The 288,358-nt window shown below is 45.8% G+C and overlaps 3 protein-coding genes and 1 pseudogene across 5 annotated transcripts in view; 2 read left to right on the forward strand and 2 right to left on the reverse strand.

Moving 5' to 3' along the window:
- Positions 1-23,923: 23,923 nt before the first annotated feature.
- LOC307062025 (large ribosomal subunit protein uL22-like) lies at positions 23,924-24,906 on the reverse strand (annotated as a pseudogene). Its single transcript has one exon. The product of its transcript is annotated as a large ribosomal subunit protein uL22-like (transcript).
- A 14,243-nt stretch (positions 24,907-39,149) lies between these two features.
- On the forward strand, positions 39,150-146,555 carry CABLES1 (Cdk5 and Abl enzyme substrate 1; the record flags this gene model as incomplete). The annotated part of the gene is made up of 10 exons (XM_079718250.1): positions 39,150-40,024; positions 80,759-80,830; positions 87,570-87,662; positions 103,805-103,882; positions 124,062-124,158; positions 125,907-126,063; positions 127,310-127,413; positions 142,815-142,921; positions 144,169-144,376; positions 146,415-146,555. 10 exons carry the CDS (start codon positions 39,150-39,152, stop codon positions 146,553-146,555), a joined length of 1,932 nt encoding a protein of 643 aa, XP_079574376.1.
- A 24,382-nt stretch (positions 146,556-170,937) lies between these two features.
- On the reverse strand, positions 170,938-274,108 carry TMEM241 (transmembrane protein 241; the record flags this gene model as incomplete). The annotated part of the gene is made up of 15 exons (XM_079717441.1): positions 170,938-170,998; positions 181,076-181,140; positions 208,924-209,017; positions 212,762-212,831; positions 219,767-219,801; positions 223,046-223,081; positions 224,201-224,246; positions 225,381-225,429; positions 227,846-227,897; positions 231,414-231,439; positions 237,391-237,468; positions 250,532-250,613; positions 264,538-264,615; positions 271,157-271,203; positions 274,037-274,108. 15 exons carry the CDS (start codon positions 274,106-274,108, stop codon positions 170,938-170,940), a joined length of 891 nt encoding a protein of 296 aa, XP_079573567.1.
- An 8,012-nt stretch (positions 274,109-282,120) lies between these two features.
- Positions 282,121-288,358, forward strand: part of RIOK3 (RIO kinase 3) — a gene marked incomplete at its 5' end in the record, with an annotated part of 23,107 nt that continues 16,869 nt past the window's right edge. For both annotated transcript variants that reach the window (XM_079717962.1, XM_079717963.1), the window contains one exon: positions 282,121-282,183. In XM_079717962.1, the coding sequence (XP_079574088.1) occupies positions 282,121-282,183 (63 nt within the window). The remainder of the gene's footprint in view (positions 282,184-288,358) is intronic.

Genomic DNA, 288,358 nt, shown 5'->3' on the forward strand with positions numbered 1-288,358 from the left:
ACAATCTCCAGGTCCATCCATGTTGCTGCAAATGGCATTATTTTTATTAAGTTTTTTTTTTTTTTTTTTTTTTTTTTTTGCGGTACGCGGGCCTCTCACCGTTGTGGCCTCTCCCGTTGCAGAGCACAGGCTCCGGACGCGCAGGCTCAGCGGCCATGGCTCACGGGCCCAGCCGCTCCGCGGCATGTGGGATCTTCCTGGACCGGGGCACGAACCCGTGTCCCCTGCATCGGCAGGCGGACTCTCAAACACTGCGCCACCAGGGAAGCCCTTTATTAAGTTTTAAAAATACTTTTCTAAGGTAGAAATCAATAACTCTGCATTATGATCATGTCCCATGTGTTTCAATAAGTTTTCAGAGGTTTATCTCCAATTAATAAATGTCTTTCTTTTCAACACTTAATATTCAAATATCTGCTCATAAAAATGCATGTTAGTCCTATTTTTGTCACATTTATTCCCTAGAGATTTTTATTGGTTTTGTTCTATGTTTAGCAAGAATTTTCAAGTAGCACATTGAGAGCTTTAGGCAAATTTAAATAATCTTCTTTAAATTAGAAGGAAACTCAATGCACTGCAGTAGTCCTTTGCTAGGCTGAGCCCCAGTCATCTGAAAGTCATTTGCCCAAAACATTTATCAGGTACTCCTGGGAAATTCTGTGCATGCTAAGAAGATAAGAACCATGCAGTGCAATAGGAATCTGCTAAAAAGCCCCTAGAATAAGGGAAAGCAGTGTAGAAAAATCAGATTTCTGATCATAACTAAACAGGACTATTAAAACCACATTAACTTTGGAAACTATAATCTTCAGAAACTCTTGCCTACATTTAAATCACAACATACAACCTCTTTACTATTTTACATCCATCTTCTTATTATAAAAATAATAAATGTTCATTATAGAATATTTGGAAAATAAGGAAAAGTATAATAATTAAAAATTTTGAAAAACTCATAGCTTCGACATCCAAAGATAACCTCTATTAACATTTTGATGCCTATTTTGTGCTGGGGTGTGTGTGTGTGTGTAAAACAACCTTGGGGGCATACCACACATACAGTTGTATACCCTGATTTTTATCATTTACCATTTTATTTTGAGGATTTCCCCACACTATAATTTTCCCCATCTAAAAATCATTTTAATTGGCTCATAATATTCTATTGTATGGCTGCACTATAATTTATTAAATTATTTCCATTTTGTTAGACATTTAGGAACCACGTTGCTACTTATGCCTTGACAAGCCAGTATGAAGACTGGTTTTCCCACCTATAAAAAGGAAGCAACATCATCCTGAAAGAAGCTGGCATTTCCTCTTCTCTGCCCCTAATTATCTCTTAGCTGTCTTTGGTTTCACACTAACTGCATTTGAAGGCTTCTCCTTTTGTTATACTGACAAGTAGGAGTGAGAAAAGAGACCACCACCTTGAGGAACTTGACCAAAGGTGTGGCTAATCATTAAATTATTTTATGGATATATTTTATGGAATAATTTAAAGGAATTATTAATTATTAAATGGATAATTATTAAAGTAACCACTTGGAAGAAGCCTTGTTCTTGTTCTTTATAAATAGAAGGTCACTGCTGACATATTTAAGAGCACATATACGTATTTATTTATATATATTTTAGAATATATCTAAATGTATGTATGTATGTGTGTATATATATATATATACATTTAGATGCTTAGAAACCGCTGTTAAGTGAGTGATGAATTACAAATGCCGGAGAAGGATATGGTTGAGGGTCTGATTTATTTGGGGGTGCCCATTGGGTTTTCTTGTTCCTTTTGTATTTTTTGGCAGAAATCAATGATTTGGAGTGGGATTGGTCCAGAGAAGTCTTTACAGCACTAAAAACTGTATTTTTTTATTAAGCACATTTATACTTTTGCTATATTATCCTATACCATATATATTTATATGTAGATAGAAAAACAATAATTATGACAGAACATTATAAGATTGGTGTGAGGATTAAATGAGATGATGCATAAAGGATTCAGCTCAATGACTGGCTAACTGAAAATACACCACAGGTGTCATATGCTATTTGTATCAGCATCCTTATTTTCCTTTGAATGGGGCTTTACAGCTTACAAAGAATTTTCATACACATTTGCTCTTTTAGTTGCCACAGCACCTTAGAGAGGTAGGCAAGGATGAGGATCTTTCTTGTCTCAAAGTCCTTCTACTCTGCAGCTCACGATGGTGACTGGCTCGTTTGCTGACAGCCATGTAAATGGCCAGGGTGGACTGAATTATTACAGACTATGACTTTGGCAAAAGCAGATAGAATGAATGGACAAGCCTGGCAAATCTCTCTCTATTCTAGCAGAGACATAGGCTCCAGACTCTGTACTAATAAACCATTTGATTTTAGGCAAGTTCCTTAAATCACCCTCAGTGTTTGGCCAAAATCAATAATAATGATAATAATAATACCACTACACTCTCGAATCTAGGGCTAATGTTACAAGCACAAAAGAAGATAAAGCCGTCAAAATTACATCTTTTTAGGAGTGGAACTTTAAAAAGTATTCTTACAAGACTTTTCTAAACAATGCTGCACTTACTAAATGAATATAACAATCTAAGCATTCCCTTGGAGTGTCTGGCATGAGCATTTAACATCCCTTTCCTTCTGCTGGATCTGCTTGCAGCCCAGGTATACAGGGAGCCTTCAAACTGTTCCTAACACAGATCTATACTCTTTTTAAACACTCATCTAGAAGCAAGAAGTTGGAGGGGAGTTACATTTCGGGGGAAAAAAATCCAAGGGGATAGTCATAATTCAGTGAGAGGCTGGCTGAAAAGTTGAATCCCAAGTCAAGTTCATTGCTCCCCAAATAAACTGAAGAGACCCAGGGGCCTCAGAGTCAATGGTTTGGCACTTATGAGTGCTCCAGGTCAAGCTTAGTGTTTACATGGTTCATCAATTTGTTTTCAAAGAGCTGCCCCTATGTCAGCAGGGTTAATGAATTCTAACCATTGGGCAATCAAATAGTCAGCAAAGGCATCCCACGAGGGTACGAAAGAAGAAGGCAGGACAGACCATGTTATTGTCCCAATCATTTAAGAACCAGTCATGACAGAACCAATCATTCTGATCTCCCGTTGCCGGATTACCACTCAACCATTACCTGACTCAACATATGTTCCCCTTATTTTCAAAATACGTTTATAGTCACAACTGAAAAGCAATCTCTTTGGCTTCATTTAGTGCTAGGATGGGAACTGTAACTCGAGTACATCAGCAGAAGGACACACCTTTTCCAAATTAGCAGGATAGGCAAAGAACAAAACAGGAGGGCCGGTTAAAGCACAGACTCAGATTCCCAGCCTGGTGGAGAGCTTTTTGGGGAATACTAAGAGAGGCAGAAATAGAAATGATATTTGGATGCTGTTAAACTATATTAGAGAAGATGTGGGTGTCAATTGCCTGTTACAGATCACCAAACTAGCACAGAGAAAACGCGGAGCAGCAGTGAGACTTGCATGCTCCAAACAGCTGCTTCAAGTCTCCCTCTGCTAAAAACAGAACATCTGATAAATTCTTGACTTGTCTTGGCATTTTTGTCTCAGAATATAGAGGAAGCAAGGAAGTTAGCTGAATCAGAAGGAATGTGCAGGGATGTGGAAGGGTGGAGTCCTGGAGAATTAAGCAAGTGTTTCACCTTAACCCTTGTTGCCTTTGAAACACAAAAAGATATCCCGAAGTTTATCTAAAAGCTGCATACAATGAATGATGTCTGTAATTTGTTTCAAGATTATCTAATGGCACAGGAAGTGGGTGGAGGGTGGTAGGTAAGGGTATAGAGAAAAACAGCATTGTCTGTGAGCTGATAATTGTTGAAACCAGGTGATAGATCCATGGGGATTCATTTTGCTATTCTCTCTATTTGTGTATGTTTGACAATTCCCATAATAATAAGTAAAATGAAACAAAACAAAATAATATATGACTCATTCCAACGCAAAAATAAACCCTCTAAAAGGAAGAACAACTTAAAGGTATGATGAGCTTTCAGAAAAGAAACAGTCCATTGGCAGACGCCCAAACAATCCCATTCAGGGAGGAAGTGTGTGCTTTTGGAGTGCTGGGTGGTGAGACAGCATCAAAAACCATGTGACTCGACCAGGAGCCATTTGGAAATTGGTGGAGGCATTTTTGCTTGTTGTAATACCTGAGGGCAATGTTGGTTCTCAGTGGTGGAAGGCCAGGCATGCTGAAAGTCCTTTAATCCAAGGACCATAGAATTGTTCCCCCAACACCAGTTGCACCTCCACTGAACTGATGAAACCAAAGGAACTCTTCTATTAACCTGACCTTAAGAGCACATGCCCATGGATGGGAAGAATAAATAGTAAAGGATGAATAACAAAGACCCACATGGAATTGTAAGAAAAGTTCCAAGAAAGCCAAAGATTGGATTATTAGACAATTGCCAAGATTCACAAGTCAACACCATAATGAGGTACAGTAACAATATAACTTCTGCAGGTTTCAGAAAGAAGATAGAATTTCGTATAATCTAGAAAAGGTAGCACAAATGTGGTTAAAAGAGAGCTGGAGAGCAAAATGGTAAGAGGGTTAATCGTGAGAAAGCACCACCAGGAACTTATGCCCAGACCCCAGGGAGGCTGCACCAAGACCATTCACCCGGGAGACTCAAGCCTCGCCTTAGGCTCTCGGAGCCATCCTGTCCCCACTCAGGAAAATCTAATAAACCACAGGCCAATGGCTCCATTGGTGGGTGAGCAAGACTGACCACTGGAAATGAAGTTCCTGGTCTGGCCTCTCACACTATGGATCAGGTCTTAACTTCAAGGAGCTTCTAGTCTGGTTTGGGGAAACAAGATATGTTGAAACAACAATTCTGAATGTCAAAAAAACACCATTGGGCTTCCCTGGTGGAGCAGTGGTTAAGAATCCACCTGCCAATGCAGGGGACATGGGTTCGAGCCCTGGTCCGGGAAGATCCCACATGCTGTGGAGCAACTAAGCCCACAAGCCACAACTACTGAGCCCTCAAGCCACAACTACTGAAGCCCGGGCGTCTACAGCCTGCTCTCCACAACAAGAGAAGCCACCACAATGGGAAGCCTGCACACTGCAACGAAGACACAACGCAGCCAAAAATAAATTAATTAATTTAAAAAAAGAAAAAAGATTGTACCATCCTTGTAAAATGAATTAGTATGTGAAATAACTTTTAAAACAAAACAAAACAAAAAAACACCATAAGATTAAGTCCTAAATGAGTTGCATAGATGGTTAACAGCATAAGCCAAGGAAAGGAATAGCTGTGGCTCAAGTCAGCAAGGGGTGGAACAAAAGGGGATGTAACCCTGATCTTAAAAGAGGGGCAGGTTTTGAATAACCATAAAAGAGAGAGAGAGTGCATTTGTGGAAAGCACAGAATTGGGGGACAAGGAAGAAAATGAGCAAAGGCCTCATCCTCTGACCACGTCTTGACTTAGAACATAGAAACCCTACCAACTTTCCTAGCAGGCGTGTGCTTGGACTCTGGCCTTGTTGTCTTGCTCAGCCCCTGGGTATTTCTGGGCTCTGGATTCCCATGGTACACCTGCCTCTGACTCATCGCTGCTCAGGCCTTTGGGTTTTCCTGTCCTCTGGCCTCAGATCTCTCAGATCTCTTCTGGCCAATTGCCTCGGTGCCTCGGCCTGATACAAGGGAGTGTCACTGGTCACGCTTGGACAAACGGCTCAGACACATTACCAAGAAACAGAAGGAGCACAGCATTTTACCTGGAGAGGGAACTGAAATCATGGTCTTTGGGTGCTTTCATGTAATCAAATCCAAGGGGAAAATCTGTCCAAAAATGTTCTCTTTTCCTCTCTAGGCTTTGATACACACCTTTTTATTTATTCATTTTTTATTTTCTAAAAATTGGCACCAGACCTGATAGAGAAATTGTATTAATTCATCATGAATGATAGACTGGAATGTTTTGGAATAATATTTACTAAAATGCTGGTAACTGAATCAGTAGCAGTATGGTATCTGGAATCAGCTTTAAAAAAGCATTGATCCCGGGTTTTCCAGATCAAGATGGCAGAGTAGGAAGACCTGAGCTCACCTCCTCCCATGGACACACAAAACCTACAACTACATAGAGAACAACTGTCCCCGAGAACGACCTGAAGACTAGCAGAAACAACTTTCTACAACTAAGGATAGAAAGAAAAGGCCACAGTGAGACAGGTAGGAGGGGCAGAGACGCAGTCTAGTCAGAACCCACACCCCCCGAGCAGACACCCACAAAGCGGGAGGGATAGCACAGCTGCGGAAGCCCCCTTACAGTAGGGGACCTGCACTGTGAAGCCCCCATAAGGCCTTGCTTTGAAAGTCAGAGGGCTTATGTCCAGGGGAGCTGGAGGCCTGTGGGAAACTGAGACGCTGATCTTGAAGAGCTTAGGCACAAACTCACTGGCTCAGAGGCCCAGCGCAGAGGCAGCAGCTTGTAAAGTTTCCAGGTGATTCACTGACTAATTTTAGGGTATGTGCTGGAGGGGCAGCGATCTGGTGGAACTTTCTCTGGGACTGAAATGCTGTTGGGCGCCATTTAAAATATTCTCCTTCCACCTAGCTGGCCTGGTGCCGGTGGGTACTACGTCTGTCGTTATTCATCAAACTAGCTAACCCCATGTGTCCTGCCCTGGTGTTCCCCTGAGGACCAGCCCTGCCCAACCTGCCCACCCCAGCCAGCCCGTCCAAAGTGGCTCCTGCCCTCCCCCACCCGGCAGGCCACCCTGGCCAGCACCAGTGCCCACTCCAGGGGGTGGCTCCCGCTCCAGGAGGGGCCAGCCCTGCACACCAGCATGCCTGCAACAGTCACGCCAGGCACTGCAACACTGGGGGCCAGGACTGCATATCAGCACACCTGCAGCAGTTGTGACAGGACCTCTCAGCCAGCATGGCTAAGAACCAACCCTGCCCACCAATGCACCTGCAGCAATCACGGCCCAACCACAACAGGAGGGCATACACTGCCCACACAGCCTACTGGAGCATGTGGCTCTGACGACGGGGGGCGGAATGTGCCACAAGGCCCCACAGTACACCTTCTACATAAGACCACTCTTTCAAGATCTGGAGATGTAGCTGATATACTTAATACATAGAAACAAACACAAAGGGACTTCCCTGGTGGTCCGGGGGCTAAGGCTGCGTGCTCCCAATGCAGGGGACCCAGGTTCAAGGGTTCGATCCCTAGTCAGGGGATTGACACGCTGCAACTAAGAGTTCGCATACCGCAACTAAAGATCCCACGTGCCACAAAAAAGATCCCGCACGCCGCAACAAAGATCCCACATGCCACAACTAAGACCAGCACAGCCAAATAAATAAATAAATATTTTTTAAAAATAGAAACAAACACAAAGAGTTAGGTAAAATGAGGAGACAAAGGAACACCTTCCAAATGAAAGAACAGGCCAAAACTTCAGAAAAATAACTAAATGAAACAGAGACAAGCAATTTACCAGATAAAAAATTCAAAGAAATAGTCATAAAGATGGTCACCAAAGTCGGGAGAAGAATGGATAAACTCTGTGAGAACGTCAACAAAGAGATAGAAAATAGAGAAAAGAACCAGTCAGAACTGAAGAATACAATAACTGACGTGAAAAACACACTAGAGAGAATCAACAGCAGAGAAGAGGATCCAGAAGATATCAGTGATCTGGAAGACGGGGAACTGGGAATCATCAAATTGGAACAGCAAACAGACAGAGAATTTTTAAAAATGAGGATCGTTTAAGGGGCCTCTGGGACAACCTCAAGTGTACTAACACTCATATTATAGGGTCCCAGAAGAGGAGAGAGAGAAAGGGACAGAAAACCTATTAAATAAATAATGGCTGAAAACTTCCTTAATCTGGTGAAGAAAACAGACACCCAAGTTCAGGAGTCACAGAAAGCCCCAAGCACGAGGAACCCAAAGAGAACCACACCCAGACACATTATAATTAAAATGTCAAAAGTTACAGAGACAATCTGAAAAGCACCAAGAGAAAAACAACTAGTTACATACAAGGGAACCCCCATAGACTACCAGCTGATTTTTCAGCAGAAACTTTACAGGCCAGAAAGGACGGGCACCATTTATTAAAAGTCCTGAAAAGAAAATACTCATAACTAATAAAACTCTACCTGACAAGGTTATAATTCAGAATTGAAGGAGAGATGGTTCCCCAGCCAAGCAAAAGCTAAAGGAGCTCATCACCACTAAACTGGCCTTACAAGAAATGTTAAAAGAACTTTAGACACAAAAGAAAAGGCCATAACTAGAAATAAGAAAATTATGAAAGAAAAAATCTTACTGGTAAAGGCAAGCATATAGTAAAGGTGGTATGAATGTTAAAAGACAAAAGTAGGACTTCCCTGGTGGTGCAGTGGTTGAGAGTCCACCTGCCGAGGCAGGGGACACGGGTTCATGCCCCGGTCCGGGAAGATCCCACATGCCATGGAGTGGCTGGGCCCGTGAGCCATGGCCGCTGAGCCTGCGCATCCGGAGCCTGTGCTCCGCAACGGGAGAGGCCACAACAGTGAGAGGCCCACATACCACCAAAAAAAAAAAAAAAAAAAAAGACAAAAGTAGTAAAATCAGCTATATTTAAAATGATTAGCTAAGCGACACACAAAGTAAAAAAGTGTAAAATACAATGTCAAAAACATAAAATGTGAGAGGGGGAGTAGAAATGTAGTTGTTTTAGAAGGTGCTCAAAATTAAGCGACCATCAACTTGAGGCAGACTGCTATATACATAAGTTATTTTACATGAACCTCATGGTAATCGTAAACCAACAGTCTATAACAGAGACACAAAAAAATAAAGAGAAAGGAATACAAACATAGCACAAAAGAAAGTCATCGAATCACAAGAGAAGAGAACAAGAGAAGTAAGGAACAGAGAAGAACTACGAAAACAATTCGAAAATAATTAAAATGCCAATACATAACATACCTATCAATGATTACTTTGACCATAAATGGACTAAAGGCTTCCAATCAAAAGACATAGAGTGGTTGAATGAATAAACACTAATCTGAAAAGGTATCTGCACACCTATGTCCACTGATTGACAGTAGCCAAGATATGGACACAATATGTGTCCATCAATAGGTGAATAGATAAAGATGTGGAGCTATATAATATCTATATCTATACCCATAATGGAATATTACTCAGCCACAAAAAACAATGAAATCTTGCCATTTGAGACATGTATGGACCTAGAGGGTATTATGCTAAGTGAAATAAGTCAGTCAGAGAAAGGCAAATACTTTATGATATTACCTATATGTTGAATCCAAAAAACAAAACAGAAACAGACTCATAGATACAGAGAACAAACTGGTGGTCACCAGAGGGGAAGTATGGGGGGTTGGCTGAAACAGGTGAGGAGATCAATAGGTACAAACTTTCAGTTATAAAATAAATGTCACAGGGATGTAATGCAGAGCATAGGGAATGTAGTCAATAATATTGTGGTAACTTTGCATGGTGACAGATGGTTACTAGACTTATTGTGGTTATCAATTCATAATGCACATAAATGGTGAAACACTAAGTTTCTCCATGTTCATGGAGAAAACACCATATAAGTTTTTAAATGGGAATTGGGGGACTTTTGTCACAGAAAGTGCTACAGTATTTTAAAATTTAAATAGATGTGCAATTTATTTTTTTTTAAAGCATTGTTTCATCAGCTCCTTCGGGAGTTGGTAAATCTAGGTGAGTCATGCTACAAACTGTGACCAAAAAGACCCTGCTGTGTAATTCATGTATCTGCTGGGGCAGTAATACTCATGACAGCCTGAAATAAATGACTGTGTTCCTTCTAAACGTGATTTTTTTTTAGTTTATATTTTTGGCCGCACTGCACGGCATGCAGGATATTAGTTTCTGGACCAGGGATCGAATCCGTGCCCCCTGCAGTGGAAGCCCAGAGTCTTAACCACTGGGCCGCCAGGGAAGTCCCCTAAATGTGATTTCTTTTTTTTTTTTTTTTTTTTTTGCGGTACGTGGGCCTCTCACCGCTGTGGCCTTTCCCGTTGCGGAGCGCAGGCTCAGAGGCCATGGCTCACGGGCCCAGCCGCTCCGCGGCATGCGGGATCCTCCCGGACCGGGGCACGAACCCGTGTCCCCTGCATTGGCAGGCAGACTCTCAACCACTGTGCCACCAGGGAAGCCCCAAATGTGATTTCTTAAAACCTCATATCATATACCTTTTTTGCCTTCATTAAGTGACTGACATTCACAGTTCTGTCTTTAAGAAAACAAATTTTTTCTTCTAAAAATCAGAAACTATACTTCCTAGCAAAAGGCCCAAGTAGACACAAATTACAGCAGGGTTGGCTATCTAACAAAAATGCATTAAAATACAGTGCCCATGGTGGCGGATGAGGTGGAGGCAAACAGAACACTGCTTTTTCTTTGTTTACTGGCTCTGCCAACACCATGTTTGGGTTCGTGGGTTGGTGCTTATCTGAAATCATGTTGACACAGGCATGAATGTTCTGAATTTTTGAAGGATAAGGGTGTGTGTGTGTGTGTGTGTGTGTGTATGTCTGAGGCTGTGATTGCTATCCTTGCTGGAGAACATTTCTCTTCATGAAGAGCTTTTGAGAAGCTGTAAAAATTTCACAACATAGATACTTGATAACAACAGCATGTTTTTCTTGGGAAAAACAACTGGCAACTCAAAGCAGTTGATGATGTCTATGTACTACTGTTGAGCAAAAAAACACTCTGGGGCGGGGGGCAGTGCGTGACTAGAGAGTTTCTATGAAGACAGAGTTTTCTAGACAGTTTCTAAGATGACCACAGCTTGGACAAATCACTTTAATGTGTTGATGACTGAGTTTTTAGAAAGCCTGTACTCAGCTCTTTATTATGAACTTTTAATTTTATTCTGTTTCGCATTTTAGTAGATTCTGAATTGCTAATACCAACATAAATTGATGAAGGGATTTCTCCTGAACACTAAACGAGAAAGAATACTTTTCTTTTCCATAGGGTCCAAATAGGGCACGAGAACATGATTCTAGCCTAGCATTTTCTACATCAAAGGTTCTTCAAGTAGTCACTCAAATGTCTGTTGATTGATCATTATGCAAAAAGCAGATCAAAGACAAATATTAAAATGAATTATGATGTTCAGGCTTATTCATACGCCAAGCACATGGAGTTTTACTCATTGAAAGCAAGTGCGCTTCTCTCTAAAATCCTATTCCGGTTTCTTAACATTCTTCAGCTATGTTTAGAGAATATGTTGTCAACTCATCTTTGCATAGTGAACACACTTTGATTCTAAAAAACATAAATGACAAATAGAATGTTATTTTTATATAGCATAACAATATGTGAAGAACTTTGAATGGGAGGTACATATCATCGATTTGTGACAATGGCCCCTGGAAAAGAAAAAGTTGGACCTGCTTTTTCTACACTGGCTGCAGAAAGCAGATGAACAAACCGGGACAGTGCGCGGCCTCCCCTGGCCAGGCTGGGAAAACATTCCTCAAGTATGTGGTCTATGGCCCAGCTGTTTGTCCAGCGTCACCAACATAGCCAGCAGGTCACTTCTGGATCCCAGGCTGCTGAGTCTCTCCCACTGTTGCCGGAGCCAGGACAACAGGGCAGGCATGAGCCCTACAACACGGTAGAGCAGTTAACAGTTATTTATCTTTAAAAAAATAAAACAACCCTCCCAAAACCTCAAATGAACTAATAGTTTTATCAAACCGGCTGTTTAAAACCATCTTCTTTTATCTGCTTGTCCAAGAGTGAAAAAACAGACACAGCCAGAAGGCTATTAATTGTCCCCACCTGCTCTATTCGAAACCCCAGTGTTGTTTCAGGGTTGCAGAATTCTCAGTCCTCAACAAAGAACACTTGTAACAAGGTGTACTGTTTCCACTCATACCACTTCTGACACCAAATGAGGTGATTTTTTTCCTCTGTACCAACCGATTTTCCAGTTCTTGTACCAACTGGGTGTCCTACAATTCCATTCCATTCAATTCTGACACTAACTCCACTGAATTAGTGCAGACCCCACAGGTTTAAGGCTCAGTCCCACAAAACCACACTCCCCTTACTTCAGATGCTGGCCGTAGTCCCAGGTTGTCACCAGTACTTCTGACCAACCAGCTATAAATTTGGTGGTTCTTACAACCTCTTCCTCAGGTTTGATTATTCACTAGAATGGTTCACAGAACTCAGGTAAACTTTACTATTTACGGTGTATTACAAAGACTTCAACGGAGGAACAGCCAACAGAAGAGATGCATAGGGCAAGGTATGGGGGAGGGATGCAGAGCTTCCATGCCATTTCTGCATCTGCTGCCCCGAACCCCCCAGCACCAAGACGCGTTCATCAACTCAGCAGCTCTCCAAAACCCATTGTTTAGGGGTTTTTATGGAGGTTTCATTGCGTAGGTGTGATCGATTAAGTCATTGACCACTGGTGGTTGAACTCCATCTCTAACCCCTCCTTTTTCCCCATAGGTCCATGCCTCTAATCATGGCTTGGCCTTTCCAGAGACTAGTCCCATGCTGAAGCTACCTAGGGGCCAGACAAGAGGAGCCTAATTAGAACAAAAGAGTTCCTATTGCAGAAGACCTAAACAGACATTTCTCCAGAGAAGATATATAGATTGCCAACAAACACATGAAAGGATGCTCAACATCACTAATCATTAGAGAAATGCAAATCAAAACTACAATGAGGTATCACCTCACACCGGTCAGAATGGCCATCATCAAAAAATCTACAAACAATAAATGCTGGAGAGGGTGTGGAGAAAAAGGAACCCTCTTGCACTGTTGGTGGGAATGTAAATTGATACAGCCACTATGGAGAACAGTATGGAGGTTCCTTAAAAAACTAAAAATAGAACTACCATACGACCCAGCAATCCCACTACTGGGCATATACACTGAGAAAACCATAATTCAAAAGAGACATGTACCACAATGTTCATTGCAGCACTACTTACAATAGCCAGGACATGGAAGCAACCTGAGTGTCCATCAACAGATGAATGGATAAAGAAGATGCGGCACATATATACAATGGAATATTACTCAGCCATAAAAAGAAACGAAATTGAGCTATTTGCAGTGAGGTGGATGGACATAGAGTCTGTCATAGAGAGTGAAGTAAGCCAGAAAGAGAAAAACAAATACCGTATGCTAACACATATATATGGAATCTAAAAAAAAAAAAAAAAAAAAAAAAGGTTCTGATGAACCTAAGGGCAGGACAGGAATAAAGACACAGATGTAGAGAACGGACTTGAGGACACGGGGAAGGGGAAGGGGAAGCTGAGACAAAGTGAGAGAGTGGCATGGACATATATACACTACCAAATCTAAAATAGATGGCTGGTCAGAAGCAGCCACATAGCACAGGGAGATCAGCTTGGTGCTTTGTGTCCACCTAGAGGGGTGGGATAGGGAGGGTGGGAGGGAAACACAAGAGGGAGGGGATATGGGGATGTATGCATACGTATAGCTGATTCACTTTGTTATACAGCAGAAACTAACACAACATTGTAAAGCAATTATACTCCAATGAAGATGTTTAAGAAAAAATAAAAGAGTCCCTGTCATCCAGGGAATTCCAAGGGATTTAGGAGCTCTGTGTCAGGAACTGGTGAGGAAGACCAAGTATATATTTCTTATTGTAATCACACAAGGTTTGTTACTTTTATTGATTCAGAATAGAGAGGAACAAAAGCCATAACTCCCTTCTTCTTGCTTCAATACCCCTGATCTCACGTGCAAAGCTTTCTGACAGATGAAAGCCAGCCATGAGAAATGGTTTTGTTTTAGGTAGCACTGCTTTCGAGAAGCCTCCTTCAGCTTCCCTTCCCTTCTGGCTCTTGTGAGCCAATTGTCTGTTGATTGGTCATCATGCTAAAAGCAGATCAAATACAGGTACCAAAAATGGGTTAGGACGCACAGGCTTATTCAAACCCCAAGTACAGGGAGTTTCACTCATTTAAAGCTGCCCTTGGTCCACAGATCGAGGCTGCTTTTCTCACTGTTGCTGGTCTTCCCATTGGTCACCAGCTCCCAGGAGTTTCAGCTAGGAAACTGCCGTGACCCTTCGGCCACAGGAAAGCGGAGTTCAGACTCTAATGGGCCCAGCAAAGTCGGAAAACCTACCCAAGGGGGACGAAGGGAGAGAAGATGCCCCTACCCTCCAATTATTTCTACAGAAAACTTGAAGTCTCCTCCCTTCCTGTTCTTCCCCTCCCCCACCCCACGTTCACCAAAATGACTCATAGATTCTCACCTAAAAGTGGTTATTTCTGAACTTTACACGACAGTAACTTCTAGAGAATGTATATTCACACATACATTTTGGGATACGTTTCTCTCAGAGTCTTTCAAATACTTCCAACTACACGAGTTGCCTCTTCTAGGCTCTTAAGACAACGTGAATTTTAAGCTTAGGTTATCGGTCCCCGCCCGAAGTATCAGTGAGAACTGAGAGGAACCAGAAGTGAAAGACCCTGGAACAGATGTGGGCTTTGAACCTCAGCAGGGCTGGAAACATTCCAAGAGCAGATGTCACAGTCCTTCCCCTCAAGACCTCCAAAAAAAAGCAACGTGAGAAATAAAGCAACTGTGCAGCTAAGGCCGAGCCCTCACACAACTCCAGGGGGCACCATTCATGGGAAAACAGTGTGAGTGGTCCCCTGGCGCTGTGCAGATACACGCCTCTGAGAACAAGAATGCTTTTTTTCCACAATGTGTGTGTCGCCTGAGACACACACCACGGGGGGCTTCCTGGGAGAAGGGCTATTTCCTGTCCTGGGCATGGAAGCCGCTCCGTGAATCTAAGAGGATGTGGCTGTCGGTAAATATGACTTAATTCTGTTCCTCATCCACCCGGAGCCCTCCCTGAGGACCTCCGCTTGTACTTTGGAAACAGCCCAAGCTTTGGAATGAGGAATTTTGAAGGCTGGCTCTGCTGCACAGCCCTGGCTAAGTTACTTGCCCTCTCTATGTCCGGGTTTCTCATCTGTCCGGTGAGTTAATAGTATCTAATACTTGGAGTTATCACACCCATTAAGAGAATTCTACCTTTCCCGGGAGACTCTGGGCCTTTGTGTGTGGTGTTCGAGTTAGGGAGGAACATGAGAATGGCCAAGGTAGGCTGGTTTGATTTACATGGGGAAGAACAGAGAGTTGCTAGAGAAGAAGAAGGAAAAATCCATTGGAAAAAAGATGAGAAAAAGGAGAGGAGAAAAGAGCTAAAGTAGGCCAGTTTGGGGGAAACTCGGGGAGAGTGTGGAGGAAAGGAAGAGAGAGATTCATGGTTCATATATGTGAACTATATTTAGAGAGAGACAGTTGGGGGACAGTGATTAGTAAACTGTCCTTTAACATTTTTTAGAGATAACTCAGTTGAATAAGCAAATAGTTTTATCACAGAGGTTGCTGAAAACCATTTCCTTCTTCGGCTTGTCCAAGAGTGAAATAAGAATGGAAACACCCAGAAGCCTATTAAATTAATGTCCCCTCCCTGGCTCCATTCTCACCCCCAGCTATAAACACCAGCAGGTCAAGGACTGTAACACACCACACCATGACAGCTCGTGGGCATGGCTGCTGGCACAGGCAAGATGCCAATCTGATGTGTCATTGAATGTATGGTCTTCTGTGCTGTTTCCAGTTTTCAAGCCCAAAGAAGGCTGAGAGAAAATTACAGCCTCCTTTGATTTCATTGTCATGGGCCATGGGGTCCCATGAGGTGTGATGTGGGGCCGACCACTCTCTGGGAACCTCAGAGATGAGCCATAAGCCTTCTAGAAACATCTGTACAGAGCTCATTTATGTCATTCAAAGCTTCCTGAATTCAAAAGAAACCACATAAAAAGTCAGCAAAACCACTTGTGCATTTTAAGACATTTCCTGATCTCTTATACTAGCAATAATAAAATGGAAAAAAGATCCCTTGGAGCAAAGGAAACGTTTTTGTTTGTACCTGTGGGCAGGTGGTATTCTGCATTGTGAATTGATGGGTTTTTAACATTTGATGCAAGCATCTGAACACACATATTATTAAAACATCTTCTTTTTTTCTGTCCTATAATAGTCACTTGTTTTAGTGGTCTCCAAAGTGAAATGGGGTGGTTTTATATAGAGCTTATATTTGGAAATAGAGTCAGAGGGATTCATGAAGGATGAATCAGTGGTGATGTTATTTTTTAGTTTTAGAGACGATTCCCATCAGATTTCTTTGTGCGACTTTTGTGTATCCTCGTAAACCTGAGAGCCAAATAAAGGAGAAAATCAGTAAACTTTGCTTTCCTCTTGCTATCCAACTTCTCACGCCCATTTCATGTTTACTTTGCCACAGAATGTTGTAATTCACTTAAGCTCCACCCCCACGTACGGGGGACAGAACTAATTGTATCATCCCTTTATTTTCTTCAGGAGCAAATAAAGCAAATAAAGCAAACCACTTGCCCATGAAACTGAAATGCTCCTGATGGGGTTGCAGATGCATTCAGATTAATGAAACCCCTCCACTCACAGATCCTTGCACGTGACGGAGACAGAAGGACAGGAAACCTGACATACATTCGCCACCTCAACAGAGCGCAAAGCACCTATTCCCACAGTCTTAAAGATTTACTCCAGGACAAGCTGCAAGTACAAACATTCACCAAAATTCCTCCCACCCTCACTCTACTCTCAGGAGAAAATGGGCTCTTGTAAATGTGTACCCATGGCACCTAGAGATATTTTCAAAGGAAATAGCCAGAACTGGCATTCCCACCTATACTGCAGGGGCAACTTCCACACCACTTAAAAGAAATAATGGTATTTTTTTTCCTGGATAGAAGAGAATGTTACTGTAGAAAGTTGTTTTGCTTTGTTTTGTTTTTGGTCGCACCACACAGCTTGCATTACTTGCGGGATCTTAGTTCCCCGACCAGGGATCAAACCCGTGCCCCCTGCAATGGAAGCACAGAGTCCTAACCACTGGACCACCAGAGAATTCCCTAGAAAGTTTAAAAACACAAAAAAGCGGTGAGAAAAAATAAAATCACAGAATCCTAAAATTTTTTATGTAAATCTTTCTAGGCTTCTATGCATGTTTTTGATTATGGAAATATATGTGATGAAAAAGAAAATGACTCTACATTTGCTTGATAAATTGAAACTTTAAATTAACTATGTAACATGAATATGTTCCCACTTCATTAAATATTATTTCATATCAGCACTTGAAATGGCTATATAATGTTGTATCACAGGGTGGTGCTATGATTTATTTAACCAATTTAATCCCAATTGCTGGACATTAATCCCAATTTTCTGCTATTAAAATCAGTACTTCATGAAGTGTCTTTGTGTACAGATCTTGGCAAACCTCAGCAATAAATTCTTTGGCATAAATTGGGGATGTTGAAATGCTGGATTACAAACCATGTCCATTTTAAACATCAATATTCAGTCTTCCTAATCTTGCCAATATTGCAGATTATCTTAACAAAAATAGTTTGCCAATTTGATAAAAGAAAAATGTTATTTCAGTGTGGTTTTCCTATGAATTTCTACGATTGCTAATGAGGTTAAAGGTTTTTTTTCTTCTGTTTATTAACCATTTATATTTTTCTTTTTGTTTTGAGTATTTATATTCTTTCCCTAACTAAAAAATGTTTGTCTTTTTCTTACTGACATAGAAGACCTCTTCCAATATTAAAGATAGTAACGTTTTGTTAATATACTGACACGTTTTTCCTGGCTTTCCATTTGCCTTACTTGTATTTATGATTTTTTTTAATGTACAGAAGTGTTTCATTTTTATGCAGTAGAAACAATCAGTCTTCTCCTTTATGTTTTCTGACTTTGGCTATATAGGTTTAGAAAAGCTTTCTCTAAGTCCCACAGACTTTTGTCAAAAAATCATAATCATGCCCTACCTTGTGATAGCTTTTTCATTGTTGGGCAAGGTATAAATAGTAACTGAAGGCTGGGACCAGCTCTTATGCTTACTTCCCCCTTAAATTGTCCTGTATTTAGTAGATCACAATCCATTCACCAAAAACATGTTTTAATTGAGCACCTACTACATTCCAGGATTATTAAATATAGATGAGACAGACACTGGACACAACTGCTTCTTCATGAATTCCACCAGCACACATTGCATAATTAACACATGTGAACAGTGCAAAGACCAGGGCAGAAAAGCAACAGTGATAAATCCAAAAAAAGTCCCTATCCCTTGAGAAATTTATAGTTCAGTATACCCTGGAGGAATTAAAGAGAGGTAAGATTTAAAAGAGACAGATGAATAACTGAAATACAAGGAAGAAAGTATAAGTACCTTGTGAGATGGGGAAAAACTCAGTGTTCACACAGTGGAAGTCAGGGAGGGTCTGTGGAGAAAGTATCATTTGAAGTGAGCCTTATAGGTTGAGATGAAGGAGACATCATTCTCTTCTTCCTGCCCTCAGAGAAAAGAGGAAGCAGGCACATTAGACTCAATTTCCCTCCGCAGTATTAACACAAAAAAAAGGTGGGGGGGAATTCCCTGGTGGTCCAGTGGTTAGGACTCCGCGCTTTCATTGCAGAGGGTCCAGGTTCAATCCCTAGTCAGGGAACTAAGATCCCACAAGCTGCGTGGCGTGGCCAAAGAAAATTAAAAATAAATAAAAAATAAAATGTTAACCAGCCAAATATGCCTGTAATCAACCCACAAAGCCTAGAGGAGGGTCTCAGTGAGGGGCTTAGGAAAAAGAGTTAGCATTTCTTTATACTGTCTTTTGCATTTACATTATGCTTATGGAATTTTTTGGTGTACGGTTTTCTTTCTTATGTAGTTAAATCTTCTTGAACAGTGTGGCAGATTATACTTCCCAAGGATGGCCGCACCAATGTATATCCCATTATATATGCTCCTCTTAGAGTGTGACCCTAACAGCCTTCATGGAAAGGTGGAGTCTGTGTTCCCTGCCTCTGTACTTGGGTGGACCTTCATAACTGCCTCAGCCAGTAGAATGTGATAGAAGTGCTGCTACATGACGCCCAAGGCTAAATCCTAGATGCACTCCTAGCTGGCTCTCCTTCTCTCTCTTGGGACACTTGGTCTCTGAACCCAGCCACCATATTATGAGGAAGTGCAGACCACATGGAGAGGCTGGATGTGAGTGTTCTCAACTACAGCCCCAGCTAGATTCCTGGTCAACAATCAGATGAGTGAATAAGGAGTCGTCGAGGTTCCTGCTGTGATTTACATCTTGAGATGTTTATTGTGCCTTCTGGAGACTTGATGGAGGTGAGGACTACAGGCCAGGAGTGGAAGCAGGGAGACCAGTTAGGAGGCTAGAGCAATAATCCAGGACAGAGAAGATGCAGTTTGGGTTTGGGTTATACCAGTAGAGTAGGTGAGAAGTAATCATCCTATCTGGGAAATGTTCTGAAAGTAGAGCTGATGGGATTTGCTGATGGATCAGATGGGAGTTGGGAGAGAAAGAGAAAAGTCACTGACTATGTCTAGATTTTGAGTCTGAGCAATTGGGTTTCAGGGAAGTGACAGTGTCATTTATTGAGATGAGGACACCTGAGGGAAGGGTAGCTTTGCAGGGCAGGGTAGGTCAATAGTTGGATCTGAGGCATGTTCTATGAGAAGCCTGTTTGACATCCAAGTGAAAAAGCTAAATCAACAGTGGGATATGTGAGTCTAGAGCTCAGAGAGAGGCCCTAAGCTGGAGATATAAACTCGGGAGTCATTGGCATACAGATGGTGTTCCAGATAGTACTGCTGTATAAGAAATGACCCCAAAACTTAGCTTAAAACAGCTACTTCAGGGCTTCCCTGGTGGCGCAGTGGTTGAGAGTCCGCCTGCCGATGCAGGGGACATGGGTTCATGCCCCGGTCCAGGAAGATCCCACATGCCGCAGAGCGGCTGGGCCCGTGAGCCATGGTCGCTGAGCCTGCGTGTCCGGAGCCTGTGCTCCACAACAGGAGAGGCCACAACAGTGAGAGGCCCGCGTACTGCCAAAAAAAAAAAACAAAAACAAAACAAAAAAAAACAGCTATTTCATTTACCCACCAATTTGTGGGTTCGAAATTCAGGGCAGGGCACAGCAGGAATGTTTAGTTTCTACTCCACAAATTTGGGGTCTGAGCTTGGAAGACTCAAGGGTTTGAAGCAACATGACTGGGGCTGGAATCACCAGGAAGTGTCTTCACTCACAAATCGGGCAGTTGAGGCTGGCTATTCACTGGGACCTCAGCAGGGGCTGTCAACTGGAACATTTAGAGTGGCTTCTCCATGTGGCTTGGGCTTCCTTGGGGTAGCTGGACTACTTACATGGCAGCTCAGGGCTCCAAAAGTGAGTGTACCAGTGAACAAGGTGGAAGCTGCATCAGCTTTCCTAACTTAGCCTTGGAAGTCATGCAGCATCGTTTCCACCTCATCCTCTGGGCTACCAGAGAGCTAGAGCTTGCCAAGATTCAAGGTGGGATGGGGAGGGTGGTGGATATAGATCCTTTCTCTCCATGGAAAGAGTGTGAAGACCACATTGTAGAAGAGCATATGGGATGGAGATATTGTTGTGGCCAACTCTGGAAAACACAATCTGCTACAGATGGTATTGATTCAGGGCCTCGTAATTGGATGACATCACTTAGGAACTGAGTGAAGACAGAGAGAAGAGGTCCCGGACTGAGCCCTAGGCCTCAACATTTAGAGACTGGAAGGAGGAGCCAGTGGGCAGAAGCAAGCCTAGAGCAAATGCTGTTTCTTGCAGGGCTGCCACTTTCTGCTGAAACTCCTTAGGGAATGGGGTTGGAACATGTTCTTGCATCAGCATCAGCATCAGCTGCAAGCCAGGGCCAGAATCGGCCCTCCCCCAGTGGGCACTGACTGGGGGCTCAGCTGAGCACAACTCCTCAGGCCCACCAAGACGATCAGGTAGTCAGTAACTCTGGGTCCTGCAGGTGCTCAATCTTCCATAACACAAGGCAAGGTAGAGAGGGTGGTGGACTTAGACCCCTCCCCTGTAAGGGGGGGAACCCGCAACCCTAGCCAACCCACCCTTTTAGAAAACCATTTTTGCCTCTTCTTCAAGAGCTGAAGTATCCTCCAATTTACTCAACTCCAAAGAAAACTTAACATCCATACAGTAGCATCTGGATTGAGATTCATTTGACTTCAGTTTTCTCTAAGAATTAGTGGATGAAGGTTGTCTTACATCTTGGAGAACTACCTAAACTAACAGTCCCCCTCCAGGGAACTAAACTGCCAGAAGTTCCCTAAATGGCAGGTCCCAGGAGATAATACAAAAGAATTAAGTTCTTCTTGACAAAGACCCTGCTATAATAGTTAAATGGTCCATGTGTTGGAGTTGGGAATTCTGTTATTATATAAATGTCTTGCTGAAATGGGTCTGACCTCTACAGAGATTTAAAAAGAATGAGGCACGTTCCTTTAAAGTTATTTTTGCTCATGCAAACGATGCCCTATTACACCCAGTAATGCTTAACTACTAAGTTAAAAGCAACTACATAGCAATTTGGACCACTCCAGGGTCGCTCTCACTGTTTTGTGGTTTTATGTAATTCGAATATTGTATACAAGAAGACTTGACCTGGAGCAGGCAGCAAGAAATATGTAATTAGAAACACTTCCCAAGGAAATTATAGTGACAAGTGAAGGCTTGAGGATTTCCGCGGGAGCCTGGAGCTGCAGATATTCATTATAGGTACTTGGGAGGCTCAGCTGCCCTGCTGAAAACCGTGTCTAATTGCTGTGCGGCTGGATGCAGGCATGGAGGGCAGCCCAGAGCCAGGAATTTTGTCTATGGCAACACAACGCTCCATTTTTAAACTTTTCATTGCACAAGAAGAAATTGCTTAGGTTTTTTTTTTCTCTCTTTTTCTTCCTCCCCATTTTAGAGTTTGTACCAGCAGGGATTACCCTGCAGGTCTAACATTTCCTGGTAGCTAATGCTAGCTGGGTTAAGTGCCTTTTGCTTTACCTCTGGCGTTAGCAGCTCCAGCCGGTCATTAATTACTGCACCAAGAAGCATTTTCCAATCAAAGTATTGTTTAATCAAAACAAAAGAAAATGAATGCTTGTTGCTGTCAACAATTATCAACTCTCCCTAAGAGTCTAAAGGAGAATACTGGAGGTTTTACACTTACGGAGAAGTGTCCCTCTGGGAGGGAGGGTCAGTTAAGAAGGCCTTTGTCTAGATACAGTGAAGTTGCCTAAAGTACAGTTGAGAATGCTTCACTGTGGGCGGGGAGGAAGCTGACCCCCAGGCAGGAAGACCCAGGAAGCTTATACACGCACTGTCCTGGGTCCCCAGTCATTCTGCTTTGTTAGTGTCCATATGACCTTGCTATTAGGCTAAATGTCCCAAATGCTTCTATGAGAGTGTCTGAGAGGAAAGACTGCTTTCCGGAGCAGTGAATAAGTGAAATCCACCTGCACGATAACAGCCACACTTCCTGAATGCAGACAGCGTGCCCTGTGGCTTACAAACACGAGTTAGTGACCCTCATAATTCCCCCCCACCCCTAGGGGAGTACATCATTATCCCCGTTTCACAGATGGGAAGACTAAGACTCAGAGAGGTTAACCTGGCCAAGATCCACAACAGCCTGGTAAACAGCAGAGCCCACACTTGATTCGTAGTCTTTCCATCAGCACCTTCCCTCTTCATTTGCTTTTAAAATTTTATTTGTGCTAAAATACACGTAACATAAAATCTACCATCTTAACCTTTTTTTTTTTTTTTTTTTTTTTTTGTGGTACGCGGGCCTCTCACTGTTGTGGCCTCTCCCATTGTGGAGCACAGGCTCCGGATGCGCAGGCTCAGCGGCCATGGCTCACAGGCCCAGCCGCTCCGCGGTATGTGGGATCTTCCCAGACCGGGGCACGAACCCGTGTCCCCTGCATCGGCAGGCGGACTCCCAACCACTGCGCCACCAGGGAAACCCCATCTTAACCCTTTTTAACTGCAGTACAGTGGCATTACGTGCATTCACACTGTTGTGCAGCATCACCATCATCCATCTCTAGAACTCTCTTCATCTTGCAAAACTGAAACTCTGTCCCCATTCAACAATAACTCCCCATCCTCCCTCTCCCCAGCCCCTGGCAACCACCATTCCACTTTCTGTCTCTCAGAATTTGACTTCTCTAGAGAGTGGAATCAGACAGTATCTGTCTTTTTGTGACTGGCTTATTTCACTTAGCATGATGTCTTCAAGTTTCATCCATGTTGTAGCATGTGCCAGAACTTCCTTCCTTTCTAAGGCTGAACAATATTCCATTGTATGTATGGAACACATTTTTTTTGGTCCCTGCACCCATGGAAGGACACTTAGGTTGCCTCCACCTTTTGGCTATTGTGAATATGCTGCTGTGTTGAACTCCTAACCACTAAGATACATAGAGACTTGGAGAATGAGTCTTAAAGGAAGGCGCACCGCCATGGGCTGCCTGACATGCCCCAACCTGAGCAGATCAGCCAAGTACCATGTGGTCCATCACCCACTGGAGAAGGCACCACCTCACTGGCAGGGGAAAGCGATGCACAAGGCCAAAACATCCCACAGGTTGGTCAATTGGAGAGCCACAGCTCCATGCTGGCACACCCAATGCCATTGTGTTTCCCTGAGCCTTAGATTCTGGGGAAAACAAGGTTCTTCAAATCCAAACTGCTCAGTCCAGACTTGACTGCAGGATTCACCACCTGGACGGAGCGTGCCCTGGGACTCCACTGGCGCATCCGCCAACCCCTGCCGACTTCTCCACTCAGTGGTTCTGAGGGCGGTTAGGGGTGAGTTGTGTTCCCTCCTAAGGTTACCACCCTAAGATTTTTGGAAATGTGAGAAGCATTTCTGGTTGTCATAACGATCCGTCTGGGGGACACTACTGACATTTAACATGTGGAGCCAGGGACAACAGGCGCCCTGCCATGTGTGAGGCAGTCACCCACAACAAAGAATTGCCCTGCATCGTGAATCACTTCCAAACGTCTCATTAAAACGTATCTTGTAAGCAAAAAACCTCATTATAATCATCTGGGCCTAAAACCTAATTACGTTTTGCAAATGAACACAAAGTAATTCTGCATGGTTTTTATATGCACCAGATTTTCCAGGAATGCAACTATTGAGTAAATTGAGGGAGACTGTATTTTTTTTTATATGGAACTTTCCCGAGAGTTGTTCACCATTTTGGAAAATCATGGCAATGCCACTCCTAGTATTTTTTTTTTTTTTTTGCTTTTACTTTTATTTGCTTTTTTTTTTTTTTTTTCTGCAGCATTTATTCCTGGGCCGTAAGTTTTTGTTTCTTCAGTTTCTTCTGGGATATCTTTGTCTTCTGTGCAACCTCCTCTTCAGGTTTAGGAATAATCTGTTCTTTTTCAGGAAGGATCATCTTAGTGTGGCAGGGAGAGCTCATGTATGGGTTGATCTGACCATGAGCTCTGTAAGTCCTGCGTGGCATCTTGGGTGCTTTGCTCACCTGGATATGCTTAATGACCAGAGAATCTACATCTAAGTCCTTAAGTTCAGCATTACTCTCTGCATTTTTGAGCATGTGCAGTAAAAATTCAGCCCTTTTTTTGGGCTACCGACCCTGTGTCCAGCCCCGCTCTTTGGCCTGGGCACACCTACCAACTCCACCATTGTAAAGACAGACTGGCACACATTGCTTCTTTAAAATCACATCCTTCAGATACGTGGTGGTTTTTCAGATATGCATACCCTGAATGGCCTGGGCAGTTTCACGAGTGTTCTTAAAGTGAACACGAAGATCTGAGCCTCTTGATTTGCATGATTCTGTGGGTCAAGTGAATAGTGAACCATTTTTAGAGATCACCTCAGACTGCTTACCCAAAAAGGACTCCTAGCATTTGAGTTGCAAAAAATATATAAAACTTTATCAATTTTATTTGAATTGCCACATTCAAAGTCCACTTTAGAGGCAACCCACCTCCACAGGAGGGGTCTATGTCTACCACTCACCTCCCCCCACTCCCATCTTCTGGTATAGTCCTGCCCCAGCATTTACATGTTGAAATACATATTCTGTTTTTATACACTTCTATTCTTTTATTTCTTCTTTTACACCCAGGACTTTTATTTAAATATTTATTTACTTAAATATTACTTTTATTTTTAAACATTTTGTGTGTTGGTCGATTATGTTAGACCACAAATCCTGATGCAAACCTCTTGGGGGCCAGATGTGTTTCAGAATTCAGAATTCTCCAGATTTTAAGTACTAAAAGTAGTATGGTGCACCTACAATATGTTATATAACCCCTCAGCGGGGTCTAGAACAGCATCCTGTCATCAATCACACATATTTCTACAGCAAAACGTACATATGAACACATAAGAGTGCGATGAATTACGTCTACGTGTAACTTCAGATCAGCTCAGGGCGGGTTTTGTTGACAAAATTTTAAAAACCGATTTAGGATTTTCGAAGCGTTTTGGATTCTGGATAAGCGATTGTGGCCCTCACTGGGCAATAATATAAGGAAGGGGGTGGTTTAAGAACGAGGCGCTGGATCTGATAGGCTGTGAGCATCTCACAGTCAGTCTTTGGAGGGGTGTGTGAGGGTCCACCTGAGGACCTCCCTTCCCAAAGCCTCCTCTGGCTTCAAGTGAATGGGACCTGGTTACTCTCTTTCCTGTCTGTCAGCTTCTGGACCTTTCCCAATTCACTTTGTCAGACAGCCGCCAACACACGTGATGACCCCATGGTAACTGACAACATCTGATGGCTGCTCCAAGCAGGGCGGATAGGTGTTCTGTGAGCTCCAATCCCTCTGCTCTTATGCCCAAAGGTAAGCTGTTCTCTCTGCCTGAAATCCTGCTTTATCCCCCTTGTCCTCCAGGTGAGGGATTCCTTCTTAAAGGCCCAGGTTAGGGACTTCCCTGACGGTCCAGTGGTTAAGGCTTCATGCTTCCAATGCAGGGGGTACCGGTTCAATCCCTGGTGGGGGAAGTAGGATCCCACATGCCCCATGACATGGCCAAAAAAATAAAAAATGGAAAAGATAAAGCCCCAGGTTAAATGTCATCTATTTATGGGACTTCCCCAAAGTTCCCCAATGGCATTTGTCACTCCCTCAGGCGAGATTCCCGTTAACTCTTGGTATGTTCATTCATTCCAGAAACTTTTTTTTTTTTCTCGGTACGCGGGCCTCTCACTGTTGTGACCTCTCCCGTTGCGGAGCACAGGCTCCGGACACGCAGGCTCAGCGGCCATGGCTCACAGGCCCAGCCGCTCCGCGGCATGTGGGATCCTCCCAGACCGGGGCACGAACCCATGTCCCCTGCATCGGCAGGCGGACTCTCAACCACTGCACCACCAGGGAAGCCCAGAAACATATTTTTTTGAGTGCTTACTATGTGCCAGGGACTGGGCTAGGCTGAAGAATGTGGACCCTATATGACCTTGGATTTCCAGGTCTCCCAAGGTCCTAATCAGGACACAAGACACTCATCAGCCTCTTGTCCTTGCCAGGGGAGCGGAGGTTCCCTGGAGCCCCTGTCCCAGGACAGTTCCGTTCCTGCAGAGAAAGGAACTCACATTTGTAGGGCAGCTACTTAATGTGCCAAACGCTCTGCAAAGTTCTGTTCTCTTCAGAAAGGGGCCACTTGTTGGTGTGCCCAGCAGACAAAGTCCCAGGATAAATGTGCTACATCTTTCTAGAATTTTAATTTCACTCAAAGACTTGGGAGGGAGAGTTAATTAGTGTGAGGTAAGTAATGTAAAACATGATTTTCACATTAATCAATAGTGGATATAGAATAGCACGGAGCAGAATGCTAAATTAACACACGTTCTTAATTTATTATTTGAAGAGGTAATACATGTTCATGAAGCAAAATGTGAAAAGTATAAAAAAGTTTAGAATGAAAATTTACCCCTCTGTTCTCCAACCACCCAGCTTCCCTCCCAGGAGGCAACCGCTATGCCCAGATTCTTGGGAATCCTTCAAGAAATCATCCATACACAGTCCGAGTAAGTACCCGTGTATGTGGGTTATTGTTGCTGTTTAGTATAATGAGCATAAAATACACACTGCCCTGCATCTTGCTTTTTCAGATAACGCTACATCTTGGAGACCTTTTCATAAATCATAGAGACTTATTTCATTCTTTCAACAGCTGCACAGTTTTTCATTGTATGGATGTGCCAGAATTTGTTAACCAGCCCTGTGATGATTATTTCCAGTATTTTCCTATTGCAAACAACACTACAACAAATATAACCCTGAATAATCTTCATTTGTACATGTGTTAGTATATCTGTAGGAGAGATTCCTGAAAGTAGGTCACAGGGCATATTGCATGGTCCACTTGCCCTCTGAAGAGTGCTCCCAATCTACACTACATCAGAGTATCTGTTTCCTGATCCTTTAGACAATGCACAACAGACAACACAGTGTTCTTAACCTTTCTGACATTAGCCAATCTGATGGGTGAAGACTTGTATCTCATTAGAGTTTTTTTTTTTTTTTTTTGCGTTATGTGGGCCTCTCACTGTTGTGGCCACTCCCGTTGCGGAGCACAGGCTCCGGACGCACAGGCCCAGCGGCCATGGCTCACGGGCCCAGCCGCTCCGCGGCATGTGGGATCCTCCCAGACCGGGGCACGAACCCGTGTCCCCTGCATTGGCAGGCGGACTCTCAACCACTGCGCCACCAGGGAAGCCCTAGAGTTTTTATTTGCTTTGTTTTTTTTTTTTTTTTTTTTTGCGGTACTCGGGCCTCTCACCGCTGTGGCCTCTCCCATTGTGGAGCACAGGCTCCGGACGCGCAGGCTCAGCGGCCATGGCTCATGGGCCCAGCCGCTCCGCGGCATGTGGGATCCTCCCGGACCGGGGCACGAACCCGCGTCCCCTGCATCGGCAGGCGGACTCTCAACCACTGCGCCACCAGGGAAGCCCCTGCTTTTTTTTTTAATTATGAAGGAGGTTGAGTATCTTTCTTTTCTTTTTTTTAATGTTCAAGACCCATTTGTATTTCTTATTCTGGGAACTGTTTCTTCATATCATTTCTCCATGTTTCTACTGGATTGTTGGCTTTTTTTTCTTATCAACATTTAGAATTTCTTTAAATATTAAGGACGGGTCCCTTTTGCTATGTGAATTGCAAATATTTCCCTCCAGTATGTTTGCCTTTTGCTTAGTTTGGCTCCCTCCCCTCCCCTCTCACCTCATTTGTTTTATACGTATATATGGTAGCTAAATTTACCTTTGCTTTTATAGCTCCTGGGTTTTAGATCATCTTTAGAAAAGCTTCTCCCCTATCTGAGGTGATTTAAGACATATTCTCTCATTAATTATTTCCACGAAAAGTTTATTAAGTCCTGTCTCTGTACCAAGCGCTGCTTTAGGGGATGGAGTTGCAGTGTTGAACGAGGCAGACCACGAGGACACGTTCTGAGTTCTTTTGCTAAGGTTTTTCGCACTTTTCCTAACTACTTTTACGATTTCATTTCTTTGCATTTAAATCTTTCTTCCATCGGGAATTTAATCTGCTGTAGACTGTGAGGGATCTTTTTTTTTTTCCCCAGTTGGCAACCCACTCAATCTCGACATCACTGACTAAATAATTTATCTTATCTTTACTAATTTGAGATGTCAGTTTTATCATATGCTAAATTCCCATAGCCAACACATTTTTATGCTAAAAACAAGACCTCAAATCAATGTCCTGCTTCCAGCTTCACCAAGAGACCCCTCAGGCTGTCCGTCTCCTTTTTATTTATTTATTTATTATTATTTTTTATTTTTTGGCTGTACCACGCGGCATGTGGGCTCTCAGTTCCCCCACCAGGGATCAAACCCACGCCCTGTGCAGTGGAAGCGCGGAGCCTTACCCACTGGACTGCCAGGGAATTCCCAGGCTCCTCTTTTTTTGCCTTTAGGAGCACTTGGTGGGAAGTCTGAATATCACCGATGTCTTTTTATCCTCTTTACTCTTCACAGTAGTAACCTCCAAGGTAGAGAGTGTATCTCCATTTCCCAAGCAAGGAAATTAGACCTAGAGATGTGACGACCCACACACCATCCATCTGCCTCTGGGAGTGAATGCCTGTTAGTTGAGAAGTCCAAGGCCAGCTCCACACAAGCTGTGCTTTCAGTCTTTCTTTGTAAATTTGAAACGGAAACCCGGAGGGTCCAGGCTCTGTAGGTTATAAAGGTTGTAAACTGTCAGAGGCCACATTTCTTGCCCACTGGACTAGAGGAACAGAATCTGCGGAGGGAGATGATGGAGTCTGAACCAGGCAATGGAGAAGGTTAGGTGGCAAGAAAAGGCAGGCCCACATCCACGGTTCTCTGTGTGTCCGGACTCCAGCTGTATTCCTGTTTCTGTGTTCCTTGAGACCTTCCTATATCTTTAGATAAATTCTCCTTAAGCTGCTTTCACCTGGGTTTCTGTCACCTGCCATCAAAAGGATCCTAGAAAATGGCTGAAATGAGCCCAGTCCTGGAATGGTTTTTTTCCAACAGCTTCTCTCGCGTACATCACAAAAGGGGGCCAGGATGCTGTGTCCGCTCTGAATTGTGTCTCAAAGGGCAAATGGAATGTGTGGTTATGGCCAGTGTAGGGGCTCCAGAGACCAGGGTCCTCAGCCACCCACCATGTGAGCCCATCTGTAACCAGAATGGAGGGTTGTGACAGTACAAACACAAAGCCTACTTCTCTTTCCACCTGATTAAGGTGTTATTTAGAAAAATGAGACCTTCTTACTCCTTCTTACTTTCCCCTGGGCCCCTGTGTGATGGTGTAGACCAGGAACTCATGCCAGAACGTAGCCAGCGTCTGACCCTCTCATCTGTTCTCGCCTCCCCAGGGTACTGTTGGTTCTTTCAGGAATTACAGCTGCCCCCCAGGTTGGAAATCTGGAAGCCAGTTTCTCCTCAGTGCCTCTTGCCCTTGACCCTTCTTTTCCATTCTCACTGCCAATTCCAAGTGCTACTGCCTCGGGCCCAGATGGTTGTAATGGAGTCCTAACATTACTGACCCCATGCCTGTGCATGGCCTGAAATGCCCTATCTCACATATGCACTAGAGTCCAAGTTGAAATATCACCTTCACTGTGGGGCCTCTCTGACCACCTAGGATTCGGCCTCTCCCTGTGACACAGACCTCTACCCTAAGATGTTACAGAAGGAATTATCCAGGGATCAGCTGTGTGACCAGAAGCACGACCCCATGCTTAACTTTTTTGAGCCTCTGTTTCTTCATAGGTCAGATAGGATAAATAGCGGGGCTTTGGTGAGAATTCAAACTAGAAGGTAGAAATGACCATTTCAGGGCTTGCTCATAAAAGGGAACCCACTTTTGTGTCCTTTGCTCTCTTTCTCCAGTTTTCACAGCAGACTGTTTGTTAACTCTTTGAGGCCTGGGATCTTGCCTTACTGGGTGCCTTGCAGAGAGCATGGCATAAAGCAGGAGCTCAATGCATGCTGAATGAATAAATACATAAATGGAAGAATGAAGAAAAAACCCTCTCCGATCTTAAGACTCTGTTCAACCCCATGTGCACTTTTGCCAAATTAATACTCTTTCAGTTTGGCTTTCGACATATGTGTCATTTATTGTTGAAAAATCATCTATGGGGACTTCCCTGGCGGTCCAGTGGTTAAGACTCCACGCTTCCACTGCAGGGGGCACGGGTTTGATCTCTGGCCTGGGAACTGAGATCCCACATGCTGAGTGGAGCAGCCAAAAACAAACAAACAAACAAACCAGATGAAACTTTAAAAAAATTAAAAAATAAAAATCACCTATGGCTCTCTAGTGCCCATAGGTTCATATTCCTTCCTTCAGATTCAGGGCTCCTCATGATCTGGCCCTATATACTGTTTTTTTGGTGTTATTTCCCATTATTCACTGCTACAGTCCTTTTAATGTAGCTGTTCTGGGACGTCTAGTCATTGCCAGCCACTTCCAAAAAGTCCTTTCCTTTCTTATCCTGTCTTTGCACCTTCATTCATACTTGGTTTCCTTACTAAAAGGCATTTCCTTCTCTCTGCCTAATCACCTCCTACTCATCGGTGGCAGAGAAAGCTAGTTGCTTCCTAATATCCCTAAAGAAATTGAAAAAAGTTCCCCAATAATTCCACCATTTGACATTTGGACATAGTTTCTGCCAAGCTTTATTTCTATGTATTTAAAAAATATTTTAAAAAATATTAATTGGGAAGCAGTTTCTATAATGACCACCACACGCTTATTTCTACTTGCATAAACAAAAAGAAGCAAATAAAAATCACCATAATCCTACTATCCTAGCCAGTGATTTAAACCTCTGGTCACATGTACACTTTAGGCACATATTAGTATTTAAAACAACAATTCCATTCAATTTTTTCACAAAGTTGAGATATTGTGATCTATCTAGTTTCTACTCTATTTTATTTGGTTAGCATTGTTTCAAAACACATTTTTCATGTCATTAAGAAAGCTTGGTAAACATAATTTTTTAAAAAATAGAAGCACGATAAGCACAATATCCCATTGTTTGAGTAAACCATAATTTACTTAGTTTTTCCATTGCTCCACATTTAGGGTTTCTTTTTTCAAGTTTCCTTTATTTTAAACAATACTACAATGAATATTTTTGTGCATAAATGTTTGACCTTGTTTCTCAATAGCTCCTTAGGATTACTGCAGTAACTACATTTCATGAGTGTTTGCCATGTACCAAGCATTAACTGCAATGTTACTACACTGAATCCTCATAGCAATGCTATAAAAGGTAGATTATCATTCCCATTTCACAGATGAGAAAACTGAAGCACAAAGGGTAATGTGCTCAATGTGCTCAAAACCATGAGAGTGTGGCCAAAATTTAACCCGGCCAGTGTGACTCCCAAGCCCATGCTCTCAGGCGTGAACTTTTTAAGGCTCTTGATACATTTGCCAAATGACTTTCCAGAAAGGTTGTTCCCGTCTACACCAGCAATATAAGAGTGTCCATCACTCTTATTCCTCCTTTTTTCAAGTGATTGGTAGGCATTTGCATTTCAGTTTCTCTGGGCTGTCTCTTCATGTGGTTTGCCCATCTATCAGTGAAGGTTACCACAGACCACTAATTAGCTCAGCTAAACTTCCCAGTGGCAGGCAAAGTGGTGATGTTTCCCCCAGAATCTGGCCACATTCGTCCCACTCTGATGTGAGAGTGACCTAACAAATGCAAACACTATAAAATAAAATAACATTTTTATACTGGGAGACATAGAGCCTTCTAGGCCTGTCGATTTGTGTACAGTCTAGAGGAGCTTTCATCTGGAAGCCGGCGCCATATGTAATTTGCATGTTCAGGAAATTACATAATTACATAAGAAGTGCTATAATTACATAAGAAGTGCTTTCTTCTTTGTACGTGAGATGCTTATTCATGCATATCAGTATAATTTCAAAAGAAATAAAACCAGGTTAATTTCAAAGAAAATCAAGAGTTTGCTAAAACTGAAGTATAAAAGTAACACAATGAAGAAAATTCATTGATTTTTCTTTAAAATGCCAATATCATAAAAATTCTGCAGTTGGATTTTGGGTGGCATTATGGGCATGAAAAATCGCCTTTTGGAAGACTGAGGCCATCTCAGGGTAGCATCTGAAATGTATTTTTTTTTAAACACAGTATATTTATTTACTTATTTATTTATTATAAATTTATTTATTTATTCTTGGCTGTGTTGGGTCTTCATTGCTGCTTGCGGGCTTTCTCTAGCTGCGGTGAGCAGGGGCTACTCCTCGTTGCAGCGCACAGGCTTCTCCTTGCGGTGGCTTCTCTTGTTGAGGAGCACGGGCTCTAGGCATGTGGGCTTCAGTAGTTGTGGCGCACAGGCTTAGTTGCTCTGAGGCATGTGGGATCTTCCCGGACCAGGGCTCGAACCCATGTCCCCGAACCCATGTCCCCTGCATTGGTAGGCGGATTCTTAACCATTGCTCCACCAGGGAATCCCTGAAATGTATCTTTCTTATTAACACAGTTTTGACGCCACGTTTCTTCCAGGACAGTTAATGCCTTGGGCAGTGGAATGGGACATCCACTGGTCACAAGTCTGGCGTGCTTCTCTGGGGTCCCTTGTATACTAGCATCAGCCACCATTCACAAGCACCCACTATGTGTTAGACAGTGGGAGGTGTTCTACACATGCCTTGGTTCTCATCTGCACAGTAACTATGCGAGGTGAACAGGATTTGCTCCAGCCTTGAGATGAAGAAGCCGAGGCCCAGCAGTCACAGGTTAGTGGGAGAGCTCAGAATCTGAAAACCCGAACCTGGGCCCACTGGCTGCACCCCTCTGGCGGAGGGCTAGTGGAATGGACCGCTTATTATGAATGGCTATCCCTCCTCCTTCACAGTTGGCTGGGCTGCATCCAAGGGAGAATTTTGGTGGATCAGAAGAAATCTGAAGAGTAAATGCATTTGCACTACTGTTTTGGGGATCTACACTCGAAAGACACTGTGACAGTGACGAAGGGTTACTGGCACTTGTCTCCGCAGACTGACAGCTATCAAAATCCATTCTTGCCCTGAGCTGTCGTCCTTGAAAAATTAGTAACACACACTTACATGACTGTTCATACAGCCCAATGGACAAGATCTTCTATTGCCTACTTTTCTCAGCTTCTCATACAAGTTATAGAAGTCTGAAGGCCCTCCATTATGCTAGGCAGGTACTGTGGTAAAACATCCTTCTTCCTCTTTCCTCCACGTAGTGTGAGGGGTCTGGAGACAAAATGATCCTGTTTGGGCCGATGACTTAACAATGTCGGGGCTGCTGGTGCCAGTTACTGAGGGATGGGCAGGTCCTCAGACAGGAAAAGGAGACTTGGAGGATGGGCTCATGGCCAGTAGCAGGAATGCCATTTCCTCTGGGCACTTTCTCCTGCGTAGGGAGAGGAGAGTGTCCTAGATGGGTGGTGCTGGGGGACAAAAGTTGAAATAGCCCCTACTCTAGGAGGTATGCCAGGGGTTGGTTGACCCCTGCACATATATATCTCTCTCTCTCTTTTTAAAATACCTGATATATTATGGTGAAAATATTTCCATGCCTTTTTCTGCTATTAGCTTGAGGGCTCCAGGGTAGGATCATTGCTACTCACAGAACATAAGCCAGAACCGAGCATGGGATTGGCATTTAGGAAATATTGAGATGAGGACTATAAGGAAGTCATATTCTGTAAGTTGCTCTATGTGGCTGTCTGTTACTCATTGAGTTTATTTCTCTGTTAAATATCCCTGAGCTTCTAGTCAAGTCATATTTAAATGTTGTATCTAGTCTCAGATGTCCTGGAGAATTAAGTAAGGAAATTAAGGTATCTATGCCAAACTGTAAAGGGGGAAACAATACCCCCCCATCGATTTCCCTCCCCTTCTCCCAGGATAACAGAAATGATGATTAAGAGTCCCGAAGGGAAGGTGAATTTCAGAGAGAACAGTTGGGGTGTTAACGACTGTCTCTTGGATATTTTCCATTTCTAGTCTTGGAAAATCTGACTTTCACTTGATTAAGGAAAGTAGCAGGTTTCTCATCGGCACTATGCCTATATTTTATGCCTATAAAAAGCAGGCAACAGCCTGTACTTTTAGGGAACATGCAATACAATAATCTGTTCTGAACTGGAGCTGACATCTGAAGCTTCTCATGGTCCTACCTGCCTGACAGTAGTGAAAACTACAAAAACCTAGAACCGAGAACATCCTGGCCTTTGTTAGGAGCACCTTCTATATTTTGCATTTTGCTAATAATAGCTACCTAAAGATACTCTGCTAGTTACATCATCATGCTGTCACTAATCCTCACAACTCTGCAAGGTAAAATATTACACTAAACCTATCTTTACAGACGAGGCAACAAACGCAAAAATTTTGTAATTTTCCCAAGCAGGAGGCCCCAAAGGTCATAAGCTTGTAAGGGCCTAAGCTGGCATCAGAACCGCTTGTTATTGCCACTTATGTCAGATGGCTTCTGATATGACTGATATCCACTGTTTTCTCTAAGCTAATTTTCAGACTTCTTGGTCTGCGGAATTATTTTTTTTAAAGGATCAGTGATTACTTGTAGGTTCTTTTTTAAATTGACTCCCATGTATGTCAATCAAAACAGTTTGTGCATGCAATTACAGTTTTCAGAATGGGTGCTTGGAATGGAGCAATATGAAAAGAAATGGAAAAAAATCAAACCTTGGCAACTGGTTTAGTAAGAATTATACTTCTAAGCTTGCAATCCATGAGGAATTTGCAGAATTTCCTCTTCCTGAACTGAACTTCTTCCTTCCTTCATTTCCCAGGTCAGCTTAAATCCTGGCTCTTGCTTGAGGCCTCCTCTCAAATGAAAAGCTCCTTTTTCACACTATGATAATATATATACAGCGTCCCAGTCAGATTGCTCATTCGATCACTTAATCAGAGTCTTCCTTACCATTTTACTGAAATGTGTCCTGAGCTTTTGGGTTTCACTACTTTCAGTGTCAAGGGCACAAGGGCTAAAGGTTACACTTCTTTTTATCCCTTTCGTAGCAAGATGGTGCTGTGCACATAGAATTTGCTCAGTAATACTTGATCCATGTATAAATAGGTGAAAAATAAGTGAATTTGGAAAAATTCAGGGAGTAAGTAGATTAGGATGGTATAGTAACAAGACATTTTAAAAAGTACTTTAAAGTTTATAAAATGCTTCTCAAGCAACCTCATTTGTACCTCAGAATAACCCAGAGGAAACTGGCTTGGAGAGGTTAAGAGACTTACTCTTGAAACCCAGATCCCCTTCCTCCAAAGCTTGTTTTATTTCCATTATAGTTGACTCTTAATTATGAATATGAGATTAAATGTGGAGACAGCCCCCCCCATAAAACATCCTCACCAGCAGAGGGCGCAAGAATATGTATGGGTCTTGGAGGAAGATTTGCATACTGGCCCAGCCACTATTTTTTTAATATAAATTTATTTATTTATTTATTTTTGGCTGCGTTGGGTCTTCGTTGCTCTGTGTGGGTTTTCTCTAGTTGCGGCGAGGGGCGGCTACTCTTCGTTGCGATGTGCAGGCCTCTCACTGCGGTGGCTTCTCTTGTTGTGGAGCACCAGTTCTAGGCGTGCCGGCTCAGTAGTCGGGGCTCGCGGGTTCTAGGGCACAGGCTCAGTAGTTGCGGCGCACCACCTTAGTTGCACCGCGGCATGTGGGATCTTCCCGGACCAGAGCTCGAACCCGTGTCCCCTGCATTGGCAGGTGGCTTCTTAACCACTGCGCCACCAGGGAAGCCCCTGGCCCAGCCACTTTAAGAGCTAGTGACCTTGGGCAAATCATTTTATTTTTCTGAGCCTCATCCGTAAACTAATGATGATAATCTCCCCTCCCCCAAGCACTGCAGAGTAGTCATAAGGACTAGAAATCTTCTGTGGCTAAAACACAGTAGGTGAACTGTAAATTGTATCTCTCCTGATCCCCATAAGAAGATCACAGGAGCGGTTTGGAGGTTAAATCGATATTAATTCTTGTTTGATGTTTTAATAAATATTTGAAATTAGTTTGCATATTTGACCCTTACAATAGCTTAACTGGGCAAAGAAATGAATATTGATGAGAAAATTTTAATACCCAGTGCTGGCAAGAGTGAGGAAGCCAATTGGAACAACATTTCTGGATAGAAAGCCTTAAAAATATGGTATGTCCTTTGCCCCAAAATCCATTTAACCTAAGAAAATAGTATTGGATGGTAGCAAGACTTAGCAAAACAAAGGATGTCATCACCACTCTTTATAACAGCATAAGAAGAAACAACCTAAATGTTCAACGTAGGGCACAGGCTTAATAATTATAGTTTCTCCATCAAACTGAACACCGTGCAGTCATTAAAATGATGCTACAGAAGAATATTCTAAAAGGAAAGATGATCACAACACAGCAAGCAAAGATCACAAGACACAAACAGCCCGCTTTAACTTTTGTTTAAAAATATACACAGGACAGAAATCAAAATGTCCATAGGAGATGCGATTGTTAGTGAAGCTTTTTTTTTCTACTTCTCTTTGCTTATCTTATTCTCTAAATGTTCTGCAATAAACATGTATCACTTTTTTGATAAAAATCGTTTTTTCTTTTACATGTGCAGAGTTGGTGTTTTTTTTAAACACTGCCTGCCAGCACAACCAGACCAGTGGTCAAGTAAATTAAGTTAGTTGTAATAAAGTAACTTGGAAGTTTCAAGTCGTTAGTTGAAGAGAGTAATTAAAATCCTAATGAAATTACACAGCACTGGTCGCTTAGCTGCAGTAAGGCTGCTCTAAATATAGACACCGGGTTCCACTTTCTCAAAAGGCCTAAAAATGGCATAACATAAAAAATGAACAATTGTTCATGTAAAGGGCCATGTGCCATGTTTGTCCTAAACCACTGTAACCCGAACTCACCCATATCTCATCCTCCAGGCTGGCTGCATGTCTCTGGAAGGGTGTATTTGCTCTACATTACTCAATTTACTTTCTTGAACTTGAAATGGAGTGGAATTTCAATGTACAGTTACCCATTAGCTCCAAGGCTAAATTTAAACCTTTAATTAAATTAATCCCTTGATCTTAAACACATTTCTTCTCCCTCAGGAAAGTGTAGAGGGTTTCTTAGATGTCACAGAACTCAAGTCAGTGTGACAATTGTTCCTACTGCATTTGGTAAGTCACCCGAACCGCACAGGGAAATCTGCAGGCGTTTTCGTATGGCTCATGGTAACCCCCACCCACTCCAACCCCCCCAGGACAGGCATTTGTTGGGCGTGAGGTTGGGGTACAGAATTCTGCCACCCCTCGCAGATCCAGAGCTGTAGCTTGGACAGGTACTCATCTTTACATAAGACATTGTAGGTGCCAGACAGATGTTTATGAAATAAATGACAGAAAGTAGCTGTGGATATTGTTCCCAGTTTATACGGGAGGAAAAGAGTTCATAACCCACAAAAAATTTGCAAGGTGACAAGGGGAAAAGGTTGTGAGGCCATCTTAGCTTACCTTGGTCTTCATGGAAAACGGAGCACGTTTCTGGGCCGAAGTAAAAATTTATGTTGGCCTTTGCTAAGAAAGAGATGAAAAGTGACAGCACCATCAAATGGAGATGTATCAATTAGTCTGGCCACACGTTTGATGTTCGCGCCTGGGTTCTTACGCACCCTCGGGTATGCATTTAAATCAGGGGCTGCATCCTCAGTCTGCGAATGAATGAGACACAAACTCAACGGTTAGCGACAGCTTTATGGTGGGACTGTCCACATAAGGGGTGTGTAACTATTAATAAGGATGTATTTCTCGGGGCCCAACAGCAGCGCGGTTTCTAGTTAACAAGCTCGCGGGCCAAATCTCCGCGTCGCTCCAATTAATTGTCCCGCAGACCCACAGTTCTCCCGCGACCACATTTTCACGCCGTGACTCATGGGGTTGTGCTCGCGCCCCCAATTCCCAGTCCAAGCGCTACGAGGAAACGTGCTACCTCCCTCACCTGTGCGCGCGCCCTGGCAGCCACCAACTCTCCCCGCAGTCGGCTCGGACTACCTGGACCGCCCGGCCGATCCCTCGCCCCGCCACCCGCTTGGCTTTCCCTTCCTCCTCCTCTTCCTCCTCCTCCGGCCCCCCGCCTCCGGCCGCCAGCCTCCGCGGCTGCCGCCTGCGGCTTTGTTTTCCTCCCAGGTTTCATTCCCCACACGTGATACAGTGTTTTTGCAAAGAGCGCTTCGGAGCGCGAGCGCGGGGCGCGCGCACCTATAAATACGGACACCGGGGCCCGAGAGTCGGAGACTGCGGGGTCTGAGAGGGCCCGGGACCGAACCCCCAGGCTGCTGGCGGGCGGGCAGACGGCCAGCGAGCCAGCGAGCCGCGCGCGTGGGCCGGAGCGGCGGCGCCCCCCGCCCGAGCACCGAGGGGCAAGCATGGCCCGCCCGCTGGGGGGCCGGGCCGCCGCGCACGCCGCCCGCGCCCCGCGCCCTGCCCAGCCCGGGTCACCGGCGCTCGCGCCCGCCGCTTAACACTCGGGCGCCGCTCGCTTCTCGGGGCATCGCGGAAATATCGCCGCAGACGGACACAATGGCGGCGACTGCCGCCACCACGGCCGCCACCGCCGGCAAGGCCGTCCGCGGCAGCAGCAGCAGCGCCGGCACCGTCGCCGCGGGCACCAGAAGATTGCAGCAGCAGCCGCAGCAGCAGCCCCAGCCCGCGGCCGCCGCGCCGGCCCAGCCGCCGCCGCAGCCGCCGCTGCCTCCGCCCGAGCCCCCCAGGAAGCCGCGCATGGACCCGCGGCGCCGCCAGGCTGCCCTCTCCTTCCTCACCAACATCTCGCTGGATGGACGGCCACCGCTGCAGGACGAGGAGTGGGCCGGCGGCGAGGAGAGCGGCGCGGCCAAGCCGGGCGCCGGCAGCGCCTGCGGCGCGAGGACGCGGCTCAGCCTGCTCGCCGCCGCCGAGCGGGGCGGTTGCGGCGCGCTCGCCGCGGCGGGCACGGCGGCGGCGTTGGCAGCTGGATCAGGCCCCTGCCATCCGCCGCCCTCGCCGCTGCCGCCCCTGGTCCCCGGCGGCCACGCGACCGTGCTCGGCCCTGGGGCGGCCCGAGGGTTCGCGAGCCCCCTGGGCACGGGCCGGGCATCGGGGGAGCAATTGCAGACGCCCCGGCCCGCGCCTCTCGCTGCCTGCGTTCAGCCGCAGCTGCCCGACGGGCCCGGGGGCGCCGGGCAGGAGGAGTTGGAGGAAGACGATGCCTTTACCAGCGTGCACGTGCCGGCGGCCGCCTTCTTGGGCTCCGGGACCCCCGGGAGTGGGAGCGGTAGTCGGGGCCGCCTCAACTCTTTCACTCAGGGAATCCTGCCGATCGCCTTCTCCAGGCAGACCTCGCAGAACTACTGTTCCCTGGACCAGCCGGGCCAGGGGGGCAGCACCAGCGCCTTCGAGCAGCTGCAGAGGTCCCGGTGAGTATCCAGGACGCCACGCGCGCCTTACCTCGCGTCCCTCCCGGCCCGCTCTCTGCTGCGGGACTTGGTCGCTCCCAATTCCCGCGCCCTGCCGGATCCCCGGGCTTCTGGCGCGAATTCCAAACCACGAGGGCACGCGCAAGAGGGAAGGTCTCTAGGGAGCGTGTGTGTGTTCACACGTGTGTGCACGAGCCCGGCACTCACAGAGCAGAAGCACCATGCTCATGAAGTGGGTCCCGAGTTAGGGCTTGCGGGAGCCCACTAAAAAGCGGCACCAAAACCTCCCACTGCAAGGAGGAGATCACGAGCTTCCAGAAACCCGGTCCGGACCCGGAGAAGCACTCTCCTTGCGCCAGGCAAGACTAGGCGGGGCGCAGAGTTGAGCCGTGGGTCCGGCCGGCGGCTAAGCGGCGCGTGTGAGCCGAACTTGTCGCAGACACGCCGTGAATCCCTCTTGAGAAGTTCTGCCTGCGCTCAAAGTATTCCAGTGTCCCAGGAGAACTTGGCGTTTTCCTTTTGCTTTTCTAAGAAAAGGGAAGTCCTTGTGTTCCCTTGAACCAGGCCTTGGGGGTGGGGGACAGGGAGAAAACAGGGCTTGAGGATCCTTTTTTCCATTCCAAGGTGAATTTGCCGAAATTAGTGGAAAGGTGGTTGTGTTCGCTCGCTTAAGTCATCTGTGGGTATCAAGCATCTTAGCAAAACCGTGAAATGTTGGACACTTGCTTATTCAGGAAATGTCTAGAGCTTGTCACTTATGTTCCAGGGACAGTCGGGGAGCTAGTTCTGCATCAGGCAGTGGATTGGAGGTTGGGAGAGAACAGGAGTGGGGAGCCCCAAGGAAGTGCAGACCTGTTCCCTGGGAAGCTTGTTACTTAGGAAGGCCTCTTAGGCTCCCTATGGCTCAGTTATTTTAACCTCCTGGGGCTTCAGTTTCCCCTTCTGGAATGGGACCTTGCCAACATGTTGCAGGCCTCAAGGTGAGAAGGGGGAACCTTTCCTGTTACAGCCTCTCTCCTGTAATGTTCATCTGAACACTTAGGCTTTTTCTGGCCTAAGTAAGAAGGTGGCCTGTTGGAAAACTTTAACTTCCTCCCGCAGTGGACAGATGGGAAAGAACAAGACAGGCTCCTGCAGAATTTTGTTCTGAGTCTGTTTCTTCCCAAGTGGTGAAATCATGACCCTGCTTGGTATGTAGCATCCTAGCTGAGTGCACATGGACTGCGGGCAGGGGTGTGGAGCGGTCGAATAGCTTTGTGACTGCACGGATGATTAGTGACGCTGGGCACAGGTGACAGCCTGGGCCTGGCATTTCTTGTCAGAGCATGCCTCTCCCCGTTATTGGGCCAGTGCACAGGAGGGGAGGGGAATCCCTTCCGTTCTGGGTGAGTGGTTTGGACTCAGCAGTTTCTGGGCAGCTTGACATCACGCACTGGCTCTTAATGACTCTAGTTTGAGCGTGAGCCCAGCTTGTCCAGCGGGTCAGGACAGGAGTTGTAATAAACATACATGTTATTCTAAGCCAGTGTGCAAGATTGGCCTGTGTCTCGTAGTAGACAGATGTGTTCCCATGCTCAGAACATCTGGAGACCAAATAACTTCACACTTTGTCTCCAAGAATCTCATTTCAGAGGACACGGAGGATCTTGTGTGTTGATATTTCTGATCCAAAAAAATAGCCAGATTTAACCTCTGAACATATAAATATGAACCTCTTGGGTGTTTTATTGATCCCCCCCCAACACACACATTAAGATGAGTTAGTCAGTATAAGATGCTTCCTTAACCTGACAGCCACATTCATCTTACTACTTCGGAATTAACCATCTCCGGCAACTTGACGGGCGTTTAAAAAATTACATCTGTCAACGGAAATAGTGTCAAATTTAATGTGCAGAGAGGAAGTAAATGGGTAAAACAGAGATTTAAGAAAGGCCGTGAAAAGCTAGCTTGGCCACTACTCATGGAGTGGCCAGGAACTTGGAATCTCCTAGGACACTTTGTTTCCTACACTGCCCTGGTTGCAAGAATTTTGTCAGAAGTGTGGTGCTTTTGTGATCACTAGAGAGTACTTTCACCTGCCTAGATGAATTGTGATGTGGAGTACAGACTCATTTGAATAAGGCCCAGGCCAACTTAAAGAATGTCATTTGTTTTCCTGGTATACCTCCCTTTAAGAAGTTCTCCTAGCCTCAGTGGTTCCATATACTACTTCATAGATGTTCTCCTGGGGTGTTGTTTTTAAATCATATTATGCTTTCCTTGGATTTGTTGCTTGCAATTTAAAGAATTCCAAACAACCTTCCTGCTCAAAAGTGAGTTCTTGGACCTTCAGAGCTCTTACAAATGCAAACCCTCAGGCCCTACTCTGGACTACTTGAGTGCAAATTTGCATTTTAACAAGACCCCCAGATGATTCATATACAAGTGAAAGTTTGGAAAGCACTGCCATAGTTAATTGAAATCTGCCTTTTTTTTTTCATGAATTTGGGATTTCATATACCCGGTTTGTTATGGGTATATAAAAATCAGAATCTCCTGATCTGAAATCTTGAAACCCTTTGTTTTTTGTTACTTCCATCTGGACGCTTGTAAAACTAATCACAATTATTACTTGTACTTCCAAATCTTGAAATATGACAGGAAAATTTCTGTGCCCAGGCCTTGGCACAGATGTGTCCATGGATTGATGACTCCATCTCTGTGCTTTCGGCTGGATATTTGACATTTATCCCAGTGAATCCTCACAGCCACCCTATGTGTAGATTCTTTCTCAGACCCAGTGTTGGCCAGGATCTTTGAGATCCAAGCCTGATGTCTTTCCTCTGCCACTGCGTGGTCACTGTGCCTTGCATGCAGTAGGCCCCAGGAGAATTTTGGAGCTGTTGGCTGTAAATGTTTGTCTGGGATACAGCAGGCCAGTCGTGCTGGTATGATTCTCTCCTCCCTTTCCTAGTGCTCACATTTAGCCTTGCTACTTAACCAGTCTCCACTGAAGTGTATAGCAAACTTAGGACCACGGGCCTCGTGCATGGGGCTCCAGGCCTGCCTGGAGTTGTTTGTGCTGGGGTTTGCTCTATGGCTAGGCATCAGAGCTGGGAAACCAAAAGGATGCCTTCTAGCTTGACATTCTGTTGTGTTCTCTGCCCGAGGAAGGTGTTAATAGGTGAAGAAGAGGAGTGTAAATTTATACGGTGTGTTTTAAGGCTTTCTTTCACTTTAAAAATTTCACCTCAGGTAGCAGCTGGCAGCGGGTTACTGCACTTCGTAGAGCTCCTGAATTGCAGAATGGAGCCCAGGTGAACAGACATGCACCATCGGCCCTGATGAGAGGGGCACACGGGGACCAGGGTATTAATTTAAAACGTGAGGGTTTTGCTTCTTAGAACACCCGTGTTAGCGTGTGCCTTGTGGAGACTCGGGTCTTCAGTGGAAAAGAGAGCATGTGGTGCAGAAGAGTCCCAAGCCTGGGGTTCGAATCGTGGTGCACAGCCTTGGGCAGTAAGTCGGCCCTTCCAGAGAGCCCCGGCCTGTGTTCCAGACCCTTTCAGGTGCAGACTGAGCTTACATTTATTATCGGGGTTGGGGGGGGCGACTGTGTGGGTGGGAGCACGTGCTAAGTGCTGTATGTGTTATGTATGTAAATGAGTTTAGAGTCACCTGGGGATCTGGAGAAAAGGCAGATTCTGATCCTGTGGGTCTGAGGGTCCCAAGTCTGCACTGTTAACTAGCTTCCTGGGAGGCAAATGGGCCGCACCTTGAAAAAGACTTTACTGATATTATGATTGTTCCTACTCTAAGGACCAGGAAACCAGGGCTCATAGATTAAATAACCTGCTCGAGGTCACTTACCCCTTGGGGCGGAGCTCAGGCTCACCCCTGACTGCTCTGGAGCTTCTAACCAGCTCTCCCTCTTCAGGGCCCCTCCTGGGGTGAGACCTGGACTGGTGCTGGGTCTGTGGTGTCCTCTTTACTGAAAAGAAAAACGTGAGCTAAATAGGAGATCGCCGCCCAGAGTAAGAGAGGGGGGATGGACTTCTCTCCCCACTTTGTCACCTCCCTGCTTTGTGACTTCAGGCAAGTCACCACACTGTGTTCCAGCTGGAAGCCACCTGACCCTTCTGGATTTTAGAAGTCAGGAAAGGACTTTGACCTCCTCTGCGGTAAGCCACCCCAAGTTATTGTTGAGCCATCTTTCCAGCAACATGCATTGTGGAAGCCAAAGCTGCAGTCCCGGGCCAGGCCACGCCCTGGTCAGGATGCTCACCCACGACTCCTGCCAGGGCCTGAGGCGAGAGCCCGAGGTTCACCCGCTGTCCCCTTCCTTACAGTCACCAAGTTGTCATGTCATGGGTGAACTCAGCAGGGGAAATGCATCGGAAGCCTGCCCGCTGCTGGCAAGTGCCCAGCGAGGGCAGTGAATTCAAGTGTGACCCTTTGCCCTCCAGGAAGAGTGGGGGAAGCCACAGCGTGGCTTTGCAGTGTGTCCCTGTAGCCGGGCTGGGGAGCTCCGCCTGCTGGACACTTTTCTCCAGGAAGGAGAGTTGTTAGGGAGAAGGCCAAAGGCCTTTGAACACACTGGGAAGGATCAGTAGGTGAGGCCGGGTGAGGTGACACGATGTCGATCAGGAATGCCCAGCCGGTACCCTGCCCCCCTGGGCTCTGGACCTGCCCCTGCCCTGGCTGGTAACCTTGGGCAGGTCGCTTCACTCCCCCACCCCACCCCCTGCCTCTCCGTTTCCTTCTGGGATGAAAGCACTGGGACAGTTGAGTGCTGTGTTCTTCCAGCCTAGTGCCCTGGGTGTCCTTGCCCTTGCGCCTGGGGATGAGTGGGTAACTGAACCTCAGTGTCAGAGGCAGAGGTGGAGCTACGTGTGTCCTGGGAGGCTCCAGCTGGCAGGACGTGCACTAATGAATGAAGGAAGGGGTTTCCCCGGGTGTAAGGGAGAACTTTAAAAGACATGTTCAGCTGCGCTCCCTCTGGCTCGGGAGGTGTTGCAACTGGCCTGCCGGCCCCAGGCGGCCATCCAGGCTGGAAGCCAGGGCCACCACTCCTGTCTCGGAAGTGATCTGTGGTCCCCACCTCTGTTGCCTTTCAAGGGCCTTCAGGTTTACAAAGTGCTTTTGTAGATGTTGATTTCAGCCCCCAACAGCACGGAGGGGCAGGAATCCAAGGTCACAGAGTGAGTAGAGGGTGACCCTAGGTGCTCTGGTATCTGTCAGGTAGGTCGCGGAGGAAATTCTAGTTTGGGGACCTAATGCCTTGTATGATTTATTCAACAAACATGAACATCATGAATATCAATTATGGAGCACCCCTGTCAGTTATGGGAGGTACAAACATGAGCGTGGTCCCTGTGTGTGTTGGGAGACGCAGGTAAATGGGCCGATTTTTCCGGTGATGAGAGCTTGGTTAGAGGTGAGCCTGCCGTTTGAGCCCTCACCACGGCAGGGACACTTCACGCTCCCCACCATGGGACCTGGCTCAGTGCCTTGATGCAGTCAGTATTTTTATTTAACTACCATGTCCCAGGTGTCGTTCTAAGCACCCTGTGGAGGTCAGGCGAGTTCACATTTATAACAGCCCTTGGACAGCACCCCTGTATCGCCCCTAGTCTGAAGCACAGACAGGTTAAGCTACTGGCCCAGGATCCCTCAGGCTGTCCGTGGGAGCTGGGATTGAACGCAGGCATTCTGGCTCCAGGGCCTGGGCCCTATAACCCGCTTGTCTCTGCTCCACTGTGGTTTGAGCCAGGCTCATAAATGCTTGTTCAACTGGCTTCAGCGGAACTGGGGTGAAGGTGGCGTACGTGACCTCGGAGGGCACTGCTAGCCCTGCGGTTTCCTTATGTAGGTGTCTGCCTCTCTGTCCCTCAGGGAGGACCTCTGTGCGTGAGAGCCCAGGGGACAGCCCAGAGCAGACAGGATTCCGTGACTACAGTGATCCAGTCTTGCCCAGGGCCTGCCTGCACCACCCCCCACCCCGCCCTTCTCGACCACACCTAAATTCCTGTCACCTTTGTTATCTCTTCAGTGCACCTGTGCTTTCTGTGCCTTCCATAGTGCACAGGGAGGTGGGAGAGGAACAGGAGGCTGGCACCCCCAGGAATGGGGTTTGTGGCCCTAGTTCCGCCACTTACTCTGGGATGAGGTTCTCATCCATGAAATGGGAAGAATAATACCACCTCCCTCCTGGGCGTGTTTCCTTTCTTTGGACCCTCTCTATCTTCTCAGCGTCACCGCTTCCCCAGCACAGGGGTTAGCAGACTATGGCCCATGGTCTGTTTATAAACAAGATTTTCTGGGACACAGCCACGCTTGTTCATCTCTGTATTGTCTTTGGCGGCCCTCGTGCTACAAGAGCAGAGTGGTGTAGTTGCAGCAGAGACCACGTGGCCTGCAGAGCCTGAACTATTCATTCTGATTCCTTACAGAAACGCGTGAGACCTCTGCCCCCCGGCACACGGCTCTGTCCCCAGAGATGTGGGCTGGTCGCCTTGGTCCCTCCCTGTCCTTGTCTCCTGGAGGCTCCTGGCTTCTGTTTGGACCCGCCAGCCCTTCTCCCCGGCCTTTCTGAGGCCCACACCCGATCTGGGCAGTTTTAAATTCCTTGTATTTCACGTGTGGCCCTCCTGCCACCATGGCACCCTCTCTGCTCCCCTGCACGCCTATCATCTCCGTGCTGTGCTGGCTTTGCAAAGGACACCTGGGTTCTGGCACCCACGGGCTTCTCCATGGGAAGGGTCCCCACCAGACACCCTTCCTCCCTTTTGGACCCATCACCCTGCAGAATCACCCGCCCCGGCTATGGTACTGAGCACACCCTGCCGGGGGGACTTTCTCACTTCCCTGGGTCTGTGTGCACCTGCCCTGGCCCCTCGCTGGTTGGGGGACTTGCTGGAGACAGGCCTGAGGCTGCCCCTCACCCCAACTTTCTAGGTCTTTTATTTTCACCCAGCAGTCACTCCCGAACTTTTATTTGGTAAAGTAGCCAACCTACCACCTCCTTCCGCAGTCCTGCAGCAATGAACCTTCCTCCCTGAATGTTTCTTCCCCATCATCCACCCACCCACCCACCAACCCCACCCCACGCTCAGCAGCTTCTCCCCCTCCCCAGGGAGGGAAGATAGCACCTTCCCGCGTGCTGTGGGCTTCACATGCATTATTTTGTTTTATTTGTGTGGCAATCCTAAGGCACTGGGATTATACCCATTTTAGAGCTATGGACACTGAGGGTTGGAGGGGTTAAGGAAGCTGGTCTAAGGCCTCATAACTGGAATCTAGAGCTAGAATTTGAGCCCTGGTCTCTTCTAATCTGGCTTTCTGCCAGAGCCGGGAGTGTGCTGGACTGGCTCCTATAACTCGGTAGGAACCGGACGATGAGGAATCTGAGCTGATCAGTAACTGAAATCAGTCATGGTGGGAGTATTTACACCACAGGAATCAGCCAGTTTTACAAGCCAGGGTTCTGCTTTTTTCCTTCCGGAGACCTGGTTTGTCAGCACGTGTACCAGGAGCCTCACCACACGTCTCTTTGTTCCTTTGTCCCCTGGGGGACTGTGTAAACTGTCATCATCAGAGGAAGAGTGCTGAAAACCAGACATTTTTATCAGAATTTATTATTTCACATAATTCTGTGAATTTCCCAAAGGGTCACCACCACCCATTTTCCACCTCAAAAAAATATCTAACAACCCCCCGCCTCAAGTTTCAACCTGTGTGCAATTTAAAAACCAAACTTTTCAGACACTGGGGCTCAGACTGCTCAGTATTATCTGGAGGAATCATAAAATCATTAGCTGTTACCCTGCTTTACAAATTGTGTAATGTATTTTTATTTTTGTTTGGTTTTTAAAAGTCTCTGAGAACATACAATCAATCAGGGTTTCCTGGTTTTTTTCCCTTTTTGTTTGTGTTAGCATTTTGGATAATTGCACACTAGTTTATATTTAACGGGGTTATCATTGATGTGGTTTGAGGTTTATTGCTGCACATTTGGTCACAAAGACAAAAGCTTGTAACACAGAGCATGCAAATACTAGAAGTTTAGGACTTGGAATATTGTAATAATGTGTGTGTGCATGAAAGGGCCCAGTCTTCTCCCTGATTTAAAGGCTAGGATGAGGGACTTCCCTGGCGGTCCAGTGGTTAAGACTTCGCCTTCCAGTTCATGGGGTGCGGGTTCGGTCCCTCACTGGGGAGCTAAGATCCCACATGCCTCGTGGCCAAAAAACCAAAACATAAAACAGAGGCAATATTGTAACAAATTCAATAAAGACTTTAAAAATGATCCACATCAAAAAAAATTTTTTTAATAAAAATAAAAAACATAAAGGCTAGGATGTACTTAGTATCTAAGTTTAATTTCATGACAAATAGATGATAAGCCGTTCAAGAAGAGACTAATAAAATATTTGACAATGCCAAAGATTTGTGTGCCTAGCACATTGATTTTTATTTTAAAGCAGTTTACTCATTGACCCAGTGCTTTATACAGCGAAATGTCTGCTTTGATCATCTTAGGAAGGGGGTGGGAGGATGTGAGGGACTGGAGGACAGGCAAAGTCTATAATGTTTTGCTGAAGGACTAAAATTAACATGTCGGGGTGGGGGGATGGGCAAAATAGGTGCAGGGAATTGAGGTGCAGACTTCCATGTTTTTAAATGTCAAACCACTATGTTGTACACCTGCAACTAATATAATATTCCATGTCAACTATATTTCAATTAAAAAATAGTAAAAAGAATATTGGAATGTTAGGAGATAAATGGTTGATCCGATGTTGAAAGGTAGTTCTTGAAGTTTTTTACATTTTTATTGAGTTGAATAAAGTTTGCTCTCGGAGAGGGAGACCTGAGGAAGGAAGATGAGATTACAAATTCCTAGGTGATTGTGTCAGTAATTGAGGGATTCAGTTTATCCATCCTAAGACGAACATCTGATAATTAAATTCTACTTACTTGTTTGGGGCTTTACAGTTTACAAAGTGCTTTCCTATCAAGTCGTTTTCAAAAAGGCAATGTGGTAGCTGTTGTATAGACTAGAAAATCAAGACCGTGAAGAACGAGGTGACACATCCATGGTCACGTACCCCATGCATGGCAGAGCTGGAGTTTTGAAACCTGTGTTTTCTGATTCCGAGAGTTTTAAAACAAACCACAAATTCTAATGTAGTTGTATCACTTAAGAAAAGCAAAGGACTCTATTACATGCTGTAGCATTTTATTCTCCTTCCTGCCCCAAATCTTCCACTTGTATGTTAGTTAACCTCCAGAGAACAAAAATGCTAGGGCCTCATCCATTTCAGACCTATGGGCTAGAGTCAATCAAGGTCAGAATGTTAAAGTACAAAGAAATATTGTGCTATATTTTTGGCCAGTGGCGCCTTCTCGTCAAGCAAGGATGCTGATTTTCATGTGATAACCTTGAAGGACAGGCCAACAGAGAACCCTGGTTTGGGGCCTAAGTTGTGGAAAATTTTCCCAATAACAATAGCTCTCTCCAAATCATAGTGTGGTGTCGCTTGCTCCTTTCCCACAGCCCTGATGCTCTGCCTTCTTCTCAGCAAATCAGGTGAACAGATTCGAGAACAGAGAGACCAGCCTTGGAGCCAGGCAACTCTGCCCCCTAGCACCACCTTTTGGGGAAACTCATTTAACCCTCTGAGCCCCAGTAGCCTCATCTGTAGGATGGGGATAATAATTCCTGCCCGTTTGGGGTGTTGTGAGCATGAAAATGAGAAGCACCTAGCAGAGGTTTGGTCCTCGGTGATTGCTTGGTAAAATTGTAGCTGGTCACAGTTGCCGGGTATTGCCCACACACCGTCAGTCAAGAAGCAGTTGAGAAACTTGACAGGGTCTTCTAAGATCATCCAGGGTGGAGATTTTTGTGTGTGCGTGGTATGCGGGCCTCTCACTGTTGTGGCCTCTCCCGTTGTGGAGCACAGGCTCTGGACGCGCAGGCTCAGCGGCCATGGCTCACGGGCCCAGCCGCTCCGCGGCATGTGGGATCTTCCCGGACCGGGGCACGAACCTGTATCCCTTGTATCGGCAGGCGGATTCTCAACCACTGCGCCACCAGGGAAGCCCAGGGTGGAGCTTTTTGCTTGCAGACAATTTGCCGCATCGTTTCAATTTCAATTTCATGGTAAAGTAAAATCAGAGCAGCTGAGGAAAACAACACCCCCTCCGTCAGGTGCTGCATTTTGCCCCTGTTTACACTGCAAAATGACAGTCTCCGGGACAGGGAAACAAGAAGGGGCGAATTCACATGATCAGCGTCGTGCCCTTTGAGCAGCACAGCAGTGAGGTTAAGAGCAACAGCTGGTCTGGCCCACACGCAGGCATGGAAGACGCTGCCCTGCCCGTTGGGGCCCACGGGAGGGGAGTGCTACCTGCCAAGACGATTCTGGAAGATGTACCTCTGCTCCCTCCCGCCCTTTGCAGAAGCCACGGCCCTCATCCTGTGGTCTGAGTGCTGCCTGCTCGGCCTCCTTTTCTAGGCAGGACACCCCTGGAGTGTGAGGGCTCCTGGGGGGGACCCTCGGGGTCCCCATGGCCGTGACCCTGGAGTCGGTTGTATGCTGCTCTGGACTGACTTGGCTTCCCCCGTCCCTGCTCGCAGGTCCCTCTGCACCTGGCCCCTGCCTTTGCTCTTTGAACCCCCTGGGCGGACACAGTTGGGGCCTAACCAGGGTCCCCAGTGTAGCCCGCGTGGCATGGGGTCAGCAGCAACCCACACCCCTCCGCGTGCCGGGTTGTTCACACGCCTCTGTGTGAACCATCAAGTTGCTTGGTGGTTCAGGGATCAGTGAGACCAGTGCCCGCCTTCTGGGAGAGAGGAGAATTACAGGCCGAGGCAGCCCGGCTCCCTGTTTCTGCTCTGGAGCGGACAGCTGTCCTGGCGGTGGCCCTGGAGTCGAGCCTGCAGGCGGATGAGGGCCCAGCACTGGGCGCCCGGCCACGGAGGTGAACTTTATTTCAGAGGAAGGAGGGAGGCTGTTGAGCAGGGACAGGTGTGAGTACAGCTGTGTTTTGAAAGCTTGGAGGCGGATTGGACGGAGGAGGGAGAGCAGTGCCTTTTGTTTTTAACCCTTTGGCATCTTAGTTGTTGCTTCAGAAAGATGGACTTGTGCCCGTCCAAAATTTTCTGTTCTGGGGGTTCGTCTATTTTTACACATAGAGAATTTTAGAAAGAGTTTTGGGGGTTCGTGGACGCTTGGAAATTTCTCCCGGAGGGAGGGAGACCAGCGAAGAAGCTGGTGTTAGGAATCCCAGAGAGAAGTGAGGGCCTGAGCATAAAGGCATGCAGAGGTGCCTAACTTCCCACTGTGAGGCTCGATGACCACACGGTTTGGGGCACTGCCTGTGCTTCCCGAAGTCCTTCGGGTCACCCATCTCTGCAGCTCTTGTGGTTACGGGGTTGAATAGTGTCCTCCAAAATTCATGCCCACCTGGAACCTCAGAGTGTGACCTTATTTGGAGATATAGGCTCACCTCGGAGATCCTATGGGTTCAGTTCCAGACTAGGTGGAGATGGTGAGGGGATGATTGACTCAACTTGAGACAGAATTGACAGGACTTGTACGTTACTTGGGTGGTCCCTGCCAGCATGGAGCTCTCTGTGGAGCTGGAGAGAGACTCTTGAATCATCACCCACAAGTGTAGGGCTGTGGTTGTGGTGCGTGGACACAGGGGAAGGCCTTGGTCCTCTCAGAGCCTGGGATGAGCGCCCTGGTGGGTTTGACCTGCTGCTGATGGGGAGGGCTGGCTTCTGGAGGTGTCTAAAGGGTGAACAAGGGCTTGGAGGACTGGTGCAGACGGCAGGACCAGCCTGGGCAGGGTCTCTAGTGGGAAGAAGCAGGGAGATGTGGAGAAAGTAGATGAAGGACAGGCAGTGTGTTTGGAGGGAAGCCATACGTGGGAGGAGATCAGAGTCTTATCGCCGCAGTCCAGGCAGGAGATGGTGGCCACTTGGGCTGAAGTGGTGGTCATGGGGGTGGGGAGAAGGGGGCGGATTCCACAGAGATTTAGGATGCAGCAGAGTGGACTTGGCAATGGACTGGCTGTGGAAGATGGGGGAGACAGAGGTGTCAAGGGAGACCCTCCCACCGGGTTTTGAGTGTGTGGACTGATTGGATGGCAGAGCCACCTCTGTGACAGAGAGGTGGGTATTGGCACAATCCAATGCTATGCGTTTAAGAAACTCCCTAGAAGAAAAATTTACAGACCTGAAGATGACCCTGTTTCTTCTCATTGTCTTTTTTTCACATAATCTTGTGCCTTTACTCTCCACATAGCTCAAGGTGATGTATATAGGGTCGTAAAAAACTTTTTGACCGAGAATGTGTACATTTTCTGCTTGAGAGAGATCATCTCAAGTTTTACACTCATTTCCAACTCTTTTGGTCTAAAAAGTCTAATGTTACCTTTTAAGGTAAATGTTGAACATGTCAGTTTCAAAAACAGATCAGATTTTGTTCATTTAATTTCAGTTAAAGACATATAATTTCTTTTTATTAAAGAAAAAAATACTCTTGAGCAAGATCACGAGATTTTTTTCAAACAGTTCCTGGTTCAGCTTGTGCGTATTTGCAACTAATTACCAGGTGTTGAAGTCTGAGTGATCTAGAGTGTGAAGGATAAAGATAACGTTCTCAAGAAAAAGAAAAGATACCTTTGCAAAGCTGCATAGCAATCTGCTGCAGTAACTAAACACTACCCAGTGTCCAGTGATTTTGTGTTTCCTCTGTGATTCACAGTGAGGCTGGGATGCAGTCTTAATATTCCAGCAGCAATTGCATCTTCTTCTCGTTTTATAGGTGGTTTTTCATAATAATGGCATGCTTATTGAACACTAATGTTACGAGGTGCAGAGCCATGTGGAAATCGCTTCACATCCCAGATCTGCTGTTTCCCGGGTGAGACAGTAGGCAGAATCTGGAAACTCCATGAGCCTCGGTTCTCATCTGTAAAGAGTGGGAAATATTAATAATCAGATACCTCATAGCATGACAGCCAGGATTAAATCTGATTATTTCTCTGAAGCACTTTGCACAGTTCTGGGCACACAGGTAGTTCTCAATAAATATCCGATGTGATTATTATATCCCAGCCACGCTGCTGGTACTCTGCATGTTTGTAGGGGCTGACATCACTATGTAGATGAGAATTGAACTCTGGGGAGTTTACTTTTCTTTCCAAGGTAGAGCTCGGCCGAGCTGGAATTATATCTAACCCTGAGCCATACTCCTGCCACTGAGCTTTGCCTTTGTTAAGTGTAACATTTTATCCAAACAAGTTTTGTGTCCTTCCTGAGCAAAAAACAGGTAGTGTTTTAGGATCCAGTTGGTTTTCTTTCTTTTTTTTTTTGCGGTTTGCGGGCCTCTCACTGCTGTGGCCTCTCCCATTGCGGAGCACAGGCTCCGGACGCGCAGGCTCAGCGGCCATGGCTCACGGGCCCAGCCGCTCCGCGGCATGTGGGATCTTCCCGGACCGGGGCACGAACCCGTGTCCCCTGCATTGGCAGGCAGACTCTCAACCACTGTGCCACCAGGGAAGCCTCCAGTTGGTTTTTTTGACACTTGCACTGTCCAAGAATATGTTTGTGTGAGTTACCTATCCAGCCCATGTTTGACTATGGATGTGTCAGCGGAGAGCTGCTGTGTGTATATAGAGTGACTCAACCAGCTTTTTTATCTGACCCTGTTTGCTCCAAACACAAGTGAGCCGTTGAGGCCAGGAAGATTGGAAGAGATGGTAATGGTATATTTCAACCCAGTCATCAATCTAGATACACCCTCCCTGAAAGCTGTATTTCACAGAGCTGAAAAGAATTTAGCCAGTAGAGCTTTATTAAGAGGTGCAACATTTGTTATATGTAACTTTAGTTCTTTGGAGCCAGGAAAATAACAGTCAAGACTGAAATGTAAGGAAATGAGTAAAATACATGCTGGCTGGTGAAATCTGGAATTTTTTTTAAGTGTATTTACATGGGAGTTCAGCTTTGATTTTATATTGTCACAAATTGATACCAGATGACTGCCTTTCAGACAGACTCCCCAGCTAATCCGAGAGTGTGAGTTGGAAAACAAATCACTGTGCCATTTGGAATGACGATTGATATTTTAGAAGTTTCGTTTTGTTTTCAAAGGGAAAATAATGCATATTACAGGCCCAGCCAACAGAACTTTTATAAATGGCAATTAACAGAGGATGCCCAAGGGAGGAAGTCTCCAGTTTCTTATTATAACCCTGGCAGAAGGAATCGAGGTGACATTTTATTAGTATTGGCATCTCCCCCTTGCCCTGGGAGCTAGTTCAGCCTGTGTTGCCATGTCCAGAACCAGTAGCTTCATTTCTGTTCTACTTCAACCTTAGGTCAGAGGAGAAACACAAGAGCACTGCATCTGGGGCAGCCGGCCTCTTGTGGTCTCCACAGGACCCCAGGCTCATCGGGTGACTTGCACATTTTCCCCTAGTGGCTGAAAAAAGTTGGTTTTTCCTTTTGAGTCTTTGGTCTCAGCAGCGTTCCCTTCTCCTCCAGGCCGTTTTTCTTGCTGGCGCTGGAATGCCTCATAAAATGAGTCTTGAGTAGCCTGACACCTCTGCTGCGTTCCTTGAATGCTTTCTAAAAGGTGCCTCTGTGTAAGAATATATGCTGATTTTCCCATTCAAGTTGTTGGAGAGCCTCCCGGGTGACCTGACAGGGAGAGATGAGTCTGGATTCTGGCTCTGAACCCTGGATGCCGTTGTCAGACTTGGGTGAGAATCTCTCTTGGAGGCTCAGCCTGGAAAAGAGGACTGTCAGAGCCGGGTGGCGGGAGGATCACAGGAGTGGAGTGGGGTAGGGTCACCTAGAGCAGAGGGGCTCCACGCCCCCCAGACGGGCCTTGGTGTTTCCTACAGCAGCCGGGCCGTGGACATTCAGGTGGACGAGAGGGACCTTGAAGAGGCCCAGAGCGGCGAGGCTGCCATGGAATGAAAGGATGAGAGCCCACGACCCTGCTCACTGAGGCTAATATTGGCCAAAGGCTAATGGGCTGTGGATGGAGACCCAGGGAGGGCCAAGACCGAGCTCCAAGTACTTAAGCGTTTCCTCTTTAGAGCTCAGCTTTGTCCACCTAAGTTAACTGCCTCCACTCCAGGAGAGTGAATTTGTATTATAAAACTTTTAGCTTATATGGTAGTGCATAGTTATGTTCTATCAAGTGGCTGTGAACCCTGAGTGAGCTGCAAACACTGAACACTGGACCATTACTCCAGGGAAGTACCCTGCCGGCCTCTGGTCACATTTTCATCATCCAGTCAATGTATAATCTGGTTTTACGTGTGTCTCTGCTTGGAGATACCTTATTTAATATATATTGTTAATTCATTAGCATTGAACTCATGGCCAGCATTAACTCATGCCTGGACAAAGCTTCTCTGTCACAAGTTTTCCCCGTTGGTCACATACTAGACAGCCTTTGGCCTGGGGGCCATTTTAAACAGCGAAAGTACCAACAACAAGCACGAAAGTGCAAAAAATGTGGCAAGGATACAGGTACATATTAGCAAGAGGGCAAATTTGCAGCTACAGAATCTGCAGATAATGAGACTTGCCTGTACTTTGTCCAGGTATAAGTACATGCTGTGTACTAGAGGCTTCCTAAAGCTGGCCTGTCTTGGGGGGCGGGGGAGTCCATTTTCTGTTTTACAGAGGCCTGCCCCATCCATTCTCATATTTATTCCTGATCACACCCTTGATTGGGGAAAGGCTGGCGTTTTTGTCTTCCCTGTATTGATGAGGAAACCAAGAACCAGAGAGCAGACTTGACTCGGGGGTCCCAGCAGAAAGTGGAGTCTGACTTTCTGGCCATTTTCTTCCCACTCTGCCGTGCAGGCACAGTTACAAGATAGGATGAGTGCTTTAAACAGCAGAATTTGAATGCTGACTTCACAGTTTAATACCGTTGAAAAAGTTATCTTCCTAATGATTTCTCTGATTTAATCAGATAAAGGTGACTAAGAATGTAAATTCTGGAGCCAGACCTAGGTTTGAATCCTGGCTTTGCTACTCCCTACCTGCATGACTTCGGGCAATTTCTAAATAAAGTAAAACTTTTTCTAGCTTTTGGTTTCCTCGTTTGTAAAATATAGTATTAACACCAAGTGTGTGTGGTTAATGTGAGAATTCTGTGTAATTCATATTCAGTGCTTAGACCTGCTCCTGCCTTAGACCCTCTGTGCATGAGCCATGATGATTATTTAGCTGACAGGTGCTCAGAAAATGAGTGTCCAGTCATCAGCGATGGCTCTTAAATTTGGCAAATAGTAAAGTATGGTTGTAATTGCACGGCCCAGAGCCAAGAGGAGATTTTGCGATTTTCCAGTCCTTTTGATCCATTTGGGTTATGTAGTTCAGACCTGGAAAATCTGTTTTAGAGCTTTATATATCCAGTTTGACTGTCAGCAGTCAGCAGATTAAACAGACTTTTGTCAAGTCCCTGCCATTTTTGATGAGTGGACAGCTAATCAGACAAGTAAATATTAGCGGGCATCTGCTGGGTTTTAATAGTCCCTGACTGTGAACATTCAAGTGGTAGAAGACAAGAACATGAGATGTCACAAGGGGAAAGCATAATTAAGGCATGTAAAGAGCAAATTTCTGTGTCACCCCAGAACCTCCATCTTTACAGCTAATCAAGTGTATTTAAAACTGCCAGAGTTTTCCTTCCCTTCCTTCTGCGACTCAGCAACTGGTACAGATGTTAGTCAAAAGCAGTCCTGTGTCCCACAGGAATGGGGAGACCAGATCATGTGGAGGGTCCCCAAACTGGAGTCATCCCAGGACCCATCAGACACGTACCTTTCTAACCAGACCCCAGGCAGCCCGCCCATCTCCTTGGTAATGCCTTTCATGTCACCAGCAGAAGGTGAAAACAAAGGATGTGACATTATTTCCACATCTGGGTAATTACAATATGGTAGTGATTGGGGAATCGATTCTTTTTTTCTCTCTGGAAGCCCCACTCTTGGGCAGTCAAGTTACTTTCTGCATTTCTTCCCTCCTTCCACAGACCTGGGTCTCACAGTTGAGTGGCACAAAATTAATCTTTTGCGGGGGGATGCTTCAATTAGGAACAAGGACATATAGCAGCAGACTATGAGAGCAATATAGGAAATTTCTGTTTGCTTTATAGAAACAGAGTTTGGAACTTTCCAGCCCTGGGGCGTGAGGTGGGGCTTTCTGTTATTTGCTTATAAAAAATTGCAGAGCTAAATTCATATTTGTGTTTGTATCTAATATTAAACTTTGCTTTGCCTAACCTGCTTGCCTTTATTTTATTTTATTTTTTTAAAGATTATTTTTTGGGGGCTTCCCTGGTGGCACAGTTGTTGAGAGTCCGCCTGCCAATGCAGAGGACACAGGTTCGTGCCCCAGTCTGGGAAGATCCCACATGCCACGGAGCGGCTAGGCCCGTGAGCCATGGCCGCTGAGCCTGCACGTCCAGAGCCTGTGCTCCGCAACGGGAGAGGCCACAACAGTGAGAGAGGCCTGCGTACCGCAAAAAAAAAAAAAAAAAAAAAAGATTATTTTTTTGATGTGGACCATCTTTAAAGTCTTTATTGATTTGTGATAGTATTGCTTCTGTTTTATGCTTTGGTCCTTTGTCCCGGAGGCATGTGGAATCCCAGTTCCCCGACCAGGGATTGAACTCGCACCCCCTGCATTGGAAGGCGAAGTCCCAACCACTGGACCACCAGGGAAGTCCCACCTGCTTGCCTTTATAACATAAGCTCGCCAGAGTTCTCTTGTTAGAAAACTTCTATTTTGAGGTTCCTCAAAAAAATAAAAATAGAGTTGCCGTATGAATCCAGCAATCCCATTCCTGAGCATATACCCAGACAAAACCATCATTCAAAAAGATACATGCACCCGTGTTCATAGCAGCACCGTTCACAATAGCCAAGATATGGAAACAACCTAAATGTCCATTGACAGATGAATGGATAAGGAAGATGTGATACACATACACCTACACACAGACACAGACACAGACACAGACACACACACACACACACACACACACACACACACAAAATGGAATATTACTCAGCCATTAAAAAGACTGAAATAATGCTATTTGCAACTACATGGATGGACCTAGAGATTATCATACTAAGTGACGAAAGTCAGAAAGAGAAAGACAAATACCATATGATATCACTTATGTGGAATCTGAAACATGACACAAACAAACATATCTATGAAACAGAAACAGACTCACAGACATAGAGAACAGACTGTGGTTGCCAAGGAGAAGGGGGTTGGGGGAGGGAAGGACTGGGAGCTTGGGATTAGCAGATGCAAACTATTTTATATAGGATGGATAAACAGCAAGGTCATATTGTATAGCACAGGGAACTATTCAGTATCCTGTGATAAACCATAATGGAAAAGAACATGAAAAAGAATATATATAACTGAATCACTTTGCTGTACAGCAAAAATTAACACAGCATTGTAAATCAACTACACTTCAATAAAATTGTTTTAAAAAGAAAGAAAACTCCTATTTCCTTAAGGGGAAAGGGCACCTTTCCTATAAGCAAGTATTTTGTGACACGTTTCAAGTAGACCTTTTACCCTAGATGGTTTTTTTCTATCGTATACACTTTTATCAGTGAACAAGTGATTCTTTCTTCCATGTCAGTGTTTATTCAGCCCAAGGCGTCAGTGCAAGATAGGCTGCTAAATAGATTCCAGTCAGATGATCCTGGCCGTGTGAGCTTATAAAAGACATCTGTTGAAGTTTAAAAATAAATAATTAAAACACATTCACAGACAAAAAGTTAGTTGCTCCTAGCGAGATTAGAATTAGTCTGCTGTTCCAAAGGCTCTTTATATTTTTCTCAAAAGAATTTATGATTTTTTTGCCCATTTTTATCTCATCCTAAAAATCTAGGTAGAGAAAATGATAAAGGTTTGACTGGTTTTTTCAACTCATTGTCAAGTTACACCGTTAAAATAGCCTCACCAGGTGCTAGGATTCTTGTCTCTAGAGAATTGTCAGGTAATTCTTGTCTGTGGCTACTCTGAAATTATCTAAATAAAAGGAGATTCTCCCAAGTGAGGACTTTCAAAAAGATGTGTTGATGCTCAGATAGCTGTTTGGATAGGGGGTGGGTTACTAGAGAGAAACTGAGAAATGAGAAGAGACAGGCAGAGTTGTCTTCCAGTTTTCTTTTGCAAGACCCTCTGCCCCAGGTGCAATGCCAGGTGCACAGTGTGTGGAGCTGTGGGCGGCTGTGCTGCCCTGTGCTGTCATGTGTGCTGCCGTGTGATGCCTTTGTGGCCTGTCCGTCTGTCCAGCGGGCCCTTCCAGGAGGGACCTCGGGCACATCTGTTGTCTGACACCATTAAAACAGAAGGCCCAACGTGGTGGGGGAGAGGTGGGCATGCGCATCCCCCCCGCCCCGCCCGCCAAATGTTCTCTGTAGGGGCCGTATGTCTGGTTTGGACTTCATTCTGAGACCCCCTTGTCAGTGGAGGCCCCTTGTAAATTCGAACTGGCCTGCAGACTGTGATAAAGATACTGCTTTGAACATTAAAACAAACCAATCAATCAATCAATCAATAAACCACCAACTCTCACTTTACCTTCATACTTTCTCCTAAAACACTTTAGTGGTGCTTTTTGGAAATCTGTGTTTCAGAAAAGTTGTCTCTAAAGTTGTGTTAAAAATGAATGACAGGGCTTCCTTGGTGGTGCAGTGGTTAAGAACCTGCCTGCCAATGCAGGGGACACGGGTTCGAGCCCTGGTGCAGGAAGATCCCACATGCCGTGGAGCAACTAAGCCCGTGCGCCACAACTACTGAAGCCCGCGCCACTAGAGCCCATGCTCTACAACAAGAGAAACCACTGCAGTGAGAAGCACGCGCACCATAACGAAGAGTATCCCGTGCTCACCGGAAATAGAGAAAGCCCGCACGCAGCAACAAAGACCCAATCCAACCAAAAAACAGAATGACAGTTAAAAAGTAACCAGTAAAACCATGTGTAATCCCATCACTGCTAACATTTTGGTGCACTTACTCCTAGGGTTGGGTTCTGTCTTTCTTCCATCCAGGAAAAGAGGGATTTCTGTGTGCCAGAAATTGCTTCCTGCATTCATAAACCAAACCGGGTAGAGTGTAAACCCACCATAAATTTACCCTCTTATCCATTTTTAAGTGTACAGTTCAGTAGTGTTAAACATTCACATTGTTTTGCAATTAATCTCCAGAACTCTTTTCATTTTGCAAAACTGTCAGTCTACACCCCTTAACCAATAACTCCCTACCACTCCCTCTCCCCAGCTCCTGGACACCACCATTCTACTTCGTGTCTTTATGAATTTGACTACTCTAGGTGCCCCATATAAGTGGAATCATGTAGTATTTGTCCTTTTATAACTGGCTTATTTCACTTAGCATAAAATCCTTAAGGTTCATCTGTGTTGTAGCACATGTCAAGAGTTGCCTTCCTTTTTAAGGCTGGATAATATTCCATTGTGTATATATATATATATATATATATATATATATATATATATATATATACACACCACATTTTGTTTATCCATTCTTCCATTCATGGACACTTGGGTTGTTTCCACCTTTTGGCTATTGTGACTAATACTGCTTTGAACATGGGTGTAATCACTCTAAATATTTTGCTCTTTTTTCCCCGCCTATCTAGAAGCAATCTCTCATTTAGAGGTGATTTACAAAAGGAAAGGGAAGGTTCATTTGAATGCAACGATTCCTCATCAGACTTGGTGCCTGAAAGTTCACATTTCAGGGGAAATGAGTGATTTCCTGTCTGCTGGAAAGAAGCAATTCTAGGGATTTTTTGATGTGTGTGCAAGCAGCTGGCCAAGAAATCACTTAATCTAAAGGGGTTGTCTTATCAACCTTTTATATCTTGCCCGTCCACCTATTTTCTTCAGTAATGGCGCCAGTTGATTCTTTACTACCACCCAGAATACAATCACAGTGTGCATACACAACATACATGTTTATGTCTGTGTATAATATGAATACATTTTTCTTAAAAACTATGTATTTTCCCCCTGATAACAAAAAGGAATACCTTTGTGAAGCATTTAGAAAAAAACAAGTTTAAATTACCCGTAAACCCAGAAATGACCAGTTAATGTTTTGGCGTAGGGCATGCGTGGATATGGGTGCGTTAGAATCTGTCAGTTAACATCGGTTACGGTGTGGATATTTATTGTCTCTCTCTTTTTTAATACTAGAGAACAAACTGCACATACCATTTTTGCAAGTTTCCTTTTTTCACTCAGTCATACATTATGAACACCCCCTCTTGTCATTAAATCGCATCCTGCACATGTCTGTTGGTGGCTGCTTTTCTGGGAGCTTATTGAATTCTCTCCATGGTGTCAGAAGTCCGGGCATCCTGCACGTTCTGTGTGGAGCACAATTTCTTTGCTGACAGAGGAGGAAGGGTGGCATTTCCCTTGTTTTAAAGTAGAAAAAGCAAGGAGTAGAAGTTATTTCTGAATGGCTGAACCAGGGCGCGGGAAGCTAGAAATAGAAGCCAGATTCCCTTGCTCACTGCCTGGTGCTTGATTCACTCGACAAAACTAATCTCAAGATCACTATCAGCGGAAATTATTTTCCCTAATCTCCTGGGAGTGTGCTTTCATAGTTTTATGTTTGCTTAATGGTAATTTCAATTCCACGTCTTTTTTTTTTTTTCCACTTAAAAAACAAAAACTTTCCAGGCTTCTTTGGGAGACTTCCTGGATCTTTCCCCTCACATGTCTGGAAAAGGGGCCGCAGAACAGACGGAGCCTGGAACGGCCCCTACCGCCCCCACTGAGAATCCTCAGGCTCTGGATGGTCCAGCTGCAGGCTGATTTTTTCAAGAAGTTGTTTGGAAGTTCAGGGTCTGTGTTATTTACCAGATGTCTCTTCTTTTTTTGCAGTTGTATTAGCTCATTCAAAATACACTTTAAAAGGCTAGCAAGGTGCCATCCTTAGGAAACTCACATTGGGTAGATGCTGTCGGTTATAATTTGTGTAGTGTTCATTTGGGGCTGTTTTGGGGGCTTTGAGGAGCTGTTTATTTTGGCTTGTTCCATCATTCAACAGGTATTTATTATGCACCTAATATGAGCCAGTCCTGGACTTAGGGGGCCCTGAGTCACCTAGGAGAGCCGGACAGGAAAATCCACCAGGACGGTGCAGGGCTGCGATGACAGAGCCATGTCCAGGATGCCACGAGAGCAAGGAGGGGTCTCCATCTGCAGAGGGGGCAAGAGAGATGGAAGGGAGGAAGGGGCTGCTCCACACCAGGGCTCCAGCTGCCCACGTGTGCCCTAGGGGGCTCAGCGGGCAGCTTTGCCTCCGTGGAGGGAAGGGTGTGTTTGAGGTGGGGAAGGAGACGGGCACGCAGGGGCTTGTGCCCTTCCGTTCATTCCCATGCTTAAAAGCAACAGGCCGGCTCCCATAAACACCGGAGCTAGGCTGGCAGCCCTCTGGGTGACAGCTCTGTGTGGGCAGCTCCCAGGACCGCCTCCCTTCTTTTCACACCTGAGGCACCTCCGGGCCACCCAGGGGCAACTCCTGGGGCATCTGATGGGACTGATGCCAGTTTGCCCTTTCAGAGTTCAAAACAACACACACAAAAAATCCAGGCACAGAACTGGAACAGATATTTGCCCACCCATGTTCATAGCAGCATTATTCACAATAGCCAAAATTTGGAAGCAACCCAAGTGTCTGTCAATGGATGAAACTCAACAAAATGTGGTCTGTACTCCTATTCAAAGGAAGGAAATTCTGGCACATGCAACATGGATGAATTATTACGCTCAGTAAAAAAGGACAAATACTGTGTGATTCCACTTAGATGAAGTACCTGGAAGAGTCAGATCCACAGAGACGGAACGGAGAATGGTGGTTTCCAGGGGGAGAGGGGGGAAAGAGAGTGAGTGTTTAATGAGTACAGAGTTTAAGTTGGAGGGTAGCAATGGTTGTACAACAGTGTGAATGTATTAACACCACTAAATTGTACACTAAAAAATCGTTCTAATGGTAAATTTTGTTATATCTATATTACCACGATAAAAAAAGTTTTTTTAGTGGGGGGAAAAAAAAATCAGGGCACAGAGCAAAGCTGTGTCCAAGATGGGGCTGACAGTTGAGCCTGGAAGAAGAGCCCCCAGTCTCTCCACGCCCCCTGTGATGAGGCCCTCACCTGTATCAGAGGGCTCCCACAACAGGTGCCCACGATACGGGATCTCCACGAAGCTCCAGCCACCTGAAGACCTGATCTAATGACTAAACACATTAGGCCTAGTCTGTGAGGGGACTTCCCTGGCGGTCCAGTGGTTAGGACTAAGCGCTTCCACTGCAGGGGGCACTGGTTCAATCCCTGGTCAGGGAACTAAGATCCCCACATGCATTGTGTGGGATGGCCCCCCCCCAAAAAAAAGCCTAGTCTGTGAGGAAAACTCAGTTATTTCTAATGTGAATGGGGCCTTAGAGTTCCAAGAGTGAAGCTTCCCCTACACCCAGTCCAAGGTTCCAAAGTTAATTTTTTTTTTGAACCCACCATTCCAACCTAGTTGGGTAAAGCTGTCTTATTTCTTTGACAAAATAGCTTTCACTTTGAAGTAAAAGAGCTTTCTTTCAAACCTAGCAGAAACTGTTAGAGCTTCACTTCTTTTGAAACAAACGTCTGGAGAACTCATCAGAATTTGAAAGGACCATGGGGGCAGATGTCCTGTTGCTCAGATAAGTACATGAGGGGGTTTAAAGCAGCATGTGACCTGCAGAGGCTCTCCAGAGATTCCTTTGAAACCTGTTGGTTTCCCCTAATTAGAGCCAGCCACCGTGGAGTCACAGGCAGCTGCAGGGCAGGTGGCTCCTGCCTGGGCTTGATGGTGGCCCTGATAGGGCAGCCAGCCCCGTGGGAAGGAGGGATCCCTGAGCAGCCGTCCATCCCTCCCAGCTCTCCTGTGGAAGACAGCCCACTCCTTCCTCCATAATGTTGTGAGATGCTAGTTCTGGAAGAGATCCAAGAATGAATCTCCTTTGCAAAGTACCACCTCAGAGTGTTCAGTATGGAAGTTGCCCTGTTCCTTATCTACCACCTCCCGGCTCTGGGGCCTTGGGCAAGTTACATACCATGTTGGAACCTCAGTTTCTCCACCTGTGAAATGGGAGTCAGAATAGTACTCATCTTACAGGGGCGTTGTGAGAATTAAACACAAAAATGTCTATAAAACGTAGTGAATGGACTTGAGGACACAGGGAGGGGGAAGGGTAAACTGAGGCGAAGTGAGAGAGTGGCATGGACTTATATACACTACCAAATGTAAAATAGATAGCTAGTGGGAAGCAGCCGCATAGCACAGGGAGATCAGCTCGGTGCTTTGTGTCCCACTAGAGGGGTGGGATAGGGAGGGTGGGAGGGAGATGCAAGAGGGAGGGGAGATGGGGATATATGTATACGTATAGCTGATTCACTTTGTTATACAGCAGAAACTAACACACCATTGTAAAGCAATTATACTCCAATAAAGGTGTTAAAAAAAGAAAGATGTCTATAAAGCTGTTAGAGTGCTTGGGATGTAATGTTCGCAGAATGATGGAGAAACAGATAATGAGCGCCTGCCGCCTTTCGGTCTGGTCTGATGTCCTTCCCGAGAGCCTGGGTGCTGTTGGAGGCGCTATCTCAGGCGTACAGGATGGACATCAGTCTTCTTCCACACCTTCTCTATGGCCTCTGGCAGGGTGGGCAGTGGGGGTGTTCTGGGTTCCAGGACCACATAACCGAGGCTCCTCGGGTGGCATGTGGACAGGCCTTCAGTCCCTTTATGCCCATTGTGCTTTTTATTAGTCTGAACGCAGAAGCCAGACTGCTGGGTTTTTATGAACCTGGGAAAGTGGGCTCTTGATGATTACAAGGCATTAAATCTTGGCACCAATGTAATAGGTCCAGTCCAGCCTCAGAGTGCGCCTTGCCTGTTCTGACGCTTGACGAGCTTCAGTTTCAAAGGACACGTGTTGAAATCCAGGAACAAAATCTCCCAGGCTGAGCAGGGATCAGTTTGAGGGGCTGCTCTGCGTTGTCGAGAAACAGTGAAGACCGCCTTCTTAACCTGGATACGTTTTGGTGGCAAAGAAGGGCTGAGGTTGCTCTCGCCTTTGGAGATGAGCCAGGTGGTGTGGTACATTACTGGGGCTTTGCTAACACATGACCTGTGCGGCCGGGCCGTGCGTGGTCTCCTCACCTGGATGAGTGGTCGCCGAGGTCCGTCCCAGCACTGGCACCCTGGGAGCCTTCCCCGAGTCTCCTCGTTGCTTCCACAACACATCCATCCGTGCACTCTCCTTTTTAATCATCTCTCTGAAGGTGTCTCCCCATCAGGTTGTCCTTGAAGGCAGGGACTGAGCTCTATGCATTCTTGATCCCCCAGCACCTTGTTGTGGGTAGCTAGTAAATGGCGGATGGACGTTCGAATGCACGACAGTTGGTAGTTCAGGTGAGCTTTGTTCCAGGTGGTAGAGGGGCAGTTTCACGTGTGTTGGACCTTCCCAGAGTATATGTGCACTCTTCTCCTCTGCCCTGCATATCTTGATTCATGCCCCCATCTCTTGGTAAAGGTTTACAAAGTCCTTCTGTTTCGCTTTTCTCTACTTTCCTTTCAATAGATCAAAGTGTTACTTGATATATAAGTGCGATCTTTAGGAATCTACCCAATTTTCAGAGAAGGCCCTCATCTCTGCTTTGGTGTTGCTTTGACTGTCATCCCTCAGCTTTTTCCAAGATTCCTGCCACCCAGTGAAACCCTAGCCACCTGGGCTTGACCCCCATTGAGCAGAGCCAAAGGCTCCACAGAGACTTCTAGGGTGCTTCTACACGCACCCTCAATGGAACTCTGGTTCCCCACGATCCCTTCAGCCTTGCCTCCCTTCCAAATGGGGCACAGGTCAGAGCTCACCTGCATTCCAAGCTCTGGCCTGTGAGTATTTGACTAAAGTCGACAAGTTTCAGAGCTGTGTTTGCCCTGTCTCCATACTAGGTCATGACACCCAGAACAGGAACCGAGTCTTACATTTCTTTACCCTTCTCTGCATGCCCAATACCTAGGACTGTGAATATTTGTATCTGTGCCAATGACACTGATAATGGTGACAGTGACATCTTGCTTAAAGTCACGTAATAGAGACAGAACTGGATCTAGGACTCTGCCCTGTCACCCCTGCTACCCCTGGTAGCATCATTCTTTGCCTGATAACAGTGGTTTCTAATCTTCTCTTGGGATCTCATAGATTCTCTTTTAGAAAAGAGAGAAAATGGACACACACACACACACACACACACACACACGCTTTACATCTGATTTTAAAGGTGCACAGAACCCCTAAGAGGTCCAGAGACCCCAGTTTAAGGATCCTGCCCTAAAGAATGACACCACTGAGCATCCTTAGGAAAATAAAATGGCAGCTGATTGCATTGATTATAGTCTGTTGCTTTGTGAAAACATTGGTTGAAAATGGTATATCACCCACCTTGGAAGCTTTTAAGAATATATTATTTGTGAGTATATATGTACAATGGACTACTACTCAGCCATAAAAGACAATGAAATTTTGCCATTTGCAACAACATGGATGGACCTGGGGGGTATTGTGCTGAGTGAAATAAGTCAGACAGAGAAAGACACATACTGTATGATATCACTTATATGTGGAACCTAAAACTAAAACAAACAATATAACAAAACAGAAACAAACTCCCAGGTATAGAGAACAAACTAGTGGTTACTGATGGGAAAGAGGGGAAGAGGGAGAGGCACGATGGGGATAGGGAAGTAAGAGACAAACTATCACGTATAAAATAAATACGTTACCAGGATATATTGTACAGCACAGGGAATATAGCCAATATTTTACAATACCTTTAAATGGAGCATAATCTATAAAAATATTGAATCACTATGTTGTACACCCGAAACTAATATAATATTGTACACCATCAACTGTACCTTAATAAAATACTTTTCTATTAAAAAAGAATATATTATTTTTTATAATAACCACGTGGTATCACACCAAAGCCCTGGCATAAAGGGCTACTCAGACCTCTGGGTTAGGCTTTCGCCAAGTATCCAATAAGTTGAATCCACAGAACATCTAAGTAAATATTCATGTGGTTTTCCGCACAGCTCTCAGGCTGCAAACTCACTTTGGAAACCTTTCTTGAACAGCCTGGTAATTAGAACCATGGTTGCTAAATTAGGTATATGGTGAGGCCAATGTGCTAATAATATATTTTCAAAGGGCTCCAAACGAACTGTTAAAAAATTAAACTACCTACCCAGACGCTGACAGAAGCACCTCAGAGGGTGTACTGTCTTGCATCTTGCTTCTTGGAGGCCGGAAGTTGCTCCCAGGCTCTCTCCTCTCTAGAAAACAGGATGAGCCTTTAATAAAAAGGGAGTCGTTTGCAAGTGTGTCTTGCACCAGAGGTGAGGGAAATGGGAAGTTAAGGAAGCCGAAGTCTCAGACTCCAAACAAATATGCCACTTTGATGTGTGCAGTAAGGAGGTCCCTTTTTGCCCTGCAAGGGTGCAGGGAGAAAGGGGACGGACGTGTTGTCTGTCAGCAGTGTTGGTGATGCTGAGCTGGAGATGCCCGTGGGAGACGAGGGAGAAAACGAGGCCCTGGTGAAAGTGGTAAGTTTGCCCCTATACCGCCTTCTGTGCTCACCTGGTTCCTGTTACGGAGTGCTGGAAAAAAACCCTGAAAGGGCCAGCTTAAGCCACATTAGAAAGGAAAGGAGCCAGCTCTACGGTGAGATCACCTGGGCCCTGTCCTTGCTTTCAGACCATCTGGCCCTGGCCTGGGCGGGTCAGCTAAGCTCTCAGTGTCCATAGGTCTGGTCAAAGGAAAGGAACCAGATCCATAGTTTTCATAATCGTATTATCTCAATAGAGCACTAAGGAGCTCAGCAAGGGCTTTAAGGAATTCCACAAACAGTTGATTCATTTTGACTCTAATTTTTTCCTCAGAATATAGTTTCCTACATATATAGATTTTCTATATCACTTTAACAGCTTGATTGTGATAATTCATACAGTCATAGTGTACTATTCGGCCGTTTTTAGTATATTCACAAAGTTGTGCAACCATCACTACTCTCTAATTTTAGAGCATTTTCATCACCCTAAAAAGAAACCCTGTGGCCATTAGCAATCACTCCCCATTCTTCCCGCTCCCCCCACCCAACCCTAGGCAACCCCTAATCTACTTTCTGCCTCTATGGAGTTCATATAATTGGAATCATACACCATGTGGTCTTTTGTGACTCTCTCACTTTGTATAATGTTTTCAAGGGTCATCCGTTTTATAGCACGTATCAGTACTTCATTCCTTTTTATGGCTGAAGAATATTGCATTTTATTATCCATTCATCAGTCAGTGAAATTTAGGTTATTTTCACATCTTGGCTATTGTAAATAATGCTGCTGTGAACATTCATGTACGACTTTTTGTGTGAGTATAACCTTCATGTCTCTTGGATTATGTCTAGGAATGGAATTGCCAGTCATATGGGGTAATTCTGTGTTTAACATTTTGAGGTATAATTTATATGTGCGTATGTTACACACTTATATACATATATAAAGTGTTTTTAAAACTGTGGAAAAGTACAAACTCAGTAGTGTTCATAGCTATCATGCTGGTGATTGTCAATACATTAATTTTGCATTAATTAACATGTTGCCACAGTAAGTCGATTTTGTGCACCTAAGCTTCACCTGCCACATCTATTTAATTGAAGTGGGTCCTGAGACGTTTAAAAATGGTTACCATAGGCACCTACCTATCTGTATCAATTGGGATTATCTCCATACTGTACAACCAAGACCAAAAGAAATAAGCTAGATGCTGAGATTGACCTCAGACTAGAAATGTCACCATAACTTCAGATTTGCTTGTACAGCAAAATAGCTTCACTGTTCTAATAGTGATTGAGTTATACATTTGAATATAAAAAATTACTTATAAAATTTATAATTATTCTAGTCTGCTTCATATGTGGAGACTTGATATAAGATTTAGTTTGAAAAAAAAAAACATTCTGCTGCTCAGAAGAAGTTTGAACACAGGTGATCTGGGGATCCCAGAGATCCCTCCCAGCTTTCATTTGGACCTCATTCCTGATATGGTTTGGGCCTCTGCTGGTTCGGTGAGGGGTCTCAGAATAGTCCCTCAGAGCAGTGTTAATCTGACTCCCTGGAGTTAAGATCCATCCTTGCCCTTTGTGTGCCAGCTGTAGCTACAGACAGTTGTTCATGCTGTACTTAAGGATTTATTGAGCACCTACTATGACCAGGTAATGTGCCAGTCACCGAGGGGCTTTCAGAGAAGGGAAGACATAGTTATCTCTTCAAGGTATTTGCAGTCAGGTTGGAGATACAAGGTGTAATAAGAATAAAATCAATCATTCTACAAGTATCTAGATATCAAAATTTCCACGTAATACAATAAAGATACCAAATGTTGTAGGAATTCAGAAAATGTCAGAGGTAGCTTCGCAGAGCAGGTGGCACCGCCCTGTGCCTTAGGAAGATGGTAGCATTTGGATGAAGAGCAGGTGAAGCAGATTCTGAGTTTTCTTTTGAGCTAAGATTTGGTCACCCCTGGGGCATTCCTTACCCTGTAAGCCCCTCATGAGACCAGCGATTCAGCTGTGCCCAATCCCCATCAGCTTTCAATAAAGGGAATAAACCTCGGCAGCCAAGGAGAAGCAAGGCATTTTAAAAAGCCTTCCAGAGAGGAGTGAGATCACTTGGGCCCCTCGTTAGGAAAAGGGAGGCCGATGCTTGAAGCTGGAAAGACAAGGGAGCATTAGTCTTCGTTTCCATAAGCTGCGACTGAACGTGGGCCATGGTTAATCGGAAAAAGCAGAAAATAAAGATTGATGAAACTCGATCCATCCCGAATTTGCTATAAATAATTGCATGCTGTTTCCGAGCTGTCAGAATCCATTTCTACTGACAGCCCTTCGGAACAGAGAAAGGTCAAGCTGGAAACCAAGGGAGAAACTCAGGGGAGCGATTATGCTGGAAGGCAGCCTCTGAAAGTTTCAGTGAAATGCCAGCGGGGAAGTAACCAGCCCCACCTGACTCCGCTGTTCTAATTAAATTAGCTCCCATTGACATCTCAGCCCTTCAAGACGGGGGGGGGGGGGGGGGGGGGGGTGGGGGGAGCTGGGGAGAGGAGGTCACCTCCCGGGGCGGGGCTTGGCTTCTTCTCGTCCATCTCTAGCCTTTGTGCTGCAGACCCCATAGCACTGTCTATGGACATAGAGGGCAGCCATTCAGCCGTCTAACAACTTAAAAGGTCTTCAGCATGTAAAGGCATTCTTGCAAAGCAACAGTTAAGTCCTCCTAATGACTGGGAAAGAAAGGTGAGGTCACCGATGCTTGGGCTATTGTCAGGGTGGACTGTTTAAGAGAAGGCCCCGTCCTGAGTACAGAGAAGAGGGTCCAGGATGACCCACTCTTCCTGAAGAGGCTGGAGATGAGTGGAGGCCGAGGGTCCATCTGACACGACTCAGATGCTTGTGGGTCTTTGGAAGGCTCAGAACCCGTTGCAATCAGCCTCCGTCTAAGGAAGCATCTCCAGCCAACTGTGCCTGCACCTTGCTTCCCCACATGTGCCCTGCAGGTGTTCCTGCACCTCCGTTGTTCTCATTCAGAAGGAAACACTGTGTAAATGCACACGCAGGTGCACACACGCTTATGGGTACACGTGTTTGTTCCATCTCACTGTGGTGCCAGGCCCCAGCCCACCCATCTGCGTGTTCATTTGGCCTTTGGGGTCTCGCCAGCTCCTCCTGGAACTGACCTCAGCCATCTGATAGGGGCCTGTCTGGCTCCCGGCTCCTACTGGGCTCCTTCCCGGACTTTGCTTCAGGGAATTCCTCTGTGTCTTGCAAAGCCTGGTGTTGCATCCTGTTCAGCTCCCATGAGGCACGCATGCCCCTCCTCAGGTCCCTCCTGAGTTTACCCTGAGCCTCCGGGGCTAGCCCGGCTGCTTCTTCCCCAGGAGGTCCTCTCCCAGTGAAATCCTGGCTCTCCTTCAAGCTCACTCGTGCCCTCCCCTGCCCCCACACACTCCACACCTGGTCTGTCCTGGCCTTAAACTCCCGGTCCAGGTGCTGGGTTCCCAGCCGCCCTCCTTCACCTGGCTCCGGGCACTCTTTTCACAGAAGCACCTGGATTTGATTCCTTTGATTCTGGGGCCCACCCAGAACATACGTGAGTTGGCCCCAAACTCCTTGGACTGGTTCTGTTCGATCCACAGGGCTCTTTCGTCTCCAGGATGAAGGCGATTCTGTAATTTTGAGTGGTTTTCCATTGCTCACGTCTCCTTTCCACCCTCACCCTGCCCTGGTCTGGGCCCCACTTGTCACCCCCATGGCTATCCAGAATGTTCTATTGTAAAGGTAATGTCGTTTTATCTCATGGGCCACACAAACCCAAAACCTTTCTGGGTCCTGATTTTTGTTTCAACCAATCCACCTGCTCTTGGTTTCTCTTCTTCTGCACATTTGGCCCAACTTGCTCCCTCCAGCTGCAGGGCCAGGCCCTTCCCTCCGGGATGAGGCTGAGGGGGAATTAGAATGTGGCACTGTCAACTCGTGGCTCTGGCATGGCCCCTCTATTTCCTGGGATGCCACAGAAGACTGAGAGGTGCCTTCGGGATGGCCATGTGTGCTGTGTCTGCTCTGTTTTCTGATCTCCCCATCTAGTCCCTTTGTCAGAGGAGTTTGAACTTGATCCCAGAGGGAATCATTGTGGATCTTCAAATTAGGGAATGACATGATGGAAAGGGTGTTTTGTAAGATCAGCAGGGCACAGTGGGCTGGGTGGAGTGGGGAATCTGAGGAGTGAAAACCTGGCCAGTCATTAAATCCTGCCAACAAGTCTGTCTCTGCACAGCCCTAAATGCTAAGATGACCTCACACCTTGGTTTTTACAGGATTTGGTGAGGCTGATGAGAACCTGGAAACAAACGTAGCCTCAGGCAAGCCGAGTGTCTCTGTATTCTTTGTAAACATTTGGAGTTGCTTTCTTTTTAAAAAAAATTTATTAATTTATTTATTTTTGGCAGCATTGGGTCTTTGTTGATGCTCATGGGCTTTCTCTAGTTGTGGCAAGCGGGGGCTACTCTTCGTTGTGGTGTGCAGGCTTCTCATTGCAGTGGCTTCTCTTGTTGCGGATCACAGGCTCTAGCTGCACGAGCTTCAGTAGTTGTTGCACACGGGCTCAGTAGTTGTAGCTTGCGGGCTCTAGAGCACAGGCTCAGTAGTTGTGGCTCATTGGCTTAGTTGCTGCGTGGCATGTGGGATCTTCCCGGACCAGGGGTTGAACCCGTGTCCCCTGCATTGGCAGGCAGATTCTTAACCCTGTGCCACCAGGGAAGTTCTTGACACACATGTGGAAACAGGAACTCAGTATGTTTACAAATAACTGAAATGTATCCTGCTAGTAGCCCCACAGTATTATAGGTAGTTTGTTTTCTTCATCCTTTGTGTTAATCTCTTTCACAGCTAGAATTATGTTGCTTGTTTAGTGTCTGTCTTCCTGACCATAAATTTAAATTCCATGAGGGAGGGATAGTGTTTACCTTTTTCACTGCTGTATTTCAGCATCCAGCTTGCTGCTTGATACTTGATATATCATTAATAAATAAATGTTTGCAAAAGTAGGAAATAAATGGCTGAATATTTTTTAATGTAGAAACAGATCTTATTTGAACAAGCTGATTGGCAATTCTTGGTGTATTGACTTCAGTTTGATTTTGTGCCTGATTATCAGCTAGAGACTCTAAAATATAGCCAGATTCAAAATCAGTTTCCTAGCATTTTGTCTGTTTCTTGATCCACGCAGCCCTTCTTTTCTTAAAGATGAACTATTTTCCTTCCTTTACGAGAAAAATTCCATGACCGCTGGGTGGTGTGTGAATTGTGTCCATCCGTATTCTGCGTATGGATCTGCCTTTATTTATTTATTTATTTATTTATTTATTTATTTATTTATTTATTTATTTATTTATTTTTGCGGTATGCGGGCCTCTCACTGTTGTGGCCTCTCCCGTTGCGGAGCACAGGCTCCGGACGCGCAGGCTCAGCAGCCATGGCTCACGGGCCCAGCCGCTCCGCGGCATATGGGATCCTCCCAGACCGGGGCACGAACCCGTATCCCCTGCATCGGCAGGCGGACTCTCAACCACTGCGCCACCAGGGAGGCCCATGGATCTGCCTTTAGACACATATGCTGCCACGGGGAGAGGGTTTTTTTTCCTGCACAAGCAAATCAGCCGTGTGCTCTTTGCTCGGTGGCATTGCAGGACCTGACGGGTCCAGGCAGGGTGCTCTGCAGTCACCCCAGCCTGGTGGCCTGGCCCAGCCAGTGCGCCACTGCTGTGTCAGATTCCACAGCTCTCCTCTGGGATTTCTTCCACAGTCTATCAACCAGCCGTTGCCAGGTGAGCAAGGTAGGGCCTCACTCAGTTTCAGCACCTTTGCTGCTGGATGAAGCTTTAGATCGTGGAAAGCAGAACTGAGCATGCATCTAACAAACATGCCTTCAGGCTGAAGCCAAGGCCATTTTTGCTTTCAGACTGTAGCTTCTGTTGAGAGGGGACAGCTGGCTTTTCTTTCTCATCTGTGAACACATATGTATTGGTACAAAACAGTTTGCTTCTTCAAGGAGCACAATCTGATTTGACTTCTGCTACAGGAGCATCTGGAATCCTGGCTTTAAAGTTTGCCAAATCATGACCAGAGTTATCACAGCTTAGTTGCTGAATCTGGAGATCAAGCTCCTGGTGCTGTGACCTCAACACCTTGAAGCTGCGTTAGAGAAATGAAGGAAAGAACAGTGGGGATGTTACCATTTGACTTTGAAGCCTGGTATTTGAAAACGAGAATTTTCGCAAAAGCCGTATCAATGAAAGTACAATTCTTAGATACATAGTGGTTCTTCTCTTTAGGGCTTCTTGAAGTAGTGAGCTTCCTCTCGTACGTGAGATATACGAACCAGGGGATGGGATCTTATGACATTTTGCAAAGGGATTTCCTAACTGCTAAAAAGGCCAGCTCTGCTGTCTAGGTTAGTGACCCTCACACCTTTTCTTGCTGGGCCCTGATTGGGACCTTGGAAGCTTTGTGACTCTGAGTCAGAAAAGGAGGCTGAGGGATGAAGACTCCCGTGGTCTCTAGGTTGAAGTGGGACTGCTTGCTGTCCAGCCCTGATTCCTTGCCTGCAGTACCTCTTTTACCTGAGGTAGTGAGATAGTCCTCCAGCCCCCAGAAAGGTCTCGGGCCACCATTCCCGCATCTGCACCTCAGTGTGGGGAAGGCTGCTGGACCTGCGGGCACCAGGACCAAGCCTCAGTGGTGAGCTTGGAGCCCTAATCCTACTGGGGGTCCTCGATCCCCTTCTCCGTAGCTGGTGTTACAAGCAATCAAGCACAGCCCCTCTGTGCTCACTGCTTCTCACTTGCTGGTCCAGAGCCAGAGAACAGGGCACCCAGCCCCGGGGGCTGCTTCCCAGCCTGGGAAGGACCCCGGATTCTCTCTTGGCTGCTGTCTCTCTGAGATCCCATCCTTATATCTTGCTCAGACACTGCACATGTCACCAACAGTGGAGCCAGATTCCAGCTTCACCCCATGGCGGGCTGCTCTTCCTTGTTGCCTTTGGTTTTAAAAAAGCAAACCCTTCTTGTCTTTTTCATAGTTTCAATCATAGACACACACACACACGCACACACACGCATGCACATTTATAAGTTGATGTGGAAATAGGAACAAGTCTAAAAGGACATACACTAAACTCTTAGAAGGTGCTCTTTGGGCCCTGGGGTTTGCAGGTCATTTCCTCAGTTTCTGCTTTATACGTTTCCTAATTTGAATTTTTTTTTTAACAGTGAAACATAGTACTCTTATAGTCACAAAAGCAGGGGGGAAAAATCCATTTGGAAAGATGAATGTTTAATAAACTCAAACATAAGGAATCCATTTTAAACGGATCATGCCTTCTGCCTGTGAACTGCTGGGCTGTGCTGGGGACCCTGGCCCTTCTGCCCACCCAGTCACCCCAGCCCTGCAGGATGAGGGTCTTCTGCCTCCCTCTTCTTCTCGCTGTAGTGAGACAATGGGAAGCTTTCTGAGGATGATTTCTGGGCTCCTGGTGATCAGATTGGGACCTTGTGTATTGAATAGAGAAGAGCCAGTAATAATTGTGTATAGAAAAGCATTGAGTGGAAGGTCTGGTGCTCTCTGGGAAAATCCCAAACAGCCACCGGCAGATGGTGGACTTCATTAGTTTATTCAGCCGGCCCTGATCGAGTCCCTGCTGTTTACTGAGCATCTTCCATCCCTGGGGCTATGCAGGTGAGGAGAGCCTGCTGCTCACTGGCTGGAGTGGTCAGTTTTGTCTGGGGGAGGGAGGTGACGTGGTCAGTGGGAGCAGGACCCAAGTAACACAGCAAATAAATTACAAGTCTGGGGGCTTCCCTGGTGGCGCAGTGGTTGAGAGTCCGCCTGTCCATGCAGGGGACACGGGTTTGTGCCCCGGTCCGGGAAGATCCCACGTGCCGCGGAGCGGCTGGGCCCGTGAGCCATGGCCGCTGAGCCTGCGTGTCCAGAGCCTGTGCTCTGCAGAGGGAGAGGCCACAACAGTGAGAGGCCCACATACCGCAAAAAAAAAAAAAAAAAAAAAAAAAAAAAAAAATACAAGTCTGTGGGTGTCTTGTGGCTATAAGAATAAGTTATTTTTATGGTTGGAGGTTTTGTTTGTTTGGGGTTTTTTTGGTCATAATAACTGTTGGAACAGATCTGAAGTAATTATGACCTCAGCTGGCCCATCCCTTATGTAACTGAGGGATCCGTGAGGCCCTCATTCCCTCACGTCTATGAAGAGGTAACCCTGCCCTCCAGCGGCCTGACAGCCAGGAAGGGGACTCCATACATGGGGGGAACCACACAGCTAAATTGCCTTTTTGTGAGAGTAGCAATGGTTGGCCCAGATGGTCAGGGTCCCTTCTTGCTCCCAAAGCTTGTGTTTTTCCCCCAGAGATTATTAATGTTCCCTGGGTGGAGAGCATTGATCCAACTCTACCTACTTGTTTGACACTAATGCTGAGGCTGGGGGTCACCTTCTTTATCCCAGCTTGGTCCTAAATCACCATCCTAAACCCTGGGCCCAGCTGGAGCTAGGATGACCCTGCCCCAGCCTCACTGTTCAGCAGGGACATTAGTGAGCCCAGAGTCCACTCTGGTGTACACCACAATCAACCATTAGCCCTAATGAAAAGTGGATTAATTTGGTCCAAGTAGGGATATCCAGATAGGCAACCTTGTCATGGATTAGAATTTCCTTGCCTAGGCAGAATCCAACATTCAAAGGGTAGTATTCTAAAATGAGTCTGGGTGCTTTAGGGAGGCTGACTTACACATGAATGTTGAATGTGAACCCCATCGGCCTCAGAAGTGTTGGTGGCCAGTGTGGAAGGGTCCAAATTATAATTGTCAGACAAGATGGGGAACCCTGAATTCTGAGGACTCAATCTTTCGTTTAGTGATTTCGACGTATAACGCTTGGGCTCTCACTGAATGTCTTCTTGGTTCAGAAGGGGGCATGCTGTTTTGGCCCAAGGCTAAGTATTCCTCATCAGTCATTAAAATATTCAAAGACCTCTGCTGGTTAACTGTGCCCAATGGTAAGGAGTCTGCACAGTAATGGACTTGGTTTATGAGGCTGATTACAGGGTGAAAAGTGCCTGGTGAAGATGGGCCACACGCCCTTAGCCTTCCCTTCCACTGTGGGCTTTCTGAAGATAGAGGGCAAGGGAAAAGGTTACTACACAGCTTGGAAGGATTTAGCAGGTGGCAGGGGCAGAGATGAGCTACCACCACAGGGCAGGTCCTCGTGCAGGAAGAGCAGGCATCGCATCTTCGTTTTTCTGGCACCATGTGACAGTGTCTTTACAACGATCCGTGGTAGTTCTTTCCAAGCTCTATATGTGCATCTCAAAGAATATATTGCTTAGTTCTGTTCATGAAGAAGGGAAGCACACGTCTGCTGAATTTAAAGGAACAGATGGGCATTTGGGTTTTGAATTTTTTTCCCTCTAAGGAATCCAGACCTTAAGTGCCTCTTTGTGTGTGACAGGGAGAGAATCTATACCTGTTCAACTCATGAAGAGAATATCAGATGTACTGGCTTTTAGAAAACAAATCTTTATAAATATATAGAAAGATGTATTCTAATTTGATTATTTTCCAAATAGCATCTGTCTTTTCCAGCATAGGAATTGCCGGATGTGGGTTTTAGATGGGGGAATCAGATTGTGTGCTTTTATGAATTGACCTAGTTTTCTAGGGTGAACCCCCTGGTTTGAATGTTGGATGGGAGCCTGTGGGCCCCAGGGCGCCTGGCAGGGCCTCATGTGTCCTCCGTGGGTTCATATGGCCACATTTTCAGCTGGAGGGCTGGCCATGCTCTTCTTGGGGTGGGAAAGGGAGACAGCCTCAAATGCCAGAGGAGCTTGAGGGGTTGTTAATGGAATTCCCTGCTGGTGGTCCCACGGATTCCCCCTTGAATATGAGCTCCTTGAGGACAAGAGTTAAGCCGGGATCAGCTTTGTGGTCCCAGCAGGCCAGGCTTGGTCGGGTGGGTGGGCAGAAAAGGATGCACCTGCCTGGCCTTTGCTGCGGCCTTGGTTGTATCTTCACTGCCCAAGGAGCCAACCACAGAGCTTCCCAGGGGACCTCTGATACGATAATTGAAGGAAGGGAGAGCTTGAAGCTGCACAATTGCTGCAGTCACCTCGGTTGCAGATTGAGCCAAATGTTAAATGTCTGTTTACCTGTCACCTGAAAATGCAGAGGGGACAGGTGCCTCTGCATTTGCCTGCAGAGGAAGGCTCAAAGTTTGACAGAATTTGTTGGGATTTTCAGGATCTGAAACCCATACATTTATTTCTGCCTGTGACTATGTTATGTCTAATGACAATTTAGGGGTGCATACTTAAATTAATATTTCACTTTTGATTTAAAAACTCAGAAGAGGAATTTCCCTGACAGTCCAGTGGTTAAGACTCCACGCTTCCACTGCAGGGGGTGAGGGTTTGATCCCTGGTCGGGGAATTAAGATCCCACATGCTGCATGGTGCAGCCAAAAAAAGAAAAAAAATGAAGAACGAAACTCAGAACATTATCCACGATAAACAGAGTAAATGTCATTTTAATCACAGCTGCAGAGGAGACATTGGTATTAAGTAAGAGCAGTGCATGGAGGCCTGGGGCTCTCATTTTATAGGTGGCCAGTGCCTCAGCGAAGGTGACACCAAGTTAGTTCTGCTTCGAAGGGGGTGTAGGGGTGGAAGGAGCACGTGTCACAGGTTGGCTCAGGCACAAGGCATTTGGGAGTGACCTCGCCACTGGCAGGGGTTGGAGGAGCGGCCAGAGCTGGGACAGCCAGGCTGACCCCAGTCATTTGAGCGGGGAGGGCATCAGGTCAGGCTGCAGCCCCAGTGGAGGAAACTGGAGTAACAATCAAAATCCCAGGAGCGGGCTTCCCTGGTGGTGCAGTGGTTGAGAGTCCGCCTACCGATGCAGGGGACACGGGTTCGTGCCCCGGTCCGGGAAGATCCCACATGCTGCGGAGCGGCTGGGCCCGTGAGCCATGGCTGCTGAGCCTGCGCGTCCAGAGCCTGTGCTCCGCAACGGGAGAGGCCATAACAGTGAGAAGCCGGTGTACCGCAAAAAACAAACAAACAAAAAAAAAAAAACTGAAAATCCCAGGAGCTCCTGGTCATTAACTGTCCTGTGCCAAGGACTTCATGTCTCTTTGTTTCTTACTTACTCTCATTTCCCCGTGTCATAGGTTGGGAAACTGAGGCTCAAGGATTAAGGAGTTTTCTAAGGTCCCAGAGCCTCCAGACTCCAGGACTGAAATCTGAGACTGTCTGACTCAGCACACATGTAGCATCATACCGTCCCTTGGATGGGAAGCATGGGGACACCTATCCCTGAGAGCTACACTGGGTGGGAGTGTGACTAACTGGGGGTTTGTCCCCGTCCCAGCCTGGGACTCCGTCCCAGCCAGACCTGGCACCTAGAGGGGCTGTGCCTCACGATGGCCTGGACACTTCCTTCAAAGCCACAGCCGCCAGGTGTTGTCACAGGGGTCCTGGCGTGCTGAGTCCCTGGACTTAGGGGGCTGCACAGGCGAGTCCTACTTCCTCATGAATTGGCCACCTCTCAAATCCCCACCTATAAAATCAGTGCCCCACCCCCTCAGGTAAGACCAGTGTCTCCCTGGTCTGACTGACTGCTGGAAGTCTAACAATACCATATTACAGAAATGGAAGTTTAGCATAAATTAATCACAGAGTAAACTGCAGATCTTGCAGAAGGTCCATGTGTCATGAAGACAGTGAAGGTGATGTTGGAGAGCTCCTTGTTCTCACATGTGGACAGACGAGGCTCATTGGAGAGAGAAGCAGGGAGGTGTGTGCTGAGTGTTTTAGAAAGGATTTGACTGTCAAAACATGAAGACAGGCTCTCAGAAAATTGAGGAAGCCCTCGAATGGTTTGCAAAAATGACCCTTCTGATTGTCTTATTAAAAATAAAACACGAAGCAAAAAGGTATCAGTGTGGTTGGTCAGAAAAAGTACACACAGAACAAAGCAAAAAACATCCGTTTCATTTTTTTATTCTTTAGAATGAATTAGAACATGGTTATAATTGCATGTTCTTAACCTAAATGTTATCAGATGAACACAAAATAGACGTAGTCTTCTAATTTTAGGCCCATTGTTTTCCAAGGTAAAGACCCAATCAGATATTTTTCTGTCCACACCACCCTTCAGCCAAATCATTTACTATGAAGTGATGGCCCTTGTTCAAACGGATTTGCTATAATATTACCAACCACCATCCCGCCTGGTCCCTGTACCAGATATTCTCAATTAACTAGGACCCATTCTTATTTCAGTCTGACAAAAGAAACTAGATTGAGGAGGTTTGGGCAGGTGGTTTGCACTTCTTTAGCAGAGGGAAAGAGTTTGTGTTTTGTCTAATCACACCCTGATACATATTCTCACTGGTCTCAGAGAAATTCTCCCAGGGGAATAATGTCCGCCTTGTTTCTAGTTGCTTTCGAAATTATGGCCCAAAGACCATACGTTTTTTCTTGCCTCCTAATGATTTTGAGATTTTATTAAGTACGGTTTTAATATTTAATATTTATCAGCTAAAGCTGGTTCAGACCACTGATATCTGAATACTTAGCAGTACTATCTAATGCTTTAGAAAAAGTGCACACAGTACCAAATTTATACACTATCAGAGGCACCTTGTCTCTTTTTGGTTTTAGGCGGCATAAAAAGTATCCATCACTTCCCTAATCACCAAAAAGCAGCCCTACCACCAGGGAGAAAGCTCAGGATTCAGCAAGGCAAGATGGGCTTGGCATTCAGGGTACAGGCTGGGAATATGGCAGCCTCTTAAAACACCTTTTGCCTGATTTTTTCCTTAGTGGACTTTATTTTTTTAGAACAGTTTTAGCTTTATAGAAATGCCTGATCCATTTCACAATGAAGTTTTAACTCCTAGATTTTTTTTTCCCTCTCTCTGCAGACGTCGCCTCATCTCCCAGAGATCGTCCTTGGAGACCCTGGAAGATATTGAGGAGAACGCTCCTCTACGGAGGTAAGTTTTTGGGTTGCATTTATGTGTGTGTGAATGGCCTGTAATACAAGGTGGCGGCCAAAGTTTGAATTTTTTTTTTTAGTTTTTGATCTACAGAATTACATTCTAAAAATGACAATCTGATCCCCAGACTCTGTTTGGAAACCCCAGCCCTTTGGAACATTAGAACTAGAACACTATGAAATCCCAATTATGTATCAGAATAGCCCAGTTTGCATGTGAATTCAGGTGCCGTTACCTGTTCCTCTTGAAAATTGCTGCTTGATGAAGAAGAGCGCGTCACTTGCCCCGGCTTTCCCAGGCGCGGTGACACAGTAATCACAGTCCCCGACTTCATTAGCAGGTGCCACAATGTTCCTCCAGAGCCAGGTGCTGGGAAACTCAGGTAGGTCAGCTGCGAGTGCTCCCTTGGGGCTGAAAGCATTCCATTTCTCCCTCCGGATTAGGAAAGTGCTTTCGAAGCATCTTTTTTTGGGTGACAGCAGTTGCTGAGCTGCGGGCCTCTGACTGGCAGCTCTCCTTCCTCTAATCTGCGCCTCGGTCCACCTGGCCCTCCTGGAGTTCAGGAGACACACACTGCGTCCCCTGCAGCCCTCACCGCAGCCCCAGCTGAGCTGGCTGTGCAGGAGGAGCTGAGGCAAGACGGGCCCCTGTGGGACGCTGTGGCTTTACAGGGAATGCGTGGCAGGCTGCAGATGGGGCCGAGCCGAGGGAGGGTGTGTGCTCTCATGCCCTCGCACCAGCTCCTACGGGAACCCGCATCTGCACCCTTCATGCATGCTTTGGCTGCTGGCCAGGGATTGGGAGTCCCCGGCTCCTCCCTTTGAGCCTGGGAGGATGTTGAGGTGGAGGGAGGCGTCTCCCCCTGGAGCCAGCTCCTTCCCTGCCTGGAGTTTCACCCCCAGGTCACGGCTCTTGTCCACGGACCACCTGGATAAAAGGTGGAGCATAGACAGGCCAGGCCTGGGATCTGATTGGAAGCATCAGTGACTGTGAATCTCATCACCGACATCATTCCAAAGAGAAAGTCAGGGCCAGACAGTCCGATTTCCACTTCTGAAGTCTTTTTGAAAACACACATAGCCTCTGGGACCATCCTAGGCTGATGGTGTGTGGTTGTGTGATCCACGTGGCCTGGGTACAAGTGTTCTTCTGTCAGTCTCTATTAAGTGGCCCAAAGTAATCCGCGAGCGTCAGGGAGAAACATTCTCCGGTGGCACCGAGTGGCTTTGGCATTTGAGTACAGTTGATGCCAATCAATGAACAGAGCTGCAAAGGCCCTGGAGTTTGGAGAGGATGCAAGGAGCCGTGGTGGTTCGAGCAACGTGGTAGCTGTGACCAAGGAAACCAGGTTAAAAAAAAGTCACAGGCTCTAAAATGTCACCTCAGGGATTCCAGGTGGTAAAGGGGGGCTGGAGAAGGAGCTGGGTGCTGTGTTCCTGGTCATGGGCCCCATCACCCCTGTACCCTCCTTTCAGAATCTGCCCAGGCTGGACCTCTACCCCTCAGTCCTGTGATAGCACAAATGGGCAGAGTAAAAATGGCTTATCTGCCTTAACTGTAACTTCATCCCACCCTTACTTACAGAATGCTATACTTCATTTTCAACAAATCTTGTGTAAATATAAAGTTTAAAAAGTGTCTGAAACCAAGGGAGTTGGCAGTTTAAGAAGTCCTTATTTTCCCTAATGGACTTTTTTTTAATTGAAAAATTTCTGATATTTACTGCAGAAGCAAACTCACAGACATACAAAACAAATTTATGGTTACCACAGGGAAAGGGGGTGGGGGAAGGATAAATGAGGAGTTTGGGATTAGCAGATACAAACTACTATTATAAAATAAACAACAAGGTCCTATTGTGTAGCACAGGGAACTGTATTCAATATTCTGTAATAAACCATAATGGAAAAGGATATATATATATATATTTATGTGTATATATATGTAACTGACTCACTTTACTGTACACCAGAAATTAACACAAAGTTGTAAATCAACTATACTTCAATAAAAAATTCTGATATTTACTTAGAAACTTACTTGTTCCTAAGAAATAAAAATAGCAGAAGGGGCATTAGTTTGGGAGTCAGGGGACTTGAATTCTTGGCCTGATTCTTCTACCAACTGGTTATGTGGCTTTGGAAATTCATTTACCACTCTGGGGCCTCAGTTTTCCCACCTGTAAAATGGGAGGGGCAGATCAGCTGACCGCTGTCCTTTCCAGCTCCCCGATTCTGTGAAATGAATGTACCAGTAACGATGTTGAAGTGTTTTGGGAACTGCGGGGGCGGAAGGCTATTAGCCCAACTTGCTTTTAAACTCAGCACCTAGAACAAACGGCTCCAAGGCATCTATTAAAAACCTTTTGCATAATTAAGTGTATCCCATAATCAGTGCAAACGAGAAAGAGCTAATCTTTCATTAAATTAGTTTTCAGTTTAATTCTATCCTAATTTAATTTTACATCACTTAATATATATGGGGGTTTTTTGTTGTTGTTGTTTTTTTGCGTTACACGGGCCTCTCACTGTTGTGGCCTCTCCTGTTGCGGAGCACAGGCTCCGCTCGCGCAGGCTCAGCAGCCATGGCTCACGGGCCCAGCCGCTCCGCGGCATGTGGGATCTTCCCAGACCGGGGCACGAACCCGTGTCCCCTGCATCGGCAGGCGGACTCTCAACCACTGCGCCACCAGGGAAGCCCAAAATGTGTAGTTTTAAATGGGTATTTTTACACATCAATGCAGGTGGCTTTGAAATTAATTCCTTCTTTGCTTAGCCTGCCATAACCTGAGTGCTTAGTCTTCCAGTTTCCTTGGCAATTGTTGTTAATGCCACAATTCTCTTAAAGGGTTTCTTAGGTGGGGGGGGTGGAGGCTGAATGCTTAAAAAAACACAAGACAACAAACAACTTGCTGATCGAAGGGCTATATCAGTAGCATATGCAGTTAGAATTGGATGCTGGTATCGAAAGAAAGCACCTCTGTTATCTTTTTAAAGGTCTTGCCTTTCTCTTGCACATCACAGGTGAGTTTCCTGTATCCACCTTGAACTCCAAGGGCTGAGCATTTGCAATGAGAGGCTTTAGACTGGGGTTTTCCACTTTGCCTGGTGGTTACCTGGTATCCCAGAAATAAGGACCTAGGATGTCTCTGTTAGGTGTCCAGAAAAACCTCAGTTCAGCTGCAGCAAATGCGGCAGCCATCACCACCTGCCCCAGTTTCCAGCCTGTCTCAGTTGATATGTGCGGGCTGCTGTGCCATTAAGTAATTACTGGTGCCGAAAGCCACCTGTGCCCCTTTTGCCAACTTCCGGTTTCAGCAGAAGGCTGGGAGATTTTGTGCCCAAACCTGAGGGTAACAGCACCTCTTTCTGCAGCTGTGGAGGCAGGGAGCAGCTTGGGGTCTTAGGAAGGTATCCTCACAGTCTAGCTCTTAGCCCACTGCCCTCAGACTGGGGGGCCCAGGAAGCTCTGCATTTTGGGGGGAAGCTGGGTACGGTTGTGAGGTTGCTCCTGAACAATGGTCCAGCAACCAATGATAGCACACATTTATGCCTTCAAGGATTCTCCTCTCTCCAGTGACTACATAGTTGTAGAACCTTCTGCTGTGTGTGAGAGAGACAATTGGGGACCTTGGGTGGCCTGCAGACTCTAACAGTCATTCTGGAGGTAGAACAGAGGCAGTCTGAGGTGCTGGGTCTGCTTCCAGAGAGCTGCCCCAGGAAGGCTGAGTGAGGCTGAATCTTCTTGGACCCCAAGAAGGCTCAATCTGGGTTCGGAGGCTTGGAGTAGGGAGGGATTAGTGGGTGCTTTTCCCTATTCAAACCCTTCCTGAGGTCCACAGGAAGCATCTACAAAATGCCCTCAGGCAGGGTTCTGCATGTCTTTTTTTTAATATAAATTTATTTTTTTATTTATACTATTTATTTTTGGCTGTGTTGGGTCTTCGTTGCTGAGCATGCGCTTTCTCTAGCTACAGTGAGCGGGGGCTACTCTTCGTTGTGGTGCGCGGACTTCTCATTGCAGTGGCTTCTCGTTGTGGAGCACGGGCCCTAGGCGCATGGGCTTCAATAGTTGTGGCACGCAGGCTCAGTAGTTGTGGCACTTGGGCTCAGTAGTTGTGGCTCGCGGGCTCTAGAGCGCAGGCTCAGTAGTTGTGGCGCACGGGCTTAGTTGCTCCGCGGATGTGGTGTCCTCCCGGACCAGGGCTCGAACCTGTGTCCCCTGCGTTGGCAGGCAGATTCTTAACCGCTGCGCCACCAGGGAAGTCCCTCTGCACGTCTTTAAAAGAATCTATTTAAAACCAAGAATTCAGGGATTCCCTGGTGGCGCAGCGGTTAAGAATCCGCCTGCCAACGCAGGGGACACAGGTTCGAGCCCTGGTCCGAGAAGACCCCACATGCTGCGGAGCAACTAAGCCGGTGCGCCACAACTACTGAGCCTGCGCTCTAGAGCCCGCGAGCCACAACTACTGAGCCCACGTGCCACAACTACTGAAGCCCGCGTGCCTAGAACCCGTGCTCCACAACAAGAGAAGCCACCACAATGAGAAGCCCATGCACCACAACAAAGAGTAGCCCCTGTTCGCCACAACTAGAGAAAGCCCACGCACAGCAACGAAGACCCAACACAGCCAAAAATAAATAAATAAAATAAATAAATTTATTTAAAACAAACAAACAAAAAAACCCCAAGAATTCAGGACCCTTAATAAGGGCTGTGGTTTTCAGAATACAGGAGGCAAACAGTAACAAAATATGCACCCTTTGTAGTTAAAGGTTTTAATAATACACACTTGAACTCTGTATATGAATGTGTGTACATATGTATGAATGTGAATATTTGTATTTGAACATGTCACTTGACACTGTATGAAGCTCTTGTAGAAATCATTACGTTTAATCCTCACAACAGCTCCAGGGAGGGGTCTGAAATACTACTAGTGATAGGTCACTAGGGTTGGTAGTGAGTTTGTGGTGGATGCTGGGAGGGCCACTCAGGCTGTGGCCGTGTGCTGTGAACCCTGCTCCGGTGGAATGGACATGACTGGCAGGGGGCCTTCCTTCCTCTAGATCCAAGGCCCAGGGAACCCCGTTTCCCTGATGAAAGCCACCAGATACCTGCTACCATGTCTTTGCTTTGACCTGCACTCATTCACTTCACTATATATTTTTTTCAAGTTAAATTACATTTTAAGGTGCTGTTTCTTAAGGAAAAAAATAATTTTCAGCACTCTCTGGGAAAGGGCTTGTAGGAAGACTGGCCCTTACTTGAGGGCAGGTAAGGGGGTTTGGGAGCTGTACACCTAGCCTAGCCCAGGGCTATCCCCCAATTTCCCTTGAGGGGAGCCCTTGGAGGAGAGTAAAGATTCAAGCTGCTAGGCAGGTCTGTGATGCTGCCCATTCCCTAGTCCTTTGCCACCAATGGGCCCACACACCCCACCTGCCCTCAACTGTACCTCCTCGTTGGGTCATCTTGTTATTCTCTTACCTGAAGCCTCAAAGTTCAGAAGTGACTGAACTCGGGTGATGGCCTGGACCTTAGTGTGGTTTTGGGAAGCCAGGCACTGCTTCTCTGGAACTCACTCTCTGAAGCATAAGGTCTCAGGCACCCACGTCTGATGCCAGGAGCCAGCCCTCGGGGTCCATGGTCAGAAAGGTAAACAAAAAAATTTGGTAGCAAAAACTCAACTAGAAAAGTCATTGCTCCCTTTCTCAATACAGTGCCAAATTTCAGATTGTCAGTTGCTGGGAATTTTGCTTTTTTCCTAGTTGTTATTGCAGTTGTATATCTTAGAATTTGCCAGGTACCTTTGAAAAAATATACACAAATGACATCTTTTCAGCCTGTGGTCTGTTCTGTCATTCCTGTAGTGCAAACACATGTTGTATATTCTAGGAAAAATTAATTGGAATCCAAGTCAATTTGTTCAACAAATATTTATTTAAAATTTATCTTTAAAAAAAAAAAAAAAAACAGCCACTAGCTGGGTCTCAGTCTCTGATTCTCATTCAAAGTAAAGCTGCGACTTCCAGGCAGAGCCAAGTTGAATGTTGAGGCAATAGTCCAGGTAAGGGGCTTCCCTGGTGGCGCAGTGGTTGAGAGTCCGCCTGCTGATGCAGGGGACACGGGTTCGTGCCCCGGTCCGGGAAGATCCCACATGCCGCAGAGCGGCTGGGCCCGTGAGCCGTGGCCATTGAGCCTGCGCGTCCAGAGCCTGTGCTCCGCAATGGGAGAGGCCGCAACAGTGAGAGGCCCACATACCGCCAAAAAAAAAAAAAGTCCAGGTAATTCAAGCCAGAGTCCTGCTACAGAAGAAAAATGATTCGGGGTTGTTTTTAAACTGAATTTTCCAGTGTTTTTCCCCCCTCTGGATTCTTTAAATTTACAGCTTTCTGTTCCTGTTACCTGTGTTGATACAGGAGGATTCTTTTTAAGATGACAGGAACAAATAATGTCTTTGGAATTCGTGTAGGTTATGTTATTGTAACTCAGGACAATAGTTTTCATTAGCTGGCTCTTCAGAGACCCATATAAATTATTATCAGTATTATCAAGGAAGTTGTCTGTCGTTGGGTTTTTTTTTTTAAAGCTTCCTTGCTTCCAGCCATATAGTCCTCATTATCCTTGGGGTTACTCAAACCATTTGAGTCTGGTCTTTCCTTCCTGTCTTTGTGTGGAGATGTCTCAGCTGTCCACAGGCAACTGACTGTGTTTTCGAAATGGCTTTATTTTTCAGATGTCGTACTCTCTCAGGTTCGCCCAGACCAAAGAACTTTAAGAAGATTCATTTTATCAAGAATATGCGGCAACACGATACCAGGAATGGCAGGTATCATGCTAACAAAAGCTGCCCCCATCCTCCCTGCTGTAGGAGGGGGCGGGTCCAGTGGGGAAGGGAAGAGGGGACCCTTTGAATGGCCAGACCTCACAGAGTGAAGCCCACTGTTAGGATGAACAGGATCTCATGTAACCTTCCCTAACAGACTACTATTTCCACCCCACTCCTGCCAGAATCATCCAAAGAAGTTGATAGAAAATACTGCTCTCTAATGGCAACCAAAGGCTTAGTTTTTTAGACTAACTAAAACTGAATTTTTAATAGTACTGAAATATATTTTTATTAGGAAATTTTGAACAGAATTGAATTTTTTGGGTGTTTTTGTTGTTGTTTCTTTTTCCGCTTTTTTTGGGTTTTGTTTTCTTTTTTCACCAGGGCTCTGTGCTCTGGTCAGTCAATATCCTGCCAGATCTGCACCTGAAGTCGGGTTTGGCTCTCTCTCTGATGATTTTCATTAAAAGGGGAGAATCACGACTTTGCCAGCAGATTCTCCCTGGGCGCCGATTCAGATTCCTGGGCCTGCTGACGTACGTCTGGAGCATGTGTTCCTCCAGCAAAGAGTTGCTCTTTTGGAAAGGGCTGTTAAATGAAAATTATGGTTAAATGTATATGACCTTGGTATTCAAACCTTCCTGGTGACAAGTGGATGTGAATCCTTGTTGCCGGCATTGCTTATAATTGAATGGCAAAGCCCATTCATGGCAGCCTCACAACAATGCTGGGAACAGGGCTCCAAGACCTCTTGGGGTCCCCTGATGCTCTGTGCTCCTGGGGGTGGCTCTTCTCCACCAACCTGTGACCTGGATCATAGTTAGAGACGCATCCCAGAGCAGAGTTCCTGCCCTAAGACCATTTTGTTTGATCTCCTCCTGATTTACAGAAGCTCATGTGGGCCCCACTAATACTCTCTAATCTATACCAAATGAAAATTGCTAAAAAGTTAGACTTGTGGCATGATTAAGGCCCAGCATTACTATACTTGGGTGTAAAATACACTGTACAACCTGAATACCTAACAATTACAGTATTTAAAGACTTGTTTTCTTCAAGTTTTTAAACCTCACTTGAACAGAGAACATAATTTTATAGCTATTCAACGATTTTAGAATGGCCAAATTGAACTCTCCCATCAAATAATTTTTATGAACTCAGTATATATTCCTATTTTAAGTACAGAGCTTTTAGTTAAAATGAACCCAGCTGTCATCTGTGAAATAGAATACCCTGAGTTTCTTTCTCTCACCCTGACTCTCACTGTCACAAATGTGTCTTATTCATTTAACCACCGTGTTTTTCTTTTCTTTTGTGGCTCTTAGTGAATCCAAACCTTACTTATGCCATTTTTAGTATAATTATTCATCATTTATGTATGTTGGTGTTTTTGTCCATAATCTCTTGAACCATAAAATAAACATAGAAAGCCTTGACTTCCTAAATAAAATCAATGACAATACCAAAAAGTGGGCCAAATTAATGGTATTCCCCACTTCTCAATGCTGTTGAGGACACAAAGTCAGATAATCAATCACCTGGCATGGTTTGTAGTGAGAGGATGCAGTTAATAAAAGGTTTGGACCAATGGGATCACCAGTGTATAGTGTATTCCGAAGCCTCCTTCCCCGGCACACCCTTGACCCTGGAACAATGTCAACAGTCCAGAAAGCATGCAGTTGCTGGCAGTTTTGCTGGGGAATTTTCAGGGGGAACCAGGAGGGACTGTTAGCTTATCTGGAGATCTAAGAAATGGGCTTTAGGGCAGGAAAGCAAGCTCTCAGCACAGGCTATATATAATATAGGCAGTGGTGACAGCCGGTTGTACCTGCCTAGGTGAGAACTGCTTTTTCGGTGCCAGAGAAGATGAAAGGCCTAGAGATGCTCTCCTTCCTCCCTCTGGTTGATTTATTAGCAGGGATGGACTGTTCTCAGACAGATGAAAGAAAAACTCAGGAGGGCACCAGGAAGAAACTATGATTTCTGAGGTGACAGAGGAAATTGTGGTCAGGAGCTGATGAATGGGAGGAGGGGACCCACCGCAGCCGGGCAGCAGGCGTGAGGTCGTCCTGCTGGAGGTGGCCTGGGACGGGGATGAGCTCAGAGCTGCGGTGGTGGGTAGCAGGGGGCCTGGACATGCTCTCGGGAGGGAGGGCCTGGGGCGATGCCTGGGGGTCTCTGATGCTCCCACCTCGGGCGTGCGGGGTACACACACCACACCACACCAAAGGGGGCCTTCCTGCAGCCCACATGGGAGCCACTTGACTTGGGTTTGCCTGCCGTGTTGGGAGGAAAGAGGCTTTACTGAGAAGCCTGGAGATGTTCACTAAAGCACTTCAAAGGTCTGGACTGAGAACAGAGTGGCCTGAGTACTAGTGCGTCCACCTCTTCCTGTGCCGGGGAAGACAGACTGAAAGGGGTCCTGCTTAGCCCCCCAGGCCCGTGGGAGGTATCCTCCCAGCTGGGCAGGCTCGTCCCTACTCCAGCCCCGACTTCTGCCTGCTCACAGCTCTGCCCAGCTCCGAAGTCTCCTTGTGACCTCCGGGCAGCACAGACCAGCCTCCTGGACAGCAGGCCGAACCCAGGGCCCACTCACTGTTCTGGACCCGAAGACCTTGGTATTGAGGTTCCCCCACCTCCAAGCCTGCTGACCATGGGGCAGAGGCACTGGCGTCAAAGGGGACTTGGGCTCCAGTCTCAGCAAGGACTAGAGCGCAGCGTGGGAAATGAGTAGAGTGTCTGTTATAAGGTTCTAGCCTGACCTGACTGAGAGTTTTAAGCAAAATTTTGAGATAGAAAGGGAAAAAAATATTAAAACTGAGAAGCAAATACAGTAAAAGACAATACTTGTGTCACTGAAAAAGCAAAAAGTCCAAGTTAACTTCATGATCCGTAATATCAAGGTAGCTACTTAGAAATAAACCTCGGGGCCCCAGCCGGTCTGTGCTCACTCACTTCATTCTGTGACATTAGACCAAGTCCAACGGCACAAGAAGCGGAGGTGAGCCTCTTCCATAGCAGGTGTGGCTCAGATGGAGGATGGAGCCCGCTTGAAGTGAGAACCGTCTTCCTCTGTCTGGAATCGGTGCATTCTATGAGGCTGGCACTGGGGACCTGCCAGAAGGCTTTGCATCGGATCAAGAGCAGAGAACCATGCTGAGAGCGTGTGGGACTCGGGCTGCAGACCCTCGGGCAGGAGGAGCGAAGAAGGACAGAGCCTGAACACAGACTACAAATTCCGTGGTGGGAGCTTCAGCTCCACTGTTAGAGCCAGATGGCATGATGGGTTCCTCCCTGGCTGGCCGGTGTTTCATCTCCCAGCAGGTGGGGCAGGTGGTGAGGGAGCTGTCACCCTCTAGGTCTACTTCTGCCTTAACACGAAGACGGGCTGGTGATGGGGAGGCCATGTTGGACTTGATAGTTATGAAAAGAAAGCAATGCTTGTCTGGGTTTTAGGAAGACAGATCTCAGAAGGTTCAGACTGAGAAGTGGATTATTGTGGCTGCATCCATATTGCCAAAAGGGATTATAAAATTCAGAGTAACATAAAGTGATGATGGGTAACATTTATTGAGAGCTTCTTGGGTACCAGGCTCTAAGTACTTCATAGGCTTTGTTTCATTAACTCATCTCAATGGGTATTTGTTGAGTAAATTAAGGCAGAGACCTTCTATTTTATGTTTCTTCCAGTTTTATTGAGCTATAATTGACTTACAGCACTGTATAAGTTTAAGGGGTACAACATAATCATGTGGCTTACACACATCATGAAATGGTTACCCCAATAAGTTTAGGAAACATCCATCATCTCATATAGATTCAAAGTAAAAAAAAAGAAAAAACATGTTTTTTTTCCTTGTGATGAGACCTCCCAGGATCCACTCTTAACAACTTTCATACGTAACACACAGCGGTGTTCATTATATTTATCATGTTGTACATTTCATCCCTAGTATTTATTTATCTCATAACTGGAAGTGTGTACCTTTTGACTGCCTTCATCCAACTCCCCCTCTCTCCACCCCCTGGAGAGACCTTTTAAATGAGTTCAGTCTTCAGGCCTGTATTTCGAGGGATGGAGAGACTTTAGAAACTACAAATAATCCTTGAAACAACCTCATAAGGAAGGTATTACTACTGTTGTGTTGGGCAGAATAATGTCCCCCAAAGATGTCACTGTCCTCTTCTCAGGACCTGTGGCTATGTCAGGTACATGGCAAGGGGGACTTAAAGGTGCAGATGGAGTTGAGGTTGCTGATCAGCTGCCCTTAAAATAGTAGCAGGATTATCCTGGATTGTCTGGGTGGGCCCGGTGTAATCACAAGGGCCCTTAAAAGCAGAAGAGGGAGGCAGGAGAGTCAGTGTTGGAGTGATGTGATGTAAGAAGGACTCAACTGCCCATTGCTGGCTTTGAAGGTGAGGAAGGGGCCATGAGCCGAGGGCTGCGGCAGCCCCAAAGCTGGAGAAGGCGAGAAAACAGATTCTCCTTTCAAGCCTCCAGTGGGAAGCAGCTCCAAACAGCTTGATTTTAGCCCCATGCATTTCAGAGTTCTGATGTCCAGAATTGTAAGATAATTTTGTGTTGATTTAAGACCCTAACTTTGCCGCAATTTATCACTGCAGCCATAGGAAACTAAAACGCTCATCATTTCAGTTTACAAAGGAGGAAACTAGAGCACGTGGCTAGAAAGTGGGGGGTGGAGTCCAAATTCAGACATCAGATTCTGAGTTGGAACGCTCATATGTTGCTGGTGGGAATGTAAAATGGTCCAGCCACTATGGAAAACAATTTGGCAGTTCCTCCAAAAGTTAAACATAAAATTACCATATGACCCGGCAATTCCACTGGCACGTGTACCTAAAAAATTGAAAAGAGGAATTCAAACAGGTACGTTCACATCAATGTTCATGGTATTATCATTCACAACAGCCAAAAGGTGGAAACAACCCAAGTGTCCATCAACAGATTGTGGATAAACAAAAGTGGTATATACATACAGAGGAGTATTATTCAGCCGTAAAAAAGAATGAACTACTGATACCTGCTACAGTGTGTATGAATCCTGAGAAACATTATGCTGTTTGAAATAAGCCAGACCCGGGACTTCCCTGGTGATGCAGTAGTTAAGAATCCACCTGCCAATGTAGGGGACACAGGTTCAAGCCCTGGTCCGGGAAGATCCCACATGCCGTAGAGGAAGTAAGCCCGTGCGCCACAACTACTGAGCCTGCGCTCTGGAGCCCGTGAGCCACAACTACTGAGCCTGAGTACCACAACTACCAAGCCCACACGCCTAGAGCTGGTGCTCCACAACGAGAGAAGCCACCACAGTGAGAAGCCTGCACATCGCAACAAAGAGCAGCCCCCGCTTGCCACAACTAGAGAAAGCCCGCACACAGCGATGAAGACCCAATGCAGCCAAAAATAAATAAATAAATTTATTAAAATAAAAAAAAGGAAATAAGCCAGACCCAAAGGGCCAAACACAATATATGATTCCATTTATACAAAATATCCAGAATAGGTAAATCCATAGAGGCAGAAAGTAGACTAGAGGTTACCAGGGCCTGGGGGAAGGGGGACAGAGTTTCTGTTTGGGGCAGTGGAAGAGTTTTGGAAACAGATAGTGGTGATGATTGCACGACGTTGTGCATGTACTTGATGATACAAAATCGTACACCTGTAAGTGGTTAAATGGCATATTTTATATTACATATATTTTGCCATAATAAAATAAAATAAAACACCAGTGATAGCCATGGGGCTTTTAAAACCATATTCAGAAGAGGGAGGAAAGGGATGGTAAACTTCTTGGGGTTGATGGTACAAGGACAGAGCAGATGTCAGCTGCTGGGCTAGCATTGGCATCTTTAACAAGTAGAACTGTGAAGAAATGTAGACTGAACAAAGCAAGGTGCTGGGCACACAGGAGGTCCTCAGCAAGTGTTTGTGGAATAAATGAATGGAGAGGCCTTACATTTTGAATGTTTCAGTCTTCAGGACTAGATCAGGGAATGGAAAGAATTTAGAAATACAAATGATCTTTAAAGTGCCGGGGAGAATAAAAGAAGTGCTGAGTTGAATGCCAGGCACACATTGCCTTTAAAAAGTGAAAAAGAGGGACTTCCCTGGTGGCACGGTGGTTAAGAATCCACCTGCCAATGTAGGGGACACAGGTTCAAGCCCTGGTCCAGGAAGATCCTACATGCCGCGGAGCAACTAAGCCCGTGTGCCACAATTAATGAGCCTGTGCTCTAGAGCCTGTGAGCCGCAACTACTGAGCCCGCGTGCCACAACTACTGAAGCCCGTGTGCCTAGAGCCCATGCTCCGCAACAGGAGAAGCCACCGCAGTGAGAAGCCCGCACACCACAATGAAGAGTAGCCCCCACTCGCCACAACTATAGGAAGCCCACGTGCAGCAATGAAGAGCCAACACAGCCAAAAAAAAAAAAAAACGTCAAAAAGAGACTGAGGTGGTAGCAGAGGAAAAGTTCTAATAATCGTAAACCAGCAAGCCTAGAGCTGATTGCTGGCAGAGTTCTGGAATGGATTGTTAAACAGATGGTTTGTGTGCTTTTAGAAAAGAATGGAGGTGGCCACAGCCAACATGGCTTCACTGAGAAAGAGTCATGTTAACTTCATCTCCTTATTGATGGAATAACTAGGCTAGTAAATTAGAGGACCTCCACATTGACATTTCTTGATTTCAGCAGAACATTAGACTGTTCCATATTATGGCATCTCCCAGGGATGCTGGGTGACTGTGCAGCTGGAGAATCTGCAGGCAGCTGAAGTGTGTTAGCCAAGCTTCGTCAGCCTGAAGAGAGCTTGCGAGGAAGAGCACGTGGTATATGCCCTTGAACATCATCTCCTCTGCAGCATGAAGGCCAGTCAGCCTCGTGGTGGCCCAAGTGGAAGACCAAAAGCAGGAGGAGCTGCAGACTGTGTTATAGCGGAGAACCAAGGCTCGGTTCCTTCAACAGCGCCCCGAGGTTAAACTTAGCGGGGATAAATGTAACAGAGGTAGATGATCAATTACAGTACGGGGTACAGACTTTTCAGAAGTTCACATGAAAAATATCTTGGAATTTAGATTTTAAACAGTGTGCTCCACAGAGGCTAACGATGTGAGGTCACTACAGAGTGAGCTAATGTAGCTCGTCCTGATAGAAGGAGATAGCATCCCAGAAATGTATCACTTTTGCACCCAGCCAGGGTTAGTCGCATCTGTTGAGCTTCGATCTGCACGAGTGTCACGTTTTAGGACACTGGATTTGTATTAGGACGGCCCCATTGTTGGACTAGGATTTTCCAAGTAGGAGGCATGGCACATAGCCAGTGGGAATAACCATTCCGCCTCATTTCATTGAACCGCCTATGTGTAAATAGCCATTTTTCTGGAAGGAGACAAGTGCATCTGGATAGACAGCGCCTAATAAAGCAGTTCCTTAACTATGAAGAATGCAGTGATAACCTGTGTTCAGTGTTTCCAGCATCTAGGTGCTGACCTCTGCTCTGCACTGGGACTATTTTAAGTGATGAGATGTATCTGTGCATAAAGCCGTGATCCTGTCTCATGGAGTTACAGGCTAGTTGGGGAGGCAGATGATAGACAAGTAAGTATGTCCTATCAGAGATGGGGATAGATGTGCTCTGGAGGAAAACTGAAGCCGCTGGGGTGGGGGCAGGGCATGTGCTGGGGCAAGACTCCACTGATGGAGAGAGCTTTGAGCAGACGTGGGAAGGAGGTGAGGGAGCCAGCCCCATGTGGTCCCAGCGGGGAAGCACGTTCAAAGTGGATGGAACATCAGTTGCAGAGGTGCTGAGGCCGGAACGCAAGGGCTGTGCCTGGGGAACCATAGGAAAGCCATGTGGGTGGAAGAGAGGGAGAGAGGAGGGAGAGATGCACTCTGAGGAGTCCTGGGAGGGTGAATCGTGAAGATTCACTGAGTGAGATGGGAGCTATGGAGGGTGCTAGGCAGACGACTGACGTGCTCTGGCTTGGCTTTGATCAGGAGCACTCTGGCCAACCAAAAATCAAGGGCAAGCATCACAGGTCTTCTTTTTTTTTTTTTTTTTTAAGTCTTTATTGAATTTGTTACAATACTGCCTCTGTTCTATGCCTTGGTTTTTTGGCCCCGAGGCATGTGGGATCTCAGCTCCCCGAACGGGGATCGAACCCGCACCCCTTGCATTGGAAGGCGAAGTCTTCACCACTGGACCGCCAAGGAAGTCCCATAGGTCTTCTTTGGTAACCTTATTCTTATAGAAAATTAGAGGGGGTGTGTGTATAGTGTATTGTCTTCTAAAAGTGAATTAATTTTGATACGAAGTTCAGAAATGACCTGAGATCTTTCAGAAACTGTTCACACATGTATAAGCAAACCCTTTGTCATGACAGAGAGGAGTCCAGGGCCTTAGCGTCTGGAGGGGGCCATTGAACATCCTGAGGATGGTGGTTGGAGACTGGGAACTGCCGCTTGGTTAGTAGAGAAGAGCCAGTCACCATTCACACTGATCTGCATCTCCACAGGGGGCACCGGCGGCCCCCCAGTCTCCTGGGTTAACCGGAAGTAAAGACAGATCTCGGCCCTTGGGGAGGAGACACCCTTGAAAATGACAACCATTATGAGGCTAGCTAGTGCCAACAGAGAGCTGATTGCTGGCCAGGTAGATCTGGGTCATCAGAATGGAAGGTGAGCGTGAAGACTGAAGACTAGCCACCGGCCAAAGACACATTATGTCCGGTGACCCTCACGGTCCCGTTAGGACAGGACCTTTCCTCTGGGCGCTTGTCTTTGAGAGCAGTGGAAGACAAGAGCTCTGGTTTCAAGTGGACGTCACCCTCCCTCAGGCATTACTTTGCATCCTTTTGAAGTCATCTGGTTTTCGAATGTCTGCCTTGAGCACAAGCGATGGCTGCCACTTGCACCGGAAGTGCCCCCGCCTGGGTCTGCCGTGAGAATCCCTGCGTTCTGAACAGGCAGAGAAGTGCTCTTTGCAATGAGTGGACTGGTCTGTCTCATCCCTTGACAGGAGTTTTCAAAGAGACTTTAAAAGATTTGAGATAATGGACAGAGCATCGAGCTCGAGGGCTGTCTCTTTAAAGGGTGAACTCAGTAGGAAAAACAAAAATATAAAAGATTCCCACAGCTTTTATCTACTTTGTAAAGTAAGATGGTTAAAAAGAAAAAAAAAGTGCAGTAACTGAAGTCAAGTTGTAGCCTTTCATTTTTAAATTGAAAATTTTGGAGGGAACTGGGCGAATGGGTCATAACTAAATTACAACCTCGTTTGTCATCTCATCAGTTCCGACCTGTCAGCTTAGTTTAGTTTGAAAAATGAGTTGGAGGAAGTGGCACGTTCCAAAAAACAAAACAGCTAGTTACCAACCCTGGACGGGCCTTCTAGAAAGAAGAAATATGTCATCGCCTTTTCTCTCTCCATCCGATTCGATAGATGTCAGGCATCTTCTGTGAGGTTCCCTGAAATATCTGTCTCTTCCCAAGCACGCATTTCTACTCCCAGAGCTTTTATTTTTTTCTTTTTGTCTGTGCCATGCGGCTTATAGGATCTGAGTTCCCCGACCAGGGATTGAACCCAGGCCACAGCAGTGAAAGCCCAGAATCCTAACCACTAGACCACCAGGGAACCGCCCCCCACCCCCAGAACTTTTGTTCTTTATTAAAAGACTAGAACCCTCCATCCCCCCAGCAGCAGGAGGCTGGCAGGGAAGCATCTTTATCAGTATCATCATCGGTGTTTCTAACCAATTGTCAGCAAAACCTCAGTCCTGAAGGACAGCGAGTGGATAGACTTGAAAGAGACTTAATAACCCCCAAACCTCACTGAGACTCCTGGGCACAGCCTGTTCTGTCACCGAAGTGGCCCCCAGAGCTGCTCTCAATCATGACGGCCCCATTGATTGTCCTCTGCTTCTTCCCTGGTGCCACAGGGGGAAGGAGGACCTGGGCTGTAGACCCGGGGGCCCAGCTGGGGCTGGCACTGGGTCAGCACCATATGCAGGTGTATTACGGTGTTATTATCTCTACCTCTTTAAGGAGCACGGAGGGTATGCTGGCTTTTTCTGTGACTCCGCATGAGGCTTGTGAGAGAAATTATTTTCAGTCATAAGCGACTGTGCTTGGTGCTTCTCCTGTGCGATGTACTGTGCTGAAAAGTGCTCGGCCTGGGAATGCTTGTTGCTTCTTTTCAACCAGTTTGATTCACAGGAAATAAAATGAGACACGGGAAAAAAAGGTTGAGAGGTTGGAGAGAACCTTCCCTTGGTGGTTCAGTTTCGACTCTCTGCTTGATGAGAGGGCCTGGGAGCCGGGGGGAATCCAGACTTTGGTCCCCACCAGTGGTCTGCAGCAGTCTGAGAAGAAAACCATCATTAGGGCCAGTAGATGGGCGGGGCTGGGGCCACGCTTAGGACACTTAGGACCAGTGCTGTCCTGGAAGAGCAAGGATGAGAGGGCTCCAGAGGGGACTTCTAACCTCTGTGACACCACACTCAGCTTGTTTTCCTCCTTCCTACTTCCCTGTTATGGGCTGGATGGTATCCCCCCAGAATTCTTATGCTGAGCCCCAGCCCTCTGTACCTCAGAATGAGACCTTATTTGGAAATAGAGTCGTGGCAGATGTAATTAACTGGTTAGGATGAGATTGCGCTGCAGCAAAGGAAACCATAAACAAGACAAAAAGACAACCCTCAGGGTGGGAGAAAATATTTGCAAATGAAGCAACTGACAAAGGATTAATCTCCAAAATTTACAAGCAGCTCATGCAGCTCAATATCAAAAAAACAAACAGCCCAATCCAAAAATGGGCAGAAGACCTAAACAGACATTTCTCCAAAGAAGATATACAGATTGTCAACAAACACATGAAAGGATGCTCACCATCATTAATCATTAGAGAAATGCAAATCAAAACTACGATGAGATATCATCTCACACCAGTCAGAATGGCCATCATCAAAAATCTACAAACAGTAAATGCTGGAGAGGGTGTGGAGAAAAGGGAACCTTCTTGCACTGTTGGTGGGAATGTAAATTGATACAACCACTATGGAGAACAGTATGGAGGTTCCTTAAAAAACTAAAAATAGAACTACCATACGACCCAGCAATCCCACTACTGGGCATATACCCTGAGAAAACCATAATTCAAAAAGAGTCATGTACCACAGTGTTCATTGCAGCTCTATTTACAATAGCCAGGACATGGAAGCAACCTAAGTGTCCATCGACAGATGAATGGATAAAGAAGATGTGGCATATATATACAATGGAACATTACTCAGCCATAAAAAGAAACAAAATTGAGTTATTTGTAGTGAGGTGGATGGACCTAGAGTCCAGTCATACAGAGTAAGTCAGAAAGGGAAAAACAAATACCGTATGCTAACACATATATATGGAATCTAAAAAAAAAAAAGAATAAAAAAAGGTTCTGAAGAACCTAGGGGTGGGACAGGAATAAAGGCACAGTCATAGAGAATGGACTTGAGGACACAGGGAGGGGGAAGGGTAAGCTGGGACAAAGTGAGAGAGTGGCATGGACATATATACACTACCAAATGTAAAATAGATAGCTAGTGGGAAGCAGCTGCATAGCACAGGGAGGTCAGCTCGGTGCTTTGTGACCACCTAGAGGGGTGGGATAGGGAGGGTGGGAGGGAGACCCAAGAGGGAGGAGATATAGGGATATATGTATATGTATAGCTGATTCATTTTGTTATAAAGCAGAAACTAACACACTATTTTAAAGCAATTATACTCCAATAAAGATGTTAAAAAAAAAAAAGATGAGATTGTGCTAGAGCAAGGTGGCCCCTGATCTAATCACTGGTGTCCCTATAAAAGGGGGAAACTTGGAGACAGACATGCACATGGGGAGACGCCATGCAGCCTTGTGAGGGCTGGGGTTATTCTGCTCCAAGCCAAGGGACTCCCAGAAGCTGGGAGAGGTGCTGGTAACAGGTCCTGCCCTCAGAGAACCTGGCCCTCCACACCTTGGCCTCTGGAAGACTGAGATGATGGATTTCTGTTGTGGGAGCCCTTGCCACGGAGCAAGGTGCATGGCACCTTGTTACGGCCGCCCTGGCAAACTCCACACTCCCTCAGTCTCTCTCTCGCTGCAGTCGTGCGCTCTGCTGCCTGTCCTCTCCCTGTCCCCCTCTCCTCACTGCACTCCCCACCCTTGTGGGCACTCACCCAGCTGTGGCTCCGTCACCATCGCCATCCTAACCGCCCCCGGCCCCCTGAGCCCCAGGTCCAGCTCTGCTGAATTATTTACAGTAGTCGCTTGGTCAAGGGAAGAGGTTAGTAAATGCTGGAAAAAATACCCACAGAAATGACATACGTAGTTCAAACACCACACTTTCATTTCAGGCATGTTGGCGATCGCCCATTCCACAGGTTTGGGATGTCAGGTCTTTCTTTGCCTTTGGGGCTCACGGAGCAGACTCTGTCTGTGTCACTGACCTCACGCTATCATCGTGCCCACCTGTTGCTTCCATGTCCAGATTGAACTTCTTTAAAGTGACCCAAGAAACTAAGTGTAGAATCCTTTTGGATTTTTACAATTCTTTCTTATCTTTTATAGACGTCTTGCCCATACCTATTTCAACTGCAGGGTTTTTTTGGTTGTTTTTTTTTTTAGTGATTTGCCTTGTTTGAAAAAATTTTAAAGCATTCAGTGTTATTTTTTATAGAAACAGCGTTTCTCCTTTTTTTGATTTTTACATGGCATTAGTTTGTGCAACCTTTAATGAACAAAGTATAACTAACAAATACAACTGGCAGAAACAGGTGGAGGGCATCCAGACCTGATCTTAGCAAGTATACGACTCAGTGTGGGTGTCCTAGAGAGCAGCCTACCAGCCTGAGCTTTGGGTGTGCCATGAGTGTTGGTCAAAGTGATTTATGGAGGGGAGTGGAGACCCTGATGGGTTAGGCAAGGGAAATCAGTGAAGAGTTTTACAGCACCCTGTGTTCCGCTAATAGACCTTCCACTCCTCCTCCCAGCCTTGACTCATACCAATCCCTCTGCCAACGTATCTTCTCCTTGTAGCCTGTTGTCCCTTCTCCCCAAGGTCTCAGTTTAGCCATCACTTCCTCCAGGAAGCCCACCTAGCTTCCCTCAAGCTAGATTAACTGTCCCTCCGATGTGCGATAGCGCCCTCTAGTCCCCAGTCAGAGAACTGACACCCCTGAGTAACTACCTCCCCCCCAACAACCATAAGCTTTGAGAGGATGAGCCCTTGTCTGTGTCATGCATCAGCGGGTCCCCAGCACCTCGCACCATGTCTGGCATGAGTGGGTGCTCCAAAAATATTTGTGGAAGGGAGGGAGGAGGAGAGGAAGATCCTATAACTTGTTTCTCAGGAATCTTCCACCCCTCCCTGGATTGTAGGATAAGGTACACCTTAGCAGGCAGTGGAGGCCTGCACTGTCATCATAGTAACATTAGCAGTAATGGACGTGGTCGTGGAAGTGGTGGCGGTGTTGGCAGTCATGCTGAGAAGACTAACTCCAATGCCTGCCTCTGTCATCACGTGGCCTTCTCTCTGTATTCTTCTAGAAATCTCCACATCTCTCTCCTTATGAAATCCAGTCATTGGATCTAAGGCCCACCCTAATATATTATGGCCTCTTCCTAAGTGATCACATCCACAATGACCCTATTTCCAAATAAGGCCACATCCACACGTTCTAGAGATTAGGACTTCAGTACGTCTTTGGGGGGAACACGATTGAAACCACAATACCAGCATTTTAAAGTATGCTCTCTCTTGCTTCTTGGGCATGGAGGGAATGAAATACAGAATTTGAGAATGCGTCTCCACATGTGTGTACAGCACCCAACATGCACCCCTGGGTGGTGGACGCTCCTGGGCTGTGTTCACGTATCAGTGTACTCACCACCATTGTTGCAACTGTGATTTTCTTGGCCCTGACCTTCGAAGTTCTTTGCATGTTTTTAATGTCCTTAAGTGAATATCATTGCTATAATAGAATATTCTACCTGGAAGAGATCAAAACTTCCCACAGGCAACAGAGACTCCGCAGGGTTGTGGGAATAGAACAAGAAGCCAGTTTTCGGCATAAGAGAGAACACTTAAGGATCCTGGATGGCGTTAGACATTGCCTGGTCAGACACTGTCAGCACAGGGCCAAAGGGGTGAAAGCAGTGCCTCTGTGTACATGTTACACCTTTGTGACAGGCCACACATGTCGGCTTTCGGCTGTCCTTTCTCGACCTTTCACCTTTAGCAGGCCTGTGTATTTTAGCACAGAGGTCTGAAGAGGTTCTGAATCCACAGACTCTGGTGGGAAAACTTACCTCCACCCAAGAAGGCAGTTCCCAGTAAAAATCATGCATATTTATTGAGCGTGTATTATTGTCACTGTTCCGAGGGCTCTCGCATATAGGGACTCATTTGCTGTTTCTTCAACACTCCAATAAGATATCTACTCATTTTATCCCGTTGTTTTAGATGAGGAAACTAAAGAATTAGTGGGCTGCTTGAGGTTATACAAAGGTGACAGAGCTGGTATTTGAAGCTGGGAATGTAGCTTTGGTCCTGCCTTCCCAGGGACGGGTACTCAGGTGCTGCTCTGAAGCCCGACCTTGCCCAAACTGTGTGCGAAACCCTCAACTCGTCCTCTAGAAAAGGGCAGCAAATGTTTAGCAGCACTTAGTGATCAGGGTGCTCCTGGAAGTGGAAATAAGGAGTAGAGGCAGCACCCTAAAGAGAAGGAGTAACTCAGTGAAAGAGGAGGAAATGCTTCCTGGGGAGGTGACTTATGAGCTGGGTTTTGAAGATTAAATAGGAGTTCATCCAGCATACCTAGTAAGACACAACAGTCAGAAGAAATAGCATGCAAAGGACAGAGATATGAAACAACAGAGTTTTTTTTAAGGTATGGGTGGGGACTTCCCTGGCTGTCCAGTGGTTAAGACTCTGTGCTTCCACTGCAGGGGGCACAGGTTCGATCCCTGGTCAGAGAACTAGGATCCTGCATGCTTGCCACACAGCCAAAAAAAAAAGTCCCCACCAGGGACCTTACGAAAAAAATTTATTAAAGGTGGGGTACTGCAAGTACTTTAGCATGGGATGAGTGATAAAATGCAGGGGCAAATATCATGTGTGTTGAGACCAGAGAGACAGAAAGAGCCAGAAAACAAAGGTCCTGGTTTGCCTGCCAGGGAAGCTGACTTTATCCTGAGCATGTAAGCAATTTAATATCATAGTTTTAACACAAGGTCAGAATACCCAAACCTTGATGCTGTTAGTACTACTGCTTTTTTCCCCTGGTTTTATTTTTATAATTATTGAGGGAAAAGATGACAAAAGTCAGTAAGCTCCATATCTGATGTGTGTCACTGTTGTGCTAAAGGATGTTGGTTTTTAATCTCCTCCACTTTTTCTCCAATTTTTCATCAGCAGTTCTCTTTGGCAAGTTATTCTCAGATGCCAAGATAAGTACTTTTGAGAGGTTTTTTTTTAACGTTTTCTTAAGTGCCTTTGATTGCATAAGAGCGTCATGTAGAACTGTTTCCAGTAGTATCTTTATAGCAGGAATGGAGGCTAAGACTGATTATGTAATTTTTCCCTCGGTTTATTCTCAGAACCTAACACGCTGCCAGCATTTGAAAAACCCTAATGATCACAGTGGCATCTGAGTGTCTTTCCTGCTCATGGTTTCTGGCACTATTGCTCTTGCATTGTTTACTGCAATGTAGAAATTGATGGTTTAAATGTGGCATGACTGTTCACCCAGCATTGGGCACCCCGGACCCATAGCTCCGTCTGCTCCGTCTTGTATGATACATGCGGCCCACAGCCAGCCTCTCTCATCGGAGAATGGATTCACGTGTGCTCCTTGGAGACCCTTGCCAGAGTCTCACCATGTTAAAATTCGGATGAGGAGAGGCAGTGTAATTGTGCTGCGCTGAGGTTGCATTTTGCAAGGGGAGCAGAATACCATCTGTCAGAGGAGGTGGCGGGAGTGTGCAAATACTGCTGTGAATTCCGTGAATGCTTAATTGCTATAGATTTTTAAATTTTATTTAAGAGGCTTTGCATTTAGTGTGTTTGTTATTTGTTCTTTTTTTTTTTTTTTTTAGAATAGTCCTTATCAGTGGCAGAAGATCCTTCTGTAGTATATTTTCAGTGCTGCCGTATCGCGACAGTGCCCAAGTTGGGTATGTATATGCATGCTTGCTTTGTAGTTCTCTGGGTGAAAACTTCTGGCACCATGTGTATAATGTGACCACCCTTTCCATTTCAAAGAACTTGCCTTGCTTTGACACTGCAAATTTAGTATTTGTAAACTTGAAAGAAAAAAATGTTCCACTTTCTTTTCAGCCAGGAAGCTTCCCTGTTATTGGTGTGTGTGTGTGTGCGCGTGTGTGTGTACGTGCGCATGTGTGTCCTTACCATATTGCCTGCTGTTTCTAAATGTGCATTTTGTCACCTCTTACAATTCTGTAAAGCAAGAGCAATCTGGGGCCCACCCACCTCTCAGGGCCTCATCGACTTTTGGAGAAAGGCAGCTCAGGAAAGGAATCAGACAAACCACGTGGCCATCCTGCCTCCTTGCGTTGTGGGCTTGGGGCTGGACACTGACCAGCAAGCTGTACAAAGCAAAGTGGTATCAGGAACAGACCTGTGTGATTCGCCACAGGCCGGAGGACTGCACACTGCTCTAGGTCAACAAGCCCCTTCTTTGTTCTAAAAAGAAGTAAGTGAGGCTCTGACCTGGCAAAGCCCCCCTCCTCATTCCACATCCCCGAACTCTGTGCTGTTTCTCCATCTGAGTCTGACTCCTTTGCCCCCTCACCTGGTCACTGCATCCGCTATTTGTGGTCATGGAGCTGCTGGTATTTAGGGCAGGATGGTTCCCTGCGTAGGATGCCGGAAGCATTGTGAGATGTCAGCTCTGGTTTCTGCAAACTAAATGCTGGTATTGCCCTCTGGTCATTGCAACAATGACACCCGAACACTGCCATTTATTCCTCTCCCACCACTTTCTATGGGCTCTGCCTGGTCATCCCCGTTCACCATGACTTTCCCTTTCCCCCTGCAGACCTGTCAGACTTTCAGCCTGTTAAACTCACCATGGTCCTTATTTTTACTCTACACTGTAAGCTCCATGGGACAGAACATCGGGCATCTTTATTCATGGAATGCTGACTCTGTCATTTATTAGATGTGTGCCTTAAAGAGCAATAATAATCTTACTGTTTATTGAGCACTTACTTTGTGCCAGTCCTCTTCATTATCTGCATTCTCACGACAACCTTGCAAAGTAGGTGCTCTAAAAAATGTAACAGCAAATCCTGCAGCTCTGAGGTTTGTAGGACCATCTGGGTGTGGCCAGCGGGCTGCCCTTAAGAGACTTCTACTCTACTGAGTAGAGGGGAAAAAAGAAAGGTTTTCTTTATCTTTTCAACCTGCTGTGGTCCTGGGTCTGGCCACCCCTGAGAGCAGGCTTATTTCTTGGGTCAGTAGCTTGTACCAGCTCACAGACCTATGTGTGACCCAGAAGGCCAGTTCATTAATCTAATTACAAGTAATGGCCCCAGGGCTCAGAATGTTTGAGTGTGACTAGCCTGTAAGTGCACTTCCAGGAGATCTGAATCATCAGTCTGTCTGCAAGTACATCTTCTCACAGCGAGGACCTGCCTGGACACTGTGGTGCCAGCCTTATTTTTCTGGGCTTTCCTTGCTCACCTTTCTGATGAACGCATTCTGTCCTTAGCTATGTTCCATTTATTCATTTATTGAGGGCTTACTGTGTGACTAGGTCCTGGAGGTAAAGGTAGGGAAAGATGGATCTGGTTCCTGCCCTCCTGGAACTTACAACCAAGAGGGAAGACACATAAAAATTTCACATATGATTAATAACCACCTTTAATAATGGCTAAGAGTATTCAGTCAGGTGACTGCCAAGTCTTCCTATCCAAGGACTCATTCTGTTTCTTTAACACAATCTGGCTTCTCCACATTTTCATCTTTGAAGTGTTCGTGTTAGTTTCATTCTTTTTTTATTTTTTTATTTTTATTTTTTTTATTAGTTTCTGCTTTATAACAAAGTGAATCAGTCATACATATACATCTGTTCCCACATCCCTTCCCTCTTGCGTCTCCCTCCCTCCCACCCTCCCTATCCCACCCCTCCAGGCGGTCACAAAGCACCGAGCTGATCTCCCTGTGCTATGCGGCTGCTTCCCACTATCTATCTACCTTACGTTTGGTAGTGTATATATGTCCATGCCTCTCTTTCACTTTGTCACAGCTTACCCTTCCCCCTCCCCATATCCTCAAGTCCATTCTCAAGTAGGTCTGTGTCTTTATTCCTGTTTTACCCCTAGGTTCTTCATGACATTTTTTTTCCTTAAATTCCATATATATGTGTTAGCATACGGTATTTGTCTTTCTCTTTCTGACTTACTTCACTCTGTATGACAGACTCTAGGTCTATCCACCTCATTACAAATAGCTCAGTTTCGTTTCTTTTTATGGCTGAGTAATATTCCGTTAGTTTCATTCTTGAAAGATGATCTTATTTCCAAGTCCTGGGGTCCCCTCACTATGGTATCCAAGTGCTTATCTCCATTTTATAGATAAAACCACTGATCGTCAAGACTTAACATCTCATACATCAACTTTGGGCCAGAATGGGAATTTTTAAAAAATAAATTTCAGGTGTGTAGCATTGCAGTTCAATATCTGAGTGATCACCCCCATGAGTCTAGTCACCATCCATACATTTCACCCCCTTTACCCATTTCCATCACCCCCCAGCCACCTCCTCCTCTGGTAACCACTAGTCTGATCTCTGTAGCTATGAGTTTGCTTTTGTTTTATTTTGTTTGTTCATTTGTTTTGCTTTGTTTCGTTTTGATTCCACATATGAGTGAAGTCATACGATATTTGTCTTTCTCCATCTGACTTATTTCACTTGGCGTAATAACTTCAAGGTTCATTCATGTTGTCACAAATCACAGGGTTTTTTATGACTGAATAATATTCATGTGTGTGTGTACGCACATATAGGTGCCACATCTTTATCCATTCATCCATCATTAGACATTTAGGTTGCTTCCATATCTTGGCTATTATAAGTAATGCTGCAGTGAACATAGGAGTGCATATATCTTTTTGAATTAACATTTTCATGCTCTTCAGATAATACCCAGAAGTGTAATTGCTGGGTCATATCGTAGTTCTATTCTTAATTTTTTTGGGAAACTCCATACAGTTTTCCATGGTGGCTGCACCAGTTTACATTTCCACCAACAGTGGAAAAGGCAGGGGTTCTCTTTTCTCTAATCCTCTTTAACATTTGTTATTCCTTGTATTTTTGATAATAGCTGTTCTAACAGGTATGAGGTGATATCTCATTTTGCTTTTGATTTGCACTTCCCTAGTAATTAGTGATGTTGAGCACCTTTTCATGTGCCTGTTGGCCATCTGTATGTCTTTGGAAAAATGTCTATTCATATCCTCTGCCCATTTTAATCAGGTTGTTTTTTTTGTGGTTGGATTGTATGAGTTCTTTATATATTTTGTCAGAACAGGAATTTGAACCTGAGTCTGTCCAGCCTAGGGCTTCCCATGACTCTCTCTGGCCAACAGGTGAGACAAACTCTGTATTCACAGAAACCCGTCTGTGCAGTGGGACTGTTATGATAACCGCCTCCCAGAAGTTAACTGAGGCTCACTGGGTGCCTGGGATCTGGCACAGTGCCTGGCACACAGAGGCAGGTGGGGTACCCGGATTTCTTACAGCAAAAGAAATGCGGGGCTTCGTGTGGAGAACTTAGAGACTTACAGTTTTTCACTTGGGCAAATCACTTACCTTCTGTGAGCCTGTGCTTGGTCCTCTCTAGAACGAGGATGGAAGGTTACTACCTGTGCCGTTAATTTGAAGATCACTGCATTTTATGCAAAGCCCATTGGGATGTGTTGTAACTTAGATTACCTGGGAAGAGATCACCCAGAGTATCTCTGTTTGACATCCTTGTGGAAATAAGTGGCCCTCCACATTTTGAACACCTCAGGGAAGTGCTAGCTGGCAGCCAGGATGCGGGGAAATGGGGCCTGTCAGAGCCCAGGTCTCCTCCCCACTGCTGGGAAGCCCTCGTGGGATTCAGGAGGATATATCATAGGATGTGTCAGCTATTCTGCCCGATGACTCCAGATAGAGAAGCAAAACCAGGGTGTGGGATCACAGGACATAACTTTTTACATCCTAGACATGAATAAACTCAAACACACTAATTCTTCAAATTTTGTAGATGAGGAAACCGTGGTGCAGAAGGGTTAATTTTCTGTAACAAAACACATAATCGGGTCCTTCATAATACCTAACAGAGAAAAGAGCATGCCTATTTCTGCAGCATATCCTCCTTAAGTTCTCACATAAGAAACTCTGAACAGAATTCAAAAGATTGTAAATTAGTGGCGGGGTTAAGAAGCATTCTGCTTACGCATCAAATAGATAAACAACAGAGACCTACTGTATAGCACAGGGATCTATGTTCAATGTCTTCTAATAACCTATAATGGAAAAGAATCGGGAAAAGAATATATATATATATATATATATATATATATATATATATATATATATATATATATATATATATATAATATAAAACTGAATCACTTTGCTGTATACCTGAAGGTAACACAACATTGTAAATGAACTATACTTCAATTTTAAAAATGTAAAAAGAAAAGCATTCTGCTTTTTAAATTTTTTTAATGAGCAGACATCCTATTTATGAATATCTGCCACATCATAATTATGATTTTTTCCAACTAATTATTGGGAAACAGCTGTGTTCAAATAATAAAAAATATTTATCCTAGTAAATTATACACATATATATTTTAAAGTCAGGTAGTCTGTGTACATAGTAACTAATGCCTTTGTACTGTGGAAAATTCCTTTGCTTTTATGCTAAAGTTCTCTCTGTGGCCAAGACGTGAGTCTTAGAATTTCAAGGCTGGAAAGGGCTCTAGAGATGACATGGTATGGCCTCCGTGCATCATAGCTCAGGCCCCTGGGGCCGCGGGGGGATGAGACTCACTCACACTGACAGCAAACCCAGCAGCGCCAGAGCCCAGGACTCCGGCCACCCTGGCCTGCTGACACTGTGGTTTCCAGCTCCCATGTTTCCGTTGTCCTTACACACGCATGTGGACTAAGCCACATGTGCCGGATTATTCCAGATAAGCACAAACCCCCCGCTGAAGGGGACAGTGTACAGTTCCAACTTCACCGTAAGAAAGTTTTAAAAACAGGAAACTCAAAAGTTCATCCACTGTGTACTTGAACCTCCCTTTCATGGAAAGCATCTATCAGGATGGCCTTATCTCTTTCCGGTTTTGTTTTCTGGCTTCTTGTGCTGTGCTGGAGCTTCCCAAGTCCTGCCCTCATATCTTTGGTTCACCCTCCCCGCCACCCTGACCCCAAAGCTTTTTCTTGGCTTTAAACTGAACTGAATATTTATTTTGGCTCCCAACATCAGGTGACCAAAGCGGACAGGACAGTGTTAGGAGAGGTTTTACCATCCATCCATTCATTCTTGCATTCATGCATTTGGTCATTTCTTCTGCCCCTAGTGAGTGTGAGGCCCTTCTGGAGGCTGGGAGGGTGCAGGGGCGAGTAAGACCTGTTCTCCAGGAGCTTATTATTGAACAAGGAAGCCAGACATGTGAACGGCCAGACCAAGACAACTGGGGAGCCCCAAAGAGGCGCTAGAGAGCACTTTGCCCCCAAATCTTTATCAACATCCACATTTACAATAAATCTACAGTCTTCAGTAAAAGCCAGATGTTTGCTCTGTAAAGTCTCTTCAGCCCTGCCTACACCTCCAAGTACATGGCCATCTCTGCCTGCCTTCCCTGTAGACATTCAGGTGCTAACACTGCACAGCAGACTTCATTCATTCACCGCATGGAGTCTGTTGAACCTACTGTGTTCTAGGCAGTATCCAGGGATACAGCGGTGAACAAGAAAATGCCTCTTTTCCCATAGAGCTCACCGTCTAATGGTAGGAGACAGAAACAAGGGGGTAAACAAACTAACCTTCAAGCCAAAGAGCAAACAGTTGAGTCCTACGCAGCGTACAGCTGGAGCACAGAGGGAAGAGTTGGGTGAATTCGGACAGAGGGATCGGGGAGTGCTCTTCACAAAAGGTGGCACTTCAGCTAGATTGCAAGTGTGAGGTGTCAGAGAGGTGGAGAAGGATATTCCAGCCTCAGCATTGACTTCCAAGGATGTTCGAGGACACTCTGGCTCATGAACTTCCGGGCAGGGTCTCTATGATGCCTGAGCTGTTGAGAGAATTCCATAAAGCGCCATCCCAGCTGTAATCCCATTGCTGAGGACACTGCAGGGTTCAGGCCTGTGTAGTGAGGGGAGGGGGAAGGAGTGGGGACAGAAAGAAGGGAGCTGTGCTGAGAGGCCTGGTCCTGGGATGTCACTGTCACTGGGGTCTCAGTTCCCTCACTGTCCAATGGGGAGGTTTGACGACACTCTCCAAAGATCCTGCCAGCTCAGAATGCTTGCCTCTGTGTTCGCACCCTCGTCTGCTTTGCTAATGTGGAAGCTGTAAGTCTGGCTGAACAAGGAGTTTATGAATGAAACATACTGTTCACGTTCCCCATCCACCACCCATCAGCTGCTTTTAGACCTCACATCTGAATAATTATTCTCTGTGCAGTTTTTAAAATGTACAGATCTAGTGACGTTCTGCAGTCTTATTTGGTACATTCTATTCTGGTATGGGCTAAAAGGATAGGTACTAAAGCAACCCAGAGTTGAGAACAATGTGAAATGTTTGGGGTCATTTTGCATGCTACCAGATTTATACAAAGCTGACAATAGGCTTATTCACAAAGTGATTTCCAGAGCTTCTGCTTGAAGCAGACCCCTCTGATTGCTTACCAACTACAGCAGTCTCCAAACTGTTCTTCCCTGCCTTGATTTACAGATACAGCTCTCTGAGAAAAGAGCGTATTTCCTTAGGATTAGCTGATTGTGTAGTCAGATATTGCATGAACATGACAAATGCAGGTAATAACATAAGCTGAAAGGTAAATAATGCTTCCAGTGTTCCAGGCACTGTTCTGAGAGCTTTATAAACATTTGCTCATTTAATTTCCACAACAACCTCAGAAGGCAGATTCTCCAGTTATCCTTTTACAGATGCAGAGTCGGGGGCAGAGGGAAGCATGGCTGCAGCAGCAGAGGGAGGAGGTAGGGCAGGCAGGCTGGCTGCAGGCGCTGCTTTGGGCCCAGCTGACCCCCCAGAGGCCATCCCGAAAGCGCTCATGCCCAGTGGATTCCCTGCAGCATCACTGCTTTGGTGCTGGGCTTGCTGGCTCAGGACCAGTGACACACGGGCTTCACTGGCTGACAGATGTGCACTGGGTGACACGGAGCTCTGTCATGTGCCACAGGAGGGCCACTTCCTGGGGACCCGGTGGCCATGGTGCTGGGTGGTGGCTTTGGAGGGTGCCCATTTACACTGCAGCCTGGGCTCCTCCAAGGGCAAACCCCAGGCATCTCTGGGTGGAGTCTTGGGTGGAAAGTCATCTGTTTCATTCTCCCACGTGGGTATTTGTCAACTGTAGAACAGGAAGGTATATGGTGGGGCGCGGGGCAGGTGGGGGTAGGCACATTCTCCAGGTGTCGACACTGTGCAGACACCCGGGCCGTGTGTGGGCGTCACTGGCTCGCGACCTTGATGGGCTGCTGGCTCACGTCTCCCCAGACCTTCCCAGCCACGCCCAGGTCACCCCACAGGCCCACCTGGAAGCAGTTCCGGGACAGGTAAGGGTCTTCTACTGTCTTCATACTATGCATAGAAAAGGCTTCCTTTGAGAAACTGTGCCGAACAGTTACATTAGAGGATTATTTTTCGCAGCACCAGATATGTCTTCACTTTACAAAAGGCTTGGTGACAGGGCTTTTGACGATTAAGAGCTTTGTTTCTTTCTTTCTTGTTTTTTTTTTTTTTGCGGTACGCGGGCCTCTCACTGTTGTGGCCTCTCCCGTTGCGGAGCACAGGCTCCGGACGTGCAGGCTCAGCGGCCATGGCTCAAGGGCCCAGCCGCTCCGCGGCACGTGGGATCTTCCCGGACCGGGGCACAAACCCATGTCCCCTGCATCGGTAGGCGGACTCTCAACCACTGCGCCACCAGGGAAGCCCTGTTTCTTTCTTGGTAAGCTTTCTTATTTTATTTCTTAAAATAGCGTTGGATCTACAGAGTTTGCTCACGCACAGCACTTCAGGAAGTCTTCCATTAGATGAAGTAAGATGCTCCTAATCACTATCCTTTGTCCCCGCTCTTTCACTTTAGGATTTCAGAGTCGTGCCTATTGCCTGAACCCACAGGGGCGGCGATGGGCATGGAGGGGCAGAGTGCAGGGTCGGGTACACTCAGATAGCAGGATCCTCGCTGACGGTTGGGGTGGGAGGGAGTGGAGTTAGGATAGTTCACAGAATGTCCAGGAATGACAGAGAAACCAGTATAGACACCCAGGAACAACCCAGTGGGAGGCCGTGCAGCCAGGACAAACATGCAGCCCAGTCCGGGGCTCCTGTGGAAACGCTGCTGTTGATGCCTCCACCTGATGCCCGACAGACGCCCTGATCTCCCCGTGTGTTACTCACTTCTGTCTCCCGGCTTCACTGAGTGCTCCCAGGCCAGAACCGGGGTCACCCGCGGGGGTATGGGAAATGCAGTTTTCAGCCTTCCTGGGACTTGAGAGCCAACTTCGGCCTCTGCCACCATGACTCCCTGCAGAATCCACCTGCCCCCGAACTGGACCTGGGGAGGCCACCAAGGGACTCCAACCCCCAACCCAGCATCAGCCCTGGGAGGGAGCCCTCCGGGAGGAGAGGATCCATAGGAAGCATCCTCAGAGGGTCCCCTCCCTCCCCGCACCATGCTTCCCTGAAAGGAGACATGTTCTAATCAGACTCCATGGATAACTAAACCCCAGGACTCTGAGCTCAGCCACAAGCAGCACCACCAACCTGCAGCCCTCCAGCTGGGACCATACCCGGACCTCTCCTCCAGGCCGCTTGCTCAGGCACCGCTCCCCAGGTCCTACCGTCCCCCTCCCAGGCCCCGCAGGAATCCACTCATGTTCTGTGGGGCCTTTGCTTAGGCCTGTCGTAGCGCTCACCCATGTATTTAACCTCTTTGTAGCTTGTCCTCACCCCCCTGAGGGTGTGACTCTGTCTTAGTCCAACAGCCATCTCCACAGTGCTCAGTGCACAGTACTCCTTCCTGTGATGCTCGTTGAATGAACGAGTAGAAGTGGTGTTTCTGAGGACTGTCCCCAGGCTATTAAAAGTGGCTAGTTTTATGAAGATACATCACTGCCCCAGCAAATGACAGCCACACCCTCTGCATCAGCAGGAGCAAGGGCTGTTTCCCAGGAGCCCTCAGCCTGGTACCTTGTCCCTGCAGCATCTCCATAGAAGTGGTGCTGGACAGTCAGAAGGAAGGGCCTGGACGGTGCTAACAAGGATGCTCTGACATGGACCTCAGGGCCCTGCTTCCCTGCGAGTAACTGTCACACCCTCAGTGAAAGTTGCTAAGCCCGGTGACAACAACAGAGGGCTTCCAGCTTCACCCGCATGCAGGTGCCGAGCCCCATCAGGGTCCCCCAGCCCGACCTGCCTCGCCAGGTGTCTCTCCCACGTCCGCCTCACAGCCTGGACGGCACCACCAGCCAGGCACGTGGTGCTCCTTCAGACTCACTCACAGATGCTGCACCCCACATGTTAAACCCCAGAGCACCGAGGCCTTTTGCTGAGGTCACGCCTGGCTTTTACAGTCTCTGCCAACCTCAGAGTTCGCTGGCTTTCAGCGGCCGGCTTACCCGGCCCTCAGTCAACTCAGGTTGCCAGAACGCCTCGGAACCGGCATCATGTGATCACAGCCCCATTTTGAGCAGAGCAACACGTGATTTTCCTTTCACGTTTCCTGCTCTCGCTTATGGCAAGGGACACACTTTGGATTGAATCTAGCGCAGCGTTAGAGGGCCGTTTTCCCAGGTCAGTGCTGGGGGTAGGGGGGAACTTCATCCCGTCACTGGAGCCCCCCTCCATGGCTGGGGGGTGAACCGAAGCCTCTGCCTGGGTCCTTCTCACCACCACCCACGCGCACGCACGTGCACAAGCTGGGCCTCCCTGCCCTGCCCTTTCTGTGGCCCAGTGTGGCCATCTGTGCTCAGGTGCATGTGTTGGGAAGATGCCGCGATTTACTGGCACGCTTAGATTGAAGACGGGCTACAGGCTGTGCTCACTCCTGTCAAATAACCAGCACTTGAGCCCACAGTCCCACGAATCATCACCAGGGGTGGATTGCCTTTCAAAACAGCAGGCCTACTGGCTGAGCTCAATGAGCAGAAGCCACTGCCGCGGGCGTGAAAGTCCTTCCTGGACGTAAGGGCATTGCAACTTCTCCTCGGGGTGTCTCCCAGCTAATTCATTAAAGGACATCTGGCACGGACCATTTGCCAGCTAACGCCCGTTCATGTGAGCTCATTGACAGGGAGCAAGCACCCTTTAGCTCCGAAGATAGACTTTTAGAGCTAGAAGGAACTCGGAGACTGTCTAGTCCTGTGGTTAGCAGACTTTTTCTTTTTTTGCTGAAAAAAACCGTTCTTCTAACACAGGTTTACACAGAACACCAGTAAATAAAACCCCTAACATCAGAGTTATTCCAGAAAAGTGGGAGTGGGGATGAGAAGCCCACTCATGTCCACTCTGTCCCTCATGGCCCCATCAGTGAAACCACAGTCCTTATCCATCCCTGAAGCCAGGGAGCCATCGGCATGGGAGAGAGCTGGCTCGGACAGGATCCTTGGTCCCAGCAAATTAACTAACTTTCTGGTCCCAGGCTTACTCACCTATAAAATCGGCTATAATGTCAACCTCAGAATTCTGAGAACATTAACTGGAAAATTAGGTATGAACACTCTGAGCCCCCTGCCAGCCTGTTAGTAGATACTCATTAAATGTTAACTTTGGTAACATGTTTGTCTGGTCACAGAGCTACTTGATCAGTCTTTCTAGGTGTGCCCCAACATGGCAAATCTCAATCCTATTCATGGTGAGGTAGCCAGTGAGTGTTTCTACAAACAAAAGGGATTCATCTGCAGCTCTGCTTTTTCACTTGGTCTTTACGTTGCTTTCCTCAATGGTACCTGCTTATTTTTAAAAATCTGGACAATACATAAAAATAAAAGGAAGACTAAAAATGACCGAGCCTCACCTCAAAGGCATCATTAACATTTTGGTCTATTTCCTTCCAGTCTTTTTTCCCCCTAGTGCATGGGCTTATAGGGAATATGACAAGATGATTGTTTTGTTCTGATCTTTCCTGCTAGTGCTAAGAGGCCCTGCCAAACCCCACCTTTCAAAACAAGCTATTAGAAGCTGGTTGCTGAGAAGAGGAACAGATGTTGCCTGCCTTTTTCACTATAACTGAAACATCAAACCTTCCATAGCTGTAAACACTCTTCTCAGATTAAGCTTGTAAATTGTGCCATTTTCTGGGAAGAGTCCCAGCCTTAAACCAGCTCCTCTTCTCTCAACCAGTTGCCAAGGCCTGTCTGAGCCTCGTTGCCTTTTATCCACATTAGTCATTGCCTTCTCTTTTCTAGCGTGGATTTGTGGTTTGGCTTGGCGACCCTCCACTTATGAAATGAATTGCAAGCAAGCTGCTCGACTTTCCTAAGTAGGCAAACCCCACTTGATCAACAGCTCATCCACACCTCTAAGACCACTGCCCCTTCTCCTGCTCTCAGCCCTCACCCCATCCTCTGGGCTGCTGTGCCATCACCATGGTACCAGGAGTGGAAAATCTGGGAGCTGTAAAGGAATCTATGAGTTCAGAAGTAGAGAGAGCGAGAGGAAATTGTGAAAAAATAGGAACAGCTTGGAAGGAAGGATCCTGAGAAGGAAAAGGAGGCTCAGAGAGGGAGGTGGAAATAAGGCAAACTTGACCTCTTTTAAAATGTTATGGAGGGTCAGCCCCAAACCGGGAAAACCACGAGACAAACCCAACTTTCTCTTATTTCTTCGCCCTCTTACCCCCTCTGACCTGCTGCTCCTGCAACCACAGCTCTTGATGGTACTCTTGGGCTAGTTCAGTTACGTTGTAGGCCAAAAAGGGCATTGTGTGGGCTAATGGCCATTTATAACATCGTGTCAGTGGGAAGTGCATTCTGAGTTCCAGAGGGCGGACTCATAAGCTTTTGGATAACAACCCACTGCTGAGGGGGAGATGCAGGCATTGTATTGAGGACCAGCCCCAGGACTATACATAAGAGGAGTGACGTGGGTGCCCACATGCTCTTATTTCCTGAAACATATGGACATCAGTAGGCATTTCTGTATGTACGGATCCAAACAAAAGGAATTAGGAATGAACCCAGTTAACCTGTGATTCGAGGCTATGTTAAATAACCAAGGTAGTGATTTCAGCAAAAAACAGTTTCTGAGATGTGTGTGGGTACAGACCCATTCAGATAACCACACCTGATCGAAAGTCGCTGGGTTACTTTTATTATAAATGTATCAGAGACCATGTGATGAAGAAAATGGCGTCCCAGTGGAGCACAAGGTATCTCAGGGGGCGTGTTTTAAAATAGCAGCTGCCACATGGTGTTTATGTCCTTCGCTTTTTGGCATTGGGGCATTTCAGATGAGGTCATCCTCTTGGGTCCATTTCCTGAGCTGATCATTTGGTGACACAGAGAACGGCTTCTTCTATTTTTAGAGAGGGCCTCTAAGCCTAAATGCTGCCTGCCTGGCTCCCAGCCCATCCCCCCCCTTCCTCCCCACCCATTTTCCCAAAAAACATCTCTTTTCGTTGTGGAAAATTGCACATTCACAAATTGTGTTTCTTTCCTCACACCAAGCATATTTCCACACAGAGACAGATTCAGGAATGAGCTCATGGATGAATCATGCTATTACCCCGATGTTTATAGGAGCTGCCTTTAGACAAAGATTTTGGTGTAAGCTGTGTTATGGTCCCTTCATTGTCTGCCAGTTACCGAAGGGGGGTAGGGATGGTTTATCAATGAAGTGCTGAGTGTGAGAGGGGCTGGACTTCTGGACTAAAAGCTGCCTGGATTTCACTTTTTCCTGTCATTCCTGGGCCTTGTTCCATCGACTGAACTGTGATATTATAATGTTCTGCTCTGATACAAGGGAGCAGAACCAATCCAAGATGGCAGCTGTACGGTATCTGAAGAAGTGACAATTAGGACCACTTAGACTATGATAAATGCTGTGTGGTTGAGTTCCAGTGGATGTATGATCTCTTAATTAAAATGAGCTCACAAGTGGTATTTTCTTTCCTAATCCAGCTTTCAAGCTTTGCTTTCTTTACAGCAGATCCCTTTTTTTTTTTTTTAGGACCCAGAAATCCTGTTAATATTTAACTGGCTTTTTTTTTTGAATTTTATTTTATTTATTTTTTTATACAGCAGGTTCTCGTTAGTTATCTATTTTATACATATTAGTTATATGTGTCATTCCCAATTAACTGGCTTTTAAATTATTTACACATTAAAGTGCTCAACCTATTGTGGTTCTTTAAAGAGCAAGTGCCCAGTGGAGCTCCGGGCTGGCATTCCAAGGTCTTGACTTTGGGGCTCCATGAGAGGAATGATTAGGGACAGAAGTCAGGCCATCCCCACCTTGGAAGCAGAAAGCCCTGGAAACTAGTTAATTGATCACACACACACTTGTTCCATCTACTTCCCAGGGCTTAAGTATTTAAATCTTTTTTTTTTCTTTTTTAAGTAAGAGGAATTTTGGTTCATTGCTCCCTAAGGAAAGGGCCTTAGCTTGAATTTCTTGTTATCTCATAGGGAATTTCATTTGATCAGTTCCATGCATTATGGCTCAGTGAGCTTTAAAAAAAGGAAACGAAAGATCATTTTGCCTATTACACAAGATGAAATCAGGAGTTGGCCATTGTGTGATGAATAGTGACCTGGGTAACCCCCTTTGGGCACCAGGATATCTAGACTGGCCATCTGCTTGGACCGGATGACTTCACAACTGTGAAATCATGTACATTCACTATGCCGTGGGAGCCAAAACTAAGAGGTCCAGGGGGTTTCCAGCCATGAAGCTACAGGCTTTCAGGAGAGCTGCATTAAATGACTTCCAGTGCTGTCCTATGAAGGATGGGTTTACACCCCCAAAAAGAACCAACCTACATTTCTGCTCCTTGCTTAAGGGTACAGCTGCTGATTGGCTGTGTCCCCAAATGCGTTTTCATCTTCTGTTTTAATCTCCCCGCAGTCTTCTGCGAGCCCCTCCCCCATCCCCCCTTGAACCGCTGCCATCCACTCCCCAACCCATCGGCCACATGTTGTAAAAAAAAAAATCTTTGAGCTGAGTTTTCAAAGCATGTTTATTGCCTACAGCCTCTGCAAAAGTTAACAGACTTGAATAGAATGAGAAATGAGCTCTTGTACCTAAGTAAGTCGGATCTGTAGCATCACCCAGGCCTGTGGAAGAGAAGGAATCAGACCTATGCATTGTCCAGTTTCTTAACTAGAGGTCTGTTAGTGCATCTGCCCAAATGAGATTCTCTCCTATGATCTGACTGACCATGTTTGTCTCTGAGTGCAAGCTATAGCATTTAAACCTTAATGCATACAGTTTTGGACAATATCCACATCTGGTATTTGAACGTGCCTTCATTCCATTTTCAGAAGGAGGTAGAACATAAATAAATTAATATTTGAACTCTAGACGTATCTGGGAAAAGATAATCTTCTTGGCTTTTCAAAGAAATAGAAAAGTCCAACTTCAGTTTGCTTTTAATTACTTTCAGCTGTAGTTCTGTTATCCAGCTCAACCTCTTGGTACTGGAGGGTTAATGCTGGCATTTGAGCCAAAGAGATATTTCTATTTTCATACACCATTTTAATGAGAATTCAAAAGGATCATCTTAGAAAACATCAAGATTTTATCACTACTCCTCTGGGACTTCTGCTTAATTCTTTTGTCACTGGCGACTCTCTTTGGGTGAACCAGCAACACCATTCAGAATTCCCTTCTGTGGTTGACCTCAACCCTTGGCTCCCAAAACAGTAGGGCATCAAGGACCACGGGTCTTTTGCTTGCTTTACACTTACACGTAAGTCCTGAGCAGTTACTTCGTCTGTAAATTAGGTGTCACGATGTGAAGTTACAGTTTACGTAAGTCAGACAGACGACAGCAGTTTCATATGGTTCTTGTTAATGTAGGTCATCCCTCAGTATCCACGGGGAGTTGGTTCCAGGACCCCCGGTGGAACCAGAATCCACAGATGCTCAAGTCCCTTATACAAAATGGCATAGTATTTGTATATAACCTACACACATCCTCTTGCATACTTTGAATCATCTCTAGGTTACTTAGACTACCTAATACAATGTAAATGCTATGTCAATAGTTGCCAGCATAGGGCAAATTCAAGTTTTGCTTTTTGGAACTTTCTGGAATTTTTTTCCAAATGTTTTTGATCCGAGGTTGGTTGAATCCATGGATGCAGAACCTGCGGATACGGAGGGCCAACTGTATACGTTTCAGCAACTCTTATGAGAGCACTTAGCTAAGGCACCTCGAGAAGTTTGTCAGTCTCTTTTGAAAGAAGTATTTTTTATATCCTAAGAGTCTCAATATATACAATTAAAAAGTTGTTAAAAGAGACCAACATTATGGAAATAGATTTGACATGTTTCACTTTCCGTGCACACGTGGCTGTGGAAGTGGATGTGTGGACGTGGGCACTCTTAATTCAATGCCGCCAAAACGGCAGCCCCGAAGTTAGTAACAACCTCTTCCTGAATCTGAGGCAGAAAAAATGGAAAAGTGTGCCCTCAACTGCCACCACGAAGCAGTCAATTTTCTAGAGCAGTTATGATATTTATAACCAGGTCAGTGAAGTTTCTGAAATGTGAGTGTAGCCAATACAGGTGCACCAGCTTTGGTGTACAAGAAATGTAGCATTTTTTTTTAAGTTTACGTAATATGAATAATATAAACTCCCTTCTACAAGGCTGGAGGGAAATTCAGACTTAATTATCACTGGGCACCCCCTTCTCCCCTCCAGGATGCACAAAGGACCTGGAATGCTGTGAACTTGGAGAGCACCGTTGCTCATTGTTCATTGGTGTGCTCTGGCTCCATCCACAGGGTCCTGCTTCTGTTCCCCCGCCCACTCTGGGTCTCTTCTGTGAACTGGGGCCTGGGATGGAGACATCCTCAGAGGCAATGGGAAGAAAGTGGCCAGGCCGCTGCAAAAAAGGCTGACTTATTAGTCCAGTACAGTAGCCACATGTGGCTATTTAAATTTTAACTAAAATTACCCAAAATTAACAATTCCGTTTCTCAGTCAACTGGTCACACTGCAAGTGCTCCATTGCCACATGTGGCTCGTGGATGCCCTGTAGGACAGCTCAGATGGAGGAGATTCCCTCACTGTGGGAGTTTCTGTTGGACTATAATGAGCAGTGTGTGTTTTCTCAGTAGCCGGTGAGGGTGGATGCACTATTTTCCTGGCTTATTTTCTTTCTCAGCATGCCGTAGTTATTTAGAAAGTAGAAAGATACAAGTGAAGCGCCAGCGGGAAGGGTGGCTGCAATAAGCAGACGGGCACAGTAATTCTCGAAAGATGAGTGCCCACGGTCAGGAGTAATGGAGTTTTGCCCGTCATGCTTTCTCTTCCATGTGGTCCAAAGTGTCCAGGAGGTGCTTGGACAGTCTAAGAATCCCTGTTCCTTTAAATGGGACTTGGGGTTTATCTCATGGAGAGGAGTCTTGCATTTCATGTGTGCACAAGAAGTATAACTTTTGTTATGGCTCCATTTCCCACGGGGGAGGAGTGAAGAAGAAGAAGAGTGTGGAGTGAAGGTGGCTGGTTTGGTTCTGCGAACTGGGGTGTGTGCATCCAGTATCGAGGGGCCCAGCTGGCAAAGGCAAAGGCAAAGCTGCCCCAGGGAAGCAGTGAGCCTGGGAGCAAACTGAGACAGATGCAAAGGGGCACGATGGCAAAACACCCACCTTCTGTGCTGTCTTTATGAACTAGCAAAGAGTCAGACTAGCTCTGTTCAGTAAGCACTTCTTTAAGCATCTTCACACATCAGACACCAAGTAGACAAGATACAGACATGGATTGAGACTCTGTACCTGCCTGTAGCCAGCTCTCCATCCAGGAGCGCTCTTTTTTTTTTAATTTGTATTTTGTATTGGAGCATAGTTGTCTAATGATATTGTATTAGTTTCAGATGTACAGCAGGGTGATTCAGTTATACATGTATCTATTCTTTTTCAACAGGAGCACTCTTAACAGGGGCCTCTTTTAATACTCCTTATTTCTTTTGGTCTTCTCATCCCATAAAGATATTCCCTGCTTTTGTATTAGTTTCAGTCCTAAATAACATCCCCCATCTGGGTGAAGTGGAATCAAGGAGACAGTTCTTTGAGAGCTGGGAATTTGTGGCACGTGCTTGCTGGGTTAGGCTTTGGAAAAGCAGTAAGTCCGCAGAAGCACGCTGTGGGTCCTTTAACCAAAGGCCAGGCTCTGCTTCTTTGTACCAGCTCAGCCCCTGGTCTTCCGCCATTGGGCCTCTCCATCCTTTCCCACCACTGCTCTTTTTGCCTCCATGTCTTGTTCGGGTTCTTGCTCTGGAGGCATTTCCCTTTGTTAGTTGCCCTGGTGCAGTCATCGTCTCCATCCTTCATTGCTTGAGGAAGTCTTTTGAGAGCTGCCCCGATGGCTCATGTAGGAGGTGAGGCAGCTGGGCACGTGGTCTCTGGGTACCTGAGGTTCTGGCGGCCTTGCTGAGCCCTGCTGTGCTCCAGCCCACCTGGTCCTTCCAGTTTGGGATTTGAGGCCAATAACTGGAAAACAGGTCTCTCTGTTGGCATGGCATGTTCATAAAGTGACATGACTCACATCAGCCTGGACCTCAGAGCCCTCGGTGGCTGTGGCCCCAGCAGAGGAGGCCCCTGCGGGAGAACTCAGACACATCCCGAGAGCACTTCTGTTGCTCAGAACATTTTAGGGCTCTCGAGGGGGTGATGTGCACCTTCTAACGAAGTATTTGCAATTCTGTGGGTTACTGTCCTGTTCGGTACTGTCCTTAAGGGGTGAGTTTGATGTTTGGAAGTACCTGAAGTCATTTACAGTAAAATCTGGTCAGTTGGGGTGGGGGGGACACTGATTCAACTAGTAAGTGTTCAAGGTTTTAAAAAATATTATAGGGCTTCCCTCGTGGCGCAGTGGTTGAGAGTCCGCCTGCCAATGCAGGGGACACAGGTTCGTGCCCCAGTCTGGGAAGATCCCACGTGCTACGGAGCGGCTGGGCCCGTGAGCCATGGCCGCTGAGCCTGCGCATCCGGAGCCTGTGCTCCGCAACGGGAGAGGCCACAACAGTGAGAGGCCCATGTACTGCAAAAAAAAAAAAAAAAAAAATTATGTATACACACCCAAACACACATACATACACATGCACTGTATATATACATATAAAGTTTGAAGACTGGAATGGGTTGGTTGTTTTTTGTTGTTGTTGTTTTCTGCATGACGTTAGTGTTCATTCCAAAAGGGGCTCCAGAGAAATCCTGAGCTTGACACGACCTTGGCTTCCCAAGGAGACTACCTTAGAAAATATCGTACTTACTAGATGCAGGTCTTGGTTGTTTCTTACGGAAACTGTCATTAATCAGATAGGATCAGGGAGTCAGTTCACGCATGGGAGGCCCATAGACAAGGATGACTGCTCAACAAAGTGAGAGAATACTTTTTTTTTTCCTCCTTAGAAGGTGGGAGGGGGTGACCTCTTATCTCTTCCCCACCTCTCACCCGGCTCCCTTTCTCTCTTTCCATGATTCCTTCACCTTTGGCCTGGAGAGTCTTGCCTTTACATTTTGTTTATTCTTGCTTAGGTTGTAGGAGACACCCCTGAATGGGGTGCCTCCCTCCAGCCCACACGGCAAGATGCTGCCACCCTGGGGCGGCTTTGACTGATAAGCGCTGTGTGGTAGAGCCAAGCTGGAAGAGAGAGCTTCCAAACGTAGCTGCAATTTGGAATCACCTGGGGAGCGTTTAAAACTCCTGCCACCCACGTCCAACTGAATCAGAATGAATGTCTGGGGATGGAAGCCAGACACAGTACAGGCGTACCTCGTTTTGTTGTGCTTCACAGATACTGCGTTTTTGTTTTTGTTTTTTTTCACAAATTGAAGGTTTGTGGCAACCTTGCATTGTCAGATGATGGTGAGCATTTTTTAGCAATATTTTTAAATTAAGGTATGTACATTGTTTTTTTAGACATAATACTATTTCACACTTAATGGACTACAGCATACTGTAAATATAACTTTTATAAACACTGGGAGACCAAAAGATTCATGTGACTCGCTTTATTGCAATATTTGCATTATAGGGGTGATCTGGAACTGAACCCGCAGTATCTCTGAGCCTGTAGTTTGTCAAAGATCCCAGGTGATTCTAACATGCAGCGAAAGTCTGAGAACTACTGTAAGGAGGGGGATTGTCCATGAAAATGTGAGCAGTTACCCCTGAGCAGAGACACAGCCAGACCGAGGCCACGTGCTGCACAAGATACAGCGTTAGATGCAAAACTGGTCTCTACAGCCCGCTCTTAGGGTGACTTTGGTGAGCTGTTTACCTGCTCTGGGTTCTTTTTTCTCATCTGTAAAATAGGATAATAATTGCAACGCCTGTCTGATAGGATGATTTTAAAGAATGAAATGGAGGATGTGTGAAAGTCTTTGTAAATTGTGATGTGCTCTATAAATGCTTGCTGTTAACACTGGAGATTATTCTTTTATAGAAAGATAATCATTGTCTAAGTGGCCTGGCAAGGAAGCTGGGGTGGCTATTGTGGCCTTAATTCCTTCGTTACTAGTAGTAAAGCTGCGAACTGTTTAGGGTAAGAATTTCTTTCTCCCATCTAATAAGGGGGTGGCAGGGAGAGCTGGTCTCTCCCTGGCTTCCGGTTAGCTGACCAGCTAAGAGCCAATGGCCTTGCCGAGCGGGAAGGGACGTGGGTAATCCATTGGCTTCTGAGCCTGACTCTCGTCTTCAGGCTCTCTGTTCCATTGGATTTCGTTTATTTCAAAGTGGGTAGAAGTACCTACCCACAGAGTGTCTCTGAGAAGGAGGGACAAAGAGAGGGTCTCATCCGGCAGGGCTCTCTGTCATTTTTGCGAGTGTGACTGTAGTGTCCCGTCAGGAGACATCTCCGTGGCTCCTTTGGGTGCAAACAGAACCATTTTTAATCCTCGGCTTGTCCCCCCCAGGGATTTGAAATTGGACGGAGGGAGACAGTCAGCAGGAGCCGTGAGCCTGAAAGAGATCATTGGCCTGGAAGGCGTGGAGCTGGGCGCTGACGGGAAGGTAAGGCTGCCTGGCTTCCAGGCCACCAGCTTGTTTGACAGACACCACAAGGGTCAGGAAACAGAGGCTGTGTGATGGACCACGAGCTGCGCTCGTGCTGGGTAACCCAATGTGGGACACGTTTCTGGGTGCGTGACGCCAGCCTGTCCCCAATCCCAGGTGTGCACACGGGTTAAATAGCAGCACAGCTATTTCGCCACTAATGCTGGTCCTGACCAGTTCAGTCACCCGCTCTTATCCTCAGGGGATATGTTCCAAGACCCACCGTGGATGCCTAAAACCTTGGGTGGTACAGTATACCCTATGTATACCATATTTTCCCCTATACATGCATACCAGTAATAAAGTTTAATTTATAAGTTAGGCACAGTAAGAGAATATCCGAATTGCCAGCATCACTACTTTTGTGCTTTGGGGCCACTATTAAGTAAAATAAGAGTCACTTGAACACAAGCCCTGTGATACCATGATAGTCAATCTGATGACCGAGATGGCTTCTTAGTGACTAAGGGATGGGATCAGCTGAACAGAGGGATGATTCACATCCCGGGCAGGACGGTGCTAGATTTCATCATACTACTCTGAATGGCGCACAATTTAAAGCTCATGAATTGTCTATTTCTGGAATTTTCCATTTAATATTTTTGGACCATGAGTAACTGAAATTGTGGGTAAGGGGAGACTACTTTATCTCACACACACACACACACACACACACACACACACACACACACACACACACGTGCGTGCGCACAGGTGCATGTTCCAGGATGGAGTGGTGGGTGGTTTGAACATGCATTAACTGGTGGTGACGGCAGGCAGCAATCCCACTACTAGACAGTGTTTTTTGCTACCCATGGTCCTGAGAGGCTAAGAGTCCCTCGGCCTGAGAGAGTGACCACCGAGCAGGGGGCTGTCACATCCCACTTTCATCCACAATTCACTGAGCTGCTAAGTTGAAGTCTAAGGAGGGAAGGTTGAAATATGAACTTGACCTTTTTATGCCGGATGCAGGCAGTCTTTGTAAACACTCCCAAAGCCCGTTTATGGAGACGACGCAAGTGTGTCTTTGGGGAAGTCGTCCAGTGTAGCTTGCTTGTAGGTAAACTGCTGGGGCAGCAAGACCTACCCGTCACCCCTCCCGCAGAACAGCTGGTCACCCCTGCACCCAAATGACATCGGCCTCGAGCTCACGTGTCGGGGTGTATGAGCCGTGTTTCTCCAAGTGGGTGAAAAGAAAAACACGTATTGCCTCTTCATTCCTGAAGGTTGAGTGTTCACAGAGGAAGGAGGGAGGATGAAGTGAGATGAGCATCAGACACATCATCTGCCAGAGGAACATGGGAGGGCACAGTCCCTTACCCGAGACTCTTGGGACCTGATATTCTAGAATTCTGCACTTGGTGGATTAGAAAAAGTACCACGATGTATGCCTCTTGTGTTAGACAACATCCTAGCTGCTTCTGCGATAGTACCTTGTTATCAGACACACTAATATCTCTGCCCCATAACATGAATATTCACGCCAAGTGGGATAAATTAAAACTACAGATGGCCTCTACTCAGTCCAGTTTAGGTTTTGGCACAAACGAGTGCCAAAACAAATTTCATTTTTCGGATCTTGGATTTTAGAATTGCAGCGATGAGAATATGGACGTGAACTTGGCATGGCAATGCAGCTTGGTCAGAACGCAAACCTAACGCTGCCCAGGGTTAATCACTGGCCCGTTTTTGTCTTCACCTTTTAGACTGTTTCTTATACCCAGTTTCTGTTACCCACGAACGCCTTTGGAGCGCGGAGAAACACCTTAGACTCCATGTCCGCCTTCTCCCAGCTCCGTACCCTGAGCCACCGCAGCCTCTCCATCGGCCGGGCGAGCAGCACCCAGGGCAGCCTCGACACAGGTAAGCTGGGGCCTGGCTGGTCTGGGTAGCTTGCAGCAGGAGGCGCCTTGGTGGACAGTGTGGCTTGGGTCTCCCTGTGCACATTGGAAGACAGGTGCCCTGGAGCGTGAGCTCATCCTGCAGGTGACGGGACTTTGGGGCAAGCCGATTTCAGGCCAGGCAGGCTCACAACCCTGCCGAGGGGCGAGCTCTTTAATGAGAGGCCTCAGTCGCCAGCCCCTGAGCTCCCACGAGGAGACATGCCCAGGCCGCCTTGCAGAGATGGCTAGACTCCCCGGCTTCTCTTCCACCGCTCCACTCCTTATCTCTCCAAATACCTGGTTCATGCCTACATTCTCCTAGTGCTCAGGTTTGGCCTTTCTTCAAATAATTGGGCCATAGGGAAGAGATATGGGAACATATGTATATGTATAACTGATTCACTTTGTTATAAAGCAGAAACTAACACACCATTGTAAAGTAATTATACTCCAATAAAGCTGTAAAAAATAATAATAATAATAATTGGGGCATAAACGTACCATCAGGTGTGAGAACTTCCTTTGTGATTCTCACAGGGGGTGAGCTTACTCGGCTGCTGACGGAAGACTTGGATGCTTCCAGCTTGGCCTGTACAAGCCTTTGTGAGAATCCACACAGGCAGAACAATGCTTTATGAGGCAGGATTATTTCCACTGTCAGAGAAATTCCAGGTGGACACGAAGCTCCTTAGGCCTGTCCAGGTGCTGAGCTCAGAAGCGCTGTGCTGATGTTCGGCCACCCCAGGTCCCTGACGGCTGTTTGCACTTGTGGCTGCTCTGGTTTGCGTTCTTTCAGACCGCATAGCCTGCCCGGAACCATTCACACCAAACGTGCTTCTCACGTGCAATCACTTGAGGCTCATTTGATCTACAGGTTTAGAGAATGAGCCTTTTCCGTGCCTCGTCTTATAATCTGAGAGTGTTCACGGCCTCTTTCATGCTTGTGAGGTTCTGTGCTCTCCCGGGTCAGGGAGATTAATTCATAGTTTTTTAATGGAAAAAATGGCAGAGAGTGTTAAGTATTTGGTGAACCCCCTCTGCCGGGGCATACACTTCACTGGTGTGCAGAGACACGTCTACTGACGGTCCGAGCGAGCAATGTGACTCTGAGCTCAGTGACCTGAAGCCACCCTTTCTTCAGTCTAACTTTGTACCAGGCATTCACCCGGCTACTTCTGCTTCAGGAGGTCCCGGGCCCTAGTTATCATTTTGCGTGTGATCCTCAGGTAGCGACCTGGGAGAGTTTATGGACTATGACCCGAATCTCCTGGATGACCCCCAGTGGCCTTGCGGCAAGCACAAACGAGTTCTGATCTTTCCTTCGTACATGGTGAGTGGCGGTGGAGGGGTGGCAGAGGAGCTGACCCCCGCAGCCTCCTCGGAGAACTTGGGGGTGCCGTGCTCATCCTAAGGGCCAGTGGCTCTTCCTGGGGTTGGGGGCTTGTTCAAACACTGCTCTGCCTGGTTCTTCTCGAGGACCTCCCCCAACCCCCGCCGTGTGTGGGTCACTCAGGGAAGGACCTGCATGACATCCAGGGTTCTTCCGGCCACCTGGCCCAGGTACACCACTTCAGAGGGCTTGAGAAGGCTGGATTGCCAGCAGCTGTGAAAGCTGCCAGCTCAGGGTGCAGCTTCACCTCTGAGGGTATATGTGTCCATGGACCCCACTAGGTAGGGCATCACCAATCACGCCCATCGCTGGCAGCGCTGAGTTCGAGTTCAGCTGTTTGGAGTTCCTCGGTGACCGTAGGCCTCTGCACACACTCTGAGCAAGCATTTGGCACTGGGTTCTGGATGAGAGAATCATCTCCCGGGAAAGTGAAAGTAGGACAATGTGGGTGTTAAATGGGAAACCTTTCCTTGCTGTTTTTATTTCACAGGCTCATCCTCTTTTTCCCTTTGTGTAATTTGGTTTCTGCTTTTGGCAGACCACCGTTTCCCACCGCTCTGGCTGCTGTTTCTCCAGACACCAGTGGGGCCTGACAGGGTCCTGTGTACTTTCACTGGGCAGACTTGTCCTGACTTGGATGTGGGCGGAGCCTGGGCTGCTGTGGGGTTGTGGGAGCCGGGCTTTTAGAGAAACCCACCGCGCCAGGCCTGCCACGCACACCATCGGGTAGAGAGCACCGACCCAGGATGTCCCCACCGCCCCCCTGCCAGCCCGGAGGGGCGAGCGCAGCTGAAAACATCCTACTCTGGTTCCCTTGCTCCTCCCCGGCCGGCTGATGTCAGAAGCCCTGGCCCCAGGAGTGAGCAGGGGGTCCTTCTTCTGTTCTAGGCTCCTGTGTCTGCAAAGACCAGAGTGGGACCCCACCCCATGCACTCACTCTAAGCTTAGCATTCTCAGCAGTGAGAGCCCCCCCACCGCCGCCCCAACTCCCCAGCTTCTCTTCTCACTGAGCATCTGGCAAGTAGCTGACGTCAGAGAAACACCAGGCAGAACTCAGGCCCTCACTGTTCACTTTCAATGCATATCCTCTTGTAATTTGGCAGATAGCTCAGAGATCATTCTAAAATGCCACATGGAGGGACTTCCCTGGTGGTCCAGTGGTTCAGAATCTGCCTTCCAATGCAGGGGATGCGGGTTAGATCCCTGGTCTGGGAATGAAGATCCCACATGCCGTGGGGCACCTGAGCCTGCGCTCCAGCAACTAATGAGTCCGTGTACCACAACTACAGAGCCCACGTGCTCTGGAGCCCGTGCACCACAATTAGAGAGAAGCCTGCGCGCCGAAACGAAAGGTGCTGCATGCCACAACTAAGACCTGACGCAGCCAAAAATTAAATAAATAAATATTTTAGGGGCTTCCCTGGTGGCGCAGTGGTTAAGAGTCCACCTGCCAATGCAGGGGACACGAGTTCGAGCCCTGGTCCGGGAGGATCCCCCATGCGGCGGAGTAACTAAGCTCGTGCGCCACAACTACTGAGCCTGCGCTCTAGAGCCTGCGAGCCACAACTACTGAAGCCCACGCGCCTAGAGCCCATGCTCCGCAACGAGAGAAGCCACTGCAATGAGAAGCCCTCACACTGCAATGAAGAGTAGCCCCCGCTCGCCACAACTAGAGAAAGCCCGCACACAGCAACGGAGACCCAACGCAGCCAAAAATAAATAAATTAAATAAATTAATTAAATATCATTAAAAAATAATAGTAATAAATAAGTAAATAAATATTTTAAAACATAAAATAAAATAAAATGCCACATTGAATCAGAATGAATTGCCAAAGGCACTTTGTTTAAAATTGCCCCGACTCCTCTCTCTCCTATCCTTATTCTCCAACTCCTAACACAGAAAGCAAAACCAGAGCCATATAGAGTTATTTTTTTTCTACCTATGATCTGTTAGATTATTTACTTCTTTCTAAAAACGAGGGCTTATCCGTATCAGCTGGCACATAATAAGCGTCCGATAAATGACCAGAAACCTTACCCTGATGTCATGGAGAGAGCAACTGAAAGTTCATGACTTGTGTAACAGTAAGGGTTCTTCATGTTGTTCACTGCTTTATTTATTAAAGTTCACTTTATTAAGTAATTTGGGCAGGAAACTGTGGCTCAGGGAGTCTGAGTGAGGCTGTCAGAGTTGACAGGAAGTGAGGGGCTGAGGCTAGAACCCTGGGCTTAGTACTCTTCCTACTGTGCTTCTGAATCCACGTCCCTCAGCAGCCAGTGGCAGAACCCCCGACCTCAGGGTAAAACGTGAAGATGATTCTCTGGGCCAACAGTTTAACAGATTTCTAGGTAACCAAGATAGTAAGAAGGTGCACTGTTTTTGATTGGCGTTGGGGTTTGGAGGAGAGCTCTTCTGTAGTCATGTTACGTCTGGTGATAACATTGACCTCTCCTTTTATAGGCCTGGTGTCTGGCTGGTGTGGCTCTGATTTTTTTTTTTTTCCTTTAAATGATTTAATTGTGAGCTTCAAGGTTCTGGGCTGTAGTCTACATGTGCACACCTGTGCAGACGGATCATTCCCCCGCTCTAGCAGACAGTGCGCTAGATGACCTGCCAAGTCAGTGTGTATGTCCTACCCTCCTCGTTTTATGGTCCCAAGTGGGTCATTTTTCAGTTCACTACATTGAATCTGTAGCCTGTGCTTCCTGTAACCGTCCATTTTTTAGAGAATGAAATTGCTCATGAACTGCATTTGCCTGGTCAGCTTCATAAGACCTACATCTCCTTCTGCTCTGGCCACAGATATTGGTACTTTGATAAAACGTGGGCCGTCCACTTTTCGGCGCTGACATGCATGTCATGGTTACGAACTGCCTCAGACTGGCTTCCAGGAGACTTCCTCTCTAGAAGCAGATGTGGCTTCTGGGGCTGTTTCACATGCATTTCGGCACTGAACTTGCAAGAGCAAGAGTAGAGGGTTTGGCTTTGGTTTGCTTGCTTTATTTTGTGTGTTGGGTAACAGGTATAGAATTTGTCCATCTAGCCAGTATTGACTGAGACCCTACTATGTGCCAGGCCAGGTGCTTCCTTATACAGTGGAGGACAAACCAGCCAACCCCCTTCTCCTCGACCTTAGAGTGAGTAGAGAAGTCAGACAGTGAACAGTACACAAGTCACTGCAGTGAGGAGGGTAAGGAAGGAATCATCTTAGAAAAGTGGTGAGGAATGACAGGGAGGGTTAGGGGTTGGACGTGGGCCTCAAGGAGGGCTCCCCTGAAGACATGCAAAAGTGAACGCTGAGGGGAGAGAGGCCTGCCAGGCCTTGGGGGGATGGCCCCATGTGCAAGAGCCTGAAGTGTGCAAGAGGTTGACCTTGTGTACAATGGATATTTTTAACAGTAACAGTCACTGCCCTTTATACACACACACACACACACACAAACACACACACACACACACACACGTCAATAGAATGATGATCCTGACAAATTTTCTGTGCTAACTTGACCCCATGCTCAGGGAGCTGCACTTGTCAGTAGGCGCCGGCTACCAAGGTAGACAGAGGGGGCTACAGGGTTATCTAATCCAGGTTGTTAAAGGCCCTCTTTGAGGGTCTGGGGCACATCTTGGCCTGTAGGTGGGTAGGAAGAGCTGACACAGTGACACAGCTTGGAGCGTTCCTGCTGCGGGGTGAACGCTCATGGTTGGCAGGGCTCCCCCTGCAGGCGGACTCAACCCTGTGAGAAGCCCCGCTCCTTCCTCCCTCTCCCCGGCTCCCTACTGTGGAAGTTGGGGAAGGGAAGCAGCAAGTCCCTCACAGGCTGACTGAGCAGCGCCACACACCTCCCTAAATATCAACCTCCAAGGCCTCTGGGGTCCTGCTGCCATATGCCTGTCCCCGCGAGGCCCCCAGGGCAGTTTAAGTTCGGCCAGCCAAGCAGAGGCCCAGATCTGAGAATGAGGGGCTGTTGTCCTGGGTTTTGGGGTGTCTTATACCTGTGGAATTGCAGGGTCTGAGGTGCTGGTGTGGCCTCTGCGGAATCAAGCAACCTTTACAGCGATGAGCCATAGTCCTTGTACCCCATCAAATCCTGCAGCAGCCTTTTTTTTTTTAAAGATTTTTTTGATGTGGACCAATTTTTTTTTTGTCTTTATTGAATTTGTTACAATATTGCTTCTGCTTTATATTTTGGTTTTATGGCCGGGAGGCATGTGAGATCTTAGCTCCCCGACCAGGGATCGAACCCGCACCCCCTGCATTGGAAGGCGAAGTCTTAACTACTGGACCACCAGGCAAGTCCTGCCATTTTTTTCTCTTTTCATATTAAGGTATAACTTATAGCTAATCAGACGTACCAATTTTAAGCGTATAGTTCCATGAATTTTGTATCCTCCACTCCGACCAAAATGTAGGACACTTCTATCCCCTTAGCAAGCTCCCTCCTTTCCATCATGTTCTGCTTCATACCCCCTCCCAGCAAAGGCAACTGCTGTTCTGACTTTTGTCACCAAAGATTGGTTTTGCCTCTACTGGAACTTCACATGAACAGAATTGTGTACTGTGTTTTTTTTTAATCCATCTTCATTCACACAACTTAATATCTGTAAGATTCACTCATGTTGCATGTCTCAGTAGTTTTTTGGGTTTTTTAAAATTGCTGAGTAGGATTCCATTGTATGGATATACCATCATTTATTTACCCGTTCTCCTATTGATGGACATTTGCATTGTTTCCAACTTAGGGATATTATGAATATTGCTGCTATGAACATTCACATACAAGTCTTTTTGTGGATATACATTTTCATTTCTCTTGGGTAAATACCTAGGAGCGGGCTTTCTGAGTCAGTGAAGGTGATGTTTACCAGCCAGGATGTAGCTGAAGGTATATTTTCGTTCATGTTTGTTCTCAGAAGATAAAAAGGCCGGTCATTGCCACTGCTGGGATGTGCCTTAAAGTGGGAGGGTTCCAGAGCTGAACATTCCCCAAGGCTCAGAAAGAAAGCTGTTATTTACAGAGTTTAAGTGGAACCCTTTGAGACTGACCTTGCATTTGTAGTTACAGTTGTATCTTTTAACTTTGATCCAAGCAAGTCACTCCCAGTATTAGCCATTGTGAAAGGGCAAAGGAGAGGTTTGAATGAAAAAAAAATTCCTGGTGCAGATGTGGAAATCAAATTGCAGCTGCCCCCGTGGTTTTGGCCTTACGGTTTCTAGAAGGTGACCACAAAACATGAAAGTATGTCGAGCCTCCTGGCTACATGCAGGTTCTTGTAGGGCCTGAGCTTCATATGGTTTCTCAATGCAGTGAGGGGGGCCAGAGGCCTCCCACTAGAACGGGTGCTTCCTGCCCTGTGCCTCCTGGCCTATAATTAAAGTTTCACTAGAGAGCGGTTATTTATCATTAGAACCTGGCAGCTGAAGTCGGTAGTGGTTTTTCCCCCCTTATGGGTGTGGAGAGCAATTAAGAGGAGAAAATAAGAGAACTGACTGAGATAATGCCAACAAAATTAACGTTCTGTGAAGGGATTTCTGGATCCTTTTCTCAGGAAGAAAGCCCTCGAACAGTATTGACAACAGAAAGAAAGGCGACTCACGACCTTTGTGATATCTATAGGTATCTCAGTCTCGAGAGGATGTCTCTTGGATTGATCTCCGTGATACGGTGCCTATTCTTTTATTTACTTAATATTACAATCTAAGGACTCATAGAAAAGCCCCTCCTTCCATTTCAGCATTTCCCCAGGGTTGTGGGAATATATCTTAGAACTTAATTTTTCAGGACAGTATGAGATGCTGAGCAGGAGGGAATAGAAGACAATAAAGCAAGATTAATCCAGGCTTCCGTGAGATTGGATTCTGCTTTCCCTCCATATTTCTTTTTCACTGAAAGCTGTCTGGATGACGTGGGCACTTACTTAGCTGTCTGCAGGTGGATTTATTGAGAAGCTAAAGCAGCTTGAGCCCAGGGGCCCCTCCCTCGCAAGGCTCTTTCCAGGCTCCCAGGTTTCCAGATGCCTGAAGCTTATTCAATTCGGGAGACCCTCTTTAAGAAAAGTAGTTCAGTGTTACAAAAACACCATTGCTGGGCCTCTCTGGAGATTCGAAGGGGCCCTGGAACTTCCCTGCCAGGCGCCTGCACAAACGCTGAGCAGTGGGGCTTTGAGGCCTGCCAGCTTTTGATGTAAGTGTAAAAATAAAATGCCTTATTGCATCGTGGTGGGTTTTGTTTTCTGTTTTGGGTTTGGGTTTGGGGATTTGGGGTTTTTTTGGTATCAGTTTTATTAGATGAAATTCACATATCATACAATTCACCTCTTTAAAGTGTACAATTCAATGGTTTTTAGTATATTCACAAAATTGTGCAACCATTACCACAGTCAATTTCAGGACATTTTCATCATCCTCAAAAAGAGGCCCCCATACCCTTAAGCACCCACCCATCCTCTAAGCCCTAGGCAACCACCAGTGTACTTTCTGTCTCTATAGACTTGCCTATTGTGGACATTTCATGAAGATGGAATCATACACAATATGGTCTTTTGCGTCTGGCCTCTTTCATTTAGCGTAATGGTTTCAAGGTTTATCCATGTGGTAGCATGCATCAGTATTGTGGGGTTTTTTAAATCTTTTTTTCTTGTAAAAATTATATGAAACGAAACTTTGCTTTACATTTCAACCAAGAGGTAGCAGCTGCTCCCTTTCTCTGTATTTGTCTCAGATTTTTGATGATCACTTTGTGGTTTTTAACATGACACTGCACACACAGTCCATCAGCTCGTGCTCTGAGACCACCCTTTAAGAAGCATGCATTTAAAAGTGCAAATACTATCTGGGTGTGTGTGACCTCAGGGCCACGTCCACCCACTGTTATCTCAGGTGGGTGGAAACACTACTCCAGAAGTTTCTGTAGTACCAGGTAAACACTCGACACATGTCTGAAACCGTGAACGTGCTTTGCACACCGGGCCAGTCCACATGGTGGTGTAATCCTGACGCAAACGCAGCTTTTTCCCTGTGTGCCTCTCCCCGATTTGCAAGCCATCTCATTTCAGTGAGCGAACCTGAAGAGCTGCTCGCCTAAGGGAAGAGGCAGGGGTTAGACCCAGGATCCTGTGTTTGGAATCCGATGGGTAGAAATAGCAACAAATGCAGCCCCAGGCCGAGTGGTCTGGGCACTCCTTCCCGTAGTTTCCTTGTGATTTACAGTCCTCTCAGGGAAAAGGAATAAACACAGAACAGCCAAAATGCCCAGCTGTGTGTGGTGAGATAGATTTCATCAAGGGCCGCGGCTCTGCTTTCCTTAGCGAGCAGGTCACGTGTGCCTTCCGGTGCCCAGCTGGGCTCGGAGCCCTGTGGATGTCAGGCGAGTGCAGTGGAGGCTGGCTGTTGGCACCGGAAAGAGCTGCAGACATCACTGCCTTATATCCTCCGTTTCACAGGCCAGGAAAGCCAGGCTCAGAGAGGCCGCACACCTGCCCTGAGCTCCCTGCTGCCTCCTGGGTTTCAGGTAGCCCTGCCACTGGAACCTGGCTCCTCTGGAATGTTCCTGCCCCCCAGGGGCCCCTCTGACCCAGAGGGGAGCGGCAGCAGAGCTGACAGCGAGCTCACATCAGTTCAGAGCTGCTCTAAGAGTCCCTAGAGAGATGTGAGCCCTGGAGGTGGGGACGAAAGGAAGGAGAGCCTTAGCAGCCCCGAGTGGAAGCACCTTTTATGTTGTTTCTGTGGGAATCAGACCATCAGCCTGTCAGCTCTGAGCCCCTCGTTCTCCTCCAGCACCGTTACGAGGGTGCACGCACCCCCGGTGCACACCTGCTGCCTCCCACCCTCTCCTGTTGCACCCCAAGCCCACCCTGGGAGGCCTTCCCTTTAGGGCATCCTGGTGGTGCCCTGGGCCAGAATGGGGCCCAAGGTCAGCTCTGTGGAGGCTCCCTCCCTTCTCTCCTGGTGAGTCCAAGCCTTTATCTGTTTTTGTAAAAAGCAAAGGGTGTCTCCGCGGCACAGTAGACTCTTCCAGCTGGAGAACTAGGTTGTGGTCTTACCGTCGTTTCCTGTTATCTCAGAAGGCATGTGTGGCATCAGCCCCCATGCTGGGCCTTTCCTAACTCTGCCTGCCTCTCTGGCGGGGCAGGCCGGGCAGGGCTCCTTTCTGAATTGCATCTCCTGGACCTTCTGCGTTTCGTTCGAATGGTCTCCTCCTCCCGGCTGACCGTCCTTCTTCTTTCTGCAGCTGTGCACACACAGCTTCCCCGCAGCCAGGCAGCTGCGAGAAAGTGCATTTAAGTGATCTCTCGCTCCACCCCACCCTGCGAATCACAGGCGCCAGGGATGGAGCTGCCCATCCCAAACGCAGCCGTGCCCAGCTGTTGGCCACTGCTGGGGCCGCAAGGACCCCTGCACTTGGCAAATCCCGCGGCCTGGAATTTAGTGGCACTGAGCACAGCGGTCACCCGGTCTGTACCAGACCAGTAGGGGACCACGGCCCATTTATTAGCACTTTGATTCATAGGAATGCACGCCCACTGGCAAAACCCAACCGTTGTGAGCCTTTGTAAACTGTGCAGTTAGATTGATAGGGGACCTGGAACAAAGCATGGGCCTCCCGTTTCATTCATTCTCTCTCGAGCCAGAACGAATGAGTGGCTGGGGGCCCACTGTAACCCGCGCCTGCAGCTCAGCCTCCCGGTACTGCCGCCTCGGCTCACCCCCCGTCACTGGAAAGAGGACGAGTGTCTCTCGGGGTTGGGGAGGGAGGGAGGTCCACCCTCTAAAGGATGTCGTAAGGCTCCCTCAAGACAGATAGGACCATGCAGAGGAGTCGTGGCTGCTGTGTTCCAGAAAGTGTTTCCTAGAGGGGAACCAGAGCTGAGGACAGTGAGGACTGTCATCCCTCGTGGAATCTACCTGAAGGGGTCGTCCTGGGCTCAGGGCTATTCTTCCCATACTTGGCGCCTGGCCAGAGCAGGCCGATCTGAAGCAGCAGGCTCCAGGTGCAGCGTGCGTGCAAGGCCCTGTCTGAGCAAGGGCCTGGGAGCAGATTGTCGCTTTGGGGGCCACCCATTCAGCCACCCTGATCACGTGCCCCGAGCCGCTGAGCATGAGCAGCCCGTACGTCTGGTGCCCTGCAGCCATCATCATAAAGCACGTGACGGAGAAGCCAGATGAAGAAATGGAGGCACAGAGAGTTTAGGCCACCTGCACTAGTGCCCGGATGCTGAGTGGCCGAGCTGGCGTTTAAACCCAGGCATCTGGCTCCGGAGTCTGGATCCTCCCCACTGAGCTGCAGCTCAGAGAAGCAGAGATGAGAGCAAGAGTGAGCCAGGGCCATCTGGAGGTGGAGGAGGTGGGGGCAGAAGAGACGTGCTCCCTCAGACCAAGGTCAAGGCCAGAACCTGCTGCCCGGGGCAGAGCGGGGCCTCACAGGCAGGGGCGACGCTGCATCCAGCCTGGGATGGAGGGCTGAAATCAGAGTACAGCGAGGCTGCACAGCAGCTCCATCACAAGCGACACCACTGCTGTGGGTGGAGTTGTGTCCCCCCAAGAAGATTGGCTCAAGTCCTACCCCCAGTATCTGAGGCTGTGACCTTATTTGGCAATGGGGTGTTTGCAGATGTAAATTAGTTAAGATGAGGTCATACTGGAGCAAGGTGGGCCCTAGCCCAATAGGACTGGTGTCCTTCTAAGAAGACAGAGACACAGAGAGAAGATGGCCATGTGAACACAGACACACAGAGAACACCGTGTGGAGGCAGGGATTGGAATGATGCATACGCAAGCCAAGGACCACCTGGGACTACCAGAAGCTGGGAAGAAGCAAGGGAGAGTTTCAGAGAGACCGTGGCCCTGCTGATACCTTGATCTTGGATTTCCGGCATACAGAACTGTGAGACAATGAATTTCTGTTGTTTAAGACATGAAGTCTATGGTACTTTGTTACAGCAGCCACTGGACACTGATACAACCACTTTTGTGTTCTAAGGCACTCAGACTGACATCCGAGATTTACCACCATCCTCCTACCATCTTGAACCTTGCAGCGTTTCGTTGCCCCAGAAGCCAACCTACCTCACCCCCAAAATATATGTAAGCTAGTGAACTAGAATGACTATTACTGGGCACCTGCCTCAGGTCCAGGCATAGCAAGCCTTCAGCAGTCAGCATGCACAGCCTCTTTCCCCAGATGCCCTTGGATTTCCTGACGCTGCCAACCCCTAGGAATGCAGGCCCAGCTGGCTTGTGTCCATCCTGTACCTTCCTCAGTGGAGCCACCCTCCCTCTGCCAGACCGCCCTGGAGGATAGGGCTGCTGGACACTTGGAGGTCAGGAAATGGGGGGGCCTTGACAGAAAGATGGAAGTTTGCAGAGACCCTCTTACCCCCAAAATGTACTATATCTAGTTGAGGAAAGAGAGTAGCCAGGTGATGGCTAAATAGATCAGTAAATGGAGGGTCAGGCTGCCAGCCAGCCTTCTGCCCGGTGCGGGGAGCAGTCACCAGGACATGGCCCTGTGGCTGGAAACCCCGCACAGAAGGCATCACAGAGTGCCACCTCTGTACCTCCAGGTGGCAGAGCTGGGGTTCAGAGGAATTCTACCACTTAGAACATGAACCTGAGGGCTTGGCCACATGCAGCCCTTGCTGGGGGGCCAGGTGCTGAGCCAAGGGTCTCATAGCATCAGCTCACTGGCCCTCCTTCTACACGCCTCTCCAGGCTCCAGCATGGAAACAAATATAGCTATCCACTCATCCTGCTGCCAGGAAAAGTAGGTCCCAGCTCCGTATCCCAAGAGCTAGGATGAGGCTACTTGTAAAAATAAGAGTCTCTCCTGCAAGGTCTGGGCTTGGGGGTGGCCGGAGCCCTCATTGCCCCACCTCCAGGGCTGCAAGCTGAGCTGGGTTGTTGGTGCTCACGGGGCCCTTCTAAAGCTAGGACTGGTCAGGAAGTGGCGTGGGAGGACCCCAGTGCTGCGGTGAACTGATGACATCGGTGCCTTTAGGGGAAGCAGAGCTCTGCCCTATCCCACATCCCCCCAGTAAGGTCCTGTTACAGTAGCAATAAATGCCATCAGTGAAAACAGCGTATGCCTCACTTATGGTTCAGTTATGAAGCACGGCATCCACTCAAGCTAGTTTAAGAAGAAAGGCATTTTCTTCCAGGGTACCAAACAGCTTATAGAGTCAATGGGGAGGCTGATGAAACAGCCTAAGTTGGGGTTTCAGGAATGATCCCAAAACCATACTGCAGAACCAGGTCACTAGGGGAATCTGCACTGGCTGTCAGCTCTGGATGTGACAGTACTGCCACCTCCATGGTCAGGAAGTTGCCACTGCTGCTGGATCCAGACCCATGCTGCCCCACTGTGGTCTACACCCGCAAAATGGAAACCGGGACTCTAGGGCTCCTGCGGCAACTCTGCTTGGTAGCAGAAACAACAGAAGCCCAGCCTCTGCTTCAGCTCTGCTTTCTGACACCAGCGCATGGGATAGGAAGAACTAGAATTGTATTTGGAATCCTAGCTGCAAAGGAGTCGGGGAGTACAGCAAGGCCTCCCAGAAGGGGGTTGGATATCCAAGCCATAGTGTATAGTGAAGGTGAAACACTGGGGTTTAGGGAAGATGATCCTGCAGAAGTGGCATTGCAGCCTAGGCAAGGAGGATCTGATTCGCATAAAAATCACCTGGGCAAGATCACGGTGCAGAGAGCAGGGCGCCCCCCTCAGACACTGACTCAGTGGGACTGAAGCGGAACTGGTTTGCTGCCGTCTCTCTGTTGTCCTCTTAATAAAACTCTTCAGTGTCCTTTAGGTACATCGTGTTCTCTGTTTGATCTTTGAGATAAACCTCTGAAGCAGCCCATCAGGTATTCTTACCTTGTGCAGAGAAGAGGAAGGTGAGGCTCAGCTCAGGGAGGTTAAGCCACTTTTTGCAAGTTAGGCCTGGCTCTCTGGAGATGGAACCGCCAACCACCGTCCCCAACCCTTTCCACCTGCCAGCCTCTTGGAGCTACTCCCTGCTGCTACTAACTCGTGCTCTTTCAGTCTGATTAAGAGCAGGAAAGCAGCGTGCCCTACCTCAGTGGGGGCAAGCCCCATCACCTCTCTGACCCTCTGTTTCCTCCTCTGTAAGGTGAGGTGGCTGGAAGGCACTCTTCTGACAGTGGGAGCCTTCTTTCAAGAGAAGCGTTGCGTGTATCTACATTTAAGACAGAAAACAGCAGGGCCGCTGTGGTTGCCACAGGGAGGGATCCAGACACCTCCCACACAACCCCACCTCCTCCAGCCCCTGGAATATCCTTGCTGGGGGCTCACCCAGGTTTGACCCCCGGCAAAAGCTGGCAACTCTTGGCTTGAACCCGCTCACATCATTGCAAGCCTCGCGACGGTTGTCTGCAGAGGACGAGCAGGAGGGGCTGTGTCTCTGGGAGGTCAGGATGTGGGGAGGGGTGGGAGGAAGGGGGAGGGGGTACTGGCTATTTAGGAAACAGAAAACTTGGCTGATTGGCTGCTGGGCCCAGCTTGAGGTCAATGCGTTAGCTGTGCCCCGTTCTGCCGCCTGTTTCCTAAATGAAAACTCTCACATCCTGTGCAGCCCAGAGGAGACGTTTGTTTGAGATGGCAGGCACGTCTTGGAGGGCTGCCACAGGGAAGGCGTCCACTCTCCTGGACCTTGGTAGCACGTGGCTTCCATAAAATGTGTGCACCCCGCTCCCATAGCCCAGCAGAGCAGCACTGCCCATGCGTGTGTGCGTGCACGTGTCCACACGTGCTCCACGGCCGGTCGCTATTTCCCGGCTCTTCACTGGCACGTCGCCGGGACACATGGCAGCTACCAGATGGCTGTGTCCTGGGTCAGCTGAGGGACAGCCTTCCTGATTGGGCTGGAAAGACCACGGCTCCGAGGCGGAAGTCGTGGCATTGCGCCCACTGAGTCCACTTCCACCCAGAAGTGGAAAAGCTCTGAACAAGCTTGGTGGAATCGTGTGCATTAATAGGACTGTGGTTTGCCTTTCTTGGCCAGAGAAGCAAAGAAGGGGCCACCGAGATCAGTGTGAATTTGGACATGCAGGCTGTTTGCCTGCTCTTGGTTATAAAAGTGACACCAGGGCTTTCCTGGTGGCGCAGTGGTTGAGAGTCCGCCTGCCGATGCAGGGGACACGGGTTCGTGCCCCGGTCTGGGAAGATCCCACATGCCGTGGAGCAGCTGGGCCCGTGAGCCATGCCCGCTGGGCCTGCGCGTCCGGAGCCTGTGCTCCGCAACGGGAGAGGCCACAGCAGTGAGAGGCCCGCGTACCGCAAAAAAAAAAAGTGACACCAGAGACGTTCCATGTGCCTGTTCTGAAACCGTGTCCAACCAAACGTCTTCTGAATGGGGGTGTTCACAGAAATCCACCAACTTTTGTTAGAGCTGCTGAGGAGACCTTGGACGTGTCTTCTGAAAAAGACCAGGCAGTCACCTGAGAAGAGGCTGGCAGTAGCTGTCCACGGGAACCGGCCTCCTCGTCACAGTTGTGGTTTCTTCTTTCTCTGGCTGTGCCTGACAAAGGTTACCGCCCGTAACCAGCCAGCAGAGGCATCCCACGTTGTTGCAACCCTTGGAAAGTATGTTCCTGAGGAGGTGGGGTAAGATTACTCCGGTGAGATCCAGCCAGACTGAGTTGTTTTTTTTTTTTTTAATTGGAGTATACTTGATTTACAACGTTGTATTAGTGTCAGGTGTACAGCAAAGAGAATCAGTTATGTATATACATATATCCACTCTTTTTTTTATTTTCCCATATAGGCCGTTACAGAGTATTGAGTAGAGTTGCCTGTGCTATACAGCAGGTCCTTATTAGTTATCTGTTTTATATATATAGTAGTGTGTACATGTCAATCCCAGTCTCCCAATTTATCCCTCCCCACCAGACTGAGTTTAATTCAGAGTTAATAGTGTAAGGCACAGAGAAGCAAGGGAGAGCAGGGTACGCAGAGAGAGCTCGAAGGAGCCGGTTTTTCAGGATGGATGGAATTGGGAAGGGGAAGGGGAGGAGGAGGAACTCAGGGTGCATGGGACTGTTAATAACAGCTAACGTTATATACCTACAATGGAATATTATCCAGCCTTAGAAAGGGAGGGAATTCTAAAACGTGCTACAACATGGATAAACCTTGAGGACATTATGCGTGGTGAAATAAGCCAGACACAGAAGGACAAATACTGTGTGATTCCACTTCTATGAGGAGTAGTCAAATTCAGAGAGACAGAAAGTAGAATGGTGGTGTCCAGGAGGAGCTGGGGGGAGAGAATGGGGAGTTAGCATTTAATCGGGACAGAGTTTCAGATTTGCAAGATGACAACAGTTCTAGAGGTGAATGGTGGTAATGGTTGTACAATATGGTGAATGTACTTAATGCCACTGAACTGCACACTTAAAAACGGTAAAAATGGATTTCCCTGGTGGCGCAGTGGTTAAGAATCTGCCTGCCAATGCAGGGGACACGGGTTCGAGCCCTGGTCCAGGAAGATCCCACATGCCGCGGAGCAACTAAGCCCGTGCGCCACAACTCCTGAGCCTGTGCTCTAGAGCCCGCGAGCCACGACTACTGAAGCCCACACGCCTACAGCCTGTGCTCTGCAACAAGAGAAGCCACCGCAATGAGAAGCCCACGCAACGCAACGAAGAGTAGTCCCCCGCTCGCCACAACTAGAGAAAGCCTGCGCGCAGCAACAAAGACCCAACACGGCCAAAAATAAGTAAATTAATTAATTTTTTTAAAAAAAGGTAAAAATATCAATTTTATGTCATGGGTATTTTCCCACAATTAAAAAAATAAAAGACCAGTAGCTAACATTTATTGAGCACTTGCTGTATACCAAGCACCGCACAGAGCACTTTTGACGTAGTTCTCCAAATAGCCGTATGAGGTAGGCGCTGTTGCTGTTTGCATTTTACAGATGTGGAATCTGAAGTTTGGGGTCACTAAATAAATAGACCTCTCACAGCCAGATGACTTATGGTGGTCGTGAGGATTGTACCCAGATCTGCGAGGGTCCAGATACCACACTCTGTGAACAACAGGCTGAAACACGGGCACTAAGAGGGTCTCCCTTTTTTGCCAGGCACAGACTCCTGATGATTTCTAAGTGTTGTCCTGCTGATGGACAGGGTTTGGCTTCCCTCCACCTGCAGAGGCCCTGCATGTCAGGCTCCTGCCTCCAGCAGAGCCCTTGAGGTGGCCCTCATCTGAGTCCCCTGTTGCTGGCGGTGCAGGGTGTTAGAAGTTGGCTCTAACTTGCACATGATTATACCCATGACCAGTATTTTAAGGAGTGAGCCGTGTCGCCCCATCTGTTTCAGACCACGGTGATCGACTACGTGAAGCCCTCGGATCTCAAGAAGGACATGAATGAGACCTTCAAGGAGAAGTTTCCTCACATTAAGTTAACACTCAGCAAAATAAGGAGGTACGTGGGGATGAACGCCCACCTGAAGTTTCCCCCAGGCCCCTCTCCCAGCACGCACTGAGCTCGTGCTTTGTACGGTGGGTCTTCTGTTGTTCTGGAGAAGTGAAACATGGTCTCATTCAGCTAGAAGAGGCTCGTCCGGTGCTGGCTGACCGGTGCCCAGATGTGAGTGAGCCATGGCAGGCAGGACAGAGGCGGAGCCCTTGACACAAGCTGACAAGAATCTGTAGTGAGGTTCCTTATGAAAGAATCATTTCATACTATCTGTGGCTTACAGTTCAGTAAGATTTATGTTATGGAAAACTGAGAATAGGAAACATTCAGTTCCCTGCGTTCTCAAATGCAGGCAAAACAGAACAGAGTTGACATCAGAGGGTTTGAGATAACTCTTTACCCACAACCGTCTGCCCAGAGGTGACAGCCAAGCCCTATATGTAAGCAGTCAGCAAAACGGCCAAAGCAAAATCAGGCCCACATTTCCCCTGCAGCTGATTGGATCGACCTTGTGGTGACCCACATCTTCCGGCCCAGTAATCGAGAGGACTGGCCCTGCTGGGCTGGAGAGAAGCTGACTTGTGTTGTATCTGTGTGCCAGGACAGCAAGATTTCAGGGCGTGTGTGTGTGTGTATGTGGGTGTGTAGTAATAGAGGCTAGGCTATACACAAACATAGTGTTGGAACATGTGCCAGCATTCATACATTTATGTATCCCAATCCTGATTTGATTCTGGCACGTTCCTGGCCAGAAGAGGTGAGAAAAATTAAGTATTCATATTTTGTCTGTTGGTTGGGCAGCTTTCCTAAGTAGGCTGGTTGCTGCACTCTTAGTCTAACCCCTCTTCGGCCATAGTTAGTGGCCATAAGCGATCTTGGGCAGAGCTGATACCAAGTACCTAATTTATCCGAGTAACTGTCTCTCTGGAATGACCTTAGTTTCCCTCTGTCACTGTGGGTGGCCCTACTCCTAGTTTCTGGACCCTCAGCTATCCACTTGGGCTCAACATGGTCCCACCTGGACGTTGTCTGTACAGCTTGACCAACAGAGAAGGGTTCGAAGTCCCAGCGACTTAAGTCTGTTGGCCACATACAACGTAACTTTCTCACTCATAAGGATTTAATCCCATTCCACGTCACCCTTCTGGAAATGAAAGAGAAAATGCTTTCAAGACAGGGTACTCTTTTTCTTTGGGGTCACCCGAAACTCCAAGTTCTGATTAGACTCTTCCCTCCCTCCCATCTTTTTCTAGCCTGAAGCGAGAGATGCGGAAACTTGCCCAGGAGGACTGTGGCCTCGAGGAGCCCACGGTGGCCATGGCATTTGTCTACTTTGAGAAGCTCGCCCTCAAGGGAAAGCTAAACAAACACAACCGGAAGCTTTGTGCCGGGGCGTGCGTGCTCTTAGCAGCCAAAATTGGAAGCGACCTCAAAAAACATGAAGTCAAGCATTTAATTGACGTAAGTGGGCTGAATTCTGATTGGCTGGTTGCAGGGGCGGGGAGGCATGCACTCCAGGCCTGTGTTGGTCTCAGAAGAGCCTGGTTGGTGACCCAGCCCGGGAGACTTCTGAGCCTTAGTACCAGCTAAGGGACCAGGGCTGTGAGGTTGGCCCTTCTACAGTAGATGTCAGACCCCACATCTCGGGCTGTCTTAGAACAGAGGGATAGGCCACTTTGATGAGACTGAAGATCTCACTGGGTCTGGCCATAAAATACACGTTTAGGCACCATGAGGGTGAGCTTATTCTCCAAGCCACAGAAGCCACTGTAATAGCCAGGGGTCCTGCGGGTGGTGTGACCTGCAGAACATCCATCAGACACACCTTGGCTTCCTGTGGCCTCGGCTGCTTTTTTGGGGAAGGGTGTGGGCTTGACTGAGTGGTATCTCCTTCCTTTTAAAATAGAGCCCCTTGGGGTTCCCTGGTTGTCCAGTGGTTAAGACTCTATGCTCCCAATGCAGGGGGTCCAAGTTCAATCCCTGGTCAGGGAACCAGATCACACATGCCGCAACTAAAGACCCAGTGTAGCTAAATAAATAAATAATTAATTAAAAAAAAAAAATTAAAGTAGAGCCCCTTTAAAGCAAGGAAACACTGATCTTCTTGGACAGATACAAGAATGCCTGTTTTTAAAATTCAGTGTATTCTGGGAATTCCCTGGCAGTCCAGTGGTTAGGACTCCACGCTTTCACTGCCAAGGGCCTGGGCTCAATCCCTGGTCGGGGAACTAAGATCCCACAAGCTGCACAGTGCAGACAAAAAAAAAAAAAATCAGTGTATTCATAGAAAATTTGAGATACAATAAAGCCAACAGATCAGGAGATTCATCAGAATTTCCTACCTTTTTAAGGCTGAATAATGTTCCATTGCATGTGTACACCACATTTTGTTTATCCATTCATCCATCCATGGAAGAAATGGTACAGAATCATCTAATTTGTGTAGTAAACACTTTTAGGACCATGGAGGTGATGTTTGGATACCAAACCTGAGCTGAGAATCAATAGGTTTACATAGATAATAGATGAACTAATGAATCTTTACAAGTGTGCTGTTACACACATTTCATCGTTGAGAAATATATCATCCAGCAATGCTGATAGTACCAATGCAGAATACAAGGGTAACGATCTGACAGGCCATTTGCAGTAGCAATTAACTGAACGCAAGATCCCGACCCAGTTATAATCTGAAAGTAGTCGCCGACTACTCTGGTGTTGAGATTTTTTTTTTTTAATTAAGCCAAAAGCTAAGTTTAAGCCAAAGCAGAATGTACTCTAGCAAAAATGAGGCCTTGCCTACCCACCCTCACCCTGATTGTTCTCCATTCCTACTCCGGCAGCAGCTGGACCAAGAAGCAGTGCAGAAGGGGAGCCCCTGGGCGTGGGCTCAGCCCAGTCAGATCCACCCAAGCCATGTAATGCTCTGAAAATGAGGCAGCCTCGCCAGGACTTGGTCCTCGAGTGTAAAATGCAAGGACCAAACTACACATAACCAGCTCCCCCAATCCTAAACCTCCCACGTGGATATTGTTGTTATAGATGATTTGCTATGGTTTTAGTCTTACCTCTAAGCTTGAATAACCTAGTTGTAACAGGTACAGTTTGAGTCTCAGCTGACTCTGAATCTCAGCATTTCAATGTGCTGCCATGTCACCTTAGACAAATTCTTAACCTCTTGACCCTGTTTACCCATCTGTAAAATAGAGATAAATGTAACACTGACCTTGTAAGATTATCAAGAGATGTAATGAAGTACGGGATGTATCTCAGGCTCCCGGCAGACTGTGGGTCCTCAGGGAGGTACGAGTCCTCTTCCATCAGGACTGAGAGCAGGAAACACAGCTGATGCCTCCGTTTCTTCCTCCACAGTCTTGCCCATAACGGGTTTCTCTGTAAACGCTCTCTGGCTGATGGATACAGAGGTTACACGTGGAGAAAACCTAGGATTTTTATTTCAAAGCTAAAAGGCTTTTGGTTTCCTTTATTTCTGTTGCAGAAGCTGGAAGAGAAGTTCCGGCTGAATAGACGAGAACTGATTGCCTTCGAGTTCCCGGTGTTGGTGGCCTTGGAATTTGCCCTTCATCTGCCGGAGCACGAAGTCATGCCCCACTACAGACGCCTGGTCCAGAGCTCCTAGCACAGGCCTCCTAGGAGGGCCGGGACCACTTCCCCTGAGCTCGCTGGGGCAGCGCGTACTACTGGAAATGCAAAAACAGAACTCAACACAGCAAACTTTTCTCCTCTCGACATGTTTTTGTGTAGAAGCAGAACCAGAAACTTTTCAGGGAGTCTTCCATCTGGCCAGCCGAGATGGGCTGTGAACCGTTTACCGCTCAGCCAGGGAGGGGAGACCCGAGCAGAAGGTGGCTCTCCCAGCTCTCCACTCACCAGATTTCCCAGCTGGCCTCACCCAGACTTCCTCGCGACCACACGCAGACCTGGCAGGCGTGGTCCAGGGCCTTCTCTCCAGCCCTGTTCCAACTCGGAGTGCAAAGTTCCAGAGCAGATTGCGGAAGAGAATTTGCAGAAGTTGGGAGAAAGCTCCTAAAAGATACCCTCAGTGTGTCAAAAGAGCGTGCCAATCTATTTTTGTATCCGCTGTTGGAAGTGCACTTTCCTCTGGAGCGTGTGGCTGAGTGTGAGAGGATGTGTGTTTGAGAGATGTCACATCAGCCCTCCACCCGCAAAGCCAGCCCCACCCTCTGCAGAACAGACCTCAGCCTGGGGTCAGGAGCCAGGCTGACCCTCGGCAATTATTTCTAGATAATCTCTGGATAACAGTCACTCTCTCTGTACCAGGTGGACATCTTCTGCCCTTAGAAAATGACATTGTTACTGCTCCTACCACCAATGGGACAAAGAAGACGAGCTCTCACTCGGATGGGCTGCGTGGAAAGGTGTGGCATGTGATGTTCTGTACCTTTCCGCCATCACGTCCTGCGTGTACACGAACCTTCACACTTTCCCCACTGTGGAGATGGTGGGGTTGGGATCCGTGGTGTGTATTCCTGTGCTCTATGTTAGAGTGCATCACAGGCACATTTATTGTGCTATCTATCTATCTACTTATCTATAGAAAGTGTTTTATAAAATCCAGAAGAAGGGTAAGATGCATGATTGGTGTTTTGAGGCTTTTGACAGCTGGGACACACTGCATCTTGAGCTGAGGCTGAGTCAATCGAAGAGGCAACAGCTCTTAGCATCACCATGTCCCCAGGGCTGTTAGTGCAGAGTTTTCGTTGCTACTTGTACCGATTCACTGGGACAACCTGTATGGAGGCACCTCATCACTCTATCCCCTCGTAGCTGCAGGGGAGAGGTGCCCATTGTGGTTCACCGGATGGAAGGAAGGCTGTGGCCCTGTAAAAAGAGAATTAAAATATTTTATTGTTTCTATATCCACGTATGTGTATGTGTAGACGTGTTAAGTCTCACCAGTCACCCTCGCCCTGCATTACAGTTCATCTGCCACCATCTCCGCCTCGATTTCACACACAGATTCGGAGCTTTGCAATCACCTCAGAGAAGGGGCGACGGTACCGGGCTTTAGTCAGCAGAGCTTGAAAGAATCTGACAGTCACAGGTTGGAGGAATTCAAGGAGTGGCCAAGGAGAGAGCAAACAGGACCCAGAGTAACAGAGTTTAGTCATAAATATTTTGCTAACAAATTTCCTTAGCTGGATTCAGTTGTGAGATGATTTTGTTGAGGGGTATGATGAATGTGATCTCTTGGGCTTGATAGGTTAATTACTATTTCTGGGGCACCTACTGTTTATGAGGCAAATTGGGAAAGAAACAGGAAGCGTTCAGAATGTCTCCATCACCTGAATATAACCCGCCCTTGACCTTCCTCTGCTGGTGTCTGTCACCTGCTTCTCCCTGATGACCCCCCTGGTTCCCAGCCCACTCAGCTCCCTGGTGAGGGTCCGGTGGGTGGAAAGCCTCTCAGAGATGCAAGGCCACTGGCATCTAGAAATTGTAGCTCCCCGCCACCCATCTGCCTTGAGTCTCCCGCCAAGCTCAGGGGATATCCAAGAGGTGACAAGGGCCACCAGCCCAGATGTGCGGAGCGCAACACCCTGCGTCCTGCCTGTGTCTTAAAGCCAGGCTCAGGTTCTTGGGTTTGGGGCAGTTTGGTTTGGGGCATTTATGAGGTGGACTTAAGAAGTTGTGGGTCCATTTTTTTTAAGACAATTTAAACATCTATTTTGACCTGTGGGTTTGTTAAGTGGGGAGTTTATTGGTTTTAATTCAGTTGGGAAGGAGGCGGAGAATGAAAGATTTTGTCCAGAGGTCTCCTTTTCCTTGTCCATCACATGAGCTTTCCGAAGGAAAAGGGGAATGAGGCGGAGGCCAGGGCACCAAGGTCACTGCCGGCGCCTCCTGGGATGTGGTGACTGCCAGTCACTTCCCAGCCTCGGGCTTTGGCAAGGAGTCGTGGAGGCAGCCTGTGCCTGTGTGGAGAGAAGGCGGCCACTCAGCAGACTGTTCTAGAAGACCCCGAGGCTCTGCCCTTGCACCGTCCACCACAGCGGCAGGTCTGGACCCCTTGCAAGCCCTGCTCCCTCTCGGGTTGCTTGAAGCCTCTGCAGTTCTCCTCAAGGCCAAGGGTCTGGGGAAGCCCACGCTCCTCGGGATGGCAGGAGCCGCCCCACCTGACTTGGTTTCCCCAGACTGGCCTGGGGGACCGGGGTTGTCTCTCCTCTGGTGCCCTGACTGTGAAGTCAGGTTAGAGATGGAAAGCAAGGAGCCGCCGGCCTGGTGGCAGCTGCCCTGTCCCCAAGCAGTGGGCCCGCTGTGCGCCCTGCCCGGGCAGGATCAGTCCCCATCCCCCAAAGGCCTTGAGGCCTCAGGCCAGTGACAGTAGAGGTCACTCCTTTCCCTTCTTTCCCCGCAATCAAACCTGCATTAAAGCAGGAAATCCGCACCAAAGGCAAAGCTGTTTGTTTTCCTTGGTTTTTTTCTCCTGACCAAAACTTCCTCTATTCTTTTGGTGGCCCGCCCAGCAGACCCATTCTGGGCCTCCCCGTACTCTGCACAAACCACTGTGTACTGCGGGCCCCTCCGTTCCCGCGGCAGCACATAGGTCTGTTTACCGCCCTACCGCTGAGCTCTTTCTCAGACGTTTCCAGTTCAGTGCGGAACGGCCCGCCTTCTTGCCTGCGTGGCAATCTGCCTGTGCAGAGGAGGGATAGGCTGGAACAAAGCAAATGGGAGCCAGGTAGTTCTGTTACCTGTTCGTTGTTTTCTCTGTGTGGGGCGGAGCATCCCAGGGCTCCCCTGCCCCAGGGACAGCCTGAGTTCATCTCCTAGGAGCTGTCAGGACCGTTTGGTTAAGGACATTGCTGGCCAGGTCCCAGCAGGGCCAGGTAGAGTGTGGAGGACCGGACGAGGGAGGAAACATCAAGGCTATTATTTGGAGTCACATATTGTCAGCACCAACCTGAAAGCGTCTTCCAGGAGTGCAAGTGCAAGGCAGAACAAGGCAAAAAGCTATAAAAGAAGAAAATAATAATTCAAGGGCGTGGTCCTCTCACTGTCAAGGCAGGGGGTGCTCGCTCTGACAGCCCCCATTGCACAAAGGGCCATGCAGACTTCTAAAGAGATATTCCAGAAAGTCTGCAAACACTGGGCTGGCTGAACCCTGAAGACACACCTGGCGAGGATGGCACTTACCCGTGTACCGTCTCCCACTACCATCTTGCTACTCAAAGTGTGGTCTGAAGACCAACAGAGTTGGCATCCCCTGGGGCCTTGTTACAAATGCAGAATCTGCATCTCAACAAGATTCTGTGGACATTTGTATGCATTAAAATCTGCAAGGTATTATTCCTCCATATATGCATAGGAAATAAATTTTGTCTGAAAAAAGATACTATTCATGTACAAAGTTGTCTAAAACAGAGGAACTGTAGATTTTTTTTTTAATCTAGTGGGAAGAGTGGCATTGTTTTACTTTTTTTTACAAATCTCTGTAATGTCTTTTTTTTTTTTTTTGGCTGCGTTGGGTCTTCATTGCTGCGTGCAGGCTTTCTCTAGTTGCAGTGGGCGGGCGGCTACTCTTCATTGCGGTGCACAGGCTTCTCACTGCGGCGGCTTCTCTTGTTGCGGCGCAAGGGCCCTAGGCATGCGGGCTTCAGTAGCCGTGGCTTGCAGGCTTGGTAGTTGTGGCTCACAGGCTCTAGAGCGCAGGCTCCGTAGTTGTGGCGCACGGGCTTAGTTGCTCCGCGGCATGTGGGATCTTCCCGGACCAGGGCTCGAACCTGTGTTCCCTGCATGGGCAGGCGGATTCTTAACCACTGTGCCACCAGGGAAGTCCTGTAGATGGTTTTTAATACCAAAAAGAACAGTGCCAGTCTCTCACTGAAAGGTAGTTTTGACAGTTGTTTACCTAACTGCCTCATTTAACATTTTTGTGGATGCACATGGCCAGAAAGATTTAAATTGGATAAAGATACAGTTAACCGATAGTAGGTCCCAAACGCAGAGCTGGCTTACAGGGATCGCTTCATCTGGCATTGACAAGGTCACTGCCTGGATGAGGCCTGTATCTCAGCTTCTCAGGTCCATGCCCAGGTGGAGAGTTGCAGTAGTGGAGGGTCAGAGCCGCAGTGGGTGCTGGAGCATGAGCCCCCTCTACCAGAGCTGGGGAGCTATACAGTCATGACCTTGGGACATCATGATGAACAGATCTCCAGTTTAATTCCAGATTGACCTTCTTTGAGGTCCATGTAGCATTTTATAAAATGTGTCTTACCCTGTGTTCTGTGGGTGACAGCAAGGACCCCATGGGCCTGCCCCTGAGATGCTTCCAGAGGTTGGAGAGAGACCACTGGAAGTGAGTAGAAGGCACCCTCTCCAGGTGCCGTGATACTGTTCTCCAAAAGGCCCCAACAGTGGGGATGCTCCAGGGGCAGGACAGACTCCCCGGATGGACCTGGAATGGACGAGCCCAAGGCAACAGGGTTGGAAATTGCCACTCAGGAATCAGCCTGGCACACAGGTGACAAGGTGGGCAAGTTAGAGCAATTGTTTGGTCCAGTGAGTGAAGATCAAGAAGACAGGATGAAATCAAGGAGACTCCTTACTGGGGCACCTGGACAGATTGGTGAGAAGCCAGAGACGGAGATAATCCCTTGGACACAATGTTTGACAAGGGCCCTTAATCACCAAGCAGATAGCACCTGCCAGCCCTGTGCTTGGCCCTTAAAGCCCATGTTCTTATTTTACCCTTAACAAACAAACTGTAAAATTAGGTATCGTGCTCCCATTTCAGAGATGAGGAAACTGAGGCTCTGAAAGTTGAGTTTACTTGCACCAGCCATGAAGTGGCAAAGGCAGGGGATTTCATATCCAGGTCTATCTGATCCCCAAGCCCAACCAACTGTGTTGCCTCGAGCTCGGGTCAAAACAGAGAAGCTAAGAAAGTGGAGAGGCCAGAGCCAGGCTGATGTCAGATGTCGCTCTGGACCTGCTGCACTCATGGCCTCTCCGATGAGGTGGGGCCTTCTCCCCACCCCACCCAGCAGCTGCCAGCCCTTCCATGCAGCGGGGAGAAGGGATCCAGAGCTACAAAGTCCAGACCTCCATCCTCTCAGCTATGAGCAGCCTTCATAGCTGATGTGGGACACCGTCCTGAGCCCTGGTAGAATGTGGGCTTTGGGGGAAATATGCTTCTGCAACAGGTGAGCTAAGAGGCTTTCTGAAGTAAGCAGAAGATCACAGTGAGGGTAACACGGCCAGGGTGGGAGTCCACCAGCGTTCGACCCATCAGTTTCTCATTGCGCGCGTATGGCTTTTCCACGGTGTGTCCCAATGAACACAAATTCTCTTTGCCCCTCTGCTCTGCCTGTTCCTTGGCTGCTGTTCCTCCTGTGTGTGGCTAGGAAATGCACATTTGTTTTGCTCTAAAGCTAAGCCAAGTATACCTCGGGCAGGCCGTCCACTGGCAGGGAAACTCACATCACGCAGTGGAGCCAAAGAATGGCTTAGGGATTGTGAGTTGTTTGAGACTATTCGCGCCTCAGCCCCCAGTCATCACATGCAGGACTCAGGCATTTGTCAGAGGTTCAGAGAGGCACTTTCACGGTCATTAGCTGCTACTCTAGACCACAGGGTTCAGAAGGGCAGGAACGGTATCCATCGCCATATCCCTCGGCGCCCAGCACAGTGCCTGGCACATGGAATTTACCCAATATTGGTTGAGTTGAATGAACCATCACAAAACAATCACCACGCTGGGCGGGTTGTTCTCTGCAGCTCTCAATTCTCTCCTCGGGTCCCACTCAGGTTCCACCCTGCAGACCACACCACCCAGGTCTCCTTGCCCTCCAGCTGCTGAAGAGGTTCTGACAAGGAGAGACACTGAGGGAGAGGGAGAGCAGGAGGAAAACCAGGTCCAGGGATGTGTTCCACAGTCAGCCCCCACCCCACCCAAAGGACCCTGCTCATGCCCGGGTCTCACCACCGCTTCCTGGTCCCTTAACCTGTCCACGCCTCCATAAATAGTTTCCTCACTGAACTCACTTCACTTGGCACTGCTGGTGCCAAGCCCGCCTGACACAGCCAGCTGGCACAGTAGAGGGCAGGGTGTCCCATCAAGGATGGCCTATCCAGGGCTGCCTGTACTTCCAAAGCATTCTGGAAAGCAGGAGGACATGGACGGGAAAGCTCAAGATCACATAGCCCTTAAAAAAAGGCGGTTTGGCTACAGTGAACCTGACCTTGAACAGCCCTCCTCAGGGCACTGGTGGTATCCAGTCCCCCTCTACCAACTGGGCTTTCCCTGGGGACCTCGGATTCTTGGTGGTTTTCTAATGAGGGGTTTCTGAACAGGAGCTCATCATAAAGGCTGACCAGAAAGAAAATTCGGGGGTCCAGGGGGGTGGCTGATGGGATCTCTGCCGGAACCACTCACTCTCTATATTTTTTTACTGACTTAAGAAAAAGGAAGCAGATCCCCTTTGAGGCGTATCTGGAAGTCCCTGGGGAAAACTACAGACTGTTTTATGAGATTCTAAACCAGGTACAATTTTTTCCTAAGGCAGCTGCCTTCTCCCATGAAACCAATTTTCATTTTTATTTGCAAACTATAAACAAGACACAAATGGAATAGATTCCTTTCCCCTCTCCTTATGTATTGGAGAGAGGTGCAGAAGCAGTTTTCAAGGGGAGACTGCAGGCAAGAGATTTATCTGGGAAGAGCATTCAGCCAGAAGCAGGAGGACCCAGAACGGGAAGGATGATTTTCAGTAGCAGCCCATGGGGAGCCCAGAGGCAGTGACCCTGGGAGAGCTGGGCAGAGAAAGGAAGGAGGGGGGTCCAGGGCCGGCAGACCGGGTGACCTCAAGCCAGCCACTGAAGGGTGCTGGCCTCCTAAGGGGGTCTTAATACCTCCCATCAGAGGGGTTCTGGAGGATCAAGTGAGATGCTACAGTAGACACCTGTAGGTGTTCCACAAATGGACATCATTATTTTTATAACTGAACTTCACTGAGTTAGCAAAGAATATAAATAAAAAATCCTGCTCTATAGAGGAGGCTATTGGAGCACAGATATGGCATCTAGGACCAGATGGGGAAGGTACACTTGGATTCCCAGGGTCTAGGCGACCCAGGGTCTCCATGGAGTGCACAGCTGTGCAGCTGTGAGGAGGTGCTGGGAGGCAGGCTGGAATTCAGCCGTAGCTTCACCCGCCAAGTTGTGTCCATGGCACAAGCCTGGAGGAAAGGACACCTTTCTGACTGCTGTGCTCAGAAGATGACATTCTGCCAGGAAGCTGGAGAAAGGTAGGTCTGCCCCTGATCCTTCAGAGGAGCTGGGTGGTAGGAGGGCAGGGAACAGAGGGTAGGGGTAGAGGGAATGCCGGGACCCCTACGAGCCCAATGAGATGAGCCCCGTCCCATGGGGCAGCTGGCTGCTGGAGCCGTGTGGTGCAGCTGGGTGATGTGACCCCTCAGAGGACCAGTAGGACATGTTATTTAGGGTCAGGGGTGCAGAGGGTGAATGAGCTCCCTAGAGACCCAGAGGAAATGGAACGGCCTCTGTGCAGGGCAAGCAGGGGTGGTCAGGGCTGCCATGCAGGGAGGCAGCAAGGACCTAACTGCCTGGGCCACCGGCCAGGGAGGGAAGAGGGTGGTGGAGAGGCCAGAGCATGGTGGTAATGGAGGAGTGGTACAGGGTACAGTGGTACAGGCCCAGTGGTACAGGGCGCAGGGACCCAGCTCTCGAACCATCTTTACCTGGTGGAGGCTGGGCAGGTGGTCACCTCTTGGAAGGGGGTCAGTATAAGGATTTTGGCGAGGCCTATTAACACCTGGGAGTCCTACTTCACCTTGACTCCCAGACACTCTCCTGGGACCTCTCCCCCTTACCTCACAAGGTCACTTTCCTGCAGGCTAAACTGGGGGAAAGACAAGGACACCAGGGGCCTGAAGCCAGCACTTTACCCACTGAGACAGGGGCACAGATGTTTCCAAGGAAGGGCCTTCTGCTCAATGAACCCCCGAAGCGGAGCCGACGTTGCACTTGGCCTCTAGGTCACTTTCGTCCAGAGTTCCAGGCCACCCACCAGCTTGGGTTTAGTCAGACCAGACCAGCCCTGGGCTGCAGAGCTTGGAGTGAGAGGATGGGAAGGGCTGAGACCACCTGCCCTGGCCTCTGATGGACCCTAGACTTGAGGAGTTCGGATCTCAGGAGACTCAGAGAGATGACAAGGAAGTGTCCTTCTGCAGTGATCCTCCAAGTGCCCTGATTCCATTTCCTGCTCCCAGCCCATTTCTTTGGGTCCAGCTGGAAGTCTCCTGATTCCCATGGCATTTCACTCATTTACTCTCCGCCACCCAGCCCAAGGGAGTCCCTGTGGCTCCTTTCGTGTCCCCACTGCTGGGCAGACACTGGTGCTGGCTGCCCCTTGGTGACCCAGCACTTGGGAGAGGTGGCAGATGGGCTCTGGGTGCCTTGCTTCTCCAAATTACCCCCAAGTGCTGCCCCCAGGAACTCGACAGGGAGATGATGAGGCCCCCGTGGCCTCCAGGCTTTAGCGTAGTGAGCCCTGCTTTCCAGGGAGCCTGGAGTCGGGTTGCAGGGCTAAGGAATGAGCGGGAGGGGAGAACATGGCCTCAGCAAGCAGAGGAGGGTTTTTCTGAGAAGTGTAGTCGTGAACAGGAGAAAGGAGCTCGAGGCTGAGAACCAAAACGTTCTACCCACCCTCAGCCTAGGTGAAGGAAGTGAAACCACCCCTTACTGCGCACCCACGGTCGCAAGACCGGGCTCTTCTATTATCTTCATTAGCATTTCTTTACTCTTGGCGGGACTGTCCTCCCAAGCAAATAGTGTTTGCTACGGAAACTGCCCCCAAGACAACTCTTCCGTGAAAAGCATCTCCAGTTTGTGCCTGAAGATTCTTTGAACCCCTCACCTTGCTGTCTCCACGCATCCTGGACTGCGGTATCGTGATCGTTACCTGATCCTAAACCCCCACACTGAGATACAGGACTCACTTCAAACCAAAATTCTGACCTTGTCTTCCTGGCTTTGAGATCCAAGCGTTGCTGGTCTCCCCTCCCTGCCAGGGCAGCAGTGATGCCCTCGGCTTTGTCTTATCGGGAGGTGTGTTGGTCACACTTGGCGAGCCGGCTTATGACAGTGAGGTTAGAGAAAGAAGTCAAGTTCGACATCTTGCGTTCTTGTTTTTTTGTTGTTGGGTTGAAAGACTTGAGGGTATTTCAAGCCAGCTGACAGGGAAAGTTCAAATAACCAAGAGAGGGCAGGTCAGTTTCCTGAGGAGGCAGGAGGGGCCGGAATCAAAATGAGCAGAGGCGAGGGAGTCACGTGAAGTTGGAGAGGAAGGACTTCTCAACTGGAAAGCAGGGGAGAGATGTGCCCGGGTGAGCAGGTTTGTCCGGATGAGATTGGGAAGGTGACAGCTCTCCTCTGACAGCTTCCATTTTCCCTTTAAGTGGCGGGGCCCACCCAAACGGGAAGGAGGAGGGCAAGAAGGGGGTGGGGCTTGAAGAGAGCGAAAACGTTTGGAATAGTTGTAGAGACAGGGAAAGTGAGCCAGCCTGAGAAATGACTGTTTCCTTAGTGCAGGGAGCCATGTGAGGTTGGTGCTTTTGAACGTGTAGAGAACGTAATCTGCCCTGTTCTGTGACTTCCTGAAGGAACGAATGAATGCGTGAGGGCTTCTGGGTGACAGCATGTTCCACGTGCTAAGAGATCTTAAAGTCACTTTACCGGGCTTCCCTGGTGGCGCAGTGGTTGAGCGTCCGCCTGCCGATGCAGGCGACACGGGTTCGTGCCCCGGTCCGGGAGGATCCCATATGCCGCGGAGCTGCTGGGCCCGTGAGCCATGGCCGGTGAGCCTGCGCGTCCGGAGCCTGTGCTCCGCAGCGGGAGAGGCCACAACAGTGAGAGGCCTGCATAATGCAAAAAAAAAAAAAAAAAAAAAAAAGATATTAAAGTCACTTTACCTTGTTGTCACACTCCATTTGCTCGGACACCCCAAGTCCCCTGCCACAAAAAGCCAACTGCTAGGGAGAGTCCCAGATGATGATAAGGGTCCACAATAACACTTATGGCTTATGATGTGCTGGGTGCCGGGCTAAGCACCATACATTCATAAATGGTCTGCGTGTGGTGCACGTACATATACATACGTACATACATGTGTGGTGAATGTGTGTTTACACATGCATATCATATAGACGTATATAACGTTTTCCTGTGTAAGTCTGCAAACCTACGAGGGTTTAGGTTCTAGATTACCTTTCCCACTGTAAAGAACTGGGGCTCCGTGGGGTTCCTCAACTCCAGCCCAGAACCCCCTGCCCAATAGAGGCAGCCATGCACCCCCCTGACCAAGGGGGCTGGGAAAGACCACGCAGGAAAGGCAAGTAGAGAAGTCTCAGTAATGAAGAATCAGCTTCAGAATGAAAGTAAAGAATGAAAATAAACTCCTTGCCTGAGGACAAGGTGGAATTTACTGTCTGGCGCTCCTGCTGGGGGCGAAGCTGATGGAAGGCAACCTGAGAGTCCCTGGGCGTGAGACACGGGACAACAAGCCGCCAGCCCTTGCCCCTCCTGGCCCTTTCTCTTCCCCCCGCCCTCTCCCCCCGCCGCCTTGGGTCTCCTCAGGCCCTCAGGCCTCTTGAGGCCGCCTCCTCACCTCAAGGGCCGCCTCTGCCCCTGCCCACGGGCCCCCAGGTGCTGTCCCCAGGGTGCCAAAGGGCCAAAGCAGCCCTGCGCTCTCAAGGAAGTGAGAAAGAACCCTCTCTCTCCCTCTCAGGGTCACCTTTGACCCCACGGCTCACGGCCCCCAGGGTCCTGTAGAACACATCTTTGATTTATGCCCGGGGTAGCTCTCTCACCTCAGGCCTTGAAAACATGAGTCCCTGAGGCAGGTGTGAGCAAGTGTGTGAGTGTGTGAAAGAGTATGTGTGTGAGTGTGTGTGTGTGAGTGTGTGTGTGTGTGTGAGGCTGTGTAAGCTGCACGGAGGAGCAGCAGAGGGTGGAAACTTAAATATTCTGCATTTTCCCCATCATCTCCTTTACCTCATTGACTCATACAGACAAGCTGCCTACAGACCTCAGGCTCCACCGGGGTGTTCCGACCCCACTGGGCTGGTCTGATTCCAACCCTCCTCAAGCCAAGGCTTCTGCTATTGAGGCTCAGCTTACTTGTGGAGCTTTTGACCTAAAACTGGGCAGGCCCCTTGGGGCTGCTCAAGGAGTGTGGACCCTGCCCTCTGGGGGTCGGTTAGACAAACCTGAGGCTCACAGTGACCTCGATGCTCCCCATCCAACTGGAGCGAGCGCAGCCAGGGGTGCGGAGTGGGTGGTGAGAACAGCTGGGCCCAAAAGGCGGAAAGGAAAATGCAGGGCGGGGCATCTTCACAGCCCCTGTTCAGTGTGGTCAGGAAGAGTGATTTGTGTGGGGTTTTTTTCTTTATTTAATTTTTGTGTGTGTGGTACGCGGGCCTCTCACTGTTGTGGCCTCTCCCGTTGCGGAGCACAGGCTCCGGACGCGCAGGCTCAGCGGCCATGGCCCAGCCGCTCCGCGGCATGTGGGATCTTCCCAGACCGGGGCACGAACCCGTGTCCCCTGCATCGGCAGGCGGACTCTCAACCACTGCGAAACCAGGGAAGCCCCCGATTTGTGTGTTTTGTTTGGGGATTTGATGGGGACAGGGACACCCCAAGGCCAAGGTCTTGTAACCCGACACTTGCAGGTCAAAGGAAGGGGGATGGGAATTAAAGAAAGTCCATAGCCCTGGTGGGCTGCTTTTCAGATGTCTGGAAACAAAACTTTTGGTAAGAATAAAGGGCTGAGGTACTTCCCTAGTGGTGCAGCGGTGAAGACTCCATGCTCCCAGTGCAGGGGCCCCGGGGTCCATCTCTGGTCAGGGAACTAGATCCCACATGTATGCTGCAACTAAGAGTTCGCATGCTGCAACTAAGGAGCCCAAGTGCCACAACTAACACCCGGCGCAACCAAAAAAAAAAAAAAAAAAAAAAAGAATAAAGGGCTGAGAGGCGCAAAAAGACAAATACTAGTTGGCCCAAAAGTTCATTCGGATGTTACAGGAAAACCCGAACAAACTTTTTGGCCAATGAAATATATGATTCCACTCAAATGACGTACCTAGAATAGGCAAATCCATAAACACAGCACCTAGAATAGAGGTTACCAGGGGCTGGGGGCTGGGACGCTGGGGAATAGAGGGAATGGGGAGTTTTTATTTAATGGGTACTGAATCTCTATTTGAGATTTTTTAAAGTTCTGGAAATGGACAGTGGTGATGGTTGTACAACACTGTTAATGTACTTAATGTTACTGAATTGTACACTTAAAAATGGTTAAAAATGATAAATTTTACCTTATGCATCTTTTACCACAATTTTAAAAATTAGAAAAAGAGTAAAGGGCTGAGGGGGCAAGAGAAGCTGTGGAGAGGACAGGAGGCCCGGGCAGGGTGGAGCCCTGGACTGAGGAGGAGAACGTTCGAGGGGCGACTTTGACTCCGGCACAGGGTGCGCTCCACCGCTGACACTGCAGAATTCTTCACGTGCTATGAATAGCTCAGTCCCAGCACCTTCACTTGAAGGGATTTGGAATACAGGACTTGGCTGTTCCCTAGCTGGCACATCCCATGAGGGCAGCCCCGTAACTAGCCGGTCCCTTCCTGCCCAGTGCCCCATCCTCCCTCCCTTCTCTGTTGCAGTCTGGCGCCTGCGGGACCCACACAGTCAGCTGCAGCTCTAGTCCCTCCTTCCCGGCAGTGGCAGCCAAAGACACAGGGCTGTCCCTCACTATCGCTACGGGAATCGTAACACCGTGCAGGACCCACGGTGCTCAGGACAGGGGGAGTCTTTCAAAAGGTCCTGCTCTGCTTTTCTTCCCTTTTCTTCTCCTCTGTACCGATAGGCTTTTTTTTTTTTTTTTTTTTTTCTTTTTTTGCAGTACGCGGGCCTCTCACTGCTGTGGCCTCTCCCATTGTGGAGCACAGGCTCCGGACGCGCAGGCTCAGTGGCCATGGTTCATGGGCCCAGCTGCTCCACGGCATGTGGGATCCTCCCGGACTGGGGCACGAACCCATGTCCCCTGCATTGGCAGGCGGACTCTCAACCACTGCGCCACCAGGGGAGCCCCCGATAAGCTATTGACACAATATTGCTGCAAATCAAATCACCCCAAATCATAGTGGAGTAAACTAACAAATATTTATTATTTCCCATGAGCCTTGGGGTCGGCTGGCATGAGTCTACTTCATCCAATCTTGACCCGGCTTGTTTATGTGACTGCAGTCAGCTGAGAGCATCTGGTCTAGGACAGCCTTAGCTGGGAGGACTTAGTTCTGTTCCACGTGGTCTCTCATCCTCCAGTAGGCTAGTCTGGGCTTGTTCTCATGATGGAAGCAGTCAAAGAAAACGTGTATCAGGTAGAGTTAAACAGGCAGGGAAAAGTTTATTCAAGACTACTGCAATAGGGGTCAAGATGATTGGAATAGGAGATAAAAATTGAATGCAACTCTGAACACAACAGAAGCAGCTGGGGGGGTGGTGATTTATAGCCAATGGGCAGGGTGAGAGAGTCAGTGGATGGAAAAATACCAAGAGGAACTTGGTTAGGTACCAAGTGGAGAGAGGGGGCATTCTTGCTAAACTGGCTTGGCAGGATTCTTGCTGAACTGGTCAAGAAGAGGGCTCAGAGAAGTCTAAGAACACAAGTGGAAGTGTCCGAGACTTCTCAAGGTCTTAACCCAAAATTGGCAGTGTCACTTTCACTGCATTTATCAGCCAGAGCGAGTCACAAGGCTAGCTCAGACCCAAGCAGTGGGGAAATGGCTCCATCACATTGCAAATGGCCTGGGCACTGGGAAGGGTGGAACATTGGGGCCATCTCTGCTGCTCTCTTCATGGGAAGGCCCTCTTCTATGACCAGGACCATCAGATAGAATGTAAAGCCCCCCATGCTCCGTGTGTCCTGACTTAGATGATCACCAAGCTGAGCATGGAAGGCTTACCTGCACTCAAACGGACAGACTAGGAGATGCCAGAATTGGAACCCAGGCAACCCAGGGACTTGTGTACCGATAAGGTTCTCAAGACCAAAAGAAGTCAAAGAGAATAAGACGGGAACCTGATAAATACAATGTGCGTATGTCAGAGACTTGCTCTTAGGACAAAGCAAAAGTCTGGTCATCAGAAGTAAATGGAGCATCACACTGGGCCTAGAACTAGGATTCTGTAGAAAATGTGCTCTTAATACTAATAAGGGCTACCATTCCTTGGACATCCAACAAATGCTAAATGCTATACATTTATTCGTGTTTCATCTTTAATACAGCCCTGGTATTATAATCTCCTTTTTTTTAATCATTAATGAAATTAAGACTCAGAGTCCAAGACCACAGAGCTGGTAAGTGTAGAGGATTTGAAATCTGTTCAGATCAACACTCAGTGAGCACTTTTATGTGCAGCTCTGTGCAAGGCACCAGGAAAACAAAGACAAACAGACATGGACCCTGCCTTTAAGGAGCTCACAATGTAGGGGGAGGGCAGACAAGCAGAGAGGTCATTTCTATGCTGTGAGACAACTGTGTGTATAAAGGGTCCAGAGGAGGGTCCAGACCCAATCAAGTCTGTCTTGTGCCAAATTATTAGTACATGTCTTCCCCACGGCACCATCCTGGCTCCTTGGAGGCTTTTTCCATTAGGGTTGCCATCGGGGGCTAGTAACAGAGACTAGAAATAACAAAGGAGAATTTTTTATTTTCCCTCACTTAAAATGGTTGGAGGTGGGCAGCCTTCAGGTGGCATGGTGGCCCCTTTATCTCATCAGAGACCCAGGCTCCTTCTAGCTTCTGTTCCACTATCCTAAGGCCACAACTTCCAAGTTCAAGGTTGTCTCAAGGCCCAAGATAGATGCTAGAACTCTAGCTATCATGTCCTCAACCCAGGCAAGAAGCAGAAGGAAGGCAGAAGATTTACCAATCTGAGCTCTTTTAAGCAACTGTCCCCAAAGTCTCACCCACCAACTTCTGCTTACATCTCCTTGGTTGGAACCTACTCATATAAGCTGCATGGTTACAAGAGAGGCTGGGAATGTATCTGTTAGCTTTATACACAGTCACTCAAATAAATCTAATTTCTATTACTAAGTGTTATGGGTTGAATTGTGTCCTCCACCCCATAAAGATATGTTGGAGTCCTCACCCCCAGTACCTCAGTGACCTTATGTGGAGATAAGGTCTTTGCAGTGGTAATCAAGTTAAAATCAGGTCATTAGGGTGGGTCCTCATCCAATATGTCCTTATAAAAATGGGGAATTTGCATAGAGAGGAGACCATGGGAAGAGATAGAGGGAGAGAGGCCAGGAACAGAGCCACACCTCTCAGCCGTCAGAAGGAACCAACCCCACTGACACCTTGATCTTGGACTTCCAGCCTCCAGAACTGTGAGACAAGACATTTCTGCTGTTTACGCCATTCAGTCTGTGGTACTTTGTTACCAGAACCCTAGCAAACAAATACACTAAGGAAGAGGAAATGTATAAGGGGTTAGCAATTAGCCATCTGGATCCTGAGCTCGTCTGGGTCCTGGAGACAGGCTCGGAGCCCCAGAACTCCTGAGGCAGCTGGGACCAAGCTGAGCCGTAGCCTGCAGGACGGACAAACGGACATGGCTGGGAGGGGTGGGTGGTGGGCAGCCGAGGGGGGAGCCACGGACCCTCCATCATAGAATCTGTTCTCCATGCACAGAGGTGAGGTTACGAACTGCCTCCACCGTGAGGCCAAGGCTGGGGCTGGGGCTGGAGACGGTCAAAATTGTAGTTTTAAAATGAAACATTGAAAAGGCGAAAGAATTTTCTGTAAGTTGCTTATCATTGGTCAGAATGCTGTTCTCCTGAATTACATTATGCAGCATAAACCTTAGGTGCTGTTAGGAAGTAGAGAACTGCCTTTCTCCCCTAAGACTTCTAAGGAATTGCTACAAGTGATTTTTTGGTTGTTTTTTTTTTTTTTTTTTTTTGCGGTACACGGACCTCTCACTGTCGTGGCCTCTTCCGTTGTGGAGCACAGGCTCCGGACGTGCAGGCTCAGCGGCCATGGCTCACGGGCCCAGCCGCTCTGCGGCACGTGGGATGCTCCCGGACCAGGGCACAAACCCGCATCCCCTGCATCGGCAGGTGGACCCTCAACCACTGCGCCACCAGGGAAGCCCCAAGTGATCATTTTTAAATGCTGCATATATCTTCATGATTTTCTATATTTCTGTTAAATTCAGCTATAGTTAATGCCAGAATCTCCTACTATGAGTAAATATTTGGCTGTATTATTTAAATCTACTGAAAAGAAACTTGTACTTCCTGGGAGGATTAGGAGATGTGAAGAATATACATTCACTTTTAAGTTACTGAAAATATGTGCAATGTTCTAAATAATAGCAAATATTAGTTGGAGGTAATGTTCATGGTTTGGTTATTCAGCTTAACTTTGAACTGTAGCTTATTTTACACATGCTGTTGATATACATTGTTTCTGATTGTTTTCTATGGTTTCAAAATTCTCACGGCAGTGCCCTCGGTTGCCCTCCTGGTCCACGTCCTCTGTCACCTGTGGGCGTGAGTCTGTTCTGTCGAGGGCGAACCTGCAAACCCACCACGTCTGTTCTCTCCTTTCTCCCGGGAGAGAGTGTTTTACTTAGAGAACGTGTGATGAGTAGTCGACACAAACACACACACAAATAGAATGACGGGTTTGACTCCATTGTACCTTCAAGGCCCCTGGAGAGACAAGGACAGATCTGGGAGCTTTTTAAAGTGGTACCAGTGGCTGGATACTGGTGGCCGGGCCTCCTCTCCCCTGTCCAGCTTCACCACCAACGGGGGACCCAGGCCCTTTATTCCCTAGAGGACAGCCAACACCAGGCTGTCCTGTGTAACAGACTTTACTGAAGCCCTGAGGATCATAAAGGGCGTTGACTAAAATATAAACCTTAACCGTGGCCACCAGGCTCTGGAAGAGTATGGCCCACCCCCTCCCACTGCCGCTCTCCAGAGCTCCCTCACGCACCTCCAGGTGCTGGGGGTCCCTTCTTCCCACCCCCAGTTTTTCCATGCTCCATGTTCAGGATCCCACCTCACCCCTCATCCCACCCCCAGGCAGGGGCATGGCTGCCAGGGAAGGCAGCCTTTGGTAGAAGGACATGAACTGCTCAAAAACCTGAGTCCAACACAAAAGGCCACATACTGCATGATCCCTGTTCATAGGAAATCTCCAGAACAGGCATGTGTGTAGAGATAGAAAATGGATTGCCTGGGTCAGTGGCAGTGGTGGTGGTGGGGGAATGAGTGACAGCGGGTACAGGGTTTCTTTTGGGGGTGACGGAAATGTTCTCAAATTAGATAGTGGTGATGGTTGCAGAATTCTGTGAATATACTAAAAGCCACCGAACTGTACACTTTAAACGGGTGCATTTTAGGGACTTCCCTGGCAGTCCAGTGGTTAAGACTTCGCCTTCCAATGCAGGGGCTGCAGGTTGGATCCCGGGTGGAGGAGCTAAGATCCCACATGCCTCACACCCAAAAACCAAAACGTAAACCAGAAGCAATATTGTAACAAATTCAATAAAGACTTAAAAAAAAAAAAAAGAAACCCAACACCTTAAACAAAATGGTACATTTTAGGGTATGTAAATTATATCTTAATAAAGCTGTTATTTTTTAAAAAATATCAGTCTGCAGGTCTTCTTGTCGACTCAGGGCCTCCCTGAGAATAGGGAGGGTGTATTTTCTGTACTCGACAGTCACATAGAGGGTCGCCAGAGCTGCTCCGCCAGGACAAGGGACAACTTGCAGCTTTCTCCGTGCGAAGCAGACCCTGCCCACAGCCTCCCCTGTGTGAAGAGCCGGGCCTCCCCTCCAGCAGCGGCCAGATCTGCGGGAGAGTAGGTGTGTGATGAATGAAGGGAAGAGGAGATAAATGAAGGAATGATTGCTATAACTTGCCGTGGCGGTGAGAGAGCCTGGACAGAACCTAGGGGTCTATCTCCCACTTAGAGCCCTTTTCGCTAAACAGCTACTCTTAATGCGTCCTGCAAATCCACCGGCCAGGGGATGGTGCCTGGATTAAATCCCCCCGTTTCCAAGGGTTCCACTGCTCTCCCGGAGGCTCAGAGTGATGGGTGTGAAGACAAACAGGCACAGAGGCCTTGTGTTCGCCCGCCCGTGGGCCTCTTCACACGGCGAGAAGGAAATAAATGACTCAAATGTTCCTTTTGGCTCAGGCGGTTGTTTAAATGGGATTCCACCCTCAGCGGCCAAGGGAGGGGAGCTGGGGGGTGGAGCGGGGCGCGGTTCCTTCAGACCCCTCCCCGGTTGGGCCTGGATGGAACTGGAGGAAGGTCTGTGTGCCAAGGTTTGCTTTTGCACAGGGCAAGCCTCTGCTGGCCAGGCCACCGAAAATCAGCTCACAGCAGGAGCAAAGGATCCCCCGTTCCACGAGGAGCACAGGATGTCTGAGTCTCCGAAACGTCTCCAGAACAGAGGGGGAGCCCCGTGTGAGCTCCAGGATGGGCTCAGCCTTCCCAGGGGTTTACTGCCCAGGTCAGAGGACCCGGGAGCTGCCAGGCAGGCGGCCAGTGTGGGGTCCGAGTGGCCGAAGCCCACGGGGGACAGCACTGCCCTGGACCTTGTACGAGGGCCACCGGTGGGGGGCTTGGCTCGTCTGGTTTGTTCAGAACCCAGTGGTCCGTGGTGGGGGTGACGCGGGCAGTGCCCACAGACAATGCATAACACAGCACGGGCCAGGGCAGAAAGGTCGTGAAAGCCATCTTGGAATCTTAGCTCAGGAGTGGTGAGCGTGGCGAGGTTTCCTGTCCGGTCAGGCTCTCGGAGGCGTCCTCTGTAAGTCCAGGGTTGTGAAGACGAGGTGACACAGCATGGGGGAGGCACCTGCACCCCATCTAGAGCATCACGGGTGCTCACAAACATAATTTCCCAGCCAGGCATTCAAAACACCCCTTGCCTGACCCAACCCACCTCCTGGCCTCTTGGGCCCTGCCTCGCCGGCGGTTACTGCCTGAGCGTGGCTGGAGCCCCCAGCTCCGGCTCTGCTCACTCGGGTCCCCTGTCACTTGCGTGGGGAGGGCAGACACCGTGGGAGCTGACAGGCAGGGCTGGGAGGTCACAAACGTCCCTCAAATCCTCACGCACCCTCCACCGAGCTGAGGGCCTCAGGGATGTGACTTACCTTCTCCGTGTCTGCCTTCTCCTCTGCAAAACGAGGCCAATGGCAATTCCTCCGCCAAAGGCTCCTTGTGAGGATTAGCTGAGATGTCTCAGGAGTGAAGCCCTTTGGGCAACACTCTGCACGGCCCACAGTAATTCTCGGTGATGGGCTTCGCAGCTGGGACTTCTCCCTCCCGGCATCTCTCCAGGTTCCTACCAGGTGCGTCATGCCCTTGAAATGGACCATGAGATCCATGTTCAAGTCTGCGCATCTCTACCACACCAGCCTGAGAGTGCCCCCGAGACAGGGCTGAGCCTTCTGTGGCCGCCATTGTCTGCACAAGGCCCAGTGACCTGGCCTCCACTCAGACCAGTGGGGGGCGGCAGCACATTCCACTATGGGCACCCTTGACTTCACCCCATGTCCCCCAAAGAGGTTCTCACTCAGTTGTTCTTAACCTGGAATCCAACAGAGGCCCAATAGATGGACTTCAGGGAGAATAAATCCCCCAACTACATGCTTAATTGTGTGTGTGTGTGTGTGACTGCACATTTCAGAAGAGAAATTCCTTACTTTTCATCAGATTTTCAGAAGAGTCTGTGTCTCCATCTGGGCTTTATTTTATTAAAAGCACTAAACTCTCTCTGAAATTCCATTATTTACTTGTTTATTGTCTGTCTCCTCCCCTAGAAAGTAAGCTTCAGGGGGACTCATCTTATTCATGGATATATCCACAAGCCCAAAACAGAGCCTGGCACACAGTGGGTTCTCAGTATTTTCTGAATGAATGAATGAATGAGTGAATGAGGTCCTTTGACCCAAAGGCACAGATCCTGCCCTGTAACGGGGTTCTGGGAAAGCCCTGGACACTCAGCGGGGCCCCCTTCTCCAGGCAGCTCCAGGGTGGAAGGCAGCTGGAGCAGACTGGTTCTCCTGGAACAAGTCTACTCAGGGGAGGGTCTCAGAGTGCTCAGATTGGATCCACCTGAGACGACGGGAATTCGAGGCTCTCTATCGTATAACAAGTTTTCCCAAAACTTAGTGGCTTCAAACAATTTTGCCGTATCTCATGATTTTGTGGTCAGGCACTCATGCAGGCTCTGATGCTTCTGCACCGCGTGGCATTGACTGAGATCACTTGATGGCACTCAGCTGGCAGATGGGCTGGTCCTAGAAGGTCCAGGGTAGCTCCCCTCACATGTCTGGTGGCCTGGTGGGGTGGCGAGAAGGCTGGGTGCAGCAGCGACTGTCTACAGGGCTCCTGTACCTGGTCTCTCCAGCACAGCAGCCTCAGGGGAGTCAGACTTCTACAAGGCAGCTCGGGACTCCCAAAGGCTGTTCCAGAAGATCAAGGCAGGCGCTGCAAGGCTTTCAACCTGGGCTTGGAAGTCTGGGATCATTGTTTCTATCACCTCCTACTGGTAGCAAGCAAGGCAGAGCCAGACCGGATTCAAGAGAAAGAGACCGGAACTGCAAGGGGTGTATATACCATTGAGGTAAGTAGGGGTGGGGCACCCTCTCAGTACTCAACGGCCACACATGGCTGGTGGTTACCCTACGGGACAGGGCAGGGCTAGAGGGAGGAGTTGGGTGGACCTCCCTCTGCAGAGCTAAGTGGCCTGGATGCTGGAAGAAGTCTGGGCCTGTGTTTAAGATGCAAGAACTCACTCCCCAAGGATAACAACCTTTTCTGCAATACTCTCCTGTCGAGGCTGAAGAGAAGAGAAAGGCCAATTACCGAGAAAATATATGGTTTATTTTTCCTTATATCCATAGCAGATTAGTAATAATACACAATCACACAGAACTTTGCTTCTCCTGACAGAAAGCGTATTCGTTATTTGGACAAATAAAAAGACAAAACACCCTGGCTTTGACATGGGGCCAGCAAGGACATGACCCAGATAGGACATGACCAAATGGATCATTTCGGGTAAAAGGGAGTGCTGGGGTAACCTGAGGATTCCCCACCAGGGGGGCCAGGGGCCCAGAGAGCCACAGAGAATGAGAGCAGTAATCTAGGCCAGTCCCTTGATTTACAGCCCTCTAGGCTCACCCTGAGTTCAGAGCTGAGCACGTGAACTTGGGCATAAAAGATGGTGGTAAAAGCTTGAAGAAAAAATCCCAAGAAGAAATGGAAGCTGAAGGAAACAGGATGGTATATTGAAGAAACATCTTATCCTTTGCCCCTTGCTAGTGTCAAAGTAAGAAAAGACCTGAGATTTTAAAAACAATGGGACTCTGGAATGAAGTTAAAAAAATCACACAAACAAAAACCAAAAAAAATCCTTGTTAGAGATTCTTTGAAAAGAAATAAAAAAGGTCTAAAACTCTGCAGCAGAAATTTTGTTTTTTGGTTTTTTGAGGTACATTTATTTCTTTTATTGAAGTATAGTTGATTTACAATATTGTATTAACTTTCAGGTGTACAACATAGTGATTCAATATTTTTATAGACTATACTCCATTAAAAGTTACTACAAGATAACGGCTATAATTCCCTGTGCTGTACAGTATATCCTTGTTGCTCATCTTTTCTATATATAGTAGTTTGTATCTCTCTTTTGCGGTACGTGGGCCTCTCACTGTTGTGGCCTCTCCCGTGTGGAGCACAGGCTCCGGACGCACAGGCTCAGTGGCCATGGCTCACGGGCCCAGCCACTCCGCGGCATGTGGGATCCTCCCGGACCGGGGCACGAACCCGTGTCCCCTGCATCAGCAGGTGGACTCTCAACCACTGCGCCACCAGGGAAGCCCAGTAGTTTGTATCTCTTAATCCCATACCCCTAATTTGCCTCTTCCCTTCCCTCTCCTTTTTGGTAACCACTAGTTTGTTTTCTATATCTGTTTCTGTTTTGCAAATACATTCATTTGTATTATTTTTTAGATTCCACATATAAGTGATGTCATACAGTATTTGTCTTTCTCTATCTGCCGCAGAAGTTTTTGAGGTCAGTCCTGCTGGAACAGGGGACGGGGTTTGTTAACTGTACATGGCTCTTTCTAGCCTTAGGAATCTCCATTTGCTCAAATGAGACTTGGAAAGACAGACATAAGATGACATTTGGACAGATACCACTTTCTGCAAAGAGAGAACTGGCCTCAGGTGTACGGACACAGTTTTGTGGGAGCAAAAGAACAAAGAAAATTGTAAACCCAGATTTTCTATTTGATCCTTGGTAGAAGGTTTGACATTTCAGGTTAGGAACAAAAAGCAAAGTGAAACTATATATGTATAAAGGTCACTGAACATGTTTACCTTAAATGACAAGCAGAGACCAGGAAAAGACAAGGAAATGAATTTAAGGTACTCAAGGTCCAAATATACTAATCCATTCCTATTTGTTTCATCTTCTGTTTCTTTTTTCAACAACTTGGAGAAAAAACTGCAGGAAGAATGGCCTGACTGAGCTGACCTTAGTCTTCACAAGGCCAAGAATGGACAAGGCTTGTTTCCCAGATGCTGGAGGTGGTCCTTCATCACTAACGGGGTGTCCAACCCTGCAGGGCCTTCCTGGACAGGACTCCCTGGACTTCATTACCTTCTGTGTCTCAAAATGACCAAAACTGACACCTGGCAGAGTATAATGCATTCAGAAAACCTATTATGAGCAGGAATATTTGGAGCTAGACATTATTGTCTTAAACCTTCACTGGGGTTCAGAATCAAATGACCATTTCATGCAAATTCATTTCTTTTGACTCCCATAAAGGCAAGGTTTAGAGTTTTCATCCTATTTTTAATCTGGCCTGAAAAATATATTTCAGTGTTCAATGATCTGAAACCTCCTCTGAGATATCAGGGAATTAAATGGATTATGAATATAACTGTGTGTGCGTTTACACATCTATGTTTTTGTTGTTTGTTTGTTTTTGCGGTACGTGGGCCTCTGCACTGTTGTGGCCTCTCCCGTTGTGGAGCACAGGCTCTGGACGCGCAGGCTCAGCGGCCATGGCTCACGGGCCCAGCCGCTCCGCGGCATGTGGGATCCTCCCGGACCGGGGCACGAACCCGTGTCCCCTGCATCGGCAGGCGGACTCTCAACCACTGCCCCACCTGGGAAGCCCCTACATAACTATGTTTGTTTGGTGTTTCCTCCACCAGTGCTTATTAATCCTATTCCCTCTGGTAATCATTAGTACCAAGTTAACCTAATGGTAGGCAAAAAAGGGTGTGTGGAATTCAACACAACACACAACCATAAAAAGGCTTCAGCATGCACTCTGGAGAAGTAGTGTCCTTGCTGGTGTCTTACTTGGCCCAGAACCCCCATTTACCTCCTCCACCCCCACCCCCAGTGTTAGCCCCGCTCGAGGAATTCTCTCTGCGCCCCTAGGTGGGGGAGTATGAGTTCTAGGCAAGCCAGCCTGACAGCAAGGAAAGGGTGTCAGAGTCTCCAAGCATGTAAAATCACAAAACAAAACCAAAAAGGCAACGCAATACCTTGGGCCCACTAGCAGGCAGTGAACGCTTATCTGGGAAGGGTGTTTAGTAAGGAGGCTTGCGTGGCAATCAAGGGGGACGGAGCCATCCCCATGCCGGTGAAATCCTGCATCTGTTTCTGCACATCTGGGCTCACAGCACAGTCAGCAGGACTTGGGGGAGCCTCTCGACACAGTCCACTCTCTGCAGCAGCCCAGAAACCCCAGAAAAAGTTCTCCTCGACATGGCGAGCAGCAGCGTCTCATCGTTCTTGCTTTCTTCTTTCTATCGCCGGGACAGGGAGCTCCAAAGCCCAGGGCGGTGTTCTCCACCTGCAGCCTGGGAGTCCACTTTCCCTGTGTTTAGGAGCCCTTCCGCTCTGAGAAAACCAGCAAGGCCTCTCCAAGGCCGCCGAGCAGGAGGCTGCAAGAAACAGCAAGAGGTCATCTTTCCCCTCCCCGGAGCCTGGGGGCTGTGGACGCACGGAGTTGCCTGGTGCCCACATACCACAGGGCAAGGGATGCCCCCTCATCCCGCAGCTGAGCATCTTGTCCCCCGCCCGCACTGCCCTGCTTTGAGGTCAGGCCTAGGGACTGCCCAGTCGTCCAGGGTAAGCCTCAGCTGTGCGGGGGGAGGGGAGTGGGCTGCAAGGTGGGCTGTGATACCTCCCCTTAGGGAAGAAGGTGATGTGTCCCAACCATCCTGACCAGGTGACAGTGACTGCCCTTCGTTAATACTCTCTGGCAGAAATGTTGGAGGAGGGCTTCCCACAGAGCCACCTGATACTTTTTGCCATAGAGGGTTGATGAATATAAAATCATGCAGATATCCATAATCTTATCATTATTAAGCTGACAATCTCTGAATCCTTTTATTTCATTTAGACTAACAGAACACTTAAAAACAAAATACAAACGGGGTGGGGACCTCCCTAGTGGCGCAGTGGTTAAGACTCTGTGCTCCCAATGCAGGGACCCGTGTTCAATCCCTGATCAGGGAACTAGATCCCACACGCATGCCGCAACTAAGAGTTCACATGCCACAACTAAGGAGCCCGACTGTGGCAACGAAGACCCAGCGCAACCTAAATAAATATTTTAAAAAAAAGAATAATGAAGAAAATACAAATGGGGAATCATGAATTTCCCACCAGAGCAGAAAGATATATATGGTCAGTGATTTGAAAATGAAAAAATAGCAGGAGAATGGAAGAGTGTGAGAAAGAGAAGAGCTGGATATTTCAACATGCCTAAAATGTAATACAATGAAAGGTCTGCACATTTCCTATTTTAAACTTCTCAGCAGACAACCTGGTGTCTGTCTGAATCCCCTGTCATTCTTCCCCAAAAGCACTTCTAAGGCCTGGGCTGGGCCATGAGTAAAGGATTTTGATGGGGGTCCCTGAGGATGAAATGCTCTTGTCCAGAGGTGCCAACAACCCCACAATCCCACCTTCTTCTTCCTTTTTTCTCCCATTTACCCGCCCAGTATCCCACTCCTCCTATACACCCACTCCTCCTATACACCCACACACCACACTCTCACATTTGGGCTATTGCGTCTCCATATTCGTAGCATATATCTAAGGCACCAAATGTATGAAACACACTTAGGCTGTGCATATCCTGTTTCCAGTGAAAAATGTCACCTACGTGGGTGACTTCGACATAAAGGTAACTTGTACCATGGACCATTTCCAGTATAGCAGTGAACCGAATAAGTGTGAGAATAGAAAAACAATAAGCTGAGTTCAAACTGTGCTCAGGTGTTTTTAGCTACGTAATCCTGCAAGTGTTATTGGGCTGTTTCCTCAGCTGCACCACAGGAGACAATCACATCTAATCATCTCTGTGAGGCTTAGAAGGACGTACTTGAACCAGCTGACCCCCATGTGTGGCCGACAATGGGCAAGCAATGAAATTATTCTTTTCTCGACTGCTCTCCCAGAGTACGGATCCCTTTCTCAGCAGCCCTCACCACTGGCTGGCTTCCCCAACTCTGCTAGAAAACTCCTTGTGAAGGACGCATCTTGCTCTGCAAAGCCAGCTCTAGCCATGGGATTCAGGCAAGCATCTATGGGCATCTACGGGCATCTTGTGGCAGGTCCCGGGCACAAGGTTCTTCCCGCCTGGAGGAAGTCCTGTCTCATACTGACCTGACAGCTGCTTCTTACAACCTCAACTGTGAGTCTACGTTCTGCTTTCTAGAGCAACAGAGAACAAATCTACACCCCCATCACACATCCGCCAACCCTACAGAGTGGGAAAATCCCCTAAACCCCCGCCACGTCCGCTCCCTGGTGATGTCAGGCCTCTCTCTCTGGGTGAGGGCAGAGAGGCGCTGGTCAAGTAGCCAGTCACTGGGGAGTGGGCTGGGAGGATGACCCCCGAGCCCGCTAACAAGGGGGAAAGCGAGGAGAGGGGCCCGAGGGAGATGTCTGCCTGACAGCTTAAGCTCCAAGTTGGAATGTACTTTCCTCTTTCCTACAGAAGTACTATAATAGTGACAATAAGTTGATGAATTCTCTTTAACGCATACTAAGCTCATAATAACCTAGCTGACGTTTGTGTCTATATTACGAACCGAATAAATTTCTGAGGACTTTCCTAGATCTATATTCATCATTTATAGGATTGTTCCTGGGAGAAACTAGGGTCCAAGTTCCAAAAGACCGTATTGTGAAACATGACCCATTTGTGCTTGTCCCTGGTCTAGTCCAGGGACAGACCCAGATGCTGGTGGGTTCTATTGCCTCTTCACTTTGGATGAAGAGGGGCCTGGGAAGGGGAAGCCGTTCGTTTTGTACACAGGCTCACCTCTAAAGATCTGGCTTTTCCTTCTTAGCCAATCTGCTGTTTCCTTCAACATCCCTTAAAGAACGCACAGACCAGCTTCTTAAACCCCTGGGAAAGCACAGAGTCACCGTGACCTGATGCAAGATCTGTACAGAACTTTGGCTTTGGAAGAGTTTTATTTCTGCAAATGTAACGGGGGTGGGGTCACAGTCATTTCCACTAATCTTCCTTAATCACCAGGGAGAACAGGGTATCGATTGGCTCTTTGCCACCCTCACACCTGCAGCCTTAGAACAATGCTGCAGCATAATAAACTTGCATTTCATCCCCTTGGCTTGGCGAGTTAATGAAACACCTAGCAGCTTAGGGAACGCTGACATGAAAACAAACCTGGTTCCGTTTACTGTTAAAGAGACCCAGGGAGGTGAGCTTTGATGCTGTCTTCTAAACAGCGGGAGATGCTGACACAAGGAGGGGGGCAGGAATCTTAATCGCATTACAGCTGGTTAAGTCAGAGCTTTACTGGACTGTTTGCAAATCTTATAATCCCCATCATTCCTGAAATGAACAAACTTCATGTAACAAGGCATAAACATCAGATTGCAGAGCAGAGGCAGCCAGAAATAGTCATCACTCACTTCTCTTCCAGGGGGTTATTTTCAGCGTCTCTCCACTCCTTCTCTTTTCTCCCATCGGGAGCCAAAGGTCCCATCTCAATTATACATTTATTACTGTGGTGATTCAATGAATTCCTATGGAACCCTCCAGACAGAGGACAGAGACTGTATCCTTTCCCCAGCTGTAGGCCTAGCACTTAACACAACACCCAATAAATATTTACTCAGTGAGTGATGGAATTCTTATAACTGCTCCCCCTTTTCCCATCTGGATTCCAAACTACTTTTGTTTTTTTCCCTTTTCCTCACCAAAACTAATTCACCACTCCCTTGGGGACTTGCTGAGTGACAGTTCACAATTTGATAAACTACTCTGTCGAAAAGTAATGAGCGTAGTTATGAAGGCCTTTCTCAGCATTTTAAAGAAGAGGTTTCAAATTTTTAATTCAGATGAAAAACTGAAAGACCTCAGACACTGTGATCCTAGATGCACTTTGGGGTGTGTGGAAGTTCTTTCTTCACCCCCAAATTCACTCTTCCTACAAAGAGACTTGGGCAGTCTCCAAGCATTCCCTAAAATGAAAGGCACAGACATCTCTACTCAGAGAGGATATAAGACCATTTTCTAAAGACTCTTGGTGTTAATGAGGTTGGGACTGGGATCAAGTTGAAGCGATCCTCATGTTTGTAGCCCAGGATCAATGGCAGGCCCGGTGAATGACGGGCAAAGGGGAGGAGCTGATCACGAAATCCTACAAAGAAACAGGATGTGTTTTGGTTATTCCTTTCTCTCCTGGTACCTAAACCATTCCACAGAGAAGAGTGACTCTCTTTGTCTAAAGAGGATGCGAAGAGGAGGCACACACAACTAATTCTACTCGACAGGAACAGCACTCACAGTTCAGAATTTTTTTCTTTTGTATGTGTTGAATCCCCTTTGCCGAAATTTTGGAATGGAGGGAATTCATTATCGATCTGCACCGTAAAAGGTTGTTCATTAAAAAATGAATACATATTAATCTGGAAATTTAAATTACTGGGCTTGCAATAGATATTAAAATACTGGGCTTTTATAGTTAAAAACAAGGTAATTAGCTGGACAAGAGCAGTTGCTTTTTTAATATATATATTTATTTATTTATTCATTTATTTATTTTTGGCTGTGTTGGGTCTTCGTTGCTGCACACGGGCTTTCTTTACTTGCAGCGAGCGGGAGCTGCTCTTCATTGCAGTGCGTGGGCTTCTCATTGCGGTGGCCTCTCTTGTTGCAGAGCACGGGCTCTAGGCATGCGGGCTTCAGTAGTTGTGGCACGCGGGCTTCAGTAGTTTTGGCACGCAGGCTCAGTAGTTGTGGCGCACGGGCTTAGCTGCTCCACGGCATGGGGGATCCTCCCGGACCAGGGCTCAAACCCGTGTCCTCTGCATTGACAGGTGGATTCTTAACCACTGCGCCACCAGGGAAGTCCCCAAGAGCAGCTGCTTCTAATTAAAGGCTTTAAAAGTTGACCAATGTTGGGGGCTTAGGCTTATCATTTTTCTTGGGTACAGTATTGAGAAGCCTAGTGCCTGTTGATTCAGCAAACAGTGCCGGAAGGAGAGATGCAAAGGTGAGCGAAACGTGGCTCCTTTCCTGGAGGAGCTTCAGCCAGCAGGTGGGCAAGGCGTGCACACGTGTCACGCCGTGTGGTACATGCTGATCGTGGAACACAGAGCGGGCAGCAAGGGCTGCCCAGGACCTGACCCTGGAGCTGATCCAAATCTCTAATTAGGAGATAGACAAGTTCCTTAAGATCTTGCTGAAATTTCAAATGGCACGTCTCCACTAACCACCTCACAACTTCAGACCCGTGATTCCCAACCGGGGCGATTCTGCCCCTAAGGGGACCTTTAGCAATGTCCTGAGACGTTTTGCATTGTTACAGTTGAGGGGGTGCTACTGGCATCTAGTGAGGTGAGGCTCAGGTTTGCTGCTAAAAATCCTACAGGACACAGGACAGCCCCTCACAACAAAGAATTATCTGGTCCAAAACATCAACAGTGCTGCGGGTGAAAAACCCTACTTTAGACAATGAGCTATTTTGTGCCTCTAAGCTGTTGCCCACCCACGAAGGTGGACAATTAATTACATGGGCCCTCGTCTCCTAGAGGGTGACCTCTCTGGGGTCTTGGACTGTGTCTGGAGCCTCAGAGCCCAGTAAGCACTTCTTATAGAATGAATGAACATACAAGCAAATGCAGGCGAGGATATCGGCTGATCCAGGGTCCCCGCCCTCAGCCAGACTGCAGCGGTGGCAGCTACGCTCACTCACGGAGCCCGTGTCCACTGAGCGGGCAGCCTCGACCCACTCCAGCGACTGCTGCTGTGTGGACGTGCAGGCCCAACTTAAAACAGCTGTTCCGTATTTTCAAAAGAATCTGGAGATCTGGACTTTACAGGGAAATCACCTGATTTCTAAATGCTGAGTAATTTGAAATTTGAAAATCAAAAAAGAAGAAACAATGACTATACAGGCAAACACAGAAGGTCCAAACAAAACAGGCCTGCGGCCCTGCCTTCTGACTTCCGATCAGTCTAAGCTCCCACAGGACAGAGACTGGCCTCGGATCCCTGCCCAGGATCCGCGAGCTGGTCACCCAGTCACAGCTTGAACACACCCAGTCTATGGACAATGCAGATCAGCTCTGTGCAAAAGACAGGAAATCTGAAACACAGTCTGACATTCCTCTTCTGGTGGTTCACTTTGTGGTTGGAAAATTCTTTGAGGCTGAAAACACACGATCCTTAAATTCGAGAGTTCTCAAAAATCAGGAAATTCCAAAGTCAAGGTTCCTTTTGCAATAATCACACGTGCTGTTTCCTTGATTTGGGTACACACAGCCCTTCTTTCCGTCTTGTTCAGGACATACCACGAAGTCCACAGGATGTGGAACAGCCTGGAGATACGGCCTCGCACAGACGGCTGCTGGAACCTTCAGACTAAGCGCGGCCTCCCCACTGGAGGGTATCTCAGGCTTATTGCTCACACTCAGTTCAACACCTGGGTGTTTTTTGTTTTTCTGCTGTTTTTTAATTCATTCTGAAATTGTATACAACATACAATCAATGAGGCTTATTTGTAAGAAGGAAAATTACTGTCAAGAGTTGAGACGATCACTATGAAGGGTAAGATACAGAAACTGGGGGAAGAGTCTCGAGGATGCACCAGGATATCTTGGCAGTTAGGTTTTTGGACGTCAACCTGCCCGTTTGTGTCCTGCCTTCCCAGAAGGACAGGTGCAGAGTAAGGAGGAGGGAGTGTAGGATCAGCTCCCTGACCCCAGCACCAGCTCTGGCTCCAAATCGCGAAGTCTCACCGTTGGCACCTCTTGCCCCTCCATCCTTCCCTGTCCTCCCAGGGCCGGAGGGACCAAATACTCTTCCACCCCCAGTCTGACTAAGCCTCTCCCTTCTGCATCAGGTCCAGTTTCAAGCCAGTTCCAAGGCCCTCCTGTTCACCCCACCCTCTCTCTCCTCCAGTCTTCACATTCATTGTGCATTCAAACGGTTACTATCCTACTGCGGAAATTATCTGTATGACTTCTTCTCCCGAAAACTCCTTGAGGGCTGGATGATGTCTTATGTTCCACATGCTTTGCATACAGCAGTCACTCAATAAATATTGTTAGTTGATTGATAGAATTAGAGCCTCTAGTATTAAAAATCTAAGGCAGGACTCCCCTGGTGGCGCGGTGGTTAAGAGTCCGCCTGCCAATGCAGGGGCGCGGGTTTGAGCCCTGGTCCGGGAAGATCCCACAAGCCGCGGAGCAACTAAGCCCGTGCACCACAGCTACTGAGCCTGCGCTCTAGAGCCAATGAGCCTGGAGCCCATGCTCCACAACAAGAGAAGCCACCACAGTGAGAAGCCCGTGCACCGCAACAGAGTAGCCCCCACTCGCTGCAACTAGAGAAAGCCCGTGCAGCAACGAAGACCCAACGCAGCCAAAAAATAAAAAATAAAAATAAAATAAATAAATTTAAAAAAGAAATCTAAGGCAATGAAATCCTTTTCCTAAAAATGTTCCACTGGACATTCTTAGTTCACCGTGTCAGCCCCTGAACAAGAAATAGAGCCGTTTCGTCCTGGGTAACGCTCCTTCTGTACTCCTGCCATATCATCTAGATACTCTTTATAAATGATCAGACTGGTGGGAAGAGAAACATTTAGGCCAATGTCTCTTCCACCTCCCCATGACCTGCTTCTACCTAGACACTATCTACGCTACTGCTAAGTCCTTGGCGTTTCCCACGTCATTTCTAGGGAGGTATGTGAAGTTTATGGGATGTTGGACACACACAGACCTGGGTTTGAATCCTGGTCCAATCACTTAGTAGCTCTAAAATCTTGGGACAATCAGTTAAATGTCTCTGAACCTCAGCTTCTTCATCTTTAAAACGGGGCTAACTTGGAGGGTTGTTGTGAAAGTTAATGAGATAATATTAATATAAAAATGTCTGAAGTATAGTAGTTGCTCAATAAATGGTTATTATTATTCAAAGGAAGAGGTGAGACTAGGAGGAGGAGGAAGAAGAGGAGGGTGTGGGAGTATTTCCTAATTTTTCTTTTCCTTCCGTTTTTCTTCTTGGGGCAGGAAATGCCCCATTAGGGGCTCCTGAGAGGAGTTGAAAATCGCTTTCACTTTCACCGAATGCCATGAGCAAAAAGATTCATTTCTGTCAGTCTGGATGGTTTAGGTACAGACCTGCCCTCAGGCAGGGAGATGGGCAATAACAGACATCCCAGGGGCAGTGACTTTACACTTTTATCCGAGAGCTGTTCCTGGCACACAGACCCCCCAAGAAATATCTGTTTATTGAACCAACCCCTTCCAGCCCAAAGCCACATGAGGTGCAAAGTCACCTCTTGGACTTCCTCATCATGGTATTCCCAAAGCCTGGTCCTGACCCTCACATTTATCTTGCAGGAACCTCATATTGATGTTTAAAAATGACACCATTTGTGTGTGTGTGGCTATGACGGCACAAGACAGGGGATTATTTGCAAGACGTCCTGGGAGAGGGGAGGCTGCCCTAGACACACCGAGCACGAGCACTGGCCCCACCAACCAGCACTGTGGCTTTTGAGCAAACAGGTGACAATTCTGCAGGTCCAATGTGCACATGAATGCAAAAAAGTGGAGGGAGGGGGTGGGAGGAACCAACCCTTAGGATTACTCTCAGCCCCAGAATGAGAAAAAATATGGATTTTCTAGAACTACGCCTTATTTGAGCAAAGCTAAGCAACAATATGCTTTTTCCTTCCATCATGCTGGTAAAGAAATGGAAAAACCTATTCCAAGACTTGTCTGCAATTCAGTTTTGGTGTGCCATTCTTGGGGGGGGGTGAGGGGCGATTGCCAAACCATGCATCCAAACTGGGATGGAAATAAGCATTATCTTCAAGTGGCCCTAGGCTTGTTTTCCTTTTTAAAACAGAGGTTAAGAGACCAGTAAGTAGCAACAACAAATATGACTTATTCTCCATAATGTGCTGCATTAGTGATTCAGGCCAGACAGCAGGCAGCCGTGGTCATAGGGGAGGAAAGCTGTGGGTCATCCGGACAGCAGCCAGCAGGCTGGGCGAAGACTTGGCAAGGACTGACCCATTCCCGGGTGACTGAGAGGCTCGTCTTGCTTGACAGGCACCCGTCGGTGGTTTCACTTGGCAGATGATAGAACCCACCTCCCTCAGCGTGGACATCCTGGCCAAACGGTGCATTGTTCTCACTGTTGAATCAAACTGGTGTGACTTCTGGCAAGTGGAGACAGTGGAAACAGAGGATGACAGGCCTTTACTTTTTTTTTTTTTTTTTTTTTTGCGGTACGCGGGCCTCTCACTGTTGTGGCCTCTCCCGTTGCGGAGCACAGGCTCCGGACGCACAGGCTCAGGGGCCATGGCTCACGGGCCCAGCCGCTCCGCGGCATGTGGGATCTTCCCGGACCGGGGCACGAACCCGTGTCCCCTGCATCGGCAGGCGGACTCTCAACCACTGCGCCACCAGGGAAGCCCAGGCCTTTACTTTTTACTCGATGTATTTCTGCGTTGTCTTAAATGTCTCACAAATAGCACCCGTTACTATGTAGATTTACAATACATAAGTATATACCCCCAAAATAAAGCACGCCCACTAATGAGAGGAGCATCAGCAGTCTTAACAGTTTAAACTCACCATCACTCCCCACCTCACCTCATCGTCCCTGAAGCTGACAACCACAACCCTTGGTAATGATCACATCAGCTGGTTTGAATACTAGCAAGCTGGAGTGGACCAAAGTCTTAACTCCGTCAGCTATCCGATCAGCAGTCTGTGTAGAGAGTTCAGAGGTAGCACCCTACAGCCCATCTTCCACACAGCAGACTGAGGAATGTGTTTTTAACCTGGGAGCGAGTGGCTCCTCTGCTCAGAATCCTCTGATCGCTTCCCCCCTCACTCTTACAATGGCCTTTAAGACCCCACATGGTCAGCCACCAACCAGTCTCATCTCCTACTACTCTCCCCCATCAACCTGTTCCGGCCACACTGCTCCTTGAGCAGACCAAGCACACTCAGGGCCTTTGCACTTGCTGTTTCCCCCCAGGGTCCCCAGGGCTCGTTCCCCAGCTTCCTTCAGGTCTCTGCTCAAATACGGGAGGGAGAGGCGGTGCTGTCTTTAAGCAAATGTATGGGTGCGTTCTAAACAAGGATGATCTGGAACTTGACTAGGAGAAAATGAGTTGAAGGGTCAAAGGCAAAAACACAAACATAGTTATAGTTATATGCACACATAATTAGTGGTTCACCTATAGTGGTTACTCTTGTGTGGATGAGTGGCTGAAAGGTATACCGTTGAGGCTCTGGTTCCTGCTCTGGATGCTGGCTGTAGCAGGTGTGGTATATTCAGTCTGTGAAAATATTCATGATAGTTGCACTCTTCTGAATGTATATTTATATGTCAATAAAATACATACCCAAACACACACCCTTTCTTCAACATTTGAGAGCAAATATTAGGATCCCAAGGAAACACAAACAACTAATTTTCTTCTCCTCTCTCTATGCAAAAGACTTACCATCCCACGGTGGCCCTGGTCAGGATCATATCAAACAGCAATATCGATAAACCAGCCGTGATCACCTGCAGAAATCATTTCAACAAAAGGTCATCAGAGCAGCAGGACCTCGGCAACCTTCTCCAAAGCCATTCTTCACAAGCTTAGTTTGTGCTAGTTCAGATCCCAGACATCAGCCATGCCTTCCCACTTCATGACTTCTTCCCCCAAACACTTCCTAGTCCCCCTAAATAGCTTTCCCAAATACCCCTGTATTTAGCGGAAAATGCTAAGTTCTAGCCTATATTGAGGTGAGAATCTTCAAAGAAACATTTAACTTCCAAACTCTTCAAAGGAGGAGTTTGGAAGCCAACATCCAAACTCATCTCTCCCCTGGGCAGGGGCATAGCAAGAATCCCTGTTTCCATCTTGTCTCAGCTGTGCAAAAAGAATCCTCAAGGTCAGAAGTACTCATTCACCTGTTCCCAGATCCTCCAGCTAAAAACCCAGCTGTCAACCTGCCTTTGCTAACAGCACCGTCTCTCGCCCTGCCCTAATGCCCCTGTCTTTCTGGCCCGTGACACACATTCTAAGAAACCAGGTACTTCCTAAGGGAGGGAGCAATGAAATCATTAATTAATTACTTGCAAACATCTAGAAGCCACAGGAGAGGGAAGAGGTTAGTCCACATCTCTCAGAGCCAGAAATTACACAAAAGTCTCTTAGGAATGGCAGTAACAGGACTCAGCCTCCAGCGGTGCCTCTAAACATCAGCACAAAATAGTTTTGAGAATCAAAGACCCAACTTTGGAACGTCTGCTCAGGAAAGATGAGCAGAATTCCCAGAATTCTGCATTCTGGAATACAAAATGGCTTCCATGAGGAAGGTCACCCTAAGGACTTGCTTCCTTGCAATGAGAAGAAGTAAGAAGCAAGCCGTATCGGGATGGGTCACGCAGGCTGGATGCCCTCGGAGATGTCAACTGCCATCTCAATCAAGGGGACGTCATGTCCGGTCTTGGAGGCCTCTTCAGGTCCCAAGCAGGGAACAAGGCAACAAGCAGATGGTCAGAAGGAGGGAGTGTGTTTAATGGGTCTCATCTTCATTCAGTTACCATCTCAAAAAGAAGTCTGGAAATATAAACCAGGAACGTTCAGTACAGAAACTCTGTGAACTCTTAGAACCTTTGTAGTAGTTTATTCATTTAAGGTCACTTTCTGTTTGCTTTCCTTGCTTAATTTGCAGCAAAAACCTTGATAACAAAAAAGACCTGTGGTGTCTTCAGGAACAAAAAAGAAGTAGCAACAAGGTCAGAGAGACAGTTGCAAAGTAGAAAGCAAAGGACAAGAGGAAACAGATTTCTCAAAGTGAAAACGGAGCGGTGGCTTTTATCTTAAAGAGCTTTTATCTCAAAGAGCAGCTCTTCTTCCCCCATCCTGCCCTCTTCTCATGTGGCATTTTATTTAGGACTTTTGTATCTATGGTCATAAATGAAGTGGGCCTAAAATTTTATTATCTTGCAATGCAATTGTCTGGTTTTGGAAACAAGGTTATACAAACCACATGAATTAATTCATCAGCTTCCCTGCTTCTTTTCCTATAAAGGATACAGATGGTCTTTACTGTGGTCTCTACTCTAACCTGACTGCCTCTGGACCTGGAGCTTCTAGTTGGGGTGGCCTTTAATCCTAATCAAGTCTTCTCTTTCTCCGGGATTCAAGTTTCTCATTTTCATTTTTTTCCAAAAATGTTTTTCATCTATGTTTTCCACTCATTAACATTTAGCAGTTTGGAGAAATATTATTTTATCTCATTTGTGCCCATTTTTATCACCTTCCCTTTATTTAAAATAAATTTAGTTATTTACTTTTGGCCGCGTTGGGTCTTCATTGCTGCACGTGGGCTTTCTCTAGTTGTGGTGAGCGGGGGCCACTCTTCATTGCAGTGAGCAGGCTTCTCATCGTGGTGGCTTCTCTTGTGGCGCAGCACGGGCTCTAGGAGCGCGGGTTTCAGTAGTTGTGGTGCGCAAGCTCAGTAGTTGTGGCTCGCAGGCTCAGTAGTTGCGGCACACGGGCTTAGTTGCTCTGTGGCATGTGGGATCTTCCCGGACCAGGGCTCGAACCCATGTCCCCCATATTGGCAGACGGATTCTTAACCACTGCGCCACCAGGGAAGTCCCTAACACCTTCCCTTTTGTTCTTAGTCATTTTCTCTTACTTTTTTTTTTCCTTTCCTTCCTTAGTCTTAACCAAAGTTAATCTCGTTAATCCCTCTTTACTTTTGCAACTTCTTGGACATTTCCTGGGACGGTGCCAACAGAGATTTATTTCTTGGAAGTGCTGAAAAGGCCTCTATTCTGCTGACGGAGGTTAGTGATGGCAGCTTGGTGTTAACAGAACAACTCATAACGTTTCTGAAGACTTTCTTAACTCTTCACCATTGTCTTCATCTCCTTTGCCCTTTTTACCAGCTTTTTTCTTTTCCAACTTTACTGAGGAATAGTTGACAAATGTAATTGTATATATCTAAATTGCACAACATGATGATTTGATATACATATACATACATGGCCTCCTCTAATTGTCTTCTCTGATGGCTTTTTTCATATGACTTACAGTCTCCTTTGTGGAACCATCACCTCCCACATGCCCTGCAACAGTCACAGCTGAGGGCTTGTGGCTCTGTTCCTCTATGGGTTTCTTCAGCTTAGGAGGAATCTCGTCTTCCATGAGATAGACAGCTGGCCTGCTTGTTCCTATTAACTGCACCTTTTGCCAAGAAAAACACCTCTGAGAATTTTCAAACCAGCCCTTACTTGAAAATAAGGTTGGTTTATAGCCAGACTGGTGCCTTTCCATCTGCTGCTTCCTGGAAACATTTGCATGGTCTCCTGCCTTTCTCCTGGGCCCCTCTTTCAAACTTCTCTAAATTTTTCTCTCTCAATGAGCAAATCTGCTGGCTGAGACACTCAGTGAAATTTCACAAGGAGGTTTGTCTTCTTTCTGTAGGGAATTTATAGTGAACTTGTTTATTCTGTAGAGCTACTGGGGAGGCAGATGGGCCACTTTTTAATCTATTTCCAGAAGGACCCTCAGTTCCTTAGGCTTCTCTGCTTTCTTTTACCTCCATCACCAGCCCCAGCAGTCAGCTCTCTTTTTAGAAGCATTTCCCATCACCCTCTTCCCTCCCCCCCCGCCCCCTGTGTGTGTGTGTCTCTCTCTCTCACACACACACACACACACACACACAGAGTCACCAAAGTTCTACCACTTCACAAAAGTCACAGTGTAAGAAGGGATGAGTAGCAGCCGACAACACCCCACTGAGGGGTGGACCCTGGGCAGGTGTCCAGCCCGACTCACCCACTAAGTGACTTGCACCCACACATCCATCTCAGCCTGTATGAGCTTCAAGTTCCTGCCCCAGCAAAGCAACAGATTTCCATATGCCATGGGCCGTCAGGGCTGCTCAAAAACACTGGGAAGTGTGTGAATGACAAATCTACTTGTGCTAAGAGTCCACTCCACTTCTAACTCCACCGAGGAACAAACAGAAGCCAGGTGAACAGACCTTTCACCTTCACCGCTGACTGTGCAAGTCTGGGTACAGAATGTCCCATGCAAGGGCACCTGGGGGCAGAATTTGGGAGGTGCAACCGACTCCCTAAGCTCAGAGGTGGGGAAACTGTGACCCAGAGATGGTGTGTGACTTGCTCCAGGCCCCGGCGACTTCATGGCAGGGAGCAGTGGAGTCAAGGCCCTGACTCCCAGGTCAGCCTTCTCTCACAGCCAGAAAGGCCCTACATGAGCTCCATGCAGCTTTTTTGAAAATAAGAGTCCACTAAAAGCAGGGACTCAGATATCTGCAAGCCCATGTTCACAGCAGCATTATTCACAATAGCTAAAACTTGGAAGCAACTCAAGTGCCCATCAATGGATGAACGGGTAAGCAAAACGTGATTTTATATATATATATATATATATATATATATATATATATATACATATATATACACACACATATATATACACACACACAATGGAATATTATTCAACCTTAAAGAGGAAAGAAATTCTGACGTATGCTACAACACGGGTGAAGCCTGACATTATGCTCAGTGAAATAAGCCAGACGCAGATGGACAAATACTGTATGATTCCACTTATATGAAGCACTTAGAACAGCCAAACTCATAGAGATAGAAGGTAGAATGGGTGTTACCAGGGCCCGGGAGGGATGAGGAGTGGGAAGTTAGTGTTTAATGGGTACAGACTTTCAATTTAGGTTGATGAATGTCAGTAAAAGGATAAACTTTTTTTTTTAACCTTTAAAACGGCTAAAATCTGCCCATGAGAAAGACTCCAAGTTACTCTTGGGGCTTGCCATTCAGGAGATGGAAGTAGCAGCCATACTGTCAATCGCTGTTCTTGCTTTCAAAAAGCATTTAAAAAAATACAAATCTAAAAAAAAAAAAAATACAAATGTTTCCCCAAAGAAGAAAGAGCCCTGTGGTCTGAGGAATGTCTGCCTTGCGCACATGAGGACCTGAATGACAAACACCAGGACCTGCCACAGTTCGGGCTGCCAACAACAGCAGAACTCAATACATTGTGTCAACGGCGGGGCTTTGAACTTCCTGGATTTGTCAATGGATGTCACAACCTCCGTGTTATTTAAACAGATTTTAGTATTTAAAGCAGATCAGGTTTGTTTTTTAAACATTCATTTCGATCCTGAGACAAATTTCCTGTTTGTTTAAGGGAAAATACAGAGGAACAGTTGTTGATGGGAACCCGCCAGAGAGTCCTGTATTTGGAAGAGAATCAGACATTTAGTTTTGCTGTTTGTTATTGTTTTGATGTTGCTGTTGTTGTTGTTGAAATACATAGGACATAAGGAAAAAGTGGCCGATGGCAGCGTGTATACAAGGCCCTTCACCGTAACTGCCCCGGTTCCAGCCATGCACCTCCCACGTAAACTGGTTATAGGTTTTCAAACCCTGTTTCATCCCATCATCTTGCCTTTGCTCAGCAAGTTTTCTCTACCTGGAATAATTTCACAGGCCTCCTCAAACAATCCCTATTCACCTTTTGAAAATCCATTTCTAAAACTTTTCCTGAGTGGATCAGAAGCTTCTTCTAGGGGCTTCCGTAACCCCTTACCATTTCACATGTCAAATTCTACTGAAATGGTGGTCTCCCCACACAGGAGGTGAGCTATTCATCTTTGTATGTTCGGGGCCCAGCAACAGAGACTTGCATACAGTAAGTGCCTGAAATAGTTTACACAAATGCACTTGATCGTCAGAGCTGGTAACATAACCCCAAAGTGTTGTTTATTTTTAAATCGCTTTTCATATATTAGGGACATTGGAACCCAGACCTGAGAACCCTGGGGACAATCTCTCTGTCCCTCATCTGTGCCTCTTGGACCAATTACCTCCATGGGGCTCCACAGAGAAGATCTGAGACTGGCTCTCTGGTTCCAAGTCCAAAAATGCCAGGGAAGGTTCTGATTGGTCCCTGAACCAATTGACTGTGGCCTGGGAAACAGAGTAATGTAAGAACATGGAAGCTCACCCTTGAACTTCATGGTTGGAATGGAGGAAGGAAGGTTTCCCTGGAGGAAGGTAGGGAAAGTGTTGGGCAGACAGAAGAACAGCTTTTTCTATACCCTTGCCATCAAAACCATCTGGGAGCTTGCAGGAAATGCAGGATCTCAGGCCCTACCCCAGACTGACTGAGTAATATCTACAGTGGAACAGACCCCTGGTGATATGCATGCACATTAAAACATGAGGTGTTCTGCTGCACACCATCCAACTCCAGCACTGTCCAGATGGTACTGCCACATCTCCAGGGAAGGGTGGACTCTAGCTTTCTCACAGGCTGTAGAGGCACATGTCAGACTGTCCTGGAGTCCATCTGTGTTTCAGATTCACATATGAATGTAACCAACTCAGCCTTTCTTTTAGGTTAAAGAGTAAATCTAATAAAAATGTATAATCTCGGGCTTCCCTGGTGGCGCAGTGGTTGAGAGTCCGCCTGCCGATGCAGGGGACACGGGTTCGTGCCCCGGTCCGGGAAGATCCCACATGCCGCAGAGTGGCTGGGCCCGTGAGCCATGGCCGCTGAGCCTGCGCATCCGAGCCAGTGCTCCGTGACGGGAGAGGCCACAACAGTGAGAGGCCCGCATATGGCCAAAAAAAAAAAAAAGTATAATCTCAGAACAGGCTGTCTTTCTCGCCTAGGACCAAAGAAACTATGCCAAATCCACTAGACAGAAACCACATCTAAGGCTGAGAACTCTGTTTGGTGTTTTATTTATTTATTTTGGGGGGCTGCATTGGATCTTCGTTGCCGTGCACAGGCTTTCTCTAGTTGCAGCAAGCGGGGGCTACTCTTCATTGCGGTGCGCAGGCTTCTCATTGTGGTGGCTTGTCTTGTTGCGGAGCACGGGCTCTAGGCACATGGGCTTCAGTAGTTGTGGCATGCAGGCTCAGTAGTTGTGGCTCACGAGCTCTAGAACGCAAGCTCAGTAGTTGTGGTACACGGGCTTAGTTGCTCCACGGGATGTGGGATCTTCCCGGACCAGGGCTCGAACCCGTGTCCCCTGCATTGGCAGGCGGATTCTTAACCACTGCACCACCAGGGAAGTCCCTAGTGATGTGTTCTTAATTTCAGTAGAAGTATCCGCAAAACTGCCAAAATTCACAGAACCACTTTATAACATTGATGAATAAGCCAGAACCTGGTAAATAAGACATCATCATTACCATCATCATCACCATCTTCACCACAGGAATAATTTATTACACCATTTTACATTACCACCACAGTGTATGAGGGTTTCAATGTCTTCACATCCTTGTTCTTATTTGTCTTTTTTATTATAGCCATCCTCATGGGAATGAGGTGGTATCTCACTGTAGTTTTGATTTGCATGTCCCTAATGGCAAGTGATGCTAAACATCTTTTCATGGGCCTATTGGCCATTTATTTATCTACTTTGTAGTATTGCCTCTTCAGATTCTTTGCCCATTTTTAAACTGTGTTATCTTTTTACTATTGAGCTTTAAGAGTTCTTTATATGTTCTAGATACAACTCCCTTATCAGATATATGATTTGTCTGTGAGTTGTCTTTTCATTTTCTTGATGGTGTCCTTTGAAGCTCAAAAGTTTATAATTTTGATGAAGTCCAATTTATCTATTTTTTTCTTTTGTTGCTTGTGCTTTTGGTGTCAAAGCCACATTTTGAGTAGCAAGGAATTCTAAATCACTATTCCATCCAACACCTTAACTAATGATTCACTATACATGAATCATACCATTATATCACAGTTTCCTTTTTATAAAGCCATTCATTCATTCTACCTTCAAACATTTATATTCTACTTTAGAACATGATCTATCCAAATTAAGTACTACTTTACTTGATTTATAATGAGTTTCCAATGTGAATTTTAGAAGCCAATATCATGCTATGTGATGTGAATCCAAGACAACAGAAATCTGAGAATTAGGAGATGAAATGAGCATGTATATTTAATGAAAAAGTCTAGAAAACCTCAAGTAGTAATTCTCCAAACATATTCATAGTAATTTTGAAGAGGCTGGTGACTAGTTCTTTAAGGCAGGAATAGAGGAATGGAGTGTTGAGATTATCTAATCTATCCCCTAAATTTCAGCACTTTAAAGATGTCATTCCATTGTCTGTTGGTATTCATAGTTTCAGTTGAAATGTCAGTTACTTTTTAAATTTAAGGTAATGTCTTTTTCCTCTGGTTGACTTTTAAGATTTTCTCTATCTTTGGTTTTTAACATTTTAACTAGGATATGCCTAAGCATACTTATTTTTCTTTGTATTTTTAGTTTGGGGTTTGGTGAGATTCTTGAAGCTGTGGGTTGATGTCTTTCAGCAGTGTTAGAAAATTCTCAGCCATTATTCCTTCGTATATTGCTTCTCTCCTTACCTTCTAGAATTCCAAGTACATATATATTAGACATTTTGACAATCTCCCCCATGTCTCTTATACTTTGTTCTATTCTTTCCATTCCTTTTTCCTCTCTATGCTTCACTAATCCTGTAACACTGTGTCCAGTCTACTCTTAGACCCATCCACTAAGTTATTAATTTCACACATATTTTTTTCCATTCAATAATAACTCTTTGATTTTTTTTTACAGATTCCAATTTTGCATTGAATTTCTCCCATAATTTAATTCATGTTTTCCACTATTTTCTTTAACATATTATTCATAGTCACTTTTAAGTTATCACTAGCTCCAACACCCAGATCATTTGTGGTTATGCTCTCATTATTTTTTCCACTTAATTATCAGTCATGTTTTCCTGCCTCTTAACATGTCTACAACTTCATACATTGAACACTGCATGTAAAAGAACTACAATCAGGGATTGAGTAAATCAGAGATGGGCTATAGCTCTAGTAAGGCTTAGTCCACCTCTACTTTATCTAGTTCTTCAGGTATTGCTCTTCCAGACTTGTGTGTAAGAGCCAGGTAGATCTCTGACTTCTCATTCCTGTAAGTTCTGCCTTTCAGAAATTTTTTTTTTTTTTTTTTTTTGCATTACGCAGGCCTCTCGTTGTTGTGGCCTCTCCCATTGCGGAGCACAGGCTCCGGACGCACAGGCTCAGCGGCCATGGCTCACGGGCCTAGCCACTCTGCGGCATGTGGGATCTTCCCGGACCAGGACACAAACCCACGTCCCCTGCATCGGCAGGCGGACTCTCAACCACTGTGCCACCAGGGTAGCCCCTTTCAGAAATTTTGACCTTAGCTTTTTAGCTTCCCATCCCATGTAGATTCAAAATCTGGCAACAGTCTTTAGGGGAAGAGTCATTGTATATTTGCTTCAGGCTCCTCTTTTTAGCAAGATTTTGTCTCCTAAGTACCCCCAAGATTATGAGCTTTTGCTTTGCCTTTCTGGGCCAACCAGAAACCTCCAGAACTGCTCCAGAGTTCAGCAAACGTCTCCTGGGAATACTGGACTTGCCTTTGGGGCTCCTCTAGTTTCCAATCCATCAAGCCAGTTCCACATGACTGCCAAAAGCTCTGCTAGTTTCTCTTTCCCACAGAATATTTCCTTTTCTTGGACAAAGTCATATCCTTAGGCCACACCCAGAATCAGCAAATATCCTTCACCTCCTCCAACCCCATGAAGAAAATAGCCTGTGTCACTCAGTATACCTAGGAAGGTTCTTCCTTCTTGGGAAATGTTTTTAATTTAATTCTCATTGCTTTCACAGATCTCTGATTTCTTTAAAAATATGATTTTTGCAATTTACTTGTTTTTCCCCTGGTTGTTTCAGCTGAATGTTGGCCTGTCACAATGTACAACAGTCTACTCTGAAGTAGAGGATTTCCGTTTACTATACAGACGAGAAAACTAAGACATAGAGAGATGGTAAGACACTGGTTTTCAAACCAGATTTGGCTGACCACTATTTCCCTAGAGCCACCTTGGATGTCATCATGGTGAGGCAAGGTGGGGAGGCTTTATTTGATTTGTTCTGAACATCTTCCTGATCAGTGACAATCTTATTAACTCATCATTACAATTTAAATTAGCTTTGTATTTTCATCATAGCCTAGGATCTTGTATATATCAGCCGAGGGCAACAGGACTTTCTTAAGGGCACAGTCTCTTTGTCTTCAGACACAGAGATTCAGATATGATGCAACTGGTGATGATTAATAAGGCAGACTGGAGGTGAGAGGAACATACAGTTTCCTTTCCTCATGATTCTCTCTGCCTGGGGGGAGGAAACTCTTCTGCTTTCCATCCTTTCAATCTCTTCTAAGTTCACTCTAATGGGAAGAATTATTCATCTGATTGTACACTTAATGAGGCTCATTACACTAGTTAGTGGGATTCCAGTGTTTTAAAGGCAAGAATCCAGACTCCACGTGATTTATTTCTTCCCTTGAATCCATGCAATAAAATTTTCTTTACCCTGTCTTCACCTGTTGGGGGGTGGGAGTGGAGGATGGAGAGGAAGCCATGCCTCCTATAGGGAGCAGAAAGCCTTAAGTCTCTAAACCAAGGTTGAGTTTTCCAACTCAACTTTGTTTCCCACTTGCCTACTATTCTTTGTCCATATGTTCTCTTAGTCCATATATCAAGAAGGGAGAAGTGGGTAGAAGAGTTCAAGTACCAGAACTCTGAACTCTTTAACACATGCTGTATGCTGAAAAGACCCGTGTGTCTTTTATGCCATCTGACACTGATCCCTTGGTTCCAGCTTCAGAAATCTGTGACCTTTGGACCTTTTATCTTGGACTTGCAATCTTCCTGGATCAGCAGTGCAGAAAGTGTTGGCTCTCCCTCAGAAAGGGTGGGGTGTCAGACTTTTCTCTTCAGTACTCACGTTTCTCAAGAGGCCATATTAAATCATGTCTGCTGAATCAGTGCTCCCTGGTACCTTTGGGGGGGCTTCTTCCTTTCACCTATCTCTTTGGGCATTCCACTTCAGCTCATCCTAAAATACCTGATTTGGTTGGGTTTTTTGTTTTGTTTTGTTCTTGTTTATTTTCTATAATATACTACAATTTCTTTGAATAAAGGGGCTATAATTTGCCAAGTATTGCTCCTTTGCCAAGAAGTATAAAGAGCAAAATAATGTAGACATACTCAGAACATCCAATCGTCAAAGACAAATGGAGAATTCGAGACTTCTCTAACTTTCCTTCAAATTCAATTCAGCCTGGTATAGTATTAATAGATTCTTCATTCTAGTATTTTCTCTCAACTTTTTCAGTCTCATTTTATTCAGTAAATGTACTCACTTATTGACAGACTTACTTTTAGAATGATGGATTTCTGCCAAAGTTATTTTTCAAACTTTGCCTTGTTGATTAAAAAGTTCTATCAGTCTCCCAGCTAAGCAGTACTCTGTGCTTCTGGAAAGGAGGAGCATGCAGCTAAGGTGTTTTTATATTCTACATTATTTTGATCCTCTCAAAGAATAGATCTAATCTCTGCAGTCTATTTTTAGAAATGAAATGAATTTAAGCTCAAAGGAGCTTTAAATAAAAGCACCATAATTATACTTACTCCAAGGTCATGAGGATTTTTTCATCTCCATTTAACAACAACTTCAATTCACGTTATTGTTATACTTAGTAATAATGAAGGTGAAGGAATAGATTTGCCAAAAGATATACAACAAGACCTGCTTAAAGATAGGAAATGTGGTGCTCATTTGGTAAAAACCTTTTTGCTACTTCTAACCTGCCTTCTTCCTTAATCCCAACAATTCCTGATGAAATATCAGTTGGGAGAAGTGAGCCTATGATGTCGAGGGCTATACCCCAGCTCCAGGTCTAGTCACACCCAGTTTTACATGACCAGAGAGTGAGAACTCCTTAGAAGTGTACAAAGCTTGCACAAGACTCACTCTACCAGCTCAGTTCCACTTGAGGGATTTACACAAACCATGAAGACTTTCTAGCTCTTGTTACACAACTCTTGGCACTCACTGCAAAACGTCAGTGGGTCACCTGTGCACTCTTTTGCTATGGACTGAATTGTATGCCCTCCTCCACCCTAAATCCATATACTGAAGTCCTAACCTCCAATATTATGGTATTTGGAGATGGAGCCTTTGGAAGGTAATTAGGGTTAGATGAGGTCATAAGGGTCGGGGCCTCATGATGGGATTAGTGACCTTACAAGAAGAGGTCAGATAGCTTGTGCCCTCTCTCTGCCATGCAAAGACAGAGCTGAAGACAACCACCTACTACCCAAGAAGAGAGCTTTCTCCAGACACCAACCCTGCTGGCACCTTGATCTCGGACTTCCCAGCCTCCAGAACTGTGAGAAATAAACGTCTGTTGTTTAAGCCACCCAATCTATGACATTTTGTTATGGCAGCCTGAGCTAAGACAAAATTCCTTGCTCTTTTGGAGAGTTTACAAAAGGAAAGCTAAAAAGACAACAAACTGTTTAGGAAGAAGCTTTCACTGAATTAGAAGTGAAAAAGGAAAAGGGCTTTGAGTTATTGCTGGAAGGACACTAAGGCCAAATTCCCTTCACTGAGCCCCTGGCTAGGAACTAGAGAGGCAAAAATGAAAGGCAAGAACCTGCCCCCAGCACCCCATTCTAGGTTAGCTACTTCCAGAGGTTACTAAGCCAATAATGTCAATACCATATGATAAGTGCTAAGACATGGGTATACTCAGTGTTGCAGGAACAAGCCCACATCAAGATGATGCCTGAGCTCATCCTGAAGGACAGATAAGAATTACCAGGTGAGGAAGGGTGAAAAGGGCTTTCTACGTGGAAGGAACAGCAGGAACAAACTCACAGACGCTAAGCCACTGGGTATTAATGGAAAATGCAAAGTGTGAGTTGGGTGGAGGCCACCATTAAAGCTGAAGGAAACCTGAAGAGAAAGAAAAAACCAGTAGCTGGAAACTGCTTTTTCCTAGCAAGGTATTGAAAAAAAATCCCATGGGAACCCTATTCCCTTAAAGACCGTGGGCAGCTGGGTCCAGGATGACTGGGCGTGTAGCATGTCTGGACTTGGACTTCAAAAGAGCTCATCCCAATCTGTTCTTGTGCCGTGTCCGTGGGAGAGCAGCGGGCCAGCACTCTGAGAGTCCCCAGTGTCCCCTTGCTGTGTCACAAACTCACTGACTAACCTCAGGCTGGCCGTTCCCCTCTCTAGATTTCAGTTTCCCCCTCCCTAAGACAAAGGAATCATCTATAAAGTTATTTCTCAGGGACTGAAATTTTATTCTCTCGCTTACAACTTTCTTTTGAAAGGGATGGGGGAATTTTATTCATTCCTTGACTTGTTCCAGTGAGAATTTTCAAGAAGCTTAAAAAGACAATCTTTACAGACTTACAACATCTGTAGGAAGTAGATAAGAGAGATGAAGATAGGGGGAAAACAAAGACAGGGAGGCAGAGATGAGGCTATGACCCCAAGTCCACGCCAGAGATGTCTACTGATGCAGTGGGGAGGGGACTACACGTAGCAGGGGAGGAAGCAGCTCAGGAGTTTGGCTGTAGCCACAGCTGTGAAGATCCATGGTCAGCCACACAAGCGGTGTCCCTAAGATGCAGGCAAACGGACTGCTTGGGAGAAGCCATTTAATGTCAGTCTGCCTCCGAAGTTTAAACTGAAAACATAGTTACAGACATTCAAATATATGTTTCAAAAAAGCACAGAGCAGTTAATTTAGGAAACCTGTCAAATGCCACAGTGAAGCCTAGTGTAGTGACCCAGAGGGAAGAAAATGCCTTGTCTTGTTCCCATGCCATTTACAAGGTACACCCGTGTACAATTTAGGAATCTGAGAATAGAGAAATCTGCACCACGGTCCTCGCCTGGGTTCCATTACAGAAAGCAGAAAGTCTGAGTGCAGGGAGCTGGCGGTGCAGCCAGGAGCCCCGCCCGCCTCCATCAAGGAGACAGCTCAGCAGAGGCTGCTTTTCTCTGAAGAAACGGTAAAGCCTGTGGAGCAGAAGCAGACCAATAAATACTTCTGCAACGCTACCGGGAAGCCTGAGCTCACTTTCTTTACATTGGCACTGAGCTGAATATTGATTAGAAACCCTCTCCAACCATGACATTTAAGAGAACTGGTGGCCGGTGCCCAGAAGAGTGAGGCACCACTCTGTGGGTTCTTCTCTTTCCCCAGTAAGTGAAACCGCAGACCATCTGCAGTGCAAAGACAGGGTCAAAGCCAGAGGTGGGAGGGTCTGCTGGACCCAACACCTGGGCTTCCCAGGGACCAGCAGGAGAGGAGGCTCAGCTGTGCTTTCTGAGGATGGCACCACTGCAGCACCCACATCAGATTTTTAAAAACTGAATCATAACATAAATAAAGTAAAATGCACGACGAGCTTGAATTTTAAGTGTAGGGCTTGTTGAATGTTTACACCTTTAAACACCCATGTAACCACCACCAGACAGAGAAGGAACCTAGGTTCCTTCCCAATCAATAAATCTGAATCACCTATGTGGCTGTAGGCTCTTTTTTTTTTTTTTTTTTTTTTGTGGTATGCGGGCCTCTCACTGTTGTGGCCTCTCCCGTTGCGGAGCACAGGCTCCGGATGCGCAGGCTCAGCAGCCATGGCTCACGGGCCCAGCCGCTCCGCGGCATATGGGATCCTCCCAGACCGGGGCACGAACCCGTATCCCCTGCATCGGCAGGCGGACTCTCAACCACTGCGCCACCAGGGAGGCCCTGTAGGCTCTTTTTTACTGCAGTCTACTATTCTATTGTATGGAGAGATCAAACTTTATTTCTCCTTGATTGATGTATGGTCTATTTCCTCAGTTTGGGGCTGTCATGAGTAAAACTACTGTGGATATTCCTATTATGGATTTAAAAAAAATAACAGTCTTACTGAAATAGAGTGCACATACTATAAAATTCACCCTGTTAAAGTGTACAATTCAATAGCTTTTTTAGTATATTCACAGTCATGCAACCATCACCTCTAATTCCATACCACTGAACATGTCTTGTGGGCATACGTCTTCATTTTTCAATTGAGTGTACACCAGGAGTGGGGTTGCTCAGTCATAACAAACCTTATTTAGCTTTAGTGTTTTCTAAACCAGAAATGTTATGCCACATCCTCACCCACACTTGGTATTGTCAGTCTCTTTAATTTTAGCTGGCCTGGGTTGGGGCGGGTGGTGTATGTGTGGTTCCACATCAGATTTAAAACCACTTCTGTCTCAAATCTCCATTCTCTTACAACCAACCTGGCACAGACTGTGAGCTGCATTCCCCTACTGAAGACTCATCCAACAATCTTTAGGAGTGATGCTTCTTCTTTTCCTTTTTCTTTCTTTTTTTAAATAAACACCTGTGACTTCCAAAATATTCCATCAAATGATAAATTAGGTTCCCTGAGTTACTTGAAAAATTGAAAAAAGAACTTTAAAACCCACGGTGCCACTTGAATCCAGTAATTTTAAATTCCTCTTGACACTAGAATGACAAAATGGAGCAAAGCAGAAGCAAAGGTTCTCTAACTACAGGTCAGCAGTTCTCAAATTGTAGCCAAATCCCAAATACAGAAAGCGCTTCAAACGTTTCTCCATCTGCAAGAGAAAAGCTCATTCTTTTCAATTAACATGAACAAACATTAACTGCTCAACGTACATTATTTCATAGAATCCCTGCAATATTTCTGTAAAGTTATACAGTTACTCCCATTTTACACATGATAAAACGGATACATACAGAGGCGAAGGAATCTTTTTAAAGTTACACTGCTGGAGAGTGGGATTCTTAGCCAGCTCTCTCTGTCTCCAAAATGCGGGGCTATTCGTCACTACTCTCTGCTCTCTTAGCTCTCTCTTCTTAGCCTGGAATATGACAGGTCACTCTATAAATCTCTGCTGAATAAACTTGCTGAATATACATTTTCTCATAAAGTAACTTGAAAAAATTTTTTTCAGGGAAAAGAAAACCCTCATAAGAAGCATGAGGGGCTTCCCTGGTGGCACAGTGGTTGAGAGTCTGCCTGCCGATGCAAGGGACACGGGTTCATGCCCCAGTCCAGGAAGATTCCACATGCCACGGAGCGGCTGGGCCCGTGAGCCATGGCCGCTGAGCCTGCACGTCTGGAGCCTGTGCTCCGCAACGGGAGAGGCCACAACAGTGAGAGGCCTGTGTACCGCAAAAAAAAAAAAAAAGAAGCATGAGTACTGAAACGGAGTCATGCATTGTGTAATTCTTAGAGTGAACAGTCAACCACCCAAGGATAACATGAAAATAAGAGTAACTCTGACTGGCTTCACAAAAGATAACGGCAGGACTTGATTGGATCCAAGTGGTTCACACAGCGTAGCTCAACCTAGATGTCAGAGCAGGGATATTTCAGTGGAAAAAGCACCAGTTCACTGGGCTCAGAACTGGGCTGGTTTTTCCCTTCAAGTGAGAGTAAGAGATGTCCTCACAACCTCAGGCCTTGCATTCCCACCTTAGAAATCCTACCGTAAGCAGTGTCAGCACTGCTATTCCAAATTGCCAAGTGTTTGCTGCCATTTGGCCACACCATTCAGAGTTTTTTACTTCTCTCCATGCACCCTTAAAACGTTAGGATTTGGGGGACTTCCCTGGTGGCTCAGTGGTTAGGAATCCGCCTGCCAATGCAGGGGGCACGGGTTCGATGTCTGGTCTGGGAAGATCCCACATTCCGCGGAGCAACTAAGCCTGTGCGCCACAACTACGAAGCCTGTGCTCTAGAGCCCACAAGCCACAACTACTGCAGCCCACGTGCCTAGAGCCCGTGCTCCGCAGCAAGAGAAGCCACCGCAATGAGAAGCCCGCGCACCGCAACAAAGAGTAGTCCCCGCTCGCCGCAGCTAGAGAAAGCCCGCATGCAGCAACGAAGATCCAACGCAGCCAAAAAATTTAATTAATTAATTAATTTTAAAAGTTAGGATTTGGGAGCTCAACACTTTGGGAGAGAGGGTTTTGGCAATTACTCGATTTCCCCTTTTGCTGGAGTACACTTTATATGTTTCGTCCTTCACAGATAGCTAGAACATTCAAGAAATTAGAAAAGGAGTTCACTCCAAATAACTGAAGGAGAGGTGTCTCTTTGTATCCCCCAGGGCACCCCCAGAAGTCACATGACAAGAAGACAGATGTGGAAATGTAGACAGAGAGAGCCTGTTCTCCTCATAATCTACCCCCCAAAACCACCCAGATATGCACAGAAACAATCAAATAAAATTACAAACACAATCTAACACTAGTTTACATGGTATCAGGCAATTCAGTATTGACTGAAAAAAACCTTTCCTGCCACATATTTGACTAACAGACTGGCTATTTTGGAGTCACATAAACAAGCACACCTGCTTGTACTTAACTGCCTGGCCTTACAGTTAGATGCAGTCTACTTATAGAAAAACAAAAACATCAGAAATCTTAACCTAAAGAACCACTGGGTCAGTTCAAAGTGATGATAAAGAGTCAGGAGGGGAAAAGCAAGTTTGGACTACTTTTTGTAAGGGAGGACATTTTAAACAGGAAAAAAAATGAGCAAATGATTATCATAAGCAAATTCCACTCTGGGGGATAAAACAGGAGAACAAGTGTGGGGAGGGATCCGATGGGGTACTTGGGGGCCCCGGGGGGCCAGGCCACCAAGATGTCTCTAAGGCACAGCGGGAGAGAAGAGCTATTTTCACAAAATGGCACCAAGTAAATATCTACTAAGTCTTTCACATCCACATGTCATTCCTTTCTATTATGTGTCAAAACTTAGCTGTCCCATAATGAAACTATGTTTCTTCAGATTTCCCAAAAACTGCTTCATTTTATTAGCTCTGATTACGCCTGCTCATTCTCTAAGGACACGGGCAGTTGGTGCTGCCCGAAGCTTGCCCTCTGGTTTGGGCATATACAGGCCATGAAATGCTCCTTGCTAATTACCCCATGTCCGGCCATACCTTGGGGGACTTAGTTCTAGTGACTGAGATAGAAGATCTTCATAACGAAAGGTGAACTCAAACTGGATTAATGGCACAATTAAGGGAAGGAATATGTACATTACAAGAGCATCACTGGGGGCAGTGGAAGGTACTTCCATAGATACATGTGGGATTGTGCCTCTGTTTCTGACATGAGTGCACAAACCTGCCAAGATGTGTAAAATAAGATCAGTGTGTTTAAGCATTCACTTGGCACTCATTTATTCGATGCTATCCTACAGTGAACCAAGGACACATTGATTCATCCCCCCAACAGAGGCTCTGTAAACTTTCCCAATGAACTGGCCTTTGTGTTGCAAAAAATCACTTTAATTTAGGTGTTATAAATTGTCTTGGATACTGACAGCACTCTTATAAACCTTGCAGTCAGAATATTTACAGAAATTCCGGGCATTTCCTTTAAAGCGAATTCATTCAGGTCAAAAGTTGAGAAATCCAGAATCGTTATCATATTTTTGTAGTACAGAACATTGGGATGATCAATGGTGCTAAAAATAGCCCAGAAAAAATTAGGAGTTCATAATCGGAAACAAGAAAAACAACAACCTTCTCCAAAATAGCAAAATGTCCATTAACATCACTCACTTCCTTAGGAATTATTTTGACAATAGGAAATGGAATTTAATTTTTTTTCCCTTTAATCCAAAACTGTATTTCCCCTCCCATGTGCCCTCTGGGAAAACCTTGCTTATAAACGAATCATTCCCAGATAACCAGCTTCTTGCTGACTGTTTCCATACAGCTCAACAAACACAGAGAAGCTCCTGAACTTGCTATTTCACGTTCCTGTTGCTTCAGTGGTGATGTCATGGAAAGACATAGACATGTTATTATTGCCCAGCTAGAGACCATAAAGGAAAGTTATGCTGCTGCCTCTAGGTTTTCATTTTCCAATGAAAATTATTTTCATTGCCCTAGCCGCTTAGACTGTGAAAAAGAAAAATGATTTAATTAGGAAAACAGTCATAACTCAATTTTGTAAGCGCATTCTTTCAACATAAAAATTACATGACAGCACAGCTTCATTGGGTTTGATCATTTATTTTCATCGGACCATTCTAGAACACATCAAGGTGCTGAATAACAGCTCGAGGAAGTAAATTAAAAAAATATGAAGCTGCTCCCCAGAAAGGAAAGCTGCTCCCCAGAAAGGAGTGTGGAGTCTTAAGAAGCTGAGAAAATGGGAAGAAATGCAAATAGCGAACTGAGAGGAGTGGCCTTCTCTTTTGTGATTGCCTTTTACCATCCAGGAAGGGAGGAAAGACAGCAACAGGCTCTGCACACCCAACAGATGGTGATGAAGATGATGAAGATGATGATGATAAAGAAAAAGAAGTAACTGTGCTTGTTTCAGCAGCACACATACTAAAACCAGAATGATACAGAGAAGGATGACATGCAAATTCATGAAGCATTCCATATTTTTTTGTAACTATGGGAGCTGAGAGATGTTAACTAAATATATTGTGGTAATCATTTTGTAATATATACAAATATCAAATCATTATGTGTGTACCTTAAACTAACACAATGTTATATGGCAATTAAATTTCTATAAAACTGGTTTTTTTTAAAAAAGGAGAAGGGTAGTAACGGAGCAGGAAGTAGAAGGCAGAGGAGAACTAACACTGTTCAGCATAGACTAGACCCAGTGAAAACGAAATATGATGGGGATCATTAACTATACTTCCAGGACTCGTCTGTAGTCTGTCCTTGAGTGTGTATGTGTGTTTGTGTGTGTGTGTGTGTGTGTGTGTGTACGCGCACGCACGCGTGTTTACATGCACCAGAAATTGAATCTAAGTCAGATTCCAGAACCTGGAAGATTTGTTTACTTGTCACCTCCTCAGAAATTCAAGGTGTGATTTCACATTAAGCTCTGGAACTTCCCTACAAATATATCTAAAAAAAATTCAGTGGAGAAAAAAATTATGTAATTTAGAAGTCATAAAATCTGTGTGATTCCAATATAAAAGACACTAAGCTTCTTTTCTTTCTTTTTTTAAAATTCCACCAGAAACAGCAAGCATTTCACCCATGGTCTTGGGAGACATTTGAAAATTCTGAACATCAAACCCTGAAAGCATCTGTTGAGGACACTTTTACAAGTTCATCCTATATTTAAAACAGGTTGAATTTTACCTAGTAAAACTCACATAGCCAAGCCTCCTTCTTAATTCAATATCTTGGCAATAGGTCAAGAGAAATATCAACATGTCACTGGAAAAAGAAAGATGTCAGGCCATGCTCCCAAGACCTGGCCAAACAGCCTGAGAGAGAGGCGGTCGAAACTCAAGAGAAATTCCTACCCACTTAAGAGTTCTTCAAAAGGATGAATCAAACAGAGGCTAAAACTTACCAGTATAGTCTTCTCAACTCTTTTAAGAGAAACTCCTAAGTGGGAAACACAGTTCAGGACTTCGGTCCTTTTACTACACAAGGATGTGTTGTTATGGGGACAGCTTTGCAGGCTCCCTGGCAACCCTGGTGTATAATTAAGGCCAGTGATCACAGAACAGCCAGAGGTGGTCTCCATGGAGACCAACAAACACACATTTCCACAGGCACAGCAACTGTTCTGAATCAATGACTCTTTATATAGGTTTAAAAACATTGTGAATGGTACATCAATTGCTTCCTTTGTTAGGCAATGCCTGATTAAAAACACGGTGAGAGAGCTGGTTCTCTTGCACCCTAAATTCTGAGCAGTGCCTAGATAGGCAGTTCCCAACGCAATTCATAACCTAGAACTAGCGAATACAAATGGAAAATCTAGACTCAGGAATCACTGGTTAATCTGGAGGAAGAATTAAACTAGTGGTCGACAGAGCCAAGGAGGGCCTGCCAGCTGCCGGCACTCACTATTCCAGGGCTGTCTAAATATTATTCAACCCTCTAGCAAGGTAGACATTATTATTATACTTGTTTACAGATGAGAAAATGAAGCATATACCTAGAAAGTGTGGCCGAGCTGGGACTCAGAGCTAGGTCAAAATTAAGTCTTGGTCGGGATTTAAGTAACTTTACATAATGCTCTGTGTTTGCATAGCACTTTGTGGTCTATCTTCTTATACATTCTGCCTTTTTCTTGAAACGTTGAGGAGTCAGGTTCTAGAATTTTCTCAGTTTGCAATATTTCACCCCTTGTTCCTTGCCTCCCTGCACCACTTCTGCACCCACCACATGCTCCAAGTTCAAAGACTCACGTGGGACCCCATGTCAGGAGGCTGCACCAGGCTTCCCTGGTGGCACAGTGGTTAAGAACCCGCCTGCCGGTGCAGGGGACACGGGTTCAAGCCCTGGTCCAGGAAGATTCCACGTGCCGCGGAGCAACTAAGCCAGTGCACCGCAACTACTGAGCCTGCGCTCTAGAGCCCACGAGCCACAACTATTGAAGCCCACATGCCACAACTACTGAAGCCCACGCACCTATAGCCTGTGCTCTGCAGCAAGAGAGTCCACCGCAATGAGAAGCCCACACACGGCAATGAAGAGTAGCCCCTGCTCGCTGCAACTAGAGAAAGCCTGCACGCAGCAACGAAGACCCCACGCAGCCAAAAATAAAGAAATTAATTAATTAATTTAAAAAGAGCTAAACCTATAAAACATATAGAATAAATCATAAAGGAAAATCTTACTGACCTTAGATTTGGCAAAGATTTCTCAAATATAACCCAAAAAAGAAGGCTGCCCCATCTTCCACCTGGACTGCATGAGCAGCACTCTAGCCTAAGCAGCAATGGGAAGGGAAACCCCATTCCCTAAGCATGAATTGTGACTGTCCAAACTCTAAATAAGAACAGGGACAAACATTCCAATTAACCACATATGGCATTTATAGATAATCTTCCCTGAGAGAAGGAATTTGGTAATAGAGATGGAAGAAGGTCATATTGCTGAGTGGTCTCCTACTTCACTCTGATCGGTTCTATCAAAGACTTTTTAAATCTGGCACATGTTTCATTAAGTAGGCACTGACAGTTAATGATATGGTTCCCAGCAGATCATCATTATATATAATCCTACAACTGAATGTAAATGCCATCAGCATTCAGTCCCAAGTATCAGATACAGTCAGCACTGTCAGAGCTCAATTGAATCACATTTTTGAACTATCTTTAGATCATCTAGTCCAGACCCCTTGCTTTATGGATGAAAAAGCTGAGGACTAGAGGGGTTCGGTACAGAGTGATCAAAGCCGAAGAGTCCCTCCTTCCCTGAAACCCCTGAAATCCGAGTTCCCTGCCACGTGACTCAAGGAACAGCCTCCCTCCTATCTTCGCCCTTCTGCCAAGGCTCAGGATAAAGGCTTTTCATTTTCTCTAAAGTTAACCACTCCCACTCTTTCCATTTCCCTTTGAAACTCATTCTCCCAGTTTCCCCTCACTCTCTGGCATCGTGAAGTCCCTGTACACAGGTGTCTTCCAGTCTCAAGCACGCCCAAGTCCTTCTTTTCCTAGAACAGAAGTTGTCTTCGTTAGATCTACCCACCGCCAATCACAATCTTCTATCCACTTTTTATGTATTCTTGAGTATTTATGATCCGGCTTTTGCCCCACTCCGACCCCTGCCCTTTGCCTAAAACTGTTTCCTCAAAGGTCAGCAAAGTCCTTGCTCTAGTCTTTTCTCAGTCGGATCTCTTTGACCTCTTGGTGGCATTTTGCTTTAAAAAAACTCCTTAAAATTCTCCCTTAGACTTCCCCGCTCTGAACTCTCCTGATCCCCCTTCTACCTTCCGGCTATTACTTCTCTCTCCTGCTCATTATTGGTCCCTGGCATCTAAGTATCGCCCAAGCTAAGTTGTAAGCCTCTTCTCTGTTCTCCCCAAATTCTTTCACTCTCTCAGTGAACTCATCAATTTATACATTTTCTTGATTTCAGCTCCATCTTTCTACAGGTGAAGCCCAAATGGACATGCAGAGCTCCAAGCCCTTGCCTACCTTTGACCCCATGTTTCCAACAAAAAAGAGCTCCATGTAGATGTTTTATCACCATACACATTTGTCTAAAATGTATATCACCAGCTTTCCTCCCCAAAGATGTTCTTTCACAATCACCCCCATTTCTGTCTGTAATGCCATGGATTTCCCACGTCTCTAGCTACAAACCTTGGAGCCATGTGTGACCTTCCATACCCATCATTCCTATGTCCAAACTATCCCCCCACCTGTTCTAAAATGATTTGTCTTTGTTATCTAATTCTTTTATCACATCACAGAACAATTATATGGTAAGTTGTGTACTTAAAATGTATTTTCCTTCTAATTGTAAGTCAGGTTTGACCTTTCACCTTTCTTCTTGCCATCACTACCTTGATTCACCTCCCTTCTGAATGGTTGGAAGTCATTTCCAATCTGTCTTAAGCACTGCCGCTATATTAACCTGCTTAAAACATTACCCTTGGTCAGTCTCATTCTGAGGTTCACAGTGGTCTCTGTGGCATGGCTTTTAGGGATACCTATAATCTAACTCTTCTATGCCCAGTTTTTCCCTCCCCCTCTACATTCTCCTCCTCCTCTAGCTAAATTTATTTCCTCCTGGTTCCCCACCTGCACATCCTTCTGCTTAACCTCTCTGCCTGTGAGTTTTTCACAGAATCCAAATTCTCCTCTGGGCCAACGGAACATCTTTTTGAGTCACTTTCTGAATATACTGGCACCCAGCAGAGTCGCAATGACGTGGGGGAAAGGCTGTATGGCTAAGTACAATTATGTTGTATTCCAAATGTCAGCACATTTTGATGTATAAGTGGTCCATTATGATTTGCAAATATTTTCTCCTAGACTGTGGCTTATCTTTTCATTTTCTTAATGGTGTCTTTTGAATTACAAAATATTTTAACTTAAATGCAGTCTAATTTATCAATTATTTTATGGCTCATGCTTTTGGTGTCATATCTAAGAACTCTTTGCTTAAACCAAGGTCATTAAGATTTTTTCCTGTGTTTTCTTCTAAGAGTATTCCAGTTTTAGCTCTAACATTTAAGTCTATGATCCATCTTGAATTAACAATGCAAGGCAAGGGTCTAAGTACTTCTTTTTTCCCAGCATACGGACTGTTACAGCCTAATTTGCTGAAGAGAAAACCCCTTTTCCATTGAACTGCCTAGGCACCTTTATCAAAAATCAATAGACCTTGGGACTTCCTTGGTGGCACAGTGGTTAAGACTTCGTGCTCCCAATGCAGGGGCCCGGGTTTGGTCGCTGGTCAGGGAACTAGATCCCACATGCATGCTGCAACTAAGAGTTTGCATGCCACAACTAAGGAGGTGGTGAGCCGCAACTAAGACCCTGTGCAACCAAATAAATAAATAAAATAAAATAAAATAAAATCTTTAAAAAAATACATTGACACCCTTTAAAAAGAAAAAAAAGAAAAGAAGATCAATAGACCTTAATGTCTACCCTTATGCCAATACCAAAATGTCTTGATTATTCTAGCTTTATAGTGAGTTCCAAATTATGTAGCTCAAGTCCTCCAACTTTGTTTTTGTTTTTCTTTTGTTTTGGCTATTGCATTTCCAAATAAATTTTAGGATCAGTTTGTGAATTTGTACAACTTAGGAAGAATTTCCATCTTAACAATATTGAGTCTCTCCATTTATTGAGATCTTCTTTAATTTCTCTCAGAAAGGTTTCGTAGTTTTCAGTGTATAAATCTTACACCTTTGTTAAGTTCCTAAGTACTTTTTTCTTTTTGATGCTATTGTGAATGGAATTGTTTCCTTAATTTCATTTTTTTGAACATGACTGTTCATTATTAATACATAAAACTACAATTGATCTTGCACCCTGAGACCCTGAGAAATCACTTATTAGTTCAATTAGGGTTTTTATAGATTCCTTAGGATTTTCTATGTATAGGATAATGTCATTTGTGAGTATAGACATTTTTTTTTCTTTATTTCACTGCCCGAAACCTCCAGGATAACGTTGAATAGAAGTGGTGAGAGTGAAATTGTTGTGTTGCTTCCAATATTAGGGGGAAAGTATTCAGTTTCACCATTAAGTATAATGTTAGCTATAGGTTTTTCATAGATGCCTTTTATTAAACTGAGGAGGTTCTCTTCTGTTACTAGTTTGTTGAAAGTTTTTATCATGGATGGATGTTGGATTTTGTCAAATGATTTTTCTGCACCTATTGACATGATCATGTATTTCTGTTCCTTATTTTATTAATATAACATTAATTTTCACATGTTAAACCAACTTTGCATTCCTGTGATAAATCTCATTTGATCATTGTGTATAATCCTTCCTGTAGGTTGCCAAATTTGGTTTGCTAATGTTTTGTTAAAGATCTATGTTCATGAGGGATATTGGTCTGTAGTTTTCTTACAATTTTTTGTCTGGCTTTAGTATCAGGGTAATTCACCTTACAGAATAAATTGGGAGTTATTCCCTCTTCCTCTATTTTCTACAATAATTTGTAAAGAAAATATATTTCTTCTCTAAATACATGATAGAACTCATCAGTAATGCCAACTGGGCCTGGGCTTTTCTTTGCAGAAAGATTTTAAAATTACTACTTACATTTATTTACTTGTTATGAGCGTATTCAGATTTTCCATTTATTCTTGAGTCAAGTTTCCTATTTTGTGCCTTTGGGGAATTTGTCCATTTCATCTAAATCATCTATTTGCTGGCATAAAACTATACAATACTTTTAGTTTCTATAGGATAAGTGGTGATGTCCCTTCTTTCATTTCTAATTTTGATTATTTGTATCTTCTTATTTTCTTCATCAGTCTAGCTAGAGGTTTGTCAATTTTGTTGATTTTTCAAAGAACAAACATTGATTTTCTCTATTGCCTTTCTGTTTTCTATTTCATTACTTTCCACCTTGAACTTTATCATATCCTTCCTGCTGCTCATTTTCGGTTTACTTTGTTCCTATTTTTCTTGTTTCTTAAGGTGCAAGCTTAGGTTATTGATTTGAGACCTTTTTCTTTTCTACTGCCTTCTGGCCTCTGTTGTATTTGATGAGAAGTCATCTGCTGATTGTCATTTTTTTTTTCTTCTAACCTTCTTTCTTCTTCTTCTGGAATTCTTATTATACATTTGTTGATACTCTTGATGTCGTCCCACAGGTCTCTGAGCCTCTGTTCATATTTCTTCAATTTTTAAAAAGTCTTTGATCTTTAGATTGAATAATTTCTTTTGTTCCACCTTCCAGTTCACTTATTCTTTCTTCTGCCCGCTCAAATATGTTGCTGGGTACCTCTAGAGAATTTTTCATTTTATTTCAGTTACTGTACTTTTCAACTCCAGAATTTCCATTTGGTTCTTTTTTTAAAAATCATTTCTACCTCCTTGAGACTCTGTATTCATTGAGTCTTTCCTTTAATTCTTTAAACATGGTTTCATTTAGCTGTCTGAACATATTTAAATAGCTGCTTTGCAGTCTTTTTCTGCTAAATTCTACCTCTGAGGATAGACATTCAGGCACAATTCCTATTGACTGTTTTTTTTCCTGTGCATGGATTATGCTTTCTTGTTTCTCTGAGTACTGGACATTTTAGATAGTATAGCAACTCTGGATTCTGACTTTTTCCCAGAGCATTTTCGTTGGCATTGTTGTTTTGCTTGTTTAGTAATTTGCCTGGACTAAGTCTGTGAAACCTGTCTCCCATATAAGGTACCATTGCTGCGGTCTTCACTCAATGTTTTTTTCTTGCTTTTATTTTTAAGCCGGCCTTCCTAGGGATCATCCCCAGTCTGCATAGCTTAGTGTTCTGGCAAAGACTAGTCAAGAGGTTTTGCTCAAACACCTTAAGCCAGAAAGCTTTCTCTCTGCTTCTGACTCTGTATGTGGGCTAGGGAGCACATTCAAACTTTAGGCTGTTTTCATGTCTGCCCTGGCTTTTCTTTCTGCTGGTCTCTCACGTGTCCTCTGTGTGTGCACACAGGCTCTGTTGACCAGGGACGTGTATGTGTCTTGGGCATGCTCCATCTCTGCTGCTCATGCACACAGACTAAGGTAAATCTGGCATTTATGGAGAGCTAGCAAGCCCGGTGGCTGTCTCACCTCCCAGAACTACCTGGTAAGTCCCCAGCTAGACCACTGGTCCATTGCTTGCCCCAAGGAGGTAAACTCAAGCTAGTGGAGCTTCCTGTTCATTTACCACCTAGACGGCCCCTTTACCTGACAATACTCCAAAGAGAGTGAGCCCCTTCTGGAAGCAGAAGCAAGCCTGCTGGTTTTCACAGCCTGCCCTGCTCTGGTTGAAACAGAATACTTATAGAGATGGGGAGAAGGGAATGAGAGCAACCTAAAGCAAGAACACCACTAACTCATGCTGTTCCTACCCGAAGTTTAGGAGTTTTCATGAACAAATGCCTCTCAGTTTGTTGTGTGCTTTTGGTCAATTTTTAGAGAGCTGAAATGGATATCTTTGATAGTCTTTTTCCAGCTTTCTAGTTGCTTCTGGGGGAGAGGATTTATCAACCTCGTCATTCTGTCATGCTCTAAGTCAGTATCACAGCCAACCTTTACATTCTTCTGGAATGTGAAGTATTAATGCTATTAGAAAGTAGACAATGCAGGTGGAAACATCGCTGTGAAATCTTACTTTCAAATAAAAGCGTTTGTTTTTGCTTTCTGGGGGAAAAATCAGCCAACAAACATAAAGATGGCTAAAGGTACAAGTTTAAATGATTACTGTATTAGATTAAATTAATTAAGAAATCTCACTCAGTGGAAGCAGCACCTAGGGCACTGTAACTTGACTCCTTTACAGATTTTAGGGAAATGAAATGCTCCACTAGAAAGAGCTAGCCCCAAAGCATCAACATCCTGCATCCCAGAGCTGATTTTTCTGCTCCTTCTTATTTTCCCACCTCTCTATCTTATGCTTCAACCATGATCAATACACACTGGGCATTTTTATTAGTCCCTTTTTTGAATGGTCCATCAGAGTCCCCCAATCAGGCCATCTGTCTGTTTTCCTTTTTCAATTGCCTCTGACAGGCTGAGACCTGGGCAAGTCACTGGAGCTCTGGACACCCTCACAGCTCCCAGGAAGGAAGATAAGAACTGCCCCATGCATCTGGGGGTCCAGTCTCTTCAAGCAAGAGAAGGCTTAGAGGTGTTTTGTTTTGTTTTGGCAAAACCTCTCTTTTTCAGATGGGAAAATTAAGGCTCTGGGAAATTAAGGGGCATACTCAGGTCACCTTCCAGGAATGTGAGAGATCAGTATGTCATGCTGATAAAATAGGCAGAAACCCTCAGAAATTGTTACCTGAACAAGCGAAGGATGTGACTCAGGGCCAGGGACTAGAGATGACTCCATGAAGACCAACCTGGCTCTGAGAACACTGGACACAAGGGCTCCTGAGATGGATTCTTCCCACCCCTCCCCTCTCTCTTACCTTAGCAAAGAAAATCCAGGCTGCACACTGCCCTGGGGTCATAAGCCTTTTTAGCTTCACTGTGTTGACCATGAGAAAGAATCCTAAAAATCCACTGGAAGGAGAAAATATACTTTTGTTAGTGAGACTTGCCTTCCTATAGCCAGTAGCTAACTATTTCCTGTTACATTTTGTATTTACCTTTACAAAAATTAGTCGATATTTAGTTATTACACCACCCCTATCTCATCTCTGTTTTCTAGTGATCTCTGGATAAAAACACCCAAAATTAAAAAACCCATTAAGCTCTACTATGCTAAGGAGCTATGAAGAGATCATTTCCCTGGAGGCGGGGAGTGGGTATAGAAATTTGGGAGATCTCTGGCTAAATCATGAAAGAAAAAAAAAAATCTGGAGGACAGTATCTCCTGCTTCCTCCTGTATTACTTCTGGAGCTTGGTGCTTGCCAAGGTAGAGCTTCAACTTTTTTTTCCAAGCACAACAAACTGTTAGGAAAAGACTTCCAAAGAAACACTCACCATATGAAGTCAGAGGGTCTGGACTGGCCCCTTGGTTCAAGGTAAGAACCTAAAGGGGAGGGTTGCATAACAGAAGTCCCCTAAAGCAGGGTGGCCTACAGAGACGCTATACTTTGGGAATGATGTCTGAAAAAGCCCTCACCTCCCAAGGGAGCCTGAGGCTGGACAGCATCTCGGGGGCTATCCGGAGGTTTGGAGCTCTACATACCTCCTCCTTTGTAGCTCCAGGGTGTCGGGTGCCACAATGCCATCTGACCTCTATTATAGGTGCTGGGGTATGGCTCCCACCCAGATCATGAGCCCTGAGAGGGAAGGGCCCAATCTTGGGCTTCTCCATATTTCCCCAACAGAGCCAAATAAGGTGCCCTGATCATAGCAGGTATTACGTAAATGTTTGGCAGGTGTACTTGGAAGCAGGTTGAATTGACTAAACGCACCTAAGGCCAAATTTCACAGAAATGTGCGCCTTCATTTCATTAGATTCGATTAGGTCACAGCCATATTCTTGGGGCAGGACCAGGGACAGGGATTAGGTTTCCTCTATATACATTTCAGCCTGTTTGGCCTAACTACCCACAAAGTTTGCATAGGTCTGCACTTGCAGTCATGGGAGCCTGGGCCGCGCTGATTAAGGCGTTGAGTCACTCTCACAAGGAGCCCCTGTGGGGAAACAGGAAGCTGGAAATCAAGTGACCCGGGATTCTATTCCTGGCTGTGCTCACCGACCCTCATAACCTTGACCAAATCCCCATTTTTTTCCCCTTTCTTTCTTGCCCCAGGTTCGGTTCTGTGGCCTTAAAGCAGGAATAAGCATAGTGCTCTTCATCCTATTTTATGAAAATCAGAGATTTTCAGAACAGAACGGTTCCCCAGCCCCAAGTCTCACTTTATTAACAAGCAAACTGGGTCACAGGCGTAATGAGAGTCCAGGTTTCCTGGCTCTTCCGAAGCTCTCCCCGGCCCTGCAGACCTCAACGTGGAAATGTGCTCTCAGCCAGAGAGATGGAGTGAGATGCTGCGGGTGCCCAAGGTCACGAGGCTGGTAGAGGACAGTGAGGCAGCCGGCCCTCCAAGGCTCCTCTTGGTGGTGTCCACCCCCTGCATCCCCAACAGGTGCCTGTCCCATCCCCCATACCTCGGTCCCCTTTGGGCTTCTCCTGTCCTCTCCATACCTGGCCAGAGGAGGGCATAGTTCCACATTGACCCTTGCCCTCAGCACAGACTCTGCTACTAGGACTGAGTGACCCCTGGCTTGTGACCCACACGCTCCTGAAAGCGTCCATGACTCTTTCCCATCACCTGACTTGCATGTCGGTGAATCATTTCTAAATGACTCATGGGTCCCTCCCTCATCTCCCTCATCTGTGTCTTCCACTTCCAGCTTGTCTACCCCTTGCTGTGGAGGCAGGTCTTAAGAGCACTGGGCAGATCCCAGGAGTGAAGGAGCCTGGGGCTCCCTATTCACGGGGCCTCCAGGCCACGGCTACCACTGACCCCTGAGACCTCCATGACCCCTCCTGAGCTCCCCCAGGACCTCTGAAGGTGACAGCTCTTAGTCTGAGATACGGCTATGGGGGAGTCATGAGATGATGTGGGGAAAAGCGCCACGTTCTTAAAAGAGGGTAAGCCAGAGGTAGAATGTAATAGAGAGTTAAACCAATTCAGATAAAGATTTCCAAATCTTTCAAATTAAAAAAAAAAACAACACCTGAGTTTTCATGTTGGATTAGAAAAACTTGCAGATTAAAAGGGGGCAGAAATGGAGGCAGAAGGTCACCCTATAGGGACTTCCCTGCCGGTCCAGTGGTTAAGACTCTGCACTTCCACTGCAGGAGGCACGAGTTCGATCCCTGGTCAGGGAACTAAGATCCTGCGTGCCGCGCAGCGTGGCCAAAAAAAAAAAAAAAAAAGGCCATCCCACAAAGCCATCACCAACAGGCTATGAACTGTGACACTCTGCCCCAAATAACCAAACCTGGTGGCCCCCTTGGCACCCCGGCCACCCATGCGGCCAAAGAAGCAGGCCCAAAGGGAAGCAAGTCCACAGGCACCAGAGTGGCACTGACACTCCTGCCACACAATCCTAGCTAGTGGGCAAGTGACAGGGCCTGACCAAATGGATAGGAACTGAGAAGACAAATTCTGTCAGTGTTTTCCTGCAACTTTTTTGAGAATGATAAGAAAAAAAAATCATTCTGAGGCTCAAATGCAGATGCAAACTCTATAATACTGATTTTTTCTGTCCTAACACACCCCCATCAGAAACAGCACCTAGCTGCATATCAGCTCTTTAACTCTCTGTGAAGAATCACTGCTTCACAAGATACACTCTCTTTTGGGTGGAAATAGGTGGTCTGGCTTTTATGTAGCAATTGCTTCTGGTCTGTTGACATTTTATCTACAGATAATAATAATGCCCATCATTCGCTGAGCCAGGCAAAATGCTTCGAGCTTTGTGTACCTTATTTAATACACACAATCACCCTGTATTAGTATTATCTTTCCATTTTACAGATGAGAAAACTAAACTAAGGTTTGGGAGAACTAGGATAACTTGCCCAAAGACACAAATTAGCAAACAGCAAGGCTGAAATTCAACCCAAGTGTGGTCTTTCGACCATATCAGAATCCATGCTTTGAGACTGTCCACAGAAGCCTTTCCATTCCTCGGCACAATACAGTCAAGCGAGGTGGGGGTCATGGCAGGAAAGGGGGCGGGGGTAGGATGGGGATGAACCTCTTTGTATCTAAATGTATCCATCTAATTGGTCCACATCTCTGATACTTCCCAAGGCCAAATATTAACCATCACCTTGTGGTCTAGACAATTCCTAGTCATTGGTTTCAAAATCTGTCTCTCAGAGTCTTAGGGTTCAGTCAAAAATTTTTGGAGGCTGCCCCTTAGAAACAAGAGAGAAATCAAGGTAGATGCTGAGAGGGTGTGATTCGGTACCCAAATCTTCCCTTGAACTGAGTCAGCGTCATCATTTTTATATACCGAAGTTCTGTTTAAGAATTGCTTGTGGGGCAAAAAAAAAAAAAGTGGGAGAATTCTCTCTTTTCTACAAGTCTGAAAACCACTGCCCTGGCCGAGAAAATTCTTCAGGACAGGGGTCCTCGCAGGTCCCAGGCCAGCCCTGAGCATGTTCGTAACAACCCTCTGATGGCCGACGGGTCAACTTCCTCACCTGCACCAGACACCACTTTCTTCTGACGCTCATTCAGATAACAGACAGTGACCCTGGGCTTCACGAAGACACAGCTAGTAGTACAGAAACATACAAATCCACAGTGCAAGGGGTTTTCCGAGTTAAGATTACCTGGCACAGCAGCTGCCATGGAATCTGTAGAAATACAGGAACGGAAAGTCCAGGACGCTGAGGAGATCACCTGAGGGAAACAGCAAGGGTGAGACACACACAGCCTGAAAGCCCCCTGCCCCCGGCTGCCCGGAAACACAAGGCAAGGATCTTAATTACATCAGCCCTCTGAGCGTTGAGCTGGCCAGCATTCGAGGGTTTCTGTGTCATTGGCATTGTCTTATTATAATAATAGTACGATGATAATAACACCCATTTAGTGAAAGCTTGCCCTGTGCAGGGCCCCGTGTGAAAAGCTTCCCAAACATCGTCTCTTTCAATCCTTGTAACAACTCTGTGAAGCTTTGTTATCCCCATTTTAACTGCAGCTCAGAGAAGTGATTTGTTTACGTTTGCACAGCTCTCTAACTGTTGAGCCAGAAAGTGGACCCCAGTGACTTCAAGTCCTAAGATCTTTCCTCTTCACCAGGCAGCCATCCCTGGCCCAGAGCGTAGGACAAAAAGAATCTTTTTTTTAAGATTCTTCTATTCTTGTCTGCCTTATATCTAAAAAAGGATCGTGAACGCATGCCTCTGACATCTTCTCTCATCTTTGTGTTTAATTACTGCACAAACAGAGGAGGGGCCAACCGCCCGTGCATACTCATTTTAGTTTAAGGTCCAAAGGGTACATTTATTTCTAGTGAAGTAAGTTCATTCTTTTAGTTCCACTTGGTGCAAGAGGAAATAATCACACATATTGGCCGCTTCCCTCTCTGGAATTTGAACTTGGTCACAAACAAGAAGTCAGGAGATTAAAAAAGCAGAAAGCCTTCCAAAAATGTCCAGAGAAAAGGAATTAAGCATTTCCACAGCAGATAGCCTAATCCTTCCAAATCTGGAATTTCTGAGATTCTGGAGGCGCCAGACCTTCCAGACCCCTGGGCCTCGGTCTGTCTCTCAGTTCTGGATGGACTGGAGCAAGAAAGGTTGATTTTCCTGAGTACTCACAGCACGTTAGGGGCAGTGGAACATCCTTCACCACTACACTTACTAATCAAGAGTTTCAGAACAAAAGACACAACACATCGCTACACTTCCTTGTACCTAAATGATCTCAAATGATTCAACCATCGACTGGGAAGGAAAGGTCTGAATTCCACTTCTCTGGACGGTTGCTTTTTTCTACCATAACTATTGTTATTTTGTTTGATTTGGTTTGTACCTATGTATGTGTATTTAACTAAAAGGAGAGGTCCCCTAGGATCTGGTTTTCGTGCAGCCCAACAAAAGACTAAGAGTTTTTGTTCTCTTTCTGCTACGGCTCCACTGGACACCCCTGTCATTTCCTAGGGACCTATACTGGTGGAGGGACTTTGTAACTGACATCAGGCCCAGACATCCAGTGCATGAGGAGCTCCACTGCTTCTGTAGCCCCTTTTCCCACAAGTGACAGCCGAGGAAACCCTGAGCGCCCAGATCCTAGCAGGCGTCCCCAGCCCCCTGTAAGGTGGGTGAAGGCATGCTCGTGGAGGATTTGCTCTCTCTCTTTGGCAGCTCTTGGTTCTTGGCTTTTTCCCAACCGCCCTCTCAGCGTGAGAGAAACTGCAGCGCAGTCAGTGTGATCAGGAGGACTGAGCAGAGAAGAATAAATTAAACGCAGGACCTCAGGATTCAGGGGAGGTGACCTGGACTCCCGGTGCGGCCCAGGCTATGGAGGGGTCTGAAGGGCAGTGGAGTGGGCGGAGGTAGACTGGGAGGAAGGAAGGTAAAGAAAAAAATCACCATCCTAGGGAATGGACCAGCTGCATAATAATCCTCACTCAAATCCTAAAAATTCATCCTGTAAATTATTGAGAGCAAGAGAGAGAACAGCTCGCTCTTCTCTTTGAGTCATTTCTAAAACCTCCACACATTTCTCATGTAGTTAACTGCATGACTGTCTCTCCTTCTAGAGCCATCAAGTCCTTGCGAGCAAGGATTCTATTATACTCAGCACTTGTATCCACTGTGTTAGGACCATCTCTGACAAATAACAAGCACTCCTGAGCCAATAGTATCTGGAAGACTTCAACCCCTCTTGCTTTCCCTGGAGAGAATGTTCCAAACACTTTCCACTTGGCTCTGCTGGTCCTCAATCTCAAATTGGCCCCTGGTGCTTCCCCCCTGACGCCTTCAGCCAGCCTCATCTTTTACTTCAACAGAGAGGGTGCACACCAACCTCTAAACAGCAAAGGTTAATGACTGTGCTACAAAAATAGCCCCGAAAATGTTGCAGTATGTGGCTAGCTGGCCCCAACCGCATGAGAACTAGACCCAGGAACTAAAAACTGTGTAAAGATGCTCAAAAGACAACACTTCTGCACCACCTAGTGCAGAATGCACACTTTAAGCACAAAGTAAGTGGTTCAAGCTCTGTAAACAGGCTTTGTGGCATCAACATGCAGCTTATGCACAGAAGTCTGAGTTAAGCCTTCATCCCTGTGCTCCACAGTTAAAATTCTGCTGACTCTCTGAGTGAGGGAGGGAGTCCCATCTCTCTGAAGACAATGGAGCATGAAATCGCCACGGTGCAAAGTGTGGCACAATTTTACCACATCAAGAACAATGGATACTTGAACATCAAGAAAATTTCCTCTCACCACATTTTAGTCCTCAGAGTCAGTGGAAAAGTGGAAGGTCAGTTCCAGGATGTAGTTAGTACTGCTTGCTTTATCTCAATACGAGCAGTAGACACACCACATAACAAGGTCATCTCTGGTCAGATTCCCGAAAGTCTTCCTGCCCTTCTGGTTCCTTGAAGTGTTCTCTTGAAAATGCCACAGCAGAGGGACCCCATACAAAGATGAAATGCAGACTTTCAAACAGAGGAAGAATTTGTTTTCTCTACTATTACTTAAAGCAGTCCTGGGGGTGCAAGTTTCTAAGATTCTTGGAGCTTCTGCATGAACTGTGACTCTGAAAGATTAGAAGGGGAACTAGATCCCACCCATCAAGAAGCAAACCCAGTGCCTGAAGTAGGAAAAGTGTCAGGGTCTGCACCTAGGACATGGAGAACTATCTACCTGGTCCCTACCTACCACTACATCCCAATGCACCCCAAAGGTGGTGACCCAAAGCCACACCATCCGCACTGCAAGAAAGCCTATCTTTCTAGTCACTCGGGAGTGAGTGAGAAGGGCTGCTCAGTCAAAAGCGCTACCGAGAGACCATCACCCACCTAGTAGAATAGCTAACGTAAGACAGACAACACCAAATGTTGGTGAAGACATGGAGAAACCGGAACTCTAACACATTGTTGGGTGGGAGGGTAAAATGGTACAAATGCTTTAGAAAACTGGCACTTTCTTTAAAAGTTAAACATATATCTACTGTAAGACTCAGAAATTCTACTCCTAGATATTTATCCAAGAGACATTAAAACATAAGTCCACCAAAAGCACTGTATGAGAATCTTGATGGCAGCTTTATTCATAACAGCCCCAAACTGGAAACGTCCCAGGTGAGCATCAACAGGTGAATGGATAAACAAAAGGTTCATATACTGGCACACTAGTCAGCAATAAAAGAGAATAGACTAGTGAGACACCCAACAACCTGGATGAATCTCTAAATGCTATGCTGAATGAAAGAGCTAGACACAAAAGAATACTTCCTGTGTGTTTCCATTTATATGAGGCTCTAGAATAGACAGAACTTATGTATGGTAACAGAAATCAGATCAATAGGGGCTTCTGGTGGTCGGTGAGAGGGAGTGACTAAGAAGGGACGTGAGGAAACTTTCTGGAGTGACAGAAGCTTTCTATATCTTGATAGAGGTGTGAGTTATATGGGCATATACATTTGTCAAAATTGATCAAGCTGCACATTTAAGATATGTGCATTTCCTACGTGTAAATCATATCTCAATTTTAAAATGTTTTGAAAGTACTACAAAATAATGAAGATACAAGTAAAAAAAGAAGAGGTAAGAAGAAACCAAAAAGAATAAAGCCCTGTTTTAAAACATCAGAAATTAACAGAGCCTTTAAAAAAAAAAAAAGGCTGCACCCATGGGTCCTGACTCTTACTGTGTCTTAATTGGTGCAGATGTGGGAGAATCAGGAAGCTGCTCTCCATGACACACACCCAGGCCTTGAAGTGGACATTCCAGATGGAAATTATAATAAGCAAGTGGGAAATAACGAAGTGCTGTTTGTTCTATCTTAAAAATGGGCTGGACCACCCACGGGTCCAATGAGAAAGCTAACAAATTGGCAGGAATTGAAGCTTCCCAATCAGAGCAGTCATCGAATACTTCCAGAGGAAAGAGATTTTCCTCAGCTGTTTTATTTGCTTAAATTTTGTAATCAACCTATGCTCCTATGAGAAGACATCACCAGGACCCATCAAAGGGTTTAGGGCAACCGACCTGGCTTTATAAAGCTGGGAAAAACTGATCCCCAAGGGGTCTTCTAGATTCTCAGCTTCCATTATCTCCCACACCAAATTCCTACCTTCATATCCATCTGCCTTAATTACCTACTCGAGCAAACCTGTGTGCTTTTTGAAACAATGGGCCACTGCTTAGAGCTGCACAATGTTGTGCATTACACAACTTCAGTATAAACAACTGCACTGTTTATAAAGACAATTGTATTTGTTACTTAATTCACGTAAAAGTAGGTGTGGTTCCACAGTGTTTCCCTGGGATGTTCATGGATTAGATACCCAACTTGGTGTTGGTATAGATGAACATCTCCGGCTTCTTCTGGAAGGCTGCCGCCAGTTCGTAGGTAGCCTCACACCTACCTTCCCTGGGGCCTTTGCCTGAGCCCTGCTATGATGGCTACTGAGGCCCACAGGACTCCTGACCCCTACGGCTGTGGGGCATCCCCTCGCAGGGAAGCTTTAGCTAAACTCCAGTCTCCCTCTGCTACTCACCTCCTCATCTTGGTCACATCACTTAACTCCTCTGGGTTTCAGTTTCCTCATTTGTAAAATGTTGTGGCACCTTGGATAATCACTAAGGTTCCTTCCAGTTCTGATAAGCGTGAGTGTAACAAATGAACTAGCATAACCTCTTAGTGAAAGGCAGAGTGACTTCTTTAAGTGAATATCATTCACCCAAATCCACTAGAAATCACTCAGGGAGAAAATGAACATGTAAACCAAGAAGAACCAGCAGGCATGACTCTCCAAAGGTCTTTTTTTTTTTTAAGCGGGCCTCTCACTGTTGTGGCCTCTCCCATCACGGAGCACAGGCTCCGGACGCGCAGGCTCAGTGGCCATGGCTCACAGGCCCAGCCTCTCCGTGGCATGTGGGATCTTCCCGGACCGGGGCACGAACCCGTGTCCCCTGCATCGGCAGGCGGACTCTCAACCACTGCGCCACCAGGGAAGCCCTCTCCAAAGGTCTTTGATTAAAAACCTATTTGAAAGGCAGAAGACACTTAGTAGGCTCTGAAATATCTGTTGGGTGGCAACCCTCTGGCTGCACGAAGGAATGCTGAGAGGCAGGATTTGGAGGCGGACACTCAGCGGTACAGGTAGATGTTTAGGGTCAACACCAGGGTTTCATATGACTTGTAATTTTACAAAGGATAGGTTTTCAGGCTATGGGAGTGGGCAGAAAACAGTGGATGTGCTTCAGTATGGGCAAGTGTAGAAGCACTCATGGAGAAAAAGTAATTCAAATTATGCTAATGAGACAGCAGTTCGGATATGTCATGTCCAATCTAGAAACATGACCAGAGTCACCATCAGCAGTTCCCTGAGGATATTAGTTCAAACAGTCTGAAGCAGCTAAAAACACAAACAGAAAGGGGTTGCTGTTTGGGGCACAGTAGGGAGCTAGAAGGGGCTTCAGAAATAATCCAGTCCACCTTTCTTAATTTCCGGATAAGAGACTGAGACCCTGAGGGCTTGGGTAATGCCTCATGCATAGCAGAGGTCAATAAACATTAGTTTAAGGAGTGTGACCAATAAAATGTGTATTTCCAGCCATGCTGCACACAGATATTTTTGCTTTATCTTTGCATCAACTTCAAAACCTTTCAAAGTAAAAAAACACAATGAAATAGAGTATTATGGAAAATTCCTGAATTTGGAAAACAACTCTAGGGTAAATGAGGCAGCAACAGGGTAAAGGTAAGTTTTCTGTTTTTTTAAAAATTTAATTCTATTTATTTATTTTTTATACAGCAGGTTCTTATTAGTTATCTATTTTATACATATCAGTGTATATATGGGTGAAGGTAAGTTTTAAAATGACTTCTTTAATCTGGAATTATGAAAACTAGATGACAATATATGATAAAAATGTATAAAAGGATGTCACTGAGAAATAGGCGCAATTTGAACTTCTCCACCAAATCTTTAGCCCTAGGATTGAAGAGCAATTCTGGATGCTTGAAGGGAGAATTTTAGGAAAGGACAAAGCAAGCACTAGTTTATTTGGCAGATAATAAACCTGCCTGTACACCTGAGACTGCACCAGATGAAACCGTCAACAACAAAAGATGGAAAAAGGTTAAATTCATGGGCAAGAAATCCATAACGGGATACTAATAACAGTTTCAAGTATGTGGGCCATTCCTCACCCTTAAGTTTGACACCCTGGAAGGCAGCTACATTCTGTTACAAAATTTCCCTCAGAGATGTAACCAGGGGTTTCCCTGGTGGCGCAGTGGTTGAGAATCTGCCTGCCAATGCAGGGGACATGGGTTCGAGCCCTGGTCTGGGAAGATCCCACATGCCGCAGAGCGGCTAGGCCCGTGAGCCACAATTACTGAGCCTGTGCGTCTGGAGCCTGTGCTCCGCAACAAGGGAGGCCGCAATAGTGAGAGGCCCACGCACCGCGATGAAGAGTGGCCCCCGCTCGCCGCAACTAGAGAAAGCCCTCGCACAGAAACGAAGACCCAACACAGTCAAAAATAAATAAATAAATATTAAAAAAAAAAAGAGAGAGAGATATAACCAGAGTCAGAGCACTGGGTCGAATGGGCAATGTAAGATACACAAATAAACAAACAAAATGATGTTTACCTGTGGGGTGAGATGCAAATGCCAGGAGCACCACACTGAAAAAGAAACAGCAGACTCGTGAAAGAAGCTTCCCCAGCACTGAGAATACAACATCCATTTTCACCCATTCTACTTGGAAATAGTGAGATTTGCCTAAAAGCAAACTATCTGCACTGAATGGTCTCATTCTGCCTAAATCCAACTTGTCAGGGAGAGAGTGAGAATCTCCTGAAATGCCTCAGGTTTTGGCAAGAGGGCTGGATTTCCCCTGTGATGGACTCTGAGGGTCCGTGCCCCTCTTGGAGGGTCAGCCCTGCCACTAATGATTATCATATTCACCTAATCTACAGAGAGTATCTGTCAGCTAAACAAAGCAGAGTCTAAATTACAAATAGGCTGCAGCCTAAATGTTAGCTGTTGAATGTGAGCTAAATCTATTTGGGTGAGCTAAATCACAAAATTAACTACACAGAAGAATAGGCAAATTTCCAGGAAGCTAGCCCACAAAATGACCCATGCCATCCACCCTGTGTCTGAAAACTACCTGGACCAATTTGCAGTTGATGCTGTATGGGATGATGCAGGCCATACCTGTGCTTGACTCTCTCCCATCTTCATCTCTGGAAACCTGTCCCATCTCCCGGCGCCTGTCTACAAGTGCCTTTGTGCGGTCCTAAGCCCACGTTCCATACCCTCTTCCATCAAAACTCATGCCACGCAGGCAGCTGATTTAGTTGGAGGTTAGGAATGAAACTTCTAATTCAAATATAAGAAGGAAAGTTTTCTTAAAGCGCTGGATGGCCTGCTCTGGTTCTTAACCCTGGATACACATCCAAATAGTGTAACATCCTGGCTAGAATCTCTAAGGGTATGGTCCGGGCATCCATTGTTTTTATTTGTTATGGCTCCCGGAAGCTATAAAGTACCAGGATCAGGAACCACTGCCACAAATCTCCAGTTGGTGACATGATAGCCAGGGAAACCAATGTTAGCTCCTCAGCCCTGCCCTGCTCTTGGGTTATCTCCCAGCATCATTTCTGTTTTTCTGATGGTTTTCAGAGGAGCAGCATCACAGAAAGAGGCAGGAGGAGAGGAGGGTTGTGACAACGGCCATAAGAATAGTCACATTCTGGTCATTCGGAAGTTGTAGGTTTGTGAGACAAGGGTTTACAGGCAGCTAGCTGTAAAACAATACACACACTACAGACAAGACTGGAGATTTCCTGTCCTTCTCATGGGCGTCTGCTTGCTGTCTCTTCTTTCTCCGGAAAACACATACCCTGTACATTCTCCATTATTCTATCTCGCTGGATCCCCTTTCAGCTTCAACTTCAGCAGCCGAAGTTATTGCTCCTACGGCAGGATGTGAGGGGCCCCTTTCCATCCCAAAACATCTCCCAGGGCCTGACATGGTATCCCAAATGCCATCATTGGAATCATCCCAAAGGGTGACTCTAAAAGAAAACACTAGGGAGTTAAAACTAAGAGATAATTAAATAAAAGAGTTGGCTCTCTAGTCCATGTCTGAATTTTGTAAATATAGAGTTACACCCTCCTAATCCTAATCCCATATTTTATTCATCTTTGGAGCTCACATATTTAGCAGGGCCAGATACATAGCAGGTTCTCCCTATGTTTTCAAACCAGCAGAGAGAGATCAAACCAGCAAGCAGAGCTCTGGGCTGGCACCTACAGGCACAGCTGCCCTACAGAGCTGAGTGAATGCAGATGTCTGGAGGCTGATACCCAGGGCCTGTGGGAAATCGAATCTCAGCCCTGGCTCATCTTCATCACTTGTACTGAAAGAAGACGTGGAAACAGCAGCGTGGCTTTGGCGGGGTGTGCAGTGGGCTGAGGCAGGAAGCCTTGAGCACCTGGCTCCCAGGTAGTGAAACCCTCACACGGGGGAGGGTGGGGAGGGGGGAGGGCAGGAGAACTAGCTGGGGGTCACAGTGGCTGTTTTTTTCCACCCCCAAAACCCTCTGCTGCTCGCCTTGGCTATAAGCTCTGTGGGGAAAAAGAACTGTCTAAAGTAGTCCGATGTCATGGAAACATTTCAAACACCAAGAGTCTTCTGCATTTTCAGAAACATCTCTTGAAAAGGCAGCTGGTGGGTCTGAGCAGAGTGGAACTAATGACTGTTCCACTGAGTACAAAAGAGGCCCCAGCTATGTTTGGGTTGAATCCTGTCTTCAAAAAGGCATTTTCATAAATACTAAGATATTTAGGAACTTTACCTGTAGGTAGAGAACACAGCTCTTGAACGTTTTAAGCTAACTTCCTGCAGAAATCCATGTGGCCAAAGGCTGAGAGGCACCTCTCCAACCTTGGTCCTCTGGACTGAATGTTGTTGCATTAGGCAAACTTGAGTTCTAGAGAGCAAAACCTCACTTTCTCAATTAGGTCCCTCAGTGCACCATGTGAGACTCTCAGAATGCAAGAAAACTCCCCAGCTATTCTATTTAGCAGCCAACCCCTATTCTTTACTCGGCTTGGGGCAACGGTACAAATGGAAATCCATATACTACACTTACAGATTATAAATCAAGCCTCAAACTTCATCCTACCTTAACAAATACACCTTCAAAGCAACCTGAAAGTCCAGACTAAAATTTAGAATTCTTGGAGTCCTTGGAGCTTCTTGTCAGAAGGTGTTAGTGTGGGGACATCCTGCCTCTGGCTCCCGGCTCCCAGTGCACCCTCTTCTCTCCCAACACCAGGCTCCATCCTGCACCCGAGGACCTCAAACATGTGTGTGTGGACACCTCAGTCTGCAAGCCCACCCTCCATGTACATCCCTCATACTAACAGCCTTTCTTTGGACATCCATTGGGTCTCGGAATGAATTAAGAAGACAGACCCAGGGAGGCCTTGGAATCCACTTGGGTAGGAAATTCCAAGGCCCAGTCTAGAAGGAAGGGTGTGGGCTCTTAGCCTTACAGACTCCAAATGCCTTGGGGAGAGGCATGGCTCTCTGAAGTGCGGGGCTGGATGGAAGCCCTTCTTGCCTGGCCTAACGGCAGGACTACTATTTAGTCTCCGCAATTCTGATCATCTCACCAGTTATTTAGCTTGCCTTCCTGGCAGGCAGGCACACTGGCTCAGATCTCCCTTATCAAAATATTACTGGATATAACTGACTGACTTTGCTGTACAGCAGAAACTAACACAACGTCATAAATAAACTATACTCCAATTAAAAAATGAATTAATAGAAAATATATACATTATTGGAAAATAAAAATCCATTAGCTCTAGAAGAATATGAGTTATTCTTTGAAAATTTAAATTATATTTTACCTGAATAGATAGTTTAAGTACTGCTGGTCAATGTCACTAAGAAATGAGGAAAAAAAAAAACCATAAAAGGTGAAATAATATAAGTGTTTAACATACACAAAATAGTCATTTTCTTCCATTAATAAATTAGATCTATGTACAAGTTCCTACATTTATAAATCATTAATAAACACTAAGAAAAGTACTTTATATTCAAAACCATTTCCTGGCTCATTTTTTAAAACATTTCCAATTTAGTACTATCACATGCATTTTTCACTTGTGGCCGATTATGTGTACATTTGCCATTTTAAAAGGAGTGTCAGCTCTCTCAGGTCACTGGACTGGCTTCTAGGGCTACCATACTTGACAAATAAAAATACAGGACACCCAAATAAATCTGAAATTCACATAAAGAATAATGTTTTAGTGTAAGTATGATATCCAAATATTGCATGAAACATACTTAAACTAAAAAAATTATTCGCTGCTTCTCTGAAATTCAAATTTACCTGGGTATCCTGTATTTTATCTAACAACTCTACTGGCTTCTTGCTGAAAAAACACTTTATTCAAAGAAAAATGGTGCTCTAGGGACCCATCACATACCCTCAGCATGTATAACCTTCTCCCAGGAGGCAGTCCCTTCAGACCTTTCTTTGTGGGCCTCAGACGGCCCCGAAACCCAGGGGCCAGCTGGCCAGTGGAAGGCTCTGACCTGGCGGCTCCAGCCCAACCAAGGCCTGAATTCTCATCTTTTTCATTTACATTCAGTAACTCTGTTCCACTGACTGCCCTCAACAAAGGCCTCATTTTATCCCAGAACAGAGCTGGTGACAGGGGAGGCTTCTGGGTCTAAAGTTAGGAAGGGGTTGGAGAAACAAGAAAAAAGACTTGTGCCTCTGAGCCGGAGGAAGTGAACTGGGGCCCAAGGCAGCTGGTCACGCCATTTTTGTCAAAATGTCATCTAAAGGGCCGCCTTGAAGGAAGAGGAGAGAGACTTCCAGGCTCTTTGCACATTGCTGGCAATGGTTCAGGTACTGATGGACCCGGCCTGCTGCCCTCCCTCCATCCTGGACTCATGGAGTCTCTAGCTGATGGAAGAAGCTCACGACCCCGTGGGTCTCACCCCTTTCCTTTAACCAAAGGACAACTCACCAAACTTTAAAAGTTTACCTTAATGCGTTGGGTTTCTGGAATTTCTGTAGTATCTTATAAGCCCCTGGAAAGGAAGCAACACAAGTCACTGGCACGAGGCATTCTGTGGAGGGGGCGGCTGGTGCTTCATGGGAAGCATGAAACCCGCAGGGAGAAGGGTCCCTCCTCCCTGCAAGGGTCACCTTCAGCCAATAGGGGGCGACCAAGAGCACTTTGGAGAATTTCAAGGATGCACATTCGATAATCCCCCAGATGATGCAGTTCATAGAGAGAGTGCTGGGCTGGAAAGGCTCGTGGTCCCCAAAAGGACACAATTAACAGGATTGTTAAGCCTGGATTTCCTTTGATGGTGCACATGAGAAACACCGCTGGACTTCTGACCCATGTGTCACAAAGTCAGGGCACTGTTTTTCCCCTAAGACTACAGATAGGAAACACTGGTTTGAAATAAAGTAGATGGTCCTTTTATTTCACCCAGTTAATTTTTTTTTTTTTTTTTTTTTGGTATACTGCTGAAAGAGAGTGTTTTTGACACAAACCTCTGGATCTGGATCTCTTCTCACCATTTTTAGAGAAGACCAACCAGCACTGCACAAGTGGATTTGAGCAAGCAAAACCTGGGCCCTGGCGAGTTAATTAATGTTTGTCATGAGAAAGGCGAGACTCTATGGAAACTGCAAACATTTCAGGAAAACTCCAAAACAGAAAAATCAAACCAGAAAAATGCCCATCTAATTTTAACCTTGACACCTTGGATTTCATCTTCCTATTGTCCAGGATCACTAAAAAGTGGATACATGATAAGGAATAGTAAGTCTCAATTGTTTCAGTAGGACTTCTGTAAAAACTTACCGACAGGGCTTCCCTGGTGGCACAGTGGTTGAGAATCCACCTGTCGATGCAGGGGACACGGGTTCAAGCCCTGGTCCGGGATGATCCCACATGTCGCGGAGCAACTAAGCCCGTGCGCCACAACTACTGAGCCTGCGCTCTAGAGCCCGCGAGCCACAACTACTGAAGCCCGTGCACCTAGAGCCCATGCTCTGCAATAAGAGAAGCCACCGCAGTGAGAAGCCCACGCACCGCATGAAGAGTAGCCCCCACTCGCTGGAACTAGAGGAAAGCCCACACAGCAACAAAGACCCAACACAGCCCAAAATGAATAAATAAATAAATAAATTTATTTAAAAACCCTTACCTACGCAGAATAAGTGAATTACAGCCCAGAAATAACCATCTGGATCGAACTGTAACACAAGATGAAAAAAAAAATGGCTGTAAGTACAGACAAACAGGATCCAGCATGATGATCAGAAACACTAAATGTCAACGCACAGTGCCAGGCATGGTGCCAGACAGGACTCTAGGGCCTTGGGCCAGTCCCTCCTTATTTCTCACCCAGTTGCCTACAACATTTCCTAACAGGGCTCCCTGCCTCTAGCATCTCTTTCCCCATCCCCCCCACTCCCCAGCACTGCATCTCTAAAAAGTAGACCTGATGGTGCCGCCTATTGTTTAAAATCATCCAGCCATGCCCCAGTGACTTCAGGATGAAATCCAAACTCAGGACACCCAAGAATCCCTATGACAAGCTCCTGTCAACCCAACCAGTCCCATCCACTGCCCATCCCCCTCCAGAGAAAGAGAACTTGCACGTCCCTGGCCAACTCAGCTGAGGGGCACTCCCGCCTCTTCTTCCCTTCCTTTTTCCATTTATCTCACCTGACACTGTGGTTTTTTTGGGTTTTCTTTTTGCGGTACGCAGGCGTCTCACTGTTGTGGCCTCTCCCGTTGCGGAGCACAGGCTCCGGACGCGCAGGCTCAGCGGCCATGGCTCACGGGCCCAGCCGCTCCGCGGCATATGGGATCCTCCCGGACCGGGGCACGAACCCATATCCCCTGCATCGGCAGGTGGACTCTCAACCACTGCGCCACCAGGGAGGCCCGACACACTCTGTTTTACTTGTGACCTGTCTCTGTCTCCACCCCGCACTAGATGATTAATTCCAAGAGGGCAGGAATTTGCCCAGGGACGCACACATAGTAGGTGCTCAATAAAGTTGAATCACAGGCCACTCAGGACACCTCCAGGGCTCTGTCCATACCTGCCTTCTTCTCCTGGGTTGCTCCTCCTCACCCTTCAAGATTTAGGTACAGTAAGCAGAGCCTGGCTCCATCATCAGAAAGATCCGGGTTAATTCTCTTGCCCCCTTCCCTTCCTCACATCCAAAAGACTATTGCCCATCTGCTATAAACTAGCATGGTAATTAAAAACATGTCTTTTGGAGGCAGACAAGTCCAGGTTTGAAGACTGGTTGTGCCACCATCTATACACTGACTATACCAAGCAGCTGAAAAAAATATTTTAATCTAAGTCTGTTTCTTCTTCTGTAAAATAGGAATCCTAACTATTCAAGGTTTGTTGTGAGAATTAAATGAAACAGAGTATACAGATCTTAGCACAGTGCCTGGCACACAGTGTTCAATATATGATAGCTTTCATGTTACTAACACTTGATATATTAACTGCAACAAAATAAAGGATCAGTGACTTAAAAAAGAGGGGCTTCCCTGGTGGCGCAGTGGTTGAGAGTCCGCCTGCCGATGCAGGGGACGCAGGTTTGTGCCCTGGTCCGGGAGGATCCCACATGCCGCGGAGCGGCTGGGCCTGTGAGCCATGGCCGCTGAGCCTGTGCATCCGGAGCCTGTGCTCTGCAACGGGAGAGGCCGCAACAGTGAGAGGCCCGCGTACCGCAAAAAAAAAAAAAAAAAGAAAGAAAGAAAGAAAAAAGAAAGAGCTGGGTTAAATTTTAAAATCCCCACTTATTTGTTAGTTGGTGACCTTTCGGGCCTCGCTATTCTTCAACTATGAAATGGAGATAATAATAGCTGCTACCCTTGTGGAATTGCTGTGAGATTAAATAAAATAAGGCACTAAAGCATTGGCACAGAGCCTGGCACACAGCAAGCTCCCTATAATTGCTCCCTACTCCTGCTCTGAGCCTCAAAGGATCCCACACCTGCCCGGACAGAGCCCTGGCGTCCCTGTGTTATAATGATCTGTTCATCGTCTGCCCCCTCCCCTTTGCTCTGACTAGACTCCCACTTCTGCCTGGATGACGGCAATTCCTCCTTGTGCCCCCCAGAGCCTGGCTCGGTGCCTGACACTTGATGGGAACTGAATAAATGCTGGGGAAGAAAAGAAAGAAAAAAAAAGAGCCCGAAAGGAGATGACTCCTGGAGGTGGGGTGGGTTCTCAGTGCCTAATAAAGAAAAACTCAGTCTGACAAAGTGAAAATCACTGTGCAGATGAGGCCCTTGGGATGAGGGGAAAAGAAAATCAACTTCGCCTCCGTGTGTGGGGCTGGAGTCATTTGGATGTGCAGGTCCTCCCAGCACGTACAGAGGGTGGACCGCCCCCATCGCGGCACCCAGAGGCCCGAGGTCTGCGGGCTCCCCTGCTGCAGCCTTGGGAGAAGGCAGAGGCCTGAGGAGAGGTGTTGGCCTGGCCAAAAAGTGCCCTAGGGCCCCGAAAGTTCGCTTTTACATGCCTTTGTATAGGCCAGGGTTATCCTGCTTCTCAAAGGAAAGATTCGGAAATTCTGCTCATCCACGCAGGCTTCAGAGATACCTGGAAGGCAAAGTGAGTCTGCCTGAACTCACCTGGGAGTCGTTGAAGGGCAGGCACCCTGCGGCAGCCAGGAGGAAGAGGGCACTGTGGAGAGGAGGTAAACACGCAGCTTCACTCGTCAACATCAGGGGTGAGTCGCGGAGAGTGTGGAGATTGAAATACACGGACTAGAGCTCGGATGAGGCAAAGATCTCGCGAGACCACATCCAATTCCCCCGTTCATCCTCTGAGAAACTCACTACCCGTGTCTCTGGGGCTCGGCGAGCCATCTTCCCAGAGACAGGCATTTGCAGGACATGTGCAAAACCACAGCTGGCTCACTCGAGAAAAACAGTATATATAAAAGGAGGCTTCTTTAAACTACCGATCCCCAAAAATACACTAGTGGAAAATTGGGCAAGCAGACTACAGTTATTCCGCTTACCAATAAGAAAACACCACGGAAAGCACATTACAAACTTATCGCCTTATCCAAATGATCAAACTTAACATCTCCAATAGTGGGACAGAGCTACATCATGTGCCTCCTGATATGATGTACTGAGAAGGGCACAACGTCACTCATGTGGTATTCCTGCCAAATACGCATAACCTGGACTGAATCACAAGGAAACACTGAGACAAACCCAAATTCAGGGATAGTCCGCAAAACAATGGGCTTACACTATTCAAACTATGAAGGCAATGAAAGGCAATAAAATGTCGAGAAACTGTTCCAGATTAAAGGATATGAAAGAGACATGACATCTTTGGGGGAAGAGATTGCTATAAAAGACAATATCGGGATAATTGGCCAAATTTGAACATCGACTCAATATTACATAACAGTATTGTATCCGATGTTAATTTTCTAAACTTAATCATTGCACCGTGGTTATACAAGAGCTTCGTAGTTTTAGGAGATACGCTTTGCAGTATTTAGGGGTAGAGTCACAACCCCTGCAGCTTATTCTCAAATGGTTCAGAAAAAAATAAGAGTAAGAATAATTATGTATATACTCTTCATATTTTATGGGATATATATGTATATATGTATATATGGAGAGAGAAAGAAAGCAAATACAAAAAACGTTATCAGTGGGTGAATCTAGATAAAAGGTATATGGGAGTTCATTATAATATTCTTGCAGCTTTTCTATCGGTTTAAACTTTTTCCCAAGTAAGGGAATTCCCTGGCGGTCCAGTAGTTAGGACTCGGCGCTTTCACTGCCAAGGGCAGGGGTTCAGTCCCTGGTTGGGGAACGAAGATCCTGCAAGCCATGAAGCGTGGCCAAAAAAAATAATAATAAAATAAAACAAACAAAAAAAAGTTTCATTAGAAAAAAATCTCTTATACATACCAAAATATTTATGGCTGAAATGCTACAATGCCTGGGATTTGCTGAAATGAGGCGTTGGGTAGAGGCTTAAGTTGAAAACTATTGAATCTGGGGGATGAGTCTACAGAGCTTCATTATACTGTTCTGTCTACTTTTATATCTGTTTAGAAATTTCCATAATAAAAGGTTTTTTTATAATTCTTGCACAAAAAAGTAACATTGCCAATCACAATATTTTCATATTTTCTCATTCATTAGAAAGTCGATTTGGAGATACTTTTTGGCTTAGAAATCAGTGGTTTTTAGATGGTATATGGGCTTCATATACCAAAATATCTTGGCCTATAGCTTTTGCCAGTCATTCTCTCCTCCTAAAGAAAGGCACCAGAAAACACAAAACCCAAAGGACCACATGCTCTTTCCCCCTCTTTCCATTTTATGATGCAACAACATATTCAGGGTTGGGTCCCTTCTGACCATTGCATTACGCGGCGAACGGCAAAGGATCAAAGACATAAACAGGGGCAGTGAATACAGCATTTTCACTGTTAGGGGACATTATCATATGACATCTCACACCAGTATATGTTCTATATATGTATCAAATTCTGTATTACTTACATATATATATGTAATACACAACCACCTGATACTCATAACCTAAGTAGGCTGGCAATAGTGATGCTAATCAATTCTGTCCACAACCCCCCCCCCACACACACACACAGTCCTCACTGTTGTCATCACACATAGTGTGTAACCCTTAAAAGACTAGCATGGCTGCTGGGCCTGAGGCAGGAGGATGGGTACAGAGGAATCCTCAGAGCTGGGGCCTCAGGGCCTCAGGAAGGGCAGGACAACATGGGACAGGTTCTAACCACTCCAGTCCACCCACTCCTATAGCCTCGCCAACTTTAAAGGCACACACTCAAACAGCCTTGAGACAATTCCCTGGCACCCGACTGCTGAGGGATTCGGAGGTCAGGGTGGGGTGAGAGGAGGGAGGTTGTCCAGGAGGGTTTCTGGGACTGTACAGGAATAGGCAGGTTGTAGGCTGGGGGAGAGGAGAACCCTCATGGCTTTGGTGTCTGCCTGCAGTGGACAGAGGCTTTAGAGGATGCGGGATGCTTCCCCATCCACAGGCAATGAGCGTTAGATCCCCCTCAAGCAGACAAGCCCTCAGGGCTGAGGGGAGAAGTGCCAAGTGTGAGGCAGCCCATGGTTTCCCACCAAACTTGGCCTTGAGCAACACCTGATTACATCAGGCATAAATGGTTTTTTTTTTTGTGTGTGTGTGTGGTACGCGGGCCTCTCACTGTTGTGGCCTCTCCTGTTGCGGAGCACAGGCTCCGGCCACGCAGGCCCAGCGGTCATGGCTCACGGGCCCAGCCACTCCGCGGCATGTGGGATCTTCCCAGACCGGGGCACGAACCCGTGTCCCCTGCATCAGCAGGCGGACTCTCAACCACTGCACCACCAGGGAAGCCCCATAAATGGGTTTTAATGCCTCTCTTTAACACCTGCTAATCTTTTAAACAAGAGGATGAGTCCTGACAGTGGGATTTTTTTTTTCTTCAAGTAGCAGCCTGTAATAAAGGCAAAAAAAGGAGATTGGATGAAAGCCCAGAAATATATGAAACAAAAAGTCCTAAATCCACGTATCAAAACATTCTGCTGGTTTTCTATCTTCAGGACCGAGCTTCGCAGCTACTGCCGAGGAAGCAGGAAGCCACCAGAGGACAACGCGTCCAGGTCAGAATTAGCACAACAGGAGCACAGGGACCTGCCAGAGGGTCCAGCCCAGTTCATATTTCAGCTGGGAAAACTGAGGCACAGAGAGATATGAAACCTGCCCACGGTCACGGTGCTGTGTGGCCCAAGACCACGACTCAGACCCGTGGATTCGCAGGCCAGTAGTTTTCCACCATGGGAATTCTTAAAAACCCAGTGAGGTTCAAACATTATTTTTAAAACTTTAAGTCATTTCCATTTTTCCATTTTCATTCTTCATCAGTATTGCACAACTCTTAGTGAAATTCTGGGCATCAATGGCTGAAATCTAGCATGAGTTGTTTTCCCCTTAGGGATAAAATATTTCAGAAAAAAAAAAGAGCAAATTTGAGAATAAGACACAAAATAGGGATATGTGAGTGTCTGTAATAAATTCCTCTGTCAACTCTCAAGTATGAACTGTCAACAGACGGTTTCTCATGAAAGTTAACATCAGGTTAAATCTTCTATTTTAGATGTTTGTGAAGCTGTTTTTTTTTTTTAAACTTACCTACAGATCTTTGCAGGAGATGCTTTCTGTATGAAAATAAAGAGACATACAATTAGTCTTTAAAAAACTCTTTTTTGTTCCCCTTAAAAGTAAATATTTAGATCAAGAGGCACATAAATTATGAATAAGTTTATTGGGGGCTTAACAACTTGCTGCACTTCAGTATTTATTGAGGCTTTTTCTGCTTGGACCAAATGAAGGATGATGACTCAGAGGTCCAGAGTTGAGTCACTTCGGCAAAGCACTCTGGATGAGTAGTTTTACCACTCTCACCATTAGAACTATGTTTACCCATATAAAAGCAAAATGACGCCACACCCAAGCCTTCGAATATCTTACACACCGTGAAAAGGAGAGAGAAATCAATGTACCCTGTGTAGGAAAAGAAACTAAGCTCTTGTTCAAGTTCTCTTCTGGTCTGTCTCTTTAAATTTTCCTTTCATTAATCCAGCTCTGACCCTGAGCAGTGCTATAAATTCTCTGGTATGATGTGTAAATTAGGAAACAGAAAAAAGGAGAAGGGACATTTGACTCCATCCCTAGAGAGAAGGAAAAAAGGGCAGATTGGGGAAATCTAAAGTTGCCGTTTAGAGCTCCCTGAAATGAAGAAATTCTAATGCATACTCTACCTTTGTTACCTCCTTTTTATTGGTCAGTTTAAGGGAATTAGTCCTTGGCACTTGGGAAGAAAGCTCTAGCAGGAGGAAGCATAGATTTTTTTCATATTTGACAGGGGAAATGGTCAGGCAAGATAATAGATTAATTCCGGACATTTCAGAAGGATTATTTTGCTAGTTGAGGACAAACTGCAATTTTCTTTTACTCCAGTTCAGATAAAGTGTGAACTATGAACATATTGTTTAAAAATGAAGCACTCAAAAGGTACAAAATTTCAGTTATTATAAAATAAGCAAAGCCTGGGGACGTAACATACAATGTGGTGACTATAGTTAACAACAGCGTATTGTATTGAATATATTCGGAAGTTGCTAAGAGAGTAGATCTTAAAACTTCTCATCACAAGAAAAACAAATGCGTGGTGATGGATGTTAACTAGACTTATTGTGGTGATTGTTTCGAAATATATACATTGAATCATTGTATTGAACACCTGAAACAAATATAATTTTATCTGTCAATTATATCTCAATTTTTTTTTAAAAGTAAAGCACTGGCAAGAGAAACATGTGGTTTGCTATGAAGGCTATCTTAAGCTTTCATGTGTGACTAAATAATCCACATTGCATTGTTTTAATAAACACATGATGTGTGTGTACAAAGCAGTGGCTCCCATCTTTAGATCCTCTGCTATCTCTTATACGTTATCTCTCATCTTTGTGGAACCGGCCTCAGCAGAGACCAAAGGCAAAGCCAACCTTGACTCCACTGCCCCCCAGTGGGGACACTTATCCCTCAATACAGAAAGGATGACACACGCAGAGGTGACCTGGCTCCCACCTGGATAATTGCCCCCAACATGGGAAAACGTGTCACTAAAAGATTCTGAGCTAAATAAAGCTGACATCTCCAGAGTCTGGAGGAGGAGAAGGAGTGGAGAGGATGGGAACAAAAAGGATGCTCAACTCTTCCATGAGTGACATGTTCACCAGCAGGTGCTCGGGGGCTTCCGTTACAGGGCAGCAAATCAACCTTAGTGCCCGAAGGAGTTTGCCCATCCCACAGAGGAGAGAGTCCTTTTTATTTTGACCTCCTCTGACTACAGGAGCCCAGAACCTGAGACATGGAGAGTGAAAACCAGCAAGAAATTCATTACGGAGCTCCAGCCCCCAAGGCTCCGAGAGCAACTGAGGAGTCTGTGTCCGGGATTCCCCTCCACAAGCCCCTTGGTCCCCAAATCACCCAGTGATAAGTCCGAACAACATCTCAGCTCTGCGTGGTTCCCTATAACTCTTCAAGAGTCACCTTGCCAAAGTCACAGTAAGTAGCTGACACCGCTCTGGGTAAGCTAACGCGCTCTGAGGACTGCTGGTGCTGTCCTAGGTGCTCAACACATATTGACTTGTGTCACTACGGGTTAATGTACAGTCCTGGGTTACGTGCTACAGATGAGGATGCTGAGGCACAGAGAAATCGGGTAAGTTGCTCGGGATCACAGGGTGTGCACCCAGGCGATCGAGCTCCAGAGCCTGACCCTTTTGGACTCTATTCTGTCACAGCCAGTCCTGCAGTGATACCCACCGGCCCTTTCAGGCCACTGGCCTTCATTGGCTGCTTCCTCTCTGCCTGGAGTGCCCAGAAAATTCCTACCCATTTGTGTGACTGGGTTCAAATCTGGCCCTTGCAAGCAGACTTACCAGCGGTCGCCCCCCAGTGCACCCACATGCCTGTTCCATCTCATAGGACATTCTATGGGCATCCCAGCACCTGTTTACATGTCAGCTCCCCATTCAGCCTGAGTTCTGTGAGGGTGATAAATGTGTCTCTCCACATCTGTAGCTGTAGAGCTTGCAAGATGTTTGACATGTAGCATACACTTCATAAATGTTGAGTGAACCAATGAATGAATAGCAGTATTCTAAGGTTAAACCGTGACAAATATATCTGCAAGTTAGTGAGAGTAATTCCACAAGCCACACGCTTAGAGTCAAACTGTGTGCGTGTGTGTGCACATACACAAAGAACTAGTTATGGATGGTGACAATGAACCACAGCCCAGATAGAGCTTATTCTCATCATCTGGGAGCGAGGTCATGAAGAGGTCAGCTGTACTCTCCCAAGGCCATTCTAGGGAAACCTGACACATAACGGACCAAAGAGCCCACGTCCGGAGTCACAGGTCAAGTCTGAGAGGTGGCGTCCAACCATGTTCCTCATGACACCCGGTCGCTTGGTCATGGCTCCAGGCTGAATGATCAGGAATGTAAATCATATGAAGAACATATCACGGTCATCTTCATCACAGAGCAGATTTTAACACCAAACTACTAGAAACCACCTACCAGTCTAGAAACAGGGACTGGCCAACACACTGCATTCCATGTGGAGAGAAATGAGGCATTTAGGGATTCCGACAAATTGATCAATGGAAAAATAGGACGTATTTTATCATTTCTGTAAATATTCTACATACGTTTGAACTGAAAGAATGAAGTCGTTTCCTCTAGGAAGTAAGATCACAGTTGACTTCTGACATTTTTTTCTCTGCATTTTCTACGACTTATTACATCTTATGATATTTGTAAAGGAAAGAAAGGGTTTTTTAAAAAAAATAACTAAATAGATAAGTAACCCACTCAATTGTTTCCTAATTTGCCCCGACAAGAAATGATGTTGTTTTGTGTCAGTAATGAAATGGAGTTGAAGATTCACAATATTTTGGTATTCACCCAATTGCTTCCGAGGAAAGGTCCTCTTGGCCTGGGAGTCTGGCCCTTGGGCTCTGCTTGGTGGAAATACACTGAGGACCCTCCAGCCCCATGTCCCACCCTCACCTTCACCTACCTGATCTGACTTGTCCATCAAGAAGCAATACCCCACTGAGGGAGTTTCCTGGAGGTCCAGTGGTTAAGACAGTGTGCTTCCAATGCAGGGGGTGCAGGTTCTATCCCTGGTCAGGGAATTAAGAACCCACATGCCAAGTGGTGTGGCCCCCCAAAAAAGAAAGAAGCAGTATCCCATGAAGATGGCTGGATCTCGTCCCTAGATCAGGTAAATCTTCATTTTTAATTCACACAAAAGGTATCCATTTTGTGAATAAGAAGTCTTCTTTGGAATTTGAGTGGAATTGAGTCAGGGTCTGGCTAGTCTCCCAGAAGCTGAGCAGCTCATGGAACCTAAGTGACCAGTTAGTGAATATTTCAGCTCAGCTCCAGTCCTTGGGCTGAGACCTGGGGCTCCAAAAAACACCCAACCACAGGGTCACTGCAATCAGAGGGCTGGAAGCAGGCAGAGATACAGGGAAAATCATACTGTATTTCACTGAATTTAAGATGCCACTGATTGTAAAATTAGTATTTTTTATACTACTAAGAAAAAAAAAAAAAAACAACAAACATTAGACCAGGACATACCATTGGCTATAAAAGCGCCCTGATTTTAGATAGTGAAAACTTATTTTTTGAAGAATTATTTTATTTTTATTTATTTATTTTTTTGACCACACCACGCAGCATGTGGGATCTTAGTTCCCTGACCAGGGATCGAAACTGTGCCCCCTGCAGTGGAAGCACTTAACCACTGGACCGCCAGGGAAGTCCTGATAGTGAAAATGTTAGATGTGAGAAAAAGGAGCACATGTTAGAATTGATGAAATATGGAAATTGCAAGCTGGTGTGATAAGTAAAATGTCAGCTGAAGGTGCCCAAGTTGCCTGAGGTGTCAGGGAAGGTTCCCACGGCAGGCAGATTAGCCTCAAGTATGGAGCCTCGCTGGAGTCACTACAGGCTTCCCTCGCCTCCTGTAATCCGTTCTCCTCCGCAGAAACTGGGGGAGCTTTTAACACTGTGAAGCTGCACAGTGTCTGCGGGCCTTATAACCCAACCGGTTCCTCCCAGTGCACTCAGCATAAATCCCAAATTCCTAGCTCAGCCCCAAAGGCCCGTCTCCAGCCTCGTCCTAAGTGCCCCCTCTCTTTCTCATCAAGCTCCAGCCACACAGCCCAGAATGACTTCCACCAAGTCCCTTCCTCTGTCTGGTCCTTTGCCTCTGCTGCTTCCTCTTCCAGGGAGCCCTCCCCTCCCCACCATGTCTAACTCCTGTTCATCCTTTGTCTGGGTTTAATGTCACTTCCCCAGAGTGGCCTGCTCTGGCCACACAATCGAGCAAGTGGGTCTAATTCTTAGTTTAATGTCTGTCTCCCATTCTGGGCTGATGCTCTGTAAGAGCAGCAATCATGCCTCTTGCTTACGACTGTAGACCCGGGCCTGGCAGGGTGGCCATGCACACAGGGACGTAGAAATATTCACAGAGTGAATGGGACAGGGGTGCACGAAGAGGTTTGCTGACAGATCAGAGGAGAGAAACACTACGACATGGTCTAGGGAAAGTGAGACATTTGGTTGTGGCTGGAATTTCTGAAGCCAGAGAGGTGGATGGGCCCAAGTGGTGAAGGGCTTTGCAGGCCTCCAGGTAGCTTCTGGGTGGTCCTGAAGGGCTGTATGTAGGGGGACATGATCAGATCCATGTGTCAGAAAGGTCCCTCAGGAGTGGTGGTGTGTGGAGTGGCCTTGGCCACAGGAAAGGTGTCTCTCTGTCCCTGGCACACCTGTAAGAAGTGTGCTGCTGCCTGCATGGCCCACTAGCCTCTCTCGAGCTTAAAAGTTCCAAAATTTTGATGTGAAGTCATTTGAAACAGGCAGATGTTAGAAAAAAGGAACTCTCAAAAGAGGTACCAAACTAAAACCACCAATAACATTAAAAATCATAGCTAAACTACATAGTAGGTACAAAGCACCTACTGTGTGCCGGAAAGTGTTGGGAGCACCCACTAGCACCTGTGCTGCATGGTGTCCTCCCAATGACTCTGAGTGGGTGACATTTCTCTCCCCTTTTCATGGATGGAGGCCCAGAAGGTGAGGAAACGTGTTCCAACTGGTGGAAGGCAGAGCTGGGGTCGGGAGGAAAAGAGGATGTCCGCAGGGTGGGCTAAAGCTCCCAGCACCCTTTGGGAAGCTCGCCAAATATTTCCTCATGGTTCTGGGATGCGGTGGGGGGAGGGGGGGAATGCCCCCCACCACCATCCAGGCCCACAGTCATCTCTACCTCGGCCCCCCAGGCCCTGGCTCAGCGCTGGCCTGGGGTTGAGGTCCATTCAGACCCACAAGCATCCCCACGTATGTTTGGTGAACTGAAGGGATGTCAAAACCGTGATCCTTGAAATTAGTGACCACCGTCAGGCAGGCTTGACTGGAAACAGATGGCAGGAAAAGGCAGACACTAATATGGACCATACATAAAAAGCACGTCTTTGAAATTTCAAGCAAGGGAAGTGACACTAGCCTTTTGCGTAATCATTTACCTCTTTCTGAAAACACTTCTGGTGCCCACAGATTATAACTTCGGCTACATTATGCAAAGTCAGAAACACAGGAATGGCCTGAAAGAAAACAAAGGAATAAGCATGAAAATATTTTCTTGGATCTCATAATTACATAATTCTTGATTTATGCTTAAAAATAAAGATCTGTGGGCACTTTTGGCATTCACGTTGATACTGCTCTCCAGCAAAAATTCTTCTGCGTGGATCAGTGTTCTTGCTTGCAGCATTGTGCTCAGTAGGGTGGATGTACAGGCTCCCCTCTTACGGGTATTCTCATCATTTATTAAGCACCTACTGTGTGTCAGGTGCCATGCCAGGTGCAGGGGACACATCCTGCGAACAGGTGGACACATGTTAGAGAGGCTGTCCCTATTGAGGTAAGAGCTTTGACCGAATGCACAGAAAGGCATGACCAACCCAGTGTGGGCAGAGCACGCCTTCTCGGAGGAAGTGAAGTGCAAAGTCTAAACGGGAACAGAATGATGAACTAGAATGAGCCCAGGGACTTCCCTGGTGGTCCACTGGTTAAGACTCCACACTCCCAACGCAGGGGACGTGGCTTCGATATCTGGTTGGGGAACTGAGATCCTGCATGACGCATGGCACGGCCAAAGGGAAAAAAGAAAAAAAAAAAAAAAAGAATGAGCCCAGCAAAAAGAGACAAGGCGGGAGAGGGCTGGAGGCACACACAAGGGCACAGAAGAGCGAGGAAGCCCACCTCCTCGGGGAACCAGGGGGACCTGAGTGGGGTGGAATATAGTGTGGAAGGGAAAAGTGGGGGAGAGGAAGGTGGAGAGGTAATCACGGGCCCTATCAGGGAATCAGGACCATCCCAAGGCCCATAAGAGACACTGAAGAGTTTAAAGCCCACCATGCATGATTTGATCTGAATGTTTAGGGGACCTTGGACTGCTGGGTGGGGCAAAGGAGGCAGAGATGGCTGCGAAAGGTCAGTGGTGTGGTAGACGGAAAAACGGCCCTCTAAACTATAGCTGCATCCTAGTCCCTGGAACCCATGAATGTCACCTCATAGGGTGAAAAAAGGGCCTTTGCAAATGTGATTAAGGTGAGAATCTGGAGGTGGGGAGGTTACTCTGGATTATCTGGGTGGGTCCCAAATGCAAACACAGATCTCCTCCTAAGAGACAGGCAGATATCTGACACACACAGAGGAGGAGGCGATGTGACCCCAGAGGCAGAGCCTGGAATGATGCAGCCACGAGCCAAGGAGTGTCAGCAGCCACCAGAAGCTGGAAGAGAGAGGCAAGGAGCAGATTCTCCCCTATAGCCTCTGGAGGGAGCGCAGCTCTGCTGACACACCTTGGCACTCACTTCAGACCCCTGGCCTCCAGAACTGGGAGAGAATAAATTTCTGTTGTTTGAAGCCACCTCGGTAGGTGGTAATTTGTTACAGCAGCTACAGGAAACTAATACAAGGCATGACAAGATGGTGGCCTGAACTTGGTAGTAGCAGCGAAGATGGAGAAAAGGGGCCACACGAAGGAAATATTTAGGAGATTGAACTGCAGTAAATGATGGGATAACTGGGATCAACTTTGTACCCTCAGAAAGGGGGGGAGGGAGAAGATATAAAAATAAGGTAACACTCCAGTGGGTTATCAAGATACACAGAGTACCCACTGCACATTGACTATCGCTGGGCTGTTTGCTAAGAACAGCAGTCTTTCCTAATTTGATAGATAATCTTGACAAGGTAAAGGGGAGGGATTAAGGGGCGAGGGATTGTGCTATTGTCTTTGTTGCTGCTGCTGATGATAATGTCTCCTGGAAAGCAGAAAAAGATCAAGAATAATGCATGGGTTTTGGCATCAGCTGGGCTTCAGGCTCCAGCTCCACCATCTGCTAGTGAAGCAGGGCACGTACCTAAACAGTTTGCTCCTCTGTAGTATGAGGATAACAGTATCTACGACCTGGAGCTATAGGGAGGAATGATGGAAGTAATGCAGGAGCACTGCATGAAGGCTGTCAATATTAAGAGGTACCAAGCCCACGCTTAGTGGCCTCGATGGAGGACCCTGAGCTGAGAAATTTTTCCAGCTTCGAGGACTCTTAAGTGGGTCTTTAAGCAGATGTTGCTGCCCAACCACTTCCAGATGGATGTATTCTTCATCTTTTGGCTGCGTTGGGTCTTTATTACTGCATGCAGGCTTTTCTCTAGTTGCGACAAGTGGGGGCTACTCTTCGTTGCGGTGCACGGGCTTCTCATTGTGGTGGCTTCTCTTGTTGTGGAGCACAGGCTCTAGACATGGGCTTCAGTAGTTGTGGCACGTGGGCTCTAGAGCGCAGGCTCAGTAGTTGTGGCGCACGGGCTTAGTTGCTCCACGGCATGTGGGATCTTCCCGGACCAGGGCTTGAACCCGTGTCCCCTGCACTGGCAGGCAGATTTTTAACCACTGTGCCACCAGGGAAGTCCCTGGGCGTATATATTTTTACCTTGTCTTTAAGGCTTTTATAACTGTATAGCTCTGCCCTATTTTAGTATTTTGTTCTAACTCACACTGTTTCATTTCATTCTGAGCTCTCACCTTACATTTTTCTTGCCTTTTTAACGTTCTCTACTCCTTTAAAAGTTCAGCTGAAACTTTTTTCCTTTTAAAATCATCCTTTATTTTAATTATTTTCTATGTTTTTCATCTTTTGTGCTTCTTTTTATCCCTCTTAAACTTTTATATTTTCAATTATTCTTTATGTATTTTAAGATTATTAAAGAGATTTTTTAATTGGCTTTATCCATTGGGCTCATGTTTGGAAAACGTGGGCCCTTGCCTTCTAGGTCTGAGCCTAAGAAGATAGCACAGAAAATCTTAGAGAGGTTAATCCTGTGGTACGTGACATGAAAATGAAAGGGCAACCTGGATCTTATTTATTTAAAATTAAGCCCTGATTTAAAATGCTTTTGCCTCCTTGACTATAAAATCAGTAAGGAAACGAGATTTAGGGTGACTCTAGACGCTAACTCTAGACTTCAAGGAGGCTTAATTTTCTCAATTTTATAAACCGTGGACAGGTTTCTCCAACTCCCTAGGAGATTCTGATCAGATTCTGGAAAAGGATCTATCTACACATACAGAACTGATTTTATTTTATTTTTTATTCTATTTTATTTTTAATTTTTTAAAAGAAAGTTGCCTTTTAATTAAAAAAAATTTTAACTATTTATTTATTAATTATTTATTTTTGGCTGCACCGGGTCTTAGTTGCAGCATACAAGATCTTTAGTTGCAGCATGTGGGTTCCTTAGTTGTGGCATGCGAACTCTTAGTTGAGTCATGCATGCAGGATCTATTTCCCCGACCATGGATCGAACCCAGGCTCCCTGCATTGGGAGCGCGGAGTCTTAACCACTGGACCACCAGGGAAGTCCCCAGAACTGATATTAAAGTTCTCTAATAATAGATACCAACAATGTGTTCAGCACAGTGCTAATTATTTTAATTGCATTCTCTTATTTAAACCATATCTCAACAACTGTATCCACGGATGCTTGTTGCCCTGATTTACAGACAATGAAACTGAAGCTTAGCGTGATGGGGCAGCTTGCTGGCGAGCTCACAACTAGTTCTGGGTATGACTCCATGCCTCCAACCCAGTAACGGCAACGCCCACGCTCCCAGCCTCGATGTAATAGGAGCCAAATTACAGCAACCCCCAGTGTAAACTTCCTGGACCTACAACTGTGCAAAGTCTAATACCATTGTGTTCCAAATCCTGCCAGTCTGCTTCCTCCAGCAATATAACTGGTATGATCTAAAACAGATGACCTCGGAGTAAACTCTATGCCATTTTTTAAAGGGATATCTTCCATTTCCACTTAAAAATTTTTTAATCTGAATTTCTCAAGCCATTTTTTCGACTGAGGAGCTAACGGGCTTTAGAAACAGTAATTCTACGACTGATTTTATCAGCCTCCATAGAGATCTATCAAAAACAGTATTAAGGCAGTCTGCAATTTATGATTACTGATTTTCCCTTGGCCTCTACCTCTGTGCACGAAGCCCCAGTCTGAACTACATTATTAGTTCAAGAGACTCCAGTGACTGATTATTTTAGAAAACCTGCCTTTTATCTTTATGGAGTGAGGTTCAGCAGGACTTATTTTTGTGAAATCAGACAGAAGTTCTGAGAAATGAGGAATTCCCTGGTAATCCAGTGGTTAAGACTCCACGCTTCCACTGCAGGGGGCACAGGTTCAATCCCTGGTTGGGGAAATAAGATCCCACAAGCCACATGGTGCAGCCAAAAAAACAAAAAAAAAAGTTCTGCGATATGATAATAATAGCTAATATATATTGAATACTTACTATGTACCAGACTCTGTTTTGTTTTTTTTTAATGTTACTGCTGTCACTATGCGTTTTATTCTTTTTATAAATGTATTTATTTACTTAATTTTGGCTGTGTTGGGTCTTTGTTGCTGCACGTGGGCTTTCTCTAGTTGCGGGGAGCCGGGGCTACTCTTCGTTGCAGTGCACGGGTTTCTTATTGTGGTGGCTTCTCTTGTTGTGGCGCATGGGTTCTAGGGTGCACGGGCTTCAGTAGCTGCAGTGCACAGGCTCAGTAGTTGTGGCTCGCAGGCTCTAGAGCACAGGCTCAGTAGTTATGGCACATGGGCTTAGTTGCTCCGCGGCATGTGGGATCTTCCCAGAGGAGGGCTCAAACCCATGTCTCCTGCACTGGCAGGCAGATCCTTAACCACTGTGCCACTAGGAAAGCCCCCAGACACTGTTTTAATTGCTTTTACATATTCAATCATCATAATAAATCTATGAGGGAGATACTATTAACATTCCCGTTATACGGATGAGAAAAAAGGAAGGATATATTTTGGTTCTCCTTTTTAACCTGCCTCTTAATAATTTGAAACCACTTTTAGACGATCTAGACACTAGCTTGCTGCTATAGAGAACAGAAAAACAAGTCTGTTCTTTCACGTCAAGACTCTGGGAACGGCCTCAATAACAAAAGGTCCCCACCATCTTTCATCAGGAAAAATGGCTCAAGATCAACTACCATGAAGCCCAAGTTATAACTTTTGACACAAAATGTAATTGACCGAATTCAACTACCCTACAGTTCAATTCATTTCATTACTTAGGGGCACAGTTTGCAACTAATTTATTCTTAAAATTTTAACATTCACTTATAATTTTACATTGCATCCATGTACCATTGGAAATTTTTCTCTGGATGTAAAGAGAAACTGGTAGTTATTACTTAAGATTTTTCATTATTCCCATGCTTCCCAGAGTGGAATTTTCAAGCCTTGATTGTTATTTGTTCAGGTGTTGGAACTGACTTAAAACAGTTTTCTACCGAAAATCCTGGCCCTGCCCACAGGCATGGCCTCGGGTCACGCTGTAGGAGTGGGGATGACTCCCTTAGCCAAGTCTTGGGTCGACTTCTAAGTTTTTATAGAAAAACATCAATCCTACCTTCAGTTTGGGTGATTTTTAAATATGTGGACGTGGCCTTAATCTGCGATATACAATTGCTCGCCAGGCCCTTGCCAAAGAATGTAACTTTGAACTGTTGGCTGCCTAGTTTTCATCAAAATCACGCATGCCAGACATAACTGTTCCTACAGGAAGGGAGCCGGATAATTGGAGAGCAGAGATTTTAGCCCCAGAGAATCGCTCCCACTGAACTGCGCTGTCATTAGGCCTCCAAAATGCACTAAGAATCCCAGAAATCAGGTTACCATTGTGTTTGTTATAAGGACGCAATTGAAGACCTTAAGTAGCCCAGTTTACCCTTTATGAGGACTCAGGACCTGACAGCAAGGAAGAAGCATGTCTGCGGCAACAACCTGCTTTTCTCTTACAAGCACTGAGAGTCTCGTAACTTCTTCATTCGGCTGCAGAAAGCTGAGAGCTGAATCCAAGGCCCGACTGTATTTATTTCATAAGATATTACAGCATAAATTTCTATGTGCTAAGTCTCTCTGTGGTCTCATCTAGCTCTTCTTCAATTACCCTTGACCTAGATTTCTTTTAAATTCTATTCATAAGAAATGCTTATCTTATTTTCATCATCATTATTCTTTTAAGCCACAACACGTCCTTTTGGGAAGACAGTTGAGGTGTTTGAATATGTTTATGTGTACATATAAATGAATGTATTCACAAATTGATTGGCATGAGATAAATTTGAGTGTTTATTTACATTAATTTTATCATTCTGTCGTTAACTGGCCAACACCTTTTTTTTTTTTTTTTTTTTGGCCTCACCAAGCGGCTTTCGGGATCTTAGTTCCCTGACCAGGGATCGAACCCGGGCCCTTGGCAATGAAAGCACAGAGTCCTAACCACTGGACCTCCAGGGAACTCCCTGGCCAACTCCTTGAGGGCAGAGGGCCAGACTCCCTCTTTGCCAGAGTATCTCCAGCACCAGCTTGGAGGCCATGTCCCTCCTTCATCTGCTCATCACATAAAGTAGCTGACCTGTGTTTAGGGGCCTTTTCATCTGAAAAATAGGCAGCTTAGAATACCAGCTTGTAAGATGCATGGGAATAAGAACCTCACTTGGGGGCATAAATGCACGTGCTACTACAGAGGGCAGGTTGGCCTGCTCTCAGTGAACTGCTATTTTTCTCACCCTTTTTTAAACGAGTGCATAGGAATGAATTCAGTTATATTAAATATGCACCTCCTACAGCACCAGAAAGGGCTCTGAGGGAGGCGAGTGAGAACATATCCCCCTCCCCCATATAATCCTCAAGAAAATCTCTGTTGTAGCCTGGGGAGGGGAGTTATAAACATATCTTTTTAATTGTGGTAAAATATACATATAAAATTTACCATTTTAACCGTTTTTACGTGTATAGTTCAGTGGCATTAAGTACATTCACATTGTTGTGCAACCATCACCACCATCCTTTCACAGAACTCTTTTCATCTGAAATTCTGTCCCCATTAAACAATAATTCCCCATTCTCCCCAGCCCACAGCTCCTGGTAAGCACCAATACTCTCTGTCTCTATAAATTTGACTATTCTAAGTAACTCATATTAGTAGAATCATACAGGACTTGACCTTTTGTGACTGGCTTATTTCATTTAACATAATGTCTTCAAGGTTCATCCATGTTGTAGCACGCGTCAGAATTTTCTTCCTTTTTAAGCCTGAATAATATTCCATTCTACTGATATACTATTTTGTTTATCCATTCATCTGTCAATAGACACTTGGATTGTTTCCAACTTTTGGCTACTGTGAATAATGCTGCTGTGAACACAGGTATACAAAATATCTGCTCAAGTCCCTGCTTTCAATTTTTTTGTTGGGTCATACGGTAACTCTATTTTCAATTTTTTGAGGAATCACCATACTGTTTTTCATTGCAGCTGTACCATTTTGCATTCCCAAAAGCAGTGCACAAGAGTTCCAACTTCTCCACACTCTCACCAACACTTGTTATTTTCTATTTTTTTGATAACAGTCATCCTAATGGGCACGAAGTGGTATCTCATGATTTTGATTTGTATTTCCCTAATGCTTAATGATGTTGAGTACCTCATCATGGGCTCAGTGGCCATTTGCATATCTTCTTTGGAGAAATGTCTATTCAAGTCCTTTGCCCATTTTTCAATCAGGTTGTTTGGTTTTTGTTGTTGAATTTTAGGAGTTTTTTATATGTTCTGGATATTAATCCCTTATCAGATAGATGATTTTCAAATATTTTCTCCCATTCTATGAATTGCCATTTTACTCTGTTGACAGCGTGCTTTGATACACTGAAGTTTTTCATTTTGATGAAGTCCAATTTGCCTATTTTTTTCTTTTGTTGCATGTGTCTTGGTGTTATAGCCAATAAATCACTGCTAAGTCCAGTGTCATGAAGTTTTCTGCTTGGAGCACAGTTTTAATAAGTCATTTTATAAGGGTTATGGGAAACATCTTTAGATGGGGCAGGAACATAACTCAAATGCAGAGGACGGGGTTATTATTTTGCCACTGCGCCCACATCTTAAGTAATCCTTGCAATTGGACTCTGATCACCTCTGATGAGAAAACCATGTGAAAGAGGAGAACTGCCTCTAACCACAGTGACAGGGAACCTTAGGGGAAGGGTCTCCATTCTATTGATAGATCAACATTTACGTTCTTTTCCCTATGGATCCAAGATCCCTTACATGATATTGGAGCCAAACCAAGTGGGAGGGAACCCACAGGCTCCAGTTTGCTTAACTGAGTAATTTCACTCCATGCGAGTCTGATTATCCATGTGTGTTTCCTCACCGACACCCCCGGCCAATCTCTATTCCATTGTGTTGAGTGAAGACAGAAACCCTGACAAGCAGTTAGGAAAGGCTCAAGATCAAAGTGCTGGGTAGGAAACCAAGGCCAGTCCTGTTGAGATGCCTCAATTTAGATTTGCGGAGTCTTCCAACTGCTGACCCTGAGCAAGAAAAGAGCATGGTTTGAGCAACCAGATCACCAGCACTGGGATGGCTTCTCCCTGGCAAGGTCCCGAGTGTGAGAATCTGCACATCTGTTCTAAACACTCACCAGCACAGGCTTTGAGGCAATCCTGTCCAGCTGAGAAGGGCTGTGGCAGGGAAATTATAATAAGAGTAATAACGACTGGTTCAAGTTGTCCTGTCCCTCCAAAGGCTGACATTCATGCCATCAGCCCTCATCACTGTGACCTTACTCAGGGCAGGAAAGCTGGCGAGGCAGAGCCAAATTAGCCCCTGGAGAAGGGAGGACAGCCACACGGCTCCTCTCCCCTCCTCCCAGCTCCATCCTGATAGGCTCATCTCCTTTGCTTGTTGTGATTTAGGGAGGAAAGAGGGTAAGTGTTGCAGATGAACCACTATCGTTGGACAGGCTTGAGTCTGCATCTCTGCTTTAACATTTACTAGTTGGTGACCTTGGCCAAATAATTTGCATCTCAGTTTCCTCAACTGTAAATGGGAGTAATGAAGTCCAACTTCATATGTCATGAGGGTTGACAAGAGGAAGTGCCCGGCACACATATATAACACTGACTATTCGCGATGCCTGTTCCCATGGTGAGTTGTGTGTCTCTCACGGATTCCCCTGGAAGTTCTTCAACTTCCTCATTAAGCCCCCAGAAGTAGATTCCCCAATAAATATTTGCTGAATGGAGAGCCGCAAGAATAATCTCCTTCCCTTAATTCTATCATTCGGTTGTGAGTTCCAGGTAGAAAAATCAATAAAGAACTGTCCCCACCTCGCCTTTGCAGAGTTAAATCAGCTTGCTCTCAGGAGTTGCACATCAGAAGAATAGCTTCAAATTCTTGTCAGATTAAGGAGGCCTTTATGGAGCAAAGCAACTTCCTAAGTGTTTTGCGTAACAACACACCCACGGATTTTAACTGAGCATGTTTCCCCCAGGTCCTCGTGGATTCATGAAACTGCCAGCCTGGCACCAGCATACTGACACGGGTTTTCCATCTAACACAAGCTGTACGAGTGCCTCGTGTTTCATCCACTCTGTAAATTTTTAAGCAACTATGTAAAAACAAAAAACTCAGAAAACAAAGAACAGATGCTGGGTTGAGTTATTTCACTAAAAAAAACAATAATAAGTGTCTCCTTTCTGTCCTCCTCCCACTCTAATCGGGTATATTTGGTTTGGGGTTGTTTCCCTTTGCTCAGAGTTTGAATTGCAGCAGCTTCGTTCTGCCTACGAGAGAAGTCTGTGCTCTAGGCCAGGGGCACTCAAATGCGGTCCCTCCAAAAGATAAGGAGCTCGCACAGAATATAAGTCAGTGCACTGCTTCCTTCCTCAAAAAGTCCTGCTGTGAAAAAAAAAAATGTCAGCTCAAACTAATCAGCGTGTTTAGTGCCAAGCGTGATGTTCATTCTGGCACAATCTCCTTATAGACAGGTAACAAAGAGCTCACAGGCTATCACCTTCTGTGGACCACACTCTGAGAAGCATTGTTCCAGGTTACAGAAATCTCCATCTGCCTGAGACATACTAGATTGACATCTACAATGGACTTTTGAGGGGTTTTTGGCCACCTAGCCTCCTTATCCCTTCCTTGGTAAAGCACTCCAATATAAAGCATCTGCCTCACCCTTTCTTAGTCTGTGGGTCCAGCTGGGGATCCTGTATGGCCAGGGCTGGCCAAACGCCCTGAGTCTCTCCAGTCACAGTGAATGGTTCAGAAAAGTCATGATCCAGGACTGGTCAATCAATGTAAATCCATCCAGCTTTTAGACCTGGGATGGGCAGTGGTCCTGACTGATGCAATCAGGGTGAATTGTGAGACTCATGCAGAAGCTACAAGGAAGACAGTCTTTCCATTAGACTTAAAATTGTGAAGATGTCAGCCTGAAGTCAATAACACCCATGAGGCGAGAGCCTGGCTCTGAAATGAAGCAAAGACAGAGAGCAGAACTGAAAGAGAGACAGAAGCTGGATTCTGAGTAGGTCATTGGAACCTCTGGGTCAAGCCATGCCTGAAGCAGTTTCTACACTATGACTTTTCATTAATGTGAACCAGGAAATTTCCCTTTACTTAGACCAGTTGGTGAGCTTTCTAACACTTGCAACCAAGTCTCAAGTTTATGCATGACTACTGTACCCTAGGCTCATTCTAAAATCCATATACATTGATCCTAAAGAGACAAATCTGAAAGGCAAAAGGTGGGAAGTCAGAAGAGCTGCCATTACCTGGAACTAGAGACAGGTTACCAAGACTTCCCACACCTAAGTGTTTTCCTCTGCCAGGTTATTAACATCTGCCTCACATATCAGGTGACTGTGAGACACATGAAAAGATATAAAGGAAATCACTCCGGAGAACACATGAAAAAGCACTATACAAACAAAAATTATTATCATTATTAGCACAACACCTTAGTTATTCAAACTTGAAAACTCTGGCATCCATAACTATCCAGAGCCTACAAAAAATTTCAAAAACTTTTGTACAACAATAGATTGTTTTTTGTTTTTTTTGTTTTCCAGTCAAATCCTATACTCTGCTATAGAAGAGGAAGCTCCCCCTGCAGGCCAGAGGCCGTAAAGAGAAGCCATGGACTTGGAGGAGCCTGACAGCATTAAGAGCGGCAGCTGAGAGCCAGCCTGGCCCCCTGTTCTGGGCTCAGCACCAACGTGCTCTGTGTCTCACTTCTTAGGTCACCCAGGCTATTTTCTCCCCCATCACACACATCATCCCATCTACTCAAGCTTATGAATCATGAAAGGAAAATGATGATTTAATTTAGAAATTATCGATTTAATTTAGAAATTATCGCAGTTAATTCTCAGCCACTATTTTGCAGCTTTGGAGTTGTCCTAACAATACTATTATTATCCAGAGAGGCAGATTGTGTTTTTACTGTTTTCATATCTGAGGCCTAAGAGGCCAACATAACAACAAACTTTACATTAAAAGACTGAACTGTTTGAAAATTTCGCATTTTTTCAAACATTAAAATACAATCATTTTCTGATAGATTAAAAACAGCAATTAGAGTATAAAACCATTCCTGAAGACCTAAATAGATGTTTCTCCAAAAAAGACATACAGATGGCCAAGAAACACATGAAAAGATGCTCAACATCACTAATCATTAGAGAAATGCAAATCAAAACTACAATGAGGTATCACCTCATACCAGTCAGAATGGCCATCATCAAAAAATCTACAAACAATAAATGCTGGAGAGGGTGTGGAGAAAAGGGAACCCTCTTGCACTATTGGTGGGAATGTAAATTGATACAACCACTATGGAGAACAGTATGGACATTCCTTAAAAAACTAAAAGTAGAACTACCATTTGACCCAGCAATCCCACTCCTGGGCATATACCCTTAGAAAACCATAATTCAAAAAGATACATGCACCCCAATGTTCATTGCAGCACTATTTACAATAGCCAGGACATGGAAGCAACCTAAAGTTCCATCGACAGATGAATGGATAAAGAAGATGTGGTACATATATACAATGGAATATTACGCAGCCATAAAAAGGAACGAAATTGGGTCACTTGCAGAGACGTGGCTGGACCTAGAGTCTGTCATACGGAGTGAAGTAAATCAGAAAGAGAAAAACAAATATCGTGTATTAACGCATATATGTGGAATCTAGAAAAATGGTACAGATGAACCTATCTGCAGTGCAGGAATAGAGATGCAGATGTAGAGAATGGACATGTGGATTCGGTGGGGGAGGGGGAAGTGGGATGAATAGGGAGATTGGGATTGACATATAAACACTACCATGTGTAAAACAGATAGCTAGTGGGAACCTGCTGTATAGCACAGGGAGCTCAGCTTGGTGCTCTGTGGTGACCTAGGTGGGTGAGATGGGGGGTGGGGTGGGAGGGAGGTCTAAGAGGGAGGGGATATATGTATGCATACAGCTGATTCACTTCGTTGTACAGCAGAAACGAATACAACATTGTAAAGCAACTATACCCCAATTAAAAACAAACAAACAAAAAAAACCTTAACTATATGAAAAAAAAGTTCCTGATTTTTAAGCCACGTTTTGAGACTCTGGTCAATGCTGATATTTATGGATTCTCCTCTGGTGGCAAAATAACTAAATTTTTGGAGTTCCATATCATATATAACATAGCTGGAAGAAATCTGTTCCTCACAGTACCCTCCTTTGAGGAGCTCAGTCCTGGGGTCTGGGTGGGAGGACAGAATGAACACTTGTTTCACTAGTGTCCCTGTGTACTGGGCATCAATTCCGTGCCAAGCATGCGAACCCACGACTAAGCCCAGCCCACCCAGGCCGTGTTATTGATGGGCAAGGTCACGGTCCCCGGAAGCAAGGAGCAGACTGAGCCCACCCTCCCTGCTCCCAATGACGGGGTGTATCCACGCAGAGGAGGCTACACAAATATCACTACTCCGGCTTCCTGCGTCTCCATCTGCAGCTCTCCATCTTGTAAAACAAGTCAGTCCTTCCCTGTTATCTGGTTATCTTCAATTCAGGGAGTGGGAGCCCTCCACGTTGGCCTCAGCCCCAAGACTTGTTCTTCAATCTAGCTGTACCATCGTTAAAGCTATTGCTTTGCCCCCTATTGATCCAAGGCGCAACAAGTTAAAGGCAAAGGGGAAGAAGGGAAAGGGGCTGTTCCCCCCCAAAACCTCTAACACTTACCAGTCTGGACAGTGCTCTGGAACCAGCATAGATGATACCCACAAACAGCACTGAAGCAGGAAGCCATGTCAAAACATCAGATCTGTAAAAGGGAAAGAGGCCATAGATTTCTGTCACTTTATGTCCAAAAGACCTCGCTGGAAGGTACGACGCTCCCATACACCAAATACAGCACTCATGGTTGTCTAAACATCCCCAGGTGACTTGTGAAGCATGATTTGCTCTGTATCATTGAGAGGGACAGAAGCTGACCAAGCCATCCTGCCTACAGTCCATCACTCAGCCAATGATGTGGCGTTACTGATCCCACAGTCGGGCACAGACGGGCTGGAGATGGAAAAGGTTTCCTGCAGATTGGGAGAAAGAACAGATCTGATTTTTTTTTAAAGAAGCAGTGAATGTTATTCTTTGGAATTTAAGTAGCCGGAGGCTTTGAACACATGCCAAAGTATTTAAAAAAATTTTTTAAGGCTATTTACCTAGGCAAGGCACCAAACAGCTCCAGGGAACCACAACAAAAGGAACCACAGTGTGAAAGGATGGAATTGAAAAGAGTGCCTGAACTTGAGCTGGGTGGCCACGTGCTGAGCCTCAACCGTTTACCTGGGATGCCAGTTCAGGGAATCTCCGAAGACTTCTCAAGGGTACATTTCTTTGATTCCCTTGTGGCCACACCAAGAACTGCTTTTTCTTTTTCTTTTTTTTATCTTCTTTTTTGGCCACACTGCGTGGCTTGCAGGATCTTAGTTCCCTGACCAGGGACCAAACTCGGGCCCCTGGCAGTAAAAGCATGGAGCCCTAACCACTGGACAGCCAGTCCCAAGAACTGCTTTTTCAACACAGTTTAGAATCTTGCTCTCCTCAGAATACCTCTCCTGTAGTTTCAGTTCTACAGTGAAAACCTGGGGGAAGAAACTTCATTTTCTTCTTTGCACAAATCAGAAAAATAGCTACTGTGAAGTTTCCTTGTTGACAGCAGATGGACTGGACCAGTAGTGTTAATTCAGATTTAAGAAATTATCTGAATCTTGGTTTGAGTAAACTTGTGATCTGCATGCAATATTAACTAGATCGGATAGCTTTTATACTTTCATACGTACACATAGGCTCTCCCCACCCTCATCAACATCCATTAGTTATTGAACTTTGTGAACTGGCATTGAAACAATACAACAATGTTTTGTTGCACCAATTTTATAAACTTTTACAGTGCAGTACAGTTATTTTTCAGAGACAAACCAAAGTTTAATTTCTCAAGGTTCATGCTGTTTGCTTTAGCAGCATTTGATGGTGGATCTTTTATACACATTTGTTAAAGATGAAAAATAAGCCAGATTGCAAATGCTTTTTCTTTCTTTTTTAAAGCAAACCATGTACCAAGTTTTTTGGTCCAAATTGTGTAGGATAAGTTAAATTGCATTCTAATAACCAATATGAGTGTATTTCTGTAAGTATCGTTATGTTGAAATAAAGTTTTAAAAAACAAACAAACAAAAAAGCAAAATCTCAGTCTTTCCATACAGTACACATCACTGAGGGTGCAACTTGCTTCCCCCATCAGTTACAAATGCATTCGGTTCGCTAATTCAAGTTCCCAGAGTTATTCTAAAATAAATATAAATTAATGAAGACATTCCAGCAGGATATAACATAATAATCCCAAGTAACTCAATGAACTGCTCTCCTGGGATGGAGACTGTTCAAGAAGTGTTCTTTGTTAATTTTATTAACATGGGCAGGCATTCTATCATCAGACCTGCTTTTGTACAACTTCCCAGGGAACACGGCATGAAAATGTTTCTAGTCTCAGATAAGGCCTTCGAACCCTACTTCCTGTATATAGTCATTCAGCCAAACTCACAGCAACTTGCAAGGTGCTCACAGAGCCAGAGTTAATATTAACAGCAGCATCAGGGACTTCCCTGGTTGCACAGTGGTTAAGAATCCACCTGCCAATGCAGGGGACATGAGTTCAAGTCCTGGTCTGGGAAGATCCCACATGCCACGGAGCAACTAAACCTGTGCACCACAACTACTGAGCCTGCGCGCTAGAGCCCACGTGCCACAACTACTGAAGCCCACGTGCCACAACTACTGAAGCCCACGTGCCACAACTACTGAAGCCCGCACACCTAGAGCCGGTGCTCCACAACAAGAGAAGCCACCACAATGAGAAGCCCACGCACCACAACGAGAAGCCCACGCACCCACAACGAAGAGTAGCCCCCGCTCTCCGCAACTAGAGAAAGCCCGCTCGCAGCAACAAAGACCCAATGCAGCCAAAAATAAATAAATTAATTTAAAAAACAAACCACAAAAAAAAAAAAGCAGCATCACCAATGACATTTTTTGAGCCCTTGCTACAAACCATGCACTGTGCTAAATGTTTTCTACACTGTAATCTTTTTAAAATCTGTGGGAGTTCCCTGGTTACCTAGTGGTTAGGATTCCAGGCGTTGACTGCTGTGGCCTGGGTTCAATCCCTGGTAGGGGAACTGAGATCCTGCAAGCCGTGCAGCGTGGCCAAAAAATATTTATCTAAAAATAGATAAATAAAAAAAAATAATAAAATAAAATCTGCACAACAATCTCACGAGGAAAGTATCATTATTATTATTATTATTACCCCCACTGTGCAGATGAAGAAACCGAGGCACAAAGAGTTTAAGTAATTTGTCTATGGTCAGAAAAGCTGGTAATGGCAAAGCCACAATTTGAATTCAGGTCTGTCTGACTTAAAACCTTGCTTTTAACCACCTCTCATACTTTACCCTCAAGGATCTCATAATAATCTAATGTGAGACAATGATATATAAATAAATAAGTTACAAACACAACATGATTTTGCTCTGGTAGCAGCTCAAGCAGCTAGTTATCTGAGAAATATTCTGCTATTACTAGTCCTGCTGCCATCACAGACATCTGTACTTCCAACCAAAAGGTGAACAAAGAATGGAAATGCCAGCCTCCATCCTAGAGGGCCAAGCTAATACCGACCAATTGCTACTCTTCTAGGAAAAGGCTTTCCCATTAGACATTAAGGGCCAAGTCCTATGGCCTGCTGTGCCCTAGAAGGAAGCCCAGAGCATGTACTGTGGGGAGCATGATGAGGAAGGAAGGAAGGCATGTGCAGGGGGAAAATAGCGGCTGGCCCAGCTGCGGCAAGCCCGGACACTTCAGAATGGAAGGTCAGTGAGGCCCCAGACATGCGTGCCCCACCCACTCCTAAACAAAGAAAACTCCTGCCGACTCGCATACCTACTTCAGGCGATGTCAGGGTATCTGAATGGCCATGGAGGTGAGGAAAAGAAAACAGCGCTAGGGAACCTCTTGTATTTTCACCCCTCCGCCCTAAAATACAAAGAAATAACTTCAAAAAGAAAGTTTAGGCAAAATTAGAAGATACGTATAAATATAAATTTTTCTGGGGAAAAATTTCTGAAAAGGAATTGGGACCTTTGAAAACTTAAGATGTACTGTGAAGTTTTGTAACGTAAAAAATGCGGGAAAAATTTCCTAATTGTAACAAATTCTTTACAGCCAAAGACTTTTTATCCCGGTGAAACCATTTTGGACTTCTGAATTCCAGAACTGTAAGATAACTAATCTGTGTTATTTTAAGCCAAAAAAAAAAAAAAAAATTTCCATCTCTGTAAGTACAGAGCATAGCACAAGGTCTGATTAAATTTTCCTCTATATCTTACTACTAGAGTAGAATTTTTCTCTCAATAAAGGATAAGTTTCTTTTTGTTGTTAAAAAAAAAAAAAAAAGGAAGAACTTCAACCAGAAAAAATATACACAGGAATTAGAATTTGGACCTCTGGCTTCCAGGGTTTCCACGACTGTAAGTGTGATCTTACAACATGGAGGGGTCAGATCTTTCAACAGCTACTGGGGCAGATGAAATTCATGATGACTGAATTTTCCATACTCTTCCAGGCAGTGTGGAAACAAGGTGAGTACCAGCTACAAGGGCGGTGCTTCTTTGTGTTTTTGCCATCTCTTGAAGTATTTCTTTAAAATCCTTTCTTCAGAAAGAAAGGAAACTAATTTTTACATCCTAGTTACGTCTGCTAAAACTGAGGATTCTTTCCTCAGGAGATATAGCAATAAGTGATGGAAACTGTACCTGGTTCTGGGCACTGGACAGTATAATCTTATCACATGGTTGCTCAAATCTTTGGAAATTATAATTAGCTCTCTTCACTCCCAAGGAATGTTCCAGCAGTTAGCTGAAAACTTTAACCAACAGCTCTGAGGGATGGACAAACTTCACACATGTCCCTGGGCTGTGCCCTTTCTTCTAGGTCAGGGCATCTAGGGCTGGGATCATCTAGGGGTCATCTAGGTTATCTAGAGGTGGGAGTAGGAAGGATGCACAAGTACAGAGCAGGAGGCTCTGTGCAGTAGAAAGAATGTGGTCAGGCAAACCTTCCTATTTAGAAGATTTATATCCAACTCTAAAGCTAGTTGATTTATATCCCAACTCTAAAGCTAGTTTGCAGTGAGAGCTCAGTTTTACATTTATAAAATGGTGATAATAATGCTCAGAAGGCTATTGAGACAATTAGCTAAAAGAATGAATACGCAGCACTTGGGGTAGTACGTGGCACATTGAAAACAACAACACTCAATAAATGTTCTCCTTCTGGCTTTTCCACACATAACTCCAAGTTCAGATGCCACTAGGAAAGACTGACAGATCCACCTAAGATGGCCATAAGATCGCCAAAACACCATGAAGAAAATGAAAAGATGATTAGCAAACCAGGAAAAACACTGGTAACATATAAAACAGGTTGGAGTTTAATATCCTTGATGTATAATGAGTGTTTACAAATCAATAAGAAAAAAACCAACTCCCCAAAAGAAAAAAGAAAAACATTCAAAGGACAGAAATAGGTAATTTTCTCTCTCCTTTTCCTGTCTGTCTGTGTATGTGTGCGTGTGTGTGTGTCTCTCTCTCTCATACACATACACATACACACAAGAAACACAAATGGCCAATAAACATGTGAAAAGTTATTCAACTGCCCTAATACTAAAAGAACTTTAAAATAAAACAATGATATACCAAGTTTTGCCCAAGAAACTAGCAATTTTTAAAAAATGGTATCTTATACAGGGGGTCATAAAATTAATGCCTTCATATACTGCTGTGGGATATAAACTGATACCTTTCTGGAGGCTACATATATACTACTTGACTGCACTTTATTATTTATTATTATTGTTGTTGAGGTATTTAAAGATATCTACAGTGATGTTTCCATTTACAAGTGGAATAAAACTGCTTCTGACCTCATTGTTGATCATCAAACATTCTTCAGCCTGGAGCCCTCCCCCTCCAGATACCTGCATGGTTCACTCCTTCACGTATTCAAATCTCTGCTCAAGAGTCATCTTATCCATGAGTCCTTCTTACCCACCCTATATAAAATAACAACCCCCCCCCATCCACTGGCCCATACTCAGGCACACAGACATACACATTATCCACTTACCCAGCTCTATTTTTCTCTACACCTATTGCATCATCCACTTTCATTTTTAGTTGTTTCTTGTCTGTCTGCATCAATTAGAATGTAGCTCTATGAGGGCAAGGATTTTTGTCTGTTTCGTTCATTATGCACCCCTTACACCTAACACAATACCTGGCATATATAGTAGAACTCAAATACTTACTGAATGAATCACCATGTATTATTTTTGTAACTTAAAAAGTTTTCCCTTCTCTTTTGTTTGGTACAAAGTTTGGTACAAAGCAGCAAGATACAACAGGAAACTGCAGTCATGACTCTAATTCACATTTCTTCCTCTGCTTTTCTCAAGTGCTTCAGAGACTTTGCCCTGAACAGAATTGCTGGCGCTTACAGCTACTCAGTTGTCAAAGGCAGGGATGCAAGCAAAAAGTTCCATATCCTGCCATCTGCCTGTTTGAAATGGCCCCAATGTGAGAATCCTAAGGATTTCAAATTCAATAAACATTTGTAACGATAATGTTGTAGCCTATAACTGTGACAACAAAAAACCAACTGCATTAAAAAACAAACATGTTTTTCTTCAATAGACGTGAACTTAGAAACTTGAAATGGAGGCAGTTATTTTGTTTCCTATAATAATTTATCTCTTTTTCTTATTAAAAAGTGGTACCTTCCATGTTAGAAAATTTTGAAAACACAGATTATCAAGAAAAACATTATAATCACAATCCTACTACCCAAAGATAACCACTGTTAATACCTTGTTACATCTCCTTCCAAACAGCATCCATATGCACATATATGAACATTTCAACAAAAATGGGATCCAATTGCACAGGTTGTTTTCTAACCTGCTTAACATCTTTCCATGTCAAAAAAGTCATCCCCAATTTATTAATACTTGAATACCAGGCTACTGCTGGACATTTAAGCTTATCTTAGGTTTTTACTATTCTAACACAGTAATGATTATCCTTGAATATATTCTCTGCTCATATTTATGATGTTTTCACAATATTCAGAATACATTTCCTGAAGTGGAATTGCTGTTCAAAGATACACACGTTAAAGTTTGTAACTGGTTACAAAATTGCCTTCCAGAGATGTTATACTGACTCATTCTCTGCTATGATCTGCATGTTTATGTCCTCCCAAGATTCGTATGTTGAAACCCTAACCCCTAGTATGACAGTATTTGGAGGTGGGGCCCTTGGGAGGTAATCAGGTCATGAGGATGGAGCCCTCATGATGGGATTAGCGCCCTTGTAAGAAGAGACACAAGAGAGCATTCCTCCTCTCTCCATCTCTCTCTCTCTCTCTCTCCCCCTCTCTCTCTCCCCCCCACACACACTACCACCATGTAAAGATACAGGAACAAAGCAGACATCTGTAAACCCACAAGAAACCCTCAACAGAAACCAACCAGACTGGCACCCTGATCTTGGACTTCCCAGCCTCCAGAACTGTGAGAAATAAATGTCTGCTGTTTAAGCTACCCAGTCCGTGGTCTTTTGTGACAGCAGCCTGAGCTGACTGAGACGCTCTTTGGTAGCTCTAACACTGCATGATTCTGAGACACCCAACAGCCTGTGCATTAGGAACAAACGAGGCACATCTATTAAGGCACCTCCTCTCCACCTTTAATTCATAAGGTGGCACCATCTGGGCCTTCTGTGCTGGTTTATTCTTACCTTGTTCTACATGCCATCAAACGACGCAAGATGGGATTAAATCCTAAGGAGGTCCTGACAGAATCTTGAGTCTCTGTGGTGTGAGGGCTGAGCCAGGTGTGTGTGTGTGTGTGTGTGTGTGTGTGTGTGTGTGTGTGTGTGTGTGTGTGTGTGTGTGTGTGTGTGTGTGTGTGTGTAGGAGGGATCTCACAGGAACTCCTTGGGGGAAAGACTGCAGGCTGTACTCTATTGAAGGACTATTTGCTACAGGGTCTGCTTTGAAAATAGTGGTGATACACAATTTTTCCTACGTGAGTTATAAGCACAAATGCTGCATCTTGTTTGCAACGTGTACTTTTTCTTTTCTGCTTTTGCATGCTCTACTGTCCCTAAGAACCCTGATGAATAAAGCATTTTACAAGAAGCTAACAATAGTCTGTTGGCATGAATCATAAAACTGTTGCTATTGAGATGAAGGCTAATTAAATTAGATCATTTGTTTTTCAAATAGAGCATGCATTATTGAGGGAACATCTGCTCCCTGAAAACACTTCGTTTATCTGTTCATGGGAGCCTGGTGGGATCCTTGAGCTGAATTCTTAAAAATTCTCTGCATTACACTGACACCTAGTGACCTCAAAGCAGTTTCCAAACATGAAAATAACACCTGACCAAGATACCAGAGTTGATGTGTTGACTATTGATTGGCACTGCCTAAAACAGTAACACACCTTATAACTGTAAAATCAGTATTTGCTTTACAATTCAAAAGGACTTCTGCATACATTAACTTCCTACTTATAGAAGACACCTAATTTCATCTTTTTGGTCCATTCCTGGTGAATATAGTCCTCAAAGTGTCTTACTCCCTTTTCCCACTGTTTCCTCCTGTTCTTAGACCTTTCTCCTTCATTCCTTACTCTCTCCCTGACTCACAGAGGGCCACACTCCCTTGTCCAGCCCTAATATTACTTGGACCCAAGAACCCTGTGTTGACACCGTTTCTCAGAGAGGATAGCTTAGAGCCAGGAGGCAGCAAACAAGGGCCCGCGGGCCAAATCCCGCCTGCTGCCTGTTGCGGAAAATAGCATTTTATTGGCACACAGCCACACCCATCCGTTTACGTTGTCATGGCTGCTTTCCCACTACAACAGCAGATTTGAGTAGTTGTGACAGAGACTGCATGGCCCACAGAGCCTAAAACATTTACTTTCTGGCTCTTGTTTGCTGACCGCTGATTTAGAGTAAGGCAGCTTGGGTCCCAACGTCTGGAACTTTTGAGTGGTGGTACCCTTGGGCGCCTCACCCCTCCCCTGGGAGGACCAAGGCTGGATGTGCAGTTAAGTGAGCCTTAGGAGACAGATGGCAGGCATGGCACAGAACAGAGAAGTCAGTACTAAGAAATATAGTCCAAAAAAGAAAAAAAAAAAAAAGAAATATAGGCGACCCAGGTCCCCGAATAATAAGTGAGGCAGGATAGAAGAGGCACATATCTCATCTCTAATAGATGTAAGAAAGAAAGAAAACCCAGTACAAGCACCTTGCCCATGCACAGTCCACGAGGGACTGCAAATCCAAGCTAACTTGCAAGACATAACTCCTTTGATCTCAGTCTGAGGAGGTTTACATTTCACACCATGGACTTAAGAGGCCAGAAAGGGTTATATGGACTCAGAGTGACTTCCACACGTGGTGTATCTATGACAAATCGTGAGTTCAGCAGATTCCTATGCACTGAGTGGCGTGGGCATGACCTGCAGGTGTCAAAGGTCAAAATATCCCATCCCGAGAAAGACAAACACTGCATGGCATCACTTATACATGGAATCTTTTTTTTTAAAGTCAAACTTATAGAAACAGAGAGTAGAAAACTGGTTGTCAGGGACTGGGAGGTGAGGGGAACAGGGAGAGTTTGGTAAAAGGGCACAAACTTTCGGCTGCAAGATGAATAATGTATATTGATTACTCATGAATGATGAATAACGTATCCTATGAGGATCGAATGTATAACATGTTGACTACAACTGATCACATTGTACTGTATAACTGAAATTTGCTAAGAGACTAGAATTTAAATGTTCTCACTAAAAAAAAAACAAAAAAGAGCTTCCCTGGTGGCGCAGTGGTTGAGAGTCCGCTTGCCGATGCAGGAGACGCGGGTTCGTGCCCCGGTCCGGGAAGATCCCACATGCCATGGAACGGCTGGGCCCGTGAGCCATGGCCACTGAGCCTGCACGTCCGGAGCCTGTGCTCCGCAACGGGAGAGGCCACAACAGTGAGAGGCCCGCGTACCGCAAAAAAAAAAAAAAAAAAAAAAAGATAAATATGTGAGGTGCTGGATGTGTTCATTAACTAGATGGTGAGAATCTTTCACAATGTATACATACAGTAAATCACCACATTGTACACTTTAAACATCTTAAAATTTTATTTGCGAGTGACACTTCAATAAAGCTGATACTTCAGAAACTCCTGTCCTTTTGCCATCGCTGGCCTCCTGGACTCCCCCCAGGTACCAGCCCAATCACCACACCAACACCAATCAGCTTTTATTCAATATTTTATCCTTTTGGTGGCTCTAAGCATGTTTCCTGAGGAAGTTTTGAAAGTTCACTGTATTATCCCCAAAAAGTAATGTCAACATATGTATATATGTAAAGCATTCCTCTGGAGAGAAAACAACTGGGAAGAATATCAAAAATACTTGAATTTGAGTGCTAACTTTCCTCTATGAGCAGAGATGACTTTTTAGAAAACTAAAAGAGTCACTCAAAATGAAATATCAATACATTACAACATGATTTGGGAAATTCCAACCACCAGTAGCTTTCATAAAGGTGGGCTAGCTCACTTAAAAAACAATAAATAATCAATAATTAAAAAGAAGTACAATCTCGACCCTGATTGTCTCACTATTCATTTCTTTAGGGAGAAGGCTGAGTTAATTTGGAGGTTTTATCAAAGATATTCGTTATGCTTCCCCAGCAAAGACTCTTAATGTAAAATTATGGTGTGAGGGCTTCTTTATCTATTAGAAATCTCTGGTCACAAAGGTATTATGGCATAGGTTTTTTTAACTTAGAATTTCTCATACTTGAAAATCTTGAGAATCAAAATTTTACTCTCATATGCATAGTGGACAAAAAGTGGCATGTAGGTTAAAGATTACTTTCAAAATGTTTTTATTTAAACTGCAGCCTGGTAATATAGGAGCCAGGAGATAGCATCTAAAGACTCCAATGAAATCATGCCTGAGTCGGTCCTCAGCGATGGTTCTAGAATCTAACAGAGTGACACAGTCTCACTGTGCTACCAGACTTCCAGTCAGCTGAAACAGGTCACAGTGTTCGTTTAGGATCATGTTTTAGAAATACAAAAAGCGTTCAGCACAGGACTTCCAACATCTGCTAGAAAAATCACTTCAATGCTCTGCAAAGTCTTGGCTACAACAGTTGCCACCACATAATGACAAGCTTGTGACTGAAAACCAGTGCTATCTTTCCCAAGACAGAGGCTTCCAGGGCATCATCCAACACCCAGTGATAACAATTGGCTGCCAGGCAAACATCCTGGGAGAAGAATGATTTCATCAGATCACTGGGTGGAGTCAATACATGACGTGGCCAGAGGCTGACAAACACAGCAGGTATGGCCTCTTTGCAATGTAAGAAACATGGTGCCAGGGTCTGCGACTTGTTTGCAAGGGAATCTGGGATTCTGCTGCTGTGCTCCAGGCTACAAGGACAGTCTAAATGAGCTCTCTATGGCATATGCTATTAAGGACCAATTTGGGGCCCACCCTCCAGCCCCATCACTATAACTCCATGATGACATTCCATCATGCCATCAGGGACTCCAAACTGTCTTCCACCTGTTGTTTCCATTTTTAGTAGAGCCCAACCTCTGCTATCTCTGCACAAGTACACAGTCACACAGCAAAGCTGGGCTTTGGTTCTCTAATGACATCATTGGAAAACCAAGCCCAGTAGGAAACAGCAGCCACAGCAAACACAAACCCAGCCCGGGCACACACAAAGGAGCACTGGAGCTGGGTCCTTGCTACTTGCTACCTGCTAACACCCCTTTGCCCAGGGCCCATGGTAACTGGAAATCCTGAGCTGTAACAGCAGTTATTAACCACAAGACCCACTACAAACTAAGACACTAGAATCTCTGACGAGAAGCGTAACTGAGCTGACATCATGTGTGCGTGGCTGTGAAACCACCTAAGGAAGTCCAGGGGATAGAGGTGAAAAAGTCTCTGGGAGATTTAGCAAGGGGACCAAAAAGGGATACGATTATGGCTCTTCTGAGATGGGTGGCACCTAGCATCATGCAAGTTAAAGGGACAGCAGTGTCTAGTGGATCCTTCTCTGTCAAGGACCACTTCTTCCAGGAAAAGCATCTTGAGAATCTTTGACTTCACCCAGCTCTACTAGTCATCCCCTCTACCCTCCTCCAAAAAGAGCAATAAAAATATGAAGAATTCCATCAATGGGTGAATGGATAAACAAAATGCAGTATATCAACAAAATGTGCTCTATACACACAATGGAATATTATGCAGCCTTAAAAAGGAAGGCAATCCTCACACATGCTTCAACACAGATGAAGCTTGCAGACATTATGCCAAGTGAAATAAGCCAGTCACAAAAGGACAAATACTGTATGATTCCATTTAAAGGAGGTACCTAGAATAGGTAAATTCATAGAGACAATGTAGAACAGAGCTTTACCAGGGGCCTGGGCGGAGGGGTGGAAGGAAAAAGGGGGAGCTATCGTTTAATGGGTACAGAGTTTCTGTTTAGAATGGTGAAAAGGTCTGGAAATGGATGGTGGTAATGGTTGCATAACATTGTGAATGTACTTAATGCCACTGAATTGTACACTTAAAAGTTGTTTGAAAATGGTAAAATTTATGTTATGTATATTTTACATACAAAAAAATGTTTGAGTATGAACAATGGCATCGCTTTTAAGGAAATATGACTAAGGTACTGTTTATTTAATTTTAATTTTTTTTTTTTTTTTGGCCACACCACACAGCCTGTGGGATCCTAGTTCCCCGACTAGGGATCGAACCCAGGCCCTGGGCAGGGAAAGCACAGAGTCCCAACCACTGGACCACCAGAGAATTCCCTAAGGTAATGTTTAAATGACCATTATGAACAAGTAAATAATTCACATCAGAAGTTATAAGATAATCATAGTCAGGAACACTGTAAAAGAGGAAGAGCTATGTTGATCAGCACCGGTGGACCCCAGTGCAAAATCTGGCGGCCAATTCCCTGATTCTAGTCCAATCTCTTGCTTCTGTGGAGGAATACATTCAACTACTTGGAGCCAAAATGCTTCATCATTTAACTAAATCTTAGAACTATCACAGTCCTTGTGAATTCAGGGCTCCTATTCGTTTAAATGAAGACCCATTCTCTTTGAACTATCCACCATAACAATGGAGTATAAAGTAGGACCTGTGCTTAATATCACATATAAAATCCCAAAATTTTATATTTTGGGGTTTTATCAAGTGGAGGACGCTCTACCATGGAAATGTAAAATTATGACTTAATGAACTACTGCTTTGGATTAGTTAAGCATCTTGTGTGTGATAGTCTTTCAGAATATGGACTGTGATGTAATAGGGTCAGGGAAATTAATCCACACCTAAGTTCCCAGGGCCTCTCCCTTGTCAAACTTCTTCATACCAGTGTTTTGCTCTCCAGTTAAATATTTTCAGAAGAAGCCAAAATTATTAATATTTATACTGGACTCATTCTCAAAGCTTCTCCAGAGTGCCAAGCCAAGGGATGACTTAGCAATGAAGCAGTTAATCTAATTCATGGAGAAGTTGGGCAGATAACTTGGACCACGAGGCAAATGATTTGGCCTGATCATTCAGTTGGGTTGTTTACCTTATTCATGTAAACCTTGACTTCATTTTCTTTTCATTTTGTGCATGATTTCAGGCAAGGCATGATGTTCTCAAAGAATCTGAGGGTTTATTTGGGTGAGGCAGGACTGAACAGCCAATTCGGATTACAATTTTGGTTGAAAAATGTCATTGTCTTTGACATTTCTTTTAAATCTATTTGAAAAGCGGTCTTAAGAGGATCATAACAATAATGTGTGATTTGAATCGGACCCTGGATCAAATTTTTGTGGAGAGGGCTATAAAGAATATTACTGAGAAAACTGGCAAAATATGAATCGGTCTATACATGAGATAATAGTATTGCATCAATGTTAACTTCCTCACTTTGATAACTACTGTAGTCCTGTAAGAGAACATCCTTGCTCTTAGGAGATACATGCTCAACAATTCAGAAGTAAAAAAAAAAAATCTGCAACTTACCTTCAAATAATTCAGAAAAAAATTACATATATACAAATATGTATGTATATATCAAGTGAAACTGATAAGAGAAGCAAGGTGAAATAATAATTGGGGAATCTGAGTAAAGGATATGGGACTTCTTTGTACTATTTCTAACTTTTCTGTAAGCAGGAAATAATTTCAAAATTAAAAATTTACCCCCCAAATTTAAAGCTGATTTAATAACTTATTCAGAGTAGTCCTATGATCTAAAACAAAGCCAAATTAATATGGTATTATAAATTGTATATCTCAATTTATTTTAATATTAAAAGAGTGGCATTATTAACCAGGAAAACACTACTTGAGCCCTATTTGATTACAAAATCATTTAATCTCAAGATTAGAAGGGAATTAAGAGATCATACAACTCAAATAAACACCCGTGTTTCCCAATGTAACACCAGAAGAAGTTAAATAATACACAAGGAAGCCAGGTATGAGTCATGAATCAATCACAGAAGAGGTGGTCCTACCTTGAACTGCTGTTGATCTCCGCCCAGCCCAGTTTCCATGACACATGAAGCAAAAGTCCACCAATTAATGTCTGCCACCTGAAAAGGATAAGGGCCAATGTGAATTTAACAGAGTGCCATGGTCTCAAATGCCATCCACCCCCAGCAGGTCTGTCGAGTGACACAAATATACACATGTGATCCTTCTTACAACTCCTTTCTCCTACTTTCTCCAAATTATCATCCCAATTCTCAGACCCATCCTTCTCAACCTCTACTATTCCCTGAGTCCAGCTGTACCATTCAGTGCTGACACTGATGTTCTCCTCTTCTTATTCTAGACTTTTCCCGAACAATCTCACCCACAGCCACCACTTCTCTATGACCTCTGCACTAATGATTCCCATATCCCCCTTCTCACGAGGATATGGCCACCCTGATACCCCACAAGCTCCCAATGATAACGTGCCTAAAACATTACCTTGAACTTCCCTCTCCCCATCCTGGTCATTCTCCTACTATCCCCAATCAGCCAAACCAGAAACCTAGATGTCATCCCAGCCCTCCTCTGTCGTCACCTCCCTCAACAACTTACAAAATCCTATTGACTTTATCCCCATAACCTCTCTGAAACCCGAAGCCTTCCCCTCCATCCATCTGCTTAATTCAGACTCTCATCATCCCACACCTGGACCATAGCATCAGTTCCCTAACCGGTCCCCCTCTCTCCAGGGTTGCCCTGCACCATCCATTCTCCATCCTGCAGCCAAAGGGTTTGTTCTAAAATGAAAACCTAATTGTGCCCCTCGCTTGTTTTAAAAATGGCTGATTCTTCCTGGTGCTGTAGGCAGCAGCCCTCAGCCTCTTTTCTGCTGCAACACACTTGGGGTCATGAAGCTCACGTGAGACACATTTCCTCACGTGCAGAGTTTAGGGGGAGCACAGGTGACAAGATAAACACCCCTCCCTCTCCCACTGCAGAAAGCACAGCAAGATGCCAAATGAGTGACCAGTACTACAGGCATAACTGTATCCTATTCCACACTAATTGCTTTTACTTTATTTTTGGTGAGTCATTCATAAATTTCAAAACCTTATTTTTAGTTATGACTTGAGACACCTACCTCGGAGGTTATTACAGCACACCCGTGTGTTAGGACACGACACTGGAGAACCCCTGGTCTACAGAACAAAGTCACTTGCATGTGACATAGAAGCCTTCCAGGACTTGCAGCTGCCCCTCTCCAGGGTCAGCTCCTGTCCATCTGCCAGTGGCAGCCACATTCCAGCCACACCGAACAGGCCATAGCCTAGGTAATGTGCCAGGCCATTTCATACTTTTTAGAGTTTGCACATGCGGCCCTCGTGACCCATAACGTCTTCCCTTCTCCTCCGTGTTGGTGGATGCCTGTTCATCCTGTAAGATCCAGGTGTTACGTCTCCCTTGTGAAGACTTCAATGACACCGCCAGGCGGAGTGGACAGATATGCGTGGTGTCCTCCAACAGCTTGGTCTAGAGCAGTGGATCTCAATCATGTGGATCTTCCCCTCCAGGGGACATTTGGAGACATTTTTGGTTGTCACAACGGGGTATGGGGGAAGGGTTGCTACTGGCACCTGATGAGTAGAAGCCAGGATGCTGCCCCACACCTTACAACGTGCTGGACAGCCCTCCACAACAGAGTTATCCAGTGCAAAACACCAATGGTGCTGAGGCCGAGAAACTCTGGTCTCGAGGGAAGTAAGCTAACTAACCAATAATTACAATAAACTGTGATACAGTCCTAATGGGAAGAGTACCAAGTAGCACAAAACACCCTAGCAGAGGCAGTTAATCCAGTCTAGGGGGTTGGGTGACTCTTCCTAGAGGAAGTAAATTCAAGCAAAAGCCTGAAGCCTGTTCAAAGCGGGAGGCCCAGAATGGACCAGGGCCCACAGGTAAGAGAGACAATGGCTCCAGCAAAGCTTCTTAGAGAGGTTCAATTGGCCTGACCTTAGCATGTGAGTACTCAAGGCGGGGGCTGGTCATGAAGGGCCATGTCAATCGTCAACGAGCTGGGGCTTCAAACTGGGGACCCACTGAAGGGTCTGCAGCACAGGGGCGACACTGCCACATTTACCTTGGGGAAAGCTGTCTCTTTACAAGGGAGAGAATGTTTGCTGAGAGAAGCAAGACCAGGGGCCAGGAAGCAAGTTAGGAGTTGTTAGGGTGATTTGAGAGATGACAGTGGCCCAGGAAGAGGTGATGAAGAAGGTGGACAGGTTCTATAGATGTTTAGAGGTCCTAGTTATTGATTAGACGTTGCGGTGAAGGAGACAAAGAAATCAAGAATAACACAGGTTTCTGAGTAGGGCAACTGGACAGAAGGTACCATTCACTGCAGGTAAACTGAAGAAGAAATGAGCAGGCTCTAGGAGGGCAGGGATTTTTCTTTCCTTCACTGAAGTAGTCCAAGTGTCTAAAACAGTGACTGGCATATGCATGTGATCAATTTTCTTAGAATGAGTTATTCTGTCCTACTATGTGCCTCCTGTGTACCTGGCGTGGTTCTAGGCATCAGGGATACGCCAGTGACAAAATGGATTTTTTTTGTTTAATTCTTGCATTTGTAGACCTTACATTCTATCAGGGGAGGTGCATTCAGTCTGACATCTACAGAGAAGAAGGGGAAAAGGCAATTCAGCTGAAAACATCACCTTTTCCCACTAACTTCCTTAAGTCCCTCTACCCGGAGAGAAGTGAAAGGACAATCAGAATCAGAAAATGAGAAAACAGGGACTTCCCTGGTGGTGCAGTGGTTAAGAATCCGCCTGCTAATGCAGGGGGACACAGGTTCGAGCCCTGGTCCGGGAAGATCCCACATGCCGTGGAGCAACTAAGCCCGTGCGCTACAGCTACTGAGCCTGTGCTCTAGAGCCTGCAAGCCACAACTACTGAAGCCCGCATACCACAACTACTGAAGCCCACGTGCCTAGAGCCCAAGCACCGCAACAAGAGAAGCCACTGCCATGAGAAGCCCGCACACCACAACGAAGAGGAGCCCCCGCTCACGGCAACTAAAGAAAGCCCGCGTGCAGCAACGAAGACCCAGTGCAGCCAAAAATAATAAATAAATAAAATTAAATGAAAAGAAAAGAAAATGAGGAAACAATATCCCAGCTTTACTGACTGAAATATACACGATCATGGATGATTTTTTTTTTAAGTTTTGCTGTGAAATATTATGGAGAAATGACGAAGTAATTCTAAAGTTCATCTGAAATAACATATCGGTAATAATATAAAGAACAAAAATTCAAAAGCATAAAAAAGTGGTGAAAAGTCTTCTCCCCTTCTCTGTCCACTATCTGCACTTCCCTGTCCACCACCTTAGTGGTTTCCTAACGTAACCACTCTTACTAGTGTCTTCATCTTTTTTTAAATAAGGAAAACATACACACATTTCTACTTGATGGTAATGTACTATACTGTTATGGACTTGCTTTTGTTCTCCATTAAATGAATCTTGAAGACCTTTCCTTGTCAATACACAAGAGCTTCCTTATTTTTTAACATTTGAATAGTATTCCATTAGGAATACAATATAATTTATTTAATTGGTTCTGTATAGATGAAAATTAGGTTGTTTAAAAATGCTCTCTGGGACGTCCCTGGTGGTCAGTGGTTAAGAATCCGCCTTCCAATGCAGGGGACAAAGGCTCAATCCCTGGTTGGGGAACGAAGATCCCACATGCTGAGGGGGAACTAAGACCCGCGACTAAGACCTGACACAGCCAAATAAATAAATATTTTTTAAAAAGTCATTATTAAAAAAATGCTCTCTCGTGGATGGACCTAGAGACTGTCATACAGAGTGAAGTAAGTCAGAAAGAGATAAACAAATATCACATATTAATGCATATATGTGGAATCTAGAAAAATGGTACAGATGAACCAGTTTGTAAGGCAGAAATAGAGACACAGATGTAGAGAACAAACGTGTGGCCACCAAGGGGGGAAAGCGGCAGGGGAGGGGGGGATGAATTGGGAGATTGGGATTGACATGTATACACTGATATGTATAAAATGGATAACTAATAAGAACCTGCTGTATAAAAAATAAATAAAATTCAGAAAATAAAAATGCTCTCTGTCACAAACAGCTGCAATGTTTCACATGTATATCTTTGTACATATTTCATTTACATAAATGCAAGTAAACCTCTCAGGTAAATTACTGGAAGTGGAATTGCTGGATTGAAGGATTCAAACTATTGCTATATTCTGCCAAAGTGCCAATCATAGATATTGTACCAGTTTGCCACCCATGATCAATATATGAGAGCACCTGCTTTCTACATCCTCATCAATGCTACGTTATCAAATTTTGAAGTTTTATTTTGCAAATCTTGTTGGTAAAAATATAACTCAATACAGTTTAAAGTTATATTTTCTTATGAATGAAGAATATCTTTTATATGTTCAAGAGCCCTTTGTAGGTAGGGATTTTTGTTTTTGATATAAAGATCTGGTTTTAGTGCACTGGGATTGTATAACTGCTTTATATTTTTTAAAAATAATTGATGGGGCTTCCCTGGTGGCGCAGTGGTTGAGAGTCCGCCTGCCAATGCAGGGGACACGGGTTCGTGCCCCAGTCCGGGAAGATCCCACATGCCACGGAGCGGCTAGGCCCGTGAGCCATGGCCACTGAGCCTGCGCGTCCGGAGCCTGTGCTCCACAACGGGAGAGGCCACAACAGTGGGAGGCCCGCATACCGCAAAAAAAAAAAAAAAAAAAAAAATTGATGTTTTATTCATGGTGAATATTCCATGGGCATTCGAAAGGGGAGCATAATCTCTATTTTCAAGATACAGAGTTTGATATTTATCTATTAATTGTATTATTTATCAAATAAATATATATGTTCTAGTGTTTTGTTGGTCCAATTGATCTGTCATGGAAAAATAGTAGTAAATTTGTCTCCTATCACTAGTATGTTCCTATTTATCCCTGGTATTCCTGCTGTTTTTATTTGACAAATGACGATGCCCTGTTGTTTGGTTGATAGATATTCATCACTGTTTTATTTTCACTTTGAACTGCATGCTCCGGCATTATAATGTGCCTTTTCATTTTGAACTGCATTGCTTTAGCATGGTTAACGCAGCTTTCTTCATTTGCTTAATGTTTTTGTCCTGAATTCAACCTTGATTGATATTAAGATCTCTATCCCTGCTTTTCCGTGTGCAATTGTGTGATACGTTAAAAAAAAAAGGAAAAAGAGAAGAGGGATGGCGTGCTCTGCCACATATTTAAATGCTATAATAATGAAAACAATTTACCACTAGCCCCTTTCCATAAAAACTGACAAATAAGTGCTCAAAAATAGACCCTAGAAAAATGACTTTACATATGATACTAATGACCCAAAGGCAAAAGGAAGGATTATACAATAAAATACAATAAATGGGGCTAGCATAAATAAAAAACCATTAAGGGAGGAACGATTTCTTCACATTGCACCATACACTAAAATAAACGGATCATAATTAAGAATTGAAAAAAGCTTTAATGACTTATAGGTGAATATCTATATGATCTTGTGATAGAGAAGAATAAACCTAAAAGCAATGGTAGCTATCACAAAAGAAACGATCAATTTAAAGCTAAAATATATTTTTTTAAAAGATGGGGGCGGGGGTGGAGGTTTGAGGTGAGAAGGGGAAATGTGAACGCCAGAGCACTCCATGCTGCCTCTACCATTTCTCTAGACTGTTGACCTGACTCTACATCATTTTCTATCTTCTTCCTAATAATAGCACCTCTCAGTCACAAGATCACACACTGGATTCATCTGTGTTTCTCTCTGCTACTTCATTCGTATGTTCAAACGATGAATTCTCTATGATGTCACTTAAAAAAACTAAATAATCAAGGTAATTATAAACAAAATGAAATGGCAAAGAAAAAATTGAAAAAAAAAGAAATTCCAATAAATATGATAGAAAAGTGGTTGACATCCTTTAAATATGAAGAATTCATTAAATAATAAAAAAATACTAAAACCCTAGTAAAAATAAAAGGGTTAAAAAAATAAAAAATAAAATAAAAGGGTAAAAGGCACAAATAGACACTAAAAAGAGATACAAGTGGATAACATAAGAAAACTGTCCAATTTCATGAATAATCTAAGAAATGATAAGACAAAATAATATGATACCATTTTTTGCTCATGAAATCAGCAGAGAGAGGGGAAAAGTAACAGTCATGGTTTGAGTACAATATCATAGAAACTTTCATACACAGGCTGGGTTACAATGTAAATTGGTAAAAAGATCCCGGAAAAGAATTTTTTAATATTCAAGCACTACTAAAGAAGTTCATGTTCTTTAATCTAAATTTCTTATATAGGAATCTATTCCAAAGAAATAGTTAGAAATTTGGCAGATTTGAATGCAAAAAATGTCTGAGAACATTGCTGTGTTTATACCCCCAAAATGGGACACCATTCAAATGCCATTAATAGAATGACTAAATAAATTACAGTATGTCTATCTAATGAAAAAATCTATGCAGTCATTAAATATATTTTGAAGAACATTAATGATGCTGGTTGGACATTTCCTACAAATGTATATAAAGTGCATAAAAGATACTCACCCTTGGAATAATGTAGGGTAGGTAAATTTCAAGACAGACAGGACATACTGAAAAACAAATACCAAATTAATGGACATTTTCAAATTATAGAGAATTGATAGACCATATAATCAAAGAAATCCCTACTAAAGAAACATAAGTATACTCAAGTTTCAAAAATGCTTTTTTTATTCCTCCCCCAAAAATCACACACTGGGAAAAAAATGACCTTCCAATTCATACTAAAGAGAGGGACTAAGTGAAGTAAGTCAGAGAGAGAAAGACAAATATCATAGCTCTCACTCACATGTGGAATCTAATTTTTTTTTAAGTGATACAAATGAACTTACTTACAAAACAGAAACAGACTTACAGATATCGAAAACAAACTTATGGTTACCAAAAGGGAATGCTGGGGGGAGAGATAAATCAGGGGCTTGGTATTAACATACATACCCTACTATACATAAGATAGATAACCAGCAAGGACCTACTGTATAGCACAGGGAACTCTACTCAATATTCTGTGATAACCTATACAAGAAAAAAATCTGAAAAAGAATGAATATATGTATAACTGAGTCACTTTGCTGTACACTTGAACTAACACAACATTGTAAATTAACTATACTCCAATAAAATTTAAAAAAAAAAAAAGAGAGAGGGGGAACTTGCTTTCCCCAGGGTCACCAGAAGCCTGACCATCTCTCAGTTGGGGATGCAACAAAGTGGAACACACAGCAGCTGGGCCAGATATTGTGGACATCTGACCCCTCAGCATCGTCCCAGCCCCCGGAAGTGCCATGTTATAACTGCGGCAACTCCAGAGAAAACCGGACAAACCCCTGGACACTGTCTGTTTTCTCAGGGTATCCACTTTATCTACTGCCCAGTTTACCTAAAAATCCACCGCCTTCTGTGTTTCTCTTCAAGTAAGAACTGCATCCTGTTCATTCTTTCCTTTGTTTTCCTTCCATTTTTAGGGTTTTGTTTGTTTTTTGCATTCTTAGGATTTTTTTTTTTTTTTTTGCCGTACGCGGGCCTCGCACTGCTGTGGCCTCTCCGGCTGCGGAGCACAGGCTCCGGACGCGCAGGCCCAGCGGCCATGGCTCATGGGCCCAGCTGCTCCGCGGCATGTGGGATCCTCCCGGACCGGGGCACGAACCCGCGTCCCCCTCATCGGCAGGCGGACTCTCAACCACTGCGCCACCAGGGAAGCCCAAATGGAAGCTACGGTTTTGGGGGTTTTTTTTTTTTGTGGTACGCGGGCCTCTCACTGTTATGGCCTCTCCCGTTGCGGAGCACAGGCTCCGGACGCGCAGACTCAGCGGCCATGGCTCACGGACCCAGCAGCTCCGCGGCATGAGGGATCTTCCCGGAACCGCGTCCCCTGCATCGGCAGGCGGACTCTCAACCACTGCACCACCAGGGAAGCCCCTTAGGATTTTTTTTTCCTAACTAATTCTTCTTAGGTATATTACATTTTTAGGTGTGTTTTTTAAGGACTTGTTTAAAGCCAACTCAACTAAGGTCAACTTGTATTTCTATTATGTCTTTTAACCAAACTTACAGCACATTATGAATGGGAGAACTGTATTTTATCCTTCTGGGTATCTTTCTCTATTTTTTTCTATGACTGAACACTTTAAGAATTTTTTAAAAGCCTAAAAACCATTAAATGGCTTTAAGCAAGGGTTCTACTGATACTTCACATGTTCTGAAAAGCGCAATAGACTGGTGTTGGGCAAGTTTACATTTATATTTTTTCCCCCATGGATTAATCAACACGTAATTCCCCTTGTATGAGCTCCTAAATGCCACAATTATGGTTAACTACCTGTGCGCTGGTCTGTGTTTCCTAGAAATGGACCTTCATTCTTCTCTGAAGTCTATTTACTCATACAATTCAGTTTGTTCCCCTCCACTTTTCCATGACATTTTCTTTGTGAAACTGAGACAGAGAAAGGATTGAGCATGTGGGCCATGACCTACATCATCCTCAACAATGTTCATGACTATAACAAATTCTCATTTATCGCTATTTGCTAATAGTTCTTTTCCAGACAGCAAGAGGGTTTTATTCTCAAGAGGGAGTGGGGAGAGATCAGTCAAGACCTTACAGTGGGGGAAGGTGGTCCTGAGCTCCCTATTGCCACTTTGGCTTGGTGTCTACCCTGGAGTCCAGGACAGGGGGTGATGCCCCACCCTAGCCCACAGGGATCCAACATTTCCCTGCATGGTACCAAATCCAAGGCCAGCTTCTCCCTCCTAACAAAACAAAAACATGGTACCACTGCTTTTCTGCCTCTTCATCAAAAGGGTTCTATGACATTAAACAAAATTAAGTTTACATCTTATTTTTTAAAATAATTCCATGAAAAAAATCTTGAATATACTGGAAGTGCCTGGGATGGAGACATAGAAAAAATAGGTTTGAGAGAATCAGTGGTGTGAGGCAGAGATGGAGATGGATTGATATCTTCTATTTAAAGGTTTCTGGAACCTTGTGGGGTTCTGGGGCAGGGGCATGTTTAGAAGAGAAAGCAAGATGTGTATGATTTCTTCGCCTACACTTCCTCCTCGAGGGAACAGGAGCCAATTGCTTTTTCTTTCCCTAAAAAGTGGTCCACATATCCAAAAATTAAGTTCCTGGGAATTCACCAGTCAAAAAATCCAGTTTCCCAGGAGATGTAAAGAATGCATTACAGGACGAGAAATGGGGACAGTACCGTCCAACAAATCTTATTTCTAAAAGAGCATCGTACACAGAGTCGTTTTCTTCTCCATCGTCATCAGGAACAAATCAGGTAAAAAGCTGGAGGCAGCATTTGTTCTACACACGATTTAGGGGCTCAGATCCCCCACGGGCAATCATCAGCACCCCGCGCCCGCCCTCCTCACCTTGTTCGTGAGGTAAGAAGCCAGGTAGCAGGTACAAAACGTGAGGCCGACCAGGCACCTCCTCATGCACATCTGTTAATTTGTGCCCCTTCCCGGGGACCCGCAGGAGCCCCACGGCCGCCGGGCGAGCCGGGTCACCGCCACCGCCGCTGCTAGGACCGCCACGTGGCTGCGAGCTCAGCCAATCCGCGCAGGGACCGCCCCCGGTGCCTGCCTCTTAAAGAGGCCGCGCCTTCGCCGGCCTCGTAGCCTCGCGGTGGGCGGGGCGGCACCCAGCTGCACAGGACAGCGGAGGGAGGAATAGGTCCCCCAGGGCTGCGACCGCTTGTAGAGCAAGAGCGGACAGTAGTCGTTGTAAAGAAGTAGAAAATGGTAGAAGTGGGGAAAAAAGCAGCTGACAGAACAGTTCACAACAGTCCATTAGCATTTAAAGAAAAAATGCCCATAGCTAGCTCTAAGCGGTGGGAGCAAAATGTTGTTTGTGCTTTACTGAATTTTCCCAATTTTCTTCATCGAGTCTGTACTACTTTTGCAAACGACACAAGAAAGCTAACAACAAATGTTATTTTAAAAGGGGCAGGAACTATAATCAGTGTAGTTTTTTCTTTAGGAGAAGTCAATCCAATTGCTTTGAAATTTCCATAAAATAAATACTTCCAGAAGTAGAGTTTCAAGCACAGCCCCTATTTCTAGTCTCTAGGGAGGAAAAGTGACCTAGTTAGGCTTCGGGCAGACAGTAGTAAACATGCACAAAAACATACTGAGGGACTTTGTCAGGAACTAGAGGTACAAGTGTCCGCACATATAGAAACATACAGATTTTTAGAAATACCCCATGCACCAGGAAGCCTTCACTCTTTTTTATCTGTATGCCCAAGGTAAAATTGCTTATCAAACGGTATTATCCAAGAAAATACTGGATATATTGTCTCCACATAAAACACAAATAAACTACAAATTTATTTTTCCTTGATAATATTTAGAAAACCTATTTCAGAGCTAAACAGTCCTTACAAAGAAAATTTTTGCCCAATAGAATTTGCTTGAAATAAACGGTTGTTATATACCTGAGATTTCCCTGAACTCTTTTAAGAGGTGAACAAATTCAATTCAGGCCTTATTATTTCCTAGTTATTGCTTAATTTATTTTCTTTGACAAAATTTGCTTAACAAGCAGGAACAACCAGAACAGTAAAGAACCATGCAAATAGAAGTTGACATTTGTAGCAAAAGTGCTGTAGACCTTACCAGAAGTATTGATTTTTTCCAAAGCTGCATTATTCTGTTCCACAAAACAAACGAAACTAATACTGAGTAAAAATGAAATTATCAGGTCTTACATTGTTAAACAACAAGCTGCTATATATGAGACTGTGTTAGACCTTCTATTCACACAAAAAGATTTAACTAGTTGTATTGTTAATTGAGATCTTTGAGACCGAAGGGTCATAGTCATTAATTTACTTTTTGAAAATTGACTGATAAGTGCTCAAAAAAATGTTTCTTGAATAAACAAAGAAGGGAGCTTGGATTAAACAATAACTTGTGGGGGTTTTCCCCTCACAAATCTTTTTTTAATAATGAATTTTTTGACAGCACACATGGACAATTCTCAAAAGACGGCAGAAGTGGCTGCACACTTTTTGAAACTTCCTAAATTTCCCTTAGGAAAAAAGAATATCAATATCTCTTATGGCTATAGATGCAAAAATCCTCAACAAAACACTAGCAAATGGAATCCAGCAACATAAAAAAGGAGTATACACCATGACCACATGTGATTTATCCCAGGAAATAAGGTTGTTTTAACATCCAAAAATCAATTAATGCAATACACCATATCAATAGAGTAAAGGACAAAAACCACATCACCATCTCAAATAGAAACAGATAAAGCATTTGACAAAGTTCAACACCCTTCCATAACAAAAACATAAAAAGAGGAACTTCCCTGGCGGTCCAGTGGTTAAGACTCTGCGCTATCACTGCAGGGGGCATGGGGTTCAATCCCTCATCAGGGAACTAAGATCCCACCTACATGTTGCAAGGCATGGCCAAAAAAACAGGGACTTCCCTGGTGGCTCAGTGGTTAAGAATCCGCCTGCCAATGCAGGGGACGCAAGTTAAAGCCCTGGTCCGGGAAGATTCCATATGCCGCGGAGCAACTAAGCCCGTGCACCACAACTACTGAGCCTGCGCTCTAGAGCCCACGAGCCACAACTACGGAGCCTGAGTGCCACAACTACTGAGCCCTCACGCCACAACTACTGAAGCCCTCACGCCTAGAGCCTGTGCTCCGCAACAAGAGAAGTCACCGTAATGAGAAGCCCGCGCACCACGACGAAGAGCAGCCCCTGCTTGCCGCAACTAGAGAAAGCCCGCGCGCGCAGCAACGAAGACCCAACGCAGCCAAAAATAATTGAATAAATAAATTTAAAAAAAACATAAAAGAAATTAGAAAAGGAAGGGAACTTCCTCAACATAATAAAAGTCACCTACAATTAACATTATGCTTAATGATGAAAGACAATGCTTTCCTCCCTAAGATCAGGAACAAGACAAGGATGACCATTCTTGCCATTTCTATTCAACATTGTATTGGAGGCTCTATCCAGGAAAATAAGGCAAGAAAAAAACTTTAAAGGCATCCAGATTGCAAAAAAAGTAAAACTATCTCTGTTACAGATGACAGGATTTTGAATACAGAAAATCTTAATGAATCCACTAAAGAAATACTATTAGAACTAATAGATGAGTTCAGAAAGTTTGCAAGACACAAGATCAAAAAGTCAACTGTATTTCAATACACTTGCAATGAACAATGTGAAGAAGAAATTAATGAAACAATTTCATTTGAAATAGCACCGAAAAGGGGAGTTCCCTGGTGGTCAAGTGGTTAGGATTCGGCACTTTCACTACTCTGGCCCGGGTTCAATCCCAGGTCAGAGAACTGAGAGTCTCAAGCCCCACAGCTGTGACCTCATTAATTAATTAATTAATTAATTAATTAATTAATTAAAAATAGCACCAAAAAGAACAAAATATTTAGGAATAAATTTAGCAAAATAAGTGAAAATTTATACTCTGAACACTACATGACATTGTTGAAGGACACTGAAGAAGACCAAAATAAATGGAGAGATGCCCCATGCTCATGGATCAGAAGACTTAATACTGTTAAAATGGCAATATTCCCCAATTTGATCTACAAATCCAACACAAAACCCCATCAAAATTCCAGCTGGTTTATCTGTAGAAATTAATAAGCTGATCTTAAAATTCATATGGAAATTCAAGAGACCCATTATAGATAAAACAATCTTGAAAAAAACAAAGTTAAAGGACTCGTAGTTCTTGATTTCAAAGATTACTACAAAACCTCAGTAGTCAAGACAGTGTGATACTGGCATAAGAATATATATATATAGATCAATGGAATAGAAGTGAGATCCAGAAGTAACTCCTCGCACTTATGACCAATTGAATTTTGACAAGGGCACTAAGAGAATCCAAGAAGCAAATTTAACCAGTAGTTCCAGGACAACTGGATATCCACATGTAAAAGAATGAAGGTGGACCCCTACCTCATACAACATACAAAAATTATCTCAAATGCTAAGTGAAAGAAGCCAGTCACAAAAGACCACATGTTGTGTGATTCCATTTATAGAAATAGCCAGAGTGGGCAAATCTATAGAAACAGAAAATTGAATAGTGGTTGCCTGGGGCTAGGGGAAATGCAGAGTGACTGCTAATGGGTGTGGGGTTTCTTTATGGGGTGATGAAAATGTTCTAAAATTGATTGTGTTGATGGTTGCACAACTTAGTGAATATACTAAAAAATCATTGTATTGTACACTGCAAATTGGTGAACTATATGGTATGTGAATTATACCTCAATAAAAATGTTAGGGCTTCCCTGGTGGTGCAGTGGTTGGGAGTCCGCCTGCCAGTGCAGGGGACGCGGGTTCGTGCCCCGGTCCGGGAGGATCCCACATGCCACGGAGCGGCTGGGCCCGTGAGCCATGGCCGCTGAGCCTGAGCGTCCAGAGCCTGTGCTCCGCAACAGGAGATGCCACAACAGTGAGAGGCCTGCGTACCGCAAAAAAAAAAAAAAAAAAAAAAAAAAAAAAATGTTATAAGAAAAAACACACACCTCTAGCAAAACCACATCCCATGGAGACCACCAACTTCAAAACTAAGGGAAAGAGGATAATGACAATCCTTGAGAGTGCTAGGATTGGAAGTGGCCATGAGGGGTAGCTCTGGAGTGCTGGTACTATTCTGTTTCCTGATGGTCCCATGATGTGCTCACTTTGCAATATTCATATAGTTGTGTATGTATTACTTTGTATGTGTATTTTACTTCAATAAAAAGCACAAAGAGACAAAGATATGGAAAATATGAAAATGTGGTTAAGAGTCATGGTGGGCAGAATGAGCAGGTCTAATTCTATTTAATATGAATTCAGGGACTTCCCTGGTGGTCCGGTGGTAAAGAACATGCCTTCCAATGCAGGGGACGCAGGTTTGATCCCTAGTCGGGGAACTAAGATCCCACATGCCACGGAGCAACTAAGCCCATGCACCACAACTACTGAGTCTGAATGCCTCAACAAGAGAGCCCGCATGCCATAACTAAGACCTGACTCAGCCAAAATAAATAAATAAATAATTCAGTAAAAAGAGAATACATAGAACGTGAGAGGCATTTTTTCCCCAGAACTAATGTAAGGCATGAATGCTCAGATACAGTGAATCCTGAGCAAACCAAATGAAAAGAAATGCACTCTTAGACACACTTACATATTCAAATTCACATTTTTATTGTATTAAAAATATACAGCATATAATTTGTTATGTAACCATTTTAACCATTTTTAAGTGTATAGTAGTGTTAATTACATGCACATTGTTATGCAACAGATTTCTAGAACTTTTGCATCCTGCTAAACTGAAGTTCTATACCCACTGAACAACTCTTCTTTTCCTGCTCTCCCGGCTCCTGGGAACCACCATTCTACTTTCTTTCTACTACTTTGGATACCTTATCTAAGTGGAATCAAGTACATGTATTTTAGTTAAAATTATTCACCTTTCGTTTATCCTTTATAGTCAGAACATTACATCAATTTTTAAAAAGTAATGTGCAGTAAAGAGAACAAAACAAAATATTTGTTATTAGAAAATGGCAATGGGGAATTCCCTAGCAGTCCAGTGGTTAGCAGTCTGGGCTTCCACTGCCAAGGGCTTGGGTTCAATCCCTGGTTGGGGAACTAAGCTCCCATAAGCCCCACAGCTTGGCCAAAAAAAAAAAAGAAAGAAAATGGCACTGGGTTGCATAACGTTCAAAAGCCACTGTGTCCCAACTGAACCTAACTGACCTATATCCATAACATCCCACTTTAGAAACCTTATGAAAATACTGAGTCATCACTAAACATACAATGGACTTTCCTATCCTTATACCTAGTCTTATACTGTTCCTTTCAGCTAAACTAGCTTTATAGCTTCTCTCCAAACTTCGTGGTCTAATTTGGTAACACCTCCTCCATGAAGCCTTTCCACATCTCATCAACCCACAATGAATCCTGAAACGTTTGTTGTCTATAGCTGTCATGTGGCAATTAATCATGCACACTTTCTAGACAGAAGTGTTGTATTATCAGTCAATGTTGTTATGTGAATATGTTATCTCTCCAACCATATCTCACAGTCCTTTTTTTCTCCCACAGGACTTTAGGAATATCCTAGGCAGTTAGTAAATATTTGTTGATTGCCTGAAACAGGTACTTGCGAAATAGACTTAACTAATTTCAATAATAAAGACTAAAGAGCTTTATTTCTGTTCCCTTTAGAGACTGAAGAATCTGCTGATTCCACATGCTGAGGCAGTGCAAATTCTAGAATAGCTTCATCTCTGTTGATCACCAGAGAGTTTATCAACAGAGATGATAGGTGTAAAAACTGGAACTAAATCTTTTAAACATTGTGCTTATTCCACTTCACAGCAAAATGGCGTTACACCATTCAAGAACTCACTATTAAATAGCATAGGACTAAACAAACAGATAACATACAATAACATGCTGTCGTTGGTAAACCCCATTTTTCCTATTAATAATATTTGTAAATGTAAACTGTAAGTATTGTAAATTTCTATTGTCCTTTTTAAGGAGCACGTAGTTGGTGGCATCAGGTATATACCTTAACTGTTGACACACAACCATTAAAATTGTTAACCCACAAACTCTGTTCTAACCTGGAACTCCAACTCAGGATGAATAAACTTCCCTTGTCCCCACAGCCCACCCTCTCTCTTCCCTGTCTTGAGTAAAACCTTAGTGTCCTCTGAGACTATTCATTTTTGTCTAATGTGCAAGGCAGGGGAGAGGGTCTGCACTCTTTGCTCTCTCCAGTGCAGCTCCCAAAACATGAATCCTGCTGCCTCAGGAATATGGCTCTCCTCTGGCATCTCTGCCCATCCCGCTGTCACTGTCTCTAAGATTCCCTAGCAGCAGCATCTACCAACCCCTCTGGATTACAATCTGCACATCTTCTGAAGACCAGCACCTGCTCACACTCTTCCAATTCCACCCCAAGCCCTGCCATCTTGCTGGGTAATTTCAAGGCCCATGTGAATCACCCATTTAACACGCTGGCATTTTACCCTGCTCCCTTAAGCTTCCCGACCTCATCCTCACCATTGTTTCACTGTGGCTTCCTCTGATCTGGGAATAACCTACATCTGCTCTACCCCTAAAACCCTTAAGGAGTTCACTCACACTCTCTCTCTGAGGTGAAGTTCACTTAACATAAAATTAACCATTTCAGGGCTTCCCTGGTGGCGCAGTGGTTGAGAGTCCGCCTGCCGATGCAGGGGACACAGGTTCGTGCCCCGGTCCGGGAAGATCCCACATGCCGCGGAGAGGCTAGGCCCGTGAGCCATGGCCACTGAGCCTGCGCGTCCGGAGCCTGTGCTCCGCAACGGGAGAGGCCACAACAGTGAGAGGCCCGCGTACCGCAAAAAAAAAAAAAAAAAAAAAAAAAATTAACCATTTCAAAGTGTAAAGTTCAGTGGCATTGAAGAGATTCACGATGTTGTGCAACTATCAACTAATATCAAGTTCTAAAACAGTTTATCACCCCAAAAGAAAACCCTTTACCCGTTAAGCAGTCACTCCCCGTTTCCCTCCTCCCCACCCCATTCCCTGGCAACCACCAGTCTGATTTCTGTCTTCATTGATTTACCTATTCGGGATTTTTCTGGTCACGTTATGAAAATCTCCCTACAAAATACTGAATCAAAACTGTGCTTCCAATGCAGGGGGCGTGGGTTGGATTCCTGGTTGGGGAACCAAGATCCCACACGCTGCGGGGCGGGGCCAAAAACAAAAACAAAAACAAACAAAACCTTTTATTATGCAGTTCTCTTTTTGCTCAAAGTTACATAACACATTTTACAAAATTTCACATTCCACGCCCCGCCTCCTTCCGACAACTGCAATAAAAACAAAATCCGACCGTCTTCTTCAGTCTCTCCTCTCTAAACCTGCTATTTTCTGTCTCCCATACCATCCCAGTTTAGAATTCACCCGGGAAATAATGCATGAACAGAGAGCCTGATTTGCTTGTTTATTTATAGTCCATGCAGTCGGATTCCGTTCAAAGAGATCCAGCTGCCCTCTCGGGCAACCGGGTAGGCGGTTCAGGGACAGGGTACAGCCTGGCCAGCGGAAGCCACACCCATCCGCTGCTCTCCCGGGCAAGGGCGGTCGCCACCACCAGTCCCGGGCTCCGGGCAGGACCGGAAGTGCGGTCCGCCGGGGGCGGGGAACGGTGACCCAACGCGGAGCCCGGGGTGGCGGCCAATCGGAAGCTAGCATTCCAGCGTAAAGGGCGGAAGAGAAGAGGTCTACTTCCGGACGCGGCTACCGCCGCCGCCGCTGTGGCCGCCATCTGTCATCTCAGCTCCGGCACCAGCACCCCGTCGCCCCTACCCCGCTGCCTATCTCCTCGGCGGAGGCTGCTTCCCGGTCCTGCCACCTCTCTGCTCTGTTCTCGACGCTGACTTCTTCCCCCACATGGATCTGGTCGGAGTGGCATCCCCTGAGCCCGGGCCGGCAGCGGCCTGGGGACCCAGCAAGGTGAGTGGCGGTCGGGACTGACGTACCTGCCACAGTCGCCTTGGCTGGTCCTCTCGGAGGGCCCGGAGAGGGTGGCAGGCGCCGAAGCGGCTCCGCAGGCGATTCGGGAAGTTCTGGGCGGGACCCTGACCACCTCGGAACGGGGGACGGGCGGCGAGCCTGCGGGGCTCGGGGTGGGAGAGGCAGGGAAGGGGCACAGGCTACCAAAGTCCACCCTGGGCGGTTTGGAGTCTCCGTCTAGTTCTACACTTTGATTTCTGAACCTCCATAACATATATTTGGGCAGGACTCGCTTAAAGGTGCTGACGTTTGACGGAAAACAAGCACGAACTTGTTTTTCACCGGCCACATGAATCAGTTCAGTTATACACAGAAAGCCCGACAGAAAGGTGGTTTAGGAAGCTGTTTCCTTAACTTGGCAAGCGTGGTTATCCTACTTGGGCAGTTTCTTGTTTTTGAAGTAGTAAAAGATAAATCCAGGCGCACCCTCCTTCGGCTCCAGGCTAATTCTCAAGTGTTTACATACTGTTTAGACGGTTATGAAATTCTCATTTGCCTGGGTTTTAACGTTTAAGCTTTTCCCTGTAATAGCCAACTAAAATGTTTATTTCACATTTGGTTTCTGGTTTCAGGCTGCTTCTTTTCATGATACTTTAATTAGAAGGATGAAAAGGTTCTTTTGCCACTTTATGGAGGGTTTACTTGAAAGCAAAAGTGGGTCAATTGGGATTTTGTGTTCCTCAAATTAAGGTTGTGAAGATTTTTTAACTTCATAATGGTTCTTTTTTGATTTAATGGACATATAACAACATATTTAAGGTGTACAGCATAATGATTCGATATGTGTATATATTGCAAAATGCTCACCACAATAAGTTTAGTTAACATACAGGATTACAATTTTTTTTTCTTGTGATGAGAACTTTTAAGGTTTACTGTCTTAGCAACTTTCAAATATATAGTACAGGATTATTAACTATAGCCACCATGCTGTGCATGACATCTCATGCTTTATTTATTTTGCAGCTGGAAGTTTCTACCTTTTGACCACCTTTACCCATTTCATGCACTTCTTTACATGCTAACACAGAACATTTGTTCCATATAAAGGGTCACTCATGACTTACTAGATCTTCAGACTAGGTCTTAACAGAAAGTGGGGGAAATAAGTAGCTTTTAGATAAAGCTTTTAGGTAAATTTTTTTTTTTTTTTTGCGGTACGTGGGCCTCTCACTGTTGTGGCCTCTCCCGTCGCGGAGCACAGGCTCCGGACACACAGGCCCAGCGGCCATGGCTCACGGGCCCAGCCGCTCCGCGGCATGTGGGACCCTCCCAGACCGGGGCACGAACCCATTTCCCCTGCATCGGCAGGCGGACTCTCAACCACTGCGCCACCAGGGAAGCCCTAGGTAAATTTTTATAAAAGTTCTCATACAACCATAGAGAGAATCAAATATTCCACTGGCAAATGTGGTTACATCTATGTGTTACTTTGCATATTTTTTTCTATCAAGGCTTTGTTTACAAGGCCAAGATCAGTAGACATAAAAGGATGAAATCAGTAGAGAGATACTAATAAATATATACTTTACATGTTAAATTCCTCCAGGTAAGCATCTATAAAGCTTGTAAAAATGTCAGATGAAACAAACGTTGCTTAGAATACCTAACCTCAGAACAAACTTACAAAACTAATGCAGTAATAAAATATTTGATATCAGTCATTTTCATTTAGGTGTACATCATCAGAACTATAAAATTACATTTTAATTGTTCAACAAAAAATCATCTTGGGGTTTATTGGTGTTCTGTTGAGAAGACAGCATTTTCATAGGCAAAACAAATAGAAAGATGCTACAAGTATTACATAATCATTTCCTTCTCTAACCTCTTGAAAGACTGAAGTGATTATAGAAGCCTCTGTGGAGGAGGTAGAGGTTTGAGGAAATCTTGGAAAATGGAAAGAATATTAAAGGCTGGCAGTTCTCAAAACTTTTCCATCAGGACTTCTTTACACTCTTAAAAAACATTGAGGACTCCAAGAATTTTTGTTTATATTGGTTATATCTATTGATATTTGTCATATCAGAAATTTAAACTGAGGTATTGAAAAAAATGTTTATTAAGTGATTACGTTAATATAAGTAACATTTTTATATTAAAAAACCCCTATTTTCCAAAACAAAAAATCAGTGAAGAGTAGTATTGTTCTGTATTTTTGCAAATCTCTTTAATGTCTGACTTAATAGAAAACAGCTGGATTCTCATAGCTCCTTTTTTCTTCAATCTGTTGCGATATGTGTTAGTTGAAGTATATGATGAAAGTCTATCCTAACAAATATGTAGATTATAGCAGGCATAATTGAAGATGGGTAATAAGAGCACGGTAGACGCACTAAGAAGAAACTGAGTTAATCTCTAAAAATGCACATTTAAAAAAATATTGAAGTATAGTTGATTTACAGTTGTGTTTAATTTCTGCTGTACAGCAAAGTGACTTAGTTACACATATACATACATTATTATTTTTTTAAATTTATTTATTTTATTATTTTTGGCTGCATTGGGTCTTCGTTGCTGTGCGCGGGCTTTCTCTAGTTGCGGCGAGCGGGGGCTTCTCATTGCGGTGGCTTCTCTTGTTGCAGGGCATGGGCTCTAGGCATGCGGGCTTCAGTAGTTGTGGCGCACGGGCTCAGTAGTTGTGGCACACGGGCTTAGTTGCTCCGTGGCATGTGGGATCTTCCTGGACCAGGGCTCGAACCCGTGTCCCGGATTCTTAACCACTGCGCCACCAGGGAAGCCCAACATACATTGTTTTTTATATTCTTTTCCTTTATGGTTTATCACAGGGTATTGAATATAATTCCCTGTGCTATACAGTAGGACCTTGCTGTTTATCCATCCTATATATAATAGTTTAAAATGCACATTTATATCCTCAGCCTACTTACTACCTTCGAAAAGTTTAGAAAACATAAGAATACACATGCACACATTCTAGTAGCCACCAGAGTGCTGCCATCATATCTAATACAGACTCTGCAAAACCTCACTCTACACTCTTGAGGGAATGAGAATGGAAAAGACAAAAACTATCTTAGAACTATTATGAGAATAATTTTGACCTCTTAGACACCCTGAAAGGGACTTGGGGTCCCCAGTTACAAAATCCCAAACTGCTGTTATGAACAAAGAATTTTAGGGAATATTCCAAGAAGGGAGAATTGACAAACTGTAGGCAAAAGTGAGGAAGTGTGTAGCTCTGTTGGGAAGAGCTGTAACAAATGGATTAGTGGTACTCCTCAAAACTGTCAAGGTCGCCAAAAACAAAGTCTGAGAAACTCAGAGCCAAAAGGAGCCTAAGGAGACATGATAGCTAAATGTTATATGGTATCCTGGATGGTATCCTGGAATAGAAGAGGGACGTTAGGGGAAAACTAAGGAAATCTGAATGAAGTATGCACTTTAGTTAATAATAATGATTTGGTTCATTAATTGTGACAAATGTACAGTATTAATACGGGGAAGCTGGGTATGGGGTATCTGGAGACTCTCGATACAATCTTTGTGATTTTTCTGTAAATCTAAAACTACTATAAAATGGAAAGTTAAAAAAAAAAAGATTAGTGTTGTTGTACAGACCCAGATCACGTTTTGCAGAGATCCTTGTTTTGAGGAGTAAAATTACCCACTTAAATATTTTGCCTAGATTGTCTTCTGCCTGCATGCATGAGCAGAAAAAGGACCTTCCTGTAGGGTTATGGTTCTGTTGACTTGCTTCAAGTTGAGGACTGAATTTTTTTTATTATGTGCCTCCTTCATGTTTGCTTTTTTTTTTTTTTTCAGTTTACTTGATTCTTTCCCCATAGTTGTGTGCAGTAAAACCTTAAAAAAAAAAAGTGGGATGGGCAGCTGGGGATGCATCTTTAGGAGTAGAAGGAAGGGGAAATGATTTCCCGCTAATCTGCAGCCAGCCAGATGTGGGAGAATGGTAGTTGTGATGACCCCAAGTTACTGAGTTTAGTGGCGGCAGTTTCCCAGAGGAGAGGAAAACAGGGTGGGTGAGGGGTCTTCAGCGAACCGGAATCAGGGAGCTAGTGATGGGCTTGATAGATGTCATTTAAAGCAGAATAACTAACTGGAAAGGATTGTGTGGCATTTCCCATCAGATCTTGATGCAGTGGGAAGTTTATGTTGGTGAAGGGAGTAGTGGGAAAGGACGTTGGATCGCCAGGATAGAGCAAGATGATGAAGGGCCTTTTACTCTTATCTCCTTAGATTTATTATTATTTAAACATTTGACAGAGTTTCTCTGTTCACAAGGAGTGTTTGACTTACTGAAGAGTTGCAAGATGACGACACAGGATTCGCCTCCATACACCCCCTGGTGCCCGTTTGTGGGAGGAACCCCCAGTGCCTTTTGTAAGCCCCCCTCAGGGTGGTGAACCGCTTGTGCCTGTGGAGGACTGTCCCTGCCCAGCAGCTCTCCCTCCAGCCCAGAACATTTTATGGAGGGATTTTGGCTACTGCTTTGAAGAGTTTGGATTTGATTTCAAAGTTTAGAAGTTGGCACACTTTCGGAAGTCTTCACTTATTTATCCCACCCAAGGAGATTGGCTCAGTGTGAGGTTGCCCAGCTGAGCCAGTCAGCAGAGGTGCAGGGAAGTACAGCTCTAGAGTCTGAGGCTCTGAGGAGCAAGGTCAGTAGGCGTGGGCAGTTAGGGTGTCCTGGTGCCCTCTTGGTCTCTGCATGTTTCCCTTTCTGATTCAGTCTATCTTGGGGGTAGGTAAATCTCTGCCACAAAATAACACAGTTACTGCCTCTCATTTTTGCCTCTCCGGGGGATTTTCCGCTGATGTTTTAACACCTTAGAATTGATTGACTGCTGGCAAGAGATTAGAAGCATCAGAAGTGGGTGGGCAGGGCTTCCCTGGTGGCGCAGTGGTTGAGAGTCCGCCTGCCGATGCAGGGGACACGGGTTCGTGCCCCGGTCCGGGAAGATCCCACATGCCGTGGAGCAGCTGGGCCCGTGAGTCATGGCTGCTGAGCCTGTGCGTCCGGAGCCTGTGCTCCGCAACGGGAGAGGCCACAGCAGTGAGAGGCCCGCGTACTGCAAAAAAAAAAAAAAAAAAAAAAGTGGGTGGGCAGGGACTTCCCTGGTGGTCCAGTGGTTAAGACTCTGAGCTTCCACTGCAGGGGGCACGGGTTCCATCCCAGGTCAGGGAACTAAGCTCCCATATGCCAAGTGGCACAGCCAAAAACAAAACAAAAGAAATGGGTGGGCAAAGCAGCTGACTGCAAGGTGGAGAGAAGGACTTTAATATAGGAGGGGTGTAGAAAGGCACCAGACCTCTACCGCCTAGGCACAGCCTGGCAGTTCCATGAGATATCTCCAGGTTTCCTTTTGGCACATCTTGTTCAGTAAATACTTGAATGCCTCTTTATGTGTGAAGCTCTACACTGGACTCAGAATGAGAAGACCTTGTCCTTCAAGGGGCTCTTGCTGTGTTGTGGCTGATGCATTTAACTATCTAACACTGATATGGGAAGATAAAGGAAAGGATCTAATTTTGTCTGATAAAACTGAGATAACCCTATGGAAGAGCTGACACTTAATTGGGCGAAATAGAGAAGGAAGAAAAACCTTTGAGAGAGAGGGGGATGTGTGAGGGGTGAAAGGTGTGGAAGGGTGAAAGTATGCCATATTTAGCATTTAATTAGTGTTGCCAGAGTCTAGGATAGGTGAGAGTCAAGACTGGAAGGATAAATTAGGTCAAGCTGTGAAGGGCATTCCTTCCTGAGAAATTTGGATTTTAGACTGCAGGCAGTACAGCAGTTTGCTTCTCCCATCCCAGGACAAGGTGCTTAGGGAAGCAGTATAGCAAAACACTCTTAAGCCCTACTGCCTTGGTTCAAATCTCAGCACTTCCATCAACAGTGTTATCTTGGGTTAAAAATCTTTTCTGTGTCTCAGTTTCTGAATCTATAAAATGGGGATGATATTGCAACTACTCCAGTGTGTCACTTAATCTATGTAAGTTAGGTGTATTTAGCCAATATAGAGAATATCCCCGTGATGCCTGTTATGCTACTGTTAGTCATTGCAAAATGTGATTGACAGTTCTGAGCTAGAGAATACAGTTACTTGCCTTTTGGAACCTGGACTTTGATCAG

The sequence above is a fragment of the Hyperoodon ampullatus genome, assembly GCF_949752795.1.
Source record: "Hyperoodon ampullatus genome assembly, chromosome: 13".
NCBI lineage: Eukaryota > Metazoa > Chordata > Mammalia > Artiodactyla > Ziphiidae > Hyperoodon > Hyperoodon ampullatus.